Source organism: Vulpes vulpes, chromosome 5 (assembly GCF_048418805.1).
Source record: "Vulpes vulpes isolate BD-2025 chromosome 5, VulVul3, whole genome shotgun sequence".
NCBI lineage: Eukaryota > Metazoa > Chordata > Mammalia > Carnivora > Canidae > Vulpes > Vulpes vulpes.
Genome location: NC_132784.1, coordinates 138904091 through 139134432, shown reverse-complemented (window position 1 = coordinate 139134432; position 230342 = coordinate 138904091). Strand labels below are relative to the sequence as shown.

The 230342-nt window shown below is 44.6% G+C and overlaps 2 protein-coding genes across 2 annotated transcripts; one reads left to right on the top strand and one right to left on the bottom strand.

Annotated features, from left to right (window-relative positions):
• Positions 1-16641: 16641 nt before the first annotated feature.
• On the bottom strand, positions 16642-105500 carry ZPBP (zona pellucida binding protein). The gene is made up of 8 exons (XM_072757402.1): positions 105356-105500; positions 103868-103948; positions 95679-95804; positions 89214-89363; positions 79517-79735; positions 72642-72718; positions 52985-53162; positions 16642-16752 (listed from the first exon to the last, which is right to left on the bottom strand). Exons 1-8 carry the CDS (start codon positions 105483-105485, stop codon positions 16658-16660), a joined length of 1056 nt encoding a protein of 351 aa, XP_072613503.1. The 5' UTR covers positions 105486-105500; the 3' UTR covers positions 16642-16657.
• A 4494-nt stretch (positions 105501-109994) lies between these two features.
• Positions 109995-169826, top strand: SPMIP7 (sperm microtubule inner protein 7). Its single transcript, XM_026006641.2, has 9 exons — positions 109995-110547; positions 118539-118636; positions 139308-139384; positions 144217-144355; positions 145876-145943; positions 150809-150850; positions 155295-155402; positions 165418-165525; positions 169703-169826. Exons 1-9 carry the CDS (start codon positions 109995-109997, stop codon positions 169824-169826), a joined length of 1317 nt encoding a protein of 438 aa, XP_025862426.2.
• The last annotated feature ends 60516 nt before the right edge of the window (positions 169827-230342 follow it).

Sequence of the window (230342 nt, the reverse complement as noted above, 5' to 3'; positions counted from 1 at the left end):
TTTGTCAAAGTAAAAAGTCGCTCCTCACACAATATCGTGACCTCCCTCATCCAAATGTTGGTCATATATTTTGATTCCTATCTGAACGATAACCAGATTTCTTGTTAAAAGAGTATTCAAGCATCAGTGGAGTTTTATAGGTCTTCTTTTAGGGTCCTCCCACTGAGGGCCAGCTATCTGGCCAAATGTCATGACCCCGTCTTCCTGAAGCCAAGTGAAGCCAACTGCCAATGTTTATCGCGTGCCAGTTATATGACAAGCACTACGATAGGCATTGCAAATGCTTTCATTTGATTTCTTCCTTTTGTCCACTCTGCTGTATCGGTGAGGAAATTAACACATGGTGGGTAACTTGTTCAGCGTCAGGGAGAGAAGTGAGGTCATCTCCATCTGGTTCCGTTTTCCTGCATGGGGCATGGTCAGGGCTGAGATGGATCGCGCTGCTTGCGTCAAATATCCTTCCACCAGAGTGGAAGTGATATCACTCTACAGATGTTTATTGGGTGTATGGTACGTGTCAAGTAGGGTTTAGGCCTCAGTAACTACGAAATCTATGGCCTTGGGGCCCGTGGAGCTCTTAGCCACGTACACCTACGGAGGGGCAAAAATCAGTAAACACGGAGATGGCATCACAGGCCATTTTGAACTTTCACATCAAAGTCATTAACTTGCATCGGTAACACCATTAATAATTTAAAACAGAATTTTGCTACCTCCCACTATATACATCACTAGTGACTGAACGATGAAGCTCATATTGTGGAGAACCAATGACTTTAAAAGAATTAAGTGCCTTCTTGGGTTAGTTAAGCTCTCTCTACAACACACTCTGCACACATTTTCCACTTCAGCCTCGCAAGCTCCAGTTTAATTGACTGACTATAATTAATTATGAAGTACTCTGCTCATGTTACATAATGTTAAGTTTGTGATTTCAAAGCACATGCTATTTCTCCAAACAATCGGAGGATGGTGGAGGAGAAGGTACCCCAGCTGCCAGCTGCCGACCACTGGCCAGGTTGATTTCCTCTAGAAGAAAACATTCCTGTTTAAAAATAGGCATCGCTGCAATAAAGGGGCTCGATATAAAAATACTTCCCATCTGTCGTTTTGTATGTTGTGGATTAATTATGGCGTTGGTACCAAAAAAAAAAAAAAAAAAAAAAAGAGAGAGAGATCTTACAAATAGCAATGCTGAAATGAGAATCAAAATGTGCCCCTTACAAAAAACTAAATGTCTTTAAAAGAAACATGATGGGCTTTTTTAGTACAATAAAGAGCGTACGTACACTTGAAAGGACAAATAATGTTACAGAAGAATTGGGAGGAATGTATAGAGTGATTATTTTGGACATGCAACTTAAAATGGAAAAGTTGAAATTTGGGGTAATACAAATTTTAAAAGACATTTTAGAAACCTTTCAAATATTGAGAGGTATTTCTTAAAAACTCAAAAATATCTAATGAGCCCCTTTCTTACAGAAACAAGGAAAATAAAGAGACAAAAGTGGTCTACGGGTGAGATAATTTTCCCTCAGTTTATTCCTCAAAAGTATGTCGATTTTCCAGCTGGAAGCTTTCTTTCTATACAGGCATGCATCTATACAAATGGATAATGTTACCTTATGAATTTGCCAAGACCTAAAATGTAAATATGAGCAGGACATGATCAAAACAAAATGAACAAAAGACAAAAGAAGCAATGCACTATTGGCTAGACATTCCTTTTAAGTCCAATATCAAAGGAAACTGGATATAAGCAGTAACAGGTGCAATGGAGTAGACGGAGACTCTCTTCAGCCGATTTTGCCATTTGTCTGTGTAAATACAGCTACCTAAAGCCTGTAACTACTTGTGCGTAGCTACAAATCTAAGCATGTGTATATACACCTATGTATTTAATAGTGTTGTTTACTATTTATAATTTGAATCAATCTTTTGGAAGAATTTTAAATTCTAATTCCATGGACCCAGTATTTGAAAGTGAAAAGAGAAAAGATTTTAAATGGCATCATTTACAAACATATGTGATGCTTTTCCACGTGCCGGATAATTAGGAGACCATGTCTTTGTGTTTTAATTTTTAAAAGACTGCTGTAGGAAAAAGAATATATAGTAAGATGTTGCATTTATTACATTTATGAATTACAGGCCGTTTTCTACAGACTGAGAACAATGATATATTTTTATAAGTTCTTTAGTGAAAGTGAGTCTGCCAGTAAGCGTTCCTGTTCTGAGCACAACATCAATTTTATCTACCAAGTGTAACAACAGAGGAATCCCCAGCCATCATTTTTCCTGCTTATCTGACATATGGAGACCATTACGCTCAGTGCTGAAGACACCAAGGGGAATTCCAGTCAGGGAAAAGGAGGGGAGGAAACTGATCCAAAGGGAAGGCCATGCCCACGATGCTTTTAGAGAACAAGGGCTAGGGCAGGCTGGTTGGAGGGATGGCTCTGGTGCCAGCACAGAAGGCACAGGCAAGTGGTTTCCATCCCTGGCATGGGCCTTATTGCACATTTATAGACTTGTGGTGGCTAAAATCCAAGGCCAAAGCATCCTTTTAATATTTATAAGTATCCTCAAAAAAAAATTGTATTATCTTTCTTTATGTAACTTAGCAGTAAAGACTGTCGCCACTAGAGGTCTGGTTCTAACACAGTCCTTCCACTTACTGAACGCTGATCAGTACAGGATACCTACCTCTGCACTTCAGATTGTGCTTTAATATGAGGACGACGTACCAACCCCTAAGGTAAATGAGTTCGTATCTGTAAAACACACAGGCAACAAGAGGTAATACTGATAAAGCACAAGGTCCATATAAAGGTGTTTATTACTTAATATATTGGAAATATGAGAATATTGAAATCAAAACATTTTGAAGATTCTAATTCAGTAAAAGTGAATGTCTAATTTGGGACTCATTTTATTCCTGTGTTTAAATTTGAAACATATAAATTATATAATATCATAGATTTTATCCCATTTATATATAATATCTGCCAGAAAAAAATGTTTTGTAATACCTTATTATGTGGAGCTGAATCTATATGGTTAGGCCCAATCTGTATGTGTTGTTGCATGGGTATGTGCGTTGAACTGATTTATAAAATAAACTATTTATTAAACTGGGTTTTGCACTTCTAGACAGAGTCACATTTAAGAGAATACTTCTAAAATATTTCAGCCTTTTAAACTAGATTAAACAAGAATAAAGTGTGTATCATTAAAAATACTCAAAATTCTACAATTATTTTGAGTTATTTCAACATAGTCCTTGGGGCTTATTCAACTATATATTATGACTTTCACGTGTGTTATTTAAATGAAGGATGGACACTGCTTTACATGGAAGTAATATCTACAATATAATCGTGCCCCACAGGAGAGGTGTGATGATGGTACGTGTTTACTTTGTCATTTCTAAAAGTGAACGATGTTCCTTAAACTAAGTAACTAGAAATACGGACTAATGGTAAGTGAATATCTTGAATTAAAGTTCTTTTGATGGACCCTCACTAGAGTTTCCTTTGCTGTGGCAGGAAGAAAGCCTTCTTTAAAAATTAATTTAAAAAAAATTTAAAGCTAAGAACTTTCATATTCATGAGTTGGCATATTAAATGGTGATTTGGAAAAATCTGCCTGCCAAAGTCAACAAAATAAACTGGATGGAATGTATAATCCCTTCTGAAGCAACTGAAGGCCCAAAACCCTAGGAAAAGCCCAAATACAAAGTGTAGCCTGCCACTGTGAGCATTCCTGCCTGAGTACGACTGCTAGGTGGGACAGTTTTTCTACTGAGACACTGAACAGCACTTCTGACATCTCACGGGGTGAGTGTGTAGGGTGAAATGTGGAGTCTGGGTGCATCAAAGACAGGGGCCTTGGTCACCTCCCCACACTTCCATGTGTGACCCCAGTGGGCTGCATACGAGGTGCACAGGTGATCTGACGGTGAGCCAGGTGCCATCTTAACTACAGCTCATCTCTGAGTCATTGGATTACTCCAGAAGATCCCAGCTGCTGAAACTGGCTTAAAGTGATCCTTTAGGTTACTGCAGTCTCTGGCTCCTCTGCAGGAATAAGTGATACTATCTTTGGCCCTAAATTACGATTACAGACATTTCCAAACACAAAGCATATGGTCAAAGCTAAAGAGGCACACAGGGCTGAGAGACAACTTAAACACAAAGGAGCAGAGGTCCAGAACAACAGGTGCAGAATCATGGGTTGTCTAATGATGCAATAATCAGATCCAGAATATAAAGCTGATTTCCTGCACTCAAGCAGGCACAGGACAAAATTATTACAATTTTTAGCAGAGGATTAGAAAAGAAATTAGAAAAAGAATGTCGGGAATGGGAAAGGCAAACTCACCACAGATTCTGAAGATACGAAGATAATGAAATTAAATTACAGGAGATTGCCGGTTCTGCCAAAATAAAGTATCCCCATTCCTCCATGATTCTCCCTCTTGCTACTAAAAATCCTTAACACAAGCAAGCCTAAGAAACCTTGGGAAGTTGGAAAAGAGAAGGCTGCCTGAGCACCTCAGGAGCTGAGGGACACCACGTGGAAGGTCCCTGGTTTCCCTGTGCCTCCCATATATTCCAGGTCCGTCATCAAACACAGACAAAAAATTGGATGTGAAATGATGAGCTAGCAACAGAAGACCTTTCTGGCCATAAACCCACCCTACCGAGGGAAAGCACCAAGGGAAAACTGTACCTGCACCCCTGGTCCTAGTGGTCCCATTGGGAGCTGTCCTCCCACCCACCCACCCACCACCCCACAGAAGCGGAGGGCACTCCCATGGTCCTGCTGGGTGGTTTGGGGGCCTTCCCTGTACCTCTTACACTGTGAAGTGGCCCAGACCTTGGCTGGATGCTTCCCTGTGCAGGATTTCATGGCTCAGGGGCCAGGCCTTTGCTAGCCCGGGCAGCCGTGTTGAACATATAGCGTGTAGGTATACACCCCCGAATGGATGAAACACTGGAAAGAGCTGGATGTCATCAGTTCACTACCACATGGATGGCTGGGGTCCCTGTGGAATGGTGCCCTATCAGGGACTCACTAGTGGCCTCTGTTTGGGATAGATCTGACATTCAGAGATGGCGTTAGCTAGAAGAGCCTGGGGAAGTGGGAGTCCATGCTATTGGACCCATATGCAGCCCCATCGCCCTGTCCTGGCCATTGCCTTTACATGTCCCTGTGGAGTGCTAGTGCAGCTGATGGGGAAAGCTGGCTGAGACCCTGGGGCTACTCGGTCATTCAGTACCTCTTCTCAGGAAACTTGCCTTTTTCTGGATGGTAATACAGGATTAAAAGTCTTCACACTTTTGGGGCACCAAGTGGCTCAGTTGGTTGAGCATCAGACTCTTCATTTCAGCTCAGGTCACGATCTCTGTCAGGGTCGTGGGATCAAGCCCCATGTTGGGCTCCATATTCAATGTGGCATCTGCTTGTCCCTCTCCCTCTGTTCCTCACCCCCACCCCTCACTCCCTCTCTCTCAAATAAATAAAGAGAAAATTTTTCATACTTTGTACCTACACCATACTTCTATCCATAGGCCCCTACCCCAGAGCTCCCTGTTTCCAGTCTCCCAATCTTCTTCCTTCTAGGCTCCAAACTAGAGCCAGGCTCTTGACCACTGACTAGGAACAGTCCCTAGTTTACTCTCTCTCCAGTCTTTCAGGGCCACCTCTGCAGTGGGATAACCATCCTCAAATTCTGGCTTGCAACCACTGACAGAGTCAATCCACCAAGAATCAAGCTTGGGATTTTTCCTTATCCTTCAGCTGTATGAACTGGTGTGAGCCTGGAGCAGACGTGGGTGTCTGGATCACCAGTTCATGCAGCTTACTTCCGCGGGCCCTCTGGTCCTGCCTGGACTCAGTTCTCGACGTACCATTTCCATCTTACAACGGATTGACATTGGGTCAATTCAGACCCAACCTACCCATCGTAATAGGCAGTTCTGGGTTCGTGGTCACTTGGTGCCCCACAGTTAGGCATTCCCTCAGGCTTTATTACTCGAATGACTCTGGCTACTTCCCCTATTACAGGAAACCCACTAATACTCAGACCAGCACATCCCTGATGCCTCCATAAATGGAATGTTCTTGAACTCTACTGTGGAACACAATGCTGTGTTGGGTTTGTTTTCGTTGGTTTTTTTTTTTTTTTTTTTTTAGCCTCATATAATTTATCAATTCCAGCATTCCTTCCTCTACCATCTTCTGGGGCAGCTCTGGCATTTCTGTGTTGCTCAGTGTGGTCCATTACTTCTTCCAGGCATTGAAAACCCCCAAGCAGTATGTTTCCCCATAACATAGGGCATGTGCCAGGGGCTTAAATATCCTATCTCTTGAAAAGTGTACTAGTCAATAAATTCTTGCATAGTCAGTTTTATATTTCAGTTCCTTTGATCAAACATCATCAAACTCCAATCTCTGATTCCTGCCAGTACAATAGGGTCTTTCTGGATGCCACTAAAGAGGCCCTTTGGCTCTCATACCTGGTCTTCAACTCCTTGTTAAAACTCCCCGCACTTCACATTCTTCCTTTTCAAAGCATCTGTCTGACCTGACAGTGGTAAGCCAACTCTGCTGACCTGTTGGCATCACTGTCCCCTTATCTTTCAAAGACCTAAATCATCACAACCTGCAAAGCTGACATTCAGCAGAGCACTTCCTCTGCCCACTGGGTGATCAGTGAACAAGTCCTGAAGCCCCATCTTCCTGCCTAGATTCTCAGTCCAGCTCTGGGCATTACTCGGGTTAGTTTGGAACTTCTGGGAAAGTCACAAGAAATAGGATTAGATGTGCAAGAGATGAATCTGGGAGTGTATCTGTGAGAGGAAAAGGAGAGGAAGCGAGGAGATGAAAAGACAGCTTCATGTAACTATGCAGGTTGGACCCCATGAGGCGAGGAGGAGGGAAGATCGTAGGCAGAGTTGTAGACCGTAGTACGGTTCTAAGAAGGAACTGGCTGAGCTGATGAGTGGTCCTCCAACCCCAGCTGCCCATCAGGAAACTTCCACAGACCTGATAATGGGTCTGCACCATGACCGCGGCCATGCTCAGCCACTGGTGGCAGCAGTCGGTGAGAAGCGTAGCATCAGTGCGAGTAGAGGTGGATTCAACGGGCAGCAGTGGGGCAGGCCTTCCCGTAACGACTGTCGTGGCCACCATGCCTGTACCATCAGTCCCACCTACGCTGGGTGCTGTAGTCTCCAATTTACTTGTATCACAGGACAAGGGAGTACTCAGACCTGCCATGGACGATCGCTAGCATTCCTCCCTGCGCCTCTGTGTTATGGCGAGACAATCCTCCCTTGATGACTCCGGTCAATCAGTCCAAAACAGTATAGTCACCAACTTTTTATTCATTGACTCAAGAGCATGAGGTGGAAGTTCCAGCCTACAACTTAATACAAGCATTCTTCCTTAGGTCAGTAATACGTCTAACCTAGCAGAATCTAAAGTTGCAGAGACCGGAAGCACATGTTTTTCTAGTGGATGGACAGGGCAATAGTGAGGAGTCCTTCCCCTCACCTACACACACACACACACACACTTCAATTCTGAGACCCATGAGTCGTAACTATAAAAGTGACAACACCCTATATTAGTGTCATGTGGGCAGTTATAGTTCTAGAGTTTCCCACTGTGCCCATCTTACAGCAATCACTGTCACTCCACAGGCACAAAGTCAATGGGGGACGATGTGGCTAGTTGCTAATAGTTGGTGACTCGGAGCATGAATCATCAGGCCCAGGAAGACATCACTCTAGCCCCAGTAAGTGACGTCACTCAGCTGGCACCGTAAAACGTCTTCAACTTTAGTCCAGGTGGCTTCAAGGTAATGGGAAACATGCTAAGGCCAGTGGATTACATGAGCATGAGCCCATGGCCACGCTTCATTTCCTACAAAATGAGTTCCCTGGTCAGCAGCAATGCTGTAAGGAATATAATGAAGCAATAAAAAGCATTTGCTAAATCCACAGATGGTGGTTTGGGCAGAAGCACTGTATGCGGGGAAGGCAAATCTCTCTTCAGTTCCAGGGAGAACAGAGGGCTGAGCCGCTCATGATGACCTTGGCCCAGTGCAGCCGACGGGCATTCAGAGGGCGGGCTGGCTCTCCGGTGCATACTGCCACGTGGGGGCCCGCAGGGGACTGCTGTTGGGAGGCCGGGCGCTCAGAAGTGGCTGTAGCCGGCTCGTTCCTCAGTAGCATTCTCCTCGGAGTTTCACTTTGTGCTCGTTTGGAAAGATCATGCACATTGTCTAACCCTCTGCCACAAATCTCCAATCTTGTTCCTTCCAAATCTCTGATCAGTGAGCTAAACCGCTGACTTCTCCTTAAAAACCTACACACACCTACCTATACTTCTAGTCATCTCTCATTCTTGACAAAGTGGAAAAATAGGCACACGGCTCACAGTTGTAACTGTGGAGAAGACTCCCCTTTAGCGCTCCCCTTCGGGATCACCCGCGTGTGACTGTAGCTATTTTTGGACGCTGCCAAAATAGGGTGCACAATAAATTAGGACCGGACCCTTCCTCCCTCAGTAAATTTGCCATAGAGCATACCACGTGAGGTCACCGGTGCAGGGGGCAGCCCGGCAGGATCAGGAACCATGAGAGCCTGAGCCACTCTCCGTGCGACTGAGCCCAGCCCACGGACACGTGGCTGACACTCCCACTGGCTGACAGTGCTGCTGTGCGCGCCCACCCACCATCACGGCTCGTGGGTTAGGGCACAACCATCTTGCTGGCAGCTCAGCTCACACAGCAGCTTGGCAACCGGCTCCAGAACACAGAACGAGCCCGGAAGCTGCTTCCGAAAAGGAGAACAGTTGTCTGAAGAGGACAGCGTGGCTTTCTGTCACAAGCCAAAGGCTGGACTGTGAGTCACCTCCAGAATCCTGCCCGAGGCTGTTCCCGGTGTGCCAGGCCTAGCCAGCTCACGTTTCCCGCGCGGGGAGCAGCTGGTGCAGTGGCTGCAGTGGTTGCAGGGCCGCCTCTTGCTCTGAGCCTCACTCCATGCTACTTAGTAAACGAGCAGAAACGACGCTCAAATGAAATAAATGCTGACTTCAAAGCCAAGAAAACCTGCCTCTTAGGCAATGCATTTATTTGTGGAAGGAGCCAGGTAAAGAAATTTGCCCATGATCACGGAAGGATATCAACATACCCCAGATCACAGGACCTCGAGAATTTTTACCAAATTCAGGCAGGCTCCTGAACTCTTATTGGGCGCTTATATCCAACCCTCTGACATGCACGTCTCACAAAGTCGTGTGAAGAATTCGATGCTTTCCGTGCACCAGATGCACTCATGATGGTGCCTTTCATGCAGTAGATGAGCACAGTGCCCCACAAAACGGAAAAATTATGAAATTACCCGAAGACAAGACTGTGACAGAGGCTGGAATACAACACAGCCCTGCAGGAGGACAGCGAGTGTGCTTCCGGGCAGCCAGCTGAAAATAAACTGCTTCTGGTGGTCTCTACCCACAAGTATAGAGAAGAAAGTATTCTCTAAAGCCGCAGCTGCATTCCACTCACTGGGGACTATTTACTTAAATCTATTCTAGCAAATGAACGATATCTGTAAAAGCAGCTGCAACTGGAATCCCACCTGATCGAGTGGGACGGCCATTCTCCAAGACCCGTATCTACCTTCTGCACAGGGCGGAGACACAAGATACACAGTGACGCAGTAGGAATCACCATCCCTTCATCCTTCTAGCCTTTGTAGCGGTGTTAGTCTCTGCAGCCCCTCCAGAAATGCAATATTCCTTTGGTTTATTGCTCTGGTAGGGAGGGATAGTTGTAGGGCCTCTCGCTGAGCCTTTCTTTGAAGTCACCATAACTCCACATGCATGGAATCAAAGGGAGGAACATGTCCATCCAGCTGGCATTCCAGCTACGCGTTCTGGAACTCAGTGAGCCAAGAGACCCATCCAACCCACTGTGGGATGGGCCTAGCCCTAAACTCCTTCATCAGTCTCTACCCTAAGCATAGAGGCATTTCGGTTCCCAGAAGGAGCACGAGGTGGGAGCCAGAATCTAGTAATCTCCAAAATAGTTGCCGGGTTTCATAATCGTTTCTGCAGTCCCCCTAGCCAACGGCTGTGAGTCTCACTAGGGAAGGCCAGAAAGACCTGCAGCATAAATAGGTGGCAGGCTGGTGGGTTCCTCAAGGGTCACCATGAGCAGCCCTGCCCCACCCTGTTCAAGGTGTAAAAATCTCTGAGTCTGTGACTCAATTCTCATACAATTAGCTAAGAAGTCATGACTCGGCTGTTGCGACTTAAACCAGGCTTCTTTGAAACGGGCCTGGGACTCTAAGCCTGGGTCCTATACAACGGTGGTCTGGACTGCCGTCCCCCTCTCAGTGCTAGGGACGCCACCGCCAACAGGCCCTGGCCAAAGGTCCCTGTGGATCAAATCGTTCTGATGACTGCTTCAGCCCTGGTGCCCACCTGTCTTTGACCTCCTGTTGGCACAACTGCTAGAGGCCATCGCGCCTAGGAGATCCGTGCAGTCCATCTCAATGACAGCATCCCAGCTCCCATTCCTGGACCACAGAGAAGTTCCATTATGGGATTTCAAGAAAGCCAGCACTCCATTCACCAAGAGCTCTTCCAAGCGCTAATGAAAGGAGGGCCCTCTGGACCTACCAGGGGCCAGAAATAGGGGAGCGGGCAGGCCGAGATTACACAGAAAACCCACTTCAGCATTCCGAGGGTCTTCTCAGCCTTTAGGTACCTCACTCAGCACGCAAGCAATGCCACCCTCGTCATCTCCGTTCAGCATCGCCCACTGCCGGATCCAGGCTGATTCACGGATTCCAAAGTCAATCCGATGAAAGACTCTGTTAGTGCTGCTCCGAGCTGCTCAAGCTAGTGCACTGAATCTAGAACCTCGGATAATTATATCCATTTCGGCAAATTCAGTCCAGTCCAACAGTACTTCCCTTCATTCTGAGAAGGGGTCTTCTCGGAATCCTTAGATCTACTCCCATATGTATCAGTTATAAGTTTTCTATTGCTGCGTAACAAATTACTGTGACTTTTGTGACCTGAAACAACACTCATTTAGCCTCTCAGTTTTCTGGAGGTGAGGAGGAGTCTGAGTGTGGCTTAGGTGGGTCCTCGGTGCAGGACACAGCTTTTGTCAAGGGGTTAGCTGGGCCGGTTCCTCTCCGAGTATGGAGCTCAGCCCTCTGCACTTGGAGAGCTCAACCCCTGGTGTGTTAGCCGACAGCAGGGGCTGCTCTCAGCGTCCAGAGCTCCCTGCAGGTACGTGCCTCCTGGTCCTCTTCCAGGCCCTGCCACAACATGGCAGCTCATTTCTCCGGGGCCAGCTGGACGATCTGCTGCTCCAGTCTGCTGACACAAAGTCTTATATGGTGTAAAGGAATCATACAAGTGACCGTCCCACCCTTGACATCTTCTATTGTCTGAAACCAAGTCACTGGCACGTCCCCACACTCCAGACAGGACTACACAAGACAGAGCTCATCGGGGACAGGGTCCCCATAGGCTGTGTCGACACAGCATGTATATCCCAGGTAACTTCCGATAGAAACTGGCTAGTCCCCGGGCACTGCCAGGATTCCAGTTTAGGTACAGGTTGAGAAGCAGCGAAAGATGATGATGATGGTGGTTGTGGAAGGGAGGCGAGACTACTATTTCGGGAGAGACAACAGGCTCTTCAGACAAGCGGAAGACTAACTTCCTCGGGGTGGACGGGCTGCTTGTATTGGCAAAAGCAGCCCAGTCTAATGTCGGGTTTAAAGTCCCCGGCTTCACTGGGATCGTCCCTAGGCCATCATCTCAATTCTGAGGGTCCTTCTTTCTCTTTCCCGATCAGTGTCTTATCCGCAGCGTGACAAACGTTACTAGGTTGTGAATTCAAGCTGCTTGGTAATTCACCATCTGCTCAGAAGGTATCAGAAACCCGTGTGGCCACAGGAAACGAGGGCTACTTTCGTGGCGGTCATAGAGGCTTCCTGGTTCTTCCAAGCCCAGACTCACCATTTTCCTTCACCCAGTCCTTATACTTCAGGGTATTCATTAAAATATACCATCTCACCTGCTGCTTGGATGCCAAAGCCTTGTCCTCTACAGGAACTTGACCCCGGGTACAATGGGCGTTGAACGATACTCTGCCACTGAAGTCCGAATTACAACCAGCGACAGTCCATCTTGTCTCTCCATCCGTAAGAGGGCAGAGCTGTGGAGAACGAGACGTCTGGGGAAGCTCCTCCTGTGCACACCCAGCGGTGGGTGGCCCGCCTCAGGTCACTGGCGGCCTACGGAGCCAGCAGTCCCAGGACAAGGCGCAGGCACAGCACAGTGGGGACCAGCTGAGCCCTTGAGGCATCTCTCCATCTTGTCGCCCCACTTGACCATGATGACACAGCCCCGCGGAACTCAACCCAACGGCCCCTTGGATACTGAAGTCTGACCCGTGCCAGCCTGTGCCCTGGGGCCCTGATCTCTAGCAGAGAGTGAACTGAAATCACAAAGTGGAATATAATGGGTAAGAGAGATGACCGCAGGTTAGAGCCAGAATTGAATCAGAGATTTTGAACCAGTGTGGTGGGGGGAAGATCCCAGTGTATCTTGTCTACCTACGTGGGTCGACTGGGATGTCTTTCAGTCCTCTCTGAATGGGTATTTTTAAACTAATTGCTCACTTCCTTCTGCCCCATTTTACATTGGGGAAGTTGGAGGCAAATGAACTGTCTAGACCGCAGGGGCCGTGGGCCTCACGTAAGCTTCTCTCCATCAGCCCTGAGGCTGCACTTCTACCTGGAGGCAGTAACCAGAGGAGAATTTCAGGCTGTGCTGCCTGGGGGAGGCAATGAGCATCGTATGTGTAGACCCGGCCATGGGGGGGGTGAACTGACGGGACGAGGTAAGGGGATGGTCTGCACGGAGAACGATACTGACCCGCCCACACTCAAGTACGTGTCCTTGTGTCCGTTATTCCTTCTGCTGATGAGAATAAAAGTCCTCTGCAGCGCTGGGGGCCTGGTGGCGTCCGTGCGTTCGGCATAATTTAGAAGTCTTGCGTAGGGTTTTCGTTTTCATTTTTTGTTTCTGAGCGGACGCGGAGCTCAATGCCCAGGAGCCCGGAGCCAGGGCGGCCGGGACGGCCGGAGCTGCAGTGCGCGGGGCCGCGGGGCCCACGGGCCGGGAGCCACGGAGCCAGCGCCGAGCGCCCCTCGCGGCACCAGACCGGGAGCGGCCCACGTCCTCTGGCTTCCCAGCGCCGGAAACCGGGAAAGTCATAATTACTGTGACCATTTTTCTCAAACGTAAGATGAGAATAAGCAGCCACCGAGCCGGGAACGCTGGGTGCGGAGGCCTGCGGGGTGCACGGCGGGCCTCACGCGCAGCCTGTCACGCCGAGTGCGGGCCGGCGAGAAGGGTCCCGGGCCAGGGCAGCGGTGCCCTCCCGAGGAAGGCGCCGACCCAGACGCAGACTGAGCAGAACCCGGGCAACTCCTCCACCTGTCAAAATGACGCTGTAAAGATGAGGTCCCCAGGGCTCGCTGCCGGGCTGGGGACTGGCCCCTCGGCTCGGGGAGCCTGGCAGGTGGCCCGCGGCCCAGACGGACGCCCCGACCCGGGCCGCCTCGGCCTGCTCAGCGCGAGGCCCTCAGACAGCAGGGCCGGCCGGGACGCCGCACGTGGCCGTGGCCGCGGGGCTCTGGAAAGCCACGAACGGCCACCGCGGAGACACGTAACCGTATCAGCTTTGCCAACGTCCAGCAAATAGCTGGCAACGGCTGGGGTGAGCGAGCGCGGCAGCGGCCGCAGGAGCGCGTGGGCCTGCACAGCCGCCGAGGCCCGGCCCCACTGGGGCACCTGCACCGCGGCCTCCGCGGGCCCCTCCTCGGCCCGGCCGCGAGGACCGCCCGGGGGCAACAGTGTCTTCTCCAGGCGCTACTGCTTCCCTCTGTCCAAGGCCACTCCGGCCTCCAAGACTTTGAAGTAGTTTCTTTCTTTGTAGGAAATTTGAGAAACACGATGCCAAAAATACCTCCCACACGACCCCAGCACCTGAAACGGGTGTTGCTGACGTTCTGGTTCCTTCGATTGAAAACCCCGAGTTGACTACGGAGCTCGGTATCCCAAGGAAGCAGCCTAAGAGACTCAACCACTTCACTCCCAGAGGCCACCGATAGGAATTCCATGGTCATTACTATGTGGAATGTGGGCACTTACACCACCAGCTAGAACATCCCACCTGATTGTTACTTTTTTTTTTTTAAGATTTTATTTATTTATTCATGAGACACAGAGAGAGGCAGAGACACAGGCAGAAGGAGAAACAGGCTCCAGCGGGGAGCCCGACGCGGGACTCGATCCCGGGCCCCCGGGTCACGCCCTGCACTGAAGGCGACGCTCAACCACTGAGCCACCCAGGGGCCCCTCCAGCTGATTTCTGATTTATTTTCTTAAGATAGTTTCCTGTACGTGATGACATTCCTGGGCCAAACTCCCTAAGGCTCTTTTTACAGATTGTCAAATGAATGCACATTTACACATTTGTAATAAGAAAAAAGACCTGCTTAATAAAGTATAAAATGGGAATCATACTTGTCCTAGCTTTGTAAGTTGTCTGAACGTTAAAAAGTGCTTTGTTAAAATGAAGGCATTATGTAAATATATTATCCTGATGCAAACAAAATAAAACCACCTATGACAATAATCTCTCTCAGGGATTAGTTTATAATTTTTACCCCATGCACTGTCATCACTTAAAACAATTTCCAGGAATCTACGTTATATCTTAATAAATGAAGTTATCTTAGTTACTGAAGTATTTATACTCACAGGACAATCCCGCGCCTCACCCTCCCGACTCCCTTACTGTTTGCCTACCCTGATCCCAGAGCACCTTCTCCTCTTGACTGGATTGTGACCTTCGGTAACCAGCACCACCACTTAACGCTGCTCTGCTTCCCAAGGCTGATTAGCTACTGGGCTGATATTGTTCATCCCTAGGAAAATATTTTGTAAGTTAAATTCCTCAGCATTTTTAAATACCAGGAAAAAAAATTAATCCAAACTGGGGGAGTACAAAACAAGATGTATTTCGGTTTATCTTATTACACAATTAAGAAACTGGAAAGCATTAGAGGCTGCCCTGCTTTAGAGATGGGGACTTAGGTCTTTTTCTAGTTACAAAAAACATGTACTGTAAGAACCACAGCCCCCCAAACAGTATAATGGAAAATATGTGACTACAGCAAGAAAGGCTTTTTAAAAAAAATCTAAAAACCATATGAAAACAATTACAACATTACTTTATAAAAGTTACAAGGTATTAAAATAAAAAACAAAACAGGTCACCAAGGCTAACAAAGTAACAAAGAAATGTCATTTCACTTCCCTTTGTACTTATGTGAGAATTCCAGGGTAATATTTGTCCACGGGACGACCACGCCAGAGACTAACTTATTAACTGGTCACTTTTAAACATCAAATAGATCTGATTTACTGATAAATAACTAAATATTGATGTACAAGTAGACTTTTCCCCTGTCAATGCACAGTTGTGCCTAGAGCCAACCTGTGTATATTTGCCATTTACAGATGTTTATGTCTTCAGAAAGGAAATACGAAGGGAAAAAAAAAAAAAAAACGGAATGTCCAAGAGAATATAAAATGTCACAAATGAAACAATGAAAAAATTGAGGAACTGCTAATTTTGTAAGTTGCTCATGTATTTTTTGGTACTTAAAAGATTTTGGGTAATTTTTCATATTCAAATACAGCACCCCAGTGTGAGAGAGGGTGTGGTGGTGGTGGCACAAGTATCTGTGACAGAACACTTCAATAATAAAGGGAATGAGACAAAAGATGCAATGACTGCTTGATACTTTTCCCTAGAGGCGTTATCAGGGCAAGAAACTGCCTAATTTCTCTTTGCCTACATGTCTTGAAAGTCCAAAGGTTGATCTGGGCACCTATAATGGTTATTCCCTTCTGAAATGTCAGAAAGGTAATCTGAACATTTCTAAGCTGAAAAGGTGAAGATCGCCACACTGAACTACACTGAAAACCCATCCAGTAGTTGGGGCCTGGCCTCACACTGAAGTGGCTAAAAGTTGCAATAATAAGCTGCACAGGCTTTTTTAAAAAGTGACCTTGAACGATGAAAGGTCAAACTAGAAATAAAATGTCATAGAATAAAATCAAAGGAAGGAAATAAGGTGGAATTAAAATGATTATCAAAGAATATGGTGGCCTGAGATTAGTCAACATACTATATAAAGACAGAATGGTTATTTAAAACAATCCTGAAAAATCTTTTGGGCTAACGCCAGTAGAATATATCTCAAATTCTTTTTCTTTTTTTTTTTTTTCAAGTTCTTTTTAAAAAGCAGGGATCCAAGAAATATTCTGAAGTCATATGTAGTTCTGGTATTAATGGATGATTAGTGAGTGCTCCAGTCATAAAGCATTTAGACATACAATGTTTCAATTAAAATGATGACACCATATTTTGTAAAATCTAATGTCTTTAATTTTGGCATAATAGTGATTTATTATGTATTAATATTTCAAAAATATACTTTTGTGTTTAACAAACCACCAAAGATCTCAAAATAATGGCCTATAAGCATGCTTTTGCTCCAAACGCCAGGCTGCTGTTGCACTGAAGGCAGTGAGTTCCATCACGGGGGTTATAAGATCCAGGGCTGCAGATCACTGTGAATAAAGAGCAAGTTAATAGGTAACAGCTTCCTCAAATGCCACAGAAATTAATTTTACATCGAGGATACATTTTCAAAAAAAGATGAGTTTTCCTTTTTATAAATGTGGTAAAATATACATAACACAAAATAGAGCATCTTAACCATTCTTAAGTATACAGCTAAACAGTGTGAAGTATATTCACCTTGTTGTACAACTAACTTCCAGGACTTTCTCTTTTTTTTTTTTTAATTTTTATTTATTTATGATAGTCACACAGAGAGAGAGAGAGAGAGGCAGAGGCACAGGCAGAGGGAGAAGCAGGCTCCATGCACCGGGAGCCCGACGTGGGATTCGATCCCGGGTCTCCAGGATCGCGCCCTGGGCCAAAGGCAGGCGCCAAACCGCTGCGCCACCCAGGGATCCCCAGGACTTTCTCATCTGGGAAAAACTGCAAGTCTGTACTCATTAAACACCCCTCTATGTCCCCCTCCTCTAATACCTAGCAGCAACCCTTCTACTGTCGGTTGCTAGGAGTTAGACTACTATTAGGAGTTACAAATTTTCACTCCAATCCTGGCTTAGACCAAGTCTGTGGCCCCACACGGTTTTACTGACCACATAATGTTGAGTTTAGAGAGCTAGCTGGGCCACCTGGTGAGCTGCATCAGAAGCCATAGAGGTGAAGACGGCCCACACCCGTAACCACACCTTCCATGCATAGACAGCCCTGAACAGAGGAAGGACTAATCATCTCCTGACCTCACACATCCTATTTGTCACTTGCTGAATGTTTAACTTCAGAAAAATCACTAATTTAATTCAGTTTGATCATCCCCAACATATGGATGACGGATTATAGTGAAGGTGCTACCACAGAGATCTCTGTCTGACAGAAAGTAAGGATGGGCAGAAAGAATCCAACGGCAAATACATCCCCTGTCATTGACGCTGGGATCCTGGTAAGTGGTCAGTTCTTAGCTCTACCTTCCTCATTTGTAAAACAGGTACAGTAAAAAAACCAAGTCTATATTATTATGTGAGGATTAAAATCAGTAAAATCAGATGACTTAGATGAAAACACATCCAGAATACCATAAACCTTCAATAAATACTCTGTCCTCTGTGCGACCACCACCTCTCCCAGTGCATGAAGGTCATGTGATGCCAAGCCCTCTAACTGGGCTGAGGTCTCTGATCATACCGTCCCTCTTTTTCCTATTGCAAAAATGTAGTCAGCCAACGACTCACAAAGATGTTCACTGACCACTGGCCCACGGCCATTATGGGCCATCAGAGAAGAGTCTTTTGTTCTGGCACCATGATTCAGTAAATACACACCACTGTTTGGATCTGGGTATAGTACATTATTTAATTTCATATCATTCTTTCAAAAAATATTCTAACTGTGAGATATTTTAACTGTTTCTCAGAGAAAGTATTTTTCATTCTAGGTTAAACAGATTTCCTCAAGTTTTAATAGATATTTTATTGGGGGAATGTTTCAGATAAAAAAAAAATACTGGTTAAACGAAGTTAAATAGATTTTTTTGCTGCAGCAACAACAGCAGTTAAAGTGGTGATGTATATGGTAAGATTGTAATGATATGACATTTTTCAAAGATGTGTGACCATGGTACTCTTTCTTTCAAAACATGTATTAATATCTCTGAAAGCACAAATATGGAAATACTGAGAAAATGTATCAGTGTTAAGTCAATATACAGGGAGAAGAGAAACATAAATCTGCATGCAATCTTTAAACACATACTTTATCCTGAGTGTCACCAGCAGAGCAGATGCTGGCATGAAATCATCTAAACTCAAGTTTAAATAAATATGATCTTCTAGTAAATGTCCTTAGAATTAATAAACCTTTATAACACAGTATGTGCAATATCTCAAAGTACTTATCTATAGTATTCTCCCCTAAGAAATATCCTAAAATGTCATGTTCTCTTTTATGTGGAATTGAGGAAAAATTCTCAAATGTTAATTTAAAGTAGATTAGCAAAATTATCTTCTAGGTTTCAGTCTCACTGAGCAGAATATTTCCCAGCTGCAGTTACAAGAGCAACCTGATTAAATCTTGATAAGAGGCAACGAAAGCACTGATGACTGATCAGTATTAACATAACGATGAGAAGCAGACAAAGGACAAGATCTTCATGAATTTTGGATAGGGAATGCTTCCTTAAAAAGGGAAAAAACTAACCATAACATAAACATGTGATATCAAAATTAAGAACTTAATTAAAAAATCATAAAAGTAACAACAGTCAAGCAACAAAATGGGGACACAGTTGCAGCTAAATAACCAACAGAATACTATCCAGAATATACAAATAATTCATATGAATCAATGAGAAAAGGACAGAAAACCAATTTAAAAATAGGAACAAAAGAGAAATATTATCTGTCATTTTTATTGAGCCACACCCACAAAAAAATTCAAAGAAATGAAGAATTTGGGATGCAAAATAACAGCAAACTGTAATACACCGAGAGTGACTTCAGCAAGAAGACAGTTCCAAGCCCCCCAGGCTCCCATGGAAATACCAAGTAAACAACTAAAGACTGGCTAAAATAATCTTGCAAGAGCTCTGGAAATTAGAGATTAACAGCAACCCAATGAATGTCCAATCAAGATGTAGTCAGGCTCCAAAGTGTACAAAATCTGTGGCATCTTTTGCTCTCCCTTGTCCCAGCTTCTCTCCAGGGCAGACCCATGTGTTTCAGGGGAGCAGCAACCCAGCACTGGCTCCTTCCTACACACCAGGGAGCAGGGCAGACTGGATTGGCCACCTGTCTAAGGCCGCCTGACGGACTCATCTCAGTGTTGCTCATTTCAGAGCTAGTTTAAATCTCAGGCTAGAGGATGTCCTGGTTTACATTCCTGAACCATAAGGTGACAACAGACCCGTAGATACCTGGGACAAGAGACTGATGATTGAGAAATACAACATAGCACCCTAAGGAACACAGGAGAAGCAGCGTGTGGACTCTCAAGGAAATGAAGATATTCAAAAATAGCCAAGTATACACAGGAATCAGAAGAAAGCACATAGGACCAAACACATGGAAAGATCCTCAATGTTAGTAATTATTAGGGAAGTACATATCAAAGTAGAGTATGATATCACTTTACACCCATTAGAATGACAACTGCCCCCCCACAAAAAAAAACAAAGAAGAAGAAGAACAAGTGCTGACAAGATGTGAAGAAACTGGAGCCCTTGTGAACTGTTGGTGGGAATGTACAATGATGCAACTGCTATAGAAAAAATATAGAAGTTCCTCAAAAGATTAAAAATGCATGTACCTTATGACCCAGGGGTCCCATTTCTGGATATAGAGCCAAGAGAACTGAAACCAAGATCCTGAACAGACATCTCTAGACCTTTGTTCTCTGCAGCATTATTTACCACAGCCAAGAGGGGAAACGATCCCAAGGGCCCCTCAATGGATAAATGGATAGGAAATGTGGTATATATACACAACAGAATATTGTTCAGCCTTAAAAGTAAAATCCTGCAACATGCTGCAATAGGGGCAAACTTGAGAATACCACGCTATGTGAACTGACACCAGTTACAACAAGACAAATAGTACATGATTCTGCTGACAAGAAGTATCTAAACAAATCAAAGTCACACAGACAGAAAGAGCTTTGGTTTCCAGGAGTTGGAAGTTGTCATTACAAGGTATGCACCTTCGGCATATGGAAAGTTCTAGGTATCTGCTGCACAGCAATGTAGAGTTAGGGCTACTGAACTGCATACTTCAAAATGGTCAAGGCAGTTGATTTTACGTTATGTGCTTTTTAGCTACAATTAAAAATTTAAAAAAATAATACAAGAGAATAAAAACCATCCAACAAATAAGAGGCCAAGTCTACATGTCTTCAAAGACGAATTTTACCAAATAGTTAAAAAAAAAAATATCTTAACCCCAATCCTTCTCAATCTCCTCCAAAAATTGAAGAGGAAGGAAAACTTCTAGATTCATTCTTCAAGGCCAGAAAAGATAGTACATGATAAACAAAGTATGGACCAATATCCCTTCTTAATATTGATGTAAAAATCCTAAACAAAATACTAAACCAACTTAATAGCATAATGAAGGGATGATATACCACAGTCACTTAGGATTTATTCCTAAAATACAAGGACAGTTTAATATATAAAAATCAAGGACCATTCCATATATCTCATGAACAGAATGATAGAGGGAAAAACACATTATAATCATCTCAATTGATGCACAAAAAAAGTATTTAACAAAATTCATCATCATATCATGGTAAAAACTCTAAGCAAATGTCAATTATATAATGGGGTGCTATCAACCATAGTTATTACTATGTTAGACTATACTATGGTTAGATCCTTAGACTTTATTCATCTTACAGCTGAGAAAGCTTGTGCCCTAAGGAAGCAGAACTTAAATGTTCTCACCAAAAATAAATAAAATAAGAGATAAATCTGTGAGGTGATGGTGGTGTTAATTAACTAAATGGGAGAAATCTCACCATGCATACATATATCAAGTCATCACAACGTACTCAAAGATCTCTTTGAGTATCTTAAAATTTTGTCCATTATACCTCAACAGGTGTGAAAGATACTGAAGTAACATCAGTAAAGGAGCACAAGGCAAAGCAGCCAAATAAAAGGAAGAGGAGTTTTGTAGTGAGTCCATTTTGGTTTCAAATTCTAATTTTTCATTTACTATCTTTATGAACACATGCGAGTACCCTAAAACTGTTGAGATTAAAGTTCCATGATTACAAAATTGGGATACTTCCTATATCAAAAGGATATTTGATGTTTAAGAAAACACTAGCCAAACTATTAGCAAAGTTTCAGTTATTATCATAAATAAACCACTGAAGTGTCTATTTCTGTGAGGTGAGCAGAGCTTAATGCACTGACTCAAACAGTTCACATTCAAGATACTAGGACAGAACTCAATCTTGTGCTCTCCTCCTTCTTGAGCTCCTGTAGCAAATCTGTAGAGCCCATCTGGCCCTTTCCACATTTGGTCATTAATTGCTACTTATATTTTCATATGTTCAGATTTATATCCAGTTAGATTACACATTCCCTAAAATTCCCACAAGCTACAATTGTGTGTTTTAAATAATTCCCTCTCATTATCACTTAAAACCATGTTTGGTAATGGGTAATATAATAGATATTTATTTAATGTTTAAAAAAAAAAACACTTAAAAGAGGAATAAAATGGATTTTCCTCAACCTGATAAAGGGCCTTCATGAAAACTCACAATTATCATAACCAGAAAAGACTGTGAACTTTTCCCCTAAATCAGGAAAAAGAGAAGGATGAATACTATCTCTGCTTCTTTTAATATTGGCAGTCCTACCCAGAGCAATTAGGGAAAAAAAAAAAAAAAGGAATTCAAATTGGAAAGAAGTAACATTAGACAGACTGTCCACAGATACTATGATCTTCAATGCAAAAAACCCTGAGGAATCCACCAAAAAAAGAAAAAAAAAAAAAAAAAGAAAGAAAGAAAAAGAAAAAACCTAATTGACCTAAAAAAAAAAAAAATTAGCCAAGTTACCAGCTACAAAATTGACATGCAAAAATCCATTGTGTTTCTATACACTAACAATAAACAATCCGAAAAACAAAATTCAGGAAACAGTTGCATCAAAAATATAGTATTTAGGAATAAACAAGGCAAAGCAGCATAATACTTGTCTACTAAAAATCACTGCAAGAAATCAGAGAAGACAGAAATAAATGGAAAGACATCTTATGTTCATAGGTTGGAACATTTAGTATTATTGAGATGTCAATGCTACTGCAAACCATACATAGATTCTATGCAAATTCTATCAAAATCCGAGTGACAATGTTTTCAGAAAAAGAAAAATCCACCCTAAAATTCACTGAAACCTCAAGGGACCAAGAATAGCCAAAACAATTTTGAAAAACAAAGCTTGGGATGCCTGGGTCACGCAGCGGTTAAGCATGTGCCTTCGACTCAGGGTGTGATCCTGGAGTCCGGGGATCGAGTTCCACATCGGGCTCCTTGCAGGGAGCCTGCTTCTCCCTCTGTCTCTCTGCCTCTCTCTTTTCTGTGTGTCTCTCATGAATAAATAAAATATTTTAAAAAAATAAAAAAGAAAAAAAGAAAAACAAAGCTGGAAATTTCATACTTGCTGATTTTAACACTATGAATCTACATGGTGCTGGCATAATGACAGAGCTGAGACAAACAAAATAAAGTAGACAAGAAATAAACTCTCAAATGATTTGGAACAAGGGTACCAAGATCATTCAAATGAAGAAAGGACAGTCTTGTCAACAAATAGTAGTAGGTTAGGGAGATATCCACATGCAAGTGTACAAGGCTGGACTCTTACCTAACGCCATATGTAAAAACTCAAAAAGATCAAAGATCCAAACAGAAGAACTAATCTGTAAAACTCTTGGGAGAAAGTATAGGAAAAAAAGATGCATGACATTACATTTTTCAATGGTTTGTTTATATATCATCAAAAGTATATGGATAAAAGAAAAAATTATTGGCAAAGGAGGTTAATATTCAAAATAATAATAGTAATAAAGAACTCCTCTAATTCAACAACAAAAATTAAACCACCAATTAAAAAATGGGCAAAAACTTTGAGTATCCATTTCTCTAAACAAGACATACAAATAACCATTAATACATGAAAAGATGAGCAACATCACTAGCCATCAAGGAAATGCAAATCAAAATCACAATGAGACACTTCACACACATTAGGATGGCAAGTTATTTAAAAAAAAGTCTGAAAGTATGGTGTACTATTTCTTGGCTAACTGAATTTAAATTTATAAAAAGGAAAATAACAACTGTTGGCCAAGATGCAGACCAACTGTAAGCCTTGTGCTTTGGCGGTGGGGATGTACCATGGTGCAGTCTCTATGTAAAACAGTATGGTGGTTTCTCTAAAAATTAAAAACCGAATTACTATATGGTTCAGTGATTCTACTTCTGGGTATAAGCACATGGACTGAAGATGGGTGCCTCTCTAAAATGTATATGTCGAAGACCTAACTCCCCGTATGGCTCCATTTAGAGATGCGGCCTCTTAGAAAGCAGTTAGGTTTAAATGAGGTCATAAGAGTGGGACTCTCTGATCCAGTGTTAGTGTCCTTATAAGAGAGAGCAGAGTGCTTGCTCTCTTTCTCTTTCTGCACACATTAACCAAGATCATCTGAGGATATAATGAGAAGGTGGGCATGCTATGTCATCTGCAAGCCAAGAAGAAAGCACTCATGGAAAATACAATCAGCCAAAAACTTGAACTTAGACTTCTAGACTCCAGAATTGTGGGGAAAAAAAATTGTACTATTTAAGCCATCCAGTCTGGGATCTGGTTATGGAAGCCCAAACTGACTGACACAGTATTTATCCAAAAGAACTCAAGCAGGATTGTCAAAGAGATATTTGCACATCATCTTCACTGCAGCATTATTCACAATAACCTAGAGGTAGAAACAACCCAAGTTTATTTCCACTGACAGATGAATGCATAAAGAAAATGTGATACATACATGTGAATAGAGAAGATGTGGTATAAGTCACAGAAATAAAAGACATGGTCCAAGGAATATAGTCAATGATAGTGTAATAGCATTATATGGGGACAGATGATAACTATTCTTGTGGTAAACATAGCACAATGCATAAATTTATCAAATCACTATGCACTACACCCGAAACTAATGTTGTGTGTCACGTATACTCAAATAAAAAATTATAAAATTATAAAAAAGAAGACGTGGTATATAAAGCGGTGAAACAATGTGGGAATGTGACACTATGGAAAGTAATATAGAATGGGTTGAAAAATGTGTGATGGTAACCTACCACACATTTTAGAGAATGGGAATGTGGTCCATCCATACAATGGAATATTATTCAGTCTTTAAAAGAAAGGAATTCTGACGTCTGATACAACACAGATGAGATGCTAAGTAAAATAGGCCAATCACAAAAGGAAAATACCATATAATTCCATTTATATGAAGCACCTCTAGTTGTCAAATTTATAGAGACAGAAATAAGAATGGGACTAAAGGAAGAGGGGACTGGGGACTTACTGTTTAATAGGTATAGAATTGCAAATGAGGAAGATGAAAAAAGTTCTAGAGATATATGGTGTTGATGATTATACAACAATGTAAATGTACTTAATGCCATGAAATTATACTTTTAAATATGCTTAAAACATTATCTTATGTATATTCTACCATAATTTAAAAAATGTGATGCATTACACAGGGTTATCAGATTGCAAATATGTAAAGTGTGATTATGCCAAGAATTGCATACAGGATTTCTCCTACATTGTTATTGCAAAAGTGTTAATTAATACACCGAATTTGGAAAACAGACTTATATTTTAATGTATTGCATGTCTTATGACTCAGTATTAGTAAAGACCTTGAAGAATCTTGGATACTAGGATATATAAACAAAGATATTCATAACAGCGTTGTTCATCATAGCAAAAAAAACAAGTACAAAGCGATTTTGGACAATGAAACAGACATATAAACCTTTATATATTCATATAATAATCATGTAGAAATAGAAATTTTTAAAGATTGTGTTATAACCACAAAAATATGAATGAATTTCACAAATACAGTTTACAATAATCAGTTATTGATTATTGATCATATTACAATAATCAGCGAATCAGTTAAAATGGCCTCCCATTCCACAGATTCTCAAGCTAGATATTTAAAAATCCAACTGCTAAAGCAAAAATGTAAATACTGACCAGTTAATTTATACCAGCAATACAGTCAAGTAAAACCTCAACTATAATTTTCTTTTATGTAACTTGATGAGCAATTTAAAAATGGTAGCATTTAAGAATAAAGAAAGTGATTTATGCTCTCTAAAAATTACTACAGATCAGTAAAACAAAAGAGAGGGCCCACTGAAAGACACATATATGGCATGTACCCTTACTTTTAGATCTGAGGGTAACAAAACAAAATTTTAACATTAATGAAATAAATTACCAGGAAAATGATTTTTTTATGTCTGTGAGGAAGGCAAGACTTTTCTAAAAAGAAACAAAGAAAAGCAGTAAGGCTTATACTACAACAAACAAAAAATATGTACTGAAAACGTCCACAATGTTAAAAACAAGTGGTAAGAACTTCTATTCAGGCTTCTACTGACTTAATCGATCTTCAATAAGAGTAATAAAATCTGGGGGAAAAAAGCACACACTATTTGACAGCACTGAAGAGGTAGCAAAGGCAGGCAGATACTGAAGGCATGCTAACTCTTGAAAGAAGAGAACTGTACTGGGTAAAATCACTGGTATATATTTCTGCAATGGGCACTCACCAGTCTAAGTGTCCCATAGGTGGGTAAATTCAGTCTTACTGCTTATGAAAAGTAGAAGGACAGACTATTAGGTCTCCAGAAGATATGGAAAGTAATGGGAGAAATGCAGTGAACCAGACTCAGGAGCTCTAAAATCTGCAAATAAACTCCACCCAGATAATTGGCTAATGTATAACCTTCACATTTGTCAACAATATTGCAAGAAGCTCAGCAAAAAGCAAGAGTTGGAAGGCTGAACAAACTGAGAAGATGATACCTACACTAAGGGAGTTTAGATTTTGAATTTGGCATATTATTAAAAGACAAATCAATAATCTTCACAAGAAAAATAAACCAGAAGATTCTAACAGTACTCTAAGTTTCATATACCATTATTAGATTCTCATAGACACAGAAAACTGTGACTCCGAGTCAAGAGGATAAAGATCAATAGGAACAGATCCAAAATAACAAGATGTGGTAATTAGCTATAGAGACTTTAAAGAGTTAGCATAAATATATTTGAGGACATAAAGGAATACATTATCATAATAAGAAAGCAGACTGGAAAACTGCACTAGGGAACAGAAGCTCTAAAGCACATAAAAGAAAATTCTAAGGCAGCCCGGGTGGCTCAGCAGTTTAGAGCCGCCTTCAGCCCAGGGCCTGATCCTGGAGTCCTAGGATCGAGTCCCACATCCGGCTCCCTGCATGAAACCTGCTTCTCCCCCTGCCTGTGTCTCTGCCTCTCTCTCTCTCTCTCTCTCTCTCTCTCTCTCCCTGTGTCTCTCATGAATAAATAAATAAATAAATAAATAAATAAATAAATAAATAAATAAAATCTTTAAAACAAAACAAAACAAAAAAAGAGAAAATTCTAGACCCCAAAACTAAAATATTAAAATAAAAACCTGGATGTGTTTAATAGCAAAATAGTAACAAAAGTAGAGTATGTCAGGAAATATGAAGATATATGCATACCAACAGGAACTGCCCATTCTGCAGAATAAAGAGAAACAAAAGTTTCAAAAATTGAATAGACAGTGATATCAGCAAAAGTACTGGCAGCTCCAAAAGGTTGTCCCAACCAAAAGAACATGAATAAAATCAAACAAAAATTCTGAGTCAACTTTGAAAGAACTCTGGGAAAAAAAATCAACATACTGGAAATAGTAATATGGCAGAAATAAGTCTTCACCTAACAACAATTACTTTTAATGTAAATGGATTAAATTCCACTATCAATAGACTGAGGTTGACAGAATGAATAACTAAAACATGATAAAACTATTGAAAGTGAAAGAATGGAAAAAGACATTCCATGAAGATGCTAACAAAGAGAGCTATGTGGCTATACTAATATCACACTAAATACTCAAAAACTATTATAAGAGAAAAAGAAGGAAACTATATATGTACAAAAGGGTCCATTCACCAAGACATAAAAATTATAAACATATATACAACAAACAACAGGTTTGCAAAATATATAAAGCAAACCAACAGAATTAAGGGAGAAATTGACAGTTTTAAGGTAATAACTAGAGATTTCATTATGTCACTTCAAATAATGGATAGAATTTTTAGACAGATAAGCAGAGGACTGACAACACAGTAAATCAACTGAACCTAACAGACATACATAAAACACTTCACCCACAATGACAGAATGCCCATTTTTCTCAAATGCACATGGAATATTTTCTAGGATAGAGAGTATTTTGGGCCAGAATACAGACCTTAAAAGATGGGCATATAAATCATTTATAATCAGAACAATTCAAATGAGGCTGGGAATCCATAACATAAGGAAAAGTGGAAAGTTCACCAATATGTGAAAAATAACACCCTCTTAAATGACCAACTGAATAAAGAAGATATCAAAAAGTGAAATTGGAAATGCAAGTGAAATTGGAAATGTTGTTGTTTCAACATTAGAAAATCAATCAATGCAAACTTCTATGCCAACATAATAAAGGACAAAAGCCATATGATTATTTCAAAAGACGCAAATAAAGTACCAGACAAAATTCACTAACTATTCATGATCAAGACTTCAGCAAACTAAGAATGGTAGGGGCCCCCTCAAACTGACAACAAGCATCTAAGAAAATCCTACTGCCTATATCATACTTTAAAAATTATTTATCTTGGGCGACCCAGGTGGCTCAGCAGTTTAGCGCCGCCTTCAGCCCAGGGTGTGATCCTGGCGTCCCGGAATCGAGTCCCACATCAGGCTCCCTGCATGGAGCCTGCTTCTCCCTCTGCCTGTGTCTCTGCCTCTCTCTCTCTCTCTGTGTCTCTCATGAATAAATAAAATTTTTTAAAAATAATAAATAATAAATACATAAAATAAAATTTATCTCTATGACTGGAAAGAGGGCAAGAATAGGTTTTTATTTCTATTCAACACTGTAGTGGAATACCTAGTCATTGCAATAAAACAAGTAAAAGAAATAAAAAGTATAAGACAAAGAAGTAAAACTGCTGTTATTTATAGATAATATATTTATCCCTATAAGAAAAACAGAGTATACAAATAATTTCAAGATCTAATCAGTTAATTAAATAGAGTCACATGATCCAGGTCAGTATCTACAAATCAACTGCACTTGATTTCTGCCTGTGGTTGTCACTGAGTAAGCATCATTAAGGTCTCCTCTCCCACTGCTGTGATGTTTAAGTCAGAGTCTCCTGAAGGCATCAAGCAGCTGTGGAAGCTGTTCATCAGAGCTGGAGCTTGGAAACAGTCAATGAGTCTCAGAGGCCACTGTGAGAACTGGGGAATGTTCCCGGACTGTGTAATGATAAGAGATCCACAGACCAAGCACTCCAGAGGTTTTGTCTGTCACATAAGCCACTGCAGAGGTGGATGCAGCCATGAATGCAGGGCCACACAAAGCAGATGGAAGAGTTGTGGATCCAAAGAGGGTTGTCTCAAGAAAACATTCTCAAAGATCTGGTGCCTACTTAACTGTGAAAATCAGTTTTGTTGGTGACATTAAAGAAGACACAAAATAACATCACCTAAGAGATTATTTTGAGAAGTATGGGAAAACTGAAGTGATTGCAATCATGATTGACTGAGATGGTGGCCAGAATAGAGGCTTTGCTTTTGTAATATTTGATGACCAGGATTCCATAGATAAGATTATCATTCAGAAATATCATAATACTGTGAATGGCCACAACTGTGAAATAAGAAATGGCTAGTGTTACATCCAGCCAAAGAGGTCGACATGGTTCTGGAAACTTTGGTGATGATCACGGAGGAACTTCAGGAAGCGAAGCGGCTTTGTTGGCAGTGGAGGTGGTGGTTGGTGGATACGGAAACAATGGGGATGGCTATCGTGGACATGGTAATGATGGAAGCTATTCTGCAGGCGAGGAAAGCTACAAATGATTTTGTCAATTACCACAATCAATCTTCTAATTTTGATCCAAGAAACGAGGGAAATTTTGGAGACAGAACCTCCAAGCCCGTAAGGTGGTAGAGGCCAATGTTTTGCCAAACCATAAAACCAAGGTGGCTGTGGTGGTTTTATCAGAAACAGCTATGACAGCAGCAGAAGATTTTAACTAATGTCAGGAAACAAAGCTGAGCAGGACAGGAGAGCCAGAGAAACGATAGGGAAGCTACAGGTTACAAAAGATTTGTGAACTCAGCCAAGCACAGTGGTGGCAGGGCCCTAGCTGCTACAAGACATGTTTTAGACAATACTCACATGCATGGACAAAAACTTGAGGGCTTTATTTTCAGATAGTTGCATAACAGGTTATTTTAGTTTCTCTTCTATGGAAAGTGTAAAGCATTCCAACAAAGGTTTTTATTGTAGATTTTTCTTTTTTTGCACTGGTGGTATCAATTGCTAAATGTAATAGTTTGATCATGATGCTGAATGAATGTGTCTTTTTAAAAATCTAGCATAAAATTAGTCTACTCTGAAGCCACTCTGGTAAACTACGCCAACAATATGAAGTTAGAATGACTTCAAGGTGATTCCAGGTTCCATTCAAGATGTACTTATGGGACAGCCTGGGTGGCTCAGCGGTTTAGCGCCACCTTCAGCCCAGGGCGTGATCATGGAGACCTGGGATTGAGTCCCTCGTTGGGCTCCCCACATGGAGCCGGCTTCTCCCTCTGCCTGTGTGTCTCATGAATAAATAAAATCTTAAAAAAAAAAAAAAAAAAAGAAAGAAAGAAAAAGAAAGAAAGAAACCAAAATGTATTTATAACCTTCTTGAGCCACTGTCTCCAGAAACTTTAACATAGTTGAACTGACAGTTACTGTTGTGACCTGGAGTTCACCATTAAAAGGATCACCCAAACAAAGTCACAGAGCTTATTTGGTTATTAATATGATTGTTGGCATATCTTACATGATTGGTCTAAACTGAATTATGGTATCAAAATAATAAATGGGAATAAAGCCTGTGTATCATACAATATCATGGATAATCAATAAATGATTTAATATACTCTTGAAAAAAATCAACTGCACTCTTATATGCTAACTAGAAATTTAAATCACTAAAAACAATTCCATTTACATTCCAAACAAATCATTGAGAACAAGAGCAAAAAAGAGATCACAACATCCTTACAAATAAATCCAAGAAAAAATCTGCAAACAACAAAACATCCTTGAGACAAATTTAAAATAACTGACATGGAGGTTAACCATGTTTCCTGTTCAGAAGACTAAACGTGTTTGGGATGATAATTATTTTCAATTTTGTCTCTAGAATCAATACAATCTATTCAAACTGCAGCAAGCTTGTTTGCAGAAATTGGCATGCTAATTCTAAACTGTATATAATAATTTAAAAAGTAGAATGACCAAAGCAATCTTTAAAATGTAGTGTAACAGTTACTATGAAGTTCCAACAATTGACACTTTGGTATTGGTGAAATAATAGACATGTGGATGGATGGAGCAAAATTAAGCCTACACAAAGATATCAGTTGAATTTTTTGACAGAGGTACCAAGAAATTTTAATGGAGAAAGAAAAATTTTCAACAAATAGTGCTTGATCACCAGAACAGGATATCTGCATGGTATAAATTTAAAAATAAATAAATAAATAAATAAATATTTTTTAAAAATCACCAAACATTACTTATACCAAATGGACATTAACTCAAAATGGACCACAGACCTAAATGTATAACCTGAAAGTACTAAATGGAAAGCACAAGAGAAAATCTTTGTGAGCTTAGAACACAAAAACACATAAACCACTGAACAAAAATATTAATAAGTCGGACTTTAGTATTTTTCTCTGAGAACAAAAAAAGCAGGCTACAGTCTAGGAGAATACATTCATGGCAAATACAGGTTCCCCTCGCTATCTGAAAGCAGAGTGTGCCACTGAAACATCTGGAAGATGAAATGGTATAAAGCAAAGAAGCACCTACCACTTCACAGAAGTGGAAATCCTCTTGGATGTTCTTCAGTTACTGAAAACCGGTTCTAAGGCAGGTCTTTCATCAAAGCAAAGTGGCATAAAGTGAAACTTAAGATAGTGGGGAAAGCCTGTATATTAGAAAGTGACTTTCGTCTATACTATATTAAGAACTCTTACAACTCAGTAAGACAAAGAATCCACTTAAAAAATGGGAAAGATCTTTGAACAGATACTGTGCAAATCAAATACCAATATCCAATAGGAGCTTGAAAATATCTTTTTAAAAGGAAACTGAAAATTAAAACCACAATGAGATACCACTACACACACACAAACACACACAAATGGAATTGCTAAAATGAAAAACAGTGACCATACTATGCTTTGGAAAGGATTTAGAATAACTCGAACTTCCCAACTTTGCTGGCAGAACATGAAATTGTACAGCCTTAAGAAAATAATCTGGCTCTTTTTTTTTATAAAGTTAAACATACACTTACCGTATGACCCAGCAATCGCAGTCATAGGTATTTTCCCAGGAGAACTGAAAACATATGTCCACACAAAGACTTGTACAGGAATGTTCATAGCAGCTTTATTTGTAATGGCCTAAAACTGGAAACAACCCAAATGTCCATCATCAGGTGAATGGATAAACAAAATGCGGTATATCCATACAACGGTATATCCATACTCAGCAATAAAGAACAAACTATGAATACGTGCAATAATACTGGTGAACCTCAAAATCATTATGCCGAGTGAAAGTAGTCAAACATTATATACTGCGTGACTCCACTTACGGAGGAGAGTTATAAAGACGCATGCTAATACATAGTGACACAAAGCCCATCAGTATCTGTTTGGGAATGAATGTGAAAGTCGTGTCAATTACAAAAGGGCACAAGCAAAATTCACCATGCAAAGATCCTTTTCTTGATTGTAGTGATAGTTTCATGGATATATGCATGTCCAAGTCAATAAACTGTATAATTTCAAAATGAGAAGTTAATTGTAGATCAAAGTTGAGCCCCAAACAAAGCAAGTTATAGAAGTTAAGGTAAGACAATATGTATTTAGTCATTACCATGCAAAACAATACTGTCACTATTGATTACTGCAATAAAAAAAGTTAAAAGTAAAATATCCTGAATTGGGATAAAAAATACCAAATTCTGACAACAGATCTATCTGCGCAGAAAGAAAAGACAATGGACTGTAGAGGCCTAGTTAATAGGAGGCTTCAGCTATTTTGTATTTAAATTGCCTTAAATCTTAGAGTATGAAGTGACAATATAAAATTTTTTTTTTGAACAGATGACATACTTGTTTGCTCGCTGGAATGATATGTGTGCATACTTGTTTACAATATCATTTTCTATATTTCTAGATGTTTGAAATATACCATTATAAAAAAGGGATTTATTTCCAAACAGCCATAATAATTCTCTGCCACACACACACACACACCTTCACACCAAAAGTAAAACCAAACAAACAAAAATAAACCTCCAGGTACAGATAACTTCAATGAAGACTTAAGCACTTGAGGAGACAATTATATAAATTTTACACAAACTATTTAGAAAAAGCAAGAAGAAGGAATGACTGTAATTCATTTTTTAAACAGCAGTGCCCTAATACTAAAATTTTACAAATATTTACAAAATTATAGACCAAAGTCCCTCATGAATATAGATACAAAAATCCGTAACTGTTAGCATATAAAACCTAGTGATATATGGAAATTATAAATGATGATCACTTGTAGTTTACATTACGTCAGCTTATACAACGTCAGTTCAACATCTGTGCATCCATCAATGCATCATAAATATGATAACAGATAAAAAATATATGATTATTTCAATAGTGTATAAAAAAACATGACAAAATTCAACTTCATTCATAATCACAAATAAAAATAAATAGGGTCTGGAAGAAAATTTCCTTCATCAATCAATGGGACCTCTGAAAAGCCTCCAACTAGTATCACACCTAACTGGGAAAGCATGTGGATCATGACAAGGGGAAGAGGAAAAAGATGCCAACTCTCACCACTTCTCAGCCCTTTTCAGAATGTGACAGCCAAGATTAATGTGGCAATAAAAACAAAGGGGATAGAACTTTAAACAAAAATGTCATACTGTCTTTATTCTTATGTGACATTATTAGGTAAGAAAAAAATCCTAAAAATAAAAAATAAATTCTCAGTGCAATAACTGTGTCTAGTAAGACCACATTAGACAAGGTCAATATTTTTAGAAGAAAACAGGAAAAATTCTTCATGAATTTGGGATAAGCAGAAATTTATTGGATGAACACAGTATCTGTGAGCCATTAAGAAAAAAATTGAGAAAGTTAGTTTTGTCAAAATTAAAATTTCAGTTATTTGAAAGATACCATACAGAAAGTCAGAAGAATACACGTTTTATTTCCAGCATCTATGATGCTTTATAAGTGAACGTTGAGAAGAAAAATGACCTGATAAAAGAGTAGAATAAAATGTTTGAACAACAATTCACAAAAGAATATGTGTAAGTGCTCAAAGAGAACATTAGAAGATACTTGGTACCATCAACTGTATGGTAACTGTAAATTATACTATAAATGAGATAATACTACACTCTGAGATGGCTAAAATTTAAAAAGTGGACAATACTAAGACTGCAAGAATGTGAAACAAGTAGAAATCTCATATTTTGCTGGTGGGTATGAAAATCTTTCAATCAATACTCAATAAACTTTGGGAGTTTCTTAACAGGTTAAACATACTTTACCATATTACCCTACACCTTCACTCTCATGTATTATCCAAGAGAAACAAAAATATAGCTCCACGCAAAAACTCATACAGAAATGTTCATACAAGCTTTGTTCACAATAGCCAAAACTAGAAACAACCCAAATGCCTTTGAAGAGTTGAATGGATAGTTACATTTAATAAGTAGTTGTAAGTGATAGGAAATGGCATAAGGGAACAATTTGGGGAACAGACATTTCTGTATGTTCATAGTCATATCAGTTAAATCAATGAATATATACATCAGAACTCACTAAACTGTGAAATTAAAATGTTTACCTTAAAATTAAAATGTGTGCACTTATCAGACATCTTAGTGAAGTTGATTAAAAAATATTTTCCCAAAGCGCCCAGGTGGCTCAGTTGGTTAAGCATCTTGACTTTTGATTTGGACTCAGATCATGATCTCAGAGTCCTGAGATTGGGCCCCAAATCTCTCTCCACACTGGACGTGAAGCCTGCTTAAGAGTCTCTCGTTGCCTCTCCCTGTGCCCCTCCCCATCACTTGCACATGCTCTCTGAAAAACCACCATATGTATTTTTCCACAAATAAAGTTCCTAATGCAAATGGTTTCGTTGGGTGAATTCTATAAAATACTTAAGGAAAAAATATTATTATTATTACATATATATATGAACATATATATCACATATACACAAACACATGTAATATATATATGTACTATACATACACACATATATAAAACTTTTCAGAATACAGAGAAAGAACACTGCCAACTTGTTTTTAATGGCCAGAATATCCTTGATTACTAAAACTGAGAAATAAATTATAATAAAACACGTAATATAAATACAATTCCTTAAAATATTAGTACGTTACATCTGACAATATGTAATGATGAAGTGGAGTTTGTCCAAGGAATGTAAAGTTCAATAAATATTTTTAAAGATTAAATATAGTTCATGCTTTTATTTTAATAAATGCAGAAAAACAGCTGACAAAATCCAATTCTCATCTATAATAACTCATAAACTAAGAATAAATAGGAATTTCTTAATCTGATAAAGGACATGTAAAAAACAAACCCTACAGCTAGTATCATACTTCAAGGTGAAATACTGCATGTCTTCTTCCTAAGATTAGAAACAAGAAAAGCATATTCATTCTCATAATTTAAATTAAATATTTATTCAAGGCCCCTGAAAGAGGAAAAGAAGAAATAGGGGGCACAAAGATTGACAGGAATAAGTAATACTTTATTTGCTGAACTATGATTGTTTACATAGCAAATCATAGAGGTCTACAAATTATCTGCTATAACTAAGTTTAGTAGGTCATAGGAAATAAATCCTACATACAAAATAAATTTCCAGTTTTTTAACAATCAGCAATTGAAAATTAAATTAAAAAGTCCAACTTAACATAGAGTAAAAAATGTGTAAGGCATTCTCACTGAAAATGACAAAATATTGATGAGAAATTTAAGAAGCCCTAAAGGAACCAAGATACCTCTACACTGGTTTCCATAATAATAGCTATAGCAATTTACATTCCTGCCGATGGTGCACAGGAGTTTCTTTTTTCCACATCCTCACCAATATTTGTGACTATTTTTTGTCTTACTGGTAATAACATGATATCTCATTGTGGTTTTGATTTTCATTTCCCTGGTGATTTTGAATACCTTTCCATATACCTGTTGGCCATTTGCATGTCTATTCAGGTCATTTGCCTGTTTTTTAATTGGGTTACTTGTTTTTATGCTATTGAGTTGTAGGAGTTCCTTATATATTTTGGGTATTAGCCCCTTAGCAAATACATGGTTTGCAAATATTTTGTCAAAATATGGAAACAACCTAAATGCCCACCCATGAATAAAAGAATAAAGAAAATGTGATTTATATGTACAATGGAATACTGTCCAGCCTTTAAAAAAAAAGGAAATTCTGCTATTCATATCAGCATGGATGAACGTAGAAGACATTATGCTAACTGAAATAAAGCAGATATACCAAGACAAATATCGCATGATTTCACTTGCATGCAGAATCTAAAATAGTCCAACTCAAAGGAGCAGAGAGGAGAATGGTGGTTGTGAGGGGCTGGTAGGAGAAATGAGGAGATATTAATAGCATCAGTTATGTAGGATGAACTAATTTCTAGAGATCAAAATATAGCAATGTAACTATAATTAATAATATTGAATTGCATACTTGAAATTTACTGAAGGGATGGATAGTAAGTGATTCCACCACACACACACACACACACACACACACACACACACACACACACAAAGTGGTACCTATGGGAGATAATGGGAGGCTGATGGATATGTTAATTAGCTTGATTGTGGCGGTGATTTCACAATGCACACATTATCAAAACATCAGGTTGTACATCTTATACAATTTGTCAATAATACCATAATAATGATGAAAAAAATAAAATAGCTCATGAATAAAAAGCCACATTCTCTCCAAATCATAATTCTATCACACTTACTGAAAATGGAAATTGACCAGCTGATTCTAAAATGTAAATGGATATACAGAGGACTTTTCCAAAGATGGCAAACACAATATATCCCATCTTATACATTCTTAAATTGTGACCTTGTTGAACACCAGAGACTGTGTCACCTCCCTCTGAACCTGATTAGACCTCTGTATGGCAAAAGTGACACAAGGTGACTTCTGGGGCTAGTCCTAAAACACACAGCTTTCCACTGTTTTCTTAGGACATGAGCTTTTAGATTCCATCACCACACTCTAATGTAATAGTACCCAGTACTCATGCAGCGCTGGTTTCAGTGCACAGTATTACCATGAGTCAGTATGGAAACCCTCATGAATGATAGATAGGCACATGGCCTTAGTCAACAGAAACTGTTGCAATACAGAGAATAACTAGCCTAGACTGAACTCTGGTTCAGCCTAATAAACCTTAAAAGCAAGATCAGAAATGGTCAAAACAACTTCTCTATGGCAGAACAAAACTAACATAAAAATACAGAAATACAAAAATATTCAACAACAACAAAATATGCATAATGTCTGGCATTCAGTGAAAAATTAACTGTATGACAGGCAAGAAAATATGACTCATAATAAAAAGAAAAATAAATTGCCATGACCTATGAACAAACATGTGAGAACTAGCAGAAAAGAACATTAAAACAATTATATAGCAATATTCCATTAAGTTCAAGACTTAATACATGGAAGATAAAAAAAAGTGTTTAGATTACCTGCAGGTCAAAACCGAGATGTGTGAGATGAAAATGTACACAGGACAGGCTTAGCAGCCAATATGACACTGCCAAAGAAAAGACAAGGAAGTGTGAAGAGGCAACAATTGGAACTCCAGGATAAAACACACAGAAAACTTTATGAAGAGATCAATAAAAAAGCCATGAGAAAATGTCAGTCAAGCTCTAAAGGACAAGGGTCTCTAAAGGAGTCTCTAAAGGAGAAGGGGTACTTAAAAACTATTTCAATAAATAAAGCAGAATAATTTTCCATGCCAAAAATGTCAATTTGAAGAGCACTGGGTGTCCACAGATCCAACACACTCAGAGCCAGACTCCCAGTACAAGAATCATGAAGAAACTGAACCAAGGCCCAACATATGCACATTCGTACAAGCAGGGACAAAGAGAAACTCTTCAAAGGATGCTCAGAAAGACATCATTGACAACACTGAGATGACAGCACACTTCCCAGTGGAAACAATTCAAATTACAAGACACGGCAACACTAGGAAAATGTATAAAGAACAGAAAAACGGTCAACCTAGATTTCTATATCCAGTAAACAAAATAGCTCAAATGAAGAAAATGAAATATTAAGAAGATGAAGTTTTTTCAACAGCAGAGTAAATAAAGTCCTTCAGGCCATTGGAAATCAACTGCGGATGGACGGATGGACGTGGGTCTATGTGAAGAAGGAACAGCACTGAAAATGGTAATTATATGGGTAAAAACAAATACATAAGATTTTCTTATTGTTTACATCCTCATAAAAGATAATCAGCTAATAAAAATAGTAACAATGTGGTGTGAGATTTGTGATACATGTAAAACTAAAATGGATGTTGGGGCACCTGGGTGGCTCAGTGCTTAAGCGTCCAATTCTTGATTTCTCTCTCTCTCTCTCTCTCTCTCTCTCTCTATATATATATATATATATACGTATATATATATATATGTGTGTGTGTGTATACATACATGTATACGTGTGTGTGTGTATATATATATATACATATATATATTTATACACACACTGAACTGATAAACCACGTCAACACTAATAAAAAGAAATCTTTAATACTTATTTGGCAATGTTAACATTAGACAAACTACTACAGGGGAAAGAGCATTATAAGGAATTACTTTATGGTGATAAGAGTATTAATATAAACAGAAGGCTATAATACCTTACCCATTTATGTACCAAAGAGCAGAACTTTCAAAAGAAATGAAAAAAATATTGATAGAACTATAAAGAGAAACAGACAATTCACTTTACTAAGACAGGTAAATACCCCTCTCAAAATAACTAATAAACAGAAAATGAATAACGATATAGGAAATTCAGGCAGCCTGAGTGGCTCAGCGGTTTAGCACCACCTTCAGCCCAGGGCATGATCCTGAGACCTGGGATCGAGTCCCACATCGGGCTCCCTGCATGGAGCCTGCTCCTCCCTCTGCCTGTGTCTCTGCCTCTCTCTCTCTCACTCTACTCTGTCTCTCTCATAAATAAATAAAATAAATAAATGAAATCTTTAAAAAAAAAGGATATAGGAAATTCAAATAACATAAACAACCAAAGTGACCTATTTGATATTTAGAGAACATTCTACCCAATGAAATAAAAATACATATTCTTCTGAAGTACAAATGGTTCATTTACCAAAATATACCATTTGCTGGGCCATAAAACATGTCAATAAACCTAAGAAGTATTCAAATCATGTAAAGTATGCTCTCTAACAACAACTGAATTAAATGAGGATTCAATAGAAGAAAGACTTCTGGGAATTCCCATAACATTTAGAAATTAAACACACTTCTAAGTAACTGATTGCTGGAAGGAGAATCAAAAGAGAAATGAACATTTTGACATAAATAAAGATGAAAACACAACATGTGAACATCTGTGAGGTGCCACTAAAGGAATACTAGGGTATTAAAGGATACAAATTATCAAAATGCTGCCCCCCAAAAGATAACCTGAATAGCCTTGTATATTAAAAAAATTGAATTTTTAGCAAAAAACAGAAGACAAAAAAATATTGCCTAACAAAACAAAATAAAAGGTGTACTATGGTTTTGCCTTGTTATTTATAGTAAAATGCAGGAGAAAACAGATCAATTGAAGATTGCACTGAGAAGCAAAACAGAGTCAGCACCTGATGATTTGAAAGGTTCTTAGCCTATCCACCTTGCAAAAGATGCTAAAACTGGAGAATTCACTTGCTTAAAAGCAAGCTCTGGAGAGAATGATGGTATGGCTAGATAAACTTTTGCTACTGAAATTAGGTCTGTGACTCATAGATCCACTCAACTATCCTAGAAGAAATCTGGAATCGATACATAGTTATTCTGGAAAGATCTGGGTCTCCACAAAACCTGTCTGTCTTGATGAATGGTGTGAATACCCAGGACATACACAGATCTGCCAGTTTTTGAGAATGTTTCACAGCAGAAACATGGCTAACTTGGACTAAAGGGGATACCGACAAGATAAGATTAAAGAGGGCTGTTAGATTTCCAAATGTTTACAACAAGCAGGAAATGGGCTGCATTATTATCTTCAAACACATGCTACCCTTCAATAAAAAAGAATGACTGACATGAATATGTCCCCCGCCCAGAGGCTGACCCAGCAAAGCCACAGGCCTGGAATCTGGGACAATGGAGACTCCACGGAGTTAGTGCCTCTGTGACTCCCATGGGAAGAGGACGGAGCTACACAGGTCTATTCCAAAGCCCTGAAATTTAACAGAATTTTCCCTCCTGAGTTTCAAACTTGTTGACCCCTTTCTGCCAGCTTCTCCCTTTTCAAAACAGTAATGTCTACCTTATGCCTATCCCACCATTTTATTTTGGAAGTATATATATTTTTTTTTCTAAGTTCAAATGTCCACAGAAGAGAGAAATGTTACCCCAAGATGAATTATGCCTGGAGTTACAACCATACATAATTTGGGTAACTTATATAATGATAATTTGGAACTTTTGAACTAATATTTAGATGAGATTAGTTGGGACAGGGGGAATGTATCTCAAAGTGGTATAGTCAAAAATATTTGAGGGCTAAAAGGCAGATTATAGTGTGTTCAATTATGTCCCTCAAAACGATACTGTCTACATCTCACCTCTTAATACCTTTGAAACTGATAAAAACACTATACTTAAGTGAATAATACAGCATATTACAGTATACTTAAAGCGAGCCATAGATTAAATGGATTAAAAGACACTGTCGAAAAAGGATTAAAACTTGAAGACTTAGTTATCATTCCTTATATAAGAGACACACATTAATTACTTCAATGAAAAGGTTAGGGCCCCTGGGTGGCTCAGTCAGGTAAGCGTCTGACTCTTGGTTTTGGCTCAGGTTATCGTCTCAGGGTCATGAGATCGAGCTCTGAGCTGGGCTCCATGTCCATATCTGCTTGAGATTCTCTCTCCCTCTGCCCGTCCCCCTGCTCATTCTCTCTTTCTCTCTCTAAAAAACAAACAAAAACAAACAAACAAACAAAAAAACTCGAAGTGAAAAGGCTAGAAAAAAATCACACAAATAAAAATCTGGAGTAGTTTTATTAATGTCAGAGAATTATTTTTAAAAATCAGTATTTGAGAATTTTAACTATTTTATCTTGGTAAATGACAACAAAGATTCACAGAAAACAAAAAATCCATGTGAATATAAGATATATTAACAAACATACATTATCAAATAGATGGACATTACTGGTATTTATAAACCAATACACTCAATAACTGGAGGATATACACGTTTCCAATAAAATAACTATAAATATATGGATTAAATTAACACAGAGTATGTTAATTCACCACCGTAGATTAAATCAGTACCAAATTATATTTTGAAAATCTCCAAAATATTCAAGAAGCATATTTTTTTTTTTTTGAGGAGGGAAAAAGAATAAAAGGGAAAAGTATTCTTTGGCAGTTGAGTAGAGATGTGGAAAAGGAGCAAAGGGGGAAAAAAATTAAGATCCTTAAACATATTTAAGAAAGAACCAGAGCAACAGCTGTCCTTCCTGTCAGGGTGACCCCACGCCCCAAGCCCACCATCCATGCCCCACCTCAACTCCACCTGTCCCTGCGTAAAGCACACCATAACTCCTGGTCTACACTCCACCTTAACTCCGGCCACCCAATCAGGGCACCTCTGGCACAGAACAACCCAGGACCCACTGGCTTCCATATATTTCAGGTGTCCTGACGGGGTATTCTCTGCATGCACAGCCCTAAGACCACCTGACCCACACCAACTTCAGCTCTAGTCACCACACCATAGCACCCCCAGCCATGCCAGCCACAGTCAGCAGGTACACACACAACCCACAGAGGGAATGACCATACACAAGACCATTCTTTCAAGTTTAGGAGAAGTACCTATTCCACCTAATTCCCAGAAACACAAAAAGTCAAGCAAAATGAGAGGATGAGAATTTACTCTAAAAAGAAAGAAAAAGACAAATCTTCAGGAAAAAACAATGAAACAGAGATAAGAAGTATGCCTGGTAAAAAATTTACAGTAATGATCATAAAGATGCTTACTGGGTTGGAGAGAAGAGTATAAGAACTCAGTGAAAACGTCAACAAAAAGAAAATATAATAAAGAATCTAACAGAGTTGAGAAATACAATAACTGAAATGTGGGGCACCTGGGTAGTTCAGTCAGAGAAGTATGCAACTCTTGATCTTGGGGTCATGAGTTCAAGCTCCATGTTGGGTGCAGATTACTAAAAAAATAAATACACTTTAAAAAGAATACAATAACTGAAATGAAAAATATACTGGAGGGAATCAGCAGAGTAGCAGATGCAGACAAATCAGCAATTTGGAAGACAGGGTAACTGGAAAGCACCCAAGCTGAACAGCAAAAAAAAAAAAAAAAAAAAAAAAAAAAAGGAAAAAGGAAAAAAAGGTGTTTAAAAAATGAGGATAGGTTAGAAGATCTCTTGAAACAATATCCAGTGAACAAACTTGCATTACAAGGGGCCCAGGAGGCGAAGATAAAGAGATAGAGGAGAAAACACATTTGAAGAAATAATAGATGAAAACTTCCCTAACCTGGGAAAGGAAAGAGACACCTGGGTTCAGGAAGGACAGAGCTCTCCCTACAAGATGAATTCAAGGAAATCCACACTATGACACATAATAATTAACATGGTAAAGATTAAAGACAAAGAGAATTTTAAAAGCAGCAAGAGAGAAGCAGATAATTAGGTACAAGGGAAACCCCATAAAACCTCCAGTTGATTTTTCAGCAGAAACTTTGCAGGCCAGAAGAGAGTGACATGATATATTCAAAGTGGTGAAAGGGAAAAACCTGACTATGTAATGAAACCTCTATAAAAACCTATGAGAACAACTTTTTGATCTTTTTCTTTTACGAGCTTCCACACTTGTGTACTCAGAATGCTTTCTTGTGCTACTAAGGTAGGCTGCAAGCTCAACATGGACAGAAGCTTGTTTTCTTCAGGTCCTTATCCTAAATATCTTTTCATCTGGCTGCTGATTCAGATCTTTTATCACATCCTTTAATAAATTAATAAACATAAAATAATAGTTGTCCCTGAGTTCTGTGAGCTACTCTAGTATATTAATCAAACCTAAGGAAGTTGTTGGAACCTCCAATCTACAGCCGCTTGATGAGAAGCCCAGGTTAACAGCATGGGGCTTACGACTGATGCCCAAAGTTGCAGAGGGGAGGCTGGGGACAGACTTGTAGGACTATACATTATAATATTCCAATGCTCAATTAAAAAAGAAAAAACATGCAAGAAACAAACACAAAAAAAATCATGTGCCCTTAAAGGAACATCATAAACTGATAGAAGTCATTCTTGAGGGAAGCCTAGAATTCAGACTTACTAGAAAAAACTATCCTATGTTTAAAAGGCTTAAAAGATTACAAAGAACAAAAGACAGAGGAAGATGGTATACGAGAAAAAACATGAATAACAATAAAAAATATAAATCATAAAAAGGAAACAAATTTTGTAGCTGAAACACAGTAAGTGAAATAAAAACTGATTAGAGGAGTTGAACAGCAGATATAAGTACATATAAGAAAGAATCAGTGAATCTGAAGATAGGACAATTGAAATTATCAAGTCTAAGTTATAGAAAGAAAAATAAAGAAAAATGAATAGAATCAGAAGGACTTGCAGGACACCTGGAAGTTGAAATTATGGGAATCCCAGAAGGAGAAGGGAAAGACAATAAAATAATGGTAAAAAACTTAAAGAAATGCATCAATTTACAAATGAAAGAACTTAACAAATCCAAGTAGAACAAACTCAAGAGACCCATGCTGACACACATTAAAACCAAACTGTTGAAAGGTAACAGTATAGAAAATTATTGAAAGAACCAATACATAAGCAACTCATCATGTACATGAGGTCCTACATAAGACTATCAGCTAATTTATCAGGAGAAATCTTGTAGGCCAGAAGAAAGTCACATGATATACTTAAAGAGCTAAAAGGAAAAAAAATTATCTGAAAATTCTGTATCTGGTAATTATGCCCCTCAAAAATGAGGGAGAAATTAAGCTATTTCCAGAGAAAGAAAAGCTGAGGGAGTTCATTACCACTATACTTGCCCTATAAGAAATGCTAACGTGAGTCCTGGTAGAAATGAAAGAATGCTAGAAAAAAAACTCAAAGCCAGGTGACAATATAAAGATCTCTGGTAAAGGTAAATACATGAGGAGTATAAATGTAGGTATTATTATAATTATTTTGATTTATAATCACTTTTTTTCTTTTCCAAAGGATTTAGGAGGTGAATGCATAAAAATAATTATATATCTCTGTTTGGAGGTATACAGTATTAAAGATACAATTTAGGACACAAATAATTTGAAGGGGGTGTACAGCTTTTATATTTGAATAAATTTAAGTTGGTATCAGTTAAAATTAGACTGTCATAAAATTAGGTTGTCATATGTCATCCCCGTTGTAATCAGAGAGTATGCTATACATACAAAGGAAATAAGGGAATCAAAAGTGTCACCATAATAAATCAACTTAACAGAAAAGAAGGCATGAATGGAAGAGATAAAGTACAAAAAAAGTTTTAAGAAATACAGGAAACATGTATCAAAAAAAAAAAAAAAAAAGAAACCCTGAAGCCCCTCCTTATAAGTAATAACTTTAAATGTAAGTAAATTAACTTCTTTAATCAAAAGATAGATACTGGCAGAGCAGATAAAAAATTATGTGACTACATGTTATCCACAAGAGACTCAAATAGATCTAAGATGCAGATAGGCTGGCTGAAAGTGGAAAAAACAAAAACAGAAAAAGTTACTATACGCAAATAACCAAGTGAAAGTTGGGTTGGATATCCTAATATCAGACAAAATGGACAAACAAAAACTGTTACAAAATAAAAAGATGAGACATTACACATTGATGAAGGAAAATGTCAGTTCATCATAAAGACACAACAATTATAAACATTTGTGCACTGCACCTAATAAAATAGTCCCAAAATATTAAAGCAAAATGACAGAATTGAATGGAAAAAGAGTTATACAAAATAACGACTTGAAAACCCCACTTTTAATAGTAACAACCAAACAAAAAATCAATACAGGGCTTGAACAAAACTATAAACCAATAGGACTCAAGAGCCATACATAGAAGCCTGCATCAAAGTAGCTAAATACATATTTTTATCAAATGCACACGGGACATTCTCCACTACAGACTACATTGCTGGGTGACAAAAAAAAAAAAAAAAAAAAAAAAGAAGTTAATAAATTTTAAAAGATTGAAATCAATGAAGTATCTTTTCTGATCCCAACAGAATTAAGCTAAAAATAAGTAAATTAAGAACACTGGAAAATTCACAAATACCTGGAAATCAAACAGTATATTATTAATCAATGTATCAACTAATGAACACAAAGAAAATAAATACTATGAGATAGATAATAATGAAAACCTAATATACCAAAAAGCTTATAGGGTGCAGCAAAATGAGTGCTAAGAGTGTTACTTATAACTCTAAACACATACATAAAAAAAGCAGCAGGATCTCAAATTAATAAACTCATTTAGCTTAAGGAACTAGGGAAAGTGGAACAAACTGAGCACAAAGCCAGCAGAATGAAGGAAATAATAAAGATGAAAGGTGAGGTTAATACATAAATTATATATGTATACATATAATATATACAATAGAGAAATATCAACAAAAAAAAAGTTGGTTCTTTTGAAAAGATGCACAAAGTTGACCACTTCAGGTAGACTAAGATTAAATGAGAGAAGACTCAAAACACTAAAATCACAGTATTAGGGAATGTAGGAATATCACTACTGATTTTACACATTATATAAACTATATTATGAATAACTGTGTACCAATAAACCGAATAACCTAGATGAAACAGGCAAATTTCTAGAAGCACACCATCCACTAAAAATGACACATAAAGAAATAAAAAATCCGAATAGATATGTAACTATTAATATAGTGGATCAGGGGGATCCCTGGGTGGCTCAGTGGTTTGGTGCCTGCCTTCAGCCCAGGGCGTGATCCTGGAGACCCGGGATGAAGTCCCACATCAGGCTCCCTGCATGGAGCCTGCTTCTCCCTCTGCCTGTGTCTCTGCCAATCTCTCTCTGTGTCTCTCTCATGAATAAATAAGTGAAATCTTAAAAAAGAAAAAAGATAGTGGATCAGTAATCAAAAACTTGCCCAGAAGGAATAGCCTAGGATCATATGGCTTCACTGGTGAATTCTACCAACTTCAAAAAGTAACACAAATTTTTTTTTTCAAACTAATCCACAGTTTGTAGATGAGGGAAAACCTCCTAAGTCTAATAAGGCTAGAATTACCCAGACGAAGACACTATAAGAAAAATATAGTTCAATATCCCTTATGAGTATAGATGCAAAAATCCTCAACAAAATAAAAGCAACCAAATTCAGCAACTTATTAAAGGATCATACACATGGCCAAGTTGGTTTTATTCCCAGAATGCAAGAATGACTCAACATATGAAAACTTGACCAATGTAATAATACACATTAGCAGAATAAAGGGAGAAAATAACCCAACACATGCTCATCTCAACAGACACAGAAAAACCATTTTCCCAATGTTGACACACATTCATGGCAAAGATAATCAACTATGGATAGAAGAAGAGTTCCTAACCATATTGAAGGCCATATGTGAAAAACTCTTGGGTAACACCATGTTCAACAATGAAAGACTGAAGCTTCCCCAAGATCAAAACCAACAGAGACATCCACATTTGCCATTTATATTCAACATATAAATATGTATAATCTGATATGAAAAAGAAAAGCAAAGGAATCCAACTGAAACTGAAGAAGAAAATTATTTCTGTTCACAGGTGACATAATCCTATGACTCTAAAAAAATTCATAAGAATCTAATAAATTTAGCAAAGTTGCACATTAATACAAACAGTTGCATTTCTATAAATTAGCAATGAACAATTCAAGAGGAAATTTAAAAATAATTTACAATAGCATCAGAAAATATTCAGAAATAAATTTAAATAAGGAGGTAGAAGACCTGTACACTGACAATTACACAACACTGCTGAAAGAAATCAAATTAGATGTAAATAATAGGAAAGACATCTGTATTATTGGATTAGATGACTTAAAACCATTAAGATAAAAATAGTAATACTACCCAAAGCAACCTATAGATTCAATGCAATCCCTATCAGATAAAATCCCAATTGTGTTTTCTCTCTGCCAAGAAAACTCAGTTCACAGATCTCTGCCATGACCTGCTTCTTATCACACAGGGCTCAACTCAAGAGTCACTTTTTGGGTGAAGTCTTCCTTGCAATCCAATTAATGGAGGATTTTAGCGACATGAGGGACACAGGCCTTACTTTCTATGGCTTTGGGAAACAAACAAAGGTTGCAGAAGGGCAGGAGGGTGAGGGCACTAAGGAGGGCACCTGATGGGATGAGCACTGGGTGTTATACCCTATGTTGGCAAACTGAATTTAAATAAAAAGTTAAAAATAATAAAAAAATTAAAGTCCGCTTTTTATTGTTCAGGAAGTGATGCTCAGAGTCCAATAAAAGTAGTTCCAACAAGTCTAATTACACCTGTATTGTGAGAAAGGTTAAGATAGGATGAACATCTTAATCTGAAATAAAATATACCAAAAATATCTGAGTCAAAATGCTCACTTTTTAAAAATCAGTTATCACATCCCTGTAAATTCATACAAGGAAATAACTCAAAAAATAAAAGCTAAATGTAATTGTAAATCACCTTTATTATAGTAGTAAAAATAGGAAATCATCTAAAGGTCAACATAAACAAAATGCTGAAAAATAATTTTTAGTTAGCCATTTTAAATAAATAAAACTAGTATGAAGGCAGCAGAGTAAAACAGAACTATGTTTATAACTGAATGGTTAACAGATAAGTCATAATAATCTCATTATCATTGAACGAGCCACTTCTAATAGCTCTATTAAAATTATAAATTTATGAAGACATAGATCAAGTGACACTAAACAGAAACGATAAGTTGGAACTATTAGAGGAGACACACAAGTTTTTTTCCTTCACCTCTAACAATGGTGTTCAAGCTTCAGGGGAAAACTCAATATTTTCACATTCTATTATGAAATATAACCCATGGAGAGAGAAAAAAAGACATAACTGCACAACATGATGAAACCTGTCCAGAAACAGTGTAAGCCATCACACAGAAATCTGGCTTCCCCCCCCAATTCCTCCTCTGCCCCCTTCAGTCACGCTCCCTCCGTTCCTGCAGACGCCAGCACTCTTCTGTTGGGTGTACTAATCTCCTCGGGTTGCATGAGAGTCTGGGCACTCACGAATGAATCTCTACAACAGAGGTCAGCCCTGCCTGTTACGTGGACTCTGCGGCGGTCAGCTTCTTTCCCAGACCATGTTTATAAAATGGATCCACAGGATTGTGACCCCCACTCGTTCACCGTCACTCCTGTAAAGCATTCCATTGTAGGAACAGATCACGGTTTATTCATACGTTTTACCATTAGTGGACATTTGGGCTGTCTCTGGTTTGGGGCTATTAGGAAACAGGCTGGGATGAAACTTCCTTCCGTAAGAGCTGAATGCGAGTCACAGGGTGCGCACCGCAGTCACCGCCCCGCCACGCTGTGTTCCAAAGTGGCAGGACGTCCCCTGGGGCAGGCAGGCTGTGGGGCCCCGCACCCTCTCCAGCACCTAGTCAGTCAGGGCTGCTCACATCTGCCCATCTCAGAGTTGTGCAGTAGGATCTCATTCTGTCTTTACATTTCCCTGATGACAGAAAGTTTGAATATATTTTCAGGTATCCATTGATCATGTGGAATTACTCTTTTGTGAAGTACACTTGTTCAAATCTTTTCCCATTTTTAAAAATTGTTTTCAATTTTTTAATTTACATGTTCTGAGTACTAATCTTTTGTTGGTTATATCCACTACAATTTTCTCATTTTGTGGATTATCTTTTCTCTCTCTGCACTGTCTTGATAAACAGAAATACTTAACTTAGTAGAAAAAAATATCACTCATTTTTTATTAAACTTAGGACTTTTGTGTTTTGGAAAATCTTTTTTTTTTTGATCCTAAAGATATGATGATAATTTCCTACATGATATTCTAAAATATTTATAGTTTTTCTTCATGTATTTACATCTATAATACATCTGGAGGTGATTTTTTGACTGGGTCCAATTTCATTGTTCTTCTATATGGCTTGGCATTACCTCTCTGACAATTTTTGTTTTATGTATTTAAAACCTATGTTATTTACTAAGTAATCACAAATTTAGCAGTATTTTATTATTATATCTACTTTGGTAGATCTATCCTTTTATCATCATGTAATGCTGTGTATGTGGTGAGACTTCTTGCCTTCGATTGTGTTTTGTCAATATCAGCTTGTTTTTTGGTTTTTGGATTTAAAATTAAAACAAAGGTTGAGGGTTGCATGTCTTAGCAGAATAAATTTCAGAATCTAAAACATCTTATTAAAAACAACTGTACCTATTAAACAATTCACTTTCACTACATGAAGAACAAAGGTACACAGGACTTTATTAATAAAATCGCTTTATTAATAAAATCATCTCAAGATGTTTGAATACTCTAACCTGTAATCTAATTATTTCTGACTGCTCACACAGACACTATATCACTATCAAAGAGCTCCTTGCTTGAGTCTTCCTGGAATTCCCAAAAGTTTGAATGTATAACAGCAAATCTTATGTATAAAGAAGGCAACAGAAATTAATGATATTGCATAAACTATTATTGAACTATACATTGGATTTGCAACAGTCAGTGAAAAGTAATGTTTCCCAGTAGAAGGAAAGTTCTCTTACCTAGATACTGCCTTTCCAGGGCTACTACCCAAGCACTTCCCCGAGGTATTACCACACCAAAGCTAAGGGTATGGTAAGCACTTTACCAGGTATTGCCATACCACTGCTGATACCCAGGAATCTCAAACTTCTACTTGTTTCAGCATCACCTAAAATGCCTATGACAGATGCAGATGTCTGCTTCACATACCTTGACTTATTTTTGAGAAAATCTGTAGGTAATTTTGATATACATCAGATTTTTAAGACCACTACCATAGTTTAAAGAGGAAAAAAAAGAAGGTGAAGTGGATATTGTGTCAAAAAAATGTTATTTAACATACACGTGTTTTTCTGAGGTGATAAGAATAAAATGGAGAAAGATAAAAACAAGACATACAGAGTTTTACAGAAACAATAAAAACTATAGAAATTACCAAGGAAATCCTATTTCAGAATCTTTGTTTTAAAAAAATTTTATCAGAATACTCTAGCTGGTCTTTGGTTGTATTATCTTTGCAATATAATTTATGAAATCATGAGACATCTATAATTCCCAATTTAATTAGAATCCTTTTCAGTGCCAAAATGATTGACAAATCATGCATATAATAAATGCTAAATGTAAAACTAGAGAAGTAATTTAGAGTGAAAATTAATTTAAAATGCTAAGCAAATTAGAAACGAGGAAGAGAACACAGGTGAAAATGTTAAGTCTCCACTAGTTAATAGACAGTGTTCACCTGTCATCTATAAGTAAAACTCGCAGAAGACATCCAAAAGAGAAGAAAACACCACTGCTCACTTCACCAACTGCTAAAAAAGTATGTAATCTTGTCTCATGTAACAAACATTCATGTCCTCATCAATCTTCTTTATTAAACATAAACTTGAAGCATCTTCATTTTGGAAATAAGTGGTTTTACAAAGTCCCCTTGTATGCTTTATTTGCTGCTATCTAGTATTACATTTTATACTCAAAAGGATTTTAAGCTCATTTAAAATGTTAATTTTGTCTTACAACTAGTGTTATATTTTATAATGCCTTCCAACTCAAAGAATGATTTAAATGTCCTTTTGGGTAGTATACGCTCTTCATAAATTTTGATGGCTTCACGTAAAAATAGACAATAACCACCATATATGATAGACACGTTAGACTGTGCTCCATTCAGAAAGCAAGCTCAGTCTTGCTTCATTTGTCTGATAGATGATAACAGTATAAAGGTAATTCTAAATTAAAATATTTACTGTATGATGGCATGAGATGAAATTTAGCAAATCACTAGTTAATAAGTATACTGGGCAATGATAATGATCCCATAAAATTTTTAAAAAAACATTGTATTTCTCTCCTCTATTCAAAGACGTGACTCATGCTGGCACGCTAAAGTTGAACTCTTCCACTTTGCTCTGTAAGCCCCGCCAAGGCCACAGCTCCTGTGCCACCAGTCCTCTCACCCGGTTACACAAAACTCCCCCAGAAATCTGCTGCTCCTTCCAGCTCTAGCTTGGAGAGTAAATGCTACCGCTGCATCTTCAAAGCCCCTCCAGTCTCACATCCTCCTGAAGGCAGGTGGTATCTCAATCACACCCCCTGTAGCCCACCCACCTTTATCTCAGTCTGCTCCATATCTCCTCACTCTCTCCCCTGCTGCTTTTGTTCCCTAACTGTTCCACGGATGTATCTCCCGTGTCTCTAAACTCTGTGGGCAGAGGCCATATTTCTGGGAAAGCAAAATAGTAGGGAGAAAAATTTTTGAGATTTTTAAGTTTCACTACATACCCCCCATGGGGTCTGTTGTCAGGAATAAAATAACTGCTTAATGAACTGGATCAAACAGTACAACGTTTAACAGACTGAATGTTATAATTACGTGGTAAAATGAGAGAATCTGACAGCTATATTATTATCCAAATTTTATAAATGCAAAAAATTTTAGTAGTAAAAATTTTTGTGCTTATCATGGGTTCAGTTCTATTATTTCACTTGAAAGAGCTATGTTTAATTATTCCAAAATCCTTGGAATTCATGAGATGCAAACATTTAAACTTTTTCATTTATCTTAGGTCTTTATTAAGGGAAAATATAAATGCATTTACTAGACAGCTAAACTATCAGGTTCTGGTTTTACTGTTTGGTTTTCCAGGCTTTCTTCATCATTTCTGTGATAAAGTGATATACATAATCACAGATCATCAAAACAGCTACAAAGCTGATGTATGTTATAGTGTTTTGTTTGTGAAATCCGTGTCCTATTTCCTAAGATAACTTTCCAAGTACATTTTGTCAACTTCATATCCTTTAAGGAAAACTAAACCAGAAAAAAAAAAAAACCCTAAAAGTAAAATCTAGCAGATTAAATACACAAAGCAAAAGGAACATTTAGTGCTCTATTATAGGAAAAAGATTTTGATCCCACTCGAGCTCGCAGAAAAGAGAAAAAAACAGAGAAGACCAAATGATAATGGTACTAATTTATTGATGTTGATATATGCAAGCCTTTTAAAACTGAAGATTAACTGCCTCACTCAACTTTTGAATATAAAAATTTGAAAATGTGGAATCCATGAATTAACTCATCCTAAATAGCCTCTGTAGAACTTTCTTCAATAATAAGAAAAAGACAGATGAAAGCCAGAGAGTGGCTCATTAGAGCTAGGATCAAGTAAGAAAAAACAACTAGTAATAAAACACTCCACATACTTAAATTTTAAAAAAAAGGTAAAAATATACCTAGTCTAGACTACACAAATGTAAACGCATCCATAACTGATTCCAAACAATATGTCACTCAGCTCCTGTTAGGGTAAGTAGCTCTGACTCACATTCTTTGCTTTTCCTTCCAGGCCACCGCCTAACACTTCCAACCAACCCCTTTAGCATAAATATTAATACAAAGGCTGAAATTAAGCCAGCTTTTTTTCTTTCAGTCTTCAGATTCACATAGTCTTTTCAAATACTGCTTCAAATGAGCTAAAGAAATATCTATATGACAGTAAGAATAAATAATAGGCATTCGTTTAGGCATTATAAAGTGAGTTCATAAGTATAAACCATGAAATTATAGTTCAGTACATACCACAGCATTCAGGACATCTTGGATGTTTCAGGGTATTCATTCCATACCCTGGAAAGCAGCGATTAATCCAAACCATTTGGAGAGTACCTTCAATATAGTATATTTCAGGCAATGGCTCTGAACGTCTGCCTAGAACTTCTACTTGTTGATTAAAAAATCTCTCTATAAGATTTTTAGCCTAAAATTGAAATACAATATGAGAAAATTATTATCATAAATAATGTAATTTTAGAACAAATAAGGGTGCTTATGTACTTAGAAGCACTGAAAACAAATTCTTGAGGTCCTTATCCTATATTCATAGGACATAAATAACACATGTGAAAATTAAAAGATGTCACCTATAAACATCAAATTTCCAAATGTACTTCAAATACAACACAAAGAAATCATTCAGATATATAACCAACATTTTAGTCCCTTTAGATTTTGAATAATATATGGATGGGCGTATGAGAAAAATCAAAACAGCTTTTTGAAATGAAACCTCCCCAAGAAATGTACTCCAACAATTAATGTGATTTTTAAAAAACATGTACTTTAAGTATCTTTAAAAAGCATACCCTTTCAAAAGAAATACCCTCTGTTCTTTCCACAAAGAGAAATCAGGTTTAAAAACAGGAAATACAGCAAATGTTAAAATTTCCAAAATTAAATTTATAAAATAATTATGGGATCACTCTGATCTATAATTACCTTTATGCTTGTAATAATTATTCTGGGCTGAACCTGAAAATTAACAAGAGGCTTATGATTTTCTGTGTTAAAGCATGAGATAGGGCCACAAGTTGAAACCTTCTACGAGCCAGTTAATTCTCCTCCATTTTACCCTTCTAACTTCTAATGCAGTCAGAAGCAAATGGACTCATGCCAATCTATAACCAATGAAGGTGGCTACAATGTACTGATTTCTTCAAATGTCTTACAAATTACATTCCTTGCATGACGATTGTAACTGTACAAATGTTATGCAATATATTGCATTTAAAGTAAATATACAACGTTTATTCTATTAGTCAACTACTCACCAACTTTTTATAGTTTAAATGGTTTGCTTTTGATAAATTTTGGTAAATTTGTTGCTATTTATTTGGTCAAAAACAAAAAATTTGGTTAAGGAAGTACTTAAAAATTAATTTGATATAAATATGCTATCCAATTAACTATATTTAAATGCCAGGCCATAATTAAAAGTTTCAGGAGACACAATTATAATCACTCAGCTTCCTAATACTATTTCCCCTACCCCCACCCCCCCGAAAAAAAAATCAATGATGCTAGATATGGGAAAAACTGACAGGAACAAAAATGATCACATAAACAGATTGCTATTTCTTATGCTCCCTCTAAAAAGATCAAAGATAGATATCGTCTTTGACAAAAATAAAAAGAAAGCAAAAGACTGCTAAATCATTAATTAAATGTTTTCTATTAAGTATGTTTATGGTTGACATGGAATTATTTATACCAATGGGTGAAATTGACAAATTCTCTGAGTTGGGTAAGAATTATGGATTTTAATGTAAAACATTTTCAACCAAATTGGATAGTATAAGAACAAATCATACTTCTAGAAACTCTCCACCAATTATCTGGTCTCAGATATGAAGAATTAGTCTGACTGAATAAATATCAGAGTTCCTAGTCCATGCTACTCCTCCCCTCACAATCCCCCAGAAAACTAAAAAATGGTTAAGCATCTATGGAAGGAATATATTCTACAATGACTGGATAAATTAATTAGAGGACTAGAACAAGAAACCATTACTATTTCAATAATGAGCAGTCTATAAAATATCTGAATTCCATAAAAGAGATGTTGAATAGCTTATTTTAAATACCACAATCTGCTCCACTGACCATGCCAAATTAGGTAGTGAGTAAAGGTGCCTGGAAAGGCTTTAATATCCACTCCACATTAGTCCAGCAAGCCTAGAAAGCAGGAACTACTTAACGTCATGGGAGTTCCACAACAGGCAACACAGCACACATTACACAAGACCCAAGTCCAACTAGAGCTCTACTATCCGCTAGGAGGAGCTACTACTATCTACCAGGCGTTATAGATAGTACACTCATAAGTTAGAATCCTCTAGAAATTTTAAGTTACACATATATTTGGAAATCTCTGTGGAAAATAACTATGGTCTTCAAATGGGGATGGAATTAAGAAACAGAGGAGATGGAAGCTTAAAGGTATCTTGGATGAAATGGAAAGAACTGTGAGTTTGCATTGGAAAGACCAGTGATACTGGTGGTCAGCGAGCAAGTGACAGAAAGGATGTCATGTCTCATAAGACAAGGTCCCAAAGGAGAACTATAGAAAATTATTGAACAGAAACACAAAGCTGTCCATTTTGTGGTGGGAACACTGTAACATGGATGCTGTACACATATGCCAGTGAACTGGGCACAGAACTATGAGATAAAGTTCAGTTTCTTTCATTCTTTCCTCTTTTTCTTTCTTTCTTTCTCTTTCTTTCTTTCTTTTTCTTTTTTTTTGATAAAGTTCAATTTCAAAGCAGAACCAAAGGCAAAAGAAAGAAAATGAAAACATACATAACAGTTAAATTTTATGAAAGTTGGAATCCTTTCCAAAGATACATACTGAATTCCAGCACATAGAATAATTTAACTTTGCAGTGTGGAGATGACTTAATCCTGAAGCAAAAGACAAAAGAGAGTCTACTCTTCACTCAGCAATGTCACTGCAGTGGTGGTGGTTCCAGAACAAGTGAAACTTGCAAGAGAAAAACTTCAGTTCTTCTTAGGAACTGAAGGCAAACCGTAATTTGTTTTGAAATTATTAGGGATTTAAACAGTTATATTTAAAAATTTTAAAGTAGCATATTTCTAATTGCCCACAGGCAATGGGAGTATGAAAATGACATTTAAAAATACAGGAAGGTTTCCATTTCCAAACATACAGATTAGTAGATATCCTGAAAAATCCTCCTGCTACAAATCATCTCACTAAACATAAGAGGACAAAGACCTTGTTTCTACATTTCAACAGTGAGAGAGAATGAGAAGAGAAAGGAAGGAAGAGACAGAGAGAGAGAGAGGAGGCTAAAAATGAGGAGACAATTGCAAATGTAATTGTAGCTAAATTCCTGATTGATTTCACATCAATCCAAGCATTCCAGAATGTTCTAACTTAGCAGCCTACAGAGATAAGGGGAATAAGCCTTAAATATGTTGAAGAAAAAAACTCTAAGTAAAAAAAATGAACCAAGAAAATAATTTAGTCACAAAGGGAAAATAACAAGAAAGCTTCTCTATCAAAAGCTGGGGAATAAAAGGAGCTGGAAGGGGAAGAGGGAGTGGAAGGATGGGGATAGCAAAACCTCCTCTGTAAATTCCTACACGATGGTTGACCTTCAAGAGGGAAGACAATGGTACCTGTACCCACTGGCCCTAAATCTAAGTGCACTGCTTTAGGGAAAAGAGAAAAGTAACCATTAGCATAGCTGGTGTGACCCTACAAACTATAATAGAAGGAGCAAAATCTTAAAATACCTCCTTTAGAAGGGAGGGAAAAAAGTGGAGCTGGCACACAAAGCCCGGACATTTCAGAGCACTGTTACAGAGAAAAGGACTGAGTTGCTCTTAACACTTGCTGTGATTCTCAGCACCCAGCATGGATCTATGGAATTGAAAGAAGGAATACAATTCTAAGACATTCCCCCAGGATAGAAATAGAGGAATTAAGCAGGCGCATCCACAGAAAAGGTTTGAGAGACTCCCCGTCCGAACCCACAAAATCTCTAGTCTGGTCATTCCCTTCTAAAGCAAGACCATAAAGACTGGAAGAAGTGACAATTTCTTTAAATGTGCAGGCACCAACCATGGCTACTATCATCAAAGAAATCAGGGAAATATGACACCAAAAAAACTCCAATAGCAGACTATAAAGATATAAATATCTATGAATTGCCTAACAAATAATTTAAAATAATCTTAAGAAAGCTCAGTAAGCTACAAGAAAACACAGAGGTAATACATGAAATCAGAAAAATAATACATGAACAAAATGAAAAGTTCAACAAAGCAACAAAAAACAATAAAAAAGGACCAAATAGAAATTCTGGTATGAAGAATATAATGATTGAACTAAAAAATTCAATGGAGAGCTTGAAAGGCAGACTCAATCAAGCAGAAAGGGAATCCATGAACTCAAAGACAGATCATTTGAAATTATCCAATCAGACAAAAGAGGAAAAAAAAAAAGAGTGAAGAACCTCTACAGGACTTATCTGACATCAACTAAGTCAACATATGCATTATAGAGGTTCCATAAGTATAAGAGAAAGACAAAGAAACAGAAAGCTAATTTAAGTGAATAATACCAAAGAACTTCCTAAACCTGGGAAAAGAGACAGACATCCAGACTGATGAAACTTTAAGAATCCCAAATGAGTTGCACAAAGGGGACTACCAAGGACACCAAGAAACGTTATAACTAAATTGTCAAAATTCACAAAGACTGAATTATGAAAGCAGCTGGAGAAAAAGAACCAATCAAACAAAAGGTACCCCCCCCCCCGCCCTATGATACTATCAGTAGATTTCTCAGTAGATACCTTGCAGGCCAGAAAAGTGTGTAATAATTCACTCAAAGTGCAGAAGGAAAAAGAAACTACCAGTCAAGAATACTATACCCATCAAAACTTCCCTTTAAAAATGAAGGAGCCCCTGGGTGGCTCAGTAGGTTAAACATCTGCCTTCAGCTCAGGTCATGATCTACAGGCCCTAGGATCCAGTACTGCATCAGGCTTCCTGCTCAGTGGGGAGCCTGCTTCTCCCTCTCTCTCTGCCCCTCCTCACTGCTTGCTCTCTCTCTCTCTCTCTCTCTCTCTCTCAAATAAATAAATAAAATCTTAAAAAAATTGAAGGAGATTAAAAAAAAAATGAAGGAGAGATGAGAATTTCCCCAGGCAAACAAAAACTGAAGAAGTTCAATACCATCAGAAGTCCCAAAATCTGAGTAGAACACTGTCTCACAAGAAGTGTTAACCAGAGTTCACCAAAATGAAATAAAAGGATGCTAAATAGCAACATTTTTTAAAAATGAAAGTATAGAGATGCCTGGGTGGCCCAATTGGTTAAGCATCCAACTCTTGATTTTGCCTCAGGTTATAATCTCACAGTCATGGGATCAAGCTCCACACTGGGGTCCGTGCTCAGCATATAGTGTGCTTAAAAATTCTCTCTCTCTCCCTCTGCCCGTCCCCCCTACATTCTCATGTCCTCTCTCTCTAAAATAAAAAAATCTTTTAAAAAATGAAAGTATAAGTCTCACTGGTAAATGTAAATATATGTGCAAATACAAAATAATGTAGTACTATAAGGGTGACACAAAAATTAATTAAAGCTAGTATAAAAGTTAAAGACATAAGTATTAAGAATAAATGTAACTACAAAAATCTGTTAATAGAAGCACAATAGAAAAGACAGGAATTGTGACATCAATAACAAAGTGTGTGTGGGGGGGATAAAATATAGATTTCTCATATGCAGTTAAGTTATCTGCTTAAAATAGACTGTTACAGGCACCTGGGTTGCTCAATCAGTTAAGCATCTGCCTTTGGCTCAGACATCCCTGCTCTGCAGGGAGCCTATTTCTCCCTCTCCCTCAGACTGCTGCTCTCCCTGCTTGTGCTCTCTCTCTGTCAAATAGATAAATAAAATCTTTTTAAAAATTGGCTGTTATAAATATTAGATTTAAATATATGCTTCATGATAGCCACAAAGAAAATATCTACAGAAAGGAATCAAAGCATTATCAATACAAAAAAAAAAAATCATCAAACAAAGGAAGACAGCACGAGAGGAAAAGAGTAATGAACTATACAGTAGACAAAAACCATTAACAAACTGGAAAGAGTAAGCTCTTACATAACAATAATCACGTTAAGTGCAAAAAGATTAACACCTCCTAGTCAAAAAACACAGAGTGGCTTAATGGATAAAACAAGAGCCAACTCTATGCTGTGTACAAGAAAGTGACTTTAGATTTAAGGAAACTCATAGGCTAGAAGTATAGGATGAAAAAAGATCTGCAGATGAAAACCAGATAGACCATGTTCTGGACCATCTAACAAAGCTCAACAAATTTAAAGGAATTGAAATCAATGACATCCTCTGGGTAAATACCTAGTAGTGCAATTGCTGGATCATGGGTAGTTCTATTTTTAACTTTTTGAGGAAACTACATAGTGTTTTCCACAATGGCTATACCAGTTCACATTCCCACCAAGAGTGCAAGAGTGTTCCTCTTTCTCCACAACTTTGCCAACACCTGCTGTTTCCCATGTTGTTAATTGTGTTGACTCTGACAGGTGTGAGATATCTCATTGCAGTTTGATTTGCACTTCCTAGATGATGAGTGATGTTCAGCATCTTCTCAAGTGTTTTGTTCACCATCTGTAGTCTTCTTATTTACCAAAATGTCTATCCATATCTTCTGCCCATTTTTTAAACCAGATTGTTTTTTGGGTGTTAAATTTTATAAGCTTTTTATATATTTTATAAGTTTTTAATATACTTTTGGATACTAACCCTTTATCAAATCTGTAATTTGTGAATACATCTTCTCCCATTCTGTGGGTTGCCTTTTAGTTTTGTTGGTGTTTCCTCCACTGTGAAAAAGCTTTTTTGTTTTTGTTTGATGAAGTCCCAACAGATCACTTTTGCTTTGGTTTCCCTTACCTTGGAGACATACCTAGTAAGAGGCTGCTACAGCCAATGTCAAAGAGACTACAGCCTGTTTTCTCCTCTGGGATTTTAAAATGGTCTCTCCTGTCTCACATTTCGGTCTTTCATTCATTTTGAATTTATTTTTGTGTGTGATGTAATAAAATGGTCCAGTTTCATTATTTTGCAGGTTGCTGTTCAGTTTTCCCAACACTGTTTGTTGAAGAGACTTTTTTTTTTTCCATTGGATAGTCTTTCCTGCTTTGCTGAATGTTAATTGACCACATAGCTGTAAGTCCCTTTCTGGTCTTTCTATTCTGTTCCATTGATCTATGTGCCTGTTTTTATGTCAGAACCACAGATCTTGATCATTACAGCTTTCTAATATAAGTCCAGAATTGTGATGCCTGCAACCTAGCTTAGCTTTGGCTATTTGGGGAGTTTTGCAGTTCCATACAAATGTTAGGATTGTTTTTTCTAGCTTTGTGAAAAACTCTGGTGGCATTTTGATAGGGATTACACTAAGTGTGTATATTACTTTTGGTAATATAGGTATCTTAACAATATTTGTTCCTCCAATCCATGAGCATGGAATGTTTTTTCATTTATATAGTCTCCAATTTCTTTGATCAGTGTTTTTTTATCTTATTTTTCTTAAATTCAATTAACATATAGTGTGTATCATTAGTTTCAGATGTGGAGTTTAGTGATTCATCTGTTGCATATAACACCCAGTGCTCATCCCATCACATGCCCTCCTTAATGCCCATGACTCAGTTACCCCATCTTTCCACCCTCTTCTACTCTAACAACTCTCAGTTTGTTTCCAAAGAGTATCCCCTCTCTGATTTTATCTTATTTTTCCCTTCCTTTCCACTACAATTCTGTTTTGTTTCTTAACTTCCACATATGATAATTGTCTTCCTCTGACTGACTTATTCCACTTAGAATAATATCCTATAGTTCCATCCACATCATTGCAAATGGTAAGATCTCATCCTTTTGATGACTGAGTAATATTCCATTGTGTATATACCAAGTCTCCTTTACCTATTTATCAGTCAATGGACATCTGGGCTCTTTCCATAGTTTGCCTATTGTGGACACTGCTGCTATAAACATTGGGGTGCAGGTGCCATTTCTGATCAATAAATTAGTATCTTTGGACTTAATACCTAGTAGTACAATTGCTGGACCATAGCACAGCTCTGTTTTCAACTTTTTAAGGAATTTCCATACTGTTTTCAAGAGTGGCTGTATCAGCTTGCATTCTCACCAATAGTGTTTTATAATTTTCAGAGTACAGATCTTTTACCTCTTTGGTTAGGTTTATTCCTAGGTTTTGGGAGCAATTAGAAATGGGACTGATTCCTTGATTTCTATTTCTGCTGCTTCATTATTGGTGTATTGAAATGCAAGAGATTTCTGTATGTTGATTCTGTACCCTGTGACTTTACTGAATTTGTGTATCAGTTTTAGCAACTTTTTGGTGGAGTCTTCTGGGTTTTCTCTAAAACAAAGGAGTGGAAGGGAGGCCAAGCCAAGATACAGGCTCTTAATTACAGAGAACACACTGATGGTCACTAGAGGGGAGGCAGCTAGGGGTTGGGGGAACCAGGTGAGGGGAATCAGAAGTGTACTCATTATGATGAGCACCAGGTGCTGTACAGAAGTGTTGCATCACTAAATTCTACACCTGAAACTAATATTCCACTCTATGTAAACTGAAATTTAAATAAAAACTTAGAAAAACAAAATCAATGACATATGAAAATATGAGATGGATCTAAAGCAAAGCTGAGGGGAAATTTACAGAACAAATTTTTATATTAGGAAAGAAAAAATTATAAAACCAAAGTTCCAATAACCAAAGTTCCTATCTCAAGAAACTAAAAAGAACCAGAAGACAAAAAAAGGAAGCAAATGGGGGAAAAAAGGAAATAATAAGATGGAAGTAAAATTTAATGGAATTGAAAATAAGAAAATAATAAAGTCAATGTCACACAAAGTTAGTTCTTCATAAAGATCAATAAAATTAATAAATTCTAGCAAGAGTGGAAAAAATAACAGAAGACCAAACAGAAGGATTAGCAATAAAATGGGAATATTACTCACAGGCACTGAAAGTAACAGAAAACTCCACATCACTTTATGCTCAGGCATATGACAACTCAGAAATGGACCAATTCTTCAAACACCACCAAATATAAAAATTCAACAATAAAAACAAGTATCTAAATAGTTCTATAACTATTAAAGTAATTAAATATGTAAGAAAAAAGCTCCCTAAATAGAAATCCCCAGGTTTCTTAAGAAAATTCTACCAAATGTTCAAAAATCAATGCTGAATGAAATATCTTTAGGAAACAAACTTCCCACTTCATTTTGTGAAGCTAGTATTACCTAAGTACTAAAACCAGACAGAGTCTGTATCAAAGAAAAGCTATGGACTAATATCTCTCATGAACTCAATATAATATGAACAAATTAAATCCAACCATGTCTAAAATGTTATGCAGCGTGACCATGTAGGATTTAATCTGGGTAGGCAAGCAAGGGTTGCTTCAATATTCTAAAACCAATTAACATAACCCACATATCCACAAGTAAAAAGAGAAAAATCCTATGATCTCAACAATTAACTCAGAAAAGCCCTGGACAGCATGCAATACTTATTGTTAATAAAATCTCACCAAAATAAGATTGCAAGGGAGTTTCATCAGATTTATTTACCAAAAGCATCTACAAAAAACCTACAGCAAACATAATACTTCATGTTAAAAGGATAAATGCTTTCTCCATAAGCTCAAAAAAAAAGGGGGGGAAAGAAAGTCTATTCTTACTACTCATATTGAACACAGCACTGGATGCTTTAGGCACTTGAATAAGTCAAAAAATCAGTAATGAGCCAGAAAAAAATAAAAAGGAACATTGGAAAGGAAAATATAAAACTGCCTCAATTTGGAAATGACAAGACTGTCAGCCAAGAAAATCCCAAGGAATATAAAATACTCCACAAATACAAAAAAAAAAAAAACCCTCCTAGAGCTAATATTTAAGTTCAGCAAGTACCTCAGAAACAAGATGAACACATGCTGATAAAATGCATTACCACACACTGACAATGAACATACAGAAACCAAAATTAAAACACAGTATTTCTTAAGGTTGTTTCATAGAAAAGGAAACAGTATAAACTTACTAAAACTTATAGGTTATGTATGCTACAAATTACAAAAAAAAAAAAAAAAAGATGATAAAAAAATCACAGAAGATCTTAAAAAATGTAGAGGCATATGTTCATAGATTGGAAGAACGAACATAGTAAAAGTGTAAAAGTTATTCCCAAATTTATACAGAGGCATACCTCAGATATATTGTGTGTTTGGTTCCAAAGACCACTACAGTAAAGCCAGTATCAAAATAAAGCGACTCACGTGAATTTTTGGGTTTCCCCAGGCATACAAAAATTATATCTACACTATACTGAGGTCTATTAAGTGTGCAATGGCAGTATGTCTAAACAAAACACTGTATATATCTTAACTAAAAAATACTTTTGCTAAAAAATGCCAGCAATCATCTGAGCTAAGAGGAAGTCATCTCTTTTCGTTGGTCGAGGGTCTACCTTGATGTTGACAGCTGCTGACTGACCAGGGTGGTGGTGGCTGAATGATGGCAACCATGGCCATTTCTTAAATGATGCACTTAAGAATTCTGCTACATCAATTGACACTTGTTTTCAAGAATGATCTTTCTGTAGCCTGTAATGCTGTATGATAGCATTTTATCCATAGAACTTCTTTCAAAGTTCCAATCAATCCTCTCAAACTCCGTCACTACCACTTTATCAGCTAGGCTTCCTCAATATTCTAAATCCATGGTTGTCACTTCAACCACCTTGACAGCAATTTCACCAGGATCAGGTTCCATCTCAAGAAACCAATTTCTTTGCTCATCCATAAGAAGCAAGTCCTCATCTGTTCAAGTTTTATCCTGAGATTCCAGCTCAGTCCCATCTCCAGTTCCAATTCTCTGGCTGTTTCCACCACACCTGCAGTAACTTCCTCCACTGAAGTCTGGAACCTTCAATTTGTAAAAAAAATGCAATAACTGTGAAGCTCAATAAAGCAAGGCACAGTAAAACAAGGAATGCCTGTGCAGGATTGATTAACATAATTCCTACCAACATCCCAAAGGTTTTCTTAGACATACACAAAACTCAGTTAAAATTTATTTAATGATACACAGATTCTAAAATAGATAAAACAATTTTGCTAATACAGGAATACAATGGGATGAATAACTGCCCATCATTAAGGCCACAGTAGTTAATTAAGACAGTGAGGTATTGAGAAAAACATAAACACAAAGAAGGGAAAAGAATAAAGAACCCAGAAACAGAGCCACACAAATATTCTTAACTATAGTTTAACAAAGGAACAAAAGCTATTTAGTGGAGAAAGGACAGAATTTTTAACAAAGAATGCTGGAGAAATGTGACATCCACAGGCAAAACAATAACAACAAAAATAGCCTTGCACCAAATCTCATATATAAAGCAAAAACTAACTCAAAATGATTTGTAATGTAAAAAAAATGTAAAAAAAATTTTTTTGAGAGGAAAATCTTCAAAATGTAGATATACAAAGAGTTCTCAGATGTGACCCAAAAAAGCACAACCCATAAAGGAAAATGGATACAATTGACTTCATAGATATTAAGAACCTCTTTCTTGAAAAACCCATGTGAAGAGGAAGAAAAGACAAGCTAAAATGTGGGACAGATATTTACAAACAACATATGGGAAAAAAAACCCACTAGATCTAGAATACATTGAACCCTCTTGACTCAACAGTAAAAAAGCCAACAATCCCAAGAGAAAATGAGCAGCATAGTTTACCAAAAGGATGTGTACGGGGCAAATAAGCATAACATAAAATGACCAACATCATTAGTAATAAGGGAAATGCAAATTAAAGCCATAATGGGATATTATTAAATAACTCCCTTGGGGAATAAAATAATCAACAGTTACAATACCACATCCTGTTAGAAGCTGGAGAAACTGGACCACTCACACACTGCTGATGGAAATGTAAAATTAAGTGTAATATGACCCAGAATTAGTGAGCCAAAATGGTAAATTATTTTCTCATGAAAACCTGTACACCAAAGTTTACAAAAGCTTTAATCTTAATAATCAATAACTCCGATCAGTCCAGATGTCTTACAACAGATAAAAAGCTAAACGAACTGCAGCATATGCACCATGGAACATTACGTAGTAATGTAAAGGAATAAACTATTGGTACATGTACCACCCTGGATGGATGTACCACCATCTATAGGAAATTGTGCCAAGGGGAACAAAGCTAACCCTGAAAAGTTACATTCTTTATGATCACTGAAACCAGAATAGTGAATGCCAAGCTTAAAGGGAAAGGAGTGGTGGGAATCAAGAAAGAGGTGGGTGGGCATGGTTATAAAAAAGCAACACAGGGATCCTTGCAGGACTGGAACTGTCTGTACCTGGACTACGGTGGTGGATTCATAACTGCACAAGAACTTAACACACAGAAATGAATACAAGTAAACTGGCCAAAGCTAAATGAGAGCAGTGGATGGGAGCAATGTCACTACCACTACTTGTGATATTGTTCTCTATCAGCAGGTTTGCAAGACGTTACAATTGAGAGAAATTGGGCAAAGTATACAAGGGGTTTGGGGTTTCTCTATAATTTTCTTACAACTGCTAGGTCTAATTAAAATTATCCTCAACATTTTAATGTAAAATAAAAAGATATTAAAAACAACTGAGGTAGGAGTGTCTCTTTATAATGGTTATAATTTTAAAACATGGTCACTCTATGGCATTCATCTCATAGAGTAATGGTGTTTGAACCCCTCTCTTTAAATCAGGCAGACCTGTGAATGCTTTGACCAAGATACTACAATACATAAGATGCCAACTGACTCCCAAATGTGGGTCAGAAAAAGCCTTACAGTTTATGGCTTTCACTTCTTGGAACACTCACCATCCTATGGCTTTCTTACAGAAGGTGATACCCTGGGGACACTGGGTGGCTCAGTGGTTGAGCATCTGCCTTGGGCTCAGGTCATGGTCCCAGGGTCCTATGATCAACTCTCACATCGGGCTCCCTGCTTCTCCCTCTGCCTACATCTCTGCCTCTCTCCCCGTGTCTCTCTCATGAATAAATAAAACCTTAAAAAAAAAAAAAAAAAGGTGGGCATCCCCAGTGGTGCAGTGGTTTAGTGCCACCTGTGGTCCGGGGTGTGATCCTGGAGACCTGGGATCGAGTCCCACGTCAGGCTTCCTGTATGGAGCCTGCTTCTCCCTCTGCCTGTGCCTCTGCCTCTCCTCTCTCTCTCTCTCTGAATAAATAAATAAACCTTAAAAAAAAAAAAAGGCGATACCCTCTCTCAGAAACAATCTGCTGTGAGAACTTTAAGCCACATAGATGTTTGAAAATATGGAGATGGTATAGAATAAAGTGTAGGAGAGAAAAAATAGAAGAGATCATAACTATAATTTAAAAAAGATAAAAAGATAAAAAAACATGAAATCACAGGTTCAGTAACCATACACCAATCTCATATAGAACACATACTGAGCCAAAGCACACCATAATCAAATTGCTTATAAAGATACCAAAAATAAATTGAAAGCTAAAAAAAACAACACATTAAATATGGAAGAAAACAACCTGTAGGGACACCTGGGTGGCTCAGAGTTAAGATCTGACTCTTAGTCTCTGCTCAGGTAATGATCCTAGGGTTGAGAGATCCAGTCCTGGGTCAGGCTCCATGCTGGGTGTGGAACCTGCTTAAGATTATCTCTCTCTCTCTCTCTGCTCTCCCCCCCCCACACACACACCCACTCTCTCTCTCTCTAAAATAAATAAACAAGTCTTAAAAAAAAAAAAAAAACTTTGTAAATAATGGACCTCTTATCAGAAGGAATAGAGGTTAAGAAGAGAGTGAAAAAATTACTTAAAATGCTGAAAAAAAAATGGACTACCAGACCAAAATTCTCTAACCAATGAAATATTCTTTATAAATAAAAAAAGGAAATAGAATTTGTAGGTAAAAGAAAACTGAAAGAATGCTTTGTCAACAGATGATAACCACAACAAATGCAACAGAAGACTTTTCAGACTAAAGGGAAATAATAGCAGATAAAAACCCTGACCCTCATATGAAATAGAAACATAGAAAGTGGTACTATACATGTAAAAGACTATTTGTTCTTGAAATATCTTTAAAACATGTATAACTATTTACAGCAAATCATCCTCGACAGTATTTTTATAGATTAAAATATAGGTAGATAGACTGACAGTGCATAAAGGATGAGGGTAGTTTAAATGAAGCCATAAAATGGCAACATTTCTATATTTAGCAGGAAGGGGCAAAATATAAATTTTAAGTGAACTGTGAAATAATAAACAATGTATATCACAATTTTTAGAGCAACCACTCAAACAACTAAGGCAAAGAGTATATAGCTATGAGAATAGCTAACTAAAAATCCTGAGAGGCCCATCTGCTTACTTTAATAGCTGTGGCCTATGGGGAGGGCTTCCAATTTAACACACATTAAGGGGCCAACTGCATACTTTCCAGGGATCAGAAAGGCTGAGGTGCAACCTGTGTACTCTCCCTCTGTCTCTGTCCAGGTCAGCTATCTCCTGAGAAGGAGCTCCTGTAAATGTCTTTGTGCTCTGGTTTTTGCAGCTGCCACTAAATGGAAGTCCCCTTAATCACTGGGCTCTGGTGGCCAGCAGGGCTCACGTTCAGGGACTCAATGGGCACTAACAAAGAAACCCACAGGCTCCTTACAGAAGAAACAGACAGAAACTTCCATCTCTCCCTCTTGCCCTGAAAAGAGGCATATGTGCATAATTTAAATGCTGTTTCCTGAGGATCTGGCTTCTAATCAGCCAGCATATAGGTACTGACAAGATCTTCCCTTTGGCACATGGAGAGTTCTTGGCACACCTTCAACTACTGGGAACCACAAAAACAAAAAAAGTTGCTTCGAAAATCACAAAATCATGAAAACAATCAAGAGTCAAAGCAGGGTTGAACGATAAGGTTCATCTCCCCTAAAAGACCATACCTTCAAGACTGGGAGAAGTGATTGTTTTATCTAATATAGAAATCAACACAAAGTATTTAAGGACCATAAGGAAACAGCAGAAAATGCTTAAAAAAAAAAAAAAAAAACAGAACAAGATAAAACTCCAGAAAAAGACCTATTTGGAACGGAGATAACTGATTTACCTAGTAAAGATTTTAAAATAATGGTCATAAAGATATCTACTGAGGTCAAGAGAAGAACGCATGAGAACAGTGAGAATTCCAATAAATATAAAAAGAATTAGTACCAAACAGAAATCACAGAACTGAGCAGATAATTCAAGAGATGGGTTCATTGTAGACAAGGTAAAGTAGACGAAAGGATTAGCAACCCTGACAACAGGGCAATGAAGTTCATCCAATCAGAATAGTAAAAAGAAAAAAGATTAGAAAAGAATGAAGACACAGGAGGGACTTAAAGGACAGCATCAAATGGCCCAATATTCTTATCATGGGTGTTGAGAGAGAGAGAGGGCGGGGGGGGGGGGGGGGGGGGGAAGGGGCAGAAAGCTTATCTGAAGAAATACTGGCTGAAAACTTCCCTAACCTTAAGAAGGAAACAAATTCCAGGTCCTGCAAACCCAAATAGTCCTGAAGAAGAATCCAAAGAAACATACACCAAGACATATTTACTAAATTATCAAAAATTAAATGCAAAAGAATCTTATAAGCAGCAAAAGAAAAACATCTTGCTACATACAAGGAATGTATTTGGGTTATTAATAGGCTTTCAACAGTAACTCTGTACGCCAAAGGGAATGGCACAATATCTTCAAGGTGCTGAAAGATAAAATCTGCCAACCACAGATTCTCCTACTGAGAAAGCTGTACAGCAGAAATAAAAGGAGATAAAGAGTTCTGCACACATTCAGTAGTTGAAGGAACTCCTCACCACCAATCTGGCCTTATGAGAAATGTTAAAGGCAGTTCCTTACACTAAAAGGAAAGCATGTTAAGTAGTAAAAAGAAAACATGTGAAAGTATAAATTTCTAGGGAAAAGGTATATCTACAGGTAGAATTCTGAATAATCTAGTGTTAACAGGTTAATTATAAATATAGTATTTGTGATTTTTCATCAAAAGACAAAAGGTAGTAGAAATAACTACAACAATAATAAGTACTATAATTTGTTAATGAATACACAAGATAATAAGATTTAAATAGGGACATAAAAACATAAATACTTAAGGGGAATAAAACTTAAGTAATCCGCTTAAAATAAAATGTTCTAATTCCAAGATGTTTTATGTAATTCTCATGGTAACCACAAAGGAAAAACCTATGGTAAGTACAAACAAGACAAAGAAAGGAATCTAAACATAACATTGCAGATGTTCACATCACAAGGAAAGTGAGCAACAGAAAAAGGAAGAGAATTTTTTTTAAAAAGCCACAAAACAAGTGATAAAATGCCAGTGAATCCACATTACTTGAAGTGTAAAGGGACTAAAATTTCCAATCAAAAGGCACAGAGTGGTTGACTGGATACAAAACAAGACCTAACTGTATGCTGTCTACATGAAATTCACTTTATATTTAAGGAAACGCAAGAAGTGAAAGTAAAGGAACAGGAAAAGTTATTCTATGTAAATGGAAACTAAAAGAATGCTGGAGAAGCTATATTTATATAAGAAAAAATAGTCATTAAGGCAAAAAACATAAAGAGAAAAAAGAAGTCATTGTCCACTGACTGAACAGATAAAAAGACGTGATACACACACACACACACACACACACACACACACTCTCTCACTCACTGGAATATTACTCAGCCATCAAAAAGAATGAAATCTTGCCATTTGCAATGATGTGGATGGAACTAGAGGTGCTATAGTAGCCAAAATGCTAAACAAAATAAGTCAGAGAAAGACAAGTATCATATGATTTCACCCATACGTGTAATTTATGAAACCAAATAGATGAAATAGGGGAAATGAAGGAAAGAGAAAAATAAAATAAGACAAAAATCAGAGACAGAAACAAGCCATAAGAAACTCCTCTTAACTACAGGAAACAAACTGAGGGTTGCTGGAGGGGAAGGGGGTAATGGGATAGGGTAACTGAGTGATGGGCATTAAGGAGGCATGATGTAATAAGCACTGGGAATTATAAGGAAATGATGAATCACTGAACTCTACCTCTGAAACGAATAATATGTTAATTAATTGATTTTAAATAAACATTCAAAGTACATGTCAGCAATGAAAAAGAAACAAGTAATCAGAAGGTACAAAATTCCAGTTAACAGTACTCCCCACATCCATGGAGGATATGTCCCAAGTGGATACCTGAGACTGTAAATACTACTCAACACCAGACATACCATGTTTTGTCCTACCCACATATACTTATGGTCTAGTTTAAATTATAAAGTATACCACAGTAAGGGATTAACCATACTAACAAAATAGAACAATTATAATAACATATGATAATAAAAGTTATGTGAATGAAGTCTCTTTATCTCTCTCTTTTAAAAAATATCTTATTTATTTATGAGAGACAGACAGAGAGAGAGAGAGAGAGAGAGAGAGAGAGAGAGAGAGGCAGAGACACAGGCAGAGGGAGAAGCAGGCTCCATGCAGGGAACCTGATGTGGGACTCAATCCCGGGTATCCAGGAACAGGCCCTGGACTGAAGGCAGCGCTAAACCGCTGAACCACCTGGGCTGCTCCTATCTGTAACTCTTAAAATCATACTTTACTCACATGTGATATGAGTGATGATGTGACATGATAAAAATGCCTACATGATGACATCAAGTGTGGTGAATAATGCAGGCACTGTAACACAGCATTAGGCTACTAATGACCTACTGACAAACAAAAGAAGGAAGATCATCTGCTTCTGGACTGTAGCTGACCATGGGTATCTAAAACCAAGGAAAGTAGAGCTGCAGATATGGTGGGACAACTGTATAAGACAAGTCAGTCTCGGGATGTTAAGAACATTGTATTGTATATTTGGAAGTTGCTAGAGGAATAGGTTTTAAAGTTCTCATCACACACACAAAATGTGCAACTCTACGTGTCTGTACACATAAACTTAGTGTGGTAATAATATGGCTATACATATATCAAATCATTATGCTGTATACCTAAAACTAACACATTAAATTTCTAAAACCAATATCATGTTATATGTCAATTTTATCTCAATATAAATAAATCGGTAGATAAAATGAAATGTATTCTAAAAATACAAAGAATGAAAAAGGGGAAAAAATTGGGAAACAATAGCAAAAAATAGGCATAAATACAATTGTATCAATAATTACATTAAATTTTACTAGAATTCCAATTAAAGATTTTTTTTTTATTGAGAGAACAAAGGGGTCAATTATATGTTATCTTCAAGAAATATGCATTTCAAATATAAAGACAAAAAATTCAAATTAGTTAGAAACCTACATCCCTTGCAAACAGTAAGCATAGGAAGTCTGAATTAATAACATTGATTTTAGATAAAATTTCAAAGAAAAAATTAAAGGGGACGTTTCATAGGGATAAAAGAACAAACTGCAGTTTCTAGTTTTAAAGGTATTGCATGCTTTCTGCTAAATTTATAATGAAGATATATGTGGGTTTTTTTCAATAAAGGCTGAGTTAATATTCAACACAAATGAAGGAACATACATAACATAATCTCTCAGTAAACTAGGAATAGAAGGGAACTTAATTGATCTGGTAAAAGGCATTGAAATTTTGGAGCTAACAGCCTATTTAATAGTGAAAGATTAAATGCTTTCCCCCTACAATCAGGAACAAGTAAACAATATCTATTCTCTCTCATCTATTCAACATCATACTGTAGATAGAAACAGGGTAAGTAAAGAAATAAAAAGCATAGACATTAGAAAAAGAGAAATACTCTTATTTGCATATGACATGATGATTTACATAGAAAATCCTAAGCAATCTTTAAAGCAACTACTGTAACAAATGAATTTAATAAGTGGCTAAGTACAACATGCAAATATGCAACATGCAAACCATCTATTGAAAACTGAAACTGACCAATTTATTTTTTAAATATCCCCTTTAAGACAGCACTTAAAAAAAAAACACAAAATACTTAGGAATGAATTTAGCAGAAAATGTGCAAGACTTTTAAACTAAAAACTGCAAAAAGATAAAATGAAATAAAATAAAAATGAGTAAAAATAAAATATTTTTAAATAAAATAAATAAAATAAAATAAAATAAAATAAAATAAAATAAAATAAAATAAAATAAAATAAGTAAATTTTGCAAACCTTAATAAGTCGAGAGAACTAACATACGTATTGGAAAATTTATTAGTATTCTCAAAATACCACTTCTCACCAATTAACCTATTGTCGCCTATCAGAATCCAGGGCATTTTTTGTTTTTAGAAATCTGACATAGTGATTTTAAAAATTTCTGGAAATAAAAAGGACCTAGAATATCTAGAGAAGCCTTGAAAAGAAACCAAGATAAAATCCTTATACTACTTCTTAGATTTGCTGTAAAGGTACTACTTGATTAATAATTATAAATTAACGTGGAACAAATAAGGCCAAAGAAATGGAAAACTTATCTTCCTTAACACAGTAACAAGATGCTAAACTTTAAAGCATTTCATAAAAATATTAACTGTATTAGTTAATTCAAGTTCTTATCATTTATTATTTGATGACATTCTATTTTTATTGTTGAATTTCCTAAATGTAATGGGTGGATCTGATGTGTTCAATAAATAGCTAAATGCTTACTTACACACTAGGCACGTTCATTTCTTTTTTTTTTTTATTTTCTCCAGCCTCACATAACATACCTTAGACAGTCTTTTGGAAGATTCACAATTATGGTCCACACATGGCTTAGGTCCTTTTTCAGTGTCTAGAGAGGAAACTGAGAAAATACAGTATATTTTATAAAGGGCCCAAAATCTATATCACAGTATTAAAATTGGCTTTTGAAATATAAAATAGATCATTTATCTAATATTTCTCTTCCAGTAATAATTAAGCGTTTTCCTAATGTTACACTAAATCATTTAGATATAAATCTAAGCCAAAGGTTTGTTCTATATAAATCAGGAAACCCTCACGATTGCGATGAACCTAAGACTTAATAATAATGATTGTAACAATAATAACAATGATGATTTTAATGACGAGAAGAAAGATTAGAGCAGAAGTACATGAAATAGATAATAGAAACATCACAGAAAAGCTTCACCAAACTAAGAATTGTTTCTTCAAAATGTAAACAAAATTTTCAACCCCCTCATGAAACTAACCAAGGAATAAAAAAAGGGCCCAAAGCAACAAAATTATAAATAAAAAAGGAGACACTATAACTGATAACACAGAAATTCAAAGGATCATTAAGAGACTACTGAGAATAACTATGTACCACTTAACTGTACAACCTAGAAGACATAAAAACTTATGAAGACATAAAATTCAAAGAGAGAATAGATGACAAAGATTTCCACTAAATAATCTTTCTAAATTATATCAACTTAATTGCCACAATTCTAAAACCTTCAGTTACTTCTCACTATTGGTCAAAATACATTTAGAAAACCTGATTTCTAGCCCTAGGTCTAGCACTAATAAACACAGGCTATTATTTAATACCTCCATGAGACCCACTCTCTGCTCTGTAAAACAAGAGACTAAATATTATGATTGTCATTCTTTCTACCTATAAAAATATGATTTAAAATATATCAATCTAACAAGCAATGACTAGTTGACTGTCCCCAAATTCTCTATACATCTTACCAATTAAATTTTCTAGAATGTTCCCCAAATATACCCTGTATACATGACTTTAAATTGCTATTTTGCATGGAATTATTTTAAAGCACCAATAATGTTTCATGGATCTCAACTGTTCATCTCCTAATGACATCTTTATGTACATAGAACTCACAGAGTACCTAGAATCTCTGCCATAATATTTACAGAACCTGTACTAGTTATATATTTTCTTTTAACTAGAATATGACCTTATTGAAGACAGATCCTTGCTCATATTATTGACATTTGCCTAATATGTTATATAAAATATATTAGATGGATAAGCATTGATATGATGAAGATAGTAAAATTGACCACAAAAGTATTAATAATGCAGAATACACTTGCAGAAAACTGGGAAGTCCTCATTTTTTCAATATCCTTTTAAAATATCTCCCCAAACCAGTACACACATGAAATTTCTGTGTTGCCATTTGAACTGATATCACAAAGTATAAAATATCACAAAAAAGACAACATATAAAATATAAAATCAAAGTGATTTTATAAAATCAAACAGAACAGATGTGAAGCTAAAGCAGACCTCCCAAAAGGGCTGTAGATTTGGGAAAAAAAAAAAAAAAAAAGGTGTTTTTCAATGGACTATTTTTTAAATCCTTTTAAAATGAAATAATCATAAAACCAGGCCCAGGAAATGTAGAATCTCTAAGATTCATATATCAAAAATATACAGTGGAGTTACAGAAAGCATTTTCAAAATGTAGCCAAATATTTAAAATATTATTTACCTAAAATAAAGCTTTTGAAATTACCGTTCATTAAGTAATTCAGAAGATGGTAGACCAGAGTCTACTATATATAATATGACTGAGATCAAATCATCATGAAGGTACACAATTTTATTTTTACCTTGAATCCTTATAAAAGTTTAAAGCAAATTTAAAAATCCATCAAAATCTACTATTTATTAAACTAAAGCAAAATTGTTAGAAACAACACAGAATCCACAGAAATTATCCGGTCTTCAGAGTCAGTACAGACAGTGATTAACCATGTCATTAACACCTAGAATGTTTAAGTTATAATCCAGTACTAAAGGTAGTAAAGCCAAAAGGCAGTATACTACTCCCCCCCCCACCCCATGTTAGGCAAACCACATAATACTTACACTGTCTAGATCAGTTTACTCAATTAGCTCTCTGGATCTGAGAGAGCACAACTTCTTCCTGAACTCCTGCCTTCTTTGATATACCTGCTTTAGTTAGGTTAGATGGTTAACCTCAACCTGTATGAAACTATGTACCCTCTTTCTCTTTTTATATGAAACTTTTTACAAAATTTAAAAATGAAAAAGAAATGACACCTGTAAAATGGTAAGGTAGGATACCTCAAGCCACATCCTACCACAGGAACGCTGGACAAACAAGACTCAAAACAGAATCAAGTTATGTTGAAACTCTGGAAAATAGCTAAATTTTTGTAACTGAGAAAATGCTGAGTCAACAGAAATTGACCTCCACACAAAACAAAGAATCTTTTTATCAGAACACTAGCTAACATCAAGCTAAAGGACATCAGACATCACATACAACAAGGAATATAGTCTTTACAAAGGTAACTTAGATGGATCACTAAACAACTACAACACACACAAAAGAGGTAAAAGAATCTGATTTCATGATTACTACTTGTTAGAATATTAAAAATGTACAGTTTTTAAAAAATATAAGGAATGTGAGGAAAGAAGGGTATGAACCAACACCCAAAAATAATAATACTGAACAAAACAATTCATCCCCGAGGAAGCACAGAAATTGGAATTACTAGACAGACTCTATGTCAACTGTTTTAAATATACTCAAAAAGCTAAAGGAAATAATAAGCACAGAACAACAACAACAAAAAGGAAAATGGTTTCACAACAGAATATATTAATAAAATGAAATATGATATAAAAAGAAACTAAACAAATTCCGGAACTGACAGTTACAACAACTAAAATGAAGAACTCACTATAGGCTTTCAATTACAGAGTTCATCTTATGAAAGAATCAGTGAATTTGAGGATAGGTAAACTGAAATTATCCAGCTAGAGGAGCAGAAAGAAAAAGCAGAAAAAGAAATGAAAGCCTAATACCCCCACCACGTACGCATAACAGAGAAAAAAAGGAACCAAACGGACATCTGAAAAAATAATGTCAGAAATGTCCCAATGTGATAAAAGACACGTACCTATGTATTCAAAAAGATCAATGGAATTCAAGTAGCATTAAGGCAAGGATTTGGGGTGCCTGAGTAGCTCAGCTGGTTAAGCATCTGCCTTCAGCTCAGGTCATGATCTCAAGGTCCTGGGATCAAGCCCCACATCAGGCTCCCTGCCTCTCCCTCTGTCCCTTCCCCTGCTCATGCTTTCTCTCTTTCTAATAAATAATTTTTTAAAACATCTTTAAAATAAAGTCAAGGAATTCAACAGTGAAACACATTATAACCAATCTGTCAAAAATCAAAGACAAAGAGATTATCTTGAAAGCAGAAAGAGAGAAGAAAAAGAGGAACTTGTCACTTACTACAAGTCCATAGTAAGATTAACAAATGTCTTGTAAAAAAAGAAAACAAAACAAAACAACAACAACAAAAACCACGGAGGTCAGAAGGCAGTGAGATAACATATTTAAAGTATTAAAAGAAAAAAGCTTTCGACCGAGAATCCTATATCTGGAAAAATATCCTTCAGAAATGATGAAGAAAGTAAAATATTCCAAACACAATGTTTAACATTATTAGCCAGTAACCGGGTGACAGATAGTAATTCAATGCTGTGCAAAGAAATAAAGAATAGTGATAAAGTCAACTCTGCAGATACAAGGCAATATTGTTGTATTTTTACTCTTTTAACTCCCACTTTTTTCATGCATATGATTAGAAATAAATACATCAGACAATAATTGTAAATCTATGTTAGTGGTAAACAATGTATAATAATGCAATGACAAAGACCATCATAGAGAGGAAGGAGTAAACCAGGCTAGTATTAATTCAAACAATGTAGTTATATATTTAAGTTATTAACTGTAAAACTCAGGATAACTGCCAAGAAAATAACTGGAATATATTCAGAAAAGAAAATGAAAATAAAATCAAAATGCTATTTTACAGTTAATTAAACCCAAGAAAAATCAGTAACAGAGCATTAAGAAAAGAAAAAAGATAAAAGAAAACTTCTGGTTCAGAGTCCCACATGAAAGGCACTCGGATGGTATCACTCCTGTCCTCACAAGAAAAGCTGTAAACAGACTCACAAACTTTTCTTTGATTTAACAGATAACTGAGGTCTCAGGGAAAACTGCTGCCCACAAAACGGTAGAGAGAAAAAGGTGGTTATGGAGAATTATTGCTTATGAGGAACAGACGCACCAGAGAAAGACCCTGACAGGGAAGCTGGTAGCAGCAGGAGAAAACCAGCAACTGAGAATTTGTTGAAGGCTCGCAGTGAGAAAGCCCAAGTGTTAAAAATTCCGGCTCACAGGGACCCCCACACTTTCATGAGTCCCAAGACTTCTCTGGGAGGAAACAGAAAACAAGTCCCCTTGTACTTCTACCATGAGGAGGAACAAAATAAACATTCTGAAATGTACCAAGAGTACTCACTTGCCTTCAACAAAAGCCTGCCCTTAAGGAGAAATATTTTTCCACAGCTTAAGCACCTGGAGGTTTGCCAAAGTCTAAAGGACCTTGCAGATTGGAAATGTCCAATTCCAGCTACCTGTAGGCTTCCAGTGCAAACCAAGAAAAAGGAGGAAAAACACTGCTGAAGGTTTCAGACCAAAGATCTAAGCTCTCTGAAATCCTGAGATCTGATTGTTGGGCCACACAATGCTTCTGCTGCCTCTACTAACTACCAGCACATCAACAGGACATCATACAAACCAGGAGATTACAACAGAAGGATTTTAAGTCTCATACTTTACTTAGGAAGATGACTTTGGGGAAACTCAAAGACAACAAAGCAGACAAAGATAAGCGTATCAGATATTTTTAGCCCCTGAAGCCTATAGTTTTTGTAAATAGTATATATAGCCCAAATCCTAAACAAATAGACAAAAAATGTTACAGTAAGACATACCTAACTCAGTTCTTACTATGAGGTACATCATATCCAGTTTTCAATAAAAAGTTGCAAGAAATACTAAAAGACAAAAAAAAAAAAAAAACGTTTAAAAACACAGCAAGCAGGTTGCCTGGCTGGCACAGTAGGCTAGGCATCCAACTCGTGATGTTGGTCATGACGTCAGAGTCATGAGATGGAGCCCCGCATCAGGCTCTGTGCCTAGTGCAGAGTCTGCTTCAAACTGTCTCTTTCTCCCTCTACCTCTCCCCCGCAGCTCACACCCTCTCTCTCTCAAATAAAATAAGTAAAATCTTAAAAGAAAAAAGAAACAACAGCATTATAATCATACTCAGATAAGCAAGAGATGTTGACATTATTAGACTGGAAATTTAAAATACCTATGACAAGATGCAAAGGGCTGTAACGGAAAAGGTAGCCAACATGCAAGAATGGATGGGTAATATAAGGAGAGAAATTAAAACTCCAAGAAAGGGGGCAGCACAGGTGGCTCAGAGGTTTAGTGCCGCCTTCAGCCCAGGGCCTGATCCCGGAGTGTCTGAAAATTGCAAAAAGAGATTTTAAAAGTTCTCACCACAAAAAAAATAAGATAAATTGTAACTATTTTACATGCACACACACACACATCAAATACTTATGGTGTACCTCTTAAACTTACATATTGTCATATATCAATTTATTTCAATAAATCTGGAAAGAAAATAAAATCTGGACAAAGAACTTGAATATACTTTTCTCCAAAAAAAAGATATACAAATGGCCAAAAATGCACATGAAAAAATGTTCAACATCATTAGTCATTAAAGAAATGCATATCAAGCCCACAGGCCTCATTTCTATTGTGTATCATCTCTTTTATAGGTTCAACTTTACTTTCAAGGTCTTCTAAGGATTCTTAAATGCCTATTTAAGTGCACCTGTGAAGCACTCTGGGCAAAAGTCTCCTAACTCACGAATGCAAATACTATTCCTTGAAGAGCTAAAGCAAGAGTCTAACTGTGATAACTTTGTCTCCTTGGCTACAAAATAACTTTCAAAATTTTTCTGGAGGGGAAGAAAAGTGGTAAAGAAAATAAAAGATAGTAAAAAGGAGGTTGAACTTCTCGTTCTTTTCCTGTAAAGCTTTACAACTCTTAGTTGTGTCTAAAAATTCAATCAGAGATGGCCAAAAACAAAACAAAACAGAAAAGTGGAGAAATGAGTGGGTACAATCCAACACCAGCAGTGAACAAATCAAGGACAGAGTAAGGAAGAAAGGAAAACAATAAGCAATATCATTTGAGATGGATAGAGGATGGAGTCCTACTGCCATGGGGACTCAATAAAAACATAGGGATAGTTATTCTGCAGTGTTTATTCATAAACAGGCCCTTTTATAAGTATTGGTACAAAATCAATTCTTCGCTTTCCAGAAAACACTGGGCCTCCATTCTGCATCATTAGGAAAAGCACCGTAAGCCCTTAGGATGGTCCTTCTGATCTATAAAATATTAACTCATGTTATCAGAATTAGATTCTTTTACAAATTAAATCTTTGTAACAGTTAAATATACAGACAGGCATTTCCTTATTCTAAATTTCATTCTCTAGTAAATTATCACAGCAAAGGTTAGTTATTTGAGAGCTGTTACCAATTACAAGTTAGTTATTTCACTAAGTACATGAATCCGAATTTTATTTTGAGGCCTATCAGACCTAAGCCAAAGTAGAGAACATTATAATACTCAGATCTATAACATTTACATTAAAAAATGCTGCAGATAATTTATGTCTTCAAAATTTGCTTTTCTTTAAAAAATTATATATACTTACCTGAAAACGTAAAGAACAATTCATTTTGCAAACCAGCTCTTTGCATTTTAACACGATGGCACTCCGACTTCAGTAAAGAAACTTCACATGAAAGGTCAAGAACCAATTTGCTTAAAATCTGAAGAAGTTTCTTCTCAAAAGAAATATTATAGATACTGTTGCAGGGAGCTGCATGATATCGAGCTGTGAACTGGTAATAATAATGAGGCTCACGATATGCTGTAAAAAATTAAAGAATAACACAAAATTGGTTATTTAAACAGTTAAAATATATTGTAACTGTTAAAAAGAAATGATTACTTGTAATAATTTCATAGTACTTTTATATCCATCCTAAGAAAACTGAAGGATACAAGAATTATGCCAAATATCCAATCCCTATGGTATCAAAATTAAGATTCTGAGCACCTGTGTGGTTCAGTCAGTTAAGCACTTGATTCTTGATTTCAGCTCAGGTCAGGAGTTGTGAGGCTGAGCCCTGTATTGGGCACCATGCTTGGCAGGAAGTCTGCTTGAGATTCTCTCCCTCTCCCTTCTCTTGAAAAAATAAATAAATCTTTTATGTTTCTCACAAATCTACCAGTTTTATTGAGTTCCATTACAATATCTGAAACTGAGAACATTTTTTTTCTTAAGCACTTCAAAATCTCACTGAAATAAGAAAATATATAAATATGATAGGAAATCCATAATAATTATATACATATCATGTAACCACATTTTCTAACACAATGACATCAAAATAAAAATCAATAATTAAAAATCCATCAAAAATTTTAAAATAAAATACTACTGAATAGCAAATGGCATATCCAATAAAGTAATGATGATGAAAAATGTTCTTAAAACAATTATAGTAGCAGGACATGACAGTTGGAAAAATGGTACAAGCCCACTTCCCAATGACAGGGATGTATATTATTTTCAGAAATCAACTATTTATAGCCTCTGAAATGGTCCTAATGGTCCTAACAGAGGTTCCCAGAAAAAAGAAAGACATAGCTTCCCGAACATAAGTCATATTAGGTCCCAGCCATCTTATGAAAGGGTATAGGAAATAACAGCCTGTAACAGGCCAGGAGACAGCCTAATCATATCAGAGACAATAAATTAGTGATAAAATTCCCAGTTCTGGTTAGTTATGACAACTATCTCAATTAATTATGAGCAGACAGCAGTTCACTGCATTTATTCTTCTATCACCACCTTTTAGAAGAATCTCTGCTAAAACTTCGAAGCTCCAAAAGAACTGAGAGATCTAGTCCAAGCCACTCATTTTGCAGTCTTGTACACTATTGCTCAGGGAACTCAAAGTAATTTAAACACATTCTTTTGGGTGAGAGTAGGGGAAAGGATGCACTAGCCAGGAGGTAAAATAACACTGGCCCGCAACACAATCCTTGACCAATCCACAGGGTGGTGGCTGAGGTCCTGGTTGGGGAGGAAGCAGTGTCTGTACACACTAAGGAAGGCTAAATATTTTCTTGTAGTAAACAGCCAGTAAATGTTCATCAACTATTATCTACTACTTTTCTGATAACAGAAATAATTATTGTGGGAAGACAAACAAAAAATGTGTAAGCAGACAACCAATCACACAAACTCCCAGTGCTGATTTCACCGTGAGGTCTGTTATGCTCACTCTTGAGTTACCTTCAGTCAGGGGCTTTTAGGATCTAAAACCCTCTGAGCACTCAGACACTGGACCCACCTGAGCCCGAGAACCGATGACGCCCACCCCTGCTGGCCCTAGGACTCAGTCACCTTGAAATGACCTTGCCCCAATTCCATGCTGTATTCCCCCTGGAGCAAGCCCCTTCATGAACATGGACACACCCTCAGCTTATAGATTCCCCAATTTTCTTGTTCCAGGACACACTGCTGTGGATAAGATCCTCAGTGTTCTCCTTACTTGTTGCAAGCAAAATCCTTCCTTCCGTTCTTTGGCTTGGTTGTGTCCTTTGGCTTGACACCCACCAAGAGGGGAACTGGGTTTTTAATAACACTTAGAGCAAAGAAAAAAGTGGAAAAAAAAATTTATTCAAAAAAACCTACTAGAAGTTGGTAAGAACAGGGAGTCTGGGGATTTGAACCCAGACCTCCCTCCCTCCCCTCAGCTAGATGGAAACACTACTCCGGACTGGTGTAGAAAGGAACGTGGGGTGCTCTCTTCCCCCAGCTCCCAGGCAGTAGCCTCCCAGGAGGGGCAGGATGGCAGTACTTCTGACCACGGCTCCCTGTTGCTGAAGTGAAGCTGCAGTTGACACACTGGAGAGGGGAGGACTCCTCTCGTCCTCCCATCAGCATTCTGTGACACAGAGGCTCAAAGCCAGCTGCAGCAATGCTGGGAATCCCTGGACGCTCACAGCCCTTGCAGTTTATGGTGTGAAGGCTGCACAGCAGGAACAGCCAACAGAGGAGTCCACAGAAGCTGCTACTATTCCCCGCCCCCCACTAAGCTCCTAGAGCAAGATGGCTCTCAACGGGAGCACAGCACTGTGCCCACTGAGCTCCAGGGCTGCAGGTCGGAGAATCTGCCAAGGGGCAGGAGCAGGCTGCAGAACAGAGTTCAGAACCTTTTCTCAAAGGAACAGACATCACTTGAGATAAAGTGCAGGGAAGCTGAAACCTCAGGGAAGTCTCAAAAACAGCAGAGGTTTAGTGAAAGACAAAGGGGTGGGGGGATTTATAGAGTCATCTGCTAAGTAGGTGAATAAGAGTGGGGCTAGTCTGTCAGAGAGCAACACTGGAAGAGTCAGCTGGGAGGTGCTATCCGGGTCAGAAAAAATCTCACACAGTCACCTGGGGAATATCCCTTCAAAGGAACCCAAATTTAACCGGGTCAGTCTTCAGAGGAATTTATGCCCAAGGCATTGTTGAAAACAAAAGATCCATCAAACTACTGTGGGTACACCCCAGCTGCACCTTCCTAAAACAGACTCGGGGAAGGGGGGTGGTCTTCACGTTATGGTAGGTGAGGAGTGAACTCCACAGAAATGATGTAGGCACTTGCTAAGCAAAAAAACATGAAATAATTATAGCAAGCCTGGGGAGGGCAGGGGTGTGGGTCCCTACCCAGAGTTCCTACACTATCTAAAAAGTCCAGTTTGTGGAAAAAATTTGAGTAAAGCAAGTAAACAGGAAAGTATGACTCATGTACTGAAAAAAATAGGAACAGTAACTATTTGAGTAAATGATCAGATGTGGGACTTAAAAGATAAAAATTTCAAAGCATTCAATATTTATAAATATTATAAAACAGGGCGCCTGGGTGGCTCAGTCGGTTGAGCATCCAACTCTTGGTTTCGGCTCAGGTCATAATCTCAGCGTCACTAGACTGAGCCTTGTCGAGCTCCCCACTGAGCATGGAGCCTACTTGAGATTCTTTCTCTCTCTCCTCATCTGCCCCTACCCCTGGCTCATGCACATGCTCACTCTACTTCTCTAAAACTGAAGGAAAATGTTAAAAAAAAAAATTAAAGGATATTATGATTAAAGATGGAAAGCATAATGACAATCTCATATCATATAGAATATCTATAAAGTTAGAAACTCTAAAAAACAAAACAACTGGACATTCTGCAGTTGAAAATTGAAAGCACTGAAAGGAGAAATGAACCAAGGAGCTCAGCAGGAGATGTGATCTAGCCAAAAAATGAATCAGCTAAAAGCAGTTCTTCATAATGAGAGAACATGACCCCAGTCAATAATGTGAATCTACATCAAAAAAACAAAGTGCCCCAGTAAAGGTAATTATATAATTATAAAGGTAGTATAAGTGCATATTTCTTCTACTTTTTTCCTCTTTAAGAATTTAAAAAGCAATTGTATAAAAGAAATCTGCATACGATGTTAACACCGATCCTCTTTTTGGGGCTACAGAAAGGACTACAGATGGCAGCTTGATACAAGGGAGCAAATGATGAAAATCAAAATGATCAACAAGATGACTAAATGTTTAAACCTATAAACATACACTTTCCCTCCTATTTCTGGCTTCTCAAAAACACACAAAACTATATAAAGTAGGGGCACAAAACAATCTTCATTAAAAAAAAAAATAGTGGGAGGAATCACTCTACTTGGTATTGAATGTTTCTATGTAGTTATATTAGCTATTAGCAAGGAAGAAATTAGAGAACCCAGAAACAGGGGATCGCGTTGGTGGTACAGTGGTGAGCACAACTGCCTTCCATATGCTCATAAGACATGTTCATATGTCATGTCCATAGACATGAGGTAAACACTAATGAAAACCACAATGAAGTATCACTTCACACTCATCAAAATGGTTAAAATAAATTACAACAACCAATATTGACCGGTGAGGACAGAGAAGCTGCTGCTGGTCAGAACGTAAAATGGCAAAGCCACGGTGGCAAAGAAATTGGCAATCTCTTGTAAAACTAATATGTAACTATCACATGATCCATCCAGTGCACTTTGGGCATTTATCCCACAGGTAAAAAACCTGTATCTACACAAAAAACTATACATAAGATTCATAGCAACTTTATATGTTACAGCCCAAAGCCTGAAACAATCTAGATTATTCTTCAGCAGGTAAGGGATGAAAGAGTCTAGCACATCTGTGCTATGGAATACAGCTCAGAATAAAGGGAATGGATAATAAATGTACACAACTTAGATGAATTTCTAGAGAATTAAGCCAAATGGAAAAAAAAAAAAAAACAATCCCATAAAACATTATACTACATTCCTGTACTCATATAATAGTTTGGAAGTGATAAAGTTATAGAATTGGAGGAAATTGTGGTTGTCAGTCATAACGAGGTGGTAAGAGGGAAGGAAATGGCTGAGTGTAAAGGACAACCCGGAGTATACTTCTGCTGCTGGTGTTGCTCTGTATCTTAACCGTAGCGTGGATACGTGAGCCTACCCCTGTGATAAAGCCTAAGAGAGTTAAATACACACACACGAAGGAGTACTATAAAACTGAAGGAATCTGATTAAGGTTGGTGCTCTACATAAACTAAGTATCTTGGCCTGATAATGTGCTAGATGTTCACAAGAAAGCACTAAAAGGGGAATCCAGGTAACACGTACATGGGATGTCTCTATTACTTTTTACAACTACACGTGAATCTATAATCATCTTGAAACAAAAATTTTAATTAAAAAAAATAGGCCATGGGTGGTTCAGTTGGTTAAGCTTTCGACTCCTGATTTTGGCTCAGGTCATCATCTCAGGGTTGTGAAATGAAGCCCCATGTCAGGCTCCATGCTCACACTGGAGTCGGCCTGAGATAATCTCTCTCCCTCTGCCTCTCCCTCCCTTTGCTTGCCCTTTCATTCTCTTTCTAAATAAACAAAATCTTAATAAAAAAATAATTTTAAAAAACACAAGCCAGCAAAATAAATACAGGAAACTTTTTACTTTTTAGGTATAAAGAACAACTTCTTAGAAAAAAAAAAAAATCAAACCAAAAAAATCACAACTCAAAAAAGTAACGGTAAAGCTCACTACAAAAATATTTGAATCTTCTGGGACATAAACATAGTGAGAAGCAGGCAGAAGGTCCTGCAACATGATAGAGAAAGTACTGGTATCCAGAACGATAAACTCTATCAATTACTGAGAAAAAGACAAACCATCCAAAATAAAAATGGCATCAACACTGAAAAAGCAGTATAATCTAAGTGACAAAAATATTCTTAAATGCTCGAATGTACTAATTAAGGACGGCATCTTAAAAGAATGAGTCACTATATACCCATGGTCTTGCCATATTTAAATCTGAGAGTAATTTTCAGTGTTGTGTTATTTTTGTTACTTTCTAAAATTTTACACATCTTATATATAAAAATGTAATGTAATTATAAGTGAGTTTGGTTCTTCTGATTCAGGGAAGCTTGCTCAGCACAAGCCAAAGGAATTTCAGAGGATGAGGTCTTCGTGTACTGCAGCGGGGTATTGGTTGGTCCGCTCTGGATAGGAAAACTGGCAAAATCCAGCAAAATAACCCCGAATACTCTGTCGAAGGCTTTGCCTTACAAAATTCTTCTTATAAAAATACTGACACTTTAATTTCCATTATACAACACAAAAATACGTGTGACCTTGTGGTGAGCAGAGCAGAATGCTTACAGCTGTCAAGTCGCCACGCTGTGCACCTGAAACTCATGTAACACTGTGTCACCTACACTAAAAAATAATCATAAAGCCCATTTATATACCAAGGATACATAAAGAAGAACTTTTATTTTTTCAAAAAAGATAAAAAGGGATCTATCTGATTGGCTTTCGTACCTGTACAATACAAATTAACTTTGACTTTTTTTTTTTAATTTTTATTTATTTATGATAGTCACAGAGAGAGAGAGAGAGAGAGAGGCAGAGACATAGGCAGAGGGAGAGGGAGAAGCAGGCTCCATGCACCGGGAGCCCGATGTGGGATTCGATCCCGGGTCTCCAGGATCGCGCCCTGGGCCAAAGGCAGGCGCCAAACCTCTGCGCCACCCAGGGATCCCTTAACTTTGACTTTTGCTAAAATCCACCAACTGACCTAACTCCATGGACCTAATCAATACAGGGGCTCAAATTATGGTTACACCTGGGGTATCATCTAAATTTAAACATTTTACTCCCTGTTATCTTAGAATAATACATGTAGAGAAAAAGAAGTATGCCTCACTTTAACTGGAGCCTTGCCTAAATTTGCCATAGTCATGGTACTCACTGCCTTAAAACAACCCATATTGAGCACAGATGCTCTAACAGAAGCAAAATTAAATTAAATTGAATATTTAGCATTTGTAATTGGCTTCGTAAAATGGGATCTCAGAAACGCTCAAGTAATTAATTATACGAACCAATCTATATATTGGATCATAGTAATAGAGTCTAACATATATTATTAATTTTTTAAAAGAAGGACAAACAGTGTATGTTCTCATTCATTTGGGGAATATAGAAAATAGTGAAAGGGAATATAAAGGAAGGGAAAAGAAATGTTGGGAAATATCAGGAAGGGAGACAGAACATAAAGACTCCTAACTCTGGGAAACGAACTAGGGGTGGTGGAAGGGGAGGAGGGCGGGGGGTAGAGGGGAATGGGTGACGGGCACTGAGGCGGACACTTGACGGGATGAGTACTGGGTGTTTCTCTGTATGTTGGTAAATTGAACACCAATAAAAATTAATTTAAAAAAATTAAAAAAATAAAACTAAAGGGCTTTGTGAAACAGGGGTGGCATGTGACCATGGAAGTGGTGGAAGTTAAAAAAAAAAAAAAAAGATTTTATTTGTTTATTCATGAGAGACACAGAGAGGCAGAGACACAGGCAGAGGGAGAAGCAGGCTCCTTGAGGGGAGCCCAATGTGGGACTCGATCCCAGGACCCCGCTGGGGTCATGACCCGGGCTGAAGGCAGATGCTCAACCACTGAGCCCCCCAGGCGCCCCATAGAGTCTAACGAACATTAAAAAGGGATTTCTAGGATTAAAATCTATTATATCAAAGCCAGTTAATAAAGAGGTGATTATCCCCATCATTTCTCCATCTGATAGCCTAATTTTTCCTGTTCTTAAATCTGGAAAAAATAAAGTGTGCCTCATGGTGGAAGACTATGAATAAATACGTATATACATAAGTACATACACACGTGCATGCATACATATATACAGAAGGTGTGTAGTCTGTGTGTTTACACACAAATAGGCTGGAGACAGAGACAGACATACACACAAGTGCGGAAAGGGGGTGGGGAGGGATTTATTTAAATGCTCCATATAGTACCGTCTGAAGTAGGGAAAATTTGAAACAAACTCAAGGATCATCAACTGAGGATTGCTCAAATCTGTCAAACTGTGTGACCATTAGAAAGATAAAAGTGGGTCTTTGTAATGAAATGGCACTAAATTATGTGATCTGCTTTAAGCACAAAAATAATAGGTCGCCCAAATCAGGGTTTATTAAATGAGGTTTCATCCTCCTGGAACACAAGGATAAAAACAACTGCAGAATCAGAATTCCTAGGGTCACAGCTGAGTCTCCCCAAACTCTCAACAGTGTGGCTTGGACCAAGTCACTTAACCCCCTGGTGCCCCAGTGTGTATCCACAGAGGGAACACAGCACTGTCTACAAACCACACAGGTTTGTTGTGGGGATTAAAAGTGTAGAATACACGTAAAGCACTTCCGACAATGCCTTGCACAAGCACTGCATGCGTTTTATTGTTAGTAGAACTACACCCTAAAAACACAGCGCTGCCTGGCACCGACGAGCGACGCTCATCATTCCTATAAACTAGCATTCATCTGAGGCATAGCCATAGTTGTCAGCTTACACCTACGAGATTACAATTGGTATAGACAAGACCCCTGAAATAACAAGATGGAGAAAACTATGTAACAAAACAAAAGTGAGGGCAGCCCCTGTGGCGCAGGGGTTTAGCGCCGCCTGCAGCCTGGGGTGTGATCCTGGAAACCCGGGATCGAGTCCCACGTGGGGCTCCCTGCATGGAGCCTGCTTCTCCCTCTGCCTGTGTCTCTGCCTCTCTCTCTGTCTCTAAGAATAAATAAAATATTTAAAAAATAAAAAAAAATTAAAAAAAGTGAAACACGACTGATTCAGAAGTTGAAATAAACTTGCCTAAAAAAGTTAATATAATTTCTCATAAAAAAATTATGTCTTTCTTTGGATATATGGGATAGTGGTTTTTTCAGTGATCCAAATTGTCAGGAAACCACTAATAATTCTGCCATTTGTTGTGCAACTCAGCTTGACAGGAGGGTACTTTAGTTTCCTATCGCTACTGTAACAAATCACCACAAATACAGTAGCATCAAATGGCACCAATTTATTGTCTTACAGTTCTGGACAACATAAGTCCAAAGTTACTTTTAAAAGCATCAGGGTGCATTCCTTCTGGGAGCTCCAGGTGTGCCATCTCCAGCTTCTAGAGGCCCTCTCCTCCATCCTCAAAGAAACCCCCTGAGACCTCTCCTTCCACCCTGAGGTGTCCTTATCTGCCGCTGACCCTCACACCTTCTCTTCTAAGGACCCTGTGATGACATTGGGCCTGCTCAGCTACTTCAGGATTATCTCCTCCTGTCGAGATCCTCAGCCTATTGATATGTGCAGAGTCCCTTCTGCCACCTTTGAGGTAGCACATTCACAGGTGTTGGCAAGCGGACATGTGCCTCCAGGAGGGGCACTACTCTCTCCACCACACGTGGGCCTCCAGGAGAGAGGGAACTAACAACCTTTGCTCAGGCTGTTCTCCTGGCCACTCCATTATCAACCCAGCTCTCCCAATCACAAACTTCCAGAGATCAAACTGCTTTTAGAAAAAGATTTTACAGTGGCATTTCACGCTCCTGTCTGGGGGCTGGCAGTGAGCCATCAAACATGAAACTCAGAATTGAAAAGCAGTGCAGACTCTGATATTGTAATAATCTGAAAACGTGATTTCTATAACCCCTATTTTCATTCATTGGCTTAAATTTGTGTATTCATGTCAACTTTAGCCCTGGGGAAAAAACAAAAACAAAAACAAAAAAAAACAAGACCCGCCCTCACCACTAACACTTTAGAGAGAACTTTGTAAAATACAGGAAAGCAGGAATTTTTCTTTAATAAGAAGACTAAAAATGACAAAGTGCCTTTAAGACAAATGTAAAGGTATTTAAATATTTGAAAACATTAAAAATACAACTAAATGCACTTCTTACCATATATAAGATATTTTAGTTGAATATTTTTAACAATTTCTTCCACAGTTGGTTTGTATTCCAGGAAACACGTGTACACGCCACTCATGCCCTCCTCAAAGTTCTGGAATACAAGGCTCCCTGTGGATGTTACTTGTGCAGTGCTGTTCTCTAATAAAGGAACAAGACATGGTATTCAGTTGCTTAAGTTATAGGACACTGAGATAAAATGACAAAACATTTTCTGAACAGAGCAAAACCATCAAAATGTACCTACAGAATCACAGAAAGCAGTTGGGGGCATAACTAGTCATTGCCTCTGGCGTCTGTTGGCAGCAGGTGCCAGGATGACCTGCTTAGTATCTGGTTTTTAGCAACCGGAGTTCACCTCCGGCGTGGCTGCCTACCTGGTAAGAGACTAACAATTACAGGTACTTAGTGCACTTCTGATCTCCTTGCACTGACGTGGGGCCGATCAGAAATTCACAGAGTATGAAAGCCGCAGACATCCGCACACACTATAAAGTAATCACATATACACGTATTTTATTGAGGAGTTATGCCCGCCCTAAGCTTACAAACTGCACCTACATGTGAGAGGGAGGAATGCAGCCAGAACCAAGGCTAACCCGACAAACTCACTGACAACTAGGTACTTCTGGTCATTACATGTGATAGCAGGCAAAGGCTAGATCACAACCTTAAGTGTTGCTCAAGGAAGAAAACAAAGCAGATGGGGTCACCCAACTTGTCTGAGGTCACACCAGCACAGAGCTGCAGTGTGGAGAATTACGACTGGATGGAAAAGTGCTTCTATACTTCAGTATCACACTGGGAGAAAGCGATGATGTGTGACGGGAAAGAATGTGATGTAGAGGCTTCAGACGTGGGTTTTACGGCTGCCTTTCTTTCTCATGGACGCTGTAATCCTGCGGTGATCCTTTAATCTTTCCTGGAGTCCAGTTCCCTCATTTGTGAAACAAAGAATCATAATACATGATGGCATCCCTCACAGGGTTGTTTTCTTGTGACAAATGCAACAGCTGTTAAAGTACTTAACAAAGCTACAAATTCTGAAGCAACTCAAGTTGTCATTCTGAAACTTCATAACCAGGTTTCCATTGGAAAATCATTATATTAAAACTCACCCAATAATTTAATATGCCATTCATTGAATTAAAAGTATCATCCTAGTGAATGAATGCTTGTTTAACTTTTTCTACTTTAAGCAAATAACACTATAAATTTCAAGTTAAATTTATTTTGAATATATTTATTTCCTCAAAATAAGACAAAAGAATATTCTTAGGAAATTTTCAATGTTAATTCGCTCAATAAAAATGTGTTGGATTTCTAGTACATGCAAAGCTGTACTTCAGATACTGAAGGAGAAATAAATAGGTGGATATATTCCCCCTCAAGGAATTTACACAGTATTATGCCTTAAATAATCCTATTTCCATATCCTGGATGAAGCTGAAAAAGGATTACAAATTGGGACTATGTTTCTTTTTTTTTTTTTAAGATTTTATTTATTTATTTATTCATGAGAGACATGGAGAGAGAGGCAGAGACTTAGGCAGAGGGAGAAGCAGGCTCCATGCAGGGAGCCCGATGTGGGACTGAATCCCAGGACCGTAGTATCACGCCCTGAGCCGAAGGCAGATGCTCAACCACTGAGCCACCCAGGTGTCCCAGGACTATGTTTCTACTGCAGTGCTTATTTATGAATATTTTTAATGAAAGATTACATATTTATCATAACATGTCTCTTTTCTAAGACAGATTAACAAGTTTTTAAGTGTTTGCTATATATTTCAGCACAAATACTTGATAGTAAGTATGATAAAAGATGCCCATATAAATCAAAGAAGAAAAATGCCATATGATTTCACTCATTTGTGGAATTTAAGAAACAAAACAAATGAGCATAGGGAAAAGTAGAAAGAGAGAGACAAAATAGGAAATCGACTCTTAACTCTAGAGAACACACTGAGGGTCACCAGAGGGGAGGTAGGTGGGGGATGGATGAAATGGGTGATAGGGGTTAAGTTAAGGAGGACACTTACAATGAGCACTGGATATTGTATGGAAGTGCTGTATCACTACATTGTACACCTGAAACTAATACTACCCTGTATGTTAACTAAGCAGAATTTAAATGAACACTTAAAAAAATAAGAGTTAATACCTATTCTTCTCAAACTATAAAGAAAATTAAAATTGCCATACTAGGACAGCCAGAAAATCAAGAATCATATGATCCATAATAAAATACCCTTTCACCTTATTTTTAAAAACTTAAAAGTGGCACACTAAAAGATACCCAGAAGATTTCATAGCCAATAGGAAAAGCCATTGTGTAATAACAATTCAAATGATTCTTAAGTAACTAAGTTTAAATGAGAATTTCATGATGCCAGGGATAGTACTGTAACAATTCATACAACAGCATATAGTCAGTGAATAATTGAATTAAAGTCAGTACTACTTCTTTACAACTTAGTTTGATCATCTAAAAATTCAGACTTGGATTAGATTTCCAGAAATCCATGTTTTAGAGCTCTAAAATTAGATGGCAAATTTAAAGCACTTTCATTACAACTTATTATTTTGAAAAATAGGTCTACACTTTTGGTTTCTGCTCAGTTATGGAAATTGACTATGAGAACATTGATCCCACTATTGCAGTAAGGAAAAAGATAAACTGTCAATTAACAACTTTCCTTGAACCTATCAAAAAATCAAGGTGGGAAGGCAACCAAAAACCTAAAATCTGGGGATAGACAGCAACCTATAAGTAGAAAAAGGACCCAAGCATTTAAGAAGACTCAGCTAGGGAAACCTGGGTGGCTCAGTGGTTGGGGCTGCCTTCGGCTCAGGGCACGATCCCTAAAGTGGACAAATTCTTTAAAAGATACAAAAACTCACAAAATGGTAAGAAGGGAAAATCCTTTTCCTACCTCATTTAGATTATACCTGTTAACTCTGAAGCCAGACTTCAAAGCCACATGACTTCAGGTAAGTACCTTCTTCTCTCAATGCCTCTGTTTATCATATACAATGGAGCATATGATTGTACTTACTAAAGAGGGCTGTCCAAAAAATTAAATAACTAGGATGTGTAAGTGCATCTGTAGATGTATTTAGGTATGTGACAAATGCATAAAGAAATGCTAGAGAATAATACTGTAAAAATTCAAGCTAGTGTTTACCTAAAAGGGATTTGGGGATAGAAGAACAGGATTTTTAAGGAACGTATCTGGAGGTGCAACCCAACAGTCTTGGTAATGATATATTCTGACTTGTAGGTTCTAGAATGTTTGTTTTATTGTATTGTATTGTATTTTCAAACCTGCATATATCTTATATATATTTATATATATAAAATGCTTCATCCCATAAAAAAAATAGTAAGGTAGAATAAAATATACTAGCATCTCATTAAAAATAAGAGTGTAGTTACAGGATAGAATTTAACATGTGCGTTTATGTGTTTATAGATGTTCAGGAAAGTGGGAAAGTCCACACACCAGAATGAGTTAACTCATCAGAATGAAGGAAGGCTGGCATAAGAGGTACAGGTCTTTTTGCAAAAAACTGACTATGTTTGTAAATAAAAAATATTGAAAGAGGGGTGCTGGGTGGCTCAGTCAGTTAAGCGTCCAACTCTTAACTCTTAGCTTCATTTTAGCTCAGGTCATGATCTCAGGGTCACGAGATTGAGCCCTGCACTGGGCTACACACAAGCATGGAGCCTGCTTGGGATCCTCTCTCTCCTTCTCCCTCTGCCCCTCCCCTGCTCATGTATGGTCTCCCTCTCTCTCACTCTTAAAAAACAGAAATTGAAAGAGAAACTGGGGGCTGAGAGAGGAAAGGAAAATAGGGAGAGGGAAGGAGAGAGAGACCAAATCTAAGATTGGTCTCCTATATTTTACAATCCATCTAAGCAATCTGAATATTTCTCTCCAGGGAAATGTGCAAGTAATTACATAATTACATTTCTTTTGTTCAATTTCTGGGAAACTATCTTTGGGATACTCATAAAAAGATAACTGAGCACAGTGCAGTTTAACCTAAAGTCTAAAGAGATTCTCCATTTTTCAAGCTTAGGAAAATTAGACAACATTTCCAGTTCAAATGATAGTATAACTAATGAGCTTTAAAAACTGATGGACAAGTGAATTATGATGCAATCATATACTGCAAACTAAAATATGATCATGACGTCAGAATACCAGAAATTCTGAGAATAGTTTTTATAAATAAAAAAACACTGTATTAATATTTTATCATGGAAGTAACTACATGGAAATAACTACATTTTTGTAGTTATTACATATAATTCATATTAGAACATTATTTTTTAAAAAAGATTTTATTTATTTATTCATGAGAGACACACACAGAGAAAGGCAGAGACACAGGCAGAGGGAGAAGCAGGCTCCATGGAGGGAGCCCGATGCGGTACTCGATCCCGGGTCTCCAGGATCACACCCTGGGCTGAAGGTGGCGCTGAACTGCTGAGCCACCAGGGCTGCCCAGAACATTAATTAATTTTGTAGTTATTCCATGTAATTCATATTGGAACATCTATTTTCCAATATGAAAGTGAGTAAAATAAATTATTGCTCCTAGTTGAAGGATTCAAAATTCAATCATATGCTATCCTTTGTAATATAAACTACAAGACTGGCATGGCCTCTTGGAGAAGAAAATGTTTAGACTGCAATCCCCAAATCAAAGGTGTAACAAATTACAATAGAACAATACTTAAATTCTTCTGTTTCCGAGCTAACAGAGTTGTAACATCAAACTTAAACTATATTTAAAATACAGATGTGTGTTACATTATGTGCTACTATTACAGAGCAGTAAAAATAAAATCCAATATATTTTCACTACTGGATGCTTTTATACCTGGCCCATTTCATGGATTTATATTAAGTGCCCAATCTCTTAGGATCTCTGTCATTGATCTCTGCTAATTCCCTCTGCCTGCATCACTACAGTCAGGCAGAGATATTAGATTTGATCTTTGAATTTCTATCAAAGCCTAGCACAATGGGACCCACCAGGCAGTCATTCATTAGGGGCTGAGTAATTCACTCTAAAGGACCACACCTAAAGAGAGGGTACCTCTTCAAACCTTGAGCTACTTTAGAATCCACATAAATATTATAGTAATATACAGGTGAGATCATTCAAATGAATTAGCAAATACAAAATAAATACTTCAAAATATGAATTAGCAAATTACAAAATAAATACTTCCAAGGAATGTTTCCTCAGCAAGGACTGGTATGAATATACTGCTCTCCCTTAACTCACATAACAAAATAAACCTGTAGGTTTTTGCCCATAGGCACTGTCTCAAAATACCAATAGGGTTTTTTTAAAAAAAAGAAAAAACAGAAAGGAACAAAATATGGTAAACAGAGCAATAAAGAAAACTTCCTCAGAAGGTATGCAAAAATAATTAGGTGTTTCACTGAAGAGATCTTTAGGATGAAAATTCATTAAGCTGGATATTTATCAAGGCTGAAAACAAGAACAGCTAACATAATTTAATATTTTTTAAACCACGCTGCAAAAACAAATCAGCTTTTAGCAAATGAAAAATTAGAATAAAAGATATGCATTTCAAGACAACAAAAGCAGCTGAGTAAAGAAAATGTTGATCAGTCATATCAACAGTAATCTCACGTGGAAAAAAGTACCTTTGTGAGAATAAGATCTTGTTTCCTCAAAAATTTTTCGAAAACTGTAAGGCGATATCATTCAGATGGGTTTCGAGTTTACCTTCTCATCTGGATTAATACCTGAATACTAAATTCCTTCTTTTGTAAACACAGCACCAATAATATATTAGTACACAATCGTTGTCACTCCATGCAGCGAGCGTATCTAAAAGCATGTTTTTAATACTAAAATACTGTGTTAAATTTTGTCTTTTTTTAATGGAAATAATATTTGAGTTACTTCAAGTATAATCCACAATGGTATGGATTTTAGTCAGAGAGAAATATAAGGCCAAAAAGTGTAAATCTCTACTAGGAAAGTCTCAAGTTGTCCCTATATGGGGCTGCAGAAAAACAAATAAAACTGTATTTGTAAATTTGCAGCTCAAAAGGCTTGTTAGTATTTTTAACAAAAACTAGAACTATATCAGCTTCTTCATAGCCACTTGATTAACAAAACTCTTAAGGTAACCCCAAATGACTTTATGAACTTAAAAAGTCACATTTTTGTCGAATATAGCTGCCTAGAGAATTTTCCAAACATTTAAGTCATCTAATGTGTCTCTCAGATTAAGATATGTGAAGAATGGTTACACTAGGCACACACCGTGAGACCCTCAATCCAAAGGGAAATTACAAGAAAAACACGTGAGGAAACAGAAATAGATGAGATACGAATATTCTCTTTATTCTGAGTATATTTTAGTATATTAATGTAATTATGATAATTGAAACAAAAGCCTACCTGAAATAATTCTTCCTTTTGGCCCATGCCATTGGAATGATGGATCTACCATTTCCGAATTTCGCAGCCGTGGGGTTACACATAACACGTGCGGACTCTTTTGATGGAGCATAACATATACTTTCACTGAAAATACAATATTAAAATGTTCCAATAATATTTTGTATTCTTTCATGCTCTATAATGCCTTAATTTGGTAGTCTGGGCTGCATGTTTTCATAACTTTTCTTTGGGGGATATTGCAATTATCTGATAAAAACTAAATTTCTAAGAAAAAAAAACTAAATTTCTTTGCATTCCATGTAATAACACTCAAAAATATACACATGTATTTTATTTGAGCATGTGTATGTCTCAATCTGAAAATAATGCACTAGTTTTTTATGAAGAGCTCACCATACTAATTTATTTTATCCCCAGAATATGACTTTAATTACAAATTATTAAGACAATTATGAATTAAGACTTTGTTTTTGCAATGATACCAAGCCTGAAAGGAACCAATAAATTTGTTTAAATTAGAGGAATAGTAGATTATTCATATTGATGTGACCCAAAGTACTCAATTTAAAGATTATGTGTGTAAAAACTCAATAAATTACACTATGATTTTATTTATTAAGCATTTTTCCCACTTTAAGATTTAAAGGTTTTGATCACTAACCATGTAAAAATAGTATCTTTAGGAGATACAAAAGGAATGCAGTAACAATTCAATTATCCTGAATTTGCTCCTCCTAAGTAAGCTGTTAGAAAAGGTTCCAGTAATTCCTCAGTAATTGCATGCTGACTCTTCACTGATTCATCAAATACAGAAATTTTGTGATTCAATAAAATAAAATTGTACTTGAGAATTGAAATTCCTAACTTTAAATAGAGACTGTATCTCTCATGTTTTACCATATATCCTGATGTTCACTGAATGTAGCTTTCTTTTTTCTTTAAATTCAATCTGCCAACAATAGTATAAGACCCAGTGCTCATCACATCACAAATGTAGGTTTTAGATAGATACTACTCCGTAGCTTAAGAAAGTTACCCTGTATTCTTGGTTATTTGTTTTTATCATTAATTGCTATTGAATTTTAACAATTCTTTCTATACTGAATGAAATGATTGTTTTTTTCTTCTTGAATATTTTAATGGAATGATTGATAATACTATTGCTTTCCTGGAATAATTCTAACTGATCATGCTCTTTTATTCAAATACTGCTGGATTCAGTGGTGCCTGATGGATAAGCATCAACTCTTGGGTTTCAGCTCCGGTCATGATCTCATGGGTCATGAGATCAAGTGCCATACCAGGCTCCTGCTCAGCAGGGAGTTGGCCTGAGATTCTCTTCCTCTGCTCCTCCTACCTTATGCACATACCTCTCTCTCTCAAATAAATCAATAAACAAATAAAAAAAAATACTGTTGGATTCAATTTGTAAATATTATTCCTGGGATACCCGTACCTACATTCAGAAATACAACTGTGTATAATTTTTATACTATCTTTTGTTCTTTTCCAATTTTATTACTAAAGTTACAATTTAGTAATGCTTAAGGAAGGTGTCCAAAGTTGTAATAGCCACATAAAATTGACTGGGCAGATCTTCCTATGGAAAGAGGTTTTGTCCTTAGAAAACTATTTAGCCTGGTTCGTTCATTCATTCTTTATTTATTTGTAATAGAAAAAAGTATGAGAACAAATTTTTGATTACCAATCAAGAGAATGTAATTGATTATTAGTCTTCTAAGTAACTTAAGTTTGTTTTTTAAGTTTGTATTTTACTAGGGTTTTTCATTTAAAGCTTATTAGCATAAAATTATTCAAAATACTACATTATAAAATATAAAAATCAGCATATCTTTACTTGGAACATTTTTTTTGTACTTTCATTACTCTCATGAAAACATTTATCAAAAGCTCATCTACTAACTGTTCCAAAGACAGAGTTTAGTTCCATTCAACTTATTGTTGTTCTCTGGTCTCTTTCATTAATTCCTCCTTTTATTTCTTCCCTACTTGCCTCAGCTAAATTCCACTTCTTTTTTCTAACTTCTTAGATACATGCTTATTGTATACAGTTGTCACTCCTCAGCATGACTTACTGGCTCTTCTGGGCATGATCTTTTACATCTCTCTCATTACACTTCTTTTCACATCACTTGCCCCAACCATGCCAAACTACTCAGCCCTCCCTAAAGCAGCACATTGAACCACTCCTCTGTGCTTTTACTCAGGTAAGTATCCAAATGTCCTCATCTGTAGAAACTCAGCACAGGTATAACCTTCTTGCTTCGTCTGTGACAAAACAAATAACTCATGCCATGCCTATGGTCCTTCCCTCTAGTCTCTACCAACCTCTTTAAATCAAAGAAGATATAAGTGAACTGCGAAGTTTCCTAACACAACATCAACATACACAAGTAAATAGCACCTCATTCATCAATAATGTATTAAGCCACGTAATAAAAAAGAAGATAACATTTAGAGAACAATAAACAGAAGTTAACTGATAATCAAACAAGGCCACTGGGGGAATATGCTCAGACTCCAGCAAAAGATGTACAGCTAGACCAGAATGCCATAATCACGGGACTGTACACTTATGATTAATTTTAAAGATGCCAATTTATCTTCATGTTGATATAATTAATATTGACAGAAGCAAACTCCCAGAACAGTCTTTTTTTTTGTAGTTCATGTTTATTTTTTATTGAAGTATACTTGATAATGTCACATTAGTTCCAGGGGTACAACACAGTGATTCGACCACTCTCTACATTACACTGTGCTGAGCACAAGTGTAGCTCCCATATTTCACCAGGCAATGCTCTTACAATACTGATGACTACATCCCTGCCACTGTACCTTTTATCCCCGTGACTAACTCATTCCCTAACTGGAGACCTATATCTTCCCCTCCCCTTCACCCTTATGCTCATTCCCCTTTATTCCTCCCCTATGGAACCCATCAGTTTGTTCTCTGTATTTATTACGGGTCTATTTTATAATTTAGGTTTAAAGGCTGTAGTGTTAAAAGCTGTGATATCCATGAAAATGGCTAGATAAGGAACTAAAAATTATCTCCCTCATAAAGGTAATGCAAAAACTGACAGAAATTGTCAAGATCAACATCTTCAGAACTCTGAAAATTAAAGATTTACAGCAACCTGTGAAAAACTTATTCAAGAAAAACAACTGACTCTCAGCATTATGGGGTGAATTATGCCTCTCCCCAAGTATGTAGTTTGAGCCCTAATCCTCGTACCTCAGAATGTGACCATAATTTTGTGACCACAGAATCTTTACAAAAGTAATTAACTTAAAATGAGGTTGTTATGGTGAGCCCAAATCCAATATGACTGGTGTCTTATGAAAAGAGAAAATCTGGACACACATACAAATACAGAGGGTACATGACGTGAAGAGACCTTAAACAGAGCTGACCACCCACGAGCCAAGGAAGAAGAACTGGAACAGACCCTTCCCTCACAGCCCTCAAACAGAACCAACCCTGCCTCCATGTGAACTTCTGGCCTCATAATTAGGAGACAATACATTTTGTTTAATCTACCCAGTCTGCGGTAATTTGTTAGGAGGGCCTCATGGGCTGGCAGCATCATAAACTTCCCCATTCCCATCACCCCCCAGATCTGCCCTCCCTCTGACAACCACCACGCCAATCACTGTAAGAACCAGCAGCCTGGCAGCTACTAAAGGGGCAAACAGGGTTGGAGGGACTTCAAGGCCTCCTTCCCAAAGAACTGTCTTTATTTGGCTTTTCCTGGAAGTTTCTTGGAAGACACTACTTACAAGCCTGTCTTCATTTATCTAACTCAAAGCACAGCCACTGTACAAACCTTTTCCCAAAAAGTATTTTTTCAAAAATAACTAGATGCTTTCATTTAACTTTGAAATGCCTGATGCAGTGGGTAACAGCTGCCTAACCAAAAAGGTTGAGAGGAAAAGCTGGGAATGACATGTCCATAGGGGCTCTGAAAAGTTCTAACATATTTCTGGGAAAATAGAAGGCCACATGCATGCACTGAGCATGTTCCGTCAAGACTGAGACTTAAGTCCGTACCTTCAGCTGAAACCAATGCTCTGCACAACAGACGGTAAAGAACAGAGTTATCCACCGCTTAGCTAAATGTTCAGGGTGTGTGACAACAAGCATGCAAACACCCTCAGCAGAGACCAGATTAATGAGCTCCAGGTGTCAATAAAATCTCCATCCAATAATCAGCCTATGCTAACTGAGAAGAGACTTCAGTGGCTACACATACGTATAACTTAAGCAGTTCAGAAAAGTTATTAAACTTACCAACAATAACAATAAACACCAAAAACATTTATACCTTATTTCCAGAATTCCTATATTAAATTATTTAAAAAGTCCAGTTTTCTACCAAAATATGAAACATGCAAAAAAAAAAAAAAAAAAAAACAAGTATTATCATAGGTAGGGGAAAAATGAAAGCAACCAAAAGAAACTGCCCCTGAGGAAGCCCAAATTTAGGACTTACTGAGCAAACGTTTTAAATCAGTTGTTTCAAATATGATCAAAGAACACCTAAAGTACCAAAAAAAAAAGTATGAAAATGATTTCTCTCAAAAAAAAATCAATAAAGAGACAGAAGTTATATATATAAAAAAAAGAACCCAAAGGAAATTCTGGATTAAAGAGTACAATAAAAATTTGAAAAACCCACTATAAGAATCAAAACAGATCTAAAGAGGCAGAAAAAAAGAATTGGCAAACCCCAAGATATATCAATTTGTGATTATTCAGTCAAAGAGGAAAAAAAATACAGATAAATGAACAGTACCCAGAGACCTGTAGGTAACCATCAAGCACAGCAGTGTATACGTAATACAAATTCCATGGAATGGTGGAGAGTATAAAGGCACAAATAATACTTGAAGAACTAATGGCAAAACTTCCACAAACTGATGAAAGGCATGAATCTACATATCAAAGAAGCTCAATGAACTCAAACTAGGATAAATTCAGAGATCCATATCTAGACACATAATAGTCATTGTTAAAGTCTAAAAAGATGACTCTTGAAAGTGACAAGAAAAGCAACTTGTTGCATACACATGATCTTCAAATTAGTGGCTTATTTCTCATCAGAAACCATAAATAAAAAACAAAGTCTGAATAGACCTAAGCAAGTGAAGTGACTAAATTAGTAATTACAAATCTTCCTATAAAAAAAAAAAAGCCCAGCACCAGGTGAATTCATTGATGAATTTCACCAAAGAAGTCAAGTCAAATCAACAACACTTCACAAGCTCTTAAAAAAAAATTAGAAGAGGAAGAAACATGTCCTAACTTGTTCTATGAAGCCACTATTACCCTAAAACCAAAATCAGACAAAGACAACACAAGAAAACCACAGAACAATTTCCCTTATGAATACAGATGTAAAAATCCTCAGTATAGTAGCAGCCAATCCTGCAGCATGAAAAAGAATTATCCATCATAATCAACCAGGATTTATCCCAGGAATGCATGACTTATTCAAAATACCAAAATCAATCAATGTAACACTGAATTATATCAATAGAACACAGGACAGAAAACACAGGATCATCTATGTATGCTGAAAGAGAATTTGACAAAATCCAAAAACTTTTCACAATAAAAGCACTCAACCAACTAGGAACAGAAGGAACATTCTCAATTTCAAAAAGCATCTACAAAAAAATCAGAGCTAAGGTCATATTTAATAGCAAAAGACCGAAACCGTTCCTTCTCTCTAATTAACATCAGGAGTAAGACAAAGATATCTGTTCTCATCAGCACTGAACTGCAGGTTCTGGCTGGAGCAACTGGCCAAAAAAAAAAAAAAAAAAGCCAATAAATGATTCAGCAAGGTGACAGGATACAACAACCACATGAAAAATTCAACTGTATTTCTATAGAACAGCAATGAGCAATTAAAAACCTAAATAAAACTGTTCCATTTACAACAGCATCAAAAAGAAAAAAATACTTAGTAATAAATCTAACAAAAGTGGTGCAAGACTTGTACACTGAAAGCTCTAAAACACCACTAAGGGAAATTAAAGATCTAAGTAGACGGAAAGATATTCCAAGTCCATGAATTGGAAAAGCTAATAGGGTTACGTTGGTTGTACTCCCAAAATTGATTGACACTTCAATGCAATCCTTACTAAAATCCCAATGGGATTTTCTGCAGAAATGGACAATCTGATTCTAGCATTAATATGGATTTACAAGAAACCCAGCATGGCCAAAACAATCTTGAAAAAGACTGAGTTTGAAGGACTCTGACTTAATGATTTCTAAACTTACTGTAGAGCAAAAGAATTCAAGACAGTGTCATACTGTCATAAGGACAGACATAGAGATCAATGAAATAGAATTTAGAGTCCAGAATAAAAACCCATACATCTATTGTTTTTCAACAAGGCATCAAGACAAGTGAACAGAAAAAGAAAGTCTTTTGACTTTTCTTTGTGTGACACACACATATGTATATAAACACACACACACACACACACACACACACACACCCTACATCTTCTTTATTCATCCATCAATGGACAAATTTGGGCTGTTTACAAATGAAGGAAGGAAAAAAAATAAGGGAGGCAAACCAAGAAAGAGACCCTTGACTATAGAAAACAAACACATAGTTACCAGAGGGGTGGTAGGAGGAGGGGTAGAGAGATAGGTGAAGGGGATTAAGAGCACCCTTATCGTGTGTGATGAGCACTAAGTAACGTACCGAATGGTTGAATCACCATATTGTATACCTGAGACTAATACAACACTTCATGTTAACTATGCTGGAATCAAAATTTAAAAATTAAAAAAAAATTTAAGTGAAAACATAATCCACAGAATTGAAGAAAAACTTTGTAAATCAAACAAGGGTTTAGTGACCAGAATGCTTAAAAAAAAAAAAAAAAAGTCCAACTCAATACTTTTTTTGAAAAAAAAAACCACTGAATTAAAAAATGGGTAGAAGATCTGAATAGAAATTTCTGCACAGAAGATACTCAAATGTCTGTTAAACACATGAAAAGATCTTAATCATCATTAGACATTATGGAAATGCAAATCAAAACCACATGACAATCCACCTCACACACACTAGATGACTATAATCAAAAAAATAAAAAACGGAAAATGTTAGCAAGGATGATGTGAAATTTGAATCCTTGTCCATTGCTGGTGTGAAAGTAAAATATTAAAGGCTCTTTAAAACAGTTTGACAGTTCCTCAAAATGTTAAACATAGAGCTACCCAACGTTCTAGGTATATATATTCAGGAGAAATAAATTAGAATTGAGTTCACACAGAAGCTTCTTCAGGAATGTTGGCAATGGCATTGTTGGTAATAGCCAAAAAGTGGAATCAATCAAAAAATATCCATCGATTGCCGGATACACAAAAAGTGGTATATCCATACAAAGGAATATTATTCAGGCCTAAAACAGAATGATGTGCTGATACATCCTATGACATGATAAACCCCCGAAACACTGTAAGTGAAAGAAGCCACATGCAAAGCACCACATCACATATGATTCCACCTATATAACATGTCCAGAACAGGCAAATTAATAGTGATAGAAACATCAGTGGTTTCCAGCCTTGGAGGGTGACTGCTTACGGGGTACAGCCTTCCTTGCTGGAGCTGTCAAAGCGCTATGGTAATACATGGTGATCGCTGCAAAACCCGTTGCCAGTATGCTAAAAACCACTGGAATGTGCACTTCAAGGAGGAATTTTAAGCATGTAAATTGACTTCAGTAAAAAAAAAAAAAAAACAACCACCAAAAACCTTTAGTGCCTCTCATGTGTGTCCTGGAAAAGCTCATGAATCCAAAACCTTTACAACATGCAGATCTCATCTGCGAAGACTCTCAGCATATTCAAACTGCGTAAGTTCAATATTATGGCTAATAATTGTAACAAACACAAGCACTATAGACGACTCCAATCAGCTAACTCCTGAAAACATTGCACACACTTAGGCAGTTACGACAAACGGAATCACAAGTGGAGAAATAAAACTACACGGAAAAACCTCTAATACATCTCCACCCCAGGAGACCAGGATGTCTGGGGAACGTCAGCCTTTGGGACGGGGCTGATAAATCTAAACAAATGTTAACTACTTTCTTAAAATGACTGAAGGTCTATTTGTTCATACCTGGAAAACTGGATGATCCCACAATTTTCACCGTTTCTTGGGTCAAGCGAAAACCTCTTGGAAATCGAATGAAATATCCGACTATGAAGAACGAGAAGACAAGATCAGCAACGTGCGTGGTCAGAAGCTGGGGCACCGCAGCGGCGGGTGTGGCAGTGCCCGCGGCGGGTCACAGGGAAGGCGCGGCCTCCTCCGTCTACTCCCCCGAGATTCACCTCCTCCTGCTTCCCCGCTATCGCCCGCCTCCGGGGTCTCCACAACCACCTGCAATACCCATTTTCAAACGCCCAATCCTCTGCACCTGGGGACCCGCACCTGCCGACTGAGGTCACCAGGGCCTCCCCCTCGAGTTCCCTCACCCCGTGGCCCCGCCCCTCCAGGGCTCTCACCCCATGGCCCCGCCCCTCTAGCTGCTCTAACCCCGTGGCCCTGCCCCTCCAGCCGCTCTAACCCCGTGGCCCCGCCCCTCCAGCCCCTCACCCCGTGGCCCCGCCCCTCCAGCCCTCACCCCGTGGCCCCGCCCCTCCAGCCCCTCACCCCGTGGCCCCGCCCCTCCAGCCGCTCTAACCCCGTGGCCCCGCCCCTCCACCCCCCTCACCCCGTGGCCCCGCCCCTCCACCCCCTCACCCCGTGGCCCCGCCCCTCCAGCCGCTCTAACCCCGTGGCCCCGCCCCTCCAGCCTCTCTAACCCCGTGGCCCCGCCCCTCCAGCCGCTCTAACCCCGTGGCCCCGCCCCTCCAGCCGCTCTAACCCCGTGGCCCCGCCCCTCCAGCTGTTCCAACCCCGTGAACCCCGCGAACCCCGCGGCCTGCCCTGGTCCCGTCTCCAGCCCCTCCCTCCGGGCACATGCTCTGCCCCCGCCTACGGGTCCCTCGAGCGCCTGCACGGTCTCCCACTGCGTCAGCCGGTCCAGGGGCCAGGGCCCGCCGTGACCCCCCCTTGACCAGCAAGCACCCTGCACGTGGCACAGACCGCGTGGGGCTCGGGTACGATGCGCGCTCACGTTCGTGGGGCCAGTGCAGCAGCAGCAGCAGCGCAAAGCACAGCACCCGCCGCAACAGCGCGGAACCCAGGGCGGCGAGTGTCCTCGGGGCCGGGAGGCCGCTGCCTGCCCTAGGAAGGTCCCCGTAGGCTCTCGGATCCCCAGGGATGGGGGGGGCTCAGCGGGCGGCACCCGCTGGGCGCAGGTCGTGACCCCGGGGTCACGAGCCCGAGTCCCGCACGGGCTCCATCCTGCGTCTCCATCCTGCATCCCCACGAGTCTCACAGGCACGCGCGGCTCTAGCATCTCCCGCTCAGTCCCCGCCCGCCCGGCCGCCCTCCCGAGGCCGTGAGCCCCGGAGCCCCCCCTCCGGCGCGTCCACGCGGACCGCGCGCTCCGAGGTCAGCTGCGGCTCCAGGCCTCGGAGCAGCGGACGGACGGACGGACGGACGGGGGCCCCGCACGGTCCCCGGCGCCTCCGCGGCTGGGCGGCGCCGACGCCTCACCTGGCGGGGACGCCCGCGCCACGAAGGCGGACAGCACGAGGCCGACCGCGGTCCAGCTGAGCGCGCAGCCCGCGCCCCGGGCCCGCCGCCAGCCCCGCCGCCGCCGCCGGCCGGGGGCCGAGGCCTCCATCCGCTCGCCGCCGCTGCCCACCGTCGCCGCGGACTGTCGTTAGGCGGCGCGCGCGCACCTGCCCGCCGGAAGTCGGCGCGCTGCGGACCGGAAGGGAGGCCGGAAGGACGGGCCGCCACTTCCGGCGGCGGGGGCGGGGCTGGGGGGCTGCCGCGTGCGCGCGTCCGTCGACGCCGAGCCCAGAAGGTTCTGGAACCGGGCGGGCGCGGCGGGATCCGGGGCCACCCGCTCGGCCCTGCGGCTGCGAGGATGGACGGGCACAGCCGCGACCCGGAGACGCGGGGACCCCGATCCCCACCCCCACCCCCACCCCCACCCCCACCCCGACGGCCGGGCGCCCCCCCCCCCCGCCCCCGACCCCGGAGCCGGGCCCCTGCCTGCTTGCGCTGCCGCCACCGCAACCTCAGCTCCAGGAGCGGAGGACGGAGGGGGAAGGGGAAGGGAGGGGAAGAAGGAAGGGAGGAGACGGAAGGAGAAGGAAGGAAGGAAGGAAGGAAGGAAGGAAGGAAGAAGGAAGGAAGGAAGGAGGAAGGAAGAAAGGAGGAAGGAAGAAAGGAGGGAAGGAAGGAAGGAAGGGGACGGAAGGAAGGAGAAGGAAGGAAGGAGGAAGAAAGGAGGGAAGGAAGGAGAAAGGGAAGGAAGGAAGGAAGGAGAAGGAAGGAAGGGGAAGGAAGGAAGGAAGGAAGGAGGAGAAAGGAGAAAGGAGGGAAGGAAGGAAGGAGGAAGGAAGGAAGAAGGAAGGAAGGAAGGAGAAAGGGAAGGAAGGAAGGAGGAAGGAAGGAAGGGGAAGGAAGGAAGGAAGGAGGAGAACGGAGGGAAGGAAGGAAGGAGAAAGGAGGGAAGGAAGGAAGGAGGAAGGAAGGAAGAAGGAAGGAAGGAAGGAGAAAGGGAAGGAAGGAAGGAGGAAGGAAGGAAGGAGAAGGAAGGAAGGGGAAGGAAGGAAGGAGGAAGGAAGGAAGGAAGGAGGAGAAAGGAGGGAAGGAAGGAAGGAGAAAGGAGGGAAGGAAGGAAGGAGGAAGGAAGGAAGAAGGAAGGAAGGAAGGAGAAACGGAAGGAAGGAAGGAGGAAGGAAGGAAGGAGAAGGAAGGAAGGAGGAAGGAGGGAAGGAAGGAAGGAGAAAGGAGGGAAGGAAGGAAGGAGGAAGGAAGGAAGAAGGAAGGAAGGAGAAAGGGAAGGAAGGAAGGAGGAAGGAAGGAGGAAGGAAGGAGGAAGGAAGGAAGGAAGGAAGGAGGAGAAAGGAGGGAAGGAAGGAAGGAGAAAGGAGGGAAGGAAGGAAGGAGGAAGGAAGGAAGAAGGAAGGAAGGAAGGAGGAAGAAAGGAGGGAAGGAAGGAAGGAAGGAAGGGGACGGAAGGAAGGAGAAGGAAGGAAGGAAGGGGAAGGAAGGAGGAAGGAAGGAAGAAAGGAGAAAGGGAAGGAAGGAAGGAAGGAGAAGGAAGGAAGGGGAAGGAAGGAAGGAAGGAGGAGAAAGGAGGGAGGAAGGAAGGAGAAAGGAGGGAAGGAAGGAAGGAAGAAGGAAGGAAGGAAGGAGAAAGGGAAGGAAGGAAGGAGGAAGGAAGGGGAAGGAAGGAAGGAGGAAGGAAGGAAGGAAGGAAGGAGGAGAAAGGAGGGAAGGAAGGAAGGAGGAAGAAGGGAAGGAAGGAAGGAAGGAAGGAGGACAGAAGGAAGGAGAAGGAAGGAAGGAAGGGGAAGGAAGGAAGAAAGGAAGGAAGGGGAAGGAAGGAGGAAGGAAGGAAGGAAGAAAGAAGGAAGGAAGGAGGAAGGAAGGGGACGGAAGGAAGGAAGGGGAAGGAAGGAAGGGGAAGGAAGGAGGAAGGAAGGAGAAGGAAGGGGAAGGAAGGAGAAGGAAGAAGGAAGGGGAAGGAAAGAAGGAAGGAAGGAGGGAGGAAGGAAGGAGAAGGAAGGAGAAGGAAGGAAGGAAGGAGAGAAGGAAGGGACGAGAGAAGGAAGGAAGGAGAGAAGGAAGGAAGGAAGGAGAAGCAAGGAAGGAAGGGGAAGCAAGGGAGGAAGAAGGAAGGAAAGGGAAGGAAGGAGAGGAAGGAAAAAGGAAGGGGAAGAAGGAAGAGGAACGAAGAAGGAAGGAGAAGGGAAGGAGGAAGGAAGGAAGGAGAGAAGGTAGGAAGGGAGGAGACAGAAGGAAAGAAGGGGAAGGAAGGAAGAAGGAGAAGGAAGGAAGGAGAAGGAAAGGAAGGAAGGAACGGGAAGCAGGGGAAGGAAGGAAGGAAGGGAAAGGAAGGAAAGAAAGGAAGGAAGAGGAAGAAGGAAAAAGGGCGGGGAAGGAAGAAGGAGAAAGGGAAGGAAGAGGAAGGAAGGGAAGGAAGGAAGGGGAAGAAGGAAGGAGGGAAGGAAGGAGAAGGAAGGAAGGACAGACAAGAGAGGAAGGAAAGAAACTGGAAAAAGGAACAAAGCCTTTTTCCAGACCAGGATCAGGACGTTCCTGGAGTTTTCTGGCTCTGTCTGCAGATGTTAAATGTTTGGTGAACTGTCCGCAGTGTGGTTTATTCCACTGAGTACATTTACATATTTAGAAATTCTTTCTGATTAAATTGTGCCGGAGCGTGCCTTAGTACGATTTGGATCTAGCCGGCGTTGTGGTCAAGACCTTGCAGTTCCCTTGAGGACATCAAATCAATACAGATTTTACTGAAAAGTGCTCAGTCACTATGCCTAAGTATGGCACCTGCTGAATCTCCTTTTCATTTTTTTTAAGATTTTATTTATTCATGAAAGACACAGAGAGAGAGGCAGAGACCCAGGCAGAGGGAGAAGCAGGCTCCATGCAGGGAGCCCCATGCGGGACTCAATCCTGGGACCCCAGGATCAGGCCCTGGCCCGAAGGCAGATGCTCAACCACCACCCAGGCGTCCCTGTTCCAGTTTTTGTTACAACAAATACGCTGCCGGGCACGTTCTTGTGCCTGTGTTCTGCTGTGCAGGTGTAATCATTTCCCCAGGATATATAATCCTAGGAGTAGCATTCTAGATTGTAGGGTATGTGAATGTTCAACTTTTATGAGATCTAATCAGTTTGGTCTTCAAAGTGATTGTACACTTTAGCATTCCACCGTCAGTGTATGAGGACCTATTATTCCAATCCTCTTCGATACTTGGTTTTATAGATTTTACTTTTTTGTGTTTAAGATTTTTTTTCCATTTTATTCATGAGAGACACACAGAGGCAGAGACCCAGGCAGAGGGAGAAGCAGGCTCCATGCGGGGAGCCCGACGTGGGACTCAATCTCAGGACCCCAGGATCACGCCCTGAGCCGAAGGCAGATGCTCAATCGCTGAGCCACCCAGGCGTCCCGCCTTTTCATTTTTATAAACTAGAAAGCCTGACCAACACCAAATGGTCCTCTGACTGCCACTGACTTTTGCCATTAAGAATTTGCGTAAGTTCATCGGTCCCTCCTACCTTCATCTGCTGTGTAAATTCCTCACGTTTAACTTGACAGAAGGACAAGCGTTGTGGTCAAGGACGTTATATTGGAGATTAGTCCATAAGTATTGGGAATCTAAAGATGGAAAGCCAGTTGCTAGAATAAGGAAGTAGGTGTCTCATTGATGTTTGCTTTTTTATTATTATTATTATTCCAATAGGGATGGTGTGAACCTCGTGCCTTAAATCCAATATTTGGAATTCCTGTGAAACTTCCTTTTCGTGCAAGTCCAAATTATCCCATTGAAATGAGCTTCTGAATAACCAATACATTAATGTTTTATTTTTTACATGTGAGGTAATAGCTCATATTTTACTAGTTTTTCTACTAATTTTCTGAAATGAGTGCACAAACTCCATTGGTCTTACTCCATACATTGGTAGCCAAAGAGTAAGATAATTTAGGGCATTTTAAGATGAATTTGTACTTGGACTATTATTTTTGTTAAAAATTAGGTGCACTGAATGAACTATAGTCTAATACCCGTTCTTTCTTTGCATTGCATTTAAATTTACATTTATTTAGGTCGGGAGTTTTGTAATTTATCGTATCCTGTCTTTAAGTACTTAATTTTAGTCAAATGTATTTATACATTAAAAAATATATTCTCACTTGATTAGCTGCTCTGTACCCTTTAGTGAATAAGGTGTCAACTTATGGAAGCATTTAAAAACAAATTACAAATGAGCACAGTTTTCCTGAGCAGTGGTAAGGAGGCTATCATGAAAATACTAACAAGGCGACTCTTGTTCTTCCTAAGAATTAAATTATGACATATATAGCAAATGGTCCAGTGTGTGAGTTCCAGCTGTTGCCAAGCAACAGGGACTCTTTTTTTTTTTTTTTTTTTCCTGTCCTGGTCCCTTACTGCTCTATACTTTTGGTAGAGAAAAAGTACTTGTCTTAAAAAAAAAAAAATACTCTATCGACATTTAGAACAGCAGATCAGTAACTTTATATTAGATGAACCAATCCTCAACTATTGGAGATAGTAAGTTTTATAGTTAAATAGGAGTCCTCAGAAGCACTTAATTTACAGTCATCCAGAATTCAAAAGAGAAAGGCCACGGATATGGGTTCACAGTACGGACCTGGAAAGATAAGTATCTCTGAGAGGTCCATCCTTTCAGGAAAAAAGGCCATTGAGAATATAGGTTACCCCCACTACTGTGATCTCTTAAGGAAAATGAACATGCCTTTTGTGAAAGGAGTTGAGGACAGACACAACTATGGCAGAATCGAAAAGAAATGCAACCCTGCTTTTCTTAAATTTCACCCTTACCCCCCTTCAGTCTTGCCAGACTACCATTTACACTACCCTTATCCCCCACCGTATGGGCAGGATTATCCATTATTTCCACTTCGAGATGACGTGCCCTTGGGCGATTGCTGTTCAGGGTTTTTGAGTCCTGGTGGCGATGCTGACCTGAAGCCTGGCGTTGGCAGAGCCATACCAAGCCTGGTGGATTTCAGTGATGTGAAACCGCAGCATCGAGTTCCCAGGCCAGACACGGGATTTCAAACAACGCTAAAAAGGCAAAACATTTTGTTAGAAGAACTAAAACAGGACAGGAGATGGAATTCCAGGGCAGTACCAGACGTTTCCATCAGAGCAAGACTTGGAGGTAAATAAAGTTACATGGGCCTTACAATTTTTAAACGAGGGAGAAGAGTGTGGATATAAGATTAAGTATTTAGCAGTAAATTTAACATAAAGTTGTAAAGAACTGAATAAGGATTCTTATTTTAAAATTCTAGATTGGGCAGCCCGGGTGGCTCAGGGGTTTAGCGCCACCTTCGGCCCAGGGTATGATGCTGGAGTCCCACATCGGGCTCCCTGCATGGAGCCTGCTTCTCTCCCTCTGCCTGTGTCTCTGACTCTCTCTGTGTGTCTTTCATGAATAAATAAAAAAAACTAAAAAATAAAATTATAGATTGTAAGAAAAAAAGAATGATTAGCCTTTTATAAACCTATTTGTAAAAAAAAATGGTTTTTAAAAGTGCATTAATTAGGGTAAGTGACCAACGCAAAGTGATATCAGATAACTTATTCTAGACATATGGATAACCTAAATTTTCCACAAGGACATACATGTTTAGTTTTGATACTCATGTAGCATGGCTGCGTATATCTGTCTCCCTTGAAAAAACAAATCTGCTGGTGGTTATAAAAGAGCGAGGTCACAGGAGCTGAAATGAAACGGAAGGTAGTTACAGGTAGATTCCGGGTCTACTGGGAAGCAACCCTTACGTAGCCCTGGACACGGAATGGATGACCTCTTACTGATATTTAGCCTTAGGGTTTCTGTGTGAGAACTCCCAGAGAGTGTCACAGGCCTGCTACGGGAAGAGTGAGAAACACGTCCAAAGGAAAGCCACGCGGAGGATTTTTGTATGGGGGTGTGTGTGGCAAGCAGGGAGTGCAAGGAGGTTAACATCTTTGAGCGTGTGGAAGGGAAAGGACCACATGCTGTAGCAAGAGATGCTAAGCTTCGTCTAGCACCAGAGGCTACACCCCCCTCCACTGCTCTTGGGCACTGCCCACAGACTACAGGCCTACGGGACAGTCTGGAGGAACAGTGATGCCACCAGTGTTTGGAGCAGTGAGGACTCGTGGTTCCTGCCACTTTTCCTTGGAGAGAGGCCATAGGCTCTCAGGACCTGGCAGGGGGTAAGAAAAAGGGAAAAAGTAATAGACAAGAAGAGCCCCTCTTCCCCGCCCCACCCTGCAGACAGCGATTTGGAGAGATGCAAGCATATGGTAAGAGTTAGGCTTTTAGTGTGCACTCCAGCTCTGGACTGGCACATGGGCTTCAGGAAATCCCTTCGTTTGGAATTTCCATATGAAGAGTATGGATGAGGCTCACAACCTGTTTTAAGAAATGAGCACTTTATAAGCCCCCGGAAGTGCCACCTAGTGAACCACAGCATTACTGAAAGCTACCGTCATTCGCGCTCAACCACTGATGAGTTCAGGGCTGTGTTGCCGACGCAGAACATCTTACTGATTCCCAACCAGTGACTGTTTTTCAACTCTGTGAAGGAAAGAGCTTGAGCTCACTCTTTTGCTAATGTTTCAATGTAAAATAATAGAGTATGTCTTTAAAGGAATTGAAGTCGTTTTTCCTAGTTCTCCTACCTTGGACAAGCATAGTACTTCACGTAAGCAGTCACCCTAGGCTAGTGTAGTGTAACTTCTAAGAACAATATCTTTGGTTTGTAACTTTTTCTAAGACTGGACTCCCAAGGCATTATTACAACAAAATAGAGGTTGAAGAAATCATTTATTAAAGCTGACATACAACGAGAATAGGGTCAACAGACTGCACCAACAATTCAGAACCAAGTATAGAACTCACTACCTGGATCACTACAACAGAACTCAGTAGACTTGCTGAGCTTTCGTCCTGATCGAAGCCTTACTCGTACTATGCCCCAGGGTTGGCTGCTAATCTTTATGCCTTTATGTATCTATATTTGTAAATTCATGTGCCAATAATGCTTCCTAAGGTCATAGAACTATTTCGTGTAATTCACATAGGAATATGTGAATGCACCAATAAATGTTAGTGATTAGAAAGTCCAGAATTTTCATTTCCTTGGCATTAACAGTACTTCTCATAAAATTATAAGGATTATGTGAATTAAGACATGTAAAACACAACAAAATTCCTAGAACTTGGTTAAAGCATTCAATTAATAGTAGCTGTTAATATTAACTATTACAGTTTCAAAGAGTAATACTGGCAGGCCATGGATTTGGTTTGATATAATTTGTCCTAGGTTTTCAATGATTTTGTACATCTTGGAAATAATCGTTAATTGTAAATAATAAGTACTTTTCAGTTTTTAGCAACCTAAATCCACATAATTTCAAATACATTCTGGTAAAGAAGAATGTCTTTGTAAAATTACTTAGATCACACATCAGTATGCTTTTCAGTGGGCTTTCATAAATACCAAAATAATATCATAAACGATTATATTGCCAATTTGCCAATTTCTTGCCTTATTCCAACTTTGTCTAGACAATTAATTGGGTTCAGCGCTCTTTTGTTCCTAGTTGACGTTCTTTCTCATTTACCAATCAAGTACTCTACACTTACCCTAATTGTATTCAAACCTTTCATTGGTCTTTTTGCCTCTCCTTAAGCAGGTGATCCATCTTCCTTACCACAGAGAAAGTAGAGGTTGCCAGTTATCACATCCTTGACTTTCCTACATTCAGCTTCCTAATATCAATATTTATAACTCTTAGTATATCTTCCTACATTTTTCTTTTTTAGCCACTGTCTCAGCTCAAGCTGCTAAAACAAAATACCATAGACTGGGTGGCTTAAGCAACAGGCATTTATTTCTCACAGTTCTGGAGGCTGGGAAGTCCAAGATCAGGGTACCAGCTAATTTGGTTCCTGGTGAGAGCCTTCTTTTCTGGCTTGCAGAGGGCCTGCTTCTGCTTCCTCACATGGCAGAGAGAGAGAGAGAGACAGCTCTGGTCTCTCCCCTCCTCTTTTTATAAGAACAGTAATCCTATCCTGAGAGCCACACCCTCCAGACCTTATCTAAACCTAATTATCTCCCGAAGGCCCAACCTTCCAATTGGGGTTAGACGTTTCAATATTTGAATTTGTGGGGGGTACACAAACCTTCAATCCATAACAGTCAACCATTTTTAAGTGTGTGGTTCATTGGCATTAGGTGCCATCTTCACTATTCATCTCCTTAACACTTTTCATCTTAAAAAACTGAAACTCTGAACCCATTAAATACTAACTCCCTATCTCCTCCCCTACCTCTACCCCCTGGCAATCACTGTTTTACTTTCTATCTCAGAATCTGGCTACTATAGAAACCTTATATAAGTGAAGTCGTAGTAGAGTCATAAAGTCTTCATGACTGGCTTATTCCAGTTAGCATAATGTCCTCATGGACAACAATGTCTATGTCGTTCCAAGTGTCAATTTCTTTTTAAGGCAGAATAATTTTCTATGTATATACCACATTTTGTTTTTTTATCTATCGATGGACCCTTGGGTTGCTTCACCCTTTGACTATTGTGAATAATATGGCTATAGACATAGGGGTGCAGATACCTCTTTAAGAGCCTGCTTTCAATTCTTTGGGGTATATACCCAAAAGTGGGATTTCTCTATTACATGATAATTCCATGTTTAATGTTTTGAGAAGCCACCATACGGGTTTTCCATAATGGCTCTTCCATTTTACGTTGCCTCTGACAATGCACAAATACAATTCCTTGCACTGAAGGAATAAAGCTCACTTGGTCATGGAATTTAATACTTTCAATGTGCTGTTAAATTCTGTTTTCTAGTATTTTGAGGATTTTTGCATCAATATTTATCAGCGATGTTGATCTGCAGTCTTCTTGTACTGTCTGTGTCAGATTTTGTAATCAAGGTAATGTAGGCCTCATAGAATGAGTCTGGAAGCATCCCCTTATCTTCAATATTTTCGAAACAGTTTGAGAGGGATTGGTATTAATTCTTTGTTTTGTAGAATTCACCAGTGAAACCATCTGGTCCTGAACTTTTCTTTGTTGATAAGTTTTTGATTATTGATTCTCCTTATTAGTTACAGATCTGTTCATATTTTTTGTTTCTTCATAATTCAATCTTAATAGGTTTCATGTTTCTAGGAATTTGTCTATTTCATCTAGGTTATAAAATTTGTTGGTGCACAGTTGTTCATAGTATATTCTTACCCTTTTTATTTCTGTAAAGTTGTTAGTTTGCAACCTCAAGAGTTCTTTGGGTGAAATCCAAAACTGGCTCTCATACACAGAGGGCAGAGGGAGAACAAAGAAAGAGGCAGGTCACTCCAGATGGGTAAGTGGCAGGTTTAATAAGCAAGAGGACTTACATACAAGGCTTGTCTTGGGTGGCTGCAAGACAAATTGATCTCCACAGCTGGCCGCTGGAATCCTAAAAGTTTATATAAAGACCTTGCCAGCGTCTAGACATATATACCATCCAGATGATCGCAACAACACCTTACTCTGGGCTACATTCTAAGAATAGCTCCTACTGGGGGAGTTGGGGGCAGAAAGTATATTTCAAGGATGGGAGTGGGTGAGAAGCTTCCCATGCCGGAGTCCAGCTTACAGTCACATCTTCTTGATGACTTCCTCCAACAAAAATCAGTTGCCCTGTGTCCTTTCTCATTTGTGATTTTAGTTTATTTGAATCTTCTTTTTTTCTGAATCAGTCTAGCTAAAGGTTTGTCAATTTTTTTTTATGTTTCCAAAAAAACAACTTTTGCTTTCATTGATTCTGTTGGTTTTTTTTTTTTTCTTTTATTTATCTCTATGCTGATCTTTATTATTTCTTTCTGCTAGATTTGGGTTTAGTTTCTTTTTTTGTAGCTCCTTAAGTTACAAATTTAGGTTGTTTACTTGAGATCTTTTTTCATTAATATGAGTACTTATTCCTATAAATTTCTCTTTTAGCTTTACTTTTGTTGAATCCCATAACTTCTGTTGTATTATGTTTTTGTTTTCATTTGTCTCAAGATAATTTCTAATTTTCCATAGGATTTCTTCTTTGTTTATTTAGGGATGTGATGTTTAATTTTCACATATTGATTTGTAGTTTCATTCCATTTTATCAATTTCTACTTTGATTCCATTGTGATCAGAAAATATACTTTGTATTATTTCAGTTTTTTAAAATTTATGAAGACCTATTTTGTGGCCTACAACATAACCTATTCTTTTTAAAAAAAAAAAGATTATTTATTCTATTTATTCATGAGAGATAGAGGCAGAGACATGGGCAGAAGGAGAAGCACAGGATTCGATCCTGCCGGGATCATGCCCTGAGCCAAAGACAGACATCTCAACCGCTGAGCCAGCCAGGCATCCCATAATCTGTTCCATGTGCACTTGAGAAAAATATGTATTTTGCTTGGGGATCCTGTTGGATAAAGTGTTCTGTATATCCTTTTGGGTCAAATTTTTGAGTCCTCTATTTCCTTTTCATTTATTTATTTATCTTTTTTTTTTTTTTTTTTTAGATTTTATTTATTTGAGAGAGACACAGAGAGTATGAGTGGAGAGAGGGAGAAGCAGACTCCACGCTGAACAGGGAGTCGTATGTGAGGCTCCATCCCAGGACCCTGAGATCATGACTCAAGCCAAAGGCAGATGATGCTTAACCAACTGAGCCACCCAGGCACCCCACGTCCTCTATTTCCTTGATGATCTTTGTCTAGTTGTTCTATCCATTACTGAAAGAGTATTAAAGTCTCCAACTATTATTGTAGAGTTATTTCTCCTTTCAATTCTGTCAATATTTGTGTCATGTATCTTGAAGATCTATGTTTGGTGCATATAGGTAAAATAGAGAACAGAAAAGCAGAAAAAAAATCAACTAAACCTGAAAATACTTCTTTGAAAATAACAAAATAGGCCTACTGTTAGCTATATCGAGAAAGAAAACTCAGAGAAGACTACTAACAATGGTATTTTAGATGTTGAAAAAACATATTCCTAGCCATTAGAGGAGAGAAAACACATGAATGAGAAAATATCAATAGAATAGTCCTTAAATCTTTCTTTTAAGGTTCTGTTTCTTTAAAAGCACCACATTATGGAAATGTTTTATAATAATAGGACCTATGGAAAAATAGTGTTCATGGCAGACCTCTCCAAACTCATACAATTTCATGGGTTACATACAAAACCAACTTACGATGAAAATATCACATTTTCAAATATGTTAAATCTCTAATAAGTGAAGAAATAGTGTAGTGGTTTCCCTGACAAAGGACTTGATACTGGTTTGATGGCCTGAAAGTAGTGAAGTGAGGCTGTACATTGTGAAGTAGACATGAGCGATCGCTGATCCCAAAAGTGGCCCTTGGCAATTCACTGCTTCCTATGTGCGCCTGCTTCCCCTCCTACCATGGGATGAGGTCTGTTTCCTTCACACATTGACTCTGCGCTTCAGCCTGTAAGATGTTAGCAAGTGGAGACTTGTTTTAGTACTTGCACATTGGGATTGGGCCTTTTGTGATTCTCCCTCTAAATTCTTAGTCACTATTTTGTGAACAATTCAACATAGGCCCATAGGAAGAAAAAAATAACAAAAAGCAAGGTACTGGTCAGCTGCTCCAGCTGAGCTCCCCAGTAACAGTCGATACCCACTCTGGCAAGTGGGCGAGATAATTTTGGACTTCTGGAGCTCTCCCACCTGACATGTAGCACCCCGACTAGCTTCAGAGTCCTGGAGGACAATGAATGGTTGTTCTGAGATCCTAGGCTTCGGAGTGCTTTGTCTTGCAGCAGTAGATACTGAAGGCAACGGAAATGACCTCATCTTATTTAGGTGTGAATGTCGTGACCCTGACATTCATAGTTGTAATTCAGTGTCCTGTTCCCTATCTCTCACTCTGGCTTACAAATCAAATTTTAGGTTCTGTTCTACTTTCCTCCTTTTTCAAAGCCGCTGCTTCAATGGCAGCAAATCTGAAGGAACCACAGAGTGCCATCCTGCTGCTGTTGGCATGGTAGTCCTCTGGAGCATTTCCTCCGGCCAGCTGTGTCGCAGACAGAATTATCCTTATTCTCAAAACTGAAATAATCATGGGGTTCAGCACTGCCTTTCTCACTGTGCCTTGACCTCTCGCCTATGCCTCGATGTTTTCTATTGCTGCTGTGACGAAGTGCCTTAGACTTAGCAGCCTAACACAAAACCCATTCATTAGCTCCCAGTTTTATGAGAAGTCTGAGCAGGGGCAACTGGTTTTCTGTTCAGGACCTCACTGCCCAAACCTGCAGCATCTGGGGAAGATCTACTGTAGGCTTATTCAGGTTGTGCAGAATCTGGTTTCTGGCACTAGAGGTGTTAGTTTCCTCGCTCTCAGACAGCCAGGGATGCTCCTCTTCTGGAGGCTGCTCCCTCCCACGCGGCCTCCTCCGTCTTCCAAGCCAACAGCGGTGTGTTGAGGCCTCCTCGGCCTCTAATGCCTCTGACTTCCCCTTTGTCATGGTGAGATCATGTATCATCTTCAGGAAGATGTTCTTATCTCCCCACAGTGTGGCTGAGCTCCTGTTACTCCTCTGCCCTCCCACAGCACTCAGAGTGCAAGTATTATTACAGTGGCTGCAGGACATGGGAATCATCTACTTACGTGACTCTTTTCCATTGGTTCACCTCAGCATCAGGAACCCCCTTCTGCCTTGGTGTACACACCTACCTCCATTTATGGCGCAGTAAATACTTGTTGAAGTCAGTGTGCATGTTTGCTAGTCTCTTAGGACATCTATTGTGAGATGATAAGTTATCTGCATAGTAACCTGATTCCTTTGTGTTGCCACCATCCCCAAAACATCCACAAGCTCATCTACAGATTCATAGTACCCAACAGGCCTCTTCAAGTAATGAGTAAGAACAAATAATTCTGCACTATTATAATTATCCTAACGTGTACATTCCAGAGCTATTCAGTTCTCACTGCTAAGAAAAGTTGTTAGATAATCCATTGGAAGTTAACATCAGTTAACATCACACAGTTTAGCTTTCTACTAGGAAGTATTTCTGGTGAAAGAAAAGTGTATCGCATTTTTAACCCAAAGCACATACATTTTTGTTTTCAGGTTGGACAAGCCCACTGAAAGTTCCTCATGTACGACCTCGTCATGAAGCATGCTCAGTAAATCACACGTATGCGTTTGATGAAGAAGCAACATGTACAGTAAGATGTCCTTGATTATGTTATACAGTATTTGTAATTTTATTGTCTGTATGTGTGATATTTCATGCAAAAAAAAGTAGCTACCATTTAATAAGTGCTTCTTAGGTGCCAGGCACCGCGTGCCCCTTCACAGTGATTGTATATCACATATGATCTTGTGCTTCCTACAATAGTCAGGGGAGGAGCCATGTGCCCTTTACAGGCAAAGGCATCCGCCTCCAGTAGCGGTGAGTGGTGGCCACTGAATGGCTGACAGCCACCAGCCTGGAGGGCTGAACCTCCCACGCTGTCCCCTCAGACTTTGGCCGATGGCTGCCTGACTTCCTTGAGGAAATAGACCTAAAGCTAAGCTGGGTCCTGCTGAGACCACATTGTCACTCTTCCTGCTTCCACCCTACTCTTCACCTAGAGTGCTCCTACATGTATTACTCCGCAAAAATCCTGTCTCCATCCCCTCTTCTGGACAAGGCAATGTTGATATCCCCACTTTATTTAACAAGGCTAATCCCCAGTGATGTTAACTAATTGACTTTTAACCACACAGTAAATATGAAACCAAAATTTAAACCTAGGTATCCTTCTGAATTTAAGGACGGTGTTATTAACCATTTTTCTATGTGGATTGTTTAGTTCCTAAAACCATGATATTTAAATGACTCGATGACCCTAAGGGATATACAGATAGCTCAAGGTTTTTTCTTTCTTTAAAAAAAAATGACTTTATTGAGATATATTTCATACGGCACAAAAGTCATCCTTTTAAAGTGTTCAGTTTTTTTAAAAGATACAGAATTGAGCAATGTCACCACAATCTAATTCTAGAACATTTTCATCACCCCGAAGAGAAACCCCATACCCATTAGCAGTAAAGATGTGAATACTTTTAAGGAATCAGTTTCCATTTCGGTAAGTCCCATATGTACTCCTTACTAAAATTGATCTGCCTGCTAATTTATCTGCAGTTATGGTGTTAAATTTATTTCCACTTTTCCCACCTCTTCCTTCATGATTGCCCATTCTGATTTTCCCGTAGAGGGGATTGGGGCATACCTCCCACAACCATCAGTTGTACTATACAGGACATGACTAAGGAGCAACAAGGGCATTCAAAATACATGTCATCAGTTCCTCCTTTATCAAGACATCATGCACCCATGCCAAGGCTTCCTGCTTTTTCTTGTCTATAGAGTTTTCTTTTCTTTTTTTTTTTTTTTATAGATTTTTCTTAATAAGAAAATCTTGGCCTTAGAAATGCAAGTATTTTGGCCTGTTTTGAGTCATTCTAAACCAAGATAAAATGCAGAATTTGGTTGCAAGGGTAAAGAAAATGTGTACTATAATAGTCTCACGTATTCCATCTCCAGACTTCTCAAAGTATTCATTGCTCCTGTAGGTAAATCCTTTGAGAGCTAATCAAAGTAAATGTTATAAGAAATTGAAGGCATTGGTGCCTTTTGTTTTCATTTAAGCTGCAATTTCATGGCAAGTCTCCATGCCTTGTCTAGTTACCATTTTAGAGTTAGAATATTGAAGTAGGTGTGTGTCATGTAAATGCTTATTCACATACTTATTCAAAGTCAAAATAAATTTAGACTTTCTGTTGCAGAAAATAAATCTGGATATTTTACTTCCAGTAGTGGAAGCTAACCAGGTAACATGGGACAATACTTGTAATGGAAAACAACTTAATTAGTATTTCTTTTTCCTTAAAATATCAAAAAGCTAGTAGAGAAAAGTGACTAGGTCAACGAAAGGATAGAAACTAAGATTTAAGCCTAGTGCTCAAATTTCTGCATGCCACTTTGGCTATGCAGAAATTTGCCATTTTAGGAGGGGTAACTACAACTTTGAGCTGGACCTTGTAGTCTCATAAGTATAAAAGATCAAAAGTTGGAACTGATCTCTGAAAATAATCCACTGCTTCAGGATGAATACATCCACCGCATGCTCATTCCTGGGGTTTCCTGCAGGGTCCCCTCCCATTCCCTGCTGTACATTGGGCGCTAGGGCTCCACACAAGCACCACATACCACAGCAACACAGCTGTCGGTGTTCATCCCAGCACCAATGCAAATGGCAGCACAATTTTCAAGAGAGAGCCAAAGCATGAAAGACACAAGAATGGAAAGAAATAGTAAATTCCTGATTTTTTTCCACATTGTTTATGGTAATTCATTGTTTGGAATCTGGACATCAACAGTCATCTTTTGTCAGCTCTTGTGAAATGTGAGGAAATTCTAGGAAGTTGAGGCGTTTATGATGTTGATGGTGATGAAGGACCTTAATGTGAATGATGCTAAAGTATTAGGACGTAAAGGAAGATCTTCTTCGATGTCTTGTCATAGAACCTAAGAAATGTCTAGCATTGGTAGAGAGGTTCCCATTGAAACAAATTCCAAGAATACTGAAGATGAAGCTAAATAGCAAATTTAGTCCCTTCTTTATGAAATAGTACACACAAAACATGTAGAGAACAGAAAGAGTAAAATATTACACCTGCAAGAGAATAGATACTATAAAGATTTCTTTGACAAAATGGTGTTAAGTAATACATTTGAGGATCTGAAAACCAACGTTTCATAAAGAAATTGAAGATACATAAAATATAGAAGTGGCAGCTTATAAAGACTAATCAGAAAAGAGAAAAGATGGTGTATTGGAGAAAAATCCAGGTTCCAATGAAAGAGTATACCATGATATCCATGATATACTAAAATGATGATAAACAATAATATGAACCACCAGAAAATGAGAAGGCATAAATTTCAGATACTGCTAGTGAAGATTGGACACAGGTTCGGAAGAATTAGTTGTCTCCCTAATGAAGAACAATAAGGACACACAAATTTCAGAATCTCTGCCCCTAAAAGAAGAGGACCATTCCCATCCACACATTACCCAGCAACCTTATCAGTACGTTACCCACAGAACATGGCTGATTGTGACAGATCTTGCGAATTGCTGAGAAGCTCACATTAAAAGATATTTTAAGTGAATTGCTATCAATCCTAATTTAGTATACTTTTTAGAAGTGAAAATTTTAAGTGATTTTGCCTTCCTACGTCTCTTCTTTCTGACAATGCATCCACTGGTTTTACTTGCTTGCTTGTTCTGTCTCTAACACTCTTACTCATGTTTACCAATAGTTCTTATCTATATATGTGATTTTTCAGAGAAGATCTAGATATTATACTGATGATGTCGCAGCAGTTGATTTGGCAAAGATTCAATGCTTATTAGGATAGGACATCAACAATGTTAGATTGCTATGGGTGACCTGTATGCTAAACATAGATTTCTTTTTAATCTGTAGAGGCACTGAAATATTTGTTCATGACTCTTGCTGGTAAGAAGTCACTATATTGGGGGATTTAGTATAGACAAAACTACATATAGTAGAATAAGGCAGCACAATTAACAACTTGACCTAATAGACATATATAAATATATGTTTTCGCAAGGACCATTAATGAAAATTGCCACATACTGTACCATAAAACAACCAGAAATTTTTTAAATATTCAATTTTTAAAATTTTTGTCTTATGTATGTATTTAACCTTTTATTTTAATTTCATAATGATTAACATATAGTGCTATATCGATTTCAGGTGTACAATATAGTGATCCATCGATTCTATACATTACTCAAATATTTTAAATCATACAAGGTATGTTCTTTGACCACAAGACAATTATGACAGATCAATACACCCCAGAAAATCTTGTATTTGGAAGTGTAAAAATATATTTATGAATGAGTCATGGGCCAAAGAAATATCATAGAGGAAGGAAATAATAAAGATAATATAATAAGGAAATAGAAGACAAACATTTTTTAAAATCGCCAATGCCAGGAGTTAGTTTATTGAAAAAAAATGATGACTATCTGCCAATGCTGATCAAAGAGAACAAAAAATATAGCAATTAAGAAGCTAAATATAATGGCAGCTGCATAAAACTGTGCTCCCCAACATGGCCTAAAAGCAATGCAGAATAAGACAAAAGATAACACACAGAAGCCATATCTTCAATACACATAAAAGAGAAATATAACCTTCAAATTACTGCAAGTTAAAAAAGAAAGAAAACGCAAAATCCTAACAAGTTGTGCTTCAAGCTCTTAACAGAACCTTTTTGTTGTTGTTGTTGTTTGTTTGTTTTGTGTTTTTGTAAATGAGGAAAACATTGAAAAATAAAAATGCATGGTAGGGAGAAGCCAGCCTAGGACTGATCTAACAAACACTGATGGAAGACAAAGGAGAATTTCCATCTGCAGAGAAGGAATTTAAAAAGCATACATGATTTGAGGTGGCATTGTGAACAGCAGTGTTATGTAAGAGAGGAAGTTTAAAAGAAAGGAGAGTCACCCTTTGGAGGTTGGGTGACGAAAAGAAAAAAAGTGAGGGAAAGAGGAACAGTTAATATTGTGAAAGACAAAAAGAATAAACTGGCAGTCACAGAACCCGTCTGCTAACAATCAGCGGCCAGAAGGAAACTTTATTCCAGAAAGTCTGTACTTTGCAACGCTGACAGGAGGGGGCAGCATTGAACTAAGAATATTGCGAACCTCAGCAACTTCCACCAAGGGAAGGGAAGAAAACAGGATATACCTCTTCCCAGGAAACTGTAACAAGACAGAAAAAGAGAATCAAAATACTTCAACGAAAAGAAGAATCAGAGTCAGAACCAAAATACTTTAATAAGAACACAAAATACCAAATCATCTATGAAACAGAAGAGAACTGTGCTATAATACTCCAAACTGAATTATATGTTTCAAACAAGCATTTGAGGATGTGAAAAGTTGCCTTCCTACAGAAATTCAAAAATTAAATACAAATAGAATTGACCGTAAAAAATGAAAGAAATGGAAAATTCATCCAGAAATTAAGAATTACACAGCCCAAGAGAAGAGATTCAAATAAAAATTTAAAGAAGGACAGGGGCGCCTGGGTGGCTCAGTCGGTTAAGTGTTTGACTCTTGATTTCAGCTCAGGTCACGACTCAGGGTCGTGAGACCAAGCAGCGTGTCTGGCTCTGCTCTAAGTGGGGGGTCTGCTGGAGAGCCTTTCTCCCTCTCCCTCTGCCTCTCCCCCACCACTTATGTGCCCCCTTTCTCTTTCTCTGTCTCTCTCTCAAATAAATAAATCTTTATTAAAAAAAATTAAGAAGGGACATTGAGGAAAAGCAGGAAAGAATCCAATAGAAAAAAGGAGATGAATCCACTAAAAATATCTATGTGAAACTGATTGAGATGAAAGATAGGCAAAGGAGAAATGGTATCCATGTGGGTGGAACCCCCGGGAGGAAAAAAACAATCAATGGAATAGAATTAGTAGGTTCAACCAGGGTTTGTCAACCTTGAACCATTGACATTTTGGGTTAGAAAATTCTCTGCCATGAAAGACTGCTGTGTGCAATGTAGAATAACTAGCAGCACTCTGACTTCTGCCCATAGGAGTTGGGAGCACCCTCCTGGTGAGTGACAGTCCCTTCTCCAAAGCTAGAAGATGAACAGCAAAGTAAACCAGAAGAAAGTACAAAAAAAGCTTTAAAAATAAATAATAAAAATAAATAATAAATAATAAAATAAATAATATAAATGAAGTAGAGGAGATGGAGTTTCAGGTGCTGCATTTACTTTTCTGCCTTAAACACATAGAAAATTGGAAAAAATATGAGAAATAACAGTTTCCGGACAGTGAAGGATTGGCATCCCGGAGGGAAAATAAGCATGTGAACTGTACAACCTCACTCGCTCTCTGCCTGTAGGCAGTTTCCAAGCTTCAGTCCGGGGAAACTAAGCCCATGCCTTCTTGAGTTGAGAAGACCGAGACTGGAGTTCTGGGAGCCCAAGGCATCCGGAGTCTGCAGACGAGGGCCGCAGAGAGCAGGGAGCCGCAGAGACAGAGCTCTGGAGAGCCGGTGCAGAGGGCGTGCAGGTCCCCGAGCAGTGCTCTGTGCAGTGCCAGCAGGAAAGAAACACTGGCGGGGAGCAGGCCCGTGCTGTAGAGCGCTGCATGGTCGTGGTCGCTCTCTGAAGCTCGGACAGGGCAGAGGACGGGTCGGGCCCCCGCAGGCTGGATGAGGGAACTTGTAGAACACTTTGTTAGCCCCCCTCCAGTGTCTCCGTGGACTTGCCCCAGGGTGTGAAAAGCACCTGCTGATTTTGATCCCTTAACTTTGTGCTGGAACAGAACCTAACAGTATCTAAGAATACAACAAGCTTTAGCAACCAACAACCCAAGTACTCAAAAACCCATAAGTACTCAAAAGAAAGTAATTTACACACTGAGAAGTAGGAAGGTATCACCCCAGTCGGGAGGAACATCGAGTCAAATACCGGACCTGGAAGCGGTAGACGTGAAGGAACAGCAGACAAGGATATAAAACAGCCACTGCAGATATGTCTCATCCATTCAGGAGGGAGAGGAAACCACAACTGTGGAGATGGGGAAAATGCACGACATAAACAGCTCGAGGACATTTGGACACGAAAAACACAAGGTCTAAAATGACCCATGAATGGATATAGTTTTAAGAGCAGCTCAGACACGGCAGGATAAACGGTCGGTAACGTTGAAAACATAGCTGCAACTATCCAAGATGAAATAGAACACAAATAAATAAAACATCAGTTAGCTGTGGGATGATATCACGCTGTTTAATACACATGTAACAGAAAAAAAAGAAAGTGGGAAAAATATTTGGAGAAACAACGGCCAGGGTTGTTCCCAACTGATTTTAAATCCACAGACCTCAGAAACTCAACAAATGCCAAGCTGTATAAAGATAAAGGAAACCATGCACATAAATTATATTGTTGGAAAACAGCGATAAAAAGGACATCTTACAACAGCTAGAGGAAAAAAATGGGTCATATACAGAGGAACACATATAAGAATGACAGCGGGTTCTTATCAGAATCTGTGCATGCTACAAGAATTTGGAGACATATTTTACATATCAAAAAATGTTAATTAAGAATACATTAGCCAGCGGGACGCCTGGGTGGCTCTGTCAGTTAAACATCCGACTCTTGGTTTTGGCTCAGCTCATGATCTCAGGGTGGTGACCTTGAGTCCCACGTCAGGCGCCACACTCAGCATGGAGTCTGCTTGCGATTCTCTCTCTCCTGCTGCCCCTCTCCTGCTTGTGCTCTCTCTGTCTCTCTCAAATAATTTTTTTTTTAATTTTTTTATTTATTTATGATAGTCACAGAGAGAAAGAGAGAGAGAGAGGCAGAGACATAGGCAGAGAGAGAAGCAGGCTCCATGCACCAGGAGCCCGACATGGGATTCGATCCTGGGTCTCCAGGATCACGTCCTGGGCCAAAGGCAGGGGCTAAACTGCTGCGCCACCCAGGGATCCCAAATTTTTCTTTTTTAAAAAAGAATACATTAACCAGCAATAACGAATTTCAAAAAGAAAGAATAGACATTTTCAGAAAAATAAAGCTGAGGGATCTATTGCCAACAGACATGAAGGAGGTACTTTAGACAAAAGAATATAGTGTCTGTGAAAATTTGAGTTTGTACAATGGAATGAAATTGAGGTCAAGAGAAATGGTAAATGTGTAGGTAAATAGAAAATGCTATTTTTCATTTTGAAATTCTTTGAATTTCAAATATCATTGAATGCTTAAACCGACAATAGTAGCAGTGTATTTTGTGGGTACAGTACATGCAGACCTAAATTGTACAACAATAGCACCAGGGAGATAAGGATGAAAATAGGCATATGCTATGGTAATTATTTACACTATTCATGAAGTGGTGTAATATTATCCTTTAAACCCTAGAATTAAAGATGTGTGAGTCTTAGAGTGACTGTAATAATAGAAGCTAATCTATCAATCAACCAATCATAGGCAATAAGCTAGTAGGAAGAAACAAAATGAAATTTGAAAAAGAGAAAAAAGGGGCACCCAAGTGGCTCAGCAGTTGAGCGTCTGCCTTTGGCCCAGGGTGTGACCTCAGGGTCCTGGGATCAAGTCCCACATCGGGCTCCCTGCAGGACACCTGCTTCCCCCTCTGCCTGTGTCTCTGCCTCTTTCTGTCTGTCTATCATGAATAAACAAATAAAATCTTTTAAAAAAAGAAAAAGAAAAAAACACCTCAAATAATACAAAAGAAAGTAACATAAAAGGAAAAGAAAAAGATGAAACAAGCAGTAAATATAGCTGCATTTAAACCAAATTATGTCAGGTGTTATATTAGCTACAATTTAATATAATGAAATTGAAAGTCAGCAATTTTTATGTTAGATAAAAAAAAATCAATGCCTAACTATATATGCTGACTACAAGAAAACCATGTTAAATAGAAATAGAAGTGTAAAATGGGAAAACCGTGTGTATTCTCTTATTAAGTTGTTTTGTAGTTTCAGTGGAATCAAAATCAATATCTTAGCTGTATTTATGTGGAATTGGACAAGTTCTTTGTCAAATAGATACAGAGAAGCAAAGGATCAGAAATGACCAAGAGTATCATTAACTAAAGGGAAAAAAATCAATGCTCTTTTATGATCAAAACTCTCAGCAAATTAGACTTGGATGAGAACATCTTCAATGTGATATAGAGCATCTGTGAAAAACCTGAAGCTAAAGTAAATGATGAAAAAAGACCAAATGTCTTTCTCTGAATATCAGGAAGAAGACAAAAGTGTCTGCTATCATCACTACCATTTTCCATTTAGTGGAGGGGATAGCAATTGCAAAAAGGCAAGAAAAAGAAATAGAAACCATAAATATCGGAAAGAAAGAAGAAAAACCATCTCATGTAGAGATGACAGGATGATATTGAGGGTTTTTTTTTTTTAAGATTATTTATTTGAGAGAGAGAGAGAGAGAATGAGTGGGAGGGGGAGAGAGAGAGGAAGAAAGAATTAAAGCAGACTTCATGCTCAGTGCAGAGCCTGACGCAAGGCTTGATCTCAGGAACCTGAGATAATGACCTGAACCTAAACCAAGAGTCAGATGTTCAATTAACTGTGCCAACTAGGCACCTCTGATGTGATATTTGTAAGAAATCCTTAGAAATCTTCAAAGAAACTGCTAGATGTAATGTTGAATTTATCAGAGACATAGGCTTATTGTTAATGTACAAAAATCAATTGTAATCTTACATATGAGAAGCAAACAACTAGAAAATGAAAGTTTAAAAGACTCCATTGACAGTAATACCAAGAACCACATAAGATTTAATAAAATACATGCATTTTTTTCCACTGAAAACTTTGGTACATTACTGAGTGAAATAAATTAACAAGGACATAAATAAATGGAAAATAAACCAAGTTAATGGGCTGGAGGATTTGTTGATATAGTAATACTTCTCCAATTGATCTGTAGATTCAATGCAAACCCTATCAAAATCCTAAGAAGCTGTTTTGTGGAAATTTACAAGCCTATTATAAAATCTCTATGAATTGAAAAATCTAAAGTGGCTAAAACAATTTTGGATAGAAAGAATACAGTTAGAGGATTTGTGCTACCTGATTTTAAGTCTTACTATAAAGTTACAATAATCAATACCAGTTGACAAAGTGATTGACAAATGGAGCAATGGGAAATATAGTCCAGGAACAGAGTCCTCTACCTACATTGCCATTGATTTTTTTTAAAAAAATGTGCCAAGATATTTTAATGGAGAAAGAAAACTACTGAAACAACTGGATATCCTTCTGAGAAAAAAAGTCAAGTTTTATTTTATTACCATATACAAAAAGTTTTACTACATTACCATATACAAAAAAATAACCTAAAATGGATAATGGCCTCAACATAAAATTAAGATTATAAAACTTTTTGAAATAGTCGAATTTTAAAAAGACATCATTAAGAAAATGAAACAATGGGAGAAATATCCACAATCATATATCTAGAACATATAAAGATATCTCAAAATTAGTAATAACAAGATGAACAACCCAAATGAAAGATGACTAAAAGATCTGAACAGACATTTCACACACACACACACACACACACACACACAAGAATGACAAATAAACAGTGAAAAGATACTTAACATGCTGAGTTATCAGTAAATATAACTTAAAATATCATATATCCTTACAATGGCTAAAATTAAAACAACTGAAAATTCCAAGTGTGGCAAGGATACAGAACAGTGGGACTCACACTCAGATGCTGGGAAATGTGAAATGGTAACTACTTTGGAAACTCTCGACCATGTTGTAAGATTGACATATACCTATGCCAGTCATGTAACAGCCATTCCACTGCTAGATATTTGGCCAAGACAAATTTAAATATATGTCCACACAAAAACTTGGACATTAAAGTTGAAATCAGCTTTACTCTATAACAGTCTAAAAATGGGAACTAAATGTTTCTGTGCATGTGAAAGAATGAACAGATATGGTATATCCATACAATGGAATAGTAGTTAGCAATCAAAAGGATCAAACTAATGATACATGCAACAAGATGAATGAATCTCAAAATCATGCAGTCAGAAACAAAATATTACATACCACTGATTCTACTTGAATGAAATTCTAAAAATTCAAACCAATACACAGTGACAAAAAAATAGACCACCTGTCGCCCTGGCCTGGGATGAGAGGTAGATGTGAATGGCCAAGGAGCATGAGAATCTTTTAGCAAAATGTAAACGCTCTGAATATTGTGTGTTATGAGTGGTTGTACATAATTCATCAAATTGTATGGGTTAATGGGTTACGTTCATTGCAAGTACACTATACCTCAATACAGTTTATTTTTTTATTAAAAAATGGTATTTATGCCAATGAAGTTGACAACTTAGATAAAACAAATTCCTTAAAAACACAACTTACCAAAACTGACATGAGAAAACCTCAATAGACCTGTGTCTATGAAAATAGTTGCATTGATTAACAAAACATTTTCTACAGAGAAAACTCCATACTGGGGTAGTTTTACTAATGAATAAGATAAAATATTTAAGGGAGAAATAATATCATCATATCCAAACAATAGATTTCTGGACAACAGAGCCCTGTCACCAAAATACAAAAACTATATTACAACAAAAAATTATAGTCTAATATACCTACGAACAAACAAAACAATACTTAATAATATTTGATTAAGTTAAATTTGGCAATATATAAAATGGATAATACATCATGATGAAGTAGAGATTATCCCAAGATTGCAAGATTGGCTTACCATTCAGAAATCAATGAATGCGATTTATTGTATTAACAGAATTTAAATATACAATTATATATTATTATTATCTCTGTCAATGATTGAAGGCCAAAATACAAAAAAAAATAATTTTTTTCTAGTGAGTAGAAGGTGGAAAATAAGATTATAAAAATACCACTACAATACCATTTTAGAAACTATAACATTAGGGAAAAATTTAATACAAGATATTCAAAGCTCTGCACTAAAAACTATCTCGAAATGCTGAGACAAATAAAAGGAGACCTAACAACATTCAGAAATAGATCATTTTCATGTAGTGGAAAATTCAGTGTTTTTTAAGATATCAATATTCAGATTAAGCTCCAAATAGTTGCAGTGCTTTCCCTAACATAATTCTTCTGTGCTTTTTTTGTGCAAAGTTGCTTTTGTCTCTGAAATTTACATTAATTTACATCTTGAAAAAAATCATGCAGTAGGAAACTTAATCTACCTGATTTGAAGACCCACTGTAATGCTGCAAGAAAGACAGTATTGTTTTGGTGTAATAATAGAGAAATCAACCGAAAAGAATTGAGAGTCCAGAAATAGACTGGTTTTACACAAAAGTAACAAGACGGTTCAATGGTTTACACACAATATTTTCAACAAATAGTCTCTGAACAGCTGGACATCCGTGTGGAAGAGGAGTCTTTATCCCTTTCTCAAAAATTGCTTTGTGCTGGTCATTGACCTAAACTGAAAAACTAGCTGGAAGAAGCTTCTAAAACAAAATGCAAGATAAAATATCTGCAACGTTGGTTGGCAGAAATCTCTCACAGAGGACGTCAAAATCACTATGCTTTGAAAAAAAATTCATTCTGTTAACATTAAAGTCTTTTGCTCTTTGGACCACTGTTAAGAAAACACAAATGTGAACCACAAACTGGAAGAAAATGCTTGCAATATCTGTCAAAGGTCTGTGAGCCGGGCTATATAAAGAATTGCCACAACTTCATAGCAAAAAGATTTTTTAAAATCCCTCAAGACTGAAATAAATGTTGCATGAAAAAAGATATATGTGTCCAATAGGCCCGTGAAAAGATGGTCAACATTTTCAGTTGTGAGGGAAGTACAAATAGAAACCAAAACAAAATACTACTGAATACCCACCAGAATGTCTAAAACTAAGATGCTTGAAAACCATCAGGAAGTTAGTATGATGTAAAAAGAGCAAGTAAATAATTCTTTGCCTCAGTATTTTTTAATATGTGTATAATTTGAAATGATTTTTTTTTCAAGGAAAAGCTGCTTGCCAATATTGTATATTGGTGAAGATGGAGAGCAACTGGACTTCTGATACCTTTGGTGTTTCTTATAAAGTGACACATCTATCCCAGGACCCAGTAATTCTATTTTTAAGTATTTACCCAATAAAATCAAAGTCTGTGTCCACAAAACAACTTGTACAAGAATGCTTGTAACAGTTTAATTAATATGTACACAAAAAATCAATCAAAAGGAAAATGGATTAATAGATCATAGAACAGAATAGTATTCAATAAAAAAAGGGGGTAAACCACTGATATCGACCAGAGAACATGGGAGAAGCTCAACAATATTAAAAGCCAATATTAAGGGGCAGCTTGGGTGCTCAGTGGCTTAAGTGTCCGAATCTTGATTTCAGCTCAGGTCATGATCTCAGGGTCAGGATATTGAGCCTTGTGTCTGGCTCCAAGCTCAGCAGGAGTCAGTTTGAGACTTTTCTCTGTCCCTCTCCCTCTGCCCCTCCCCTCCCAATAAATAAATAAATCCTTGTTAAAGAGCTAATATTCATAAGCACAAAAAAAGACAGGCTCAAAGGGTACATACCTCCTGATTCCAATTACATGAAGGTCAGGAGCAAGCAAAAACTAAGTTTTAGTAATAGAAAATAGAATAGTGGCTGCCTACAGAGAGTGAAGATTGATTGAAAGTAGAAATGAAGTATTTGGAGAGATGACAAAAGCATTCTATATTTTGCCTGAGGTATTGGTTATATGACTTTCTAACTTAAGTCAAACTGGTTAAATCGCACAGTAGAAATCTACGCCTTTTCCTGTATGTAAATCTCACAGTTCTAGAATTCAGGATTAAGAAGCTTCCTTTCAGAATTATCAAAGAATGAGCTTTTCCCACAAATCCTCCCTATCACCTCCTATCACCACATGGAAATACTACAGATATGTTCTAATGCTACATATATTTTAAAATTAATACTTCCCTGAGCTCAAAAGCAAGAGGAGAGAGAGGAAGATCCAGTTTCCAAAAGGAAGAGAAAGTTCAGTTCTAAAAATAGATGTGCAGCTTAAATTACATTTGTCTTGGATGCAACTTTGGAGAACAGAGACCCAAATATGTTGCAGTTGGGACACTATGAAAATTCATTTCTCTTTCACGTAACAATCCATAGGTCCTGGACTAGCCGGCAGATCTAGTCTATGATATTTTCCTAGACACATTCTGTTGGGCATCAGGATAGGATAGAAGCAAAATCAAAGAGGGACATCTTCCGCTTTTAAAGACTTATTCCAGAAAATGGACACAGCACTTTAAATGATGTTGGCAGAACTCAATATTGCACTTGCTGCAAAGGAATTGTGAAAACTCATTTTTAATCTAAGGTCCTGGGTCCAAATAAAAATGAGCTTCTTTTACTATAGAAATGGGGAATGAAATTGGGTTAGCTAAAAGCCGAAGAGTCATGGGCTAGGATCTGAATATCCACATAGGAACAGGCATCTGAAATCTCATGGTGGATATTTGGAATTGAGTTTTCTGTGTAAATACAGGTACTACCAAGGCCTATCTCAGCAAAGAGTAGGAATTTGAATGAATCTTTACACACCGGAAGGAAGTTGGCCATCTGACCAAGACAATAAATGGAAAAATTCAGCATTTTATTTGTGAGGAAATAGAAACTTTGGTCTGTACCACATGGATACATGGATCACGATTTCTTAGTACACATGTAGTGTGGGAATGGCACATTCTAAAATCAAAAAAAGAAGAAAAGATTTTGTATCCAGAAACAATAAGCGATGCTCTGAGGGAACATTTCCACAAAGTGGCATCCACATGCAAGATCCCACAGGGAAAAACTATCACTAAACCAAATCACAGTCAAAATCATACTCTGTACGTGAAAAGGGTCACTTGTGAGACAATATCAGCAGGTGTGACAGAGCAGGACCTCTCACCCAAAGAGCCTCAGATAATAGAGCCATCTGAATACGCATTAATTTTCAAGAAATAGAAGTTCTAAGGAAAGAACAGGACTTAAGGAAAAGAAGAGGCAGATATGAAAAAGAAACAAATAAGATTCTTTAAAATCAAGCATTTCTCTTAAAATACATCATTAAACATTTTTGCTTCCTGTGGCAGAGTAAGCTCCTAAGAGCCTAACCCTCCCACCAATAACAACTGCAGACTCTGATGAAATACCCATCCATTGGATCAAGACCCCTGGTGATGGAACAAAATCAGGCAAATTTCAGAGTTGAACCCTAGATGGTGAACTCAGGGTGCTTTTCCCATTGTGGAAGTTGGGCTACATTCAGGAAACTGGAGTGATTACAAATTCAATAGAAATCTCTGTCTTTCTCCCTAAAGAGATGGAAGAATGGAGCATGTCCCAAGAATGAAAGGAAAGACTCCAGAACAGGAGGCACTTGGAGAGGGAGCCATAGTTCCATGTGTGAACTCAGCCCAAGTCCAGTTGATCCCTGGACTATCTGCTCAAAACAGACCCTAAGCAGTTCTGTCAAAAGCAAACAAGGTACTGACCTAAGATCTGACTATTACCCAAAATGCTCTCAGGAATAATGCAGAATCCTGTGACTTCTCCACATAAAATGTACAACCTCCAATTAAAAAATCCAGAATTATTTAACATATAATAACCATGGAAAATGGGATCAGCACACATGGCAATATGCTAGATGTTAGAATTATAAGACAGGGATTTTTGTCTTTAAGACTTTATTTATTTGAGAAGGACAGAGAGAGAGAGTGCAGGAGCAGGGAGGGCAGAGGGAGAGGGAGAAGCAGACTCCCCGCTGAGCAGGGAGCTGACACAGGGCTCCACCTGGGGACTTGGAGATCATGACCTGAGCTGAAGGCAGATCCTTAACTGGGTGAGCCATCCTGTCACCCCCAGACAGGGATTTTAATACAGTTGTTGTAACTGTGCTCCGTGACATAGTAGAGAATATATTCATAATCACAAGACAGGAACTTTCATCAAGGAAATAGAATATAAAAAAGAGCCAAAGGGAAATTTTAGAACTAAAATTTCCAAATCTTAAATAGAAATGATATGGGCTTAATAGCAGGAAGGCTATGACAAGGAAAATATTAAGGATTTAAAAATAGAACTTGGAGAGAGGGTGAAAAAAAAAAGAATAAAAAATAAATGAAAAGAATCTCAGAGACCTATGGAACATTATGAAAAAGTTAACACTAATTGTAGTCCAAGAATAAAGGTAAAGGAAAATGCAACAGAAAATAATATTTGAAGAAATAATTACTGAAACTTCCCCAAATTTGGTGAAAGATATATATTTACAATTTTCAAGAGGCCTATTGAATTCCAAACAGAACAAAAATTTTTTCCAAAAAGCCCAGGCATCTGATATTCAGATGCAAAAGATACGAAGAGAACTTTGAGAGCAGCAAGAGAAAAATCAGTTGAAATATTACAGGCTTCTTTCTAATCACACTACTGAAACAAGAAGACGGTAGAGCGACATATTTACAAAAGAAAGAAACACATCACACAAGAACACTACATCTAGAAACTCTCACTTTCAATGATGAAGGCTGTTGGTCTTCTACTGCTGTTATAAAAAATTAACATTAATTTAGTGGCTAAGAAAATATAAATCCAGCATCTTATACTTCTGGAGGTCAGAGTAAAAAATGGGTCTCACTGAGCTAAAATCAAGATGTTGGCAAGGTTGCATTTCTTCTAGAAACTCTTAAGTAGAATCCCATTTTCTTGCCACCTGCATCCTTTGGCTCATGGGTCTTGTCCTCATCTTCAAAGCCAGCAGTGGCAGGTTGAATTCTTCCCTTTTCTGACTACTCTTCTGCCTTGACTTTCTACTTTTAGGGACCCTAGGATTACTTTGTGCCCATCTGAATGTCTAGGACAATTTTCCGATTTTAAATTCACCTGATTAGCAACTTTAAATCCATCTGCAATCCAAATTACGTTTCTCTGTGCAAGCTGACATGCAGTTTCCACGGATTAGGACCTGGAAGAATCTGGGGGCCTGATTATATTGAACATATTAAAAGATTACGTAACCAAATTTGCAAGAAGAGAAAAATAAAGGAAGTAAATTTACAATGAACATGCACTACAAGAAATCTTGTCTATTTAAGATTATTTTTCCTTTTAATTTCTTTAAAGTATACATAACTGTTTAAAACGGGAGTCTAATATTGTTCTCTGAAGTGTATTATGAATGTAGATATAGTATATGTGACAACTAATAGAATAAGGAATGGTGAGGTGTGGTAAATGGACTCGTGGTTGTGACATTTGTACATTTTATGTGAATTGGTACAATATCAACTCCCAAGTGACTGTGGAAAGTTAAAGACATCTAATTTAATCTCTAAAACACAGAAATGTACTATAATGGGGTATCATTAAAGAGCCGCCCAATGACAGAAATTGGAATTCTAAAAGACCCCACTCATTTCAATAATATAAGGAAGGAAGAAAAAGGGAACAGAGGAACAGAAACATTGGGACAAATAGACAACTATTATGAAATGGTACATCTAATCCTAATATATCAATTGTTAGATTAAATGCTAATATCCTGAACATTTCAGCTGAAAGGCAGAGATTATCAGGGTGGATAACAAAGCAAGATACAACTATATGTGATTGACAAGAGGTACACTTTCAATATGAAGATAGAAATAGGCTGAAAGTAAATGAACAGAAAGCATATCAATACAAATGATATATTGATCATAATCATATGCTGGAGCATAAAACAAGTCTTCATATCTTTAAATGTATTGGAATAATTCTATTTGTGTTCTTAAACCACCACAGAGTTAAATTAAAAATAAATAACCATGAGATATTTAGAAAGACATCAAATGCTTTTAAATTAAAAATCATTCTTCTAAATAATCCATAAGGTCAATGAAGAAATCATAAGAAAACAGAAAATGTTTTAAGTTGAACAATGATGAAAATATAAGCTATCAAATCTTGTATAATGCAGTTAAAAGTCTGCTGAAAAGAAAAAAAATAGCCTTTTATGCTTATATTATGAAACAAGGAAGTTCTGAAAATTCAAGATTAATGATTAAGGAACCAGAAGAATGTTAAAACAAAAAAAGAGAGCAGATTAAAAAGATAAGAGTGGAAATCAATGAAAAGAGAAAATATACGTTAAGAGAGAAAACTTAAAGCTAAAAGCTGTTTCTTTGAAAAGATCAATGAAAGTGATAGCTATTTTATTAGTATGATCAAGAAAAAGAGAGAGAACACATATTACCAACATTGGAAATGAAAAAGTTTATTACTGCTGATTCGCAAAGCAAAATAAGAAAATATTATGAACTACCGTATGCCAGTTCATTTGGTGTCTTAGATTAAACGAAGAAATCCCTTTAGAAATACAACTTACTAAAATCGTTACTAAATGAAATAGAACACATGAGTGCCCCCAATGTATTAAATAAATTTAATTTTTCTGATCAAAAAGCTGCCTGCAGTGAAACACTAGGATCAGATGATTTCACTGCTGAATTTTGTCAAACATTCTCAGAAGAAATCACATCAATCTAAGTTATTTCAGAAAATAGAAGAAAGAACACTTTCCAGCTAGTTTTAGAAGTCCAGCGTAACCTAATGTTCCCAAACCACAGACATTACAAAAAAGGAGGAAATTACAGAAATTATATTCTTCATGTACAGAGACACAAAAATGATTACAAAGTGTTAGCAAATCAAAATGAGTAATTTATAAGGATAATATATTATGATCAAGTGAAGTTTATCCCAGGCGTGAAAATATGCCCTTAACATTAAAAAATCAATCCATATAATTCATTCTACTGGTGACCATCAGTGTGTTCTCCAGAGTTAAGAGTCTGTTTCTTGGTTTGTTTCTCTCTTTTTTCCCCCTTTGCTTGTTTGGTTTTTTTCCTAAATTCCACATAGGAGTGATAGCATACGGCTGGTATCTGTACAGAATTAGGGGAAAATGTAAGGCCTGCTGTAACTTTGCTAGGAGACATAAACGCTGTCCCTCGACAGCTTTTAGGACAATTTTATAAAACACCGTGGTAGTGTCCTCCAGAGTGCAAGTGGAGAAAACTCTGAGAGGAAAAATGAAGAGCAAGGAAGCTGCATCCCAAGGATCACAGTAGTTTAAAATGGAAGAAACTTGCCTCTCTTCTCTGGTGTAGGAATATCAGAGGGTGCCCCCTCCATCTTGGGGATAATCTCCAATGGGCCCAAATAGCACAGGAATTAGCTTCCCCCAAATCCCTGCCTATGAATTATTACACAGCATTTGACCATGTTCCAGAACAACTACCTGGAAACTGTTTTTTGGTGAGTGAAGGAGCAAATCCTATGGATACTGGACACACTGTGCTTCAGGACGACCTTGCCCATCCTAGGCTTGATGCGAGTACTTCTGGAACGATGGGACTTGGTCTGAGATCTTCCAGTGCAGCCTCTATAGTGGCTAAAGATAGAAACCCAGGGCAGCGGGCAACTGTGTGGAAGGAGACCGCGCATTTGGCTTTCTGGCGTGGAAGTGGCAACTACCTGCATGTACAACTTGCCCATTGTACTTTGGGTGGTGATCAACAATGGAATTTACCAAAATTTCAATGCAAACACTTGGAATGAGATGTTAAAATCTGAAGATGCTGCTCCGGTGGCCCCTCCAGTCAGTCTTCTTCCAAACTCACATTATGAGCAGGGTATGACTGCATTTGGAGGCAAAGAGTAGTTCTACAAAACCAGAAAAACTCCAAAAATCACTGAGGCAGAGTTTGGCAGACACAACTAAACCCTCTCTTACCAATATCTGACTAAACCACGAGCCATATGGAAGGCCCCGGATTTTTTCACTGGCTGATTTGCTCTGATACATAAGTAAAGATGCCACGGAGTGGTCTTGAAGAGTGTCCTCTTTCTTGTAAGGTGGAATTTCATTTTTCACAGCAAAATTACTAAGATGTCAAAATTATTGTACCAATAAAAAATTTTAGAAAACAATTCTAAGTGAAAAAAAATGTATGATTCATCCTACTAGCAGAATATTACATGATTTCACTAGATGTAGCCTTGGTGAAATTAAAAAATACATGACATGCAAGTTTAAACAGACACTAGAAACGGGAAGAAGGAAGTGTGGTGAACAGGAAAGTGGATAAGGCCAGAAGGGGAATTTAAGTATGGAGAGATGCAAAAGTTAGGACACGTGGAGAACAGAATGAGGAAGCCTAGTATTTGCTTAATGGGATCTTCGTAAGAAGAAAATAAAGTGAATCCACTGACAATAAAGAGACAAAAATGGAGACTCGTCTAAACTGGTGAGAGTCATGCATTCTCAGATTAGAGAAGCACAGGAAGGCTTAAGCCAGATGAAAGAGATATGTCTTCTCCTGAACAAATTTCCTCCATAGGAAAACCAAGACAAATATCCTAAATACTACGAGTGGGTGGGGGTGGGCGGACACAGAATACCTGCAGCCAGTCATACTCCATGCACTTGGAGAACAGTCCAGAAGTCGATGAGATGTATTTAGGCTACTAAACAATCATAACCATTAAACTGGAATTCTAAATTCAAACAGAATGGTATAGAAAAGTGAGAATGGGTTAGTTAAAATGCTGAGTTAGAAGAAGTTCATACCCTTGAAAAAATTACCAAAAGTAGAACTTCAGCCAAAGAGAATGGAAGCAGCAGAAAAAAACAAATAGGATCCAAGAAGCAAAAGCAGGCAGAGAACCACGGATAAAATATTGTGGAGACTTTAAATAAGTAATCCTTAAAGATAGTAATGATAAACGTTATAATAATAAGTAATTTTAATGAAATAAGATGAAAGACAGGAAGAGGGAAATAGTGCCGCACTAATGTCCTATCATTAGAAGACAAGACAGACGAGACTTTTTAAGATGTTTGAATTACATGGTGCTGAAAATATCATTTGGCAACATTTAAAATTCAAGAGCTTTCTCCTAAAGAAGTGACTTTCCCATGAACTTGAACACACATTTTGTAAATTTTAACTTAGTCACTGGGAGATTATACAAGGAAGGCAAATTTCCCAGGCGATTGAGGGAAGTGGGCAGTGTTAAACCTGGCCCACCCTCCACCCTCCGGGTAAGCAGAGGGGAGGGGGCAAGCATGGTGCGTAGAAAACAGGGAGGGAGCACTTCCCCCGTATATGTGATTCCTGTGATCCCCTTTAACTTATTATTCACACCTTCTAGGAGGATGGAGAACCGCTTCCACAACCAAACAGGAAATACACTGCAAAGGACTCATTTTACAAGTCCTCAACACAAAAGTAAGCATTTTTCCCAGTAGAATTTTGATTTAAAAATGTATTTCTGGGGATCCCTGGGTGGCGCAGCGGTTTGGCGCCTGCCTTTGCCCCAGGGCGCGATCCTGGAGACCCGGGATCGAATCCCACGTCAGGCTCCCGGTGCATGGAGCCTGCTTCTCCCTCTGCCTGTGTCTCTGCCTGTGTCTCTGGCTCTGTCTCTCCTTCTATCTCTCAAGAATAAATAAATAAAATCTTAAAAAAAAAAAAATGTATTTCTGGGGGCACCTGGAGGGCTCAGTAGGGTAAGCAGCTGAAGGTGACTTACTTTGGCTCAGGTCACGGGTCACGATCTCGGGTCCTGGGCTGGAGCCCCGCCTCAGGCTCTGTGCTCAGTGGGGAGTCTCCTTGAGACTTTCCCTGTCCTCCCTTTTCTCCCTCTGCCCCTCCTCCCTCAAATAAACAAATCAAGCTTTTTAAAAGATACTAAAAATTGGAAAAATGAATTGTTTCTATGTCTCCTTTCATGACACAACCTCTTTGTGTCCACCATGGCCCAGATTCGGTGAGTAATGCAGAGAACATCAGACGCAGATACTCACATTGACGGCTAAAATGAGGAGGTCAAGGAGAGTCTTTTTTTTTTAATTTTTATTTATTTATGATAGTCACAGAGAGAGAGAGAGAGGCAGAGACACAGGTGGAGGGAGAAGCAGGCTCCATGCAGGGAGCCCGACATGGGACTCAATCCCGGGTCTCTAGGATCGCGCCCCGGGCCAAAGGCAGGCGCTAAACCCCTGCACCACCCAGGGATGCCCAGTCAAGGAGAGTCTTAAAGAAAAACTGTGTTTAATAGAAGAATAATTCCAAAGCAAAAAGGAAACGGTGAGAGAGGGGAGGAGGTCAGAGCGCAGCAGCACAGAAAACAAAAGCAGGAGGGCCTGAAGGAGGCGGTTTACTGGGAGCACGGCCGCTTGCAGCGCTTTCTGGGTGTCTGTGCCCTGGGCCATGAGCGTCACCCAGGACTACGGTGGACGAGGATGTCCCTGCCCCAAGAGCTCTCATTCTAGAGGGAGGTGGGCCGCAAGCGCACGCTGGACTTGAACACAGCTCCCATCTCAGATGAGCCTGGCAGCTGAAGGGAGCAGCTGGAACAGGATGAGAGCATCCGGGGCGCCTGGGCAGGGCCGGGAGGCATCCTTAGGGGAGGAGGCCTGGGCCCTCCGCCAGGGTCGGGCGCTGAGAGGGCTCGGAAGGCGTCCCCGAAGGAGCGATCCGTGGATCTCTGCGGTGGCCCTTCTCCAGGTGGAGGGGACGCGGAGGGCCCGGAAGGCTGGGGGGGGGGGGGCGCCCGGGCCGAGGAAGAACAAGGCCCGGGGCCTGGAGCAGGGTGGGACCAGCCGCAGTTAGGGGGAGAAGCGGGGGAAGGCAAGGAGGGCCTGGAGCCCGTGGCCGCAGCCCCGGGAGCAGCTGGAGCCGCGGGGCCTCCCTGGAGGGACGTGAGGGCAGGACAGACGGGCAGCGCGGGTGCCGGCGAGGGAGGAGGGTGCCCTCGGGAGGGTCGGCCCTGCGGCTTCGGGCTGCACCTGCACCTGCACCTGGGCCGAAGCAGCACGGTTTCCAGGTGGAGGGGATGGGCCTGGAGGAGACGGATCAAGAACAACGGGGCTCCAGGTCGAACAGCAGCGCGGACCGAGGTCGCCGGGTGGGCAGGCGACACAGCTGCGGCGGGGCCCGGGGCCCAGAGAGAGACGCCAGGGCTCGGTGCCAGACGGGCCGGATAAGGGGATGCTACACCTGCTGGTGGCCTCGGCCCTGGGCCAGGGGGCTGTGGGCCAGGGACTGTGGGCCAGGGGGCCGTGGCCGAGCTACCGGAGGGAAGTGTGGGGCTCTGGGCTTAGGGACGCGCGTTGGCGGGCTCAGTTAGGGTGCTGGAGGGGCGCGCGGAGCTGCCAAGGGCCGAGGGCCACGAGCCCGGGAGCAGATGAGTGCAGTGGCCCGGGGAGGCTTTGAAGGCAGCAGAGCAACAGAGAGTGGGGAGGCAGGTGCAGAGGGGTGGCTGCCCCGAGGCCGGGGAGCCGGCCAACTGGGCGGATGCCCCAGAGTGCTGGGTCCCCCCCAAGTCCTTCCCTCCGGGGCGCTGGACCCAGCAGGTGAGCCTCAGCCACCAGCTTCCCGGGCCGCTTGCATGTCAACGGCACACACCCCCCCAGGCTTCAGGAGGTGTCCTCAGGAATAGGGAGTTTCCCAGGAGAAGGGAGGAAGGAAAGGAAAGGAAAGGGAAGGGAAGGAAAGGGAAGGGAAGGGAAGGGAAGGGAAGGGAAGGGAAGGGAAGGAAAGGGAAGGAAGGAGAAAGAAACATGGTATGGATCTGGGTTTCAGAATCTTAGAACAAGTTGAGTAAAGAGCTCTGAAGAAAGCATTCCCAGTCTGGGGGCCACTGGTGAGACCCCGGATTCTCAGCTTTCTCATGTTAAACATGAAGGATTTTAAGGAAATGGCCTCTAATTTCCTCTCTGGCATTATTATTATTATTATTATTATTATTATTATTATTATTATTATTCACGAGAGACACAGAGAGGCCGAGACACAGGCAGAGGGAGCAGCAGGCTCCATGCAGGGAGCTCGAGGCAGGACTCGATCCCAGGACCCCAGGGTCACGCCCTGAGCCAAAGGCAGAGGCTCAACTGCTGAGCCCCCAGGCGCCCTCTCTCTGGCTTTTCATTTCATTTTCTTTTTTTTTAAAGGTTTATTTTTATTTTTAAAAAATTTTTATTTATTTATGATAGTCACACAGAATGAGAGAGAGGCAGAGACACAGGCAGAGGGAGAAGCAGGCTCCATGCACCGGGAGCCCAACGTGGGATTTGATCCCGGGTCTCCAGGATCGCGCCCTGGGCCAAAGGCAGGCACTAAACCGCTGCGCCACCCAGGGATCCCCTTTTCATTTCATTTTCTATCATATTCACATTTTAGCGTCTCTCAGAAAAAACTCCGCAGTCCTCTTAGTTACTAATTTGGCTGAACTCATGATGCTTTGCTCATGAACCTAGGAATTTCTGAGAAAACAAAGTATGACATCACATTATTCGATAGTCTCTTTAAAAAGTATCCTATAAAAGTTTTCTTAGGAAAAACAAACCTGTATAACCTGGATGGAAAATTCTATAAGATATTCGTGGAATGCATCAGAGGCTCAGAGATGCATCTTGCAAGATTTAATTCAGCTCACAGAACCATTCAGATATTATATCCAAAAAATGCGCCATTTAAGCTTTTCCCACAATTAAAACTATTTCATAAGACTTAGCCTTTCTTTAGGCCACGGTCGTTTCAGGGTGAGTGAGTTGAAAGCATATGCGCACCAGTGACCACCGGTGTGGAGCCATCGCTGTGCTATTTAGGTTCACAAATATTAATTTAATGAATCCTCGTATCATTTAATGCGGTACATATAATTTTTATGTTGTTCCTTATCCACCCTTTCATCCCAAGCCCTTAGCACAGTACTTGAAACATAATAATCTCTGAATAAGAATTAGTCGAGGGAATGAGGATCACTGGTGAGTCAGTGTTTGCAAACTGACTACGAGAAGGAGAAGGCTCGTTGATGGCTGGAGCCTTCGGCTGGGCGCGCTGGGGCTGCCAGAGCTCCGGCCATCCGTCCGTCTGTCCCTCCGGTGCGGCCCCTGGAACGAGAGCCCTTTGTTTCCTTCGGGATTCGATGGGAGGCAGTCGACGCAGCTGCATGTGTCCTGCGTCTCTGCGTGTCCGAAACCACAGAACTTCCGCGCCTGGAATCCAAGGTGGAACCGTTAGCTAAAGCCTGTGCGCCCGGCGCTCCTCCACCCGCGTGGCCGGCCTCCTGGCACCACGCTGCAGGCCCTGTGACTCGGGATCGCGGGGGGCAGCGGGAGCGTGGCCCACTCTTGCGGGCGGAGCCCCCGACCTGCGTCCTGACTCCCGCCACCAGGAGCCACCGCCTGTTTACCTGTAAGTCGATGGCCTCCTGCCCTGCTGCCGGTCGGGGCAGTGTCTGTGCGCCACCTGGGAGATGCGGATAATTAAAGGCACCGGTTTCCTGCCGCCGCGCGGCCCGTGACCACAGCTCACGCCTGAAACCTCGCGCCGGCCGTGGCAGTGCCGGAGCCCAGCTGGCTTCAGGGCCCGAGCTTCCCGGGCGGGGATCCGCGCCCTCCACGAGGCTGGGGCGCAGCTCGCCCTCGAGGAGCCCCACGCACTTCGTTCCAGCTGCTGGGCTCGTGAAGTGTTTCCTTTTTCTTTCTTTTTTTTTTTTTTTTATTATAGACTTTATTTACTTATTTGAAAGAGAGGAGGAGGGGCAAAGGGAGAGAGAGAAGCAGGCTCCTCGATGAGCAGGGAGCCCACGCAGGGCTCGATCCCAGGGCCTGAGATCATGACCTGAGCCGAAATCAAGAGTCGGATGCTTAACCGACTGGGCCCCACGCGCCCTTCGTGGCGTTTCTCTAAGGCCAGCTGAGGCGTGTCTGCTGTGTGTGTGTCTCTCTTGTAGGGCTCACCTGTTTGGGTCACCTACTTAGGAGAATCCACCTTTTGATTAACTCATATTCAACCAATCGGGAACCTTAACTATGTAGGCACAACCCTTGGCCGTGTAAAGTTGCCGACAAAGCATCGTGGGAGGGACATCTTGTCATTCTCATCTGCTCTCCCACAGCGGAGGGGAGGGGCTTGTGTCTGATATGTAAGCAGGGGGCAGGAATCGTGGGGGACACCTCAAAATCTGCCCAACACGCTGCAGGACACTGCTGGGGCTCATGCCATCCGAATATGCATTTTTCATAAAATGTCCTTAATTGATCATTTCACAGAGCATATGAAGTTGTTCCTTGGGACAAGATGCTACCACCAAAACCCGATCCAGAAGAAACAACGGTGGAAAAAGCTGCTGACCTGGTTTCACAGTGTTTTACACTGAAAAGATATGAAGCGGCCCCAGCAATAACCCAGGTCGGTGAGTAGGGACCTCAGTCGTGTGTGCATAATAATGCCTTTACCAAAATTTATATATATAGGTGCATTTCTGCAACCATGCATTTATTTCTAAGCTGAAGGCCAAAACCCAAATACTCATTTTATCCTAAGAATTGTGGAAAGAACAAGGAGACGTATATATTTATGGACTGGAAGTGCAATAACCATAAAGTCATCAGTGACCTCAAATAGTTCAATATTACCTACACTGGACTTCTTAAAAATTTCATTTAAAGACTGCCTCCATCTCAAAAATCAAAAATGCACAAGGAGGAGTAAATAATGACTAAGGCATGGAAAAGCAGTTATGATTCCACCAGAGAACCTGTGTCCAGAACAGTTCTTGAAGTTGAACCTTGAACTAACCCCTGTGCTCTGAGACAGAATGGGGAAGCCCGTGAGTCACGGCGCTCTTACTGTCTAGCAAAACAAAGCCGGGGTGATTGTCTCCAGAGATGTCTGGTTTCATTTATATTATATTATAGTATAGTATAGTATAGTATAGTATAGTATAGTACATTTTTTTTTCTTTAGAAAAAGAGCGCAGGGAGGGACAGCGGGAGGGAGAGAATCTCAGCCATGGTCCACATTCAGCACGGAGCCCAAGGCGGAGCTTCATCTCATGACCCTGAGATCCTGACCTGACCAGAAATCAAGAGTTGGACATTTAACTGACTGAGCCCCCCAGGCGCCCCTCAGTTTCCATTTCTGAACGTCAAGAACTCAGCACACAGATTCCCACACTATCCACACTACAGCCAGGGAACTTTTCCTGAATCGTGAATCACTTCCTATCGCTCCGCTGATTAAATCCGTCACTTTCTGTAAAGTGAAACCAGTGCTCTAGGCCGAGCCTCTGTGAAATCCGCGCTCTTCCTCGCACCACGTCTTTTGCAGACAGTGTCCCACTGCCTTCAGGGTTTCGTTTTCTCCAGGTCAAGTCCTGTGACTCTTTCAGGTCTTCTCTCTGACCTCCCTCCTGCCCCCCCGACCCTGGACTAGATGGCCCTGCTCTGCGCTTGCAGTGCACCTCTGACCTGCATTGAATCTCTCATCCTTTTGCTCTGTTCCTCATCCCTCAGAGGCCTGACAAGCCCCAGGACCATCTCTCACGATGAAGCTCTCTACCGTGTTCGACACATGGCGTTAAAGAGGAGAGTAATTATGTATATGAACACTGTGGGCCAAAGCGGATCTAATGAGCATAGTCTCTGGCACGAAAACCCAAATCAGACCTTTTGCAGGGCCTCAAACCAAAGGAGGTGAATGAGGAGGGAAAACAAATGGGATCCACGGGTCTGAGAGCAAAGCAGAGAGCACGGGGGGTCCTGGAGCAAACCCCTGAGTTTCTAGGGGTGCCTGGGGAGTGCCTTCCGTTGGGAGACTGAGGCTTGCCTTTCACGCGGTGCGGATGGTTAAGGCCACCGGAGCTTATAGACAAAAAATGACAATAACTTGTTCATTAAATATGTCATTCATTTTGATGCCGATTTTAGATGGTTGGTGGACTCTGGGACAGATTTCAAACAAGGTCGTTCTTGGCACCGGTCAAGCCAGTTACCTTGTAAGTTTTATCTCCTTGTGTTCTCATCACTAAATTTTTTACTCTCACAGATTCGTCATTAATATGTCTGGTGCTCTAGTCCATGGCTTAGAGAGGAGCTAAGGGGCATATCCTCTGGAGAACATTCCAGAGACCTCAGGTTTCCATCCCCATGATGGGAAAGAGAACCCAAGTCCCCTTCAGTTGTTCAGTGTTGCCCGCTTTCTCTTGTTTTCTCTTAACCTTCCTTACAATTTAAACTGTGAATGGGGCACCTGGGTGGCTCAGTTGGTTGAGTATCCAACTCTTGATTTTGGCTCAGGTCATGATGTCAGAGTCCTGAGATCGAGCCCCACATCAGGCTCCGTGCTGAGTGTGGAGCCTGCTTTAGATTTTCTTTCTCTCTCTGCCCCTCTGCCCTCATACACATGCTCTCTCTCTTAAAAAAACAAACAAAGACACTTTTTTTTTTACTGCGTTTGTGAGATTTATGCATGTTGGCATTTAGATCTTTAGGTGCTCACTTTTTCCTTGCTGGGTAGTTTTGTGTTGTATGGATATACCACAATTTATTTCTCCATTCTCGTAATTTAATTATTTTACTGATTTTATTGCAGTTGGAAACAATGTTTCCATTTCTTCATGTACCCAAGCACAAAACTGTTTCTAGATTTTACATATACATATTTATGTCTACAAGTGCTACATCAAGAGGTGTGCATTTCTTTATATTCTAGGTATTGGCACATTCTTCTCCAGATGAGTCGTACGCATAAACTAAACCATTAGCAATGCTTGACTTCCCGTTACTGTGCATTGTGGCTGGAGTTTGGAATTTCAAATCTTAAAAAAATTCTAATCTTATGAGTATGAAATTGTATTTTATTATCATTTTCACTTACACTTACCTGATAGACAATAATCATTTTTTTGTAGGTCATGACTTACTTGGGTGTTCACATCTGTAACTTACCTGTTCACATATTTTTCCCCCTTTGCAGTTGGGTTCCTTAACTTTAACATATTAATTGTATAAATTTTTGTGTTTACCATTCTGAAAAAAAATTATTGGTAATATGCAACATAGTATCTCCTTTTACTCTGGGACTTTTCTGTTTTATACTGCTCTTTGCTGAACTAAAGTTTTGAATTCATCAATATTTTCTTCCATGTTTGATGATTTTTATGGAGCTTTTAAAAAATATTTTTATTTATTCATGAGAGAGAGAGAGAGAGGCAGAGACACAGGCAGAGGGAGAAGCAGGCTCCATGCAGGGATCCTGATGTGGGACTCAATTCCAGGACCCCCGGATCATGCCCTGAGCTGAAGGCAGACACTCAACTGCTGAGCCACCCAGGTGTCCCATTATAGAGTTTTTTGGCAGATCTTTCCCTACCCAGAAGCAATATATTATTCTTCTTTACTTTTTTTCTAAAAATCAGTTTGCTTTCCACATTTATCTCTTTAAACCACTTGGAATCAACTCTGGCTTAGAATGTGAATGGGGGGATCCACTTGTCCACATGATGGAATATAATTACCCTAGTACAGTTTAATGAGTAGATTCTACTGAGTAGTTTATTTATTTATTTATTTATTTTTATTTATAATAGTCAGAGAGAGAGAGAGAGAGAGACAGACAGACAGACAGACAGACAGAGGCACAGGCAGAAGGAGAAGCAGGCTCCATGCACCGGGAACCCGATGTGGGATTCGATCCCGGGTCTCCAGGATCGCGCCCTGGGTCAAAGGCAGGCGCCAAACCGCTGCGCCACCCAGGGATCCCTACTGAGTAGTTTAATGAGTGAAGTGTGGCCACTTGATTGCAACCATTGGTGGTGAGTCACAACCACCATTTTGTGAAATTAAATAGAATAGAAAATATAAGAATGAATCACATGGAACTCTAAACAGATATGTGTATTTTGCAAAAAATACTGCAGATATTTATAAGGAATTGTGTGAAGCAGACAGATAATGCATAAGAGAAACTCATGTCCACAGTGTGATTATTCTCTTTTCTTTCCTAGAGATTCAATCATCACCTCAATAGGAAGGTTAATATTGTAAATTAAATTTTATATTTACCTAATCCACAACTAATTGCTAAATCCAGGAGATTTTTCACTGTAGTGAGCTAAAAATTAATGAGAGTACTTAATATATTTCAAATATGGAAAAATAATATCAAAGACAACATTTTTCAAATCTGTGTAGCACTTCAATAAAACCAGCATATTGCCCTTTAGAAATTAATTTTTATATCAGTAAAGAAAAAAGAATAATGAAGTGAAAATATGCAAAATCATAATCACATTTAACTCCTGTGTCTAATATTGTAAATTGTGAAACTACTGAGAAGAATGTTGTCTTGTTAGCAAACTCAGATTTTATCAAGCCATATTCTAAAAGTAGTGTGTAAACTTTATGACCAAGATTAGCTAAAATACGTTCTGCCAAATGTGTAAAACAGCCAAATATAAAAAAAATAGATTCTAGTGTTAAATGGTAATAATTTTGTTAAAAGATTAAGACATTTGCGAAATATAAGATTCATAAACAAAACAAGCTTGATAAAGATGTAAATCATCAGCGTCACCTCTTAACATTTTGTGAGGACTAATGAAAACACTTTATTAGTATCTTTTTATTCATATATCATGTGATGAAATAACAAATAGTTCACCCAAATGATAAAATTTATATCCCAGTTTATATGAATCCATTGCCTTTTTAATTTTTAATTTTTTAAAAAGATTTTATTTATTCATGAGAGACACAGGCAGAGGGAGAAGCAGGCTCCCTGTGGGGAGCCCGATGTGGGACTTGATCCCGGGACCTCGGGATTATGACCTGAGCTAAAGGCAGATGCTCAACCACTGAGCCATCCAGGTGCCCCAATTTTTAAATTTAAATTTTTTTTTTTTTTTTTTTAAGAGAGGGAAGGGGGGAAAGGGGCAGAGGCAGGGAGAGGAAGAATCTCAAGTGGGCTCCACGCCCAGCACAGAGCCCAGTGTGGGGCTCGATCTCACAACCCTGAGATCATGACCTGAGCTGGAATCAAGAGTCGGACACTTAACTGACTGAGCCACCCAGGCATTCCTGGTGCATTTTTTACATAGGAAATCATTGGATGAATGACAAAGCTACACGTCTCAGTCAGTATCGCCACATCTCTGAACTTTAGAGAGTGCTGCTCGCTCTGCAGCCTTCCCCTAACACGTGTTGCTCCCAGGAGCCCACACTAAAACCTGTATTAGAATATTTGTGCAGCTGTACACATAATGCCAAAACCAAGAAACAACCAGGATGCCTTTCTACGGGCCAGGGAGAAGGACGCACTGGACAGACATACCAGAGTGCCCCAGCGTAGTGGCAAACTACGCAGCAATGAAAGAACCAAATGCAACACGCAGCAGTGTGTGTGAATCTTAAGTGCATTTTGCTCAGGGAAAGCAGCCAGACCTAAAAGGTCACTTACTGTATGACTCCATTTATATGACATTTAGAAAAGGCAAAACCACAGGGTGGGAACAGAACAGTGGCAGCCAGCAGCTGGGAAGGGAGAGGGGGATGAATGCAGAGGGCCTATAAAGGGAACATTTGGGGCAATAAACTGTTCTGTATGCTTCTGTGGTGGTGGCCTCATGACTCTGTATTTGTAATAGAACCGTACACCACAGAGAACACACTTTACTGAATGCAAAGTAAAATAAACACATACAGACATACACAAATACGCATGTCCATCCATCCCGCCACAGGTTGGGGGAATCCAGGGTGGAATGCAGATGGTTACAAAAGAATCGAAGTTACAAATAAACGACATAACTACACTTAAGTGGATGGTCCCAAATAACTCTGGACCTTAATAAGTTTGGAAACAGTATTTTGACTGAGTAACATAAGGCCAAAAGCATGGCATATAAGGGCGATGCTCTAGTGCACGTGTCTCCACAGGGAAATGGGTTGGTGGTTCTGACACTTCTTACGTGTACAGATTTGAACAAAATGCAATGTTTGGTCAATCCTGGGAAGCAGGTTTCATATTATCAGGAGGAAATACAAATAAGTAAGGGAGAAAGGCTAAGAGTGAACGCTCTGGTGCTGGATTTAATCAGGAGGGAGGTATCCTGGGAACTCAGGTTGACTTTAGTATATACACAGACAGCAGGAACAGGAATATACCCCAACATGTGGCATGTACAGGTTCCTATGCATCTGTGCATCCCTAGCTCCGTCTGCTCAGAGGACCCCGGAGCGGGGACACCTCAGTGGCCACAAGCACCTCTAGCACCCACATACTGGCTTTTAGTCACCATTCTCCAATAAAAGAAATTTTGAGACTCCTAGAGAAATGGCCAATTCTGGGGCTGGAGCAGGGAAAATACAAAATAAACCCAGAGCTCCTTGGGATGCTGTAAATAACCGTGATCTCCTGTAAATCACTGACCTTCATGCCGGGAGCTTCGTCTCTACCCTGGAGGGTTGCACTGGACTGTCAGTAAGATCCACTCACCGGGCAAACTGCGTGTATCTAAGAAAATTGGAGGTTCGCCTTCACCCCATACGGGCCACCCGGGGCCCAGGGAAGCATCCAGCAAAAGCGAGGCCAGAGGGACGGGCTCTAGAACAGGGCTTCGGAGAGCAAAGCGGGACGCGGGCGTCTGCAGGAGCTGGACCCCATTTGTCCCGTTTTTGATTTTCACCTAAAACTACACCTTTAAATCACCTCTGTTTAAAATTACAAACTCTTAGAGGTGAATTCCCATGAGGTCTCTCTGAAGACTTTGCTCTTCTTTTAATAAGAGAAATACTATGATGATTTGGTGCTTATTAAATTAATGTCAGTAACTCCATTGTCCATATTTTCTCCTTTTCTAAGCGTGAGTCCAAGTTCCAGAAGCAAATACATTCCTCTGTATACGTAAGTGAGAGTGTTTCTTAATGTCTCAAAAATTACTAGATTTACATCTAAATTGTAGAGGCTTTCAGCTCACTCATGTTTGTAATTCACTGTTTAAGACAACTTATCCTTTCGAACAGGTTTCTGACGTTTTGCCGGCACAGAGCCTGCTCAATGTCAGGACTTCCATCACAGATCCGTTAACGATTCTGATAAAAGAAAGAAAGGGGGAGTGGTATTTTTCTGTTTCCCCAAATTGGTTATTTTATGAAGTGAAATACCCTGGGTGCTACTAATATTGGGTGTTGTCAACCAGAAAGACTCTGATACGCGGTGCGGAAGGTGTGACGTGCTCGCTAACGCAGGAGGACAGGCAATGTCTCATCTTCCTTTCCTAAATTTAAACTTGGCTTTCCCGAGTCTGCAGAGATGCGCCCCGCCCCCCGTGGGGGGGCCTCGCGTGGACTGAAGTCCACTGGGGCTGCTCTGCCAAAATGCCACGGGCCGCGTCGCTTCTAAACAGCAGACAGCTATTTCTAACAGTTCTGGATCCTGGGAGCCCAAGATCTGGGTGCCAGCATGTGGGGACAGGACTCCCTTGAGGCCCAGACTTTGCAGTGTGTCCTCACGGGGTGGCAGGGCAAGAGAGCTCCGGGGACCCCTCTTAGAAAACCCTCTAATCCTGCTCCGGAGGGCGCCCTGCCCTGACCTGAGCTCCCCCCACTCCCTCCACCTGCTACGCCCTCCCCTCAGGCATTAGAATGTCAACATAGGCACATGGGAGGAGCATAAAGACTCAGATCACAGTACCTAGGACAGAGGAAATCCGAGAAAGTGGGTCTTTCATCTTCGCCCTCCCCTCCCCCATTACTGCTCAATAGTGGGGTTGACCAGTCTTTCCAACCCGTGGCCCCAGAAGTGCTGCGAGGACACGGTGACAGCACACAGCCTTGTGTCAGGGCCCTGAAGGCACCTGCTGGCTGCCCCAGATTCCTGAGCTCCGGGTTCCCGACCCCAACAGGCACCCTACAGGCTCCGGCAGGTGCTGGCCTCTGGCCGGCCCCGGGTCTCCCCGTCCTCAGTGAAGGCGCCAACCCAGGGCTGCAGAGACAGCCCGGCTCCGTGCAAACACACGACCCCCTGCTACTCCCACCCCGGCCCATGCTTGGGATCATCGGGGCCTGGCAACCGTTGCACTGAAAATGGGAACATCTCTTTCCTCTCTTTCTTTTTTTCTTTCAAATGATTTTATTTACTTATTTGAGAAAGAGAAAGAGCAGGAGAGGGAGGAGGGTCAGAAGGAGAAGCAGACTCCCCGCTGAGCAGGGAGCTGGGCACGGGGCTCTATCCTGGGACTCCAGGATCATGACCTGAGCTGCTGTCAGAGGCCCAACCTGCTGAGCCACCCAGGTGCCCCTGCATTTATTTTTTTTAAAAGCAAGATGGTTTCTCATCATGGTTATTATTAATTTATTTTTTATTTTTTAATAATAAATTTATTTTTTATTGGTGCTCAATTTGCCAACATACAGAATAACACCCAGTGCTCATCCTGTCAAGTGCCCCCCTCAGTGCCCGCCACCCACTCACCCACACCCCCCGCCCTCCTCCCCTTCCACCACCCCCAGTTCGTTTCCCAGAGTTAGGAGTCTTCATGTTCTGTCTCCCTTTCTGATATTTCCCACACATTTCTTCTCCCTTCCCTTCTATTCCCTTTCACTATTATTTATATTCCCCAAATGAGTGAGAAGCAAAAATACACTGTTTGTCCTTCTCCGATTGACTGACTTCACTCAGCATCATACCCTCCAGTTCCATCCACGTCGAAGCACATGGTGGGTATTTGTCGTTTCTAATGGCTGAGGAATATCCCATTGTATACATAGACCACATCTTCTTTATCCATCATCTGTCGATGGACACCGAGGCTCCTTCCACAGTTTGGCTATTGTGGCCATTGCTGCTAGAAACATCGGGGTGCAGGTGTCCCGGCGTTTCATTGCATCTGTATCTTTGGGGTAAATCCCCAGCAGTGCAATTGCTGGGTCGTAGGGCAGGTCTATTTTTAATTCTTTGAGGAACCTCCACACAGTTTTTCAAAGTGGCTGCACCAGGTCACATTCCCACCAACAGTGCAGGAAGGTTCCCCTTTCTCCACATCCTCTCCAACATTTGTGGTTTCCTGCCTTGTTAATTTTCCCCATTCTCACTAGTGTGAGGTGGGATCTCATTGTGGTTTTGATTTGTATTTCCCTGATGGCAAGTGATGTGGAGCATTTTCTCATGTGCTTGTTGGCCATGTCCATGTCTTCCTCTGTGAGATTTCTCATGTCTTTTGCCCATTTCATCATTAGATTGTTTGTTTCTGTGCTGTTGAGTTTACTAAGTTCTTTATAGATCTTGGAAACTAGCCCTTTATCTGATACGTCATTTGCAAATATCCTCTCCCATTCTGTAGGTTGTCTTTTGGTTTTGTCGACTGTATCCTTTGCTGTGCAAAAGCTTCTTATCTTGATGAAGTCCCAATAGTTCATTTTTGCTTTTGTTTCTTTTGCCTTCATGGATGAATCTTGCAAGAAGTTACTGTGGCCGAGTTCAAAAAGGGTGTTGCCTGTGTTCTCCTCTAGGATTTTTTTTTTTAATTTTTATTTATTTATGATAGGCACACAGTGAGAGAGAGAGAGGCAGAGACACAGGCAGAGGGAGAAGCAGGCTCCATGCACCGGGAGCCCGACGTGGGATTCGATCCCGGATCTCCAGGATCGCGCCCTGGGCCAAAGGCAGGCGCCAAACCGCTGCGCCACCCAGGGATCCCTCTCCTCTAGGATTTTGATGGAATCTTGTCTCACATTTAGATCTTTCATCCATTTTGAGTTTATCTTTGTGTCTGGTGCAAGAGAGTGGTCCAGTTTCATTCTTCTGCATGTGGATGTCCAATGTTCCCAGCACCATTTATTGAAGAGACTGTCTTTCTCCCAGTGGATAGTCTTTCCTCCTTTATTGAATATTAGTTGACCATAGAGTTCAGTGTCCACTTCTGGGTTCTCTATTCTGTTCCATTGATCTCTGTGTCTGTTTTTGTGCCAGTACCACACTGTCTTGATGTCCACAGCTTTGTAGTACAACCTGAAATCTGGCATTGTGATGCCCCCAGCTATGGTTTTCTTTTTTAAAATTCCCCTGGCTATTCGGGGTCTTTTCTGATTCCACACAAATCTTAAAATAATTTGTTCCAACTCTCTGAAGAAAGTCCATGGCATTTTGATAGGGATTGCATTAAACGTGTAAATTGCCCTGGGTAACATTGACATTTTCACAATATTAATTCTGCCAATCCATGAGCATGGAATATTTTTCCATCTTTGTGTCTTCCTCAATTTCTTTCAGAAGTGTTCTATAGTTCTTAGGGTATAGATCCTTCACTTCTTTGGTTAGGTTTATTCCTAGGTATCTTATGCTTTGGGGTGCAATTGTAAATGGGATTGACTCCTTAATTTCTCTTTCTTCAGTCTCATTGTTAGTGTATAGAAATGCCACTGACTTCTGGGCATTGACTTTGTATCCTGCCACACTGCCAAATTGCTGTATGAGTTCTAGCAATTTTGGGGTGGAGGCTTCTGGGTTTTCTATGTAGAGTATCATGTCATCGGCGAAGAGGGAGAGTTTGACTTCTTCTTTACCAATTTGATGCCTTTTACTTCTTTTTGTTGTCTGATTGCTGAGGCGAGGACTTCCAGAACTATGTTGAACAGCAGTGGTGAGAGTGGACATCCCTGTCTTGTTCCTGATCTTAGGGGAAAGGCTCCCAGTGCCTCTCCATTGAGAATGATATTTGCTGTGGGCTTCTCGTAGATGGCTTTGAAGATGTTGAGGAAAGTTCCCTCTATCCCTACACTCTGAAGAGTTTTGATCAGGAATGGATGCTGTATTTTGTCAAATGCTTTCTCTGCATCTAATGAGAGGATCATATGGTTCTTGGTTTTTCTCTTGCTGATGTGATGAATCACATTGATTGTTTTACGAGTGTTGAACCAGCCTTGTGTCCCGGTAATAAATCCTACTTGGTCATGGTGAATAATTTTATTTTGTTTTTTCAGTTTTTGATCTATGTTAGCAAATAAGATTTCTTTTGGCTGTCAGGACACTGTTGATCTCTTCTTCTGTTCTTCTTTTTTTTTTTAATTTATTTTTTATTGGTGTTCAATTTGCCAACATACAGAATAACACCCAGTGCTCGTCCCATCAAGTGCCCCCCTCAGTGCCCATCACCCAGTCACCCTCACCCCCCGCCCTCCTCCCCTTCCACCACCCCTAGTTCGTTTCCCAGAGTTAGGAGTTTCTCATGTTCTCCCTTTCTGATATCTCCCACTCATTTTTTCTCCTTTCCCCTTTATTCCCTTTCACTATTTTTCTTCTGTTTCCCTTATAAAGAAACCCACGTTTTCTTTCCTTTTCCCACCAACAGTGGTTACGTGCAGTCCACAAGTGCCGATGACGTCGACAACCCCTTTGGAGACATCACATCCATCGCCAAGCCTCGGAGCTCTAAAATTCTCTATGCAAACACAAGTCGGTGAGTCCCACTCATAATTATTCCCCTTAGGGTTACCATTAAGGATGGAACATGGTGATGGGCTTTATCTTAAATGGGAAATAAAAGATGGTCTGTCATGGACATAGCTCAAGAAGAAAGACACCAGCTGCCTGAAAGCACTTGTCACAAACTGAGATCACAGAGCTTTGCACTGACTAGCCTGGGTTCCTGGGTATGTATTCGTGTAATGTATTTTATATTCTATGTTTTAAATATATATTTAAAATATTTCACATAAACTATACAAAATATATTTATATGTTATAAAATTATGTATAATATACTTATATATTTATGCACATATAATCTTTTACAGCATAAATATATATTTTATAATACATAAATAACAATGTATATAATATATGCTATTATATACAATATACTTATATAACACATAACATGTAAGATAGATGATAAAGTGTGTAACATAATAAAAATTATAATATATAACTTATAATTCATAATATGATATACTATATATAAAATATATAATATCTAAAATATATAGTATTATAGATTGCACATAATATATCATATATAAATACAAAAATTTACTTACTATGTGATTTGTTGGGCTCTATAAGTATATACAGTATAATACGTGTAGCTACTTGCTCTCACCCATGGGAACACTAGAGCTCAGGCGTTAGCTCCCCGGGAGTCCCCAGATGCTGCTGGGGGTTGAAATCCTGTGCTCTTTTCATTATGCCCCTGACTTGCTCAGTGTCATGGATATTATTCCACCAGTTTCTGTGATGACTGACAAACTTGCCCATTTCACACGAGACCAAACTGAATCATGACAGTATTTTCCTTTTTTTTTTTTTTGACAGTATTTTCGATGCTAATTGATTCCTTTTAAAAACAAACCAAAACAAAAAACCCATCAGTCGTGCCCATGAGACGAACCAGCTGCCTTTCTCACGAGCTGCCCTTCAGACGTGCTCCGTGGCAGGGCGGATGCAATGCCCTCTCCTACAGCAATCTTACATTTCCCTCCGTTATCTAGTCTATGTGATGCTCTTGACTCCCTGGCCAAACTATAAAACACGTTTCAAAACTAACTTTGGTGTTAAAATACAGTTATGTAACGCATCTCACTTAAATCTCTAGATAATGCACCCAAAGAAAAAGACCAAAGAGCCTATAAAATGCTCCGGGTACTGTGTTAAGAACTGTGGTAACATAAAGAGAAAAAAGACAGAGACTTGGCCCTGGAGTAGCTCAAGAATCTGAAGATGAATAAGCGCCGTACACAAATATTTATGGTAAAGAGCAGGATGCAATGAGTCCCCGGAAAAGTCAGCTTCCTGTTTTCAAAGCTCAGGTGCACAGAGAGATCAGTTCACCCGTGGGACCCCAAGGCTGTGGGACATCTGAGCTGAGTCTTGAGGGAAGGATCCGTTGGTGTGATTCTTCCTCAAATTTTCCAAGAAAATCAATGCTATTAAACACAGTAATTCTAAAGATCTTAAAAGAAGGGCTTGGGGATAAAATCAGTTTTAAAACATCTTATGCGTATAAAAATCCAGTACTCTTTTCCTTTTGAAATGTTCCTTTAAATTTTGAAAGATTTTATGAAACATTCTTGCCAAAGATCAAGACATGTTCTTTTGGGTGGTTCTTCCCAGAGAGTGAAGCAGCATCTTAGGAAGTGGATGTCAAACACGCCGTTTTCCCTGACTAGCTCCGGGACCAGGCCTTTCTACCCCTCCTGCTGGTGACTTCTGCTCGGAGGAAGTGAGAGCAGGAGTGGATCACAGCAAAGACTCAAGGGCATTAATTGTACTTGTCCGATTTGAGCGCTAGAGGGCCACCAAGCTCGCAAAGTTTCTTCTTTCGGTCACCTTTTCAGTTTTAAACGTAAATTTAACCTTTGAACACAAAGAAATGCTTTTCACTTTTATCATGAAATGTTAGTAGATGGGCAAAAATACGGAGCGTCAAATGTAACATATGGAGTAAAATAACACATAATGCATGTGATTTCCTGCCTAGATAAAGAGATAATATCTTACTAATACCTTTGAAGCCACTTGTGTGTGCGTCCCGTGCTCATCACCTGGGTCCCCTTCCCAGGCTGCAGGCTTACGCTTCACTTGCGCTGCTGTATAGTTTCACTACATACACACAGATCTCTAAACACGAGATTTTGTTGTTTTTACAGCACCGCACTGAACTAAGAGACAACGATGCCATTTGCATAAAATCCCAAACCCAGAACCACATGAACTTACTACCTTTGTGCCAAGTGCAGAACATAGGGTGCCATCCTCTCCCAAAGCAAATGTGACTCTTCCCTTGTTTCCTCATCTTAAACATCTTAAACTTTCTTTCCTTTTTTTTTTTTTAAGATTTTATTTATTTGAGAGAGGGAGAACAAGAGCTCACAAGCTGGGGGGAGGGGCAGAGGGAGAAGCAGACGCCCCCCTGAACAGGGAGCCCGATGCGGAGCTCGATCCCAGGACCCCGAGACCATGACCTGAGCTGAAGGCAGATGCTTACCCAACTGAGCCACTCAGGTGCCCCAATTTTAAACTTTCCTAAAGAAAAAAATGTCTTCGTGATATTATCTTCAGAATTTTCCGCATAATTCAGGAGACTTACTCACGGTGTGCGAGCCAAGCCATTGCTTCAGACGTCAAGGCCGCCGGCTCCACGTTCTGGTGGCTCCATCGCTGGGATCACCAATCTCCCAAAAGAGTGAATGTCTTTCCCGTTTTCCTCACTAACTTTGGGTTCTGTTCTCTGGTGACCACGTCACCTGACGCAGCCAGGGTTTTTCAAATTGCCGGTGAGGTCATTGTACTATTTGTTTAAAAAAGGGCTCAAAAAATAATCGTAGAATTGGATCTGATATTATGGGAAAAAGTACAGCGAAATCGGTCACAATAACGATGATAAGCGCACTCTCGCACAAACACAGAACCATTATCAAGATTTTGACATAATCTCATCTGTCAGATGCACTTTTTAGTCTTGTTTTTGTGTATTTATTAGCTAGGATCCTACGACATTTAAAATTTTTACCATTTTAACATCACAACATCACCACCGGTACATTTATTATGCACTCATTATAATCTTTGTTTGTGTAGATGTGTTTGTCACCAACTAGTTCACTCGACTAGGTGACATATGCAAATTGTTTGCTTTTTTTTTTTTTTGTTATGATAAATAATGCCGTCAAGCTCTTTTTAATGTGACTCTTTTTGTGATTTGGGATCATTTACTAAAGGGAGACTCCTTGCAGTGAATTATGGAGGCAAAACATACAAATATTCTTAAGTTTCAAACTCATTTGGGGGGAATTTTATATAAATTTATATCAGAACGAGTCTTGTCCTTTACATTTGTCTTCTCCTTTGGTACTGGCGTTAAAGCTCACCAGACATCTTTTTTCCCTTCCAGATGTTCTCACTGTAAAAGTAATTCAAATATTTTTCAAGTGCAGAAAGTGAAATATCTCTTCCATTTTCAATTCCAATACTAAAAGCTCGGTATATTTTTTACTCTCCCCCACACACACTTGAGTAACTGGAAAGCACAGGTGCATGTGCATTGTCGTCTGTGTGTGCAAAGTGGAGATACACCATGCACGTTCTCCCTGGCGACATGCAGGACTATTGGAATCTTGTGAATGGCTGCATGAGATTCAAACGAGGCTACACGACAGTTTACATAGGCCAAGGACTTGGTATTTTTCCTGTTATAAGCAGTGGAACCATAAATACCTCCACATACATATTTGTACAGTTATGCAGGCATTGATGTAGTAGAAATCCCTAAAAACAGAGTTTTCCCACTAAAATTGAAATATTTTCTAATTTGTAGGAGTGCCCAGTTATCATAAAACATTCACAGCTAAGGAACTCAAAATCTTAACGCAGTGTACATTGTGGTCCTTCTCTTCTAACTTGAGACTAATTTAGGAACTAAGTGAACCCACAACATCTATTGAGTTCAACAGGAAATCCTAAAGCTCAGGAAAAATGGCTTTTTCATCCCTTCTCCAAACAGGTACTATTTACTGGATCAGAGTACTCTTCAGAAATTTAAAAAAAAAAAAAAAATACAAAGTCACTCCTCACTTAGAATATGTATCAAGCAAAAAAAAAGTAAGGCAAACACTGACATAAAGAAACCCCTTTCCCTCCAAATCTGTTTTTTTTTTTTTTTTAATCCTTTGCAAGAGCTTAATGACCAAGACTGAAGAGGAGTTTGTGTTCTTTTGGTAACTATCTCTCATTCCACGGAGCTTCGAGATGCTTTGTGCTCATGGGGCTGCGGTGCCAAGCGTGGGACCGTGGGGATGATAGGGAACAGCCCATCTGTGCCAAGTCAGGATCCAAACGCACGACGTCTGCCCTTTCCTAAGGACGTGCTGGAAGTGAGTTTTCTTTTGCCGAGGACGAGCTGTTGGAGCTGCCCACATGGGGTGTCGGGGCTGCCTCTCACCCGGCTCAGCCCCCCTCGTCTCACCAGCCGGGAAACAGGCCCAGAGGAGGAGAGGAGCCCACTGGGGCCGTAGCCCCGGGAAGTGGAAGCTGGCCCTGGCCGTGACCCATGCTCCCCCCACCTGGTGCTTTCCAGACACCGCCGGCCTGTTTTCCCAACGGGCCAGGCTCCCCTGCCCCACCAGGCTGTCTTCCACGAGGCTGTCATCCTGCCTTTCAGGACTCTGCCTGGATCCATAGTTACGGGCCTTCACGTCTGCAAACAGCGGGTATCCCGCATGGATCCTCAGGCAGGTGCCGGCCGAGGGCTGAGGTGGGGGGAGCGGGGCCCTCCTGCCAGTCACCCCAGGACCTACACCTTAGAAAAAACCCAAGCAACCAGCCTCGCCACACCCCAGGCTGAAGAGCGGGCTATGAATAGTAGTTCCTTACCGGCCACACTTCTGCCTTTTCGCAGGACTTTCACATCTACTCCTTCATTTGTTTTTCAAAACAGTGTGTTGAGGCCAGGGGCGCGGGGTCAGGGTCTGTCCCCACTTCACGGAGGCGGCGGCCGAGGCCGAGGCCCGGGGTGAAGGGCTGCAGGGACCCCCCTCCGGGCGCCGCCACCGGACGCCCCGGGCCCAGGCCGCTCGGGCCTGCCCAGGAGGACGCGCCTCGGCCCCTGGGCTCCAGCCCTGCCGCCCTTGGGAGCCTCTGCCTCATTCTGTGTCTCTTCTAGGAAGGGGGGAAAGCAAGTACAGGCGCTCGGGGGCCACAGTAAAGCTGCGGCTCCTGGACAGACCTTGGGCCCCGCAGACTCTTGAGAAGCCCGGCCCAGTGACCCAAATGCTGTGGTCCTACCGACATTTGTCACCCCACAGTCCAACCGAGGGAACCCCGGCTCACGGCCGCCTTCCCCATCCCCTCCGCCTGCGCCCCCAGGGCCCTGCAGCCCCCTTCCCTCCGCTCCCCTTCCCCCTGCGGCCCGCACCTGACCCACCAGCCGTGCCCGGCCCCCTCCAGGACCCTGCAGTGTGGCCCCGAGAGCTTGGGCTCCGCCGTCTGAGGTCCCGGGGCCAGTAGGGACAGCCCCAGGGCTGCGCCAGCCTCCCGGCCTCGGCTCCTCTGTGCGCCTCCCGCACCCTGCCTCCCCCACCGCCCGCTTGGCCCCGGCGGCCTGCGCCCCACTTGCCGTCTTCAGACCTCTCACGTGCGTCTAGAAACGTGCTGCTTAAGCCGTCGGGAGCCCGACGCCTGCAGGGACGTGTGCCTGACGCGGAGCCGCTGGCCTTCCCCGAGAGCTCGGCGCGGCGACCTGACCTCCAGGTGGCAAGGCCCCCCCAGCGCCCAGACCTTCGGGGCGCCCCCTCGGCCCTGCACACGTCCCCTGGACCTCCTCTGAAACGTCCCTTCCTGTGTCTGCACAGCAGGTGTGACTCTAGGACCCACGAGCGGGTCTTGTGAGGATTAGGTCCCGCCAGGCCAGCGTCCAAGACACTGTGGGGGCTCAGCGCTCGCTCAGTGAGCTTGGGGGGTGCCGTGGAACAGCAGAGAAGCTTCTGCGGGCTGAGCCCCAGGCCTCGCGCACACCCCCTGCCCTGCACACACAAGCCCTCCCCGCACGTTTATTCCTTTATTTCCTATTCGGCTTCTAAGGACACACCCCCTGTGCTCCCTTCTCTAAGAGGCTCACTAAATTCCTTGTACCTAAAATCATTTATTTTCCATTTCGTCATGCTAGGTTGGCAAAACCCATTAGTCGCAAATCTAGGTGATGATGTCTTCCCGTGCCCTCGGTAGCGCACGAAACCCCACCTCACTCCGGGAATCGGGGCCACGAGAAGGGGTTCACAGGACTCCAGGCTGCGGGCGGACGGGGGTCTTGGAACGCGGAGCCAACTGGAAGTCCGCGTCAAGGCCCGCACATCTCAGCGCCCTTCGTAGATTTGTCTCCTTCCCCTGGAAAACCACGTCCCCCCTCAGCAGCTGGGCTGCGGAGTGTCCCCCAGAGACTACTCTCCCCTTGACAGACGGTCAGCACGTTGCACTGAAGGTGGAGAAAGGTGCCCGTGTGACGCCCCTGCAGAGGCGCAAATGGAATGGACGGAGCAGCAGCGTGGGAGAGGACTTTTGTTTTCAAATATTTGGCCACATTTCAAAATTAGTTTATTATGCAACTGGATTCATTTCTTAAGGCCGAGCGGCTTATGGTCTGTCGCTCTTGGATGTGACGTAACACAACGTAACAGCATCATTAGAGTCCAGCGTATAAGGCGACATCGCAGCACTGGCCAGCGTGCCCCAGGCCCACGCAGCCGTACCGTGTTCCGCATCAGGCTCTGCCCCGATTGACAAGTCCTCGCCTCCGTCTTCGGCCTCTTAACCAAAGAGATTAATCTTCGGAAGAAGAATCTTCTGCTCTGCTGGAAGGCCACGGCTTCAGAGGCATTTTAATTCTGCAGGTGTTTTAGGGGCAGTGGAAAAAACATCTCATGCAGAGGAAGGGGATTTCCTCCCGAGCATGCATGGAAGCTTTGCAGAATGTTTGGGGGAAAGACAGACACATGAATAATTTTGCCCCGTTTTTGGTTGTCTCTCTGACACACACACACACTTCTTCGAGAAAATTCCAGGAAATCCTAAAGGGCACTGCCTAGAATTTGGCAACTCTGATTTAATCACCCGGGTCCCTCCAACAAACCTGAAAATGTAGCTCTGACACGGGGATTTCCAAACTTCGAAGCGCCACTTACCTAGAATTATCTCGACAGCTTTGAAGACCCCAATTCCCCGCTCACACCCCCTCCCAGTTGAATCAGAAGGTCGGGCGGCTGGAGTCAGGCTTGGGTACCTTTGCAAAATCCCCATGAGCTTTCAGTTTGTGGGGACGTTGGGAAACCACTGAACATCTTTTCGGCTGCCTGTGCTGGATAAACTTCACGTTCTCTGCCCACTTGGCTCCCGTTTTGTACATTCCTCATTAAAACCCTAAGTTCTTAAGATCTTGGGTTTCAACTGCAAGTAGTTGGGCTCCCAAGAAGTGCTAGAGGTTTGCCGGCTGCCTTCACATGCATCGAACCCCTCCAGCCCTGGATGAGCCGTGAAGAGGTGGTTGGGGTTTTCTCCCCGCTGCAGGTGACGGGGTTGGGGCTCGCGGGCCTCCATCCTCGGAGGAAAACTTCACAGCCGGGTACGGGGCAGGTCAGCCTGGAGGAGAGGCCTGGCTCCCCCCGCGGCGGGCTTCCCCGCTCTTGCGCTGCCTCATTTTCCTCGTCTCCCAAGATCCAATACTTCTGCTAATCCAGTTCTGCTATTACCATCGATGCAAGTTCCCGTCGCTCTGCTAGCGTCTGGGGGCCCTGTTGGGCCGCCTGTAAGCCATCGTCACCTGTAGTCACAGCAAGACTGTAACGTGGCATTTGCAAGACACCGATGGGGTTTATCACTACAACCTCCTGCCTGGCACCTGTTCTTTTCTCTAGCGTTCCAGTACTGACGCATCACCGTGCGAGGAGGGACACCTGTGGAGGGACACAGCCGGGCTGTGTGGGGAGTAAAGGAATCATGCACAACAGTCTGTGCACGGCCCCCAGTCCGTGGGGAAGGGGTACACGGAGCGCCGGCACCGTGACCCGTGCGTGGGGGGCACACTGGTTGGCTGCTCTCCACGATCCATGCGTGCGGCAGGGGCCGGGGGGACGCCGAGGGTCTGCATTAGGAGACGCTGCCTTTCCCCACCAAGCACGGTCACAGCTGGAATCTCACTGCAGCCTCACGCAGGTCGCGGGGTCGCCCCCTTGCAAGGCCGAGGCAGTGAGGCTGAGGGGTTATGCGTGTGGTCCTGTGTCGTGTGCTGATGAGCGGAGTCGTGGGGCTTGAATCCAGCCCTGACCCTTGAGACACCCACACCCCGTCCCCTCTCTGCCCCCCCACCTGTCACTGTAGGGACCTCCCCGAAGCCCCGTATTTCGAAAGTGTCCCCTAAGACAAATGGACCCCGGATGTTTCCTCTGGCTCGTCTTGGGGTGTGCGAAGCCCTTGGCGGCGAGCGAGGGGCCTGCAGATGAAGCCTGCCTCCCCCTGCACGGAGGTTCGGCTGCCGCTGCCGCGTTGCCTTTTGCGTGTGCGTCCGTGTGGGACGAGGGTCGGCGCCAGGGAAGTCAGCCCGGGGAGGCCGGGGCGGGGAGCGCCAGCCACCGAGCGGGTGGCACAGGTGGCCTGCTGGCGGCTGGCCCGGGCTGCAGCGGATTGGCGCCGCGGGGCGATCCTGCCCGTCCCAGGCCCGCACCGCAGGCTGAGGCCCCAGCAGGGCACTGGCCGCTCAAGTCCCCAGCGGTCACGTGCTTCGTGGACGGGGGGCGGACTCGCGCGGCTCCTTGAAATAGGGGTTAAGTTCCCTGCTGGCCCTGGTCCCCGAGGCCACACCGCAGGTCGCAAGCGGCCTCGGGACTGAGCCCACCAGCCTGCCCGAGCTCAGCCTCCCCCTCTCGCTCAGCAAGAATCCACCGAAAAGCGTTTGCTGAAAAAAATGGCAAAAATATTTGTCATTATTCACATGCCTCGGAGCTACTAAGATACTTCTTTGGGATACCTGCTTGCCGGGTCTCGAGGGAAGAGCCTGCCCGCGTGTGCCGTGCTGGCCCCTCTTCCCTCTCGCTGGGAGCAGGACCGGGGAGGCGGAAGAGCAAGCGGGGTGGAGCTGAACACGCCACCACTTGTTTAAATCTGTGCAATTTTAAGAAATTGCCTAAAATCAGGAATGCAGTAAAACAATGCTGGTAAGAAAATACTATTTTAGGGCGGCCCGGGTGGCTCAGCGGTTTAGTGCTGCCTTGGGTCCAGGGCATGTTTCTGGGGTCCAGGGATCGAGTCCCGCATCGGGCCCCTGCATGGAGCCTGCTTTCTCCCTCTGCCTGCCTCTCTCTCTCTCTCTCTCTCTCTCTCTGACTATCATAAATAAATAAATAAAATCTTAGAGAAAAAAAAGAAAATACTATTTTAAAAACGCAGTTGTGTGGGGCGCCTGGGGGGCTCCGTGGGTGAAGCGTCTGCCTTTGGGTCAGGTCGTGATCCCCGGGCCGAGGGACCGAGACCCCACCAGGCTCCCCACACGGCTGGGAGTCTGCTGCTCCCTCTGCCGCCCATTCTCTCCGTCTCCCAAGTAAATAAATAAAATCTTTAAAAACGAGCCCACAAGTGTGTCCGGTAGGACTGGAGTCAGCGTGGCAGGGTCACATGTGGGTCTGCTGTTCCGTGAAGAGCCGGCGTCCGCCCTTGTTAGGAAACAGCTCAGCAGTGAATCATGTATGTAAATTCATGCAAATTCAGACAGCGGGGGACACCTGGGACACCTGGGCTGGAGAGGAGGGTCTTAGTCGCGGCGTGGGCTGCTGTCTACCTGCGCGTCGGAGTCAGCGTCTCCCCCCACCCCGTCCCCTTTCCCGTTGGCCCCAGTTTCCAGCGTCCTCCTTTAGGTTTGCACACGTGGGTGCTGGGCCCCGACTGCTTCACGAACACCTCTCTCCCCTCCCCTCTCTTTGAACCCTTTCCCCCAGCTCTGCCGACATCCCGGGGTACACCGGCAAGCGGCGCTCCGCAGCCAGCCGCCCTGCACACCCTGAAATCCCGCCGGCAACCCCGTCGCTGGACTCCGAAGCCCACCGGTGAGTCTGAGTCCTGCCACCCATGTGCTCACCAGATGCGCGGGGCGGGGCGGGGGGACCCTCGTCGGGGTCATCGCACACCCGGGGCAAATCTGCATCGTTTAGAAAATGGGGTGTCGAGTCCCAAAGACGGAAGCGGTCATTTTCCCGCTGTTGCTGAAGGAGCCCAAATCCACACACGTTTGGCGCAAGGCCTGGCCTTGCCGACAGGAGGACACAGGTGTGACCACGCACACGTGGGCTTCGGCAGGTCCCGACCCGGTGGCCTGGGAGCGGGCGGGCGGCGGTTCTCCCCCGAGGGTCCTCCCTGCCTTTGCTGCAGGATCCACGCGTTCATCAAACACCCGAGGAGCCCACGCTCCGGGCGGCCCCGGGACCCCGAGCCCACAGCTGACAGCCAGGGCCGCGGCCCCGGGAGCTCACAGGCCGCCACGGCTGCGCAGAGGTGCTCGAGGCGCCAGAGAAGCAACAGGGGCTCGGGGGTGGGGAGCTGTGGGCGCTGGAGGAGGAGAGGGGGGCGCGGGGGACGGGGCGCTCCGGAGGGCCTCCGAGGGGGCCTTCCCGCGGGGGCTGCGCCGTGCCCCGGGTGTCTTGCGGGTTCCCAGGGGCCGCTGCTCGGCTCATCAGCTGCCCGCTGGCCCCCCCCACTCCCCTTTACCCATCCCCGCGTCCTTCCTGGAGCCAACAGACGCCCGTGCTGCCCCAGGAGCTCACCGGAGCCCTAGGACAGGCTGACGCGTGTCACCACACGCTCACTCCCTGGGGGTGCTCCCCCCTACCAAGGGCTTGGTACTTGCCGACTTGTCCACCTTCCCAGGGACCCTGGGACTTCGTGCTCCTGTGTTCCCACCCCACAGATGAGGGCGGCGAGGCAGGCAGAAGACCCGGGGGCGCCTCGGGGCCACGACGCAGGGCTTCCCGGGAGACGCTCCCGCCACCAGCCCTGGGCGAGGGCCCCGGTCTCATAGACACGTCCGGGCTGGGCGTCCAGGGGTCCTGGCCATGCAGCCGGGGCCCCAGGACGGCCGTGTGGCCTGGTGTGCGGTGCCCAGACCCTTCCACACCCTGTGCGCCCCACCTGGCCCCTCGGGCCGCGGCGGCGGAGGAAGGGCCCGCTGACGGGGCGTCGCCCCCTGCCCTACGCTCGGGTTCGAGGACTGCCTGGGCCACCTGAGGGGAAGCGCAGGAAAGGAGGTCGCTGGCTCTCGGACGACCCGGGGCCGGTAGCTGGCATCTGGTCGGCCTTCCCTCGGGACACGTGTGCAGATGTCACAGGTCCATTTGCTAAGGCAGGACTGAGGGAAACTTGGACGATGAATGAATTTGATTTCACTGAAGAACCTCAAACAGCGACAATACTGAATGCGCCCCGATGGCTGCCACTTAGACGGTGTCGGCCAGGCTGGAGTCACCCCCTGCCCGGGCGCTTGGCGACGGCGGAGAGACCAGGCTGCCTTCCCAGACGGTGGCGAACGTGCCCGACACCCGCCTCCTCCTTCTTGATCCGTCCTCTCCCCGAGTCTCGGGCCTCCGCTCTCACTCCCCGTGGCTCCAGCTCATTTCTGCAGCCGACGACCCCGACGACCCCGACGACCCCGACGACCCCGACGACCCCAACGACCCTGCTTTCCCGCGTCCGCGGTACCTCGAGGAAACGTGTATCTCCCAGGGGAAAACCGTTCTCCACTGTTCCCGCTGCTGGTCCCACCGCTCCTCCCGTTGCTCCGGCCGTTACCACCTGGGAAAAGAACTCGAATCTTTTGGCCACATTCGAACCCACCCCAGGAAGCCCACTCCCCACCCGCACACCCCGCACACGGCGCTCCGGCCCACTGTTTCCGGCCGGGGCCTGACGACCCCGAGACATGGCTCCTCTGGGGCTCTTATCCTTGGGGTGCACACGGCTCTGGGAACAGGAGCCCCAGGCTCACTCCCAGCGAAGCCCCCAAGCGCTGCTGGGCCGGCGCCCACACCTCCAGCCCGCGCCCCCCGACGGCGGCACCTGACAGGCGCCAGGCCGCGGCGAGAAAACACGGGGGCGCCGGCAGGTTTTACAAAGCTCCGTCTACGCCAGGGGGGCCCTGGCCCTCGAGATCGGGGCAAGCCGGGCCTTCGAGGTTCGCCATGGTGAAGTATCACCTCTCCATTTTTGTGACGTTATATTTAATGTATTTTTGTTGAAAATTCCCCCAGGAAAGTGGGGGTGGAGGGCGCTCTGTGACGAGTCTGAGAACTTAGTGAGCTGCCTTCCCCCCATGCTGCCTCTGATCTGCTGTGTTTTTCCTGTTGTTTCGGGGAGGCCGTGTGCACACGGGCATGCCCCGGGCACCCCGCACCCGGCACCCTCGCCGCGGCTCTGTCACACGCCCCGTGGTGCCGGCAGCCCATCTCCCGGGGCTGCAGTGGCTTCTCCCCTCCTTCTCCCAACATCCGGATCTTTGCTCCCACCACTGCTTCTGTCTCCTTCCCCCGCAGAGACAAGGTCTCACTCTTCTAGAAGCTTCATCCTCCCTCCTCCCTGCTTCCCCCCTCCCCGTGCCTCCCACTCCAGCCACCTCCCTGCTGCCTCAAAGGCGTCCCCTTTGAGTAGCCACCCCTTTCTGTGCCCTCCCTTCCTCTCTCCTCTAAGCTTCTTGCAGAGGCAAACACCCAGCCTCCCTCCCCCTCCCTCCACACGCCCCCCAGCCCACTCTTTGTCAACCTCCCGACATCCACATTCTGACATCACCAGTCAACCAAGATGCTCCTGCTTACCCGGTGTAGGCCGGTAAGGCCACCAGGAGAGAGGAGACCCTGGACACCCTTAGTGCAGAGGGTGGGCTGGTGTGTCTGCCGGGGATCTTTGTGCCTGGGAGGCCACCGTGGTGGTTTGGGGTTAAGATTAGGCCTTGAATGTCAATGCCAAGGGGCTGCGGTCCACGGGGTCCCGGTAACTCACACTGAGCGAGGTGTGCAGGAGGCCGACTGTGCTTTAGGTTAATATTGAGATGAGACACAGAATAGCAAGGAAAGAGATCAGTGGATGAGACTGTGCAGGAGGTGGGGGAGACGAGTGTTGTGACTCTCCCATTTCGAGAGCGAAGGAACGTGCACGGGTACTTATCCTGACTCCTGCTTCCGTGACAGCCCAGTGTTTCCTGTGGGTTCCGTCCTTCACACCAGAACGCCCCCTGCACAGGAGCTGGAGTTTGCTCTTCAACAGCCACTTCCCACAACTTAATAAAAAAATTATGACTTCATGATAATCATAGCATCAAAAAATCCACTTTAGGTTGAGTTGCTCTGTGCTCTGTAACTTCCTCCACATATGAACACCACACTGTGTGTGCATGTGACTCAAATAGCACCAAATGCACAGCAAAACTGCCGCTGGCTGTAAGCACTTGTTCAAGAGAGTTGGCATGACCCATGTCCACGCTGGGAAGACCACCTCTGGGTGTAAACTGTGGTTAGGAAAGTGTTATTTGCGTTGTGTTCTAGTTTCATTTTCTTTTATTTTTTGCAACAGACGAAGTAGACAGCATTATTCCTGCTGCTTAATGAGCAAATTAAGGCATGTGAGGATAAGGATGTCGTGTGAGAGCATTCAGCTTAACCCCACTGCCGGGGGGAACCCACCCTCAGCCCTACATGTGGCTCATCACCCCCACCCTGAGCCTCTCCCCGTGTCCCCTGTGCCCTCCCACCTCTCTCCCTCCTTGCACCCCTTCTTCATCTACCACCTGCCTTGGTCACAATTCCCTTAACTCCTTGCTGACATAGACTCTGGGGGGTGTCCCTTTCTCAGCGCAGACAGGTGACTCTAACTCTCTGTGTCTCTTGCCCCAGGCTCACCCCCATAGAGCCTCTGTATGGTAACTTTTGAGCGCTTCCTTGTCTATATTCTTAGCACCTACTGTAATTCTAGGCACAGAATATATTTACAGTCAACAAAACTGATCGCAATATAATGTATACAACGCAGTAAATGAAACTGAGAGCCAATAAAAGAAATAAATGAAACAGTGCACACAAGGATCAATCATTCCCAGTCTCTCTTTCTCTTATGTGCCCCCCTGACCCTCATTCACTCTCCTGAACACGTGTATCGTTAATTGGAAAATAGATGAGGTTATACGTTTTTTACGTTTATTTTATGGGCCATTTTCTTTTCTCTTCTTTCTCCACCTTGCTATAGCATCTTACGGAAAGAAATGGAAGTTGACCTCTTCCGTCACCAGGCACCGCTGTCTCGAATGGTCACAACTGTAAAACCCTACAATCCCTTCAATAAGAAGCAAAAGGAAACTGCAGGCTACTGACAAAGGCGTGCCCTCTGAACGGGACTTATAAACTTCAGCCCTGGGGAGGCCCTGCGCATGGTGCGACGGGGAAATAAAAGACCCAGGAGTGTCCCGGGTATGTCTGTAGAGTTCGGATGAGGTCTGGTGCTCTTTTCTGCCTGAGACAGAGTGTCCTGGACTCCAAGTCCAGTCACTCGCCTGAGTACCACCGTTCCCCTAATAGCAGCCAAGATTTTCTGGAAGCCATCCACCAGGAGCAGTGGTTCTATTTCTAGAAGATTCCTCGCTAGAGTTGGAATGCCAGGTCCACCTGGAGGTTTCATGTCTTGACCATGTCAGTGCAGTGATTATAACTGTAGAACATAGATCATAGACTTTTGTGACCATGGACTATCCAACTGAAACCCCATATGTTCTTAATGGGAAGACTGAGTGGCTGAGACAGAAAGTGGTCGTGGTCTTTTCACACAGAACATCACACTGTGACCACAGCTGTGCTAGAGGATAGAAGCGCCCCTTGCCTGGCTGTAATATTTCTCTTTCAGAAAATGAAGGACTCCCTAGGCTCCATGAGGCTCAAGGAGCAGCAGTGACCTGTCACGACCACTTTAGGGTCAGGCTGTGGATTGTCCGGGCCTTGGCCAAACAGAGCACCAGCTCCAGAATCACTCAAGAGTGAATGTGGTCTGTGTGGGGTCCCTCCGGCCACACAACTGCAGGTTCACTTGTACACACGTAACGTCTATTTCTATTTGTGTACTCGTGTCTGTGGATCTCATCAGAGTTCACGGAGGGCTTTCACAGACCTCAGCTCATTGGACCCTCCAACCCCACGCAGGCATCTTACAAATACCTTGCTACTTTATGAACAGCCAGGCTGACACAAGGAGAAGTGAGGTATTTATTTCAGGTCAAAATACTAATAACTAGTAGGGTTAGAGCTAGAACCCAGGGTTTCCAAATTTAGATATTGTACCTCCATTTCTCCACCCGCCAGATAACCTTCACTAAGCTACTCAGAAACAAAACAAACAGAAACAGAAAAAAGACCAAAAAAAAAAAAATTATGTACCTAGACTTTTTAGAAGTATTTCTCAAGATGTTGTGTGTGTGTGTGTGTGTGTGTGTGCTTCCTGCTTTCTCCTTCCAAGAGGTTCCAGATGAGATAATGATCCTACAGAACCTCAAGCCGATGTGTACAAGCCCCACTTATGCCTTCAGAAGGGCAAAATCAGCTAATTTTGTTTGTAGATTGGGCACTGCCTCAGTGGACATCCATAGATCTGGGGTTGGCTCTTTAGACCCTCTCCATGAGCTGCCTTCCTGCCAGAACAAACGGGAAGGCCCGTGTCCATTCATCCTGGGAAGCTGACTTGCCTTCACAGAAAAGGAATGGCTTCACCTGAACCCAATCTTGTGGCCTAATCATTTTCAGAATAAGCAATTCTATTTAAAAAAAAAAAGTCATCAGACCACAAAAATCTTCATCTCTGGAAGATTCTCACCCAAACACAAATGGGAAGGATTAGCCCTGTCCAGGAAGCATATTAATGCAGGTGCCAGAGATTACATTTTGTGGTAAACATCTCTGGCAGGCCACTTTGTCAGGAGGCGTCACCGCTCAAAATCAGAGGCACCTGTTTATTATTCTGGGCTTTTCTGTGGCAGAGCACTAGTCACACCTAATCTTCACGTTCTGCAGGCTAAGAAAAATATTTCCTACTCTACTGTGAGGATTCACTGGACCCCTCCCCGAGCACTGAGCACCTCAAAGCTGTTTCTGGAAGAATGTTGGCTTTGCCTGTAGCATCCCCAGGCCACATCCAGCAGAAGAGAGATGGCGGCTGCCCATTTGCACTGTAACTAGCTCAGATCTGTTTCCTGTGAATGGAAAATGCAAATCCTGCTCACCACAGACCTTGAACCCAAGGCCAACATAGAAATTTCTGCCAGCGTGTCGCAATCCCGGGCCTTTACCTGTGACTGCCAGCTGTGTCACTCAGGTTTCCTTGGTCAGCAGTTCAAATGAAAATCGTAAAAGTCAAGGACGACAGCCTCAGGGGTATGCGTGTGCTCGTCAGGATCTGAAGTCTGATGTCGGGCCATCCTGAAGCACTGGGAGCCAACACACCCTCTCGGATTAGCCACTTGCCCTTTGTTCTTCTCGCCACGGCATGGGCTGCCCGACAACATTACTGTCTCATTTCATCTATCCCTAGGGGTGGCCCGAACACAGAGGACCTCAGCAGTGTCCATGGAACTTAGGTGGAAGAGGAAGATGTGATAGAAAGTCTAAGAGAGTTCGTCCATAAGAGAAAATGCATGTCAACGAGCTTATTCTAGAAGATAAGGGTATTGCAATGAAATATGGTAAATACATTGCTCAAGCTCAATAATATGAAAAGTATGATACTCATGATGGAGAAGAGGAAATCTAAAAATAAGCAGATAAAGAAATTATGTCACAGGAGCCTGAGTGGCTCAGTAGGTTAAGCGTCTGCCCTCGGCTCAGGTCATGATCTCAGGGTCCTGGGATTGAGCCCCGAGTCGGGCTCCCTGCTCAGCGGGGCCTCGGCCTCTCCCTCCGCCTCTGCCTCTCCCCCAACTTCTGTTCTCTGGCTCTATCTCTCTGTCAAATAAATAAACAAAATCTTATAAGAAGAAATTATGTCAAGCCTCTGAGTTCAGGATAGATTTGTTTCAATAGATGATATTGAAACAACTGTTTGGAGACAAAACAGAAAAATACATCCAGGTCTCCCCCATAAATCAAAAGTAAACTGCTCATAGAGCTTTAAGTGGATAATTGACAGCCTTAGGCAGGTTACCTGGAAATGTAAGAGAATTGGTTTATTGGGTGAGGAAAATTTTTCCAGAGGTCATTGAAGCCAGAAATTATGAAGAAAAGAAAATAGCTATTTTAACTTAAAAAATACCACCAAAAAATTTTTTTAAGGAAAAGCTGTTGGCAAAATACAGCAGATAAAAATTCATATTCCTCACTATACAAACAGTCCATAATTGGGAGGGGGGAGATCACACCAATAGATACAAGGCAAACGATACTAATAAATGCACTAAAAAAATAAGAAATATAAATGGCCAAAGAACAGATGCTATTTTGAGACCTCGGGAGTGCTAGAGACATGACTGTAGGATCACGTTCACCTGCTGATCTGGTAAGAAAACATCCAAAGCTTTGTTTTCCGTGAGTAGGACCTGCTCCTGCTAACGCCTTTCCGGAGGGCATTTGGCAGTATTTCCAGGTGGCAAAGGTTCAAACTTGGTAATTTCACTTCTAGGATTTTGTCAAGCAAAGACTCACACCAGTGAACAAATATTTATATATATATATAAAAAAATTGAAGGTTTGGCAATTTATGACAGAGAAAAATTAGAAACTACGCCCGTTGAGAGAAAACTTAGTAAAGTGCAGTACATGAATATACTAAATACAATACATGCATTGAAAGGACAGTAGAGGTCTCTATGATCGTGGAAAGATGTGTACGCGATTACTGGGAAGTGTAAAAAGCAGATTTTATAGCGGTGTGTATTTAGTTACCCTATTTTAACTTTAAATGGGTGCACACAGAATAATGTGGGGAGATACAAAACACGTTAATAGTAATTGCGTATTTTTATACTTACGGTGACATACATTTCTTGAAAATTGGAAAATTGGAAGAAGTTACAAGAAGTCTGTATCCCTGAACTATCAGATTTTTTTTTTTTCTTTAATGAATTTAGTACCAAGGAAACACTGGCCCCTCCCGGTGTCTGAGAGTGAGAATTATGCAGCCACCCGCCTCCATCTTTCCTAAAGTGTAGTGGTTTGTAATATAGGTAGGTGTGAAATTACAGAGGTGCCCTACGTGGAAAATGCTACAATGGAAAGTGCTCCCATTTCCCGTGCCTGCCAGAGACTCGAGGCTGAACTAGACCAGCGGGCGGACTTAGAGGCGCTGCAAACACGAGTCGGGCTTCCACGTTCAAAACCGATACCCTCTGAAGCCTCGTGAGTCATTCTGGTACGCGGTGCCGCTGAGAACCGCTGGCTCTCTACCTGCTTTTTCCCCTTTCCACATAGATTCAGATTTTTTCTGTTTCCACTTTAAGATCCTCACGATAGTAGGAGATTTCTGACTGTTGGGGGACATCGGTAGGTCCCCGATCACATCAGAAGTGGTTTTTTTGTTTTGTTTTTAAAGATTTAATTTATTTATTCATGAGAGACATAGAAAGAGAGAGAGAGAGAGAGAGAGAGAGGGAGGGAGAGACACAGGCAGAGGGAGAAGCAGGCTCCATGCGGGGAGCCCGACGCGGGACTCGATCCCGGGACCCCAGGGTCATGCCCTGAGCCGAAGGCGGCGCTAACCGCTGGGCCCCCGGGCCGCCCTCATCAGACGTGTTGAATGTGGTTCCCACGAGCGCTTCCTGCCCCGGGTGGGGCCCCGGCGCCAGAGGAAAGCCCAAGGCCGGACAAGGAGTGAAGATGCGGCGAGGCTGCGTGATGGGTCACCCCCGGCCTGGAGGTGCAGGGATGGAGGCGCCAATGATGCAGCAGCAGCAGGGATCACCTGACCCCTGGGGACTCTGTTCTGATAAGTGAGAATTTTCTAGTTAGATCCACCCCCTCCACGGAGGCGGGGCAGCCTGGAGGGCTCTCAGCCCCGGGGCCACGGAGCTCTGCATTACAACGTGCAAACCCCGGGAAAGAAGACAAATGCCAAGTAACTGCAATTAACTAAGGAAAATATGTGAGTTTCAGGATCAATTTTTTCTTTTTTTTAATGCCTCCGTGGGACGTGGTGCTTTCTCCGAAGCCGCTCAGGGAACCCGCCGGGAGCCCGGGCCCTTCGGCGGCCGCAGGTGCCTCAGAGCCGGTCTGAGTGGGCCCGCGGGTCGGGCGCCGCTTCCCGGCTCCGAGCCTCAGCTTCTGCGGAAAAACAAGTGACCCGGCCTGACAGAGCCGAGGAGGTCGGGCCGTGCTTACAACCATAGCCCAGGTGCAACGGTGCCCGCTGGCACCTGACAGACGTGTGCGGGGCTGCACCCGTCCCCGGGCCAGCGGCGGCGAGCACCCGGCGGGGCAGTGGGCCGCGGGGTCCGAGTCAACAAGGCCGCTGAGCCGCCGCGCCGGGCCGAGGCTCTCCTAGGCCCCCACGGCTTGGACCCTTAGCGTAGGCAACGGACTGATGCTTCTCCGAAACGTGACGCTGCGTTAAAAAAATATGCATTAAAAAAGTAGAAACATGACTTGCTACGGTGAGAGAGGTGTCCTGCGCACACGCACGCACAGATACGTTTAGGGGATGATCCAGCGAACTGGTCATATATGGTGACCGGAAAAGACCTTGGTGTGCCCAGCGTATGCCCCTCCTGGAACTGGGAATTATTTAATTACACTGGGGCAGGGGAGCGCAAGTGCTAACCGGTGAGGTGGGTGGGAGGGGGTACCCAGGAGGTGCACAAGAAATTCTTTTGACAAACCTGCGCAAAAAGGCAAGTGTTCTGCTCTGGGCCCCACAGCTTCGATATTCTTTCCTGACTCTGTACCCGAGTAGATCCTCGGGCTTTCTGCCGAAATGGAATCCAGACGCTCCACTGTGGTTTTAGCGAAGCTCCTTATGGTCGGTTCTGAACGTCCTCGCAGGGACCGTCATCAGAGCACCTCCCGTCCCCTAACCCTAGTTCCTCACGCGCTGGCGCACACGACGCCGAGAGGTGGAGCTGCCCGGCTCACCGTACCCGCTGTTCATGATGCACAGGAAGAGGGCTCATTTCCTGAGTGCCACCCCCACATGGCAGCCACCCCGAGTGGGTTTCCAGGGCAAACCCCACTGGTTCTAGCCTGTGAACTGTAAACGAAAACAGCTTTACTTCCTTGCATTTGCACGTTGGCCATAAAGCCGTAGAGAGTCAGTGTAAATACTTTTGCGGCGTTCGCAGACCAGTTCCATGTGACTTTTGTGGGCAAAGCCACGAGATTCGACGCAGGGGGCTCGGCAATGTACCGGGCAGGGTGGAGGGGCAGGCACAGGGTGGCCCGGGCTGCGGGGTCCTTGGCAGAGAGCCTGGTCCGGGGGATCTGCACAGAGGATGGGGATGGTCCAGTTCCGAGTGCAGCCCTTGGTCTGCAGGACGGATGGTGAGCTTGGGGCAGGTCAAAGCAGGTCAAGGGAAAACCCAGCCAGACAGGTGGGAAAGAGGGAGCCCTGGGACCTTGCGACCTAACCTGTGCAGCTCAGAGCCTCCAAACCCAAACTGGCATGTTGGGTGAATGCCCCCAGCACCTCGTGGCTCATGGCCGCTCGTCTGTGCTCAATCACATAAGACGACGGAGGCAACAAGCCAAGGATTGAGAGGACCAAGTGACCTTGGCATCTTGAGCCAAGCGTCCTGTGTGCCCTTCCTGAGGTGGCTGTGAGAGCACCGGGAGCAACTGGAGATGCCGCAAACTGGGACGCAAGACCAAGACAGCAAGGCCGCGGCTTCACGCTGACTGGTTTCTACGGGAACGTCGGCCCTTGTCTCCTCTCTGCTCACCACGACTCTGGGGGTGCGGCCTCTGCTCAGGCCCAGCTCTCGGGGCTTCTGTCCGCCTTACGCTGAGCTCTGCACGCAGCATGGACCCTGTGGGAGAAAACTGGGAGCCGCCAGGGAGGACGTTCATGGCTCAAAGGAAATCCAGGTCCTGAGCGCAGGTTTGGGCCCACCGGGCACTGAGCGCCACGACCAACACCGATGCAAACGGGAGGGCGTCCGGCCTCCTGGCTGCTGACGTGCTCAGAGCCGGCCTGCCCAGCGGGCTCACAGCGGCCTCCTGCTCTCGCCTGCATTGTCTTCCAGATATAGACTAAACGTGTGATCCTTTAAAAACTCAAGTGAATTACTACCTAAGATCTAATGTGGAGCTTACAGGTTTGCAAAGTGCTACAGCATATCACAAGACGAATCTGAGCCCGTGTCTGAAAATATTGGAATCGATCTCTCCACCCACCCATCACCTGCTGGTCTCTTTGTCTGTCTATCCATCGGCCACCTACCCATGCATCCATTCCTGAATCTGTAATCATCCTACTTGAACTTTACAAGTCCTCTTGACTTTTTTCTTTCCTTCAGGAAAAGGCTTATCTCTCCTAATTTGCTCATCAAACCAGGGTCAGTAATATATAGTTTAAGTCATTGATTTTCTTGGTTTTGTTATTTAAAAGGATATATCTCAACTGCCATCTAGTAAAGGTCACAGAAATATTAATATACTTCTTAAACAAGAGGACCAAAAGGCTCAGCTTTCAGCACAAGTTAAAGTGTGGTGTAGCAAATTGCAGAAAATCAGTGGCCTGTATCTCTCCAAGAATTATTTCATAATGAATTTACCAGTTGAGAAATAAAAAGGACCTCTCTGGAGCCAGCCTCATACACAAAGCAGTGAACTACACGCTGGGACTATGGACTTTCGAGGAGGCTTTCTGAGAACAAGGGGACAGGTGAGTGATGTCCACACACCCCGGGGCGTGGGGAAGGGGTAGCCCCCAGCGATCTGGATGCAAGTCACGGTTCAGGGGAACAGAGCAAACTCGTTTCTTGAAGGCGTATGAGGAGGACGAGCCGTCAGGGTGCGTGGTGGGATCGCAGGTGTGGTCTGTGCCCTGTCCCTATGTTCCCAAGGGCCAGGCTGGTGGAAGCATCCCCCAGATGTGACTCCATTCAGCAGACACAGGGCTCCACATCACCCAAGGAAGTCTGGCCGCTGCCTGTTTGGGGGGCTCCAATCTTTTGAGCACTGACGTCAGCTCTTGGCTCCACAGAGCAGTGGAGGACACCCCAGCCCTCCAGTTGGCACCTGGCATCGGTAAGGGCCGGTGCAGGAGGCTGTGCCATGCCCAAGAGTGGTGGCTGGACAACCATACCCTGTGTCGGGTTCCAGGCTGACCCTGGAGAAGGCTCCAAGAGCTCAGACCTGGAGATCATCATAACAGGGAGGTGAGAGTTCCTGGTATTTCTCCAAAGCACGTGGACCTTTGAAACACCCTCACCCTCTTCTGCTTAAAAGGTGAGGTTAGCTAACGTGGGGAGCGCTGTTGTTCATGTTGACTGTGGTTTGACCCTAGTTCCTTTGAATTTTTTTATGGTTTGCCCTCGAGGGTGCATGGAGTCTTAGGCTCCCGAAGGAAGGTTCTGTTCTTCAGAAAAAGCTTCAGCCACCTTCCTTTCTCACAGGCCCCACGGAGAGGTGCCCTTTCCATCAGAAGCTCCGCATGTGAGAGAGTTGCTCACTTTCACTTCCTGCCTAAGAAGAAAGCAGTGGGTGACGGGGAGAAGCAGGGCAGGGGCTTCACAGGGGCCAAGCGGGGAGAAACCGTCCTGTTTGGGGGGACACCAAATTCCCACCGCTGCCCTTCCTGGGCTCCGGCCACTGAATGTGGGACCAGGGTATCTGATTACTCTGGGTTGGAGCTTTCTCCTGACTCAGAACTTTTATCTTCCTAATTCTCTGATTTTCTAGTAAATGCATCCTCAGCACAGGCTGGGAAGATGCACAGGCTGGTCTGGTATTTTCCTTCATTCATGGCAAGAAATTTTTGTCCTTGATGCTCACATTTCATATTAGAAAATTTCTGGGTTGTTGAGGACATTCAAAGAGAGAACATACAGAAATACCAGGCACATTAGAAGCATTCGACACACAATAATGTTCTTTTTATTAAAAATGAGTCTCTTCTGGAGATCCCTGGGTGGCCCAGCAGTTTAGCACCTGCCTTCGGCCCAGGGCATGATCCTGGAGTCCCGGGATCGAGTCCCGCATCGGGATCCCTGCGTGGAGCCTGCTTCTCCCTCTGCCTGTGTCTCTGCCTCTCTCTCTCTCTCTGTGTCTCTCATGGATAAAAAAATCTTTAAAAAAATAAGTCTCCTCTGGAACAGACCATAGCTCCCCTCTTGAGCTGTATTGCTGCCCGTGTGACAAGCCGCCCTTCTCCCACCCTGAACAGCACCTGCGGGCCACTGGCCTCTGACCCTGCTCAACCTCCAGCCATCCTGATGAGCTGGTGACACCATGACTCACCCATGTGCCAAGCCCAGACGCTGAGAGCCATCCTACATCCAATTTGGATTCTACTTGGTCTCCCTTTAATATAGCTGTCAAATAAGTCCCCTCATTTCTGTGACTCATAATATTGCCTTACTTTAGTTATGTATATAAAATATAGCAGTTATCTCCTTGTAGTGAAAAGATCCATTTATGTATTTTCCTTTCCCATTCCTTGAAGTCTGGGACCATGTTTTATTTATCTTGGTATCAACCAGGGCCCTGTAACTAGCCAGTCATGTATTAGGTACTACTTGAAAATATCTGTGTAATAAATACATGGAAGAATGGATGATGGGTGGATGAGTGGATGGATGGATGACGGATGGATGGATGGATGGACAGTTGGATGGATGGATGAATGAATGCATGAACATATAGATGGATGGATGCATGAACATATGGATGGACAGACACACAGATGGGTGGATGGATGATGGTTCACCAGGACTATGAGCAGTCTCCATGTGCACATGCATTTTACTGGGACACAGAACACGCCAAATTCTTCTACTAAGGGCTAAATTGTATAGTGTAGATTGTACACATTTTATAGCCTCATAGGAAAGAAAGACACTTGTAGGTCAGGGCAGCTGGGAAAGACGGTACAAGAGGAAACCATGGAGTTAAAACTGGAATGAAAATAGAAAAGGATCTAAAATTAATTTTTTGAAGATTTTCTTTTTGTATCCAGTACGATCTCACTGATTTGGACCCGATTCTCAGGGTTCTCAAATACTTTTAGTAGACTTCCTCTGAATTTGCCAAGTAAAGATGCAAACGACATCACAAGCAGATGACGAACCCACTAATTAAGAGTTTGCAATTTCACTGAGCGCTGGGCAACGGAAGGGAAGGGAAGTGAGAAAGCCAAAACCTTTTTAATGCGCCGTGTGCCAGGTCAAAGTAACATTTCATTTTACTACCCTACCCGGGATATATTCTTTTGTACAGTTCACAGATGAAGAACCGGGATGCAGACAGGTGCTCGGGGTAGCACACTAGCTCAAGTGGAATGAGGGCTCTAGTCAAGGCAGGGCGTCCCCAGAATCCTTGGCCTCTGGCTGCCTCCAGCCAGGCTCAGACAATAGATATTCCGATTGCAAATTATTGTGACTCTATTTAATCAAGCACCAATCATTTTAAATATGAGTGAGAGAGAAGAAACCACTTCTTTGAAAATACCCAACAATTCAGATTTCACAGTCAGTCGAGGTGGAACTGCCAGATTCCTTCCAAACAGGGACCTCTGACTCTGCTGCACTTCAGGGAAAATGACTGTCCTCCGCCCACTTCTCTGGAAGTAAACTCCACCAGCCTGGATTATGGACATCCACCATCTCTGTCCCTAATCGCACTCCCGTGCACGTCTCAGGCTTTAGCAGAGACCCGAGGGCACAGCTGGTTACTCGGTTAACGCGCCTGCGGGGGGCCCAGTCCACGCAGCTGGGTTCCCGGGGCGTGTGATGTGTTCCAGCTGCAGAGAGACACAGCATAAGGTGAGACGGGCTTCTGGGCAGCAGGTACAACTAAGGGCCCCTAACAGAGAACAGAATAGAAGGTGCTTCCTGGGGCTCATGACCTTGAGCTGAGCCCTGAATAATGCCACGAAATCCACTAAGGGTGGGGGATGGGGAATGGAGAACCTTCCAGACAACATGGGAGCCGGAGCAAAGGAGGAACATACGCGGTTGGACTGGAGATGGGAACTGATGACTTCCTCCATCCTGTGGGGTGGCGACTCTCCAGAACGGTGGTCTCAGGACTCCGCGACACTCTCGAAAATGATTAAGGCTCTGGATGTGTTCGTGTGACTTCCACCACCGATATTCATTTGCTATATTAGGAGTTAGAGCTGACAAATTTAATAAATCTTATTAAGTCATTTTAAAACTATAGAAAGAAAGTCCTCCCGTGTTAACACAACCCACTCTTTATGAAAAATAACTACATTTTGCAAACCCCCCAAAAATCTAGTAGAGTTTTGTTGTTTTAAGCTTTGCAGGTCTTGTTAGTGTCTGGCTTACTACAGGCAGCCGTGTTCTTGTACCTGCCTCTACGTTGCAAATCTGCGGCAATAGGTGTCTTTGGTCGAAGTACGGAAAAAGTGTAAAGATTGGTAACTGGTAAGGAGAGGCAAGTTTTAACAGTCTTTTTAAGTAATCGTGATATTTTCGGGATCCCTGGGTGGTGCAGCAGTTGAGCGCCTGCCTTTGGCCCAGGGCATGACCCTGGAGACCCGGGATCAAATCCCACGTTGGGCTCCCGGTGCATGGAGCCTGCTTCTCCCTCTGCCTATGTCTCTGCCTCTCTCTCTCTCCCTGTGACTATCATAAATAAATAAAAATTAAACAAAAATATTTTTAAAAAATCGTGATATTTTCCTTTGATCATTGTTATTTTTTTATTTTTTAATTTAATTTTAATGTTTTTAAATTTAAATTCAATTTGCCAACACATAACACCCAGTGCTCGTCTCATCATGTGCCCCCCTTAAGGCCCATCACTCGGTGACCCCACTTACCCATCCAACTGCCTTTCTGCAACCCTTTGTTTGTTTCCCAGAGTCAGGCCTCTCTCAGGGTTTGTCTCCCTCTCTGGTTTTTCCCCACTCGGTTTCCCCTCCTTCACTTATGGTCCCTTTCACTCTTTCTTATATTCAACATACGACTGAAACCATTTAATTGTCTTTCTCCAATTGAGGTGTTTCACTCAGCATAATACCCTCCAGTTCATTCCACATCGATGTAAATGGTAGGTGTTCACCCTTCCTTTCTGATGGCTGAGGAATATTCCACTGTATATGGGCCACGTCTTCTTTATCCACTCATCTGTCGAAGGACATCGCAGCTCCTCTTATTGTGGACATTGCTGCTGTCAACACTGGGGCGCAGGTGTCCCGTCATTTCACTACATCTGTACCTTTGGGTTCGATATTGACAATAAGCGGTAGTTTCTTCAGGATGAGCTGCAGCGTAGAAGTAGAACCACATTCCACAAAAATCAACTGGTCCACCTCCCACTTTGTGAGCTCCACTCTCAGGATCCCCCTTCTAGTGCGTGTCCCCCCGGGAGGAGCTCTAAAGGAAATTTTCTCCCCAGAGTTAGAGGTGGAAGGGAGGCAACGCCCGCTGTGCCGTCACCTGTAGCACTGTCTTCCAGTTTTTCAAGTACCAGTCAGCCCAGTACTACCCATGGAGGCCCTCCCACGCGGTTCTTCCTCTGTCTCTGATGCCTGGGCTACGTGTGTGTAGTTACCTGAAGAAGGGGCTCTGGCTTCCCCAGGACACCCACCGCACCAAGATCAGAGACAGCAAGAACAGACACACAGACAAGGGTTTCAGTGAGTCCTTGTAAGGTTCCAGCTCCAGCCTGTGTTTGCTGCCTCCTCCTCCTCTTCCTTCCCGATGGCCCGCTGGCGGGTTGGGGGCAACAGCAGCATCAGATGGGACGGCCTGGTGCAGGCTGCGTGGCCAGCCCTCGTCTGTAGTAGGTTTACTAAAAAATGATGTGTGTGCATGGAGCACCCGGGTGGCTCGGTTGGTTAAGCGTCCGACTCTTGATTTCCACTCAGGTCCTGATGTCATGGGTCTTGAGGTCAAGAGGAAGTCAACTAAACTTCATATATAGGAAAGATGGAAGGTGGTATCCGTTTACACCTCCACCATCTTATCTCACATGATTGCTAGAGCATCAAAGATGAGTGGGAAACATTGCAAATTCATTCACCTCAATCTGTTGCTACTGTAGGCAACACTTATTAAAAACCCACCACGCCCCAGGAAAAAATCCCCTATATGCTGCATCCAGATAGAAATGAGCCTGGGACATACCTGGCTAAAAAGAACACCGATCAAGGGCCATATATGCCGACATTTGGAGATTTTCTGTGGAATGACCAACAGTTGCATACTGACCTGTTCAAAGTTTGCACATTGAAGGTGCTCAGAAAAGTGTAAACAGGTAAGGGATGGGCTGTCTGCAGGTGGAGAGTCACAGGGCAGGGTGGGTGGGAAATCTGCCCAGCGGTGGGCTGCTGCTTTAGCTTATTTGAGACTAAAATAGAAGTGTTTTCCCTCTGAGCCTGGCAGAGAGAGCTGGTCTGGAGAGGAAGTCGACCAAAATACAATGCATTTGATTTCGGACACTGCGTGCTAATGGGAAAATTGGATTTGATGACCTGGTGCCAGCTGTGTCCTGCAAGCATGCCTACTGCCACCGAGGGTCACGTTCTTACATCCAGATCCTGGGTGGCTCAGGTAGGATAATTTGTCATATCCTTCCTCATGAAGTTGGTTTCTGCTATTTGAACTCAAAAGAAGAGTCCCTGTCTGGTCATCAGCTGGAAGCCTGTTCCCTTGATTTCCCATCGCGGGCAAGATCTCTTCTGAAGGTCCCGGATCAGCCCAGAGTTCCCTTGGAAGCAGGTTTTGTGCTTCTCTGTTAGTAGCTTTACTACAGGACAACTGAGGGTTGTGTATGCGCCGCCAGCCTGTTAAAGGGTTAGTCAATGAAATAATCACAACTTAGGTAAATAGCATGGAATTATTTAGGCAAGGCATTTGCTATAATAAGTATACTTATTTTTTTTTTTTCTGATGGCCTCAGACATCCTTACATCTTGTCAGTCGGCTGATGAGGAATTGGAGTAGAAACGAGCCGCGTGGTGCTGACCCATCACATGCGTTCGTCTTCATCCTGATACAGATCCGTACTCAATTCACAAAGGTTTGTTCAGCTGGGTGTTGGGGCTACCAGTATGGCGGAGACTGTCTTTATCCCTCAGGACGTTCTTCTCATCTTTAAACTTTCCCCTCCTTTAAGGGGAAGGTGTGTATTGTAAATAAGCAAAAAAGACTAAAATTTGTCAGCGTAAGACTTCTGCTCTGAGCAAACGTGAACCCCGACTTTACATCACATTAAACAAATTGCCTCAAAATGGATCAAAAACCTAAATATAAGGTGTAGAGTAGGAAGCTTTTAAAGGAAAACACCTCATGACATTGGGTTTAGCAATGATTTCTCAGAATAAACACCAAAAGCACAGGCAAAAAAAAATTAAAAAGTGGGACCATATCACCATATAAACACTTCTGTGCATCAAAACACACTATCGACAGGGTGGAAAAGGCAACCTGTAGACCGGGAGGTGTTTGCAAGTCGCATGGCTGATAAGGAGCTCGTGTCCAGGATTTATAAACAATACCTACAGCTCTGTAACCACAAAATAAATGACTCAATTAAAAAATAGGCAAAGGACTTGAACAGATATTTCTCTAAACAAGACAGGCACATGGTCAATGAGCACATAAAAACATGCTCAATATCACTAACCTTTTGGGAAATACAAGTCAAAGCCCCACAGTAAGATGTTTCCAGAAACCCGTTAGGATGACTACTATCAAAAAAAAACAAAAGACATTTAAAAAAGTAAATAAATATATAATAAATAAATAAATAAATAAATAAATAAATAAATAAATAAATACCAGACCAGAAAAACAAGTGTTGGTGAGGATGTGGAGAAATCAGAACTCTTGCGCATTACGGTGGGAATCTAAGATGGGACGGCCGCTATGGGAAACCCTATAGCAGTTCCTCAAAATATTAAACACTTGATCCAACAATTCCACTTCCAGATCCAGATCCAGAAGAATTGGAAGCAGCCCTGGAAGAGGTATCGGTCCGGCCACGGTCGTGCTGGCCGTATTCACAAGAACCTGAAAGGCGAAGCAGCCCGTGCGTCTACCCAAGGGTGAACGGATAACAAGATGTGGTGTGTACCTGGGTCGGAATATTGTTCAACCCTAACCAGCCATCACGTTCTGACACCTGCAACGACATGGAGGGACCTTGAGGACCATACACCAAGGGAAAGGAGTTCGTCTGGACAGCCCGGGTGGCCCAGCAGTTCAGCGCCACCTTCAGCCCAGGGCGTGACCCCGGGGTCCTGGGTTCAAGTCCCGCATCGGGCTCCTTGCATGGAGCCTGCTCCTCCCTCTGCCTCTCTCTCTCTCTCTCTCTCTCTCTCTCTCTCTGTATTCTTATGAGTAAATAAATAAAATCTTAAAAAAACAAAAAAACAAAAACGATAGGAGTCCGTCACTGAGGGACAAATACTGCGTGACTCCATCATACAAGGTCCGAGGGGAAGTCAGAGTCCTAGAGACAGAAGTGAAGGGTGGCCGCCCGGAGCTGGGGGGCCCGGGGCAGGGGAGCCGGTGCTTAGTAGGGACAGAGCTTCTGTGACTCAGGATGGGAAAGTTCTAGAAGTCGCACGACTTTGTGAATGTACTTAACATCACCGAACCGTACCCCACAATGGTGAGATTTGCGTTATGGATATTTTACCACAACTGAAAAAAAAAGCGTATGCAATGAGGAGTGATCCATGTTGGCATCAGGAAGACGGGAGGGAGAAGGCCAGCGAGGAATGAGCAGATGCCTTGGGGTCAGGGTTCGGTGGGAGGAGCCGCGCTCAGTCGCAGGTACACACCTGGTGGACAGGTGCACCGGGGCCTGTCTGAGCGTGTGCCCGTCTCTGGGGGGCTGCGTATGGGCATGAATGGAGAGAGGAAAACATACCCTGTGCATCCCCCTGGCTGGCTACCCGGGGGGGCCCCCGTCCGCGCTCTCATGGGATATCACCAGAGCTCAGCCCGTGTTCCCCGGGCGCGCCAGGCCCGCCAGCTCGGAGGGAGGCAGCTTCAGAGTGAGCGGGCACCAGTCGGGGGCAGCGAGGCACAGACGGACGGCAAGTGGGACACTGTCCTTAGAGGGGGCCGCGGGGCCCTGGAGGGGCGCTGGGACTCCTGCATGTCCCTCGGCAACGGCCGTGGGTGATCCTGACCAAGAAAGTGAGCCGGGTCCTGGCCTGGCTGAGGAGCCACCGACACGACACTGCCCCTCCTCGGCCCCTTGGAGCACCCGTCGCCCTCCAGAGGCCAGGCCAGACCGTCGGGGGCGTGCAGGGCGCAGGTGGCCTGAGGCTGAGAGCGAGGCCCGCGGCCCGGCTTCCCCTCGTCCGGGGAGAAGGGGGTGGCAGCCTTCTCACTGTCCTCGGACAGACGCCCGACCCACTTAGGGTGGGAACACAGTGACAGGCAACCCTCCATCCCCTCTGAGCCCGCGGGAGGAGAGCCCTGTGCCCCACGCCGCCCTCAGAGGTCACTGTCACAACGGGGTCATCAGACAGACCAGAGAGCTGAGGCCCCGTTAGGTGACCTGGGACAGTGGTGCAGCAGGCGGTGGGCGAGCGGAGCCAGCCGCGGGCCGGGTCTCGGAGGAGGGGGGCCTCGTGGGGCACGGCCAGGCGGGCGCACCCCCGACGGCTCAGAGCAGTCTGCCGGCCGGGACAGCCGGAGGCGCCGGGGTGGCCGCCGCAGGTCCTTGCCCACCACGTCCTGCACCAAGTGTTAGTCTGGCAGCTCCCGTCGGGTTCCTGGGGGACGTCGCCTCTCCCAAGCCTCGCAGTTGGACGACCGTGTGGCCCTGACGGTGGGCAGCTGCACCCGGCGCCCTCGCACGCCCGGATGCCCCTCGGCGGACTCGCGACGCGGCCGGGCCAGCGGGCCCAGGACCGAGGCTCTGGGCGGCCGACCCGCAGCCCCCGACGGGAGGGCCCGGCAGGGGGGTCCCGGATCCCGGGGACCCCGGGGGGCCAGCACGCTGCAGCCCCCGGTGAGTGCCAGCCTCCGCACCCGCAGAGCCCCCGGGGGCCCACGCGGAGCCCGCCGGACCCCAGGAGAGGCCGCCTGTGTCCCACCTTCCAGGACGGGAATCCTGCCAGCCGCGGCAAGGGCCTCCTCTATCCAGACACTTCCGTTAGCAGCGCGTCTTGCTGTATAATAAATTGCTTCTCCTTGGCGGAAAATCATTTCTGGTTGTTATCTTTGTGATCGGTTATCTCTCCTGTCCTTTAATGGACTCCCTGATTATACGGCAAGTCATTAAAAGCTTAGTCCCCAGCACAATGGTATCTTATGTAGAGTGATCCATGAGAGCTTTATAGAGGCTTACCAGCCGCGGCCTTAATTTTACTCATTCGTCTTAATTTTTTGTAATCATTTTTTGTAAAGAGGGTATAATGTCAGGCTTGCTTCCCTGCCTCTGACAGATCCAATCTAGCAGATAATTACCATAAGGAAATTGATGCTTTAGTGTGCGGGAGAGAATTTAATTTACTCAGACATCCTACAGTACAATGCATTCCAGAAGATATGAGGATTTAAGTTTTTAAGAAATTAAATTTTACTATTTAACATGATTACTTATGTTGAACATCATTAACTAGCTTTTTTAACTGTTTGAAATAATTACAAGCACACTTGCTGTGTCTAAAATCCAGAGTCTGCATTAAATATGGGTTAAGGACCCATGAAATGAAAAGAAAATCCCGTGCTCTTTTTTCTCTCTCTCTCTCTCTCTGTCCAGTCTTCCAAAATCTGCTCTTTAAAGCCGGTGGACGAGGGCCAGGAGGTGCCTGCTTTGAAAGCTGGGTGCTCTCCTCTGCGTGCGGTGGTAACACATACTTTTAACAGGAGCATTTTCTTAACCGGCTGGGCCTGGTGTTTTATTTCCACCAGCCCGGCTGCCGGAGGGAAGGTTTTGGGCAGAAAGTGCTGGGAGGAGCGAGCTACCTTTCGGGATGGGCTGCGGGGGGTGGGCTGTAGGGCTGAGGCTGTGCAGGATGCAGGGCTGTGGGGGGCGGGCTGTGGAGCTGAGGCTGTGGGGCTGCAGGGCTGAGGCAGAGGGGCTGAGGCTGTGAGGCTGCAAGGTTGAGGCTGCAGGGCTGAGGCTGTGCTGGCTATAGGGCTGCAGGGGGCAGGCTGTGGGACTGAGGCTGCGGGGCTGCAGGGCCGAGGCTGTGGGGCTGCAGGAGGGTGGGCTGCAGGGCTGAGGCTGTGGGGCTTTGGGGCTGAGGCTGTGGGGCTGAGGCTGCAGGGCTGAGGCTGTGCTGGCTATAGGGCTGCAGGGGGCAGGCTGCAGGACTGAGGCTGTGGGGCTGCAGGGCTGAGGCTGTGGGGCTGAGGCTGCAGGGCTGAGGCTGTGCGGGATGCAGGGCTGTGGGGGGCGGGCTGTGGAGCTGAAGCTGTGGGGCTGCAGGGCTGAGGCAGAGGGGCTGAGGCTGTGAGGCTGCAAGGTTGAGGCTGCAGGGCTGAGGCTGTGCTGGCTATAGGGCTGCAGGGGGCAGGCTGTGGGACTGAGGCTGCGGGGCTGCAGGGCTGAGGCTGTGGGGCTGCGGGGCTGAGGCCGCGGGGCTGCAAAGCCACTTCCCGGGCTTCCTGCCTTCTTCTGGGCAGGCTGGGCGTGGAGGGGGCGGTGGAGGGCGACAGGCAGGGGGAGGCATCGCCACAGACCAAGCGGCCCTCCCAGTGGTGGGGGTGGGGGGCGGCGGCCCGGCTGGTGGGGTGCGCGGCCCTCAGGCCCGGGGAGCCGTGGGGGCAGAAGTTCTTCTCTGCGAGTGTCGCCCTGGCTAACTGGATTCCCAGGAGTTCCTCAATCCTTTCCTAAACGTGAAGTGAAACACCCGACAGGAAATTTCTGGACAAGGCCAGCCCAGCAGTTCCCTTTATCCAGTAGCTCCGGCTGTCACATTTCCTCCGGGGACGCGCTCCGGGCAGGCCCAGCGTCCTGTGTCCGCAGCGGCCCTGTGACCGTTTGGGGAAGAGCCGGGGGATTGCCCAAGGGTCCCGCCGGAAACCCCCTGCCCCGGGCGGGGAGGCCGGGCCCCCGGGCCTCCGCGGTGGTCGCACCAGTCCCCTCCTTCGGCGTCTCCAGCGGCGCCGGCCCGGACCGCGGGGGGCCCCGGGGGCGCGACCTCTCGGGACTGGTGTGCCCAGTGTGGCCGAATTACAGTCGTCCCTTGGGCGACGGCGCCTTCGGCCGAGTGGCCACCTCCCCTGCGAGTCACTCCGTCACTTGAAACCTCAGGTGTGATCTTATTTGCGGACGTGCCTGCGCCCGTGCAGATGGGTCCTCAGCTGCGAGGGTGGGAGGGGAGCAGAGAGGCAGGCGCCCTGAAGCCCTAGACGGTGGTCTCTGTCCCACCGGCCTGGCCACAAGCCCGAAGGGACAGCTCGGCCGCATCCCGGCAGCTGCAACCGGCGTTCACGGGGTGAAAATGCCCCGACATCCCCTGTGGATGAGGAATTTGGGCTCAGGTCATGCACCGTCCAAGTGCAGCTGCCGTCACAGTGACGGCTAATGACGTTGGAGCCCCTGGCTCTGCGCCCCCCTGGTTGCAGGTGACTCACGCATGTGCTCACACGCATGTGCACTGTCACGCACATGGAGCTGTCGGCACCCGGTTTCACAGCTGCGGAGACCCAAGTGTAGGGAACGAGGAGCCACACTCCGAGGGCTCACGGCGGAGCCGCGGCTGGGCCGGGACTTGAACCCACTGCGGCCGGAGCCGGGCTCCGGGGTCTTGGCTCCCAAAGCCTCGGCTTCCTGGACTCGCCCTTCAAGTCTGGCTTCCAGGCTTTGCCAGATTGTTCCATCAGCCGTCAGACAGCGACCTGCACGGGTCACGGGCACCTGCCGTGGGAGGACGCAGCCGGCAGCAGGGCTGCGAGCGCCCTTAGAGGGCAGGTCACGGTCCCCCGTGCACCCACTCGTGCGTCGCCTGCAGGAGACACGTGCTCCGCGTGCACCCACGTGCAAACACCCGCCTCTCAAATCGCTCCGTCGTTCACTGGGGACATTGCCGCCCACCCCAGGTCCCAGTCCGACCTGTCCCCCGTCTGCCCGCCCGAGCCCCGGCGTCCTCCTCCCGGGTCCTGGCTGCTGACTTGTCCCCCACGGAAAGGCTGCTGGGGGCCCAGCCCACCCTCGGGTTTCCCACTGTAGCTCCGCCCCCCCTCCCCCCTCCCTCCCTCCCTCCCTCCCTCCCCCTCCCTCCCTCCCCCCCTCCTTCACTGAAGACCCTATCCATTCATTTGAGAGAAGCACGAGCGGTGGGAGGGGCAGAGGGGGCCCGGTGGGAGCCCCCCACGGCCTCGACCCCGGATCCCCGGAGCCCACGGCAGCCGCTCAGCCGCGGGCACCCATGGGCACGGCCCGGGCTCGGCGGCGGCTCGGAGGCCCGTTCCTTGGGTGCTGTCGCCGCTGCTGCGGAGCCACGGAGGCCGGGGGGCTCCCAGGTTCCTGCCCTCCCCAAGCCCCACCCCCCGCAAAGCCCAATAATGCCCCGTGAGAGCGGGGGTCACTGAAAGGCCCTGGGGTGCAGCACCGCGCAAGCAGCCCGAGGTCCGGAAAAATGTCCAGGACTCGGGGGGCTCAGGGCTTCCCAAAGCCTGGCACCCGGGCACCCGGGCACATGGGCACCTCCTCCGTCAGGCCCCAGGGCCGGGTCCTAGCTCACCGGCCGTCGGGGGTCGGCGCCAGAGCAGCCTGGGCCGGTGGGTGCCGGACCCGGAGCTGCAGGGAAGGAGCACGTGTTGACACGTGATTGCCTTTCGGGTTTCCTGCCAGTTAGTTCTCAACCCCTGTTGCTCAGCCTACGGCCTGTGGAACTTTCCAGAACCCGACTGACCGCCTCCGAGGCTAGGGGGGCAGGACCTGCCGCAGAAGTATTTGCTGACATTTCTGAGCGCGTGGGTGCTTGGACTTGAGAAGCTGGGCCCCAAGGTCACGGCAAGGACCTGCCAGGGCAGCTCCACGACCCCAGATCCCTGCCTGCGGGTTCCTAGTGCGCACGTGGCCTTGAGCCTCTGCCCCGCGTGAGCGCTCGGACCCCGTGACTCCCCCAGGCCTCGACTCTGGAGCTTGCGGGGCCTGCAGGGCGCTCCACATCCCGGCCGGTAGCCAGGCCCCCCATCCCGGGAGCGCCCTGTGTACGCTGTTCTGAGCGGATGATCTCTCCCAAAGATGTGCTTTCTTCTAGATGGGGGGGGGTGGAGCGTGGGAGTGCAGGAGGGGACTGTCCTGCAGGTGGGGGCAGGTGTGCAGGTGGGGGAGGCCTGCAGGTGGGGGCAGGTATGCAGGTGGGGGAGGCCTGCAGGTGGGAGTGGGTGTGCAGGTGGGGGCAGGCCTGCAGGTGGGGGAGGCCTACAGATGGGGGGCCTGCAGGTGGGGGGGCCTGCACGTGGGGAGGCATACAGGTGGGGGGGCCTGCAGGTGAGGGCAGTCCTGCAGGTGGGGGGGCCTGCAGGTGGCTGCTGTGTCGCCCACGGATCATACTCCTGCTCCACACCCTCGTTCCCTCCCACCCGTCCCCGGTCTGCAGGAGGGGCCCCTGCTGGGTCTGCGGGAGGTCAGGGCTGTGACCTGGGGCTCAAGCCCCCACCTCTGACCCCTGCTGTCACCTCCCGCCCTGGCAGCCCTGCATCTGTCATCCTCACGGTCCACAGCCCTCCCCAAGGGAGTCGGGGTGACAGGGTCTCGGGTGCCCCCCTCCTCCCTCGGCCGCCAGATCCCAGGGCCCTGCTCCGGGCCGTGACCTCTGACCTCAGAGCTGGGCTAACTGGCAGCCTCTGGGAGGGACTTAGTCCGGTTCTGCTGTGCGCGGTGTAGACCTGGGCACCCCCGTGTGACCCCAGCATGCACACCCAGGCTCTGTAGACCAGGGCACCCTAGTGTGACTCCAGCACACATACCCACGCAGTGTAGACCAGGGAGCCCTAGTGTGACCTCTGGCACACACACCTGCAGCATGTAGACCCAGGAATCCTACCGTGACCCCTGGCATGCACACTTGTGCCGTGTAGACCAGGGCACCCTAGTCTGACCCCAGCACGCACACCCAGGCCATGCAGACCAGGCACCCTAGTCTGACCCCAGCATGCACACCAAGGCTGTGCAGACCAGGGCACCCTAGTCTGACCCCAGTATGCACACCCAGGCTGTGTAGACCAGGGCACCCTAGTCTGACCCCAGCACACACACCAAGGCTGCGCAGACCAGGACATCCTAGTCTGACCCCAGCATGCACCACCCAGTCCGTGCAGACCAGGGCACCCTGGTGTGTCCCTAGCACGCACACCCAGGCCATGCAGACCAGGCACCCTAGTCTGACCCCAGTATGCACACCCAGGCTGTGTAGACCAGGCCACCCTAGGTGTCCCCAGCACACACACCCAGGCTGTGTAGACCAGGCCACCCTAGCGTGTCCCCAGCACACACACCCAGGCTGTGTAGACCAGGGCACCCTATGTGTCCCCAGCACACACACCCATGCACTGGTTCACCAGGTTCTGATCATTTTTCCCTGAAATATGCCTGACAAGTCAACGCTCTCCTCTCCAGAGCTGCCTCAACGTCCTCATCCTGCCGCCCCGACGGTCACGGAGCCGTGTGCTTGTACCACGGGGACCTTCCTCCGTGCACGTTTGGTCAGTGGCTCCTGAGGTCTCCCCCTCCTCCGGGCCTCCTCGGTCGGCAGGACCAGCTCCCCAGGGTCCCCAGAGCCCACGGGGGCCTCTGTGACCTGACCCCCATATCAGCGTCGCCACTTCCGCTTCGTTCCCTGTCCCACTGCCCCCCCCTCACCAGGACATTTGCTTGAGTGACAGCACACGAGGTTCCCAACCCATGAGACGACCTTGACCTTCGGGCCTTGGGCCATGCTCTTTCTTCAGCTGGAATTTTCTTCTGTTCTTATTCCTGGGCAAGTTCTCACTCAGGCGTCAAGGTTCTAATCAGCGCTGCCTCCTCCGCGCGGCCCTCGGGGCGTCCCCTTCCCTACGCTGTCCTTGACCCACCGCGGAGCCGCCAGACCCAGGCCCCGGCCCAGCCCGCAGCCCCCAGCCCCTGCCGGCCACGTGACATGGAGGACGTCAGCTCACTTATGTGCGCGCCGGTTTCCCTGCACTCGAGGTGGTTTCACCAACCGCGCCCCCACTCCACGGGGTTCCCTGTCCCCAAGGCCTACGGCCTGGAGCTCGCCCAGAACGCGACGTGCGGTCGTGGTCATTCTCTTCCAGCTTGATCCGTTCATACTCGCGTTTCTGCGCCCCCCTGGCGGCCAGCGTGGGGCCGGGACGCGGTACCTGACGCCCGCCTCTCCCCGAGCACCTGCCCGGGGCTGGGAGCTGAGGGGTGTGCGCCGCCCTCGGAAAGGCCTCGGTGCCCCGGGGGCTGACGCCAGGCTTGGCTGGCTCCGCCGGGAGGCACTGACGCGGCCACCTCCGCCCTCCAGGAGAAGGCCCAGTGGGGGCCTCTAGGTACCCTCCCCGCGGCCTTCACCATCACGGGAGGCCCGGAAACCGCAGCCCAGGACGGATGAGCCCCGACGGCGGAGCCCTCGGGCACCCTGTAGCATTTTGCCCAGGACAGTTGAGGGCAGAGGCGGGACCTACCCATGACCCTGAGGACGGTGAGGAAGCCGCGGGGAGGCAATTCAGGGAAATGGTCACGGTGGGGGGCTCTGGGCCCCTCGAGTGAAGGACGCCTGAGGTAAAGGGAAGTGGGAAGCGGTTGTCCCACAGAGCACCTTTCTCTTCTGAAAACCAGGCAACGTCATGCACGTCGACCAGAGGCCGAAATCGGCCCCCGCGTCCCCCGGAATCCTTCCAGCTGCCAGGATGGAGCTGCGGAGAGCACGGGCCGAGGGTCAGATGGTTTTTCAGCTCCGCCACTTAATGGGCGCCTCGTGTGAATTTGGGGACTTTTTAGCATCTTCAGACTTCAGTGTCCAAGTGCTGCGTGGAGGGGCGCCTGGGTGGCTCGGAGGTTGAGCGTCTGCCTTTGGCTCAGGGCGTGACCCCGGGGTCCTGGGATCGAGTCCTGCCTCGAGCTCCCTGCATGGAGCCTGCTGCTCCCTCTGCCTGTGTCTCTGCCTCTCTCTCTGTGTGTGTCTCTCATGAATAAATAAACTTAAAAAAAAAAAACACACATTTCAGTTGGAAACCACAGGGCGCCTGGGTGGCTCGGTCAACTAAGCACCCGACGCTTGATTCCGGCTCAGGTCATGATCTCAGGGCCGTGAGATCGACCCCGCGTCGGGCTTTGTCCTCAGCATGGAGTCTGCTTGTCCCTCTCCCTCTGCTCCTCCTCTCTCTTTCTCCCCCTCAAATAAATAAATAAATAATAAATAAAATCCTAAAACAAAAACCCCAGAATCAATCTCGTTGTCCTCCTGTGTAAAAAGGCATCACGATCCCTGCTTTGTGGGGTTGCAGGCAGGATGGATGCTCTGCTGGGTAAGCCCGGTGGGCGCCTGTCGGAAATTCTCTAGGTCGTGGCAGTTGCAGTTGGGGAGTGTCCTAAGGCACTCGGTGTCACATATATTCCAGATCCAGTGGGAAAAGGAAAATAATGTTTGGAAAACAGCGACTGGACTTACAATCTACTTCAAGAAACGGAAGCTGCTTATTGGGGGCTTTTTGCTTTCCAGGCGTGACGCCAGGCACTTCGTGTGCTTTCTTATTTCCTCGGCGTCCGACGACTAGACCCCAAAGTCCTTCTCCTCCTAGACATTCTCGGGGCTGGAGATACCAGACTGTGCGTCCGTCCAGTCACGCCGGACGGGCATCCGTGTTTGAAGACCTCGGTACATTGATCAGCAATAACGGGGTTAATGATGCTCTTATTCAAAGAGTCTCCAATTATGTCTCAACATTAACACCCATTAGGATGAATGACAACGCACTATAAGTAGTGTTTCAATTTGAAATTGAAATTGTATCAATTAGCCTTTAAACTAGCCTAAATAAATTCCGTTTGGTAGCTCAAAAACTATTCAAATGCCACAATTTTGAATAAGAGGTTTTAGAAGTTTTCACCCTGTTCTGAAGATTCGTACTAATACTAATCGCACCCGCGTCTATAATCTCTTAAGAGGGAAAAAGAACAGGGACCGTCCGCTGGCAAAGCCTCAGGGCCTGATGGGGACCGTGTAGCCGTGATAAGAACGACCACCCCCCGTCGACGGTGCTGGAGAGAGGCTTCTTGAAACCCGGGAGGAGTGAGGTCTACACGGACAGGGGGCTGACGCCCGAAGGCATTCGAAGACCCCCCGGGCCGAGACCTTCAGGGCGCCTCCAGGGCCAGCCGTCCCTGGCGGGGCCGCGCCAATAGCCGGTCAACCGCTTGTACCGATGACGGCGCCTTTGAAATACTCCGTCCCTTTAGGGGCAGCTGCGTGGTTCCGTGGGTCACGTGTCCGACTCTTGATTTCGGCTCGGGCCTGGGTCTCAGGGTCATGAGTTCAAGCCCCAGGTTGGGCTCCATGCTGGCTGGGGACCTACTTAAAAAAAAAAAAAAGAAAAAAAGAAAAAAATGCAACCTCTACCTCTACCCTTTCAGGCAAGGCGCCTTCCTATGGCTGGCACACCCGCCGGGGACACGCGAGGACGGGTGGCCCCTGCAGTGCTCGCACCAGACCCGCCACGTCTGCACTCAAGCCGTGGGGTGGACGTTATCAAAACGCAGCTGAATCCGGGGCTGCTGCAAGGCGGTGGTGGCATCAGGCTCCGAGAGGGCCCGGCACAGCGGCTCGTGCAGGGCGACAGCCCGGGGATGTGCTCAGGGACCTGAGCGCCGCTGCCGGGGAGCCACCGGCCCTGTCGCCTTGGCTCTCCGCTCAGCTCGATGCAGCTCCTCCCGACTCGCCTGTGTCGCTGACCCGATGGCGACGGACAGGCGGGCGCCGCTTGTGTCCTGGCCGCACCTTGGGAACAAGACTGGGGTCACGTCACCCTCCCCTTGGGCCCGTGTCAGAGACCAGCCCCCAGCGCACCCCTTAGGAGGGGAACAAGCGGGGGTGACGGGCGCCTGCCGCTCCCAGCCCTTCACCGACCGTGCTCAATGCCTGAGCCCCGGACCGCAGACGGCTCGCCCGGGCACCTTGCCTCCCGCCCCCGGGCCTCCGTGGTTCAGCCTTTAACTCGGCTCACCCTCTACACACGCCCTGACGCTCACAGCCACCGTTCTGCCCCGGGTCTGCAGAGCCCCGGCCACGGAGCCACACGGGCAGGGGCACCGGCCCCAGGGCGCCCGCTCTTCACCGGGAGCGGTGCCCTGTGCCCACAGGCTGACTCTTTGCCTCCATCCTGCGCGACAGCTTCCATAAAGCTGCTTCCTCTGCCAAGCCCACGTGCTGGTGGCGCTCAGACTGGTCCTGGGGACAAGTCCTGTTTACCTGGCTAGCTTTTTTCTGTTTTTAAAGGGTTTTTATTTGTTTGAGAGAGACAGAGACAGAGACAGCAGAGTGGCGGGAGGGGCGGGGGGCGGGAGCAGCCTTCCCACCGAGCAGGCAGCCTGACTCCCAACGACACGGGGCTCAGTCCTGGAGCTCTGGGGTCATGACCTGGGCCAAAGGCAGACCCTTAACCCACTGAGCCCCCCGGACGCCCCAACCTCACTACCTTTAAGACAATCGCTGCCTCTTTCTTTCTTGACCTCTCGTGTCTCTGATGCACTGGCTGCATGGCCTGCATCTCAGCTCTACCAGTTTCAGGCCATTTGCCCTGGAACGTGATTTTTATCCCTTGCAAGTCTTGGTTTCCCGGTCCATGGAATGGAAGCAGCAAGAATACGCATCCTGGAAAATAAAGAACACGGTCCAGGAAAATAGTCCATCCTCGATAAGCATGAGCTGTACTTCGAGGCGTGCTGGCTGCGTCTCAGTCCCACTGCCGCGTGGCAGGAGCCCAGAGCCAGCTGGGGCAGACGGAGGGCAGAGGCAGGGAACCCTGTCCCCACCCGCAGATGCCGGTTGTACCATTGAACAAACAACTTCCTCCCCAAGAGCGAGAGGTGGCTTCTCCCGAAGTCTTCCATCCCCTTGTGTCTCCGAAGGTCGGTGGGACCCGCGCTCGCCGTGGCCTCTGGGCAAGCTGCTTGCTGCATGCACTGGGGAGCACTCCACCCCTGCAATGGGGCTTATGCATAAAGTGGGGACACCGGTGTCCCCCACCTGCGAGGGCTGCTGTGGAGCTGAAGGCACAACCTGGCACACGTGCGTGCATGGAGCCGGCGCTCAGGAGGGAGCTGTGGTGCATGAAGCAGGACGGGACACGAGATCAGCTGTGACATCTGTGAACCATCCGGGGCTGGTTGGCGGCGGCGTTGATGGGTTGCCCTTTGGTCAAGGTGCAAACCGGGAACAGAACTATGAGCGAGGGCCTCCTCCCGGGGAAGACCCACAGCACCGCTCAGTCCCCACCCCAGGCTCCCACCCACTGCACTGCACAGCACCCTGAGCACTCAACAGACCCCACGCTGGGGAACTGGGGGGGATTTTATGTGCAGAGAAGCCCTACTGACGTCTGGGAAGACACAGGCATGACGTGGTGAGCAGGACAAGAGGTTGGTCAAGTCCAGGAGAGCCCTGGGGCTGTGCTCCCTCACTAACAGTGGGGAGACTTCGGGCCTCTCAGCAAGGACTCCCGGAGCTCCCGAGGACCCGAGGAGCTGGCATCTGGAAAGCCCAGGCGAATGTGATCGGGTGTTATTGGTCCAGCCTGGAGAAGACCCAGACATTTCCCGGGCAATGCTAGGGGCCCTGGATCCTCCTGGAGCTGGGAGGGAGTCACTGTCTTGGAGAAGAGAACTTCCCAGTTGCGAGTGAGCCCTCGTGATGGGCAGTGAGCGGCCACAGGGCTGCGGCCTCCGTCCCCCTGCCAGGCCACCTGCCCGATCTAGTGGCCACCACTGGCCGCCAGCTTCCCACCGGGGTTGCCCACGGCACCGGCCTCTGCCTGCCTCCCTCTGGAGCTCCCGAAGTCCAGGCGGGGCTCTCTCCAAGGATGACATGGGCCCCGCTCTCCGTGCCGGGGCTCGGGGGACCTGAAGGTCCCACACGACCTGCTGAGAGGACAGGCCCAGGGGGACCAGCATGGGCCAAGGCGTTTCCATCCTTGTCCCCACCAGGGGCTTCTGGGTGGGCCTGGGCGGGTTAGCTCCCCTCCCTCTCCATGTCACCACCTGCGATGATATCAGGCTCCCAACACCAGCTCCGCCGCACGTGGGGCCCGAGTCACGCCAGCGGCTGAGCGGAGCCGTCCCCTGACGAGGCCTGCGGAGATGCCCTGACCCGGTTCTCCACCGCTTTTCTCAGTTTGCTCCGTCCGCAAGCTGATGGACGCTCTTCCTGTCTATGCAATCCCTTCCCTTGATAGTTCAAATCGGCAATAATAATAATAATAAAAAAATTCCGATTCCTTTTAACATTCTCTCCGATTTTATTTTTTCTCCTCTCTTCCCCGGAGCCCTAACTGACCCCATACGATGCTCCTGCTCCCTCGTCTTCCATTTCCAATATAGTTCCAGGCGGGTGACTCTAAAGCCCCTGCGTGAACTGTCTGACCATAAATACAATTTGACAAACTATTTCCAAGCAGTCGGTAATGTGAGAAGGGCGGCGATCCTGGCTCCTCGTCTCATTGAGCCTCGCGCGTCCCTTCCACGTCAACGGCGGAGCCCAGGGAAACGATATCATTTCGCTTAGATTTCAGACAATAAAAACTGTGATCATCAACCTGGGGACCGCTTTGCAGGCTTGCCTCTTCTCTTTGTTGATAGAAAAGTCGTGGCCATTGCAAGGAGGATGGTGCGGGCACAGGACAGAGGGCCCCAGAACGTGGGCCTAATTTATATGGTGCAGGACGGGGTCACGCCAGAGGGTCAGGGGACCCGAAGGGCAGGACTGGATTTCAAGCCACTGAGTGAGCGGGGAAGGGGTGTCCTCAGGGGACAGAAAGGCAGCACGCGGTGGCATCACAGTCAGGCCCTGCTCGACATTTTACCGGAGCCACAGGTAATTCCCTCCCACGATACAGAGAAGTCAGGAATACTGACCTTCCGCCCTCTCTCCATAGGTTGTGACAATGGTCCATTGGCTGCATCCGAAGAGGCAAAGCTATTTGTACATATTGGAGAAGAAAATAGAAAATAGAAGAAAATACTATATATAGAGCATATATATATCTCTGAGTGTGACCTGTTTAATCAGCTCAGGGTATAAATTAAGGCACTTTCCTATGAATTGGGTGAGCCCCCCATCTGCTCTTAGTAGCAAGGAGGTCCCTGTTTCCCCACTGAGGCTCGCCTGGTCCCCGGGGCCTGACTCACGTCCACGTTCCGAGCAGAGGGACGCGGCCCAGCCCTCCTCACGTCATCGCCTGTGGCTGGACACCGGCGCTGCTATGCCAGGCCCCAGCTGGGCCCCCAGACCTTTGGCTGAGTCGGCCCTGCTCCTGGCAGTGGAGCCAGTTAAAACCCAGCTAGAGGGGCCCGGGGGCCTCACCCCTTCACTCCCATAGGCCTTGAGCTCTTCACCTAAATGAGGCCGTGCTCGCTCTCCAGGGCTCTGAACCCCGGCGGATGGGACGGTGTTTGAAGTCCAGTGAGAAGTCACAGTATATCCTCCTTCGTTCTAACAGATTTTGCTCAGATGACTCCTTATTTCACAAAGATCTTTTCCAAGGTGGATTCCTGCCTCTGCCGTATGAAGTTGGGGTGGGAATAATTAAATAAATAAAATTTAAAAATCAGTTACACATTATTTAAACCCTAAGGCCCCATTCTATGCAAGAGCAAAATCTTAAATTATCGCACACGTATAAATCTCACATTATGTGTGAGGGAAAGAGCATGGAGAATCCTCTCGGCTTCCCCGGCCGTCCCAAGTCCAGCCCATGTAGGGTCAGGTCCTATCCTCCCTGGGAGATGCCCCCACGTTGCCCCAGCTGATTCCTGTGAACTCTACCTGCACTGGGACAGCAGCTCCTTGCCTGGCCTGCTCACCCTGCTTCCCTGACCACCCTCCACGGCCACCAGGTCAGGCTCCCCGAGCACAGGAACATAGCGCCAGTCCACCTCCCCCCAACTCAGAACCTTCCATGAGGGCAACTTCCCCGTCGGCTTAGTGAGGTCACATGTGGGGTCTGGCTGTGAGATGGGGGACAGGGCTCGACAAAGATAAGGCACGATGTTGAAGTGGAAACCAGATAATGAGGTAAGATGCAAGATGGGGAAGGCGTCAGGGACAGAACCACGCATGACCGTCCACATGTCCCCACTGCCCAGGCTGACAACAGGGCAGTCCTGGTGGCTGAACCTCTGGGGGAGCAGCCTCCAAGTCAAGCAATGCGATTCCCTGGTGTCCTGTGTTTTACCCAAACCACTGGAGCTTTTGATATTATCTGACCCTAAGACCCAGTCGGTATGAATGCATTTAGCTTATAAGCTTGGAAGTTACTTCAGAGCAAGGATCGCGCCTTAGTCATTTCCTTTATTCTGAGCATTAGCAGAACGACTTGCCCAGAGTAGTTCAAGCGACATCAGTGGCTGGGGACCGTTTCCCCCGCGTGAATATTTCCACAACGTGGGTGGCAGGGATTGGAACGGGAAGGCATTGCCCACTGCCTTAGCTCCGTCAGAAGAACGCCGGAGAGCAGGGAGCTTAAACAGCAGACGTTTAGTTCTCACAGTTCTGGGGGCTGCAACCCAAGGTCTTGCCGTTTGCGGAGGGCCTGCCTTCTGGTGCGTGGACGGCCACCTTCCTGCTCGGGCCTCACGCGGCAGAAAGAGAGCCAGGACCCTCCCTGGGGTCTCTCCCGTAAGGACACTGATCCCACTCACAGGGGCTCCATGCTCACGGCTTCATCACCTCCCCCAAAGCCTCACCTCTTAACACCATGGCATTGGGGCGTCAGGAGTTCAACGCATGAATTCTGGTGGGGAGGGCGCCCACTCAGCTCATGACACAGCAAAGCGTCACACGTACGACGCAGCTAGAATCAAAAGAAAGACAATCGCAACTACCGGCCAGGATGTGGGGAAGTTGGAACCACCGTAGACAGTGGGAACGTGGGCCCGTGATGCGTCCTCGGTAGGGAGCCAGAGTGACGAAAACACGTACCACAAAGCTTGTAAGACCAAGACTCATAGCACGATGCACAGGAGCCAGGAAGTACAAGATCCTGCTGGCCCATCAACCGGTGATGGATGAGCGAGATGTGTCCATCCACAGGAGGCGATACTATTTGGCACTAGGAGGATCAAGGTGCCAACGCACACGCAACACAGACGAGCCTCCGAAGCGAGCTGCTGCCAAGTCAAAGAAGCCAGACACGAAATGCTACGTATGAAGAGTCCAGTTTTATAAAATGTACAGAGCAGGCAAAGCTATAGAAACATAAAGTGGATTTCTGGTTGCGGGGGGCTGGGGAAGGGGAGCAGGGGTGGGAGGCAGAGCGAGGGCTCACCGGGAGGTTCAAAGTTTCTTTTGAGGAGGATGAAAATACTTACAACGTAGGTTGTGTTGTGGGTTGCGTGGCTCTGTGGATGCGCTACAACGACGACCAATCAGACACTGAACTGTGCAATTTAAATGACTTTTAGGGCATGGAATTATAGCTCGATACGGCTGTTGCAAATTCGAGGAGAGATGGGAACAAAAAGAAAAAAATCCTACTTATCCACGGCCCCAGTGACTCAGTGAATCTGTTTCTCAGGACAGGAAGGTCCCTTTACTGCAGGTGGGAGCTCAGAGCTCCCCTGACGGCGGCAGGTGGGGAAGCCTAAGACACGTCCCCAGATATGCCAGGTGTGGGGCAGGGCGGGGAGTCGGGGTTTCGGGGAGAGCCAGGATCTGGACACGCAGACTGTGAGCATGAGCGGCAGCACGGCGTTCGGATCCTGCAGCTGGATGAGGCTCGGGAAGGAGGAAGAGAGACCCGGGCCAGGGTGTGGAGCCCAGCGACACTTCCACACGAGGCAGAGGGACTGGGGGGCACCGGGGGGCTCAGTTGGTGAAGCGTCTGCCTTGGGCTCAGGTCATGATCTCAGGGGCCTGGGGTCGAGCTCCTGGCTGGGCTCCCCGCTCAGCGGGTGTCTGCTCCTCCTTCTCCCTCGGTGCTCTCAACCTCTGGCTAGTGCTCTCAAATAAGTAAATAAAATCTAAAAAAAAAAAAAAAAAAAAAAAAAAGAAGAAGAAGAAGAGAGAACGGAAAGGGATCTGGGCCAGCAAGGAAAGTACGTTCATCAGAGTCCACAGAGCCCCACAGACAAGTTGGAGCGGCACTGAGTTCTGCCGACACAGTGTTGTGTCAAGGGGCCTCATTAGGTAAGGACAGAAGGTGCCTTTGGGTGGCGCCCAGGGGAGAGCCCTCCTGGGGAAGGGGGGGACGGGGGCCGCCGGAAGGGCCGGAGCAGAGTCCGCCCTGGCCTGTGCTCAGGTGTCCCCAAGGCCGAAACCAAGGATGCGCTGGGCTTTCCGGAAGTTCTGGGGCTGGGGTGGGGCAAGGCCCCCGCGGACGCCAACCCGCTCCTGCCTCCCCTTCCGGGGCGTCTGCGGCTTCTGCCCAGAAAACGTTCTCAGCTCCCGAGGCCCTGCCCGAGTCCGTCTGGGACACTCCCCCCTTTCCGCCGCTGGTTAGCAGCCGCCGTCCCGCCGTCCGCGTTCCCCTGCTCTCACGATGTGCCCGAGGCCCCGGGATGGCTGCAGGCCCACTGGCGCCTTCTCCGCCGGCCGGGAGGAGCGCGGTGTGGGCCGCTGCCGCGCATCCCTCAGGACTTGTAGGATCACCACCACAGCGTCTAAAATGTCGCCTCGTAACCCTTCTTATTGCCACCAGTTTAGATTCTTATTCATGTAACGTATTCAGCACCGACATTTCAAAAATAGTTAAATGAATCAACCCTACACACGCACACACACGTCACTGAAAGATTCATTTTCCTGGGACTTAATGAGCATCCCTGGATCCTCGCATGGTGGGAAATGGCTGTTTCTATTTCTTCAGGTTAATTATTCCAATGAGCCTAACGTGGTGAAGACGCTGGACACACACTCTCCCCGGGTAAGTTTGGAAACATCGTAAAATTTCCTACACAGTCTTCGAGATCGACGAACCCAGGATGACCACCTCCGATTTGGTCCGAGCGTCTCATTTTGTTTTTGTTTTGTTTTTTGTTTTTTGTTTTTCCAAGCGTCTCATTTTGCTTGAAAGAGGAGAGGAGTCGGGGAGCTTTGGCCTGACCAAGGCCACGTGCCAATTCCCAGCAGGTTCAAGCTGAGAGCCCCGCCCCCCCACAGCCTTGCCGCCGCGCGGATCACGCTCCGTGGGAGGCCGTCCAAGCAAGGTGCACGCTAGGGAAGGGGGCACGGAGGGTCTTAAGGAGACGCAAAGGAGGCCACGCAGAGACTAAGTTTGAGAAAAGTGCAATCGAGGGCCCAAGGCACAGACCAGGGAAGGTAACGGATATTGGGTGTATGACCCTGTGTTCCCTGGAGAAACAGAACCAGTGGGATGTGTGTGTTTATAGGGAGAGATTATTCTAAGGAATTGGCTTAGAATATGAATTTAGAGGCTGGAAGATTTGAAACCGGTGGGACAGGGAAGGAGGCTTGTGACGCCGAGAGGAGCTGATGTGGCATCAAGTCCAAATAGAGTCTGGAGGCAGAGCTCCTTCCTCCCTGAGGGATCTCAGGGCTTATTCTTCAGACCTTCAACTGATTGGATGAGGCCCACCTACACGTGGAGGGTAATGTTCATTGAACGTCTACTGGTTTGAATGCTGATCTCATCTAAAAACAAAACAGAACAAACCACCTTCACAGAAGTGTCCGGAGGGGCGCGTGACCCCCGAACTGGGCACGGTGTGAAGTTGACGCAGGTCGTTCACAGCTGCACCAAGTGAAGACGGGACACCCCGTTTCTACGGTAGGTCTTGGTGATTCGCTTAGGTGGGAAGGTCGGCGTGCGGAGGCCGAGCGGTCATGTCTAAGCGGCCAGCTGCAGCCCCAGACGGTCCGGTGCGGTGGGCTGGCTCCTCTGTCCCTGCGGCCCTCGGCCTCACGCTCCCGGCCCGCCGCTCTGGGGGCTGCTCTCGGGGCTCGGGCGTGTCTGCTTTCTGGCTGGATCGACCCTCAAGGCGGCTGCTCCTCCGCTGGCTCCCTCCCAGCCTCGTGATGAGTAGACCTGACCCTCAGCACAGCCTGACCTCGGATCTGGGAGCACGTGCTCCAGAACCGGACCAGGATGATGAGGATCAGTGCAACCCGCCCCCCAGGAGTGCCCGCCGCCTTTCCCCCTCCCCGGCCCCTGAGCTGGCTCCAGGTCGGCCCCGACCTCCCAGGCTCGGCGTCCCTCGGACCCATCCCGCCGGGGGCCGTGGGCTCTTACACCGTCTCCACATCGCTGGCCCCTCCGGCTTATTTTCCATGAACTCCCTGTCGAAGTTTATCCCTTTTAGCCTCAAGGCGCAGCTCAACTTGCGACTGTCATGTCTAAGGACCCTCCTCAGTCCCTAAGGCAAGAAGATTACAGCGCAGAGGAAAACCTCGAGTCCGGGAGTCAGCTATGCGCCCCCCCGCCCCCCGGGCAGCTCAGCACAGCCCTGCGGCTCCATCTCCATCCGGGCACTACCCCACGCTGCCGGGCTCCCTTCGTCCTCAGGGCTCCCGACCCGCACCCCCACCTTGGCCCTGCATCCCTAGTCCAGGAATGGGGGGGAGGGGGCTTCCCACGACCCCACCCCCTGGGCAGAGGTGCCCTCCGCCTCCAGGAGAACGCGCTTCTCTTGCTACTGCCGAATGCCGATGCTTTGGGGCCCAAGGAGAGAGGAAGAGCCCACACCCCCCCCCCCGCACACTGATCGAGACCCCCAGAAACCGATCGCCGTTGCAAACGAGCTCACTTGTCCCTGACCCGGGCATGAGCAGGTCTGTGGGTTGAGCGCCAGAGAAGCCCGGGGCCTGGGAACCGAGCCACAGGAAGCCCCCGCCCCGTGGAGGGCGGCCCACGGAGGCTTCCAGGGGCTGGCCCAGCGGTGAGTCACCCTGGCAGGCGAGACCCAGGTGGGTGACAGGATCAGAGCGGCTCCGACTCACCGCCCACCCTCTGCGGGCACCGGCACCCCTGCCCTGCCGGGTGGGCGTACGAAATTGGGCCATGACTAACGGAGAGGCTGCCAGCCAGCCCGGGTACCTTGTTTTCCAGAGAAAAGTGATGTTTTGATTCTACTTTCCTTTCTCAGCTCAAAATGCTTCTGGATATGTAAATTGAGTCTGAGAGCCCTACCTACAGTTTCCAAATGGCCGAGTCTGTATCTGAATCACAAAACGAGAAGCGACGCCAAGTGTGGCCTCCACCTGTATAACCAAGAGTTAGCCCGTGAGTAATCGCAAGAGCTGGCCTTGTTGGGGAGAGAATTGGATTAATCTGTCGTGGGAGACAGGTCTTCGGCGGCTAAAATCTATTTCAAGGAGGAAAAACTGAGCTGGGACTTTATCCCCCGGCTTCCTGCTCTTGCTGAGCACCCGTGGGCACGCGTGACCACAGCGCCGCCAGGGTCAAACTAAGCGGGTGGGACGGCACTGCTGGCGACCGAGTCGTTAATCCATGCGTTCAAGTCCGCAGGTTGCTGGGCGGCTTTTCACGGTCGGTGTCAAGGAAAAAGGCGGTGGTCTTGATCTTGATCCTTCGGGCTCAGCTACTTGTTCCATGAAAGCAGGAACCCATCTCTGACTCGCCAAACACGCAAACCCTCGACAGGACTCACTACATACACGCGTGAGCGGCGGCTGATTGTCCGCTGCTGTGTGGGGCGACACACTTGCTTCTTTGCCCCTGTTCTATGAAGGAAGGTCAAAGGACCCCGCAGACACAGGGAGGGTTTGTTGCCGGGTCCACGGGGGTGTCCGCGGGCTCCCCCGGGTGGGGGGCTCCTTCTCCCCCCACCCCCGACGCCCGCTTCTTCCCACTTCCATCACTCTTGCTTCCCATGTTCCCTCAGCCTCCCATCTCAGTCGTCCCAATCTTAATGTCCACAGCTGACTCCTACTCTTCTTCAAGCTCACGTTTCCTTTCCCCTGAACTTTGCACAGGTCCTTTCCGCTCATTGTTTCACTCCTTCATTCACGGGATCCTCTCCCAGAGGCCCGGACGAGCCATCGCCGCGCTGGGTGTTCCGTGTGGCTCGCTCTCGGCCCGGTGAGGCCCGGGGGCAGCTCCCAGGAGACGTGCAGAAGGTCTGAATCATGTGCTGTGGGCATGGAAAGGCGGGGGGGGGGGATCTTTGACGATCCGGTGGGCAGGGCCTGGGGAGTCAGGAGAGGGGGCGTGTGAAGGAAGCGCTTGGGGAACTCGGGGAGGCAGGGGCGGGCAGGTGGCTGGGAGCAGGTGTGGCTGCGGGGGGGGGGGGCAGCAATCTCCCGGCGGGCCCTGGGCCGGGCCTGGAAGCCTGAGCTTGGACTTGATGCCGCATGTACGTTTCCTGTCTGATGGAGGAATCTGAACTCCTACGTCTTCTAGCAAGAGCTCACACCTCGTCGAGAAAGGGGTGGTTTGGGATGCTTCTGACACAGACGCATCAGGGAAATGGTGCCGCCTTGCAGCTTCCTGTGTTGACCGCTTGTTAGCAAGGCTGCTGTTGGATCAACTAATTCACCTTCTTCGACTCTCAAGTCCTCCGGGGTGCCGGGCAGATACCAACACGCACTCCGCAGGGCGGTGTGTGCTGAGAGGGGAGGACGTTTGCAGGAGCGAGCCGCAGGCCCGCTCCCTCCCTGCCCAGCCCCTGCGGGGCACGGGCTCCCGGGCCAGACCACCCGAATTGCACCAGGAAAGAGCAGGAGGCTTAGCCCAGATAAGCCAGTACGGAGGGCCAGATGTCATTTCTGAGGTTTTTTAACTGAGTGGAACTTTTTATGCAGGAAAACAAGGTAAAAATTTCCCAAGGGGTTTCTACAAGATTTCCAGCACTTCCTAAATTAGCCCTGACCAGTAAAACCACGAGAGCAGACTTCCTGGCAGGGCCTGGCGCTTCCATTTCCAGTCCCAACCGAAAGCAGGAAGCATTGAGACAAGTAATAATTCAACTCTTCAGTTGGCTTCCAAAATTATCCACATTCAGGTCCCTTGGCGTTTGCACCAAAGGTCAGGAGTTATTCTGATTTTATCTCTTCCAGGTTATCGACTCGTTTTTGATGGAACCAATTGCAGACTCACTGGTCGCTGATGGAGGTATTTTTTTACGTGTCCCTCGGCGCCCGCTGTGTGCTGAGCGGAGCCCCCTAGGATGAGCAGGAGCCCCCGCGCTCAGGCACGGGCAACCTGGCAAGAAAATCCCGCTCTTGGGGTTCAGAGCACCTGAGTACAGATCCCAGCCCCGCCCGAAGCAAACTCTTTAAACTTGCTAAGTCTTGGTTTTTTATTCTGTAAAACAAAGCAGTTCCACATTCACTGGGTGGCTACAAGAGACACGTAAAAATGCATAAACATGAAATAACGAGTGCTGGCAAGGGTTGGTAGAAATCCGAATTTTTTTATTGCCGGAGGGAAGGTAAAAACGGTGGGAAACAGTACGGCAGTTCCTCTAAAAATATCACACATCGGATTCCCAGCGGGTCAGGGACCTCCGCTTCGGGATGCTCGCGCCAAAGCTTTGGGAGGAGAGTCCTGGGACATAGATTTGCACCTGTGCTCAGAGCACCGCGACCCACCATCGCTGAAGGGTGGTGCCAACCCACACACTCTCCACCGGATGAGCAGGTAAAGAATGTTGATCCGCGCACACAACGCAAGTAGGATCCAGCCTCAGGAAGGAAGGCCAGGCCCCTGGGCGGCTCAGCCGCTGAGCATCTGACTCCTGACCTCAGGGTCGTGAGGTGGAGCCCCGCGCCGGGCTCCACACTCCCTGGGGACTCTGCGTGTCCCTCTCCCTCTGCCCCCCCCCCCCTGCTTCTGTGCTCTCGCTCTCTCTCTCTCTCTCAAATAAATAAATAAAATCTTAAAAAAAAATGTAGGACGTCCTGACACCTGTTGCAACATGGATGAACCTTGGGGACTTAGCCACAGAAACACCAACCCCGCGTGACTCCTTCCCATGAGGTCCTTGGAGAGGCCACATTCACAGACACAGAGGGACGTGGTGGTGCCAGAGGCAGCAGGAGGGGGAAGGGGAAGTAGTGTTTAATGCAGACAGGATTCCAGTTTGGGGCGGGGGGGAAAGTCCTGGAGGTGGACGGTGGTGATGGTTGCACAACAATGGGCACGGCCTCCATGCCTCTGAAACGTACACTTAAAAAAGGGGTAAAACAGTCCTTTTAGGTTATATTTTAACGCATTTAATTTTTCAATGGGAAAGCGCCTCATTTTCACACAGTGTTGAGCCACTATCATTCTTCTGTGTCGGAAAGTCTGTGGCAATTCCATCTTAGGCTCCAGGCAAAGTGCACATGTCCGTGCCAGGGGGTCGCAGGACGTGTCACCTCGCTGGGCTGGCAGGCTTCGGTGCACGGAAAGCCCTGGCTCTGTCCTTGAGGACATGAGGCCGGTCTGGCAGGTGTTGCGCAGTCGTGACCCAGCGTCCCGTGGTCATCGTGGCCCCTGGATCCCTGGTGGCCTGGAGACCCAGACCCGCCTCCGGCTGAGCCCTCCGCAAGCCTTGTCTGGAGCTCACAGGCTAACAACTCACGGCGCCAGCAGTAGGTCGTACCACCAACTTCCTACCGCGCTGTCCTCTCTCCCGGCCTTTGTCTGCTCTTCTTGGCCTTACCTGAGTGATTCTAACTCGGGCAATGCTCTGAGCACAGCTCAACGGACGGAGAGGGGCATGTTTCCCCTCAGTGACCAGGTTTACTTAGGGCGACTTAGGGCCCCGAGCACGACCGGGACACCCAGCAGGAGGGAGGGTGTGCTGGGGGTCAAGGACGGGATGGTCCTGGGAAAGGCCACCCCTTGTGAGGAAAGACTCTCGACGGTAGAATCGCCGGACCATCGAGGCTCAATCATGACTTCACTTCCCCTTGGAAGACGTTCAACGCTTGGAGGCCGGCAGACAGTCATAGACGCTCCGACGTGCGCGGAGATTGTCCACTGGGTCATCTGACTTCGTCAAGTGCAAAGAGGGTTCCGGTCTGGGGAGGGTTTTGGCTTTGGATTATCAGATGAGCCTTCACCTGTGCTTGCTGCCCACGGATAGAGGCCCCTCCTGAGAAAGCCGTGAATCATCACCGTGTGTCGGTCGCAAGTAGTGGTGCCATCCGAGCCCTGTGCGGGGGGCAGAGACCCTCAGGCTTCCTGAACGTGTTTGGGACTCCCCGGCTGACCCCTCCTCCTGTGAAGGAAGGGACGCGGAGCCGCGGCTGATGTCCAGGGGCTGTTAGGAGCGGGGGCAGCAGCTGCTCCACGAACCCCTTGGGCCCCGTCCTGCGTTCCAGCCCCGGGCCCCTGCCCCACACCGCAGCGGGCAGGAGTGGTCTGTGAGCCGCGGCGTAGTGCGACGGCGCGGTGCTTCCAAGGCTGAGTCTAAAGGATGCCGAGTTCCCTTCCTCCTCCTACCTTCCTCCCTCCCCCTACTCCCCGACAACCCCAGAAAAGCAAGCTGCAGGCTGTGAGCCGCCCGGTGATGGATGGAGGCCTCCTACCACCAGCCACGTGCTGGAGAAATGCATTCGCCAGCCCCGGCCGACAGCTGTCCCCGCGGGTTCAAGCCTCCCTTGGAGGTCTGCGGTTCGGGAGAGCTGTTGCGCGGCAGCACGTAACTAATACAAACACCCCAGTGCCTTTCTGGGTGGCTCTGGTGCCCTCAGGTTGTGCCAGCTTTGAGGGTCTCAGTCACAATAGCCTTTGACTCCCGCGTCAGTGGGGGTGGCGCGCGTTAAAGCCGAGCCCATCGCTTCTTCCGCAGAGTCCTGAGGGCCTGTGTGTCTTTCCTTAACTCTCCAGTTGGTGTTGTTTAAGATTTTACTTATTTATTCATAAGAGACACAGAGAGAGGCAGAGACACAGGCAGAGGGAGAAGCAGGCTCCATGCAGGGAGCCCGATGCGGGACTCGATCCCGGGACCCGGGGTCACGCCCTGGGCTGAAGGCCAAGGCAGGCACTAAACCGCTGAGCCCCCCAGGCGTCCGACTCTGCGGTTCTGGCCCTTGTCCTATGACCAGAAGAGTCAAGGGCACCTGCAGACTGACACATGGACCTGGGCTTCCAGTGCCAGGAGGTGCCGTCCTGACCCCATTTCCACGGCTTGTGCTGAGGGAGTGAAGCGTGGGGAGAGGAGCCAGCAGGCCACACAGACACGCCTGGAAACTCTGGTTCTAGCCACTTACGGGCTTCCCAGCGTCTCTGTGAGGCTGTTCCCTTAGCTGTAAAGGGGGAAAGAATAACCTGCAAGGTCATGGTGGGGATTGAAAAAGATGTCAAAGAAAAAAAAATAAAAAAAAATAAAAACAAAGAAAAAAAACAAAGAAAAAAAAAAAAAAAGAAAAAGATGTCAAAGGAGAGCCCTGGGTGTGAAAGAGGAGACGTCCTGGTGCTTTGCCGACACACAACAAACTGCCCTAAGCTTAGTGCCTCTGGGCGTCCTCGTGGCTGTGAGGAGGGGCTGGCGCGGCTGGGCCTTGCGTGCTGTGCTGTTGGCCTCAGCTCGTCCATGCAGCCTCGTCCAGCTGCAAGGTCAGCGGGCTGGGGGTCACATGCCCGGCAGTTGGTGCTGGCCTCGGTTTTTCTCCATGTGACCGTACATCCTCCAGAGGATGAGGCCGGCATCCTTCCTCGGTGGTCTCAGCGCAGAGTTTCAAGTGGTGAAGGCAAAAAAATAAAATCACAAGATCTCCCGGGGCTTAGCTTCTGGGGCTTGCAAAATCCCAGGTCCAATCATCTCCCCGAGGGCTACGGTCTTGGTCCGTCACAGGATGCTCCCGCTTCCAGAGGTAGGAGGGAGACGCCGCAGAGTCACGTTGCAAGGACACACGCGCACACACACACGCACACACACACACACGCGCACACACGCACACTCTCTGCTTTGGAAGGATTCGTGCCTGTATTTCACAATCCCCCACGAGCACGCAATAAGCTGTGTCTGTACCATTTTTTCCCCTTGAGGTTACCAGAGTGGCCATCACCCGAACACGGCCCTGGAGCCTGCGTGACGTCCGCTTACATCCCCACTTGGAAGAGCTATTGGAGGGATCTCAAGGGTCACTGAGCCCCTCTGAGGCTTACAGCATCTGCAACTTCTCTCCCACCTCCTCAGGTGGAGCCGCTTTCTCAGGTCTCGGACTCTCCCCTCCGGCGCCCTCGGTTCTCATGTACAGTCCTCAGACTGAAAGCGGAACAGGTGGAGGTTGGCCACCTGGTCCAGGAATGGCTTCGGCATCCCTGACCCGGGCCCCTGCCAGCTTCCCGTAGGAGCCTCCCCCGCCCCCCCGCCATGAGGAGCCCTGTACCCCGCGTTGGCCTGGCGGCTGTGAGGAACGGCCCCAGGACCACCACGTACCTACAGCAGAGGGAGCACGGGGAATAAGCCACTTTCTGAGTTCGGGTTCTCCCGCCTAGACCTAAAACAGCATCCTTACCTCCGTGAGAAGGGGGCATAACCTGCAACAAGGAGAAACAAGTATAGAACACGGAGCCAGAGCCGCGCGGGGGGGTGGGGCAGCGTGTGTTTGCGGTGAACCTTGCTTCCTATGCTCGCCAGGAGATGGCCCAACTGCCTTCCTGGACTGGAGCGATCCAAAAACGATCCCAGCCACCCCAGGGATAAAGGGAGGTGGAGAAGTCTGGAGGAGCTGGGGTCATCCCCGGACGGGAGGCCACCTTCTGAGTTTGGGGCAGAGGACCTTTGGCTGCACCCTGGCCTCACTCTAGGGGACAGCGCGGTGGGTGAGGGGCCTCTGTGCCCCGCATAGGATCCCCCACGGGCGTCGGACGGCCGCCCTGCTCTGCACACCACTGTGTGCAATGCTCCCCTGAGGAAGAAAGCACCCGGTGCTTAGTGCCCCACCCCACCCAGCCCTGGGGATCAGGTGGGGGACACCCAGCCTGCCACCGCCTGCCCCAGCTCACGCCCTCTTTCAGATCCTCAAAGGGGCCCCTCTCCTTCTGCCTTGGGAACTCAGAGCCTCCGTTCCTGCCATTGGGAGCATTCTCCCCTCTTTCCACCCGGTTAACTCTTGCCCGTCCTTCCATCCTCCGTGCAAAGGCGCCTTCCCTGGGGGGCGCGGTGATGGACCCCCGGCCACATAAAGTCCCTTTGTTTCGTGCCGTCCCGTAAGAAGTCATTTTGCGTGGTAGCCTTCTCGGGGCAGTGATGCAATCGCTTATGTGATGTTTTGATCAATCCTCATCTCTCTCATGAGGCTCTACGCTCTTTGAGAACAGGAACCGAAGTGGTCTCGTCTCAACTTCCTATTGGCAGCACCTGGCATTGTCCTTGGCGCTCAGTGATTGTCTGAGAAGGAAGGAAGGAAGGAAGGAAGGAAGGAAGGAAGGAAGGAAGGAAGGAAGGAGCAAACGGAGGAGTGCGCACCCCTGGGGGTCTGCAGCCTCCCCGCGCCTGCCCTGCCGGGGGCAAAGGGGCAGGGCCCTTCCCAGGAGGCCGGGGCCCATCTCTGAGTCCCTGCTTCCTTGCAGGCTTCAGCCGGAGCCCAGGGAATGCTGCGTAAACCCCGCTCACTGCCTCACACGCCCCGGGTGCCAGACTCAGGGCCACCCAAGCCTTGGGCCGCAATCCCACCTTGGGGTTGTTGACTATCTTCCACGGCCCCCGGGGCAACGCACTGAGAAGGACACGAGGGGAAGTCAGGGGCTCAAAGCTGCATCCGAGGCAGGCGACCTCGTGGTCCAGATGCCCCCCCCAGGCCAGGTGCGACCTCCTGTCGGCTGCTCTTCCAGACGCTCTGGCCGGGCGGCTGCAGGGCCCTGGCCCTGGAGGGAGCTCGCGTCCCCCGTCCAGGGCCTGCTCATGGCTCTGAGGGTCGCTGCGGCACCGAGGGGCTGGGCCGGGCCGGCGTAGTCGCCACACCCTGGACCGGGTCTCTGTCTGGGCCTAAGTGCAGTCCCGTGCCCCTGGCAGCCCGAGCTGCGCAGGGCGGGGACCCGGGAGCCGGCCGGGTGGCTGGAGCCTGTGTCCCCGTCCTGCGGGGCCGTCGAAGCACAGTCGGCGCAGCGCTGGGCGCCCCCCACACAGGCCGAGACTCTGCCCAGAGCTGTTGCTCCGGAAGGTGATGTCTGAGTGGGGGTGGCCGCGTGGGAGAGGAAACCGTGGGGAGGAAACTGTCCCCACACCCTCAGATCGGGAGAGCGGGGAGTGCACAGCCCGCAGGAGCTCGCCCGCCCGAGGGTGGGGGGTAGACGGCCAGCAGGGGGCGGTGGTGACCGGGCGCACCTGCCGGCCTGAGCCGGGACCACTGTGTAGGGCCTGGGGAGGAAACCGAGGCGGGCCCTGGGTGCGGGCCGGTGCCAGCCAGCGAGCGGGGCTGCGGTCCAGGGTCCCCGCCCCGGGGTGGGCTGGTGTGGGTGGGGAGACCCGGGGCCCCCGCGGGACCTGGGCATTACTGCTCAAGGCGGGGGCGGGCGGGCCAGGAAGGCGGGGTGCAGAGGGGTGACATTTGGGCCGTTTGAAGTCGGTGTGATTAACACCCACTTGCCGGGGAGGAAGGTGAGGCTCTTCCAGGCAGAGAAGCGGCTGCGGCGGAAGCCTCTGTGGTGGCAGGTGCGGGAGGAGGGAGGGCAGGTGACAACTAGACGGTGGGCCGCCCGTGCAGGGCCGCTTCGGCGACAGGGGCCAGCTGTGTCCATCTGCACCGGCGCCTGCAGGACAGGCCGTCTACACACGGTCGTCAGCGTGGGGCCGCGGGGGAGGCCAGGCCCCTCCTCCGGGTGGGGAGAGGAGGGAGCCCACAGCCCCGGATGGAGGGCAGGGACGGGCAGAGGGATGGGGACAGCTTGCCCCTCCCTGACCCCCAGGTCTGGACCAGGGCCCTCCTGCGACAGGGAGAGGATGGAGCCCGCAGGCCCAGGCAGAGGGCAGGGATGGACAGAGGGATGGGGACGGCCTGCACCCCCCGACCCCCAGGTCTGACCCAGGCCCCTCCTGCGGGGGGAGGAGAGAGGATGGAGCTCGAAGCCCCAGACAGAGGACAGAGATGGACAGGGTGACAGGGACAGCCTGGCCCCCCAACCCCAGGGTCTGGGCCAGGGCCCCCAGTCTCCCCCATCCTCTGGGGTGTCTCTCCCCCGACTGGCACCACAGTTGGCCATCTGTCCCCCGGATCCCACCGAGATCCCTGGGAACCTGCCAAACTTTAGTTTGTGTTTCTGGGTCCACAACCAGGTCATCCATGTGGGAACCTGGCAGGCAGCGCACACTCAGCGAAGAGGGGGGCACAGGTGGATGAGGGGCGCAGAGGGGCGGGGTCGAGGGGCTGGGAGTGCCCAGGTAGCCCGTGGGCAGTGGGGGTGCTCAGGTCCAGGAGTGAGAGGGGGGCGGCGGGCGGGAGGGGCCGTGAGCAGCAGCCAGGCCACCCGACTTTGAGGCCCCAAGAGGGACCCGTGGCACATGTGGAGAAGCAGGGTCAGGAGCATGGCCCATGCTCAGGAGGGACCTGGCCACCAGCCCTGGGGTGCCCGCGGGAAGCCGAGGTTGGGGATGGGAGGGCTGGGCTGCCCCCACCACACCGCTGGCCCTGAGGAGCAGCGCCTAGCCCTGGGGAGCCAGAGACTCGGAGGGGCTGGGGGTGCGGAGGGCTGGGGGGCAGAGGGCTGGGGGGCGGAGGGCTGGGGGGCGGAGGGCTGGGGGACGGAGGGCTGGGGGTTGGAAGGCTGGGGGAGCCAGGGGTCTGGGGGGCGGAGGGCTGGGGGACAGAGGGGCTGGGGGTCGGAAGGCTGGGGGGTGGAGGGCTGGGGGTTCAGAGGGGCTGGGGGGCGGAGAGCTGGGGGGCGGAGGGCTGGGGGGAGGAGGTCTGGGGAGCCAGGGGGCTGGGGGGTGGACGGCCGGGGCCCGGCAGTGGTCACCTCGCGTCAGGCTTGCGTGGAGAGAGGGACAGAGCGGCCTGGAGCCTGGAGCTGCAGGAGGAGCCTCAGGCCCGGGGAGGAGGGCAGGGATGTGGGGCCCGGGGGGCCGTCAGCCGGGACTCCTGGGCGGGGGGGGGGCTGCAGGGTCACCCGAGAAGGGGTGGCCCAGGGTTTGTCGGGCTGACATGAACAAGGTGGGTGCGTGGCCACCGCTCTGCTCGCTGCGTGGGGAGGTGACCGTGGGGACAAGAGGCGCGGGGCCACGGGGCCGCACGGGGGTCTGGGGAGGGCGCAGGGCTTCGCCGCGTTGCTGGACGCCAGGAGGGCAGCCTGAGGAAGCCCACGGTGCAGTCGAGGGCGGGGGTGGGGTGGGGACCGTCCTGAGAGGCCGGGGAAGAGCAGTGGCATGAAGTCGGCGCAGCTGGAGACGGCCCCACGACGTCAGCCAAGACCTTTGGCAGCTCGGGCTGAGGTTTCTGGCAAAAGCCACGTTTCAGTTCATGGAAGGTCGAGTGGGAAGTGTGGACGCAGCGTGAGGGCTCCTGTGTCACGGGCACGCGGGCGTCCCCACCGGCCCCACCCGGCCCCACCCACCCGGCGCCCGCCGCTCCTCGGGGGCTCTGGTCCGTGCGTAGGACCCACTGGCCGCAGGCCCCTCTGCTCTGCCCCTGCACCCCCCCCCCCCCCCCGCATCGCGTCCCTGGCGGGGACAGAAGCCAGGCCTGCCCTCTCTGGACGGTGTGGACGCCTGCCCCGTGCCCTGGGTCCCTTGTGACCACGCAGGCGGCGTGAGGCCCCCACCGCAGGCTGCGCTTGGACCAGGAGCCGCCGGGCAGCGAGCGCCCAGACACCGGGGGGCGGGGGGCCGGGTGGGACCCGGAGACGCGGTCGCTCCTCTTCAAGGCTGGCGTCTATTTGGGGGAAGCAAATCCTGTCTGGCTGCAGTCACAGAACTTTCGAAAGGCCTTGAGGCAGAAGTTGGAGGTGCTTTCCTGGGCAAGGGAGGGGGAAGCAGACACCTAAAGGCTTCGGGTATTTGCTTCGGGTCCCGAGAGCGTGTGGCTGAACCGGCCCCGACGGCGGTGGGATTTCGCGGTCGCCCCCCAGCTGGGCCGCTACATGGGACGGGCGGCCTGTCACAGGGGCAGGGACCCGGCGGCCGTCCCAGACGGAGGCCAGGGCTCACGGAGGGCCCATCGCCATCGCGGGCGGGGACGGACGGGGAGGGGGCCTGTCTGCAGTGGGGCGCGGCAGCCACCGTGGGCGCCCGGGGGATGGGGCGTGGGCAGCTGGTTGGCCAAAACGCCAGCTGTTACCCTCCAGGGACACGGACTTCGACGCTGTGTGCACTCGGCCGGGCCGTAGCAGAGGGTGTCCGGGGCGGCACGGGCCAGGCCCCCCAGGACCTCCGTGCTCTTCACCGGGCACCTGTCATCTCCGGTGCGTCGTCTGGGGGCTGCGGGGGCTCAGAGCTCACTGGGACCCCCAGGTGACCCCGCAGCCTCTCCTGTCCCCCCGTGTCTCCCTGCACCACCCCTGCCCCGAGACCCCCTTGCAGAGACACCTGTGGTCCCTGTGAGGGCAGCTCAGAGGGCACAGGAGGGGACAGGAGGGGACGAGAGGGGACAGGAGGGGTCAGGAGGGGATGGAGGGGTAAGGAGGGGCCAGGAGGTCACAGGAGGGGACGGGAGGGGACAGGAGGGGATGAGAGGGGATAGGAGGGGTAGGGAAGGGTCAGGAGGGAACGGGGGGGGGGGGGTTGGGCAGGGATGGGAGTGGTTGGGAGGAGACGGGAGGGCACAGGAGGGGACGGGAGGGGACAGGAGGGGACAGGAGGGGTTAGGAGGGGTTGGGAGGGGTCGGGAGGAGACGGGAGGGCACAGGAGGGGACGGGCCAGGGACAGGGGAGGGGTCGAGGGGGACAAGAGGGGACAGGAGGGGACGGGAGGGGATGGGAGGGGATGGGAGGGGTAGGGAAGGGTCAGGAGGGAACAGGGGGTGTTGGGCAGGGATGGGAGGGGTTGGGAGGAGATGGGAGGGGACAGGAGGGGACAAGAGGGGACGGGAGGTGTTGGGAGAGGTCGGGAGGGGACGGGAGGGCACGGTTGGGGACGGGAGGGGACGGAAGGGGTCAGGAGGAGTTGGGAGGGCACAGGAGGGGACGGGGCAGGGGCAGGGGAGGGGTCGGGAGGGGACAAGAGGGGACAGGAGGGGACGGGAGGGCACAGGAGGGGAGGAGCGGCCGCCCCATGGGTCCCTGCTGTCCTCTCACCAGGACACCCGTTACCGCGCCAGCTATGTCCGTCGCCCTCCCTGTTGAAGCCCATAAAGGAAAGGGTTCTCGGCAGAGGGCAAGAGGTGGGCCTGGAAGCCTCGTCCGAGGGCAGCGTGCTTCCGGCCCCCGCCTCCCCTCGCCGCAGCTACGGCCGCCTGCCCTCGTGGGGCTCTGGGCTTCGGCACGGTCGCCTGCCTGCTCCCGCGGCACCCACTGACACACACGCTTTGGGATGACACTTATGCACGTGTGGAGCCGACGCTCAGCGAGGGGCGGCCGCCTGCCCGGAGTCCCACAGAGCGCGGCGCAGCAGGGGTTGGGTTCCGGGCTCCAGCCCCCGCAGCCCTAACCGTTGCCGAGCAGCGTGGACCTTCCCCGCCACCCCCAGGGGCTGCCCCGGACCCCGGGCCGCAGAGCCAGCAGGACGGGGACGCACCGTGGCTGTGCCCTGAATTCTGCTGTCGGCAAGTGAATCGTGACCTGAGACCGGGTCACGCTGGAAAGTGGGCAAAGTGAGGGAGGAACAACGGATCTCCCGGAACGTGCCGAGACACTGGGCAGTGCGGTTCTCGGTCGCTGGAGGGCGGCATGGCCGGGGGGGGGGGGGGCGCCTCCATCCAGGGAGGGGCCCCCGGGTGCGGGCAGGGCGAGGCGTCTCATCCTTGGGCCTCAGTCTACCCTCTTCACAATGTCCTGATAAATACCCGCCGTCCTCGCGTAAGCTCGGGTCGGATGAGGCGGGGTCCCCGACAGGTGCAAGCGATCCCCCGTGATCACGCCGCGGCGCAGGGCGCACCGGAGATCCAGGAGCCCCGGGAGGTTAACGTGCACCATGCAAAGAGCGAGACGGAGGACCATGAACTCTGTCCAGCTGCAAAGAGCAATTAAAAGAAAAACTTCTCTCGGGGCCCCTGGTGGCTCAGGGGTTGAGCATCTGCCTCCGGCTCAGGTCATGATCCCGGGGACCTGGGATCGAGCCCCACGTCGGGCTCCGTGCTCAGCGTGGAACCTGCTTCTCCTTCTGCTCCCCGGCACACTCTCTCTCTCTCTCTGCGTCTCTCTCTGTTGTGTCAAATCAATAAATAAAATCCTTAAAAAGTTTTTTTAAAACCTTCTCTAATTGATTGTTTTCAGTAGCATCAATGAGCCTTGGTACAGCGGCACGGCTTTAACGCGAGCATCGCTCTGTCGCGACGTTACCCAAGGGACTGGTATTTGTGTTTGTGAAAGAAAATTGCCAACCTAAGCAACGGCGTCGGTTACGGTGAGTGTGGCTAACAGCGAGTGCCCGCCGGGGACGCGCCAGGTCCAAGGCCACCGCGACAATCACGTTGGCGCCCGTGGCGGCCCCTGGGACGGACGGAGGGGGCCGGTGCCCTGGGGGTCTGAGCCCTCCTTCCAGCGGCCTGGGGGGTGGGGGGCCCCACTTGAGGACAGACTGAGCTGGATGCGGCCAAGGACACATGCGGGGTCGGAGGGCTTGTTCCAGAAGCCCTTCCACGGAGGGAACAAGTGGGAGCCGGGGGCACAGAGGACGGCGGGCCTGGGGGGACGCAGGGCCACACGCACACACCTGTGCTCTCGGGCGCTTCCGGGCTGAGGAACGCTGAAGCCGGGGCCGGGGCCAGTCTGCTGCCCCCAAGGGGATGAGTGTGCCCCCAGCTTCCTGCACCCCCCTCCCACCCCTTCCCCTCTCGGCCACGTCTGCCGTCCCCCTGTCCCGCTTTGCTCCCACGCCGGCGACAATAGTCTCCAGGCTGCGTTTCCCAGCCGTTCAGAAGGTGTTTTCCCGGGCGGACACCTTCGGGACGCGGGAGGACGTCCAGCAAGCACCGGGGGCGGAGGCCTGCTCTGGTCCTGGGGCCCGGGCCCGGTGGGAGGAAAGGTGGGCAGGCTGTGCGCTCGCGGCTGGCTCTCGGAGGGCGCACCGGGCCTCGGGGGTCTCTAGGCTGCAGCGGGGGCTCCCGCACGGTGGGCCGGCAGGGACCAGATCAGGACAGATGGCGCCGTCTCTGCGGTGACACCGTCCTGCGGCCGGAAACACAGACGCATGAAGAGATGGTGCCAACCGAGGAGGGAGGGTGAGGACCCAGGACGGGCTCACGGAGGTGGGGGGTGGGGGGGCTCCACCCCCATCGTGGCTCAGGATGTCCAGCAAGTGCAGGCGACCAAGGGGCCAGCAAACAGGACTCCATGTGGGTGCGGAGGGAACGGGGCTGGGGAGGCAGGTGACAAGGCCCCGTGGCCTGTGCCCCCTGCTGGGCTTGGCCGTTCCTAAGCCGGGGGCTTTCCAAGGCGCAGCCAGTGCCTGGCACTGGGGGGCAGCAAGAGGTCTCTACCTGGGGTCCCTGCGCAGGCGGGGCCTGGGGCTGGGGCCTGGGGGCTCAGTCGGGCAGATGCTCCGGGCCAGGAGGGGGAGGGCGGGAAGGGGCTGGGGCACAGGGAATCTGCCTGGGGCCACTGGGCGGAGTGGGGATCCGCCCCCGCCCCCTCCCTGCTTCCCTCCGGTTCCAGCCCAGTGCTTATCTGTAGATCAAGCACGCAGAGGCCAGGATACACATCTTCTGGGGCCTCCAGAGAGTTGGAAACCACATCCGTACCTTGGCTTCTACACGAGGGGAACTGCCCAGCGCTGGAGGACGCCTGGGCTCCACCACCTGCCTCCGCTTCCTCCCAGCAGCCTCCGCTAACGTGGCAGGGTCTGGGCTCTCCTCCCGGCCTGGCGGCCTGTCCACATGCGCCGGCCCGGCCCTCCTCACGCCGCGTCCTGTTCCTCTGCAGGATCCAGCCGCCCCCCCAGTGCACAGCAGGCCCTCGGTGCACACGGGGTGCCGCGCACAGCCCTGGCGCCTGGTCTTCCTGTGCGGGTCCTCACCAGGCTGCCCCCCCGCAGCCCACCCGTCCGCTGTCCCTCACGCAGGCTGCCTTCCTCTGCCAGCAGCAAGTCCAGAAAGGCTCAGAGAGGGAATCTGCTCAGGACAGGGACATCTGATCCCAGAGGCTGGAGTCCCGGAGAGCATGCTCCAGGATGTGGCCTCAGTTTCCCCCCCTCTAGGCCAGGGAGCTGTGCTAGGTCGGGCAGGTGAAGTGCTGAGTTTCTGGCTCGTTTTCCCGCCGTGGCGCAGGGTCCCTGAGCCAACTTTCCGGCCCCGGGACATGGCCCTGCTGGGCTGGGCAAGGGGAGGCTGTTGCTCAGCTGCTGTCACCTGCCAGAGACCAAGGTCCGAGAGGCCCGGTGGGCACCCCGGGGGCGGCGACTGCGGTGCCCCAGGGAGGGGACCACGGAGCACAGACCGGCAGGGCCTCGGCTGCGGGAGTTGGGTCGAGGAGGGAAGGGGCAGGTTATCAAGGTCGGGCGTGGAAGGAAGCTCCGGTCCCCGCAGCCCCAGGCGCTGAACGGCAGCCACGGCCCTGTGCTCCTCAGGGTCCCCTGAGCTCCTTCCGGCCCAAAGGGGAGCTGGGGACACGGGCCAGGGGCTGGGAAGGGCCCGGTGGAGCCGCTCCAGCGCACGCTCAGAGGCGTCTTGCCATCACCTTGCCCTCGGGATGGGCCTCGCCCCGTGTCTTTTCCGCTTGAGGCTTGTCTTTCCCCAGATATCAGGAGTCACGAAATTCCCCTCGTCTTTCCCTGTGGTTCCCCAGGGCGCCCCGGGGTCCCTCTGAGGTCATCGGTCGCAGGCACGGCGTAAAGGCCGGCCCGGAGCAGCGACGGCACCCACCGGGGATCCGACATCGTGCCCACCTCAGACCCCGCCCCCTGCCATTTCGGACCCTGGCGCAGACCTCCGGGGGCCTTCGGACCACAGTGACCATGAAGAGACGTGGCTACGTGTCATTCCATCGCGGAAACTGCAGCCGAGTCCCGAGTCCCGTGTGAGCAACACCCACCAATCGCCCGTCCGAACGGGGCCTGCAGGCAGGAGCCCTGACCGCCCGGTCACCGCGCCGACGGCCCAGGGCCGACACAGGAGCCAAGAGCGTGGACCCCGAGCCAGCCGGGCAGCAGGAGCAAGGGCCTCACGTGCGGCCTGGGGGGCACATGCGCTAGGCCCCGGCGTCTGCTGCCAGGGGTGCTGGGCAGGACGGCAGTGAGCCCCTGCGGCAGGCTTGAGCCTGTGCGCTGGAGGGGCAGCCCTGGGGAGCCCCGGCGGGGTTCACACAAGGGAGGACAAGGCTCGGTTTGCTCTGTGGAAGGACTGATGGCCCCAGGGGCGCCGGGTGACATGGGGGAGGGGGGAAGACCGAGGCACGGGCCCAGGGGGTCACGGGCCTGGGGAGGCTGCCCTGGTGTGGGGGGCGGACGCAGAGCCCACACGCAGCAGCACCGGCTGACATGCCTGCACGGCTCCCTTAGAATTCTTTCAGCTTCCGGGACCCTCAACAACGACTCCCCTTGTCCCATTTTCTGGACGATGTCCCTGCCTGTCCCCCCCACCCCAACCACAGAGGGGAATCAGGGACCCACAACACCGGACTGGGCCTCTCTGTACGGAGTTGGCATCAGGAGGGTCTGGGGGGCGTTGAGTTTAAGAAATGCTCAGCCTTGGGGCACCCGGGGGGCTCAGTCGGTGAAGCATCCGCCCCCTGCTCAGGGCATGATCTCGGGGGCCTGGGATCAAGCCCCACATTGGGCTCCTTGCTCAGGGGGGAGCCTGCCTCTCCTTCTCCCTCTGCCTTGTCCCTCCTGCCCCGTGCTGGCTCACTCTCTCTCTCTCTCTCTCCCAAATAAATAAATAAATAAAATCTTTAAAAAAATACACCGAGCCGTGGCAATGAGGCACACGTCGCACTGGTCTACGGGGGACGAAGGGTGAGGGATGAGCAGGATGTGCACATGCACGTGCGTGTCTGTGTAGAAGGGAGACAGAGACAGAGCTGAGCTGGCGCCTCTCGGTTCAGAGGGCGGCCTTGTACCTCGTGGCCCCAGCGCTGTTGCGCCCTAGCTTGCCGGAGGTGATCCCTGGGACTGGCCATCGGTCTCCTCCAGCCGACCTCCCCAGAGCACTGATCTCACTACCATTTAAGGCATCCTGGGGAGAGTGTGCAGGCCCAGCATCCAGAAACCCTGGGTCCTCACCCTGCTCACCCAATGATGCTCTGAGTGACACTGAGGAAACCACTTCCCACTTTGACCCAAACTTCCCCTTCTCTGACTTGAAGGCTGGGCATGGATCATCCCCGAGGCCCAGGCCCGCAGGCCTCCAGAGCTCTGTCATCAAGACCCCAGGCCTGAGCTCTGACCGCTGGGTCCGGGTGCCAAGCAGGGGCTCGCGCCATCCTTGTGTATCATGCTCAGGACCCCTGTGATGTGGATGTGTGCACATTGGCCTGGATCACTGTGTGGGCCGTGCACTGCACAATTCCAGAAGATGCTGGTCCCGCAGACCACTCTGCACAGCAGCCCCAGAACTGAGTGCTCCGGAGGCCTCACTGCCACTCCCCACGGGACAGCCTGCTTTATAGCAGCTGTGAGAGCAGAGGAGGGGCGGCTGGAGGTGTGATGTCAGGGATCCTGCTGCGCCGGCCACTGGACTGTGAGCCCAGAGCCTTTGTCCCAACTTGGTTTCTAACCTGTCTAATCAAGGACCTTCCCTCCCTGAGACTCATGTTTTATTTTATTTTATTATTTTATTTTATTTTATTTATTTATTTTTTTGAGACCCATGTTTTATTTTTTTTTAATTTTTTTTTAATTTTTAATTATTATTTATGATAGTCACAGAGAGAGAGAGAGGCAGAGACACAGGCAGAGGGAGAAGCAGGCTCCATGCACCGGGAGCCCAACGTGGGATTCGATCCCGGGTCTCCAGGATCGGGCCCTGGGCCAAAGGCAGGCACCAAACTGCTGCGCCACCCAGGGATCCCGAGACCCATGTTTTAAAGGTGCACAATGAGGTGATCCTTATGGCGCCTGCCTGCATGGACTCTGCAGTAATGATTGCTCAGAATGGACTTCCTGCGAGTACAGCCGCACATTCTAAGGAGTCTTAGGGTCAAGTTGCTCCCGCAGTAGCTTGGGGACATCGTTTGTTGTGCCTAATATCCTGCCAGAAATCCGACCCGTCGTCAGCAGGCGGGGACACCCGGGGAACAAGCCAGGCATTGCGGTAGCCCTAACCCACACACGGGGAAGAAGACATTTTCTCAGTGGCCTCTCCGTTCCCACCGGCTGTGTAGACTGTTTGAGGCCTGGGTCCATTAGCACTTAGAGGCAGTGACTCCCTTGTAACTCGCTCCAGCCCTGAGAGCTCACGGCGCTGCAGAAGCACAGGCGCTCACAGGTCAGCTTGGGTCCCTTGAGGTGCTTTCCATCCTAGAGGACTCTGGGGACGTTTTACTAGCGCTCTGCTGCTATTAGCCTCCAATAACAATAGCGACAGCCGGGCAAATCTCTTTGTTCGTTTCACCGATGGATATGAGAGACCGAGCTGCGACGCCCCAGAGAAGAGCCATCTGTGGGGATGGATTGAGCAGCTGTGATGCAAACTTGCTTATCGAGGTTGCACCGTGTGCTTGGCGTCTGTTTCATTACCTCCCATTTCCTACTTATAATGTAATGGCCAGCCTTTTCCTGTTACCCAAGGGTAGCAATTTCCACCTTAGACAACATATTTCTTACATATCCTTTGGTAATCATGGACAACTTGATGATTTCCCCTTGTTCTCTGTACAAGAGCGTCCTGCACTGTCTCAAACAGAAATGCCAGACTAGTGTCTTCCCCGTACACAGGAAACCTGTGGCCAAAGCTCTGCTCAGCAATCTGGGATTGCACATCTCACATGGCGATGAAATTGGGCTAGTCTTTAAATGCTAGAAAGGGACCACTTCCCAGGGTGCCTCTGGGTCACTCCATTTTGGGGAAAAAAATCCAGGCCACTAACCAACTTCTCAGAGGGGCAGATCTTCCTGGGAAGGAAATGTATTCTCTATAGACATAACCCCCATTCAGTTTGGAAGCCCGACTTTCTCACTACCTCCAGATAGCAGCCTTGTGATGGTGGGAGAAAGGTTTAGTCTGCCCTCCTCTGATGATATCACAGAGGCACCTTGCAATGGTATTTGTAGGTGCTGAGGATCCAAGCCAGGTGCACTCAGAATTCCCAGGCTTAGGAAGAGCCCGGGTGTTGGGAACAGTGATCCAAGAGTTAGAGGAGGGTTGACTCCCACTGAGAGCAGGAGCTGGCAACAAATTAATGGGTTAGCTGGTGCCTGAGCAAACTGAATGCTTTTAAGAAAATCCTAGGGGCAGCTGTACTGTGTCCTCGTGTGGGGTCATCCAGATATGGAGGCCAGAGATTGGCTGGAAGGAAGGATTGTTAGTGACAGACACTATCAAAGGTGTTAACCATTCACGGACCTCCATCCTCACAGGAGCCTGGGAAGTAAGGAGCATTCTTGCTCTACAGACACAAAACTGAGGCTCAGAGAGGTGAAGGGATTTGCCCAAGGCCACAGAGCTGACAGTGGAGGAAAGTGAAGTTATCACTCAGGACAGGGAGTCTCCAAACCACTTGAGCCTTATCACTCAAGGTCTGCAGACAAGTGGCACCTCTGTCACCTGGGAGCTGGTTAGAAATGCAGATTCTTGAGCCCCATCTCAGAGCTCAGATTCAGAATCTGCATTCTGTCCAGATTCCCACGTGATGGGTCTGCCTTCCTGTCAATGGTCCTCCCGTACTTTGAGGTCAAGACTCGGCATCCTGCTCAGGTGGTCACATATTCCCAGGTTGGAAAGAGTCTGTAGAATCTCTGGAGGGAAGCCCAGTGAGCCATAATAAGCTATTATGCCTTGAAAAATCCTGTTCTGATGTGATAGTGAAGCACATAAATATAGTGAAGACAAAATGAGAGTTCACCAAAGTCATTAGTAGATGTTGCATTGTCCCTGGATTTTAAGTTTATGAGCCTTTTGTGCTCATCCTTCCATCCAACCCTTCATTAAAATTATTGAGGATAGAAAGTTTCGGAAGGACGCAGGTTGTGTCAGACTATTGTCTCATTGTGCCCACCTCATCAACGCAGAGAAGTTAAAATAGCTTGGCCTCAGTCTGAAGCTGAGCTTCCAAGTTTAAGTTATCAGAATTCTGACCTAATGGAGATGACCCCACTCTGTGGTAGTCCTCAGGAGATGGAGCATCCATAAAGCACAGCAAGACAGAGAAAGGCCATGCAGGAATCAATGAAGGGTCAGTAGTCCAACCCATGGTAGTGACATACTGGAGATGATGGTTTACAAAGGAAGGAGGGGGCAGGAGGCGGCAAGATGTGAACAGGTGCCTGTCAGCAGTGCCAGATAGGAGAGATAGGGCAGACATTCATATTCAAGAGACTTACATAGTACCAGGAATGGTCCTGAGAGTTTTCCCAGGGTCTTCAAATATCAGCCACTATCCCATCCTTAATCATATCCTGATGCCTACTAATTTGGGTAGCATGCATGAATATCACTAGAAAGAAATAGTTCCTTATTGTAAGTCAACAACAACAACAAAAAAACCACCTTATTCTTGGATTACGATTTGATATTTTATGAGTTTGAATATCATGAATTTGTTTCTGAGAATGTGGTCACCTTGAGACATATTGACAACATCGATCTTCTCCAACCTGAAACATTGTAGGCCTTCACCCTTGACCTGGTAAAGACATCGAAGGACTGAGTGGCCAAACCTGGTGATCAGTGAGCCTCCTTTCCTGACACCAGGCTGCATCTTTCCCAATACTTTCTTTTTTTTTTTTTTTTCCCAATACTTTCTTAAGATTCACTTAAATGATCACCTGTACCCAAAGGCCCAGTCCCGAACCCATCCTTAGTTCCTAAATCAGTTTTGACTGAGTTACCCAGCACTCAAAGTTCTGCAAACATTTCCTTCTGCCCGCCCAAGCAAGAAGAACTTAATATCATCCTTCACTTCACTGGGCTGAATGAAGAGCTCCTGTTCAGGCCTCCAGTGGCTGCCTCTCCCTGCCCTGTGCACACTCATCTGTGGACAGTGATTTTAGGTCCCTTTGGGTCCCATCCTGTCCTCCAAGCCCCTTGTTTATGTCAGAGCTCACAATTCTGGAGCTTGAAGCCTGGCACTCCAAAAACCTCACAAGGTGGTGAAACCTAGTCTCTGGAAACCAATTATCCAGATGTTTCCATCCCACCGGGCTCATGATCCACACCCCACCTACTACTGGATGCTAACATATCCTGCTTATACCATTCTGAAGGCTGACAGTGTTTATAAAACCCTGACTGAGGCATGACCTTGGACACTCCTGTGCAACCTTGCTGCCCCAGACAGCATCCTCAGCCCCACAAGTTCCTCCAAGTTTGCTTATCCTAGTGGGCAGACTGAGCCCACCTAGGCCCACCTCTCTACCTCCTTACTTGAGGAAAGTGGATTAGTGACTGCTTCATGTAGAAAAATTTGACACACGTCATGAGGATGAATTAGGAAAGGGTAGAGGAGTACCTCCAAATAGAGGAAGTGGGGCAACACTGGCAGGGACTAGGCAATCGCGAAGCTCAGCAGGAAATGGAAAGGAGATTAGTTTGTGGGGAGGCACCCGGATGGAAAGTGGGGAGGGGTGTGGCCGCCTAAACAGAAAAACTCTCACTGGGAGCTCAGGGCCCCTTCCTCAGTAGGAGGAGTGGTGGAGGGTCCCTTCCTCTAGCTCTGTACCAAAGTACCAGCAGTGAACATTCATTTGTAGCTTGCAAGAAGAGAATCAAACAGGCAAAGTTAAAATGTCTGGCTTCAAATCTATGTCAGAAATACTATGAAAGCAACAAACAAGCACCTGAGAAATTGATTTCCGTGTACTCTTTCCTTTTTTCATGCAGTGCAACAATGTCGGCTGTAGACCTGGGCTATCCAGATGATCTCTGTGAATCATCTCATAATTCAAAAGTAGAATTTAGTTTAGTTTAATCATACACACATGGAAATACATTTATACATGTATATGTAGTGTGTGGGGATACACAATTTACAATGGAGAAATTAAGTGAATAATACCATGTGGTTACAACCTCACAAATGTTGGCAGTGCCAACATTTTGCTTCTCAGTCTAACTAATTCCAGGTAATGTAGTGATTAGAAAAGGAATCCTACCATTTACTAGATTCTGTCTTCAGCAAACAAAATGAGACAGGCTCATTTTGTTTTTAAAAGGCTTTTCAAAGGTCCTTTATTACATACAAAGGAAAAAAGTGGATGGATCAAGTGAGGCCATTCAAAGGTTCATTCTTCCCTTCATGTAGGGATTATAGCAGGTCTTACATAGGTGCATAGCTTAGTTTCTGTCTCCTTAGCCAATTCAAAACTTAATTTTATAAATGGGGTAGAATTAAGAAGCCTTAAAAGTAAATGTAAAAGATAAACATAAAATACATAGTACCCTACATTGTCTTGTCATTTGATGAAATTTCCCTGATTTGTTAGGAGCCTGGAAAAACAATCTGTTTTTGCTCTTTTACCCTCTGTGAGTTCTAAAATCACTATTGTCTCCAAACAAAGAAAACAAACTAATATCTTTTATTAATATAGATACAAAAATCTTTAACAAAATATCAGCAAACTCGATCTAGCAACATACTAAATAGATTATAAATCACGTGTACACACTCCAAGTGGGACTTATACCAAGAATGCAAGGTTGGTTTAATATCTGAAAATCAATTAGTGTAATACCACCTAACAATAAAATAAAGGACATATGGTCATCTACATTGATACAGAAAAAGCATTTGACAAAAATCCAAATCCCTTCCTCTTTAAAAGGAACACTAAAAATAAATAAATAAATAAATAAATAAATAAATAAATAAATAAATAACACCCTAAGAATAAGTGGTACATTGGTCTTTGAGGGCTGCCATAACAAAATACCAGGGACTAGGTGGCTTAAATAATAGAAATTTATTTTCTCATAGTTCCTGGGTCTGGAAGTTCAAGATCAAGTTGCCATCATGGCCGGTTCTGGTGAGGCTTCTCTTTCTGGATTGCAGATGGCCACCTTCTTGTGTTCTCATGTGACCTTTCCTCTGCATGTACATGGAGAGAAAGAGAAAGAGAGAACTCTGGTATCATCATCATCTTCTTCTTCTTCTTCTTCTTCTTCTTCTTCTTCTTCTTCTTCTTCTTCTTCTTCTTTCTTCTTCTTCAAGATCACCAGTCCTATTGGATTAACCTACCCTTTTGTCTTCATTTAACCTTAATTATATCCTTAAAGGCCCTATCTCCCAATGTAGTCACATTCAACATAGGAATTTGGGATGGACACAATTCAGTCCATAATAAATGGGAACTTTCTGAGCCTAATAAAAGGCATCTGTGGAAAACCCATAGACAACAATTTACTTAATAGAGAAACTAAATCTTTCTCCCTAAGGCCAGGAACAGGATAAGAGTATCCACTCTTACACTTTCTATTCAATTGTGAGGCCTCAGCTAAAACAATTAAGAAAAGGAAATAAAAGGTATTGAGTTTAGAAAAGAAGAAGTGAAACTATTTGCAGATGACATGATCTCATGTCATGCCCTAAAGAATGCATAAAGAAATATCAGAATTAATAAATGAGTCCAGCTATTTTTTTTAGGAAACAACATGATACACATGATAGATTGATAGTGTAAATCTATACACTATAATCCAAAAATGAAATTAGGAAAGCAAGTCCATTTACAATTGCACAATAGCAACCAAAAAAACAAAATACTTAAGAACAAATTTAATTAAAAAGAGACAACACTTGCACAATGAAAACTATAAAACATTACTGAAAGATATTAAGGGGACATAAACAAATGGAAAGATATCTCATGTTCATGGATTGGATGATTTATTATTATGAAGATGGCAATACTCCCCAAGGGGATCTGCAGATTCGTTGCAATTCCTATCAAAATCCTAACAGTCTTTTCTGCGGAAATGGAAATGTTAATCCCAAATTCCATATAAAATTGTAGGAGACCTTGAATACCAAAACAATTTTGAAAAGGAGGAAAAAATTTGGAACATTGACACTTCCCAGTTTCAAGGCTCACTACCAATCTTCAGTGTGGTATTGGCATAAGGATAGACATAGAGATCAATGCAACAGGATTGAGGGTCCAGAAATAAACCCATATGTCTATGGTTAATTGAGGTATAATAGGGTGCCAAACCCATTTTTAGGTAAAGACCTGTCTTTCACAAATGGTATTGGGACAACTGGAAATGTGCATGTGAAAGAATGATGTTGAACCCTTACCTCACAAAATATACCTATGTTAATTCAAAATGTACCAACAACCTTAGCATAACAGCTAAAATAATAAAGCTCTTGGGAGAACACATATGAGTAAATATTCATGACGATGGATTTGGCAGATTTCTTAGATAGGACAAAGAACAAATGAACATTGGATTTCAGCAAAATTAAAAACTTTCACACATCAGAGAATACGATCAAGACAGGAGGATAAAACAGCTCACAGGATTGCAGAAAATATTTGCACATCACATTTCTGATAAGGATCTATTATATCTGGATTGTGTAAAGAACTCTTGCAACTTAACAACAAAAAGACAAACAACCCAATTTAAAAGCGGGCAAAGAATCTGAAAAGATATTTCTCCAAAAATGATATACTCATAGCCAGCAGGCACATAACAAGGTGCTCAACATCCTTAGTCATTAGGCAAACTCAAATCAAAACCACAATGAGATAGCACTTCATACTCACTAGAAGGGCCATAATGACAACAGTGGAAGACGGCAAGTGTTGGTGAGGATCTTAGAGAAAGTGGAACCATCATGCACTGCCGGTGGAAACAACAAATGGTATGATTGCTGGGGAACACGGTTTGGTTTTTTTAAGAATTTTTTTTAATTTTTATTTATTTATGATAGTCACAGAGAGAGAGAGAGAGGCAGAGACACAGGCAGAGGGAGAAGCAGGCTCCATGCACCGGGAGCCCGACGTGGGATTCGATCCTGGGTCTCCAGGATCACGCCCTGGGCCAAAGGCAGGCGCCAAACCGCTGCGCCACCCAGGGATCCCCGGGAACACGGTTTGATTATTACTCAAAGATTTAAACATGGAATTGCCATATGACCCAGCACTTCCACTCCTACTTCTGTGCCCCCATAGAATTCAAAACAGGGAGGCAAACCAAAACTTCTACACGGATGTTCATCGTGGCCCTGTTCATGAGACCCAAAGGTTCATCGTGGCCCCGTTCATGAGACCCAAAGGTGGAACGAACCCAAATGTCCAGCAGCAGGAGGCTGGGTAAACAAAACGTGGTCCAAGCACACAGCGAGGAATATGGAGTGATGACTTCATTGGTCTGGGTTTCCATGTGGGGTGAGAAAAAACAAAACTCTGAACTAACGAGTAGTGATGATCGCCAACATTTTTCCTGTGCCACAAATTTTAAAAACGTAATAATCAACGTTTGTGTCGTACTGAAACTTTGAAGGTGTTTGCA

What these genes read in the sequence shown, in the direction of transcription:
- ZPBP (XM_072757402.1), bottom strand. Translation starts at nt 105,485, where the DNA reads ATGGAGGCCTCGGCCCCCGGCCGGCGGCGGCGGCGGGGCTGGCGGCGG. An exon ending in ATTGTTCTTTACGTTTTCAG is followed by an intron (nt 72,719 to 79,516) that starts GTAAGTATATAT and finishes GTATTTTCTCAG; the next exon opens with TTTCCTCTCTAGACACTGAA. An exon ending in AAGATGTCCTGAATGCTGTG is followed by an intron (nt 16,753 to 52,984) that starts GTATGTACTGAA and finishes CTTTATTCACAG; the next exon opens with TGATCTGCAGCCCTGGATCT.
- SPMIP7 (XM_026006641.2), top strand. Translation starts at nt 109,995, where the DNA reads ATGGGTTCACAGTACGGACCTGGAAAGATAAGTATCTCTGAGAGGTCC. An exon ending in CGGCCCCAGCAATAACCCAG is followed by an intron (nt 144,356 to 145,875) that starts GTCGGTGAGTAG and finishes TGCCGATTTTAG; the next exon opens with ATGGTTGGTGGACTCTGGGA. An exon ending in CTGGACTCCGAAGCCCACCG is followed by an intron (nt 165,526 to 169,702) that starts GTGAGTCTGAGT and finishes ACCTTGCTATAG; the next exon opens with CATCTTACGGAAAGAAATGG.